The 236,852-nt window shown below is 37.7% G+C and overlaps 3 protein-coding genes across 3 annotated transcripts; 1 reads left to right on the plus strand and 2 right to left on the minus strand.

Annotated features, from left to right (window-relative positions):
* Positions 1-43,302: 43,302 nt before the first annotated feature.
* FRK (fyn related Src family tyrosine kinase) lies at positions 43,303-88,725 on the minus strand. Its single transcript, XM_077176341.1, has 8 exons — positions 87,969-88,725; positions 66,922-67,043; positions 60,342-60,502; positions 59,558-59,726; positions 51,921-52,079; positions 48,000-48,185; positions 45,948-46,109; positions 43,303-44,079 (listed from the first exon to the last, which is right to left on the minus strand). Exons 1-8 carry the CDS (start codon positions 88,397-88,399, stop codon positions 43,886-43,888), a joined length of 1,584 nt encoding a protein of 527 aa, XP_077032456.1. The 5' UTR covers positions 88,400-88,725; the 3' UTR covers positions 43,303-43,885.
* A 14,440-nt stretch (positions 88,726-103,165) lies between these two features.
* NT5DC1 (5'-nucleotidase domain containing 1) lies at positions 103,166-229,368 on the plus strand. The gene is made up of 12 exons (XM_054630095.2): positions 103,166-103,454; positions 105,355-105,446; positions 107,030-107,101; positions 108,648-108,754; positions 110,389-110,468; positions 114,139-114,220; positions 184,648-184,822; positions 189,322-189,419; positions 210,953-211,071; positions 211,863-212,021; positions 218,003-218,171; positions 229,125-229,368. The coding sequence occupies exons 1-12, from the start codon at positions 103,362-103,364 to the stop codon at positions 229,241-229,243; spliced, it is 1,365 nt and encodes a 454-aa protein (XP_054486070.2). The 5' UTR covers positions 103,166-103,361; the 3' UTR covers positions 229,244-229,368.
* On the minus strand, positions 120,101-126,754 carry COL10A1 (collagen type X alpha 1 chain). Its single transcript, XM_054630094.2, has 2 exons — positions 126,616-126,754; positions 120,101-121,995 (listed from the first exon to the last, which is right to left on the minus strand). Exons 1-2 carry the CDS (start codon positions 126,752-126,754, stop codon positions 120,101-120,103), a joined length of 2,034 nt encoding a protein of 677 aa, XP_054486069.1.
* Positions 229,369-236,852: the final 7,484 nt, after the last annotated feature.

Here is a 236,852-nt window from a genome sequence, read left to right on the forward strand (position 1 = left end):
TAAAGTTTAGGTTTCAGTCCATGGGGAAGGGATTTTTAAACCATTTACCACAAGGTTCTAACCATAAATTATATCTCCATCTTTACCCAATCTCTTCTTTGACATCCACCAAACACCAATAAAATATCTGTACATTTTTCTACATATAGTAGGGGCTAAGCACATAATTTTGATCTTTGATTTGATCCTGCCATAGGATTTAAGTATAGGTCATAATCAGAAGTGATTGACAAGAATGGCAGAATGACACACAGAAAACATGCCACTAAAGGAAATGTAAGCTGTACCTGGTTTCTTAGGGAGATCAGTCAATACTTAATAACTTAGATAAGATGCACAGCAAAGGATAAGGTTTTGATCACAGGCGTTGCTCAATAGGACATCACTGGAAAAATTTATGAGGCATGGATGTGGATACTTTCCTCCAAAAAGACACCATTTCTCTTGTCTTGGGAGTCAGGATACAGGATGACTTCAGCAGTTCAGGTGTAGCCAATACTATAACATTGAACAAAAAAAAAAGAATAGAAGAATTTAAATGATGCACATGATTCAGTGAGGTTGTACAATGATTTGTATTACAATGTAGTTAAATTTTCTAAGTTTATGGTATAGCAAACTGCTGAAAATGTGAAACACACAAGAGTGGTTCTTTTGCAGAGTGTTATTATTAAAGTGATAGCTTGCTTATTCTGTTCTGTTAGGTTCTGTTTACTACCAGAATTTATAGTCACTTAATTTTTTCTTGATTACATATAGGCATTTATATTTATGCCGGCTAAATTGAATTGCACTGCCAGCAGAGTTCATGCTGTACCCTTGTCCAAAAAGCTAATGTTTTCAAACTCATCCTGAACTGATGACATCTGGTGATAAGCACAACATCTCTTAGTCATACATGTACAATTGCCTCATCCTGGTGAACAGGAGATTTAGGCAATTTCTTCAAAATGGGTCATAGGTTTATAACATCTCAACCAGCTCCAGTTTTCCATCACGAGGTGTCAGAAAGTTCCTGCTCCCCTTGCCTGTATATGAGGCCATGAGATGTGAATAAAAGTACTTTTCTTTACTCCTTTGCATGTGCATATGTCTTTATTCTATGTGCAGTTTTTTCCTTTCTTATGTTTTTTTCTACTTTTTCCTTTTTTCTTTTTTTGGCACAAAAGAGGAAGAAGCTTATATCTGTTCCTTTTGTTCTCACAGTTTCATACTCTCAAAAAAAATATAAAAAAAAAGAGGACTGAGATTAATGCTTCTGTATTAGATTTAGTGTGCTTTTCAGCCTGTCACTAAACTGATGAAAGGCAGCACAACTACACACTTTTCCCCACTGAGCTCAGATAGGTTTGTTCACTAGAGTTCAAGTCTCCTGCCAACAACTCACTGCAGTTCCAGAGTGTTCTCCTTACATATTCAATCTGTATGTATGGATCAGCCCATGCCCCTTCTTCCGAGCCATAAATTTGGCAGTTTTAAAGATTTAATAGCAAGGTTGCTGCAGTGACAGCTCTATTTGTGGCACACCTCCCTTCCCATAGTTGATAGAGGTCTGCTGATCAGCCATAAAGTTCAATTCTCCAACTCCTTATCAATCAGCTTCACCGTGTGACCCACTTCAGGAAAGATTTAAACGAGTTAGTGCAGATTCTTCACAGAGAGTATAATAATTGGAAGGATGAATAAATCTTACATTGTTCTAATACACCAATTCTTTCAATGGATTGTTTAGCTTTGATATTAATTCAAAAATGGTACAGAACTTGGAATGTGTGGAAAGGTGCAATAAAATTCTTAAATAAATTTTTGCTAGGTTTTTTTTTTTGAGGACTCTAATGGCTGTCATGGTCTAGGAATGGTACTCCCCAATTCAGTGCCCCTACCAAGATTCTTCATGTGCTGTTCCACTCATTCCCCTGCTTTCCCCTCCTCCTTCTCCTGTGGCAGGATGGAGAGGAAAATTGGAGGCACAAAAGGTAAACATCATGGGTTGAGATCAGAACAATTTGCTGGAAACAGCAATGAGATAAGAAAATGAACAGTAAAAGCAACAATACTAATGACAGATGGTACTAGAGAGGAATGATTCACACAGAACCCCTCTGGCTTCTTCTGCCACGTTCACTCTGGAGGGAACCTCTTCTCCCCCAAAGAGTTCCTTTTCCCCACCTCAATCAATGATGTGATGTGGTATAGAATAACCTCCTTGTCCTGGCCTTGCCCCCCTCATGACTTCTGCAAGAATAAACCTTGTCTTGGACAAAACCAGGACATCTCCCAGCCTTTATTATCCTGTTCATTCCATGAAGCAAACAGTATCCTCTGTCCCTTTCATTTCAAACCAGCCCATCATGGTTCCCATTTTGAAATTCAAAAATATTGACGTTCACTCCCGGTCTTGGTTTGTGTCTGCTGTTCCAGAAAACATGAGTTGGAGCAGATAAGGAGGTACTTCAGTCTTGTTGAGAAGTGGATTTCTTTCTCAAGAACAAAAGAAGTTATCTGGCTTAACTAATATAGATTTCCTTTCTCCCTTTATTAGTACAGGCAGGGCATGTTTAATTTAACTTGCTAGGTGGGGCTACCTGGGATCTATTCTGAAATAACTTCCTGAATAAATTCATTTCCAGAGCCAGAGAATGGTAAAAAAAGAGAACACTCAGTCTCCTAAAAAGGAGGCAAGGGACAGTGCAAGCACAAGCTGCAAAACTCTCATCTCCTTCATCATAAAGATTGCACTGAACTGTTTGGAAAAGGAAGTAAAGTTGCCTTCCATAGTTTCTACTTTTAGACCTGCCATCCACTGAGCAGTTACAACTGCTAAGGAATACATGGCCATCTATCATAACAAAGGATATGACAGAACTGTCAGTGTTAGGAAAACAACACTCACAAACCAAGCTGTAGACAGAAGAAACACACAGAATTTCAATCAAAACCTACTGCTTTGCAGTTCTACCTTTATTTGCATCTTTCAAAATCCTTGTTGTCAAAATCCTTTAATCAAGAGTGTCACTCCAGTTTTAAGGGTAGTAAAATTATATATTTTGCAGTTAAAATTACTGAGGAGAAGAAGAAAATCAGAGAAGAAAACTAGAATATTAAGCAAACCAGATAATAAACCAAAATATTCTTGCATGACACACTAAATTCAGCTAATTAACCTCTGCATCTTATCCATTTCACATTCTTGCTTAATCTACTCTGTAACATTTGCAACCTTTGGTCAGTATACCTTCCTTTATACTATCATTCACTCTTCTCCAAACCAGTCAAAAGGTTAAAACTTTTTTACAGTTTATTTAATACCATTAATCAAACAACACCTTTTTAGAAAACTCTAGATTCCTGGGTTTTTTTAATAAATGTCCACTTTGGACACACAAAGTGGCAGAAATTCAGATCCAGACTGCTTTCAAAGTGTGAAACATAAAATAACAAAAAAAGTGGCAAAAGTTAAAGCCAGTCTAGATACGAGACAGGGTGCAATTTCAAAAGAAGAATCTAGAGAAAAATTTAAAATCGCATTTGAGGGCAGTTATGTTATACATTGACCATTTGCTGAATAGCCACAATAATTTGAGTCCTCATAGATTCAGGCCCTGCCTCAAAACAGGTCACTCATTTCTCAAGTATTTGAACCAACCATTGAATTCCAGCACAAGGCTTTCTCCAGTGTCCAGGGAGAAACAGAGAACTGACCTTGAACAATGAAGTTTAGAATATGAAAGACTAAAGATCCCAGACACAGTGAGACACCAAGGAGAAATCCTTGGCATATCTTGTTCAGTAAGTAGGGCATGTTGATGAATCCCTCTTTCTGGGAATATCAACCCAACAAATCTCATGAATTTAGACCCACCAGTGGTTATTTTAAGTGTATATTTTAAACTTTTCTTATGCAAGAAAAGACAGATGACTTGTGTCTCTTGCACACATCAGTGTAAACATTCCCAGCACTGTGGGACTGTGGTAGAGAAAGATATATGACCCATTATTAATGTTAGTTGCATATTCCTTGCTGACCTGTTCCTCAAAGAGAATTAACACTTCTCCATTGTTGCAGTGTGATGCCATTTCCTGTTTCACCTATCCCAACCTCCCAGGTGTGCCAACCTCTCCTTTCCCCTTTGCCCTCCTGCTGAGAGCTGTCCATCCATCTTAACATTCCAGCAGGGTAGTGGTGTGGTTGGCAGAAGTTCAAAAGATGCCCCTCAGGTCTGGGCTCATTGGCCTGTCCAAGTGTTTTTATCCCTTGAGCCTTCCCCTCCTCCCCCCTGGTTGGCCCTCACCTGTCCCTCCCCTCCCATTGTCCCCGGGCTTAAAAGGAGACGGGACCATGCGGTCGGGATTCTGTTGGGAGCTGTTACAAGATTCAGAGGTCTATCATCCTGGAATAAAACTCTGGATTACAACTCTACAGCAGAATCCTCTCCTTTTCTCTTCACCGTCTCCTGAACCTTTTCCACCAGAGGTAAACTGAGTTTCTACTATGCCTGGATTTGTTCTGAGTGCCCAGCTGCAGCATCCAGCTGGCCAAAGGTATCTCTGAGGTGAAACACCACAGCTGCCTCCTTTGGCCCAGCAGCAAGGGTCAGACGAGGCCAGGCACGTCCCACCCAGAAATATTAGGATGAATATTCCTTATACTCCATTCCACTCTTGTTATCTCAAGTCCAAGCCATGTATCAGAAACTTCAAATCTAGTTTGCTTTTTAACATGTTGGAGAGAAAAAGAAGTAATTTAATGTGAGAATGATGGAATAGCAATTTTTTTATAGGAAGAAACATTTTGTGAAATTTTACCTAATAGCTAATGTCAATTCATTAATCACAGAATCACAGAATTGATTAGGTTGTGATTCAACCTGTGACTAAATACCACCACATCAACCCGACCATGGCACTCAGTGCCATATCTAGTCTTTCCTTAAGGATCTCCAGGGACGGTGACTCCACCACTACCATGGGGAGCCCATTCCAATATCTAATTATCCTTTTTGTGAAGAAATTCTTCCTAATGTTCAGCCTAAATATCCCCTCTTGTCCTACTGTTAATTGCCTGGGAGAAGAGGTTTTTTGATTAGCAGGTCATTAGGAATGACCCATTAACCAGTGTTCTGCTCCTTGTCATGCATTTTGGTTAATGAACTGTTAAGTCCTACATCAGTTTAGAGATACGGATTGTATTAATAATCAATGGCTGAAAGTCCATCACCTGTGTAGCTCTCCTTGGATACACACTGACACTACTCTTGTTTCCCTACCTCCATGAATTATTTCTGGTAGCAGTCCTCAGATCTCAATCAAGAGACGTGGCTGCTTGAGATGATGAACAAAACAGAAAATAAATGCTTGGAAGAAATTGAGATAAATTGAGAGTGACCACACTGAAAGGTCTGGGGCTTATGGAAAGGAATGAAAAATCAAAATAAAGCAGTTGTTCTAGCTACTTTCAAAACAGAAGAATTCTGCATAGAAGACTCAGTTCTTTCTGGTAGGATCACAGAAGAGAAACAATTTTCTGGAAGAAAAAATACATTCCACAAAACTCAAAGCATCTTTTCATGAACCCAAGAGCAATAGTCCTTCCTAACTACTTATTTATATTTCTTTCACACAGTGACCCTCATTTCTTTTATTGTCATACTTCACTCTGTTTTGAATCAATCATGTTGTATGTGTTGATGTTGTAAAACCCATTTTCATGTATTTCACCTCCCTTCAATTTCACTGTCTTTGTTATAGAAAAGAAACACACAAAACAAATCTCCCTTGAGCAGGAGTTTTTGACTTGATTTTCAGAGATGCTAAGTACTCACAGTTCACATCTCTGAATATCATGTCACTTATTACATTTCATGTCCTTGCACAGTTCAGCAAGGTATGCATTTTCTCTGTTTCTCTCCATCACATCTGTTCCTCTGGTTTTGGTTTATTTTCAATATTTTTGTCCTCTTTGTACAAAGAGCTTTGTATCTTCTTGTAGTATTCTCTTACTTTTTCCAGAAAACTTACTTTTTTTATTGCATGTTCCATTTTGAACCTGGGAAACTTTTCCAGGAGAATGTCTACAAATGGGTAAAATTGACGCAAAAGTATATGTCACTATAATTGGCATTTTCTTTGAGCACTGGTTAAGTTCCCTGCTGTCAACCAAGAAGACAATTATTACATTCATGCAATAATTGGTCTATAAACTGTAGAAGGCAAAACAGCCTCACCTGAGAGAATTTTTATGTAGTTTAATTTATTTCCAATAAACACAAACAATGTACTCACTGACTCCAGTATTAATTAAAAAAAAAAATCATTGTTTTGTCCACCCTTAATAGACTGTCCCTCCAAATTGCTTCAATAAGGTGACAGGCAGCACAGAAGGTTGGATTGGAGTGTATTGGTTTCTATCTGCTGCTTTTAATGTCCTAATGGCTTTTCCCTGTTCCTTTGTGCTCCTTACTGGATTTTCTCTACTCCTCTGTGCATTTTAGTATCAGTCTGTAAGCAACAGTCTTTTTGGGGTGAACTTGCCCCAGTTTGGGTCTATCTGAAGGCCAAAGCCCCTTCAGACTGGAGTGCCTCCTGCCAAGTGTGCACCCTGGGCTGTGTTTTTCCACAGCAGTGCCCCATCTCTCTGTGTGTCTCTTTGCATTTCTCCCAGTGTAACTCACCATAAATCTCCTCATATGCTACTCCCCTCATGGCTGCTGCCCCTTCTTAAGCAGGTTTGAACAGATGCCCCATGTGCTTTCCTGGTTTACTGAATTTCTGGCATCTGATGGGTTTGGGCATATGGTTGATTTATTTTTAAAATAGATAATATCATTGCTACAGTTTGCATCCCTTTTCTAAAATTTGCTGAGCTTAAGAAATGCAGACAGTCTCCAAAAATATTAAAATAATTCTATGGGTTAACCATCAGAGTTTGCTGAAAGAATTATGTTGACCATGTTCTTTTATTTCCAAACTATAAAGAATTATGTTGACCATGTTCTTTTATTTCCAAACTATACATCATAACATTAATTTCAGGGATGTCTTAGCTCTCTTCCTGCCTATGAAGTCTACACTTAGGTCACTTCCATGTATCAAGCTTTTCTGTGGTGAAAACATAATATCTTGGTGTAAATGTTTCCTTAGTTCTATGCATGCTGAAGTTTTCCCATTTTAAACCTATCGCATGCAAAAAATTATAGCAGCCCCCGCCCCACCCCAAGCCCTCTCAAATAAAAGTCCTAATTAAAATCAAATAAAATATGCATGGAAAAAAATCAGGCACAGTTGAAATTCCTGTTCCAAACTCTGTCTCTAACAATCACTATCAGCTGTTTTCATAAAGACTTCTCAGATTTAAGCCCAAATCACATCACATGGCACTGACTCTTCGAACAGCAGGTCAGCTATCCATCACTACAGCACCCAGAATCGTAAACCCAGGAATGGGCATCAGCTTGTCAAATTCTCACAAAATATGTCCAGCATGTCTCATCAGTCACAAACAGTGAAGGACAAATGCAACAACAACCACCTGGTCAAAGTGGTTGAGAAGAGGGAGCAGTAAAATTAGTTCAGTTTCCTACTTTTCACCTTCCCAGCTAGAAGAGATTTTCATGTTTGCAAGATAAGCTCTCTGTATGTTGCATTGACTTTCAGAATTAAGGAACAAAGGCATCTTCATCTTCAAATACCCTTTAGTCTTTTGCTTATAATATCTTAAAAGGAAAGGAGGGAGGTGGCAAATCAGTGCTTTCACCTAATCTCTCTAACTGGTATGGAAATCCATACCAACAAAATCTGTGGAAAAATGCTATTTTACATGATTAAAAATACTATTAATCTGTGATCCTTTATCATACTTGGATGATCATTATGCCAAGCAAGCAATCTGTTAATAGTTATAATATCTGATATTTCCAAAATATATACACAAACTAATAGGAGGAAAACAACTCTAATCCTGCCCCACTGTCAATGGGGATAAATTTCATTCAAATAAATATGTTTATGAAAATAAAGAAAAAGTCTTTCTGCAAACAGCTGGTTAAGTTTGACTGGTTTCTTTAATTCATCCAAATAGACCATTTAGACTGGGTGCAGTAATTGTTCTTCTCCCCCTGCTGTTGCTTTGCTAATTGCTAATGTTGGTGTGTGTAAATACCAATTAAATCTGTTCCGATTTACTCTTTTTAACTGGTGCTTAGATTTTAAGGGGAAAAATAGCTTTTTAAATTTATATAGACAGTGTGTGTCCTTTGTGATTTTCACAGCCTGTTCCAGTTAACAACAAATGAAGATAAATACGGAGCAAAATCTGTTTGGTTCTTCTATAGAACAAATAGCCCCATTTACAAGGTGTTACCAAATACCTGGCATTTTCTTATCCTTTACTTATTTGTATTTTGACCATTAAATTCTAACCTTTTAGCCCATTTGGTCACTTGCTTGTGATTTCCTATGTATCAACCACAGAATAATGACAATGCCAAGGTAAATGTTATCTCACCAATTTACCTCAGTGTTAATTGCCAGTGCTTTGTTGGTGAAGGGTGACAGTAATGACAAAGGAGGTGACAAAAAGAAATGAAATTCAAGTGGAGCTAAAGAATTTATGAAAATGCCTCCTTGGGTTTTATGTGTTTTACTTGACCCAAGTAAGCATCATTCCTTTAAATCATCATTTCAGGCTGCTTTCTTCTGACATTCAGAGGATAATTTAGCAAGCTGGTCTGGTAAGAATGATTGACTACAGATGTAATACTGGGTCGACAAAACCAGAGGTGAAATGAAAGAAATAAGAAGGAGGGGGGAAAAATATTTGGGTTTGGGATTTTTTTTCCCCCAAAACCCAAACTTTGTTTCATTAAATTCACATAGATTCAAGAATACATTACAAATAAAAACTATGTGACACATTTTTACTTAGCTATGATTAAATGGTGAAAACAGAAAGGAAACTGAAAATTAAGTTTGCTCTGCAGCAATTGTTTTATTAGGTTTAGAGCAGTGAAGATCCATCACAGAGTTTTTGTGTTCGACAGTCCCATCAGTGCACCTTATTCCTGATCTATGGGGTTCAGCCTAGAGCAGAGAGTGCCAGGAGCCACACAGAGATTGCACATTCAGCCAGCTATGAGATAACCTGCTGCTGAGGGCAACACTGGGAATTGATGAGCAGTAACAGAGTGGAGTAATGAAATCAAAGGAACTTGTTTCACACTGGATTCCTCACAGCTATCTGGCCTTTTTTCTTTTTTTTCTTTTTTTTTTTTTTTTTTGGTTCTTGGGTCAGGGTCTGTTTTCAACTTCCAGTCATTCATTGGGTTTGTAACTCTGCAAACTGGGAACTGGATCTGTGCTTTAGAGCTGTGCTCACTGTACTTGCTTAAACCAGAAGAGAAGGTCAAGACAGCAAAAAGATACATTGACACCTTCTGCTCACAGAAAGAGGTGCAGAACTCTCTGGTTTCCATCAGAGACTAATATGAAAAAATCTCAAACATTCAACATCTCTGTAGCTGGTTATACAGTTGTGACTACTTACTGATAAGCAGAGAATTTATTCTAACATTTACTAGCATTTACTCTAGCATTTACTAGCATTTACTCTAGTTTCAGTGCATTTCAAATGCAACCCTCTTGGCTCACTTCTTTCTAACATTATAAATCAAGATTTACACCACTAAAGTGTTCATTTTCAGACTGACTACCCCTGCTAAATGTTTCTAGTGGAAGTGGAGGCATTTGATAACGTTTTTACAGATACAGATAGTAGGATTGCTTTTTCTTTTGCAATGCTCAATGAACACTTCAGAAGGATTTAGAGGGTACATTTTAAAGCAGAATCTGAGATCTCTTCTTCATTGTTTGGGTAAAATTTTTAGAAGTTGGTAATATCCAAACACGGACCTTCATATATAATAAAATCTCTACAGTATCACAAGTTATATACCAAAATAGATGCTGATTTTTCTGGTGTGAATTTCCAAGGCTTTTCCTCAGGGGCTGGGCTATATTATGCTGCAGTTTTTCCTGGTATTTAGTCAACTCCTAGGTTAGCAGCACATAAGATCACAGAATCACAGAATGGTCAGCTTAATCATTCTCTACAACTGCCTAAATAGAAGTTGGAGCAAGGGGCTGCTCAGTCTTTTCTCCAATTTGACAAGTGATTAGACAAGAGGAAACAGCCTCAAGAAGCACCAGGAGAAGCTTAAATTGCTATTAGGAAAAATTGCTTCACCAAAACTATAGTGACGCATTGAGCCCAGGGAAGTGGTTGTCCCTGGAGAAATTCTAAAAATGTGTGGATGTGGCATCTGGGGACATGGTATAGTGGTAGACTTGGCAGATTAATGGTTGGACTCAATGATCTTAAAGGGCTTTTCTAACCAGAAGTATTCTATGATTCTGTGATTTGCTAACCAAACAATTTGCTTATGAAATTTAATTCCAGTTGGTAGAAAAGGTTCTATTTATTTCTCACTCATCCCTTTAAGCAAAGCTGCAGTCCTTGCCTATTTGTTAATAACTTGTAGAAACTATATTAAATAACATTTTAAATAAGGGAAATCAATTTCACATCATATATTCCTGTTTTCCTCTTTCCATTTTCACCATCTTCTTCTCTCCCTGATAAGGAAGGTTAGTACTAAACATTCTGTTAATGGTTGTCAAATCAATCATGGTTTTCACTGCTAGAGTTATTCTAGAAAGAAGCAACACGCTTAAGAAGAAATCAGAGAGGGGCTGAATGAGATAATGTAAAATCACTTACACAGACACTCTGGAGATGGAACCCCGTTTAATATTTTATATAGTCATTAACCTGAGAGTGGAAGGAAGAGGGTAATGGATGGCCTATTGCTTTTACCTACAGGACAATTTTCTGAAGCAAACTGTCTCCCCTGGGGCAGGGATCACACATGCGAAAATCCATAAAGAGGGTCACAGATGAATGGAGATTGAGCAGATTCAAAATTCCCATGTGAGCACAGTGGAAACTGCAGACAGACCAGGTGGTGAAACTTGTCATACTACACACAGCCGTGGGCCATTGCCATCCAAATGCTCAATTAGTTTATTATGGCAACAGACACACCATGCTGGTCAAATAACCAGCACATCTGCAGAAACTACAGAAAATAATCAATTATTGAAGAAAGCTGTCCACAAGTAACTTTACTCTTACCCTTTCTTGTTCTTCTCTATCTTTTTTTTTTCTTCTGTCTAGTTGTCCAGCTGTTAGAGATTACCCCAGAGAGCCAGAAATCCATGAACTATATTTAGATATGAGAAACATGGAGGGAAGGGGAGGAGAGGAGGAGCACTGATGAGAAAGAAGGCATTAAGTTTGGTTGATTGGCTGATTTGGTATGGATTTTTGGTTTTTTTTAAGAAAAAGACTAAAAACCACATTAAACATTTCCAGGTGACCTTCAAATTTCCTATGTGGAAACAACACAGCACACAGTGTGTTTTTATGCAGTGTAGCATAATATAGCTCAATATATAAATATGTAGGTCATAATAGACAATTTTCTGGCCTGGAGGAGAGTGAAATTTTTCAGCAATAGAGGTGTCAAATCTTCAAAAAAATGCAGAAATAGAGGTTTGGGTTGCTAATATTTTATTGGCTTTTATCACAATATTTTATATTTTATATTATAAATATTTTATATTTATATTTTATATTTATATTTTATATTGTACTAACTCTATGTAATAGAGCTGGTTTCTTCCCTTAGGGACTTCCTGCTATAGGAGTTCAAATCCACAAAAGTCAAGGTCCTTCATGGTTTTGAATTATTTTTCATTATTTTTCAATGAATGGATTAGTTTGGTAAGCATTAAAAAAATTCTCTACAAGAGAAAGTCCAGTTTTCTAACAATTATCTCTTCCTAAAGAAGTTTATCTTCCACAGAATCAAAGACCAAGGTCCTGTATTTTAAAATTTCATTATTTAAGAAATCAAATATAAGAAAAAATATTTCCAGAAATGAGAAGAATGTTAATGTAAGCTTTCAGGAGAAACAGCAAAACAATTTCTGATATGCCTGAGAATTCAACAAAGGAAAATGCTAAGATGGATCTGATCTACCCATGCTTTCACATCTGAAATCTAGGCTGTAGTCAACTCTGAGATGTTCCTGTGACTTTGTTCTCAAAGATTCTGGCACAGCCATTCATCTACAATTCACTGTTCTTTCAGTTTTTGTGGTTTCCAGACTACACTGTTTACTGTTTTAGGTAATAAGAACAGCATGTTGAGCCACAGCAACAGAAAAACTATAAATAACCTATAATATTAAATAACCTTAAGAAATTGTGGTTGAACTCAAACATTTTTCTAATGGCTTAGTGAATCTAAAGAGGAAAATAGCTATATTTCTGTACCTGTAATTTCTGTCCACATAGGAAAAATGCTTAAAGAGGCATAGGTCAGACCCAGAGGGAAAGTGGCCTTTACCAAGAAAGAATTTTGTATAGTAATAATTAAAGTAGAATTTGGTGACTAAAACACACTGCAAGGTCAACTGTGTTATCTATAATTATGGTAAGCAATGGGGACATTAAGATGAATTACTGAGCTCTTGGTACCTGGAGGAGGGGTAGGGAGGATATTTTGAAGCATGAAAACCAAAGCATACTGTTTATATGTCTTCTTCTTGAAGTTCCACTTGAACATGATAATTGCTCTTAATCCTGATAAAGCAGCAGAACTTTATAGCTTACACTGCTCTCATCATGTTGCTCACTTCATGGTCAGCTTTGGGATGTGTGAGCATACGGTATAGTGCCAGGAAGATTTTGTGGGTTTGGGATAGAGACAAGAACATAGATGTTTCAAATTAAAAGGAAAAAGAGCATGGTTAATATTATATTTCACTTTAAAACTAAAATGAGATAATTTACAGACACACAGGTCAAAAATATTTGTAGGTTTTTGTAGGGGGATGCAGTATGGTAAATTACAGCAGTATAGAATATACTCTTACCCCCTAAAGAGTTGCAGCTGAGCCAATTATTAAAGATTAGGAGCAGGCCTGATTTTAACAGGCCACACCTGTAGCCAATCAGAAGAGTGTTATAAAAGAGTGAATTGGTTGGTTGAGGGGAACTGTAGTCTGTTGGTTGCTGTGAGGACAAGGGAGAGTTAGTGCCTAGAGGAGCTGCCTACAAGAAGCATCAAGGAGGTATGGAATTCTAACAATATAGAACCCTTGCAATGTAATGACAATAGAACCTTTGTAATATAATGACAATAGATTTTTTTTTAAGGACCCTGGATTTCCCAGACCCTGATAGGATGCACCCATGAGTGCTGAGGCTATCTTATGTCACTGTGACACCACTTTTGATAATCTCTGAATTGATCATGGCAGTTGGGATAAATATCCAGTACTGGGTTTGTTACCATTCAGCATCTTTATCCATGATCTGGAAAACAGGTCAGTTTGATGAGTGTACAAAGCTGGGAGGAGCAACAATGTGCCAGAGGGTCATGCTGCTGTCCAGAAGGAGCTCAATAGTCTGAAGAAATGGGTTGATAGAAACCTCAGGCAGTTTAACAAGGAGAAGTATAAAGTCTTGTACCTGGGGACAAACAGCCCCAGACATCAATTTATGCTGGGGATAACCCTGTTGGGAAAGCAACTTGTGGGAAAAGGACCTGGGGATCCTGGATGACACCAAACTGGCTATGAGCAGGCCAAGTGTCCTTGCTGCAAAAAGACACAGTGGTATCCTGGTTTGCATTAGACAAAGTATTGCCAAAAGGTCAAGGGAGGTGATCCTTCCCCTCTGTTCTGTGCTGGTGAGTGCACACCTGGACTGCTGTGGCCAGTTCTGGGGTCCTTAGCCCAGGAGAGATACAGAGTTCCTGGAGAGAGCCCAGAGAAAGGGCCATTAGGATGAAAGACCTTCTCATAGGAGGAAAGGCTGAAAGAACTGGGACTGTTCAGCCTGGAGAAGAGGAGGCTCAGAGAGGACCTTATCAATAGGTGTAAATACCTGCAGAGAGGGAGGAAAGAGGGTGGAGCCAGGGTCATTTCAGTGGTGCCCAGGGACAGAACCAGAGCCTATGGCCACACACTGCAGCAAAGGAGGTTCCATCTGAACACCAGGATGCACTCTTTTATTATGAGGGTGGCTGAGCATTGGCCCAGTTTTTCCATAGATGTTGTGGCCCTCCTTGGATATATTTAAGGAGCCATCTGGACACAGTCCTGGGCAACCAGCAATAAGTGGCCATACTTGAGCTGGGGAGTAGGACCAGACAGCCTTCTGAGGTCTCTCCCAACCTCAACCATTCTGCAGTTCTGAGAATAACCACTTTTGTTCAGAAAGGGATGCAGGACTTCTGCTTTGATGGCTCTAAAATCACACTTATGTCCTTCCAATGGTTAACATATTACCCAGTTAGGTAAAATATATGCTGGATTTTGCCCTTCATTAGGAATGCAAATTTAAGAAAAGAACTGTAGGAAGTGAATATTCTTATTTATCCCTGATATTATCAGCATGGAATGACATGCAGGCTGGCATTGCCCATATATCACCAAAGGAGCCCAGTCACTTCAGGGGGAGGGAGTAGATGCACAAATAATGAAAATCATGTGTGCAGTGAGTCACCTATGTCAGTGGACATGACAGCAGTTGTCGTTTCAGTGTTCAGTCACCAGTAGCTAGGCTAAGAATGTGTTCTGTGAAATAGCCTTTATAATTTTTCCAGTCCAAGGACAGTTCAGCATAGGTGCCTTTGAAAAGCTTAAAGTATAATCAGTAGTTCATTTTCCAAGAAACTTATCTGGTTTTCTTACCATATTTTTCAAGGCTAGTGGTCCTGGTGGTTAAAATCCAACACCATAAATATATTTCCTTTTCTCTTACAATAAAATCCATTACACAGTATCCGTGAGGTTTTCATTATGGGCATTTATTTACAACATTTTCAGAGATGTTGGAATGTCTTGATGTAATGAATTATAGCTCATATTGCATAACCCAAAGAAAAAAAGCAGAAGTAATTAAAAATATAAAGTAATGATTATGCTACTAGTAATTCTTTTCTTTTATTTATAATTAGGACAATATAATCCAACCAATATTTTCCCCAGAGGAAAACATCAAATCATTTCATTAAAATCAACGCTTATTTTATCACAAAAAAATTAATAACAATTGACAATTTTTAATAACAGCACAAGTTCACTTGTATTGTTTTTATTGACAGCAACATTTACCATTTTCATTCTTACAGGCAAAGAATTAATCTCGTGATTTTATGTTCCTATATGAATATTAACAATTTAGATTGCTTGAGTTGCTACAACAGTAGGTTTTCCATGTAATTCAAGTAAGTAACTACACGCTCTTTTTCCCAAATAGAATTTGACATTGAGATAAAAAATATTGCACCCTTCTTTTGGCCAGTGCCATTATTAATCTAAGATGTGATGCACTGAATATAGAAAATGAAGGTATTGGTAGAGAGGATGTTAAATTACCTGTAGGTGCAAAAATAACAATTATGAAAAAAGCATATAAGTTTTCCACTATTACTTGATCTTTATTTTTCCAAGAGACATTTTTATCTCTATACTGTAAATAAGTATGACATATATAAAAACATGTCTAAAGTAGAGTAAATACTTTTTTTGTTTTTCAATAAAACACCTCCAAACAGGTGGTCTAAATAAATTTTGAATAAGCACAAGAAAAGCATGGTATCCTCATTGGTGCTCAAAAAATAATCCTATGGTGCAATGAAAAGACACAAGGAAAAAGGATATTAAACACTGTGCTAAGGGTAATCTTAGTAAATTCACTTTTGAACTCACATTTCATATGTGGTAGGAAAGAGCTCAAGGTTCTGATTATACTAAATGTTTAAGCACCTAATTCCTTTGAAGCCAAAGGGAGTTGAACATGCATTCCTGAAGGCAAAACAGGCACACACGTGCACTCAGACAGCTCAGAGCCTGTATGGACACATTCCTGTTCATCTGCTAGAGCACTGCTGTGACAGCAGTGATGGAGACTCAGCCTGGAGCAGCTGTCTGCATTCACAAAGTAGCTCTAGGATAGTTCATGCATGGCCCCTCTATGGTATTTGCATACACAGGTGTGGGATTTTAGGGATAATACTAGATCCCCAAGCCCAGGTATATGCCAGACATATAACATTTAAGCCCTTCTAGTAATCACATACATCTGGGTTCCTCTATGTCATGCTGTACTTTACAACCTCTTTCATTGTAATAACAAGCCTGGTGTACCCCCTTGTCCACCTCTGATGCTGATGCACCAGCAGGCTCATCCTAGCAATATTAACAACACGGGGGGAGAGATACAAGATAGAGTAGGAGAAAACAGCAAGAAGCTAGTTCCCACAAAACTACATCCTGTTGTGTAGATAACCTGGTAATTTTATCTGATTACTTCCTCTCTTAAGTGCAAGCACCAGCCTTGCACCTCATCCCAGGTATACTAAACTGTATTCCTGCACAATGGCACCCTTGTAGGAAATCACATCTCGACCTTTTGTATCTTCACAACTCCAGACTCAAAGCTGCAGGAAGCTACAAATGTCCAAGAGCAAAAAGCCAATTTGCCTGTGTTCTGAAACAAAGGGAGACTGATTGCATCAGTCCTACTTCTACATCTAAACTCAATCCTGAATTGATCCAGTATCAACCTTTGGATTACATCTATACCAGACATGAACAGAAACTGCAGGGCAACAATTGTATCAGGAAGTCCATTGCTGTGGAGTGTAAAAAACCAAATACTGCATGGTCTTCTTCTCTTGCTCGTCTGTGACATCCTAAACATCAGCACATCCCCAAAGTAGGGAAGTCAATTGCACCAGAAGGCTGATAAGAGACTCTGATCCAGTATTTGCTAGAGAGGTTTGAAAGCATTCTTTGATTCTATTCTGACTCTAAAAAAAATCAAATTACACAGTTAGACCAGTTTTAGAGGGCAAGGGCAAAGGCAAAACATCTGCATATTTCAGAGTTCACGTATATCTTTCCCCATGCTACTCTTGCAATATACTGCATGGATACTGATAAGGTGAGGAAGACTGCCTTCTTTGTTTTGCTGTCCGGAGGGAAAGCTTGCTTCACCTGGGAAGATAATTGCTTTCTCCTGTTTCCCACACAGTAAACACTTGTAACCAAAACACACAGAGCACTCTAATGCATGCAAAGGAGTTGAGGATCCAAAAACTGTATCAAAAAAAAGGCATTTTTTCTTTGCATTCCACCTTTACCTTTCTGCATCACCCTGAGGGAGGCTGATTCTGTTCTTAAGGGGAAGGAGGAAAGACATTTCCAAGGTCTTACTAACACCTCTGCCATCTGTTTGCCATTCTACTATTGCATCATAGCATACAAAATTATTGGACCATGACCAATGCCTGCCTAGAGATTTTTCAGATTCCCTTCTTATTCCCCTGATGAGCCAAGTGTAGCTGCCCTATCTTACATCCTTCTTCCATTCTTACATCTTCTTGTCCATTATCTTCCAGCATATGAACCTTACCACCTACTCCCACAAAAAGCTGCTGCTAGGTCCACCTAGGTGCAGTAGGGGGAATTTCATTTCTGCAGGTTTTCACAGGTATCGATTTAAGCTAACAGATACATATTATCCCCTGTAAAAGAAAATTACAGTTTTCATTACTAAGAAAGCACTTTCTTGTTGTCAAAAGAAAGCAGAAATGATGCCCTTGCATTAAAAGGCTTTTAGGAAGAAAATAGGTATTGAAATAGGCATTGAACTCCTGCTTGCAGTCTATTTCTTACAAGACTTTTTGTTCTTTCGAGTATGAAAAGGCCATACTTCCTTCATGCCTACTGAGATTAAATGGAGCCTGTATCTGGAGAATATATTCATATAGGACACCTTATTTCAACAGGGCAAACTCAATTTAGCCACAATGCTTTTAAAGGCATGGAATGGGCCCCCATTAGAATGGGTCTAAAATCATACATGTTCAGGCTTTCTTGTGGCCTCTCCAGAAAGGAAAGACAAGAGGAATGAAAACACAGATTACTCTCACTTAGTCCTTAAAACAGAAAAGAGTTGTGATTATATCAACATAGTAAAGAAGATTCTGCTATCTTGTTGTATCTTTTTTTATGTTGGGGTTTTTGGCAAACCAATTCTAACAATCTTTATATTCAAGGTAAGCAATGGCATCTATAACTTGTCCCTAGAAATGTACTTGCATTCAAGTCCAATGGAAGATAGAGAAGATATTAAGATAGCTTTAGGGATGAGACTTGGCCCTAAGAGTGTATCATATTTCTCCTGCTTCTTCTGTTTCCCCTCATCTAGTCAGCTTAAGAGCTGCAATGCATTGTGAGCCCTTCCAAGCTTTCCTTCTACCATCTGCAGAATGCTTCTCGGGAAAGGATGAACGGACTCCAACAAGGATGCATAGTGTTTTCTTGCAGGCTGAGAAGTGGCAAACATTTCTTGGGTTCCACCCTTTTAGGAGACCTGTCTGTAAGTCAACACAGTCTACTCCAGAAGGTGTCTCAGTGGAAACCTGCTGGCTCATGAAAGGGACTGGCAGCCTCCCTGAGGGGCCATCCTGAGGAAATAAAGCTTGGCTGCTCTATGACATGGATGGGGATATAGGCTTAATTGTCGGTGCACTTAGTGGCTGGTAGTCTGTGGTCTCTTTTCTGACCACCCTGTCTGGACTAGCAAACTGATTTTTAACTGATAGAGTCTAGTGAATGAAAGCCTACTGGTACTTTGAGGTTTCACTTTGCCATTTGCACACTTCCCAATTGGGAGTGTCTGCCACGGAGTAGCTGAGAATGTTCTTCAGTGTTTTTAATCTTCTTTGATTCTTCCTCCCAGATCCAAAGGTGATTCTTCTGACCTGACAGGGCAGCCCTAGGTGTAAGGTGTGCCTATGATAAGAAAAGAGAAAGATAAAAACAAACAGAACACATAAACACCATCACCACCACAATCCTCTGATAGAGTCCCCAAACTCTATCCATAGCAATAATAATGTGGAAGAAAAGCTCTTCTCTCCAAAATTATCTGGTTCTCCAGTACCAGATAATTTTTCACAGCTGAAGCACAGCTACAAGTTTGCTCTTAATTGTTCTTCTATGAGGGGTGGAGAGAGTGACATCAGGTTGAGGTTGTCTGTTAGTATCCTGACCCTCACATTTATCTCATTCAACCTAGGTGATAAGCCAAACCTAAGTTAGTTGTCCAGGCTGCCTCAAAGATCAGCACTCAGAGAATAGCTCCTTTCTCTGGATTATTGTCTGGCACCAAAAGTGGTATAGACTCTAACCTTGAAGTTAAAGATGAAGAAAGCCTTCAATGCTCTATTCAAAAATTTTTGACAAAATTCTTATTAGCTGAAACAGAGTTCTGGAGAATTGTCATACTTTAATACTATACAGAATACTCTGGAGCATTGGATTGGTGTACCAAAACTAGAGTAAAACCCACAGTCAAATAAAAGGACAAGGGATCCTTTAAACCCATCTCAATTTGAATTGAACTATTAACTTTCATTCCTTATGGGACCCTATCTGAATTGTTCCAGTTCTGCCATTTACACCAACCTCTCCTGGGATTTTATTACTCATTGACAGTGCCGTATCTGCTGAGACATGGTTTAAGGATACCAAGAAGTGTGTAGTAATACTCCTTACATCCTTGCACCACAGAGATGTGGTAGCAGCCTCCAAGAACCAATTCAAATGTAATCTCCAGACAAATGCTTCCCAACAGTGTAAAATACAGAATGCAGAACACATTCAGATGCATTGCAGAAACCAAGTGATAAAGTATATTAATAAAAACTCTCTGGAAAACAAAAATTCTGCCATTTCAACAGTGTTTTGTCATTACATGAAAGAGTTCAATCTTGTTACTTAGAGCTTAAAAAAAATACATCCTGTTTAATATAATCTTTTGTTAGACAAGTTAATTAAGGTGAAGAAATGCAATCTAGCAATTGTATTCTTCATAAGCAGTATAACAGAATAACTGCTGAACTTCTGTAAATCATATTCCTTTCATCAAACACACCCACAAAGACTAAACCTAAGCCTATTCTGACAAATTCCTCATCATGTTGAAGTTCAACAAAAATAAGTGGGAAGGAGATTGCAAGCACTCCCTTAATGCTATCCAAAATGGATATGAAGACCATTCTGTATATCGAATCAATCTAACATGTAAGAACATGGGGATAATTAACTTCACATTAATGGCTGGTAAAGAATTAGGTACACAATAAGCCAACTTCTCAGCTATACAAATTGGCACAAATGTAGAACCTGATCTGCTCTGTGCCTCATAAATCATTGCAATTATAGACAGTAAGACTAGAAAGCAACATCCAAAGGTTGGTTCATTTACCCCCTTCCCAATGGTGGGATCATTTGTACTGACGTCATTCCTCACAAAAGCTTGTCCTGTCTGTTTCAGAAACACCCAGGAATGTGAAGTTTATAAGTTTTCAGCAGTTTGCTCTTATTGTTAACTGTGAGAATATTTTTTTCGCAGTCTGATCTAAGTCTTACCTGCAATGAAAAAACCCTCCTTGTCCTACAAACATCAAGGGAGAGATTATTGCCTTCTGTATCACAGCCATATTTTACATATCTTTCTGTCTTTTTCTCTCAACCATCTGAGATATTCTTTCTGAATCAGCCATGGTTTATATATTCTTTTTTCTCTACCCTCTGATCTCTCTCACTAAATTCTTAACCGCAGATAATTACTACAATTACAGAATATGCTGTAACCACTGCACAGCTAGGTCTGTGCTCTATAAAGGTAGAGGCCTTTAAATGTGTGAGAAGGTTCTCAGACATTTTGAGCAGAAATACATGGATAAATAAATCTGAGAATCTGGACTTCAGCATCTCTTGATAGCAAGTATCTATGAATCTCATCCTTCTGTTCTGAAGATTGAAATTCACCCAATAATGCCAACTCTCTCTATGAGCGTGAGCTTATGCACAGGAATGTGCATAAAAGGATATAACTATATTTTTTTCCCAAATAGGATAGAAACGGTTTTGTGCTCATATATTCTGATCTGCTTTGATACACTCCTTTTTGTGAAGGAGTTAGTTTCCTAACTAGAGAACATAAAATTGTTTCAAGTAACACATCACTGCCTGCTGATTCTGATGATGAATTTTAACAGGGTGAATTTAATCCTGGAAAAACAGATATTTGAATTCTGATACTTGCTATGTGATAGGAATGTATAATCCCTCATAATCTCAATCTGTCATAGTGTAGTAGCAAGGAAATTAAAAGAACCTATTAATTATATTTATTCAGTAGGGCAGTGTTAAACCATTGCCTTTGCAGAATCATCTCAACCACTACTTTCCCTCAAAAATGGAATTTATGAATTGATCGTCTCAATTCTGTTATTGCTAGACATAACCAACTTTTCTTTATGGACTTGTTTTTTATTTTGTGTTAGATTTTGCTGCAGGTCTACTAATGAGGTATATCCTTCCTGCTTTAAACAAGTGATCAAGATAACTACTTTGTTCACTTCACTGATCTCAGAAATAGACATTGATAGTAAAGTCATGCTTTGATTACCAGACCACTCTGGATTTTGTTGGGGGTGAGGTGAAGGAATGTTGCAAGCCTCCTCTGAAATCTTTTTTTCACAAACACTATTTCTTGGCAAAGCTTGTCAGGCCTACTCCTTTTGTTTTACCTACTGGCTATTGTTCATTGTATTGCTAACTTTTCACCCCAGTTATCACACCATTGTACACATGTTAGGATGCCTTTAATTAATTATTAAATTATATTATTAAAATATTATTTAAATTATTAAATATTATATGCCTTTGATTAATTATCCCCATCAATCTCTCTTTATTGACTAAAGTAACTTCATATATCATCCTAACCAGCAGCAATTAAAGTCAGAGTGAATACTTCAAATGCAGCATTTGTCCTGGTCCTTAAGTTAGGTCTCGCTATGTTGGTCTTTTAACAGAGCACAACAATATTAGCTCAGACCCTGAAAACAGTGACCATTTACTCAGATGTAGTGCTGTGCTTATTCAATTCACAGTTCAGGGTGGGCCTGTGCAATACCAGCTCTGTGTGGAGCATCATTCAGAGATGTAGGTATTCTCTGGTATATCTCACTTTAGCCAGAGGAGTAGCCTCCATTCAGCTCCAGATTCTCTTTATGTACCACTATGCATCTCAAATGTCTTTTTGCAGTTCTGAGGGAACATCACATCCATCCTGTATTCATGCCTGATTCCCTTGGGAAATTGGGGGAGTTCCAACAGGGAAAGGAAGTGCAAAGGTTAGAAGTTATGCATTACATGCTTCTAGGTTTCCCAGACTATACAGCGAAGTACTGGGACTGCAGGAGACATTCTCTCATAAGCATAATTTATTCCTGTGTTCTTTTGAGTAGTTGTATTTCCCATATGATTCTTCACTAAGAATGTTTCTCACTGAGGTGTTTTGCACCTCAGTACTACTTTTATACACCAGTGCATTTCTCTGCTATCTTTGCTTGAAACATTCTTTTTATATTCATCTTACCAAGAATAGCCATTGCAGGCACACACATTCCCCACAAAAAAAGAGAAAAACTAATCTTTCTAAATATCCTGGGCTTCTGCATTTGCACCCTTTTTTCTGTTTTGTTTTTTTTTTTTTTTTCTGGAACCATAGCAAAAGGCTTGTCTCAGCCCCCATCTGAGGTTCCACTGGTTGGATATCCTTGGTATCTGACCTACAGCTTTACTTAAATTTCAATGTTTAGTTCCTAATGTATGTTCTTAACTTGAAGATTACAAATAAGAGAGAGCCATTATCTCCCTAAATCATTCAAAATGCTTTTGAACCTTCCAATTCTGAATTTCAGATAATCCACCAGAGATGAAGGCTGCAGGACTGAAATTAATTTACTTTACTTTTAGAGTAGAATATGCCCCTGTGATGAAATTGGGCTAATAGGGTAACATAAATAAAAGAAATCAGTTTACCTTCTCTGAAGCATCTTGCATTCTGTGAGAAAAAAAAGAGGTTTTTTTTTTTACTGTGGAAATTCAGAATTTCCTGTGAATATACCCAGAAAAACCTTGAACACAAACAGGTATTTCAGTGGACCCTTTAAAGAAGTGATGACATTTTTGTAAATATATTTCAATTTTTTTTGCCCATTTCATGGTAAATACAGAAAGAACTGACCCAGGCAAACACAGAGGTGTTTAACCACTGATACTGACTGTGTAAGCCCATAGCTTACCCATAAGCATGAGGGGAGTAGAGGCAAGGGTTAACCATCTCTTTCAGGCCTCAAGTGGTTTGTTTCTGCCTCTGCCATCCAGGCTGCTTCTATTATCCCACCAAGCCCAAGGGCCAAGAAGAAGAGAAGTCTCGGTTTCTCTAAGACTTTCTTACTACTACAGACTCAAAAACAATCCCAATTTTTGTTTCCTCCCTTGACAAACCCAAGTTTACCCAGCATCATTGTGTCCTGTTCAAATCCTCCACATGAAGAAAGTACTTCAAATCTTCAGAACAAACACCTAAGACAAGCCTATACTTTGAGGATACAGGCTCTAATCCACCTTTCTTGAAGTTGGGTCTTTCCAAGGTAGGAAAAATGGAAGAGCTGGTGAAAGACTGGGATCTTGCAAGGAAGACCTTCTGGGCCAATATCTCAACAATTCAGAGGTGTTCAGCCACCTTCCCCAGAGTAGGTATTTTTGCCAAAGAAATGTACTGAAACATTAGACTCTGCCTGATAGTCTTGAATTGTTTTTGTTTGCTGTGTGAGCTAGTGAAGATTTGTGAATGGCACTGGTGATGAAGCACCTTGACATCTCTGTCCCTGGACACATTTCAGAGAAGCCAGCATACATAATCAGGCTTTCGCTGCAGATCCTCTGCAGAAAGATTTGTGAACTTACTGGCTCCATCATGCGTCCTCCAGAGAACACTGCAAGGGAGAAACACTCCTTGGATTGTTCATGTTTCTAAGCTTATAAATGAAAATAATCCAGTTTTGAAACAAACCCTTTAAGTTATGTAAGACTCTGCAATGCCTCTGATGACTACACCTGCCTGGCTGGGAATGAATAGTCACACCTGTTCTTCATGATAAGAAAATCAACCAAAGTAAATAGACTATCCTTTGTTTTTGTGTTCTACTGTCAAACCTGAATTAGAATTTTTAACTTGCCAGTATTTTAGAGTAATGATGATTTTAGTTACCAAATTGAAACATGGCTGCTACACTCAGGGTCAAGCCTGATTCTGGTTCTTTTTAATTAGCTCGCTATGGTTTTGTGCAAGTCACATAATTTTTGGCTTCAGTTAATCTGCTGTTGGTACTTTGTTACAGGAGAATCAAGTTTGATGGTATATACTTGCACATCATGATAGAGATTTAGAAGATCTTGAAGGAAATCCAAATGTCACAATGTGCCCAATAAATAGTATTATTAAAACATCATGTACTCTATTAAACATTATTTAATTAATAGTTCTTGCAGATTTTTATGCAAGAGAAGTAGAATCACTGACTCTTTTTGTGAAACATCCTTCAAGTGCTATGTACTTTGCTGAAAGAGAAAGTACAAAAGGTCATAATGGTACTAAGGATTATGTTGCTCAGAATGTATACTAGCTGCCATTTCTGCTTGGTGTGACATGGTTAATGTAGCATCCTACAGGCAGCACCTTTATTAACTACTGTGTGAATGCAATGAATTAAACACAGGAGTCACCTGAATAAATGCACGATGTCAACAAATGTGCGTGCATACATCTGAGTTAGTTCTTCCTAGACTCTCTTTGTAGTCACAGAAAAGAAAGCATCTTTAGGAAGTGGTCTATCCTGACCTGAGACAACCAACCAAACCATATCACATAAAGTACAGCCAAAAACTTCCTTCCCGTGTCTCTCCAATAACTACAAAAGAAGCTGCAATGATTAGTCAAACTGCAAACATTGAGACTGTTGTTATCTAAAGGCAGGTGAAGTGAAATCTGCATCAGAAGTTGGGATATGTACACACAGGAACTCAATTCACAATTCCACCAGAATAGTATCAAGTGGTCTTTAATAATTTGCTCCATACCTTCATTTAAATGAAGGTGATAATGGGATTTATTCATTAAGAAGACTTTTGCAGAACTCAGGTGAGGGGAAATGTTTCATCTCAAGCAACAATATGATGACAGAAAAGGGCTGTTTTCACTTCTCCTCTGAAAATGTCTGCTTTAGTTTCAACCACGTGTCAAAGATGAAATACTGACTGCAGTGACTTCTTATCGGGTTAACTCTTCTCACTGAACATTTCCTGTTTAATCATATTAAGTAAACTACCTCTGAAAATATTAAAAATTGTGATACATATGATATCATCAAAATTACTTACCTTCTTTGTGCCAACCTGTAAATATTGCTTTTTCATAGCATAAGTTCTTTCAGCATAACACAGGCATAACAAATAAAAGTCTGGATCTAAAGGCTGATGGAGGTGTAGCGTCATTTTTATCCCCTTCCAACAAAACTGTCCTAAATTTATATTCACTGAGTAACACAATGAAGTAAAGCAAGAATGAGAGAAGGAATACATAGAACTTTTTAAATTACATTGATCCAGGCCTACAAGTATCCTGACATCTGAGTCTGAAAATCAAAGCATGAACTTTAGAATGGATACTAATTAGAGCATTAACAGAAATGTTTTTCACTGTTGAACTTAAGCACAAGAGAATAAATATGAATAATAGAATTTTACTCCAGACACATTTTATACAACTCCCTTAAAAACCATTATACCAGTAAAACATATTCCTGATTCTGATAGTCCCTGTGGCTGTCTCACAGTAAACAGCATTGCTCATTTTGGGTGGTAATCATCCTTCCTTCTTCACATGTTTTAATAAGCAAATTTTTGGGGGATGTATCTGTCTGATTTTATTAAACAGTGAGTCTGTCCCAGTTTTTTTTTCACAGTTACCTTTTAAAATTTGTTTTGAAAAGTGACTATAGAGTAGGTAAATATATGAAAATATGTGTATTATTATTATTATTATTATCATTATATTACTGAATAGATTTTATATGTGCTTACACTAGAAATAAAATTAGAAATCCTCCACAAAGGGAAAAATAGGGAAGAATGAAGCAGGAAAAGAGCTGCATTTTATCCAGGCATGCAACCAGTAAACCACACTCCATTTTCACAATACTCTCCTCTGAGAGCCCATTCTCATGTTTGTGCTCACAATGTGCTGGTTTCCATTAAATATTTCTGGAGACACACAACACTTAAGATCCATATATAAAAGGCCACTAAAACATTACAATCAATAAAGGGTTTACCAGGCAGATACAGAACACAAATATCACAACTTGTGTGTCAGAGAAATTAAAAGGTAAGCATGATCTAACTATATACATTGGGAGTTCAGAATTTGGTTTTCTGCCTTTTATGAATTTTGTGACTTCCAAATAGTAAGACCAGACTAAATAGTTCACCTGGTAATCAGAGTTGTGCAGCAGCTCTAGACAAATCTGCAAAAGTTCACACATCTTCCAAAAAGCAGCTCTGACTGAGCCTCAAAGATGTATTAAGAGATAAGACAGTCCCCAAAGTTGGCAATGACATTTTTGCTACAGCTTTTAAGGCAATTTGAACAGATTTCAACATATATAAGTAGAAAGATTGCCCCCGACTTCAATGTGGACAGGCTGATCCTTTGGTAGGGCAAAAGGGCCAGGGAAGCCTCTTCATCTTTGGCACCTTTACCACCTTCTTTTACAGGCCTTGTCCTTGTCAGGAGACCTTGAACTGATGTGTTCAATGTGTGTGCAGCCAGAATCAGACCCCCATGCTTTGGGCTGCTGTGTTGTGGCCACAGGTAGGCTGGCAGCCCAGCTGGGAAAGGCTGGCTCCAGAGCCCAGCTGTGTTTTGGAGCTGACCTCAGAGTTCATGTCTGCTCAGGGGGCAGCTGACCAAATAGCAATAGCTATCCATCTCCTTTATACTAATCCAAGAGATTAGAGGGCTAGGAAAGGTTTGAAACAAGTAAGGAAGTTATCTAATATTTAAATCCAGGGTTTAAGCCCAGAGGTGACATCCAATGCAAATGCAGCTGTAATATTTTGAATCCTAAGATTTTGGATTGTTTAGTGTAGTCCAACTGTAGTAGATTTTGATGCCAATAGTGTTTAGGCATATGCAAATAAATATTTATTGATGGAGTAATTAGAATTACTATAGCTGTAAAAAAGTAGAGAAAGTGCAAAAGCCTTTTTGCAAGCCATCAAAAGGTTACTAATTTTGTCTATCTAGCATAATAAAAAGCAATGTCTGCATCTACAGACTTTATCCAACTTTGCACACACACTGTAATCTACATCTAATAGCAAAATCCTAAAATAAGCTCTTGATGAACCTTTATATCCTTGTAAAACTATATTAAAATGCCCCCAAGGTACTTCAAAGCCAAAGAGTTACAGAGGTACCAAATTCACTACTTTAAGTCCATTGTTGCCAAAATACTCACAGAGGATGGACAACCCAGTTTTCATTTCATGATGAAATGATAATGTGACTACAAACAACTCACAAACATTGAATTCTCCTTCCAAAATAGATGAGTGCCTAAAGATGTGATTAAGTCCAAAGGATATCTCACTTGTTCATAAATATTCATGGTTAAAAAGTAAGAAACAAAATATAAATACATGGTCAGCAACATATTTTCTAAATGTGTGCCCATTTCATTTGATTTTTTGTTGATTTATTCTTTTTAATGAAAACCAAATCATGTTAGAAAGTCAGTATATTTCATACTTTCTGACAAAAAAATCACATCTTTCCCTTTTTATGTTGCACACTACTTCATTCATCATTGATTTATGTATTTTTCTGTTGCAGTCTTTAAAAGTTGACAAAGGAGAGATATTTGGTTTAGGGAAAAGTGAAACACTACACTCACTTTCTTTTTTGTTTTATTTAGAATTTCAACGGGTTTCCACTGCATGGAATTTGTTATTTTTGTTATTTTTAATAACAAAAAATGTTATTAATTAATAACTAGTTGTTATTAATGTGGAATTTGTTATTTTTGCTGTATTTTCATGTTAAACTATCCAGGTTTGTTGGCTGATTTCTAAATCTTTAATAGCAGTTCTAATGGCATTACTTTTTACAAATTGGAAAAAAAAATTGGAATGCCATCTTAAATTACATAAACCCATGGGTTTATTCATGGTTCTAAAGAAATATAAGATTTGATAGTTCAGATAGATAGCTCTAGATAATTCATTTGATCAAATTATCAAACAGTCTTGGGATTCCAATAACATAAAAACGTGATTTTAAGTGTCTAAACATTCACTTCACTGTTTTAACTTCTTTAGGGGAGTTGGAAAATCTCTTCAAGATTATCTGTGTAATTCAAGTTGTTTAAAGGAAAATGGCATTCTATTTCTATAGAGATTCTAAGATTTTCCAGTTGGCTTATAATTAAAATGAAAAGCAGAAGTGCACTCTTTGTTCAGAGCAAATTTTGAAACCATTAGCATAAAAGAAGTAAAGATGCTTCTATTTCTAGTGAAATAAAACATTTTAACATCTGAAGTGAATTTCACAATAGTGTTGAAAATCATATTGACGTTGTAAGACAAAATAGTTTTATTTGGATACACATTTTTAAAAGTCCTCTAATCAGATTGATAAAAAAGTGGGGAAAATAGAAGAATTCATATTAATATATATATATATATTTCAGATCTGCATGTGTGTGAAGAGGTTTTGAGTAGTTCTGTTGCCTAACTTTCAGGGACAAACAGTATCTAAGATCATCAGAGTCTCAGCTTGAGAAAACTACTAAACTCTTCATGTTTAACTTCAACCTGCTCAGCAAACTTGTGCCTACCAGCAACGAGAAAGTGTCATTTCAAGGGCACCATGAAGGACAGAATACTGGAGAGCATGTTGAGGAATTCCAACAACTTTAACAGGACAAGAAATGATCAATCCTTTCTCTTCACACTCTGTTTCTTCTCTGTATGCCAGGCACTTCCCTTTGAATGCAAAAGAGCTTAGAGGTGGAACTTTTGGATAGACACCAAGGGTTATAAACCTTGCAGTCAGAAGTTTTCAATTAAGCACTTCCTTTGCCTCAAATACCTGGCCTTTCATTTTTTTTTTATTTTTAAGAAAAATTCTAATCTATGATATGAAAATTAGTTACAGCAAAGTGTTTTCGATTTCTTTTAGGAGGATGTCTGTTTTCAGGAAAAAATAAATATTACAAAGAAAAATAGATATAAAAGAAGTAAAATGGCATGCATTTGTCTGGTCTGAATTACCATAAACAGCTACATGTTTAAACCATTAAGTTATAGGTGAAAATTTAAAAATATGAGGAAGCAAAGTCAGGGTTTGAAATTAAATATCGAGTTAAAAGGAGAAATAATTAAAGATTTACAGAAAATAAAAAAAAATGAAAATTATTTTCCACTGTTATGTAGTTATCTATTGAACCGACTGAACATTAATCATCACACAAAGTCAAATTTCTTTGCCCCATAGAAAACATTGTGGAAAATGTTATTCTTTCAGCAATTTGCTTGTAGGTTACAAAGTTTAAAAAGTCTTAAACCTCACTAAAAAACAAACCCCACCTTTGGTTAAAATAACCAATCCCAGGTATTAATATAACAGCTACCATAGTCTGACCTCCCATCCCCAGTGCTTTGGATGAGTGGATTTGTTTCTCTGAACAGAGCTGAAAGACTTTTTTACCCTACAGCAGAAATTCTGCACATAGACCAATTTCAATGCATTTCAAGATTAAAAGCACTATGCTCTGGACAAGACTCCTTGATTTTCTTCTGTATTATTATTTGGAAACACTTTTTCTCCTCAGCATATTTAGAAAGCTGTAGAAATTGAATGGTGTGTTTTCAAGTACTCTGTGACATGAACTTTCACCCCAGACATCACACCTCAGTTGGGATTCTCCATGGGATATCCCTTTTCATTGTACCATATTGCACAATTAATGTCAACATTTTCTTTTCTCCTGGATACTCTTGAGCTTGATGTTTTTCCTGCACAACCAAAATTGAAGCAAGTTATTAATATTACACCTTCTTTAGCTATCCATTAATGAATATCATTTAAAGTATTCTATGTTTAGGCAGCAGCACCTCTGCATTTGCCTTACACAATGTTTGTAATGACCTACGTGGTTTAGAACCTTAACATAGGTTTTACATAAGGGCACAGAAGGGCACTGGGCTTAAGGAGAGATCAGAGTCTCTGTAATTTAAGCCCTGGCAGCTGGCACCACCTTACATGCAAAATAAATACTTTACAGTGATGCATCAAGTAGATGCCAGGGCAGAATCTGGCCCTGTAAAAACAATCATTTTGAGAGCTAGAAGATGACATCTGCAATTTTTTCCTCATCTTCACCACATAGACACATTCTGCTTTCCCAGCACTTTGTGTTTTTATGAAAGCCATCAGCATTAGATAAATCAAACTGCATTCCCTACAAGCACCCCTGGATAACTTGCTTATTTCCACAGCTTCCAGTCTGATTTGCTGGAGAATGTCTGCCAGCCCAGCCTGTTCCATAGCCATTCCCATGAGTCATAACACAGCAGCTCCAGATGGAAGAAAGGGCAAACATCTCCCTCCAGAGTTATCACCAACTCAGTTCCCATCAATCAACCAGCAGCTGGGACTGAAGAAACATTCTCTGCTTTGCCTGGCTCACTCCTGCCAAAGATTCAGCATGTTAGAGCTGTGCTTTCTCTCACATCCAGTCCTTGGGGGTGAAAAAGCTTGAAGACTCACAGATTTCCCATGTGGCTACTCAGCCTACTACCTTCAAGAATCATGTCAAACTTTATGAACAAAAGAGATTTTGTCTTAGCACTTTGATTTGGTGTTTTTAATTCAGGGACTGAAGCTTCCTGGCTTACAGGTGAGATCTTGTCAGTCTCACCTCCATCCAGGAGACAGAGGAGCATTGCATGTACTATTCTAAAGGCTCAGTAGCAAGTGATTGGCAAGCCAAAGGCACGTCTGGGTTAACATGTGGGAAACATGCACACTGAGTAAATGTGACTGCTCGTGCCCATTCTGCAGTTGGTAAAAGTAGTAGGAGTTGGCTGATGAACTGCAGTAATGGTGGGAATCCAGTTTTTGCTCTGTAGTAGCAGACATGGCAGGAGGTGGCTGTTCCTTGAGCCAAGACAAAAATGGAGAGTGAACAGTTGGAGCACTCCAGCAGCAGATTTTGGCACAAAGCTTCACACAAATGCTGCCTCTTGCCAGGGTGACCTGCTGCTCTGTGCTCTCAGCCATCACCTGCAGGCAGGGAAGGCTGCAGAAGCTAATACCTTGGGGGATACAAAAGAAACAAAACTGCATGGAAGAAAAATATTTGGGTGAATACTATCCCCTCATCTGTTACAAGCACAAGCTGAAAACACCAGAGAGTATTTCTCTGATCAGACTTACCTGGGCTGGCCTAGATTTCCTGTGAGTTAATAGTCCCTCATTCCCAAACAAAGATCTTTGGTTTTACAGGAGATGATAGGCCAGCCTAAGTGGGGACAGGGACCTGCTCTGCAGGTCTAACTGCTGCTCATAAAGGACATTCAGTGCCCCAAATTTGCCCATTCATGCTGCAAGCAGACCTAAAAGTCTGAAGTTTCCTTTTGTGGCATTAAAAAAAAAAAACCCAGTATTTTCTGGCCATGCCTTCAATAACAAGAGGGAGCTAAAAGAGATCTACACCATAAAATTTAGGGTCCATTTTAGGAGCATCTATTTCATAAAAATTTAATCAAAGACATAGTTCTGAATCTTACCTTTGGCTAACTATGCAAAGATGTTATTTTCCTGTGGAAAATAGAACACATTTTCCTGTGGAAAATGTCCTTGCCTGGACAAAGTGGGCTGGATAACTTTGCCTTATTTTTAATGTATTCATCTGTTAAAAATTTGATTCAAATAGTATTGGCATTGTGCATCTGAGGCAAAAAGGAATGGTGAGCAGATAAAAAGAAAATCATACACTGCAGGACAGAGAAGAGAAAAAAGTCAGCCCAAAAGGGACAAAAACAGTAAAGAAAGAAATTCAGCTGGGAAATGAAATCGTACTATATACAAATTATATATGGAAAGAGAGAGAGAAGGAAATCTACTTCTGTAGGCTGGCCTTTTGTGAATATCACTTTTATGCCTAGCCTCTGTATAGGTAGCACACTTTGCTTTTTCAGAAAACCTACTTTAGGAACAGAAAGCTTGAATCACCTATAGGGAAAAAGAGAAAGGCCATAGGGCTAAATCATGGGAGTCAAAGATTTGAAATACTGAGCTAAAGCTACAAAGCCAAAAAATACAGTGACAAATTCATGAATTTTACATAGATGCTCCATTCAACATAAGGTATTGTTCACTGTCTCTAGTCCTGGGAGATATTTTATTCACCTGGAAAATTGCCTTCAGTCTGTCCAAAATAGTATTTTAGTTCTAAGATATAGGGATGTCATTAAATAGAGAGCATTTGACATTGCCGTAGGGCTTCCCAATTGAAAAAATGCTCTATCAAATAAGGGAATCTGGCACCATTGCATTGTTACTATCTACTGAAGCTAAATAAAAAATTACAGCTTCTTTGCACCTCTTATACTTTGGAGTCTACAGGGAAATCAGTCAGATCACAAACAAGTTAAGATTCCAAATTGCCAATCAGAAGAAAAAGGAGTTTTCAACATTTTAATTTGGGCAAGTGGATCGCTCCCCAGTTTTGGCCAAAGGAGTAAAATAGCAAAGAAGCCCAGCTGGACTCTCTTTTTTATTTCCCATAGTAGTACTGAACAGAGCCTTTTTAAACTATTGAAAAGAATCTGTAAGATTTTAATACATCCTGTTCCACACCCATGTCCCTTTTTCCCAAACTCATAATCGCTGGAAAGCTGTGTGCACCTCAGTGATAAAGCAGGCTTGCTTAGTTTAAAACAATGTCTGTTTCCTTACATCAGCGTTCTGCCATTCTTAAGCTTTCTTCTCTCAACCCACCTATCACAATTCAAAAATGTCATGTTGATGCTTTATAGGCAGACTCCTTCTGGATTCTTCTTAGAAACAGCAGCATCCTTGAATAATTTATACCAGTCTGTTTCTGCTCTACTTTTTTCCTGCACTTCAGTAAGCTTCCATGAAGGAGGGGGAGAAGGAATCAAGTAAGCAACTGCTAGCAAGTGTCTGCCTCTACATCCAGCATTTGTCTTCTATCATCCGCATCCCCCCACATCAGGAAAGACAGGAAAGGAAATTCTTCTCTCAGAAACATTAAAGGTTGAATTACAGTTCAAGACTAGCAAGGCCTTCCACAGCTACAAGGATCACAGCAGGTAAAGCCAAGTTGAGCAAATACCTTCATGTCAATAGCGTATGTGGCATCATAACTGAAAGATGATTTAGTAAAATTTGGGGTTAGGAGGCAGTTTGACCATGCTGGGTTCTCCACACAGGGTTTTAAATTGCCTCCCAAACTGTTCTATTACTTAAATTTTTTATGTCTTTGCTGGAGAAAATTTAAAAACAAAGCAAAGCAAAATCAAACCACACAAAACTCACAATCACATATTCAACACCTCAAAAAAAAAAATTAAATGTAACCTGCAAAGACCGCAGGACTGCTGGACTGTTCCTTTTTAATCTGAAACACTGAGCAAGAGAAAAAGCAGAGGAGTCACCAGGGTGAGGGTCAGGCTGGAAAACCCCTACTCTGAAGGAATGAGCTTCTTAGTTGCATTTTCCACAAGTATGACAACGAGAACTATACTGTTATTTTGTAGCTCCCTATTCATTACAGCAGAACCCAAGTGGACGATGTAAGCTGTTAGATGCTGTAAGATGTGGGTCTGCCCCAGCTCTGTCCTATGCCAAAGAGCCTGGAGACAGAAGTGACTGTTCTATAACTACACATCTCATTGCTGCACTCACTACAGAGACTGTGCTGAAGGCTTGCCGATGTCATGCACCACATAAACCTTGAAAAAACCTTTTGTAAATTTTATCTCAGCACCACTACCTCCTATAACAACACAAGGAAAGCCAGTCAAAATGCCAAAGGAATTTGTGCCTTTGAAACAACTTGATGGCTTTCTTTAAATAAATTTTTCCTAGCCAAAATAAACAAAGGACATCTAAATCCTACTAAACTCAGATGTGTCACAAGGAGACACAGCCTTTTAGCCTCATTATCTTGGAAACACCCAAAGGAAGATCCCAGATATTTAGCTGTCTGTTCTTTGTCACAGACATCTTTTCACTAAAAATGCTTTCTTTAGGATTTTTCCTTCTGAGAAGCTAAGAGGCCTCAGAGACAGAATGTAAACAATGGTTATCTGATGCTGTGGAATGCAACAGGTCCACCTGTGACTGGCCCATCTTGGATGTTTATAATTAATGGCCAATCAAGGACCGAGCTATCTCAGACAGAGTCCGAGAGAGCTGCCTTTGTTATCATTCTTTTCTTTTCTATTCTTAGCTTAGTTAGCATCTGAGGAAACATTTTCCTTCTATTTCTTTTTAGTATCGTTATAATGTAATATATATATATCATAAAACAAGAAATCAAGCCTTCTGATCATGGAGTCAACATTCTCGTCTCTTCCCTCATCCAAGAACCCCTGTGAACACGGTCACAGTTCTTGACTGCAGTGCTGGTCTTTAGACAGGAACATTTTATCCCTATAGGCATTCTCACTCTTTGCTTGTCTTTTAATCCTACCTCCACCCACTTAAGGCAGACAAATTATTTTCAGTAACTTCCACTGTAAATCAAAAGTAAGTCTGTGTTTTGTACAGGCCATTCTTCACCCGTTAACTGAATCCAGTAGCATCATCTGCTGTAACACAGGGTAACACCAGCACTTTGCTGGACACCTGCAGTGTACTGAGCTCCAAGTGATCTGTGATGGGTAAGAAACAATGGCATTTCGAGACCTAGCTCAAAATGCCACTCAGGAGGCTCTTAAACTCTCATCTTCCACTTTTGACTGAGCATGGATGACCAGATGATAAAACCTTCACCTAATCAGTTTCTCAGAAGTACAGAGAATATATAGCCTCATTGCAGTTATTGAAACTTTTGCTAACCGACTTGATTTAACTTCACCAGGTAGTGCAGGCTAACAGGAAGGCCAAATCATCACAAAATTGCAGAGACTAACTTAATAATGCATTTTTCCAGCTTTCTCAGTAAGGCTGGTAATATGTTCTAATTTTCTACAACTATTTGGTAATGGTACCAAGTTACCTTGTCATGTAAATCTTTCTTTATATTATCCACAGGGAATGAAGTTGCACCTTTGACTGCAGCATGGAAATACCATAGAGAAAAGTGTTATTTTCTAATTTCAAAAGGCCTCTTTGAAGTGTCAGAAGGTTTTTAGGCTGGTTTCATAGCCACAGAAATGTGTTCATGTGGATTTTCTAAATGTATTCACTGTAAATTTTAATTTTAGAAGGACAGAAGTTTAATTTTGCTAATAAAATATAAAAGATAATAAAGTAAGGGGTTGGATGTTTGTAGCCTTAAGACACAGCACCATTATGATTTGGATATCAGTCGTAAGTCAATGCCAGATCAATATTCGACAGTTGCACTATATTTAAATTATATTGCTCAAAAGTACATTAAGAATTCACTATTGAGAATACAATTATTCCACGGATCAGGCTAAAGAAGAACCATGTAATAAACAACTTATAACTGTATATTTCCCACAATGATGTTCCAAAATCCATCCTAAATAAATATTTTGTAATATCTCCTTATCATTTATTATTTAGTTATATGAAGAATTAAAGAAATAAAATATGGTTCTTCTCTAATTCTCTGGATGTTTAATCTCTGCCCTTAAGAATAATTTCACATGATAACTGATGGCTAGAGCCACATTTCTTATATTAAGGGTGATTAAGAAAAACAAAATTATTTTAGAGTTTTGGGACCTGTAAGAGGATATGATAGGCACTTATCAGACCTCCAGAAGCCACAAGAATATGAAACCTCTTATCACTGTATGAGGAAAGGATTAGCAAGTACCCTTCCTTTATTAGCATATCAACTGATTAGAGGAAATCGCAACTACATTGCATGGTCCTGAAATGGAGAGGGCAAGTGTTTCAGGAGAAAGACATGCAGAGAGAAATCCTGTACCACTGCAGTGCCAGGATGGGGAGAGCTGTTGGATCACCCTGCAGCTGCTTCATCTTACCAGTGACCCCAGCCAGGGATCTGTAACTTTACCGGGCTACAGAGGGCTAAAGCTACAAGCTGGATGGGAAATGAGCTTCGCATGGGAGTGCCTCCAACTTTTGTCTAATTGGGTCAGTTTGACACTAAAAAGTTTCACTAAAATAAAATTAGCTGGAAATTCTAGACAATAGAATGTTTGGTTAGGACTTGCTTTTCCTGAGGGGGGGAAAACCCCAACAAACTTTAGAAACTTCCAAGTTTAAACGGCAAAATAAAATATCCATTCAAACCTGAAGATTTAAATGGATAACTGATTCAAACCCCAATTCATTTATTGATCTGAACGCTCTTCTTCCTTTTTAATCTCTTATTTATTTTCTCTTGAGAAACTATGCTACCTTGCCTAGGTCATTATCTACTTCTGCTGATGTAGAAAGTCAATGGCAGTAGGATTGGGTCTTCTGCTACTGCAACCTGATGTCATGTAAAATCTCTCAGAGATCATGGAAAAGCAGCTGAGCAGGGTATAAGCACTTTCCAAAACAAAGCCTTTCCCTGCACAATTTCTGAGACAAGAACAGACTTAGCTGTGTGTGAGCTCCAACACAAACCACTGTTATTTCAGAAATCAGATGTTTCATCCACATCAGAAGTCAGAATGATCCCAATCAGGAACAGCAGTTTTCACATGCCATAGTCAGATGACAGCAGCTACTGGAGGCAGACAGCTGAAGCTAGTTGGGATATTCCTACACATATCCATAGTGTGCAAACAAATACTTAAGGTTTGTCACCAGTGTTTGCCTTACAGGATTGTAAGGCAGAAGTTTTCTAAAAGGTAATTGACAGTGGTGAAATTTCCTCTCAGTTTTGGTCTCCAGTTTGTGTGTTTGCCCTTTGAGGCAAACAGCTTAGGAGCCAGACCTTCCTGTAGTCACAGTACAGATAGAAAAAGATCTTGCCAGTCTTCTCTCCCACCAGTCGTGTTTGCTAATTTATGCTTTACTAACACCTTAGAGTCACACCCTGTACCACTGCTTTTTCCTAAGAAAGGAAAAAGCCTAGTCCATTTTCTAATTCTAGTTGCACAGGAAAATGCCAGATCAACATTAAGACCCTGGCATCAGGAATTTAGGGAGGCATCACAATCTCCTGTGCCCCTCCATCAATGAATTTCCATCAATGAATTTCTCTTTCCATCACCGCTTTCCTAAAGAAACAGGCCTGTATTTCTCTTTCAGGGAAGGATGCAGTGAAGTTTGTAAAGTAGCAGCTCTTATATCTCATCTCTTCCAAATTGAGTACATTATTAATCTGACTATAGTAGCATTATTCATTCATAGTTGAGGGTTCCCAAAGATTTGCCTGGAGACCTATCTCATCAGCTCCAAAGGCAGTCTGTCAGCTGCAATAGGAATCTATGTTATTATTGTAATCCAGTGTCTGTGTGCTTGGCAGAAGGACAGTTAAATAAATCAGGGATGACTTCTGGATTTTTAACTTGTTACTGCATGTCTCTCTTTCCATAACTGATCTGGTATCTGGCAGAGATGATAGCATGGATGAGAGCCAGCTTGCTAAGGAGACAGCCAATGCTGATGGTAGAAGAGGAGACAGTTATTACCAAAGTGTTGTGGTAAGAGTGTGGCTTCAGGTGACACTGCTGACTTTGGAGGACTGCTGTTTATGTTTGGAAGATGAGGTAAAAGGAATGATGAAAGGTACATTTTTCCAACTTTTATTTTGGTGCAAATTAATTAAGAACTCACGAGTTCTAGAAGAACAAACAAGTTCAGTTTTCATTCTTCTGGCTTCTGAGAGGGCTGTGCAACTAAGACCCTGGTGATGACACAGAGCAGACAGCTATTTCTTATAAGAAGCTGCCTCAGAGGAAAAACAACCCACCAAATCTTTGTGTTCTTTTTTATATTTTTGTATTTTTAAACCTTTGGCAGAGTAATAGAGCACTCTGGAATATGAGTGGGTTTTTTGCAAATGTAAATAAATAGATCATAGCATAAAAACATCCGAGCAAATGTTTTTTAAATATCAAGGATAGAAAAAATTAGTGAGAGAAAAAAATAATGTTGAAAACCATGAAAATCATCATGACCAACAAAAGAAATTTTAGAAACATTTTTTTAAGGTAGCTTTAGGAACAATTTTTATAGCTCAACTTTTTCTTTTTTTTACTTTAGAAAAATAACAGAAAAAACCTCTTTATCTCCCAGCATAACTAAAGAGTCTTTTTACTCAGTGACAATTCTAATCTTCCTGTAATGATATTGGTAAATATCATGGGGGATAAATAAATAAATGGGGGAAGGAGAAAGAAATTAAGACATGGTATCTGTCTTCTCCATATCTGCTTAATTTTGGAGAATTTATTTTGTTGAAAATAGTGGTGGGATCCAAGGTACAATTTCTATCACAGTTTTCATTTCTAGTGATGCTGAGATCCAGAAATTGGCTAAAATTCATTTCTGGGCTACTGAATTCTTCAAACATACATTTTAATTTTCTCTATACCGAACTAAGGCCATACTGACTCCTTCAGCCTAATATAGCCATGAAGATTAAAATGCCAAAGTACTTTTCAGTGATTTCTCCAGCTTGCTCATATATACCATTGATTTTTTTTTTTCTTTCACATTAGTCTTTTCTGAGAAGCCTGAGACTAAAAAGTAAATCACATGGACCTGCTAATAGTAAGCATGGCTAGAATTAAGTCTTTTTTCATTGGCCCCAGTTCAGTATTTTGTTCAAGCATAGACAAACTTGCTTCTGAGTAAACTTTTGCAGCATTGGCTGAGGCACAGGCTGGCCCAGGTCTTGTTGGGACAGGATGAAAGCTACGAAGCTTTCCATAAAAATATACCAGACACTTACATCCCTTCAAGCACAGTGGAGCAGCTCCTACATGCAGCATTTTAATTTGCTCCAAGATCCATACACTACAAGTAGCTGACCAGTCACAATGGCTGGGGGGCACTGAGGCGATGTGTTGCTACAGCAATTTTTAAAGTCATGAAACAGAAGCATGTGGGAGAGCAAGCAATCACTTGAATAAGTCATGTCCTCCATTTCTCTGTGCTGATAACTTGTTGAATCTGAACCACCACAAAAACAATGCACTCAACTGGTTTAGTTCCTTGTTTGCTGTAAGTTACAAAAATACACAAAGAAAATTTATGCTCATAGTCAAGTAATTTGGAGAGCAAGTATGGCATACAATGGACAATAAAAGAAAGCAGTATGAGAGACACAAGGTTCCCTCTTACCCTATCATGTTTAATACCCCTGCATATGTTGTTGAGTGCAGATTAAGTGAAATGAGTTCTTCAATAGAAGTAAAAATAAACACCAGGGACTCTCTAATACTTACTTCTCAACTGCATTGTTCCATAACTTTCTGAGGAATGGAGAAAGGAAAACTGAGGTTCTTTCTTTATGGCTGGACATTTTTAAGTTATCATTTATAAAACCACATAAAATGATTCAGTTGTCAAAGAATAACTGAATTACATAAATAAAACATTACATAAAAGACATCTCAGTACAATTTATGTGAGTGAATTTCACAAGAACCAGTCTATTGTAGAAAATTCAACTTATGTCTTCCTGATCCTTTTATTCTATCTAAACATAGAAATTTATGTCAGTTCAAAAAAAAACTATTACTGTTTCTCATAACTGAATCCATTATTTTCCCTCCATGATCCATCAGGTAAAAACAAGTGCAATAGACAGTTCTAGCAGAGCCTTGAACATAAAAGGCCTCAAGAATAGAATGAGATCTGTTAAACATATCTTGCTGTGCACTATAACTGGAAATGATAACCTTGAGGTTTAATTTAAAACAAGTCATAGAAAAGACTTCTGACTGTAATTGTTATCTGTCACATAAATAAAATTATCATGAAATAGAAATGGGCTTGAAAAGTTACAGTTTTGCTTGTTGCATTGCCTGTAAGCAAATTGAACTCTGTGAAGGTTTATCACTCTTTGCTGCCTTCTTCCTCCAGTCTTTCTTAATAATGGATCCATTCAACTGCAAATATATGGAAAGAGCTGAAAACCAATTAATAATTTTCCCTATTACTTTTTATTTCCAGGACTTTACTGATTCTGTTGCATTTAGTGATTTTGTCTCCTTTGTTCCCCTGCTAGCCCAAGGAAAAACAAAAATCCAAAATTAGACCTCATATTAGAGTGGCAGTATTTCCTGTGTATGGCAGCAGTTTCCAGACAGGCAAAATGAGGGAGTGAGTGCAAGTGCATGGATTAAGCCAGAAAACCAATGGATCTCAGGCCAGCACCTATGGTGCTTCCCAAGCTTGGCCTCCACTGGATTGTTCATAGAGGCAAAGGAACTCTACCAGGCACCAGATTTAGTCTAACTAGAGCAAGAGAAAAATGAACAGCCTACTTTCCTGCTTTTCCTTGATTTTCAATTTGCTGTGAAAAGAAAGTGCACTAGTCTCAGGACACATAGTAGTGAGATGGAAACAGAGCTCAGGCTTGGATGTCAAAGATTCACCACACCTTTTCACCTACAGTGCATCTTGGGGAGGACAGACATGCACGGGCTGCCTCAAAGATGAATGCAAAATTAACTTACTTGTTGTAGTGCCTATACTGAGACACACCAAAGTGAAGATACCTGCTGCTTTTCAGACAGCCCTGCAGGTCTGCCACCCTGGGCCTGCAGACAGGAGAGGCAGCTGGCAGACCCAAACTCCATTAAGCAGCTGTGGCCGTGCAAGCATGTGAAGAGAAAGAGTGGCAGGATGCAAGGGCAGGGAAAGGTGCCTGCCAGCAACAGCCCAGTGTGCCAGGCAGCATCACCTGGAGGCCGTCACATGCAGGTGCCTGCTCCTCACACAGCTCAGCAGGGTGCAGCTCACTTGCAGCTTCTGCTCCTTTCAGCCTCAGGTGGCTCCTGAGGCCACACTTGGTAGAGGGATCTTGAAGCTGCTGACTGCAGTTTGCAGCAGGTGGATTATTACACACCCTCCTCAGCTGTTTCCTTCACAGCAGCAACTACAGAGAACCCTGCCAAGGGTGCTTCAGAGGAAAAATGAAGTTTTGGGGCACTGACTCATCATCTCAAGGAGCCTCTCTCTCCTTTGGCTATAGGAGAAATTAAGGAGACAAAGTCACTTTAGCTGGACAAACAGACTTTCTACTCCTTTAATGTTGGTTTCGGAATCCCACTGTACAGGTGGGATTTCTTCAGAATTACTGATGTCACTTCAGTAGAGTTCTGCAATATCCTGTTGACTTCCACCCAAGGGCAGAGGCCAGCACAGAGCAGCTTGGACCAAATTAGTGTAATTTGGAATTCTGAAAACTTTCCTATTTCCTAGCAGTCAATTTTTTTTTTTTCCTGGCAGCTTGTCTCCTGTGAAATGCACACATCTAGGCTGATCTTTTAGCTGCAGTTTTGGGGTTTGGATTGTTGGCTTTTTGGCTTTTTTTTTTTTTTTTTTTGATTGGGCAAACTCAACTTCTATTTGCAACATTCTTAATGTCATAAGTCTGAAAAATCATGTTAGAAATACTGCTTGAACAGGATGATCACAAGTTTGATGAAGAGATCTTTCCGCATAACAGCATTCCTATTATTACATAAACCCACTCTGTGAGATTGGTTAACCTCATACTGTAACAGTGTTAAACACAGCTCCTAGCTAGACAAGAGATGCATGGATTGATGGAAGTTTGATAATCATAAATAATATCTTGTTGAGGCCATGAGCCAGAAGTTAGCACAAGTCTCAAAACAAGCATGGATGGAGGACAGCAGGAGACTTTGACTGGGAATCTCCCAGCTCTTCCATGCCAATTCTTATCAGATGGGTTTGGCAAAGCCATTCAACCTCTTCTTCTTTCAGAGTGGATGATTACTTTCCAAAAATCACATGAATGCTATGACAGCTAATTAATTATAGCTGTGTTATGCTTTACAAATTTAATTAGTATAAAGAAGATTAGTGGAGAGAAACACTCCACAGAAAATTAAGTTGAACATAGACACAGTGCTGGAAAGCCACTGTAGTGAGATAGAAAGGGGAGAAAAATGATAATAAGGAAAGGGTTTTTGAATAATGAGTACTTAAGGGGTGTGTATGAAAGAAATGAGCAGTGTGCTACTTTCCAAAGTAAGAGGAGGGGGAAAGGAAATTAAAAATTAGAAGCAAGGCAAGCAAACAAGATGAATAGATTTGAAATATAAAGTGAAGATAATCATATGGAAAAGATGTAATAAAAGCCACCCAGATTCAGTAATGGATCTTTCTGATATTAGAGGAAAATGGTAGCACACTTGTATTGACCTCACACTATGTCAACACAATACAGCTCTTAATTCCTGAATTATATTGTTAAATAATTAACTGATTAATCATAAGCAAATAATTAAATCTTGGTTCTGTAAGCCTCACAACTGAGAAAATAAAACTGTCACAGTGATACCAGATTTTTTGCAGAACTGATACTGTGGTTAGGGAAAGGGCAAAAAAATTTAGTATCTATAGCTGGCTATATAGGGTGCTGGAAGAAGCACCTGGGCTCCATTTCTCGTTGAACAAAATAAAATGGATCATCTGTTACTTAAATCTCCTGTATTAAAGTTGAACCTAAAGAAAGTAGAAGAAAAGATTGTTAATTACTCTGCAAAATACCTAGACCTGCCCTGTTGGAGAGGGTTTGTGATTTGGGGAAGCAGGATTGAAAAGGCTGTCACTCTAAAACACTGAGACAGTCTTGAGTTCATGTTAAAATATCCCTTCCTCCAATATCCCTAAAATTAAGAGCCATAAAATAAACCCTCACAGTTCAATGGACAATAACTCATAGATATTTAACAATCTTAAGAACAAACTTCTAAGAATAATTCAAAATAATAATTTTGTTTATTCTTGTAAAAGGAGTACAGTAGACAAAATATAAAAAGATCAGCCTGTGCAACTACAAAACAAAATAATTCTGTTTCTCCCATAAATATTTCCCATTATTTTCAGATATAGCAAAAGCACATGTACTTCAATTCTAAGCAAGGCAATTAATTTGGATTCTGACAAATCAGAGCCATCAGTCACAGGATTACTTTTATTATTTTTTACAATGAAAGGACTCTGTGAGCACAGATCCTGCTGTGTAGAGCATCACATTCCTTCCCGAGAACAAACTGATAGGAATGAAAAGTCTAACAGTAAATAATTATTCCAATAAAGAAATTACAAAAAAGCTACAATAGTTACTTAGCTAGACTAATTTCAATTGTTTGTTCTTTCAACATGTCGTTTTAAAATAAATAGAAGACTAAATTTTAGAAACATCCACCCTCCAGCTTCCTGATGCTTTGTCTTGCAAAACACTTGCCAGCAGCAAAAAATTTGAGTCTTCGAAGATCAGGGAGGGGATGAAGTGTACCAGGATTCTTCAGCACCCCCAAATAACCCCACACCTGGGCTTAGGCTGACTCCACAGCCTCTGTTAGCCATGTTGGCTAGGATGTCCTTCAGGAGCATCCTGAGTTCATGTCCCATGGCCTGGGCCTAGGCAAAGGAATAGAGCTCATTGTTGAAGTAGTTCTCCAGCTGGTCGCTGAGGGAGTCAAAGGTGGGCCGCTCATCAGGCTCTGCATTCCAGCACTGCTTCATCATCCTGTAGAGCGGCGCTGGGCATGTCTCCGGCTGAGGAAGTCTGTAACCATTGTCCAGGAGCTGGATCACCTGGTGTCCTGGCATACCTGCAAGCCAAAAGGAGTTCATCAGGCTACTCAGGACCTGCTTCTGGGTGCCGTGTGTTCCTCTCTATTCAGCACAGAATCACCACAGAATGGTTTGGGTTGGAAAGGACCCTAAAGATCACAGGGTTCAAAGCCCCGGCCCTGAGCAGGGACACCTTCCACTAGACCAGGTTACTCAAAGCCCTTCCAGCCTGACCTTGAATGATTCCAGGACAGCCTCATCTCTTAATGTTTACCAGCAATTAAAAACCAACTCAAACATTTCCCCACCACCTCACCCTGACTGTGCCAGCTACAAGGCATCACAAATAAGTTTGTGATGTCTGCATGTAAGCCTTTTCTTCCACCATTTGGGTTTGTCAAAAATTTTCAGACATCTATATAGCTTAAATAGTTCCTAAATGCCTCTAGTCTCAGTGACTATGAAATCTCCTAAGAAAACCTGATCTGCTGCTGAATTTTCCTCACATTTAGAAACTTTTTCCTAAAGTCAGCCCTGTTTCCACAGGGGCAGCTGGGCAATGCTATCCCCCCTACTCCATCACCACCAGTCATGGAAAAGAAACCATTCATTTCCCTATCTTTGCTATACCTTTATATACTAAGACTACTGTCCTGTTCTCTTCCAATCTTTTTACTCTTTAAATTAAATCTTGAATTGTGTTAATTTCTTTTCCCTAGATCTCTGATGGTGCTTCCACTGCACATTATCCACTGCCACCACAAATCAACATAAACTAACTGATTACTGAGAACAAACTCCTGAAAGTAATACCAAGTACGCAAATAGTAAAATGACATTTTCTACTTTTAAGATACAGATGCCTTTGCAAAGGGGTAATACTGAATGAGTTTTCAGACAATATCCAGAGCTACGGTGTTACATATTTTTTATACTAAAATGATTTATTTATGTGTGTGTGTGTCCATACGTACACAACTATAGTTTATATAAGACTTCAGGATATTTTGCTTTGCTTTTTTTTCTTCAGAACAATTTCGCAGGAGGTGAGGGTGGGAATCAAAAAGCAAAATCAATTTTTCCTTTTGCAGAAAATATCCGTTTGGGACCCAGTGAAATGTAGTTTATGGCAAACGCACCACCCCTCAGGCCTGTACAGACAACATAACTTTTTTTTGCTTTAGTTCTTCCCTTGTGTTCTACTCACCAGCACAAAATGAGTCACAGTCAATCATCTCACTGATATCTTGTGTTATTGGAGCCACAGTTCCTTGAGCATTTCTCACCGTACTAGAAATAGTAGCTGCTCTCAGACTACTATATCTACTTTTGAGATTGGTAACATTTTATTTTTTAATTATTTAATTCTTGTGATCCTTTCCTTTATGAAGACTTTTCACTGCAGCAATCATACATGAGGGAGGGGGGTAAAAGCACCCTGATTTATTTTTCAGACACCTTCTTTCTGAAGTGCTTGTTCAGCACTTCAGACATAATCTATTCTTGCATGAGATATACTAAAAAAAAAAAAAAATTCGAAAAGGACAGGTTGGGAAACAAAAAACCCTTCCTTTATTTCTTCCCTTTTCCACATTCCAAGAATTGGCATCTTTGATCTGATGATGGAGGAAAATAGCCAGCTGGCTTAGGTGCCTCTGCAGTGCAGATTGATTCCATCAAGAGGAAGCTTGTGTGCTAACCGCAGCCTTTGCAAAGCTGCCAGGATGCCCAGGGAAGCCAGAAGGTCTACCCTACTAAATGGACCTCATCTGAACAACCTTCTTCCTCTCTTTAAAATTTTAACCCTTTAACATGCCCATAGTACAGGCATTCAACCTTCTTTTTTTGTGTTATTCTGAAATCAAGAAAAAAATTAGCCATCATTTCTTTAGGTAGAAGTACTTACCATGATAAGGCATCTGCCCATAGGTAATTATTTCAAACAGAAGTATCCCAAAGGACCAGACATCTGATTTAATGCTGAATCTGTTGTAGCGGATTGCCTCCAGGGCTGTCCATTTCACTGGGAGTTTTGTTTCAGTCCTAGCTTCATATATTGTTTCATTTTCTACCTATCATGGGTAAAACAAAACAAGCCTGGTTTCAGACCTGCTTCAGCAAACCACTTAGGCATCTGACTAAGTTTAACACGTGCTTAATCTTATCTTTTAACCAAACTCTTGTTTTTCAGGTAAGTACCCATTTTCTGAAGTCTACCATTGGATTCAGCTTTGCAGTTGAAAAGTGCAGAGGCTTCATCAGAGGCTTTTCTAAAGCATTTATCATTTCAAGCAAGCACACAGCATTGGAGTGGCTCCTGATTAATTATGACTTGCTGCTGTGAATTCTGGACCCGGCATGCAAGATTTCAAAAGTGTGTCAGGAGTGGCAGTTTAAGCATCCTGCTGACACTAGAGACCAAATGTCTCCACGTCTGGTCTAGAGTAAAGAGAGAAGGCAAGAGCAAGAGCTAATGAACTTCAGAAGATTTCTTCTGTGATTTATTGTGATGTTGAAGGGTCATTGACTTTGATAACAGTGGCTTAAGCAGGTTTTTGGGGAAGAAAGAATAAACTCTCACTGATTCAAGTTAATACATTAGTTTCCCCTAAGCTAATTAATGTAAAGTGTAGGTGAAAGAAACAAAAAAATTGCTGAGTTGCCAGTTTGTAGAATCATGTCCTTAAAGGTTTATCACAAGGACATCTAAATTTTGTGAACATTTCTTCTCTCTTTAATTCCTACACATAATTTAGTATACATAAGTCATACCTAAAGCCTCAGTCAAGTTTTTCACATGCAAATCCAGACATACATGGACCAGATTTTGCTTTTTTGATTGTTTAAATACAGAATGTATATTTCCCAGCTGCAATGCTCGATGGTTTTAAAAATATTGGTTGTTATTGATTTATATCTCTATACTTATACAGCTGGCATCTTGACCATAACACTAATCTTTGGAAACAAGAAACAAATGCATTATGAACATTGTTCATTTAAAAAGATATATTTTTTAGGTTAAAGAACTTGTAATATAAACTTATGCATATTTAGAATAATCAAAATTAAATTAAAAGAATTTTCAAAGTCCCTTGATGCCTTTGTTAAGCCATTATTCTATACTTCAGTATGTAATAAATCCAATTCTGTTATAAACTTCAATTTCTGCTGTTGGAATGGAAAAACAAAATGAGAAGTAGGATTTTTTTTCTCTGTTTTTCCTTCTCAGTGCAAGAACATAAATAAATAATAAAATCCAAGAATGGCCTCCGAAATTATGGATTTCATATTGAAATCCATAAAATGTAGCAAAATAAATCTTTCCAACACTGATTAAATAATTTTCAGAGGTAGGAAATCTCATTTCTAAACCACAGCTCTTCCAAAGGGATACTTTGACTGGTGACCCTTGGCATTCTTTTCCTTCAAGGACTAGAGAAAAAAACCAAAACAGTGCAGTGACAAAGAATTTGCATCAGACTTAAAGCTCTGAGAGCTCACTTTACAAATGTTGCTGTTAGCTGTGGAGAGGAATAAGGTCCTTTTATGATTACTGCCTGTGATCACAAGCACCATGGAGGCAGTGGGGAAGTGAACAACAAGAGAATATATGTCAATACATTTTTATACGCCTTCCCTTACAGGCCCAGGTGTACAACCTTTCCACCATTCCTCTCCATGTTGCAAACACTGTGGATAAAGCTGGGTATTGCCAGGATCCTTCCTGGGTGGCTGGGTAGGAAGCAGACACCAAGATTCTTCAGACTGACGCAAAGGCACAGGACAACTTCTGACCTCGCATGGGATAATGCAGGTAGAAGATACAAGTGAACAGGTTATAGGTCCTCTTCTCCCTGGGCTTGCCTTTGTCTTAACCCATCAATTCATTCTTTAGTTGGCCTCTTCCACCTTGTTCTCCAGAGTTAAAATCGGGGACATTTAAGCCTCTCACAACCTACCTTAAAAACTCTTGCAAGTCCGAAGTCCGCCACTTTGTAAACATTGTGCTCACCAACAAGAACATTCCTGGCTGCGAGATCCCGATGGATATAGTTCTGAGATTCAAGGTATGCCATCCCAGAAGCCACCTGAGCAGCCATGTCTATTTGATGTGTCAGGGAGATTTGAGAGCCTCCATCTTCTGTTTAAAAAGGAGATGACAAGAACAACGTAAGAACATTAACAAGATGCTGATTTCAGACATAAATAACTGAAAACCTGCCTGGTTCAAAAAAGCCAACACAAATAAACCAAATCATGCGATACAATAAAGCAACAGTCCAGCCAAAGGACAGAGATTTCTGAATGCCATTACTTATTTCCCAATAACTGAGTAACAGTGCTTGTCCCATCTTCTCTAAAACAGTAGATACTACATGCAGGAGTTAATCAAGGCCAGGAAGGAGCTGCTGATGCAGTCCGAAAAGAAAATCTTTTATCTACTGATAGTAACATAGTATGCACCTTTCTGACATTAAGGGTTCATAAAACTGTTCCGAACTGTGAGTAAGAGTTAATGTCCGTACCCAGTAGCTGTAGCTAGAGCTGACTAAAGATGGAAAATCACAAAATTATCCTTGTTCCCTATTCTCCAATGATTCTGACTAGGAAAAATACCATCTGCTGTCAAGTATAACTTATTTTCACTTTCCAATCCACTTGACTGCTTCACGCTGTCATCTCTGTTGTCGCTACTCAGGAGTAGGACTCCTTGAGATGATTTCAAGCTGCCTCCTTCTCCAGTAGAACTTTTTGAAGCAATGTGCATGTCATTCCTACCACCAAATTCCAGAAATTGAGATTTGGCAATTGAAGATCATTGTTCAAACAATGTAGTAGAAGAACTTTGAGCTGAGCAACTTGCCTCTACAAATTAAGGAAAGTCTCAGGCCATGAAAAACTGCAGCCAAAAATTGTAAAATGGGTAACAAAAAAAAATAAAAATTCATTGGGATATAACACATTAGAGTACAAATTTGTGGCATTTTGGGAACAGCTAACCAAACTTCTCAATGCAAAGAATTTAAACCAGGAAGTAATTGATTGTAAACCAAATCAGTATTACATTCAAGGACTACTTCACACAATCCCAAATGCTGCAGCACTGAAGCATGGCTTTCTACCTCTGTAGTCTCTAACACTCAAAACAATTTCAACTTTGTTTCAGAGCCTTGATATCAAAAAGCTGAATCCTTGCTGCTAGGCTTATTAGCAGTTCTTTGTCATCAGCTTGGTGACTTTTACTTATTGCTTCTGTGTTAGAGGAATAAAACTTTTGTAGCTGGCGGTTTTCTCTCACTTATTTTTAATTGATTTACAGTGATAGCATGTCTTAGTATTGTTTTAAATAGCCTTCTCCAGTTCTGGCATTTTATTTGATGGAACTTTTTCATCCCACCTTACCTAATGTAAACCTACCATGTTTCCATTTAAAGCCATTCCCCCTTGTCCTGCCATTACCTGGCCTTGTAAAAAGTCCCTCTCCAGCTCTCTTATAGGTTCCCATTAGGTAGTGGAAGGCTACTCTAAGTTTATATCTAGCTAGCTAGCTATAGATATAGATATGTTTATATAACTTTCACACTCAAAATCAGGCCCTACTGCTGAATTTATAAATTTATAAATAATCCCATGGATTATTCTTTAACTGATTGAAAAAATGTAGCACCTCCATGTCCTTTTTTACTAATATTTTTTGACAAAACCTTCAACCTCATATGAAAAATTTATTAGAGAAAATATTAAAGAAGTCTTGGGGTCTGCACCCTGTTCTAAGCAATCTATCATAACCACTCATATAGAAAAGACAGGAAAATATTCTCATTGACAGATATCTGACAATAAAAAAAGAGAAAAATAAATAAGCGGCACTTTCTCCAGTGAGGACATTGCCTCCACAATAATTCACTGAATTTCAAGACTGCATACCTGCCAGAACAAGCCCTAGGCCCATCAGAATTGATAAAAGCACTCATATATTTATGACAATTTCATTCACTTCCAATAACAAAGAAAAGTTTTCAGGTGCATTTTTCTCATAGTGGTGGCAGCTCAATAACTCTGCATAGCAGTGCTCATCAAGAACTCTCCCAAAGTACATTTACAGTGGGCAGAGGGAATTCCCATGTCCATCATTATTAAGTAGCTGTCAATATGAGGAAATGTGATAGTAACTGTGAATAAAATATTAGGGACTTTTAAAGCTGGAAAAGCATACCATACAGTTCTAGAAGGGGAATAGGAACAAAGAATATCTCTGGACTTTCCTCCACTCTAGTTTGCTTTATTTACCCATAGTGCACACAGAGACAGAAGCCTTCTGGAAATATTTTCCTGTTTCCTACAGAGGCTGAATCTCAGGAAAACCTACCAGGAGCTGTGCACTCCGGCTGATATAGATCACTTCCAGCCACAGAGCTCTATACAAGCTTCAAATCTCTTTCTTTATTAGTCTCACTGACAGCAATGACTTTTCTCTGACCACAATACCTATCAAAACCCTTGGATCTCTGCCTCCACCTCTTAGTTCTGTGCACCTCCCTGTGCATCGGTCATCAGACAAGGAGGGATACCACTAGACTGGGTTTCAACTGGGCATTTTTATGGATATCTTGATGGCTGCCTGGAAACCAGCTGACTTTCCACAGCCTCTGATGAAGAGCTACAGGAGTGGGCACTTAGGCAAGGAGCAAGGTGCTGTGCTTATGCTGGCAGCTGATCTACACAGAGGCTGCAGCACTGATGTGCTCTGGACATGTTTACTCTATGCACACTAATAGGCCAATTTTCACCTCTGCCACAGCTGTGACTCATCCTGGCTTTCTCAGAGCTATTTCTCCACTGCAATAAATGTTTCCATGCACAGCAATCGTTTCCTGATGTGCCAGGCTCTTTCAATCAGATAAGCTGCAATCTACACACAAAGGCATCAAAGATGAGGATTTGAAGGAAATTTGTGCCTTGCTACGTCTGGCCAGCAAATGCCTACAAAACTGTGGATGATCTGGCCCAAGGTCATGGCAGACCCATTGTGGGCAGTTCCTGGAAGGGCTGTCTCTGTGTCAGAGATTTCTTTAGCTGTAATTGTGCATGGACAGACCCTCATTTAAAAATGGTTCCGCAGAGAAGGTGGGGGAAGGCATGTGTCATGGTAAATGCTGTCTGTGGTATTACACAGGGCTTTGCTTTATGGGCTGTAAACAGAGAAGAAATTCAGCATGACAACCGTGGCAAACATTTTGTCTTCAAGAAATCATTACAGCTTTAAAGACATTTAGCATCTCAAAGACATCTGCTAAACTGAAAATGGATAGCAACACTAGAATCAAGAATTTCCCGATAACAGGAGTGAACTTAAAAGTGCAATCATTATGCTAGTCTGTTCCAGGCTGTACAATTTTATTTTTAATTATTATTTGCCTTCAAAAGAGCACTTTGAAGTGCTACTGAGATAAAAGCCCTGATGAGATAGGCAAGGGACAAATTTGTAGTGAAAAGCTATCCCTGACTAGTAATAGTTTTCAAAGCTGTTAAGTACATTTTGTGGAAGTGCTTCTATTTCATGTCAAATATGATGACCTATCCTTCTGGATACTTATATTTTTATTCCTTTGTGTATGTTCCCATCTACTCCTAGAACTGGATGAAAAAATATGAGCCATTATAAGGCAAGAATCAGACTGTGGATGTGATTCTTTCCTACTTTTAAAATATTTTGGTTGTCAAAAATTCATAAGCCTTTCCGCTTTTCTCACCCCCACACATGACAAATAATGCAGCTTTTACATTAAACTAGGGTGTTGTAATTCTGTCTTTTATGTTAGTGTATTTACTCAACTGCAGCACCCTTAAAATGAGTTTAGAGTCATTTGCTTACTTTTAAGGTATTCTAGAAGACTTCCATATCTCATCAGCTCGGTAATAATATAAATTGGGTCCTCCAATGTGCAGACAGCATAAAGCTGTATAAGCTTTGGATGTCTCAAGTTCTTCATTATTTGTGCTTCCCTCAGAAAGTCTTTTGGATCCATTGAACCTGAAACAACAGCATATAACAAAACCAAGGTTATTAAAGGGCTTTCTACCAGCAATCTTAAGGGAGTAACTGATATTGTTTTCTGGTTTTGAAAGTACATTAACATCTCAAATCTTCACAGTTCCCACAGAAAAGAGACAGTGCAGCTGAAACAAACATTTAATGAGTGAAACATGCCAGTTGTGTAGGGACAGACAACATATGTGTCCCAGCCACCAGAAATATAAAGGCTAAAATCAAACACCCCCAGGACTCCCCAAAACAGGAAAAAAAAGCAAGGCTAGAATGTTAAGGGATACATTTTAAACAAACAACTGGTTAATGAAAGGATCAGAAACTGAGGTGAGAGTGTCTAGGTAATGAACATAAAATTCTGAGAGAAAACTAGTGCTGCAATAAAAATTTGTTGCACTATATTTTCAGCTTCACCAATTAAAGCCAGAAAGCACTGAAATCAGTTTAGCATATGCAGAGATGGTGTGTGCATTTTATATATACAAAAACAAATAACTATTTATAATGATCACGCAATAGCAACCCTATCAGAAATACCAGTGTATGCACAGATGTAACATTAATTTTACAACCCCTAAATACCAAAGTGTCTTACCAGCAAATGATGCCAACTTTTTAAGTGTTACATAAGATCATAACATCTCTAGTTCTATTCATATATATAGTGAACCAATGCAGAAACTATGTCAAAGAAGAAGTCAGAAGTGGTATAGGAAGCTAAAGTCATGGCAAATGTAGGATTAAAGGTCATGTATCCTGAATAGGGGATTTATTAAGAAAACACGAACAAATAAAGAATCAAAGCTTTCTAGATGAATGATCCAGTAGTGATCAGATATTGTCAGGTTTTTGAGGAAGCTGGTGAATAATATCTCCTTCAAAATGCTTTACATGCAAATGTGAAATTATTTAACTACTCACGTCTCCTTCCTCCCAAATCAAAATACTTTAAGAAAATATTACAGTTAAGATTGAAGAGGAAAATATCTAGTTATCCAACTTATTCTTCTCTATGCCATGTTTAAAAACAAATTCATCTTACTCAGCAAGCAGACTAAGTAATTTGAGAAGCCAAGGCTGCAAGACGAAGAGTCTTTATGGTTTTTCTTTTTAATATTAGGTAATCTATAAGGTTCATTTGGGAGTTTGATTGTGTTCCAAACATGGATGCTTAAATTAGGTGAAACTCTTGGAGGATGTTAAATGGCTCAGCAATAAAATTCCAACCGATAATCTGTTCTACAAAAAGGACTAGAAAATCAGCCTGTTCACCCAAAACCTACCTTAAATGCCACCTCCTGAAAAATGCCCCGGTCTATTTCCCAAAACATAGGAATGATGTGTGATTTCTTATCCTCACTCCAATACAAGAGGAAAGATTCAGAAATGCTCCTGACATGGACTTTATGAAAAAAGAGCCACTTGACATTGCTATTTGGGAGAGCAAAGATTACATTGAAAGGAACAGGTACTCCTCACTTCTGTTTCCTCATACTTCCCTTGGCAATCCCATATTGCCCAATTTGGTAAGATGTCATTAGGAGGAGTGGTCAAAGTATCTGGATTTCCATCAATAAATGGCAAGCAGCCAATAATACATCTCCTCAACAGGTACAAGCTATACTCATTTTCTTTACTCACTGTCAGAGGAAAGTGGGGGCCTTCACAAAGAGTAAATGATCACACCTGGTCTGGATAAAGTAGAGATTGTGACAGGGAGAAAACCCAAAATATCTGTGATGCTTACTCTACATCCTTTTCTCTTTAGAACAGCACAATCTTTACAGATTTACTCAAACTTTCCACCAATTCTAGATTTTAAAAAATAATTTATAAGGTTGTCTTTATAGGGTTTGGACTCACTTTGATATTTATTTAAAATTTTACCCCATTTGCTTACTTGTTTCAAGATATATGCATTGTCATAAAAATCAACCTAAAATCTACAGCTGCATGGTGTGAAGCATTCTGCCTCCAGAAGCAAATGCATCAGCGTGAATTATGATTTAGCATCAGTGCCAAGATTTGACAAGTTGATCCTAAAAACGATGAACTACTTGCTCACTTAGGGTCTACCAAATCATGGACCCTCTATGGATCATTATACAGGATTTCTTCACACCATAGAATTTGACAGTCTGATTTGTTCCCACCATCAAAGTTTGCCTACAAGGAATTTCTCAATTTAATCATGCTATAAACTTCTCCCAATAAACTGAAACCAAGCAACATGTTTTTCAGATATGACAACTTTCAATAAATTGATCAAGAAGGAAGTTTTCCATTAGCTGAATAGCTGCAAATCTTTTTCTACACTGTAAAAGCAAATAACAGTGACAATAATGATAACAAACCAGAAAAAGATCAATAAGTATTTCCTGCATGTTTTACAGAGCATATGTAACCTTCAGTTTTACTTAGTTTACATCTTTAAATAGCGCAAGTAGCAGACAGTGCCCCAATCCCCCACAGCCCTGTAGATCTTATATTGTACTTCATAAGAAGATTGGATGCCAAATGAAAAAAATTAAAAGTGTCTTTATGAGTGTTCTGCCTAAGATTATGTTTCAGCAACTGAATAAGCAAATTAAAAACTGCCTCTAAAAGAAACCAAACATGCTTGTTACAAATTAGTTGGATAAAGCCTGTCACAATAGTGGCAAAGAATTTACAGTACATCCCTTTGAGGCAGGAAACACATGCCAAATGGAGTTTCAAATAACTGAGGGGGGTTTAACTTGTAGTTGAATATGTATGTTTTTAATGAAATACACATTTTCAGCTCTTAGTGGTAAATACAAGATAAAGAGCAGGTTACTGTAAGTAGAAACGACTTGGTCATAAAACAATTAGTTAACATAAGCCTTTATTGAAACAAGTGGAGGTTTCTTTTGTGTAAGATACCAGTTTGGGAGTAAATTTATCAGGACCTAAAGAAAATATGGTCTTGATAATCTGTTTTTTGAATGAAAAATGTTTTTCTAAATGTCAGAGCCATTCTCCAGAACAAAATGTTGGAATCTCTTCCTTTGAGATGGTCTATATTGTGCTGCTTTGCCAGGAATCACCTCTAACTTAAGTCTACTTAAAACAGATATATCAGTTCTGATTTACTTATCTTTGAAAATATTTTGTTCTAGAGTTGAGGAAGTTTCACATTCTAAGATAAACACTGATAACCTGGAAATGAGTTAGAGAGGAAGGTTAGTTATTTTCCAGATTCTGCTATTCTAAATGTAAATGGCCCTTAAATATTTGATAAACTCATCACAAGACACTTTGTTTGCAACTTTTCAATAAACCTTCCCAAATTGCTTCAAAGTACCCTTGTGCTTCAGAAGAACCTAGCCCTCTAAGTAAAGTTTATAGAAAATTAATTTATGTGGAGACTGCATTAAACATATAACTATGATCTTCTCAAGAATTTTATGAGTAATAAAGAAATAAAGTTTAAAAACTAAGAATTTGACAACACAAGAAACTAAAATAGCCTATTCATATTAACACATGAATAATATGTGTTTCTGGATGTTCTCAAGCAGCTTTGTCACCATACAGAAGTAAACTTACATGTCAGTGTAAGGCCACGTACTGAATTAAATGAAATAAAAAAATCTCTTTTGTTTTCAGGGAAACTGGGGTATTTCCCTGAGTGCAAAGCTTTTTACACTGCATATGTATTAAAGAGATGACAAATTAGAGAAATGAAAATGTTATGAAAAACTCCACTGGCAGTACCAACCCAGAGACTATTTTGGAAAAACCTCCTGAAAAAAAAAAATCACGCTTGGACAGTTTCCATGCAGAGAGAAGCTTGGGAGATGCTTTACAATGTGATAATGACAAATGTATGCATCAGCTTCAACAGGCATAAGGAACTTTATCAGATACAATTAATTGGTGATGATAGATGTCTGCTTCACTTGCTGACAGCTGGAGAAGCAAGCTAGCCCAGACAATAGGTTCTAGAAAATCCATCACACTCAACACAGGACAAAGTGCAAATCCCTGCTGCAATGATTTCCACTTAAATAGAAAAATCCAATGTCTCAGTGAGGAAATAAAAACAGAAATGTGAAATGACATGTTCAGGGACCTGCATCAAGACAGTGCTGTGCAGAGCCAAAACCAGAAATAGTAACTGCTGGTTTCTAGATGTTTTCCTATCTACTGATCCCTGCACCTCTTTGAAAACTATGGGTCAACAGCTCAAAAGTCAGAGGCAAAGATGTTCTTAAGTTTTGTTTTTTCATTCACACATTCATGGCTGTGGCTGGTAAAATGTCACAGATGTCTCCAAAGCAGAGACAGTGAACCAGCGAACAAATAAGAGAATTATCTGAACGAAAGCATCACATTACTGCTGCTTTCTGTATACAGTCACACTGATCAACAGATTGTAAAAGAAATAAGGAGACGTAATTGGCAAGATATTGACAATGATATTTGAGAGCAAAGAGTGGAATGATCTCAGATATTTTCAGTTGTTGTAATTGTGCTGAAGGGACAAGGGATGGATTGTGTGCAAATTGTTGACTTTGGTTTTCTGATTATGGTGTTTTGCTTTTGTTGTGGAGAATTCTTTTTCTGGCCAGGATTTTTCTCTACATGATTTGAGGTGTAGCCTCACCAGCACTGAGCAGAGAGGGACAATGGTCTCTGCCCTGCTCTCCCTGGCCACACTATTGCAGACTGAGGCCAGGATGCCATTGGCATCATTGATTTTAAGCCTTTTAGTAGCAATAGCTATAGATTATTTTAAGTCCAGAAAAAAATTGTTTGAGAAATGAGAAGGACACTATATAACAAGAAACTGCATTTAGCCTTTCTGAAGACAAGTGGAAAATGGTTAAACAAGAATGGAAAGAACAGTTAATACATTTGAATAGGCTTTTATTTTATTACAAGAAGGCATAGCAAGGGTTAAAAAGAAGACATCAGGCAAATTCAAATGTGAAATTAGGTGCAGATTCTTACAGTTCCTTCATCTTAGGACTAGAGGACTTCTTATTATTGTGTAGTCAAGAACAAGCTGTATTTTGATTAAAATAAATGCTAATCTCAGCAGAGGGATGATGTGTAATGGCATATAACAGCAAAGTATTCCAACTATATATGGTCTAGAACAGATGTACACTGCAAAATAATGCTCAACAGAAAACCCCAAAGTTACAGAAATCCTTTCTGGCCCTAAGACCTATAAATCTATGACATTCTGATTGCATTATACTTTCTCTATTGTTCACCATGTGATTACCCTTGATCAACCTGCTCCTGCTTGGTAATAAGAGCATTGTTCCATTTCACAATTTCTCTGGTGGTAAAGCTTTTTTAGCAAAGCCCTTTACATCTCAGCCCCTTACATTTGTCAGATCACTTTAACACACTCCTCTGTTTTTCTGATGACTTGCTTGTCCAGAGAGTCTACACTGTAAAACAGCTTAGTGAAAAGTCTGTAGTTTAAATACACCCCCTCCTGCCCCAGTGTAAAGACAAGAGATTTAGATCTTTGAGCCAAGCTACAGGAGAGGCGTATTTTACAGTGTGTTACATTTGAAGCCTGAAACATTGCTTATGTGAATACTGGAAGCTTCAGTGATCAACACTATATATTTCTTGATTACTCATTAACTATTATGTTTTTCATTCATTTATCAACTTTATGTTATGGTGAATGAAATTACCAACCCTACCCTTTGCTGAAATTTTATTAGTACCAAGATAAACATTTGTTACTCAGACTAGGGTGAGGGTATTGTGGTTTGTCTTTAATTAGTGAAGTGTTATTCCTCATGAGTAACAATGAGAACAAGCAATGGAAAACCAATGTGCTGATTACTGTAAGGCACTCCAAATGCCTTTCACTATACAGTGAAAAACAATGTATAGAAGAAGATAATTCCCTGAAGATGTGTTACTACAAGGTTAATTGCTTACATTTGTGACTGTTTGAACTGTTTTTGTAGAATGAGATAGTTCACAAAGTACAGTGATAAGAGATTCAACATTAACTACATAATTTATCAAGACAGCTTTGGGAATCAAAGTCTTCATTCTGAGCAACACTATGTGCGACGTTCGGCTTCCTTATCACAGTGTTAGGTCACAAACTCTCTGCTATCCAAGCACTGCATCCAGGTGGGGCTTCTGTCTGCCCTAACTCAATACAACCCAGCATGCAATCAGTGAAACTACTGCTGTTGACCTTAGCAAGAATCAGACTAGAGTGGAAAAAATGGAGATAGGAAAAGTATTGATTAATCGAGCCCTTTTTCCCAGGTGAACTATGATACTACAAAAAGAATCACAGTTGAAGGAGTTTCTTCCATTGTACTGTACTAGTCTATACATGATAACAAGTTTGCAGTGAGTCCTATGTTTACTCCAGTGAAAAAGACATTTCAAGCTGTTTTTTGTTTGCTGAGTCACTAGGGAGATGCACCTGTTCAGTGAAAAAAGTATTGTCTTTCATATGAATTATAGAAGGTCTTTAGTCTGAACAGATGTCATATTTTCAGTTAAGCAGAAAAAAAAAAAAAAAGGGGCTTATTTTCTTTCACTTTGCATGTCCCAAAACACAAAAGATATCCTGATACAAGGGAGACTTGAAACATATGCTGAAATTCCTCCCTGTTTAGGAGACCGTTCAAGCAGTGCTCAAGCATATTGATGCTATATTGAATCAAAGGCCTGAATCTGTTCTGCTTCCTGAATCAGGTTCATTAGTGCCCAACACAAGCTTTTTTAATTAACCACAGCTCATGTTGTTATCTCTTTTTAAAAAACATGTATATCATACAAGCTGCCTCTCTTATCTATGTGGTTCTTGCCATCTGCTGGCAGATATTTTATGTTGTCAATTGAAAATGCACAAATTACTTGAAGTTAATGAAACATAATTAAGAAAAATGCTAAAAACTGTATTAGTCACAATCTTATATTACATGCAAATAGTGAGTATAAATGTAGTGTATCAAAAACTTTTAAAAATTAAAAGCAATACTAGGATTAAAGCACTCCTTAAGTACCAATTTAGCATAGTAAATATTCTATACGACCGAAGAAATCACTGCAGTATAGCACCTAATCCCTAGAAAAACCCTACAGATGACAGACTGCTTGCAATCAATTACTTCACCTACAGATTATTTAATCTATAGTGACTCATTTCCACACAAACAATACTGTAAAAATAGGTACAACTCTTGTTGTGGTTGCCTTATTATGTGATACAGATGCTGAATTAATTCAGCTCATCTAGAAACAGAAAAAAACTGCATTAAATTCTCATTCAAAATACCAAAGACTATCTAGACCTAGAGCTTTACTAATCTTCATGTCTAGGTGTGGGGATTTTAAGAATGAATGCATATATACAGATAGGCTCTGTTTGCTGCAGCATTTAAAAAGTAAAGGAGCACTCTTGCTAATAGCTCATTAACATTTAAGAATAATTCACATACCTGGTTTTAATGTTTTGATTGCCACAGGGGTGGTATTATTCCACAGTCCTTCCCATACTTCACCAAACTGACCAGATCCTAATTTTTTCACTAATTTCAGAGATCGTCGGTCTATCTCCCACTGATCAACAGTTTTGTAAGATAAATCAAAAGTAGTAGGAGTTTGTATCTTGTAAAAGAAAATAAATAATACACATCAACAACATATACAAATCATTGTTAACTATTTCATGTAAAGCTGGAACAGATATAAATAATGTTTCCTTAGAGTATACACATGCAATAAAGTGAGCCAAGAACATAAAATACAACCCTCATACTGGGTGCTCTTTGTTAGAAATTAGAAATACGCTAAAGAAAATATCCTCCCATGAAAAGCACAAATTAGAAGTCATCTCTCTAGCAAGCTTTTTGAACAATGACTTGCTGGTTGCCAGAACCTTGTGGTTTTGTCTCAGTAATTACATATGGACAGCTAGAGTTATGAAATTGGAGATTTCATTTCCATATGTATTTATAAAAGGTATTCATAAATCATGATCTGGCATATTCCTCCCCCCCCAACCAAACACTTGATGATTTTTTTCAAAATGGCATGGTACTTTATTATTAATTTGTCAAACTCAAGAAGGAAACTGTAACACTACCCAAAACTTCCTGAAAACAAGCAGATCATTAACATTCTGAAATGGTAGAAGCAGATATGGGGTCAACACTTTCTGACAGGTATCTGATGAGTTAGCTCACAAAAAATAGTTTGCACAGTATAGCATCCATGTCTTACCTTTAGGCATGGCTGTCCGAGCAACACGCAGAGGCCATCGCTGTTCTTGCTGTAATAGTCAACCAACTCCTTCAAAGTTTTAAAAGTTTTCCTTCTGGTCAGGAAAAAGCTTCCATCCATCCTTTTGACCCTGTAGTGCTTCACAGATGTACCATCAAAAACTAAAAAGATTTAAATATATTAAGTTTTTAGGAATTATTGAAGTGGTAAAATATCATTTATACCCAAACCACCATAATGTTCCTAAATACATTTATGAGGACCTTAAAATAAATTATTTTAGTTCCAAATAAGACAACTATAAAAAAAGCCTCTTTCAAACCAAAGCCCATTGTTCAGATAGCTTAACACATCTTATCTATATCAGTCTTCAGCTATTCAGATTTGGAGATTTTCCACCAAATGAACTGATGTAGAAGTACATAAATATATCTTCTGTGAGGCAGCTCATGTTTCCCATGTTTGAAGAAGCCAAAAGCAGCCAAAAGCATCTAACTGACAGCAGTCATTTAGCCAGTTTTTAATATTTCCTGTATCCTCCTTTATTTTAGTGTTAACATTCCAAATAGCAGCTGCTGGGCTAGCAGGCATTTTAGAGGAAGCAGATATACCCTCCACAAAGCCACAGTTCTCTGAAAAGTAAAAAAAAAATCTTCCAAGAGATTTTTTAAATTTTGTGCATGTTTGGAATACATAAAAATCAGGTGAATAATGCTGTGTTTCAGGCAGTTGATTAATTCCTTTTCCATGCAATGTTCTTAATTCTAACCTGTTGTGTCTTAATCAATAAGACTATTCCTCACCTCCTGTAAGTTATCTGCTTATCCTGACAGCCAGTGTCCCTCCCTGTGACCATTGGAGCACTCTTTAGATGTGTCAGAAAAAAGGCTGGGTCACTGCATGCTAGGGCTAGACACGGGCCAGCACAAGATCAAAGAGAGACAGAAAATGTATATAAATCGCACACACAGAAACACACGCACATAAAAAGACTTGGAGACCACTAGTTTAGAGAGCTTTACAAATGAATATCAATAGAAGCAATAGCAGGCTCAGAATCATCAGAGAAGGCAGTTAAGAAGAGCTGAAAAGGTATTTAGTTGCTTATGTGGGTGTCATTTCCTAGACCCTCCATTATTTAGACATCACTGTCCATGTTCAGTGGGCAGTAGAGAGTTTATATTACATACAGAAGGGTAACTGATTTTGCTCCAAAGAAGCCCACAGCTGTTAGCTCTAACATTAACAGTGTTACACAATAAACCTAGAAGATAAATTCTTTTTACTGTACCACTGTATGCATCTTGGCAAAAGCTTTGGTTATAATAACAGAAGAATATGTGGTTACATATTGTATGTAGAAAGCGTATAGGATTGGTTGCAAGAAATAAGCAAAGCTGATAGGAAGAATAATTTCTCTCACCATCTAAGTGATGAAATCAAAGAGGAAATTTCTCCTTCCTTAAGGACTATTGTGGATGATCAAATATTTTTGCACTGTACTGTGCAATTGTCATCCAAGACCACCAGAGAGCAGACAGGAGCTTTTCAAAATACTCCACCTCAGGTAGTCTTTTTAGGAATCTGGGAATTTACGATTCTGCATGAGGACAGAATGAGAATATTTGTAAACAAAATCCATATTACATTACACTTTTCAAATTATTTTTTTTTAATTTACACCCATAATTACTACTTTTTATGAAAGTAAAAATTTATGAATGCTTTTGTGATGTGTCATTTGGAAATGGTGCTGAAGCAAAATGAAGGAAAGAGTAATTCAGTAATAACAGACTGAAAATGTAATGACTTTTCCAAAGTTCACAGGAAAATTAATCCAGACAAATTAATTAGTCTTTATGATGCATTGAACAAAAGGCCAACAGGATGACTGTGTTAATCCAGTCTCAGTTATATATCACAAGTAATAGCAGTTTGCCTACCTGATTTATTTATTAGCAGTATTATAACTATTATTTGTGAAGTAGCTAACATTAATAATGCAAGAGCTGTTTTGAAGGATGTGCTCTAATTTCTTAAATGAGCCTTTTACAAAGCCTTATGATTGACAGCATGGAGGTCAGGTGGTGATTTGTGTGGAGAAGCTGGAGAAAATTTCTGCACTGATACTCTCTCACATCCTGTAATAAGTAGCTGAGACAAGTGCAGTATTTGACAGGGGGTTGTTTACTTTTATTTTAGGGGTGAGTTTGGCTGTATAAGTCCTGCAGCACAGACTTGGAGTTCTACAGCACGGTGTGGCTCCTCTGCCAAAATTATACAGAGCATATATCACTCAGGAAAGAACTACCCATAACCCCTTCCAGTCATCTCTACATCCATGCCAGACTAGTAACCAGGACAGGATTGCAATTTCAGTCTCAAACAGCTTGACAGTAACTGGGTTTGAAGACTGCAGAGATTTTCTCAACTTGCCCTTTCCAAAAGAATTACAGCTCCCCATGAGATTTTTACATGGTTTCAGTCTAGCAAAAGGATTATCCTCTCCAAGCTAGCCATCTTCACATGATAGGTTAAGCAGAAGTAGATTTTGCCACCTGAAGAATGTGAACAAAATAATTTACTACTTCTTCCCCAGGGCACAAAAATTTATGGTGGCATCAGCAGAGTCCACACCTTCACCAAATGAGTCATGGAGACACTAATGTTCCATTAGTGCCAAAAACAACGTGTCCCATCACAGCTCCTGGGAACAGCCCTGCCTCAGCACTCACCATGCAGCACTGCCATGAGCACCTCTGCTGTGCCTCCATGCCCAGAGTCACTCATGAGATCACTCTCACCAGCACAGAAGGGGTGCAGAGGCAGATCCAAGATCATCCTCTTAGTACAGCACTGCCACCAGCACCTCTGCTCTGCCTCCATGCCCAGAGTGGATGTGGGAGGAAGGTGACTCATGAGATCACTCTCACCAGCACAGAATGGGTGAAGAGGCAGATCCAAGATCATCCTCTTAGTTACAGCCATGATTTTGCCAGTTCTATGAATCTGCTGCCTTAAACAACTACCTGTTTTTCCAACACTGGAAGCCAAGAGGAAAACACACAACATTCTTTTAGGAGCATGGAAAAAATAGCTGAAGAAAACACAAACTATTTACATTGTTATTTAATGCAATAAGTCTTTCAGATACCATTATTCAGTGATGGGCTAAGTACAGAGCCTCCTGCTATCATTGGCAATGACACTCAATTAAGCTGAGCACATCTAAATTATGGCTTTTAATTAAAATGAGGCAACATCTAAGATGGCACCAACATGTTTAAAATTTAATACATTTCACACCAGATGCTGGAGTCATCAACATAAAAATCTGTCGACAACATGTGCATTTTTAAAATGGAAAAACCTATTTTTGAAATGTCAAACACCCTAAATTTATAGTAACACATGTCAGGGGCCTATCTGGCTTGATGAGCTTTCCATTTCACTATTCACAGATGATAAAAACCTTTCTGAACATGAATTTTTGTTTTTAATTTAAATAATTATTTATTATCCAAATCTTACAAAGTGAGAGTTTTCCCAACAAGGTAATTTAGAGGTTAAAACTGTAATTTTCATGAAAGATTGAATTTTTAATTTTTTATTTTTTTTTTTTACCAAGGAGATCACTTGTCTCCATTAACATAAAATCTTATATATGTCATAGTCCATATGAGTATGAAATCAAGCACAAAAGTCATAAAATCAGTTTATGGGTTCTTGGGTAACAGAAAAAAAAATCCTCCTCTTCAACTTCTTTTTTACCTAAATGGCATGCTGGATGGAGAATTAAAATATTTTCTTAAAGATCTTAATTTTGAAAGCCAGGTTTTCTCTTCAAGCCAATATCATCTACTCTGCAATGAAACCAAACCAGCAATAAAACCTAGAGCAAAACCAATCAGTCCTACAGAAGATAGGAGTTTTGAGGCCTAATGTTTCTGGACTGAAAAAATTTGAAACAGACATTAGAGACACGTTCCAAATTATTGGGTTGTGACTTCTCTCTTGTCAGTGTATCAGCTACCACAGAGATAGAAGCCATCCTTCTGCCTCAGCTTTAGTGTCTCATAATTCCTACTGATAGCACAAACAGGAAAAATGCAGGAAAACTCTCTTCTCCACAGAACCTGGTGAACTGAACTACCTTCTTTCCTACTAATGCTCCCCACAACACAAACATTTCATTGTTTGCTTTAAAATGCACTAGCTTTCCAAGAAGTCAACAGTAATTAATGAGACTATGGACATAAAACATCTAGACCAGGATGTATACTATTAGGTTGGGAGCAAAATACAAACAGATGCCATTCAGCTAAGCTGATTCAGTAAGCAGCAAATAATATTTAGCTCTTTGGGATGAAGTAGCATGTTAAGGATAAATTATGTTCAACTCTGGGAAGCTACTAAAGAATACAGCAGCACTGGGAAATGATGCCACCAGTAGTGTCTACAGATTGCTTCAGTTTATCCTTTTTCCTTAACTAAAAGAGCACAAACGTTTAATAAATCTGAGATGATACATATATTCATGCATATATTTTCAGAGGACAAGCCATATTTGTGCATGAAGGAGAGCTGGCTCCTGCAGCTGGAGCCTTGCCTCTGTGTATATTACTTTCTTCAGTGCCACTCTTACCTTTCTTAATCAAACAAACCAGCATGAAACAAACCCACACTGTTGGTTTCAAATCTTGCTCTTATCATTCATCATCAAATCTCCTCTTCTCAAATAAGCTTATAAAAAATGTAAAAAAAATGTCTACAAGCTTTCATAATTGAATCAAATATACTAGATCAGATGGAATAAATTTTCTGTCCAAAATTTGTAATGAACAAACTAAAGAGCAGCATCAAAGGGTGATTTTATACCACTACAAATGCTGGCTTAATATTTATTTTTCATTCTCTTGGATTTTTCTCTAGTTTACCTAAGATACTTCTACTTTCCTGTTAGAGAAGTAGTTAGGATGCAGGATAAATAATTAATATTTAAAATCTTTCCTAAAAGGAGAGAGAGTAATAAAAATAATTTGCATTTCCACCCCCAGGTGCACAAATGAAAGACTTTTCATTGATTTTTGGTAATGTGCCATGTATTTATGTGACATCATTAAGAAGATTGTACAGGCTTGTCTTTCCTTCCCTGCATAACACCATCCTAGCCCAGTTCTTGGATGAAATCAGCTCACTGATGAACTTGAAGGAAGCTGAAACCATGTAACACAGCAATAAGTTGGCACATGTAGAGAAAGCGTTTTGAAAGGTCTGTGGCTGTAATACAGTCCTTGGACAAAAGTGTGCGCACACAAAGAGGTCAGTTCTGTCACAGCTCAGGAGCAGTCTGATTCCTTGCTAAAGGTAGTTTTCCTTTAAGCACTTCATGGCAAGGACCAACTTCCTTGAGGCAAACTGCAAACTGTGGATTAAACTCTCCCAGTACTGTAAATATCACATTTATTTCAATAAACACCCCTGTATTTCACATTTCTTTGTCTTGGCAACAAAAAGCATTCCTCACATTACCACAAGACACTGCAGGTACATACACTTTAGTTTTAATTGGGAAAAGGGAACCAAGAATATGTTTCTTCACAACTTAAGCTGTGTTTCTGTGTAGGTTCAGAAGGTGAGTGACACATAATCATCCAGGCAAAAGAAGAGTCAATATGAAAGAATCTGGTTATGGACAAGGTGCCTCTCATTTCACATAATTCTGCACGTGACTACTCATGGTTTATTCACAAACATCAAAAGTCTTTCCTGGCTCTGGAATTAATATAGGTAGAACATATTAGGAAGTTTGGGTGTATAGCCCTGTTGTCTCAGGGACAACACTATACTTGTGACTCACAGTATGACAAGTTTGATGGGAAATGTTCACAGAAAGCAACCAATGAACAATCACATTTACTATCTAAAATGGCAAATATGTACAGCATGAAAAAACATGATGTTCTTAAATGTGAGTTAAATTATTAACGAATAAGTGTCCTAATTTGATAATCATTCAGATTCAAATAAAGGACTTAAATTTCAAAATGCATCATCAATCTATTTTTTGCTGAAGTTTACAGTGAAATTTTCAATGAAACATTGCTGATTCTAAAGCACAGCTTTGATGACCTTCCCTCTATTTTATCCCTAAAAAAAAAAAATATAAACCTAAATGTGAGTTCTAACAGAAATCTCCTTTCCTTAAATTGCAAATATCTGTCAACATGCTTTTATTTTTATTTTTGTTTTGTGTACTAATCAGAGCTGTAGTGTACAATTTTAATGTAATTTTTTATGCTTTGGTCATGAAAATATATTAAGGCAGCTAGAACGCTGTAAGTACTAAGCATAAAAAAGTTATTTCTGTTCTGAGTATATTGATAAACAAAGTCTATAAAATATAAACTCAAATTACTTTTGCCAAGTTTTCTTTATATATCTCCTGGGAAAAAATACCCCATTATTATGAATTTAATTTCATTTTCATGCCCACAGTTTATTGTTCTTGAAGAAGAAAAAGCCCAGACCACCTGAAAAATTTTTAAAACATTGCTTCAGATAAAAAACTAGAATATACCTGAGAGTGAGTATTCGCCTTTTAGACTTTCACTTTCTCGGATTAGGAAGGCTCCTTCCTTGTTTACAGGGTACAACAGTTGTCTCTCGGCATCTGCTCGTCTGATTGGGCCAAAGAACCATCTGAACAAATAAAAACCATTAATTTTACCACTCAGTGAAATATACCAGGAAGACAGTTTAGCTTTTATAAACATGCTGCATATTTACTAAGAGATAATCTGTGCTATGTTAATTAAATGTCAATAGTATGGGGGGAAAAAAGCCAACGAGAACTACAGAACAAATTTATTGCTAGAAAACATCGTTTACACATTTGAGTGAAATCTGGATTTTATTGCTGATGAAAAGTCTTACTGCTTTCAAGGCAACAAGCATTCAGAAGTGACAGACTGGCCTTGTCCCAGAAAAAAATCACCAAGAAAATTTGCCAAGGCTACAAGGGAAATTGATGCCAAATCTATTGATGCCACTTGAACTAGTAGAGGTGCAGGTATGTGCTAACAACCCAACATCTTAAAAGACAAAAGAGCTCTCAAACTGCAGAAGGGTTCTCAGATTCCAAGGTGTAAATCACCCTGTTCCCCCATTCCACTGCCACGTCAGTACTTCAAACGAGTTACTGGCAATTTTCAGCTTTGCTGCTTTTTGACAAACAAAACCAGTGTATCCCTCAAGTCACTACAAAAATCTCTGCACCTGTGTTCTGTGAAAATCTACTGTAGTTCAGAAAGGTTTGTTTGAGCAAAAATTTTAATTTGCTCCTTTGAAGATAAGATTTACCTCTCTTGCTGCTTTGTGCTGAGTTTAAACTAAAGATAAATAAGACAAAGATGAGTCAGCATTTTCAGCTGGGGTGGTGTTCAGCTTCCTTCCAGCAAACATGCAAAGCTCTTCCCAAGATTAGCTCCACCTCTTATTTGAAGCAAATGATGATAAATAGGTATCAGAAAGATGCCAAAAGCTCATAGGAGAATTCCTTTTAAATTAATCATAGCTAAAACTATTACACAAACTTCAAATATAAATTAATGCACCGCAAGTAAGTTGCCTACTTGATTTGTAAATTACTGGTGAAAAGTACAGACGGAGTCATCAACAAACTATTTTAGTATCTGCAAGGCTTGTAGTCATCAAGAGGAATGGAGGAAATAAATGAGAATATTGGGTGATGCCTTAGCTGATCAAGCATGAGGACTGAAAAATGAGTTTGTATTAACAAAGAGGAAATAAAAAGAGGCAAATGCAGACAGCACTAACCCACGCTGAATATGCTTTATTAACAGAAAATGAAAAGAAATTAAAGACAGATTTTTCCAGACCATATTCCTGTCCACTGAGTTGAAGATGATTTGGATAAAATAGGTCTTGATACATATTTGGCAAGTAAAGTAATCTCACTAGAAAGCTGTAATGTGTTAGAAGTAATTTTAATTAGTTAAATGTGTTCAATAATTCAACTAATTAATTTAATTAATTCTTTCATTAGACTGCAGAAAACTAAGTAATCAATAAATGTTCAAATCCTTGACTAAGGTTCTTGTCAAAAGAAGGAGAGTACAAGTTCAACTGTATTCAAGTTGCAAAGAAAATCTGTCTGCCCTAAAATCTAAATTAGAATCTTTCTGAAATTTCTAAATATACCTGCTCTGAGAATAATATCTGAAATCCAACAAAGCATATGAGACAAAAAAAATTAATATTTGTCACCTTGAAGTATTAGCTATCACTCAATCATGTCCAAAGTGACTAATCCTCATTAGAGTGTATAAGAAGAGGTGTTTAATTTTTTGTGTCCTTTCTTCTTGGGTTACAAGGATAGTACCTTTTCAAAAGAATTTAATTTTGTACCAAACCCAAAAGAGCTTCTAGTGCATTGTTAGCAAGACTGGATTTGATAGCCATAGTCAAAATACAGTCTTTATGTGACTCAACATTTGAATATACACTCTTAGTAATTCAAACTTCTAAAGCTGAAAACTTGAGCAGTAATACAACCTATGCAACTAGAGGAAACTGTTGGTTTATTTTGAATATATAAATTAATTACTCTGTGTATGTAAAACCATGTCTACAATATAAACCATGATTTGGGAAAATAATATACACATAAGTGCATCACATTTAGGATAATTGTGATGATTTCAAAACATTTGATTTCAAAACATTTCAGCTTATACACTTATTTTTATTAGGCTGGAAAAACTTCACTTAAATCAATATGAAATTACCATTAAAGGTTCTATGGAGGATATATAATATGTAGGTTCTGACTCCAGATAAGCCTAGCAGTCAAAAATATCCTAACTTGCAAAATAATATAATTAGAGGAACAGTATTAGAGGAGGTAAGTGTAACTGAAGCAATTACAGAGGGTGAAAAGTGGATCCATATTGTGTATTACCTCATTTGCCTGACTTTATATGATCTGATTAAAATGTTTCAGAAAAATACAGGGAAAATTACTTTTAATAGCACTTGAATATTTGATTCTTAGTTCAAAGCCATTTGGTTTGCAATAATAATTATACAGTACCAAAAGTAATACTGAATGTGAAAAAAACAATCTCTTAACTTCAAAGCAAATAATTTAATTTGTTATTCACTTTTTTTTTTTTTTAACTAAAGCACATCTGAATTTAAAGTACTATTTTCAGTGTAATGGAAGTTTAAATTCCTTTTATAAAGCGTGAAGAGCTTATTTCGATTTCTAGCAATTGAACTTCTGCTTCAAAAGGCTTAATATTTTACTTCATCCAAAAGTGTGTATCTTAGAGGCAAAAGCGCTCTAAAAAGTAATAATGAATCAAAGTAATTGCTCACCACGAGATATTGCTCTGCAGGATAAGAAGGTCAGACCAAAACAACACCCAATCCTCAGTAAATCTATTCATGTTTTATAGCTCAAAGACAGATGAAAGTTTTAAAACAGAACACTTGGAAAACAAGAACTAAACATGAAGCACTGTCCACTGAACTAGTTAAGTAACTTCTCTGACTTCAGTGCAGTGTATTGGCACCAGACAGTCCAGGAGAAGTTTGAATTAGCAATTCTTACACAGTATCAGCCTGAAATTCAGCTCACAGCCAGGCCACTTTGGTGGCCTGTCAGTGCTGGATCAGTAGATACCAGGTATGGCACAAATGAGTGCATTCAGACTTGGGCACAATTTTTCATTCCGAGCAGGAGCTGTCTGGCTAGCACAGCAATAGTGCTCTTCTGTCAGCAAGACCCAGGAACATGCTTTCTTGGCCAACACTGCACCCATCACCCCAACTCCCTTTTAAGGATGCCAGATCTGGGATTGTTTTTGGGGATTGTTTCTAGCAGCTTCATCTAAACCCCTTGCTAACGCCATCATTCATTGCTATCGGGAATATGTTCATTAAAAATTCCAGGGTACTTCCAGGTCATTTTGGCCACCACACATAGGATGACTTTGGAGCCAGAAAACATGACCTTCATAGGGGTCCATAACAAACACAGTCCCCACTTGTTGCAGATGATGCTCAATACTGGAATACCAGTGAGATTTGTTGTGGTTATTGAGAACATAGTAATCACATCTGTTTTGGCCATCAGTTCCACTAGCACATTTATCATCACCATGTCACATCATGGATCATAGCAGGTTTTGTCATGGCATGTTCCCTGACTGTGACAGTATCACTGCTGAGACCTCTAAAGACTTTCTTACAGCCAAGGAAATCTTCATCTAGCTGAATGCTGGTGTTTATACTTGAAGGGCAATTTTCTTAAGAGACAGACATCACATCACCTTACACTCATTCCTGCCAACCTATTCAGCCCAGTTTGAATTCAGATGGAGTCATGAGCTCAAGGGAAGTTGGTAGTGCTACCTGGCTCCACCACTGCCTTTCCTGAGAAGCTTTCTGTCCTCCATGGTGCACTGTACTGCTGATCTCCATCTAAATGTCAAAGCCTCATTTGCCTGGCTTTGCTTTCTCTCCCCCTGTGCTTTGCTACATAAAAATCTGCTAAAATAAAAGTAGTCACTCCTACTTCTACACTTCTTATAGCAGGAAGATATGGCAGGAACTTTCAAGCTAGACAGTAGAAGAGAGGAAAAGTAACATGGGCCAAGATGTAAAGCAAAGAAAAATGTGGAGGAAAAGTTCTCCAGTGCTGTATCCCTGGCAACATTTCCACTGCCTGGTAACTTGCCTAGAAAAGGACAAAAGCCCCAGTGGGGAAAAAAAAACACAAATATCCCCATAACAAAAAGAAAGAGTATGCAAATGAATTTTCTTCCTTCTCATTAATGCAAAATCCCCCTCTGATAAAATCTGCTCAATGCACTTATCTGAGATAGAGAATGAAGATGTTACAGATCTCAACTAATCTGGGAACTATGGGCTTTTTCTGTCCCAAAACTAACTCTATCCAATACACAGAACTAATCCCTTCCCCAAAAAAAAGATTCCCAGTCATGATCCAGATGAAAATGCTCTCAGGGAAAATATATTTTTTGGCAGCCTGCCATTCCTTGGAAACCCCTTTCACAGACCCCACATCTTCCTACATTCCACCTCTCTTCTTGGTCTCTCCTAAATTGCTAACATGCTAAATCCTGACTCTAACATAAGGTGTGTGCTAAGCCCTAGCCAAAACACTCCACTCATGGGCCAGACAAAATATTTCTTTGGAGATGTCACTCCCTGGGTGACATGGGTAAGATGCTCACGACCAAGCTAAACACTGACCCTGAAATAACATCTGCAATCTTTAACTTTCTCGGAAATCTCAGCAGATTCATCAATGCACTTTTGTCATTCCCACTGAAAACCAGCAGAGAAAATGATGCAGAAGTTTTTCACCCATTTCCTTTAAGGCTCACCAGTTTCCCACTTTTACCATTATTTAGATTTAATATGTACAGGAGAAAAGTCAGAATTAACTCTACAATGTCATATCTGAAGTCATTGAATTTCCTTTAATAAGTAGCTGTAGCTGTGATATGGGGAGATTATTTCAGTTTTTCATTCAAGTTGCAGGACATTGGAGGTAAGATAAGACTAAAAGCAGAGGTCTATGACATTCTCCTAATCTTGTTAATGTTCACTTAAAAACAAAAGCCCTGAGGGCTGAGTCAGCAGTAAGGTACAACCACATATAGAAGCTGTGATCATTACAACAGCAATGAAGAAGGAGGAAAGGGGAAAAAATGCTGAAAAATAGCAAGGAGAAACCACAGAATGAATAATAGCAAATAAGTCACATAAGATTTATTTTCCAAATTTATTGAAGATGTTAAAATGAACAACACAATCCTATCCTGGATCAGCACTTTGTGGCATAAGGGCATCTTGCTTCTCACTTTTCATAAGTGCTTACAACTGGGACTTACTTTCTCATGTTGGGGTAAGTCTCTTGAGTCTGCTAAATGTCAACAGCTGAGAGGGTTTGTTGAGATTCCTGTAGTTCTCAACCAGAAGTCTCCATTAGGGAACAAATGGTGCTGACAAAAAGGTTATCTGGCCCTCCAGAAGATTAACTCAAGTGTATTAACTATGTCTGTACTACTAGGCTGAAGAGAATAGGTTTCTTTGATGGAGAAAAGCAAAGAATTACTGCATTTAGAGCAAAATTCTTGGGTGAAAACAAAACAAAAGAAACCCAGATACTCTCTATACTGAAACCACATTTATCCCAGCTTCTTCTGGAATGAAGAAAGCTTGTGTAAGAGCTAAAACAAATAAAGAAAAGCTCCATCAGCATATGAAGTTTACATTTTAAATGCCTCAAAATCTACTGTCATAGAAAGCTGTAACTGCACACTGAAGTACTTCAAACTTAGGAGATGACAATATTAATATTGCTTTCATGGCATCCACTCAGCCATTTTCAGAAGATCCACTGCGATACCATCTTTAATTACATGGTCATATCCAGTGCTCCCTACAGTGTTAATATGAATGCTGCCCACTGAATAGTTACCTTCTATTTTGTTTTGTCATTGCATAGATAGAGTTCATTTACTGTTTTAAACAATTTACATTGTTTAGCATCTGCTCTCCATGCCAGTTACAAAATTACATGAATGGCTTCTTTCCTAGCAGCCTCTATTACAGTGTTTATTACTATAATATCCAAATGCTCTGCAAATATTCATTAAATTCTTTTTGTGACTCTTTTCCTTGTAATATACTTTCTGCGGTGGAGAAACAGCCCAGAAAGGGACTAAGGCAATATGAAAATACTGTGAGTATTTTCTACTAATTTTGGATGTCCAACTTGAAAAGTCCAGGGCCTGCCTTTCAGGAATTTAACATTTTGCACAATTTAACAGTTTTTTGGACAGCAATAGGTGCTAACTTCTGAGCCACAGAAGACAAGGAGGGATGAATGGAAAGCTAAACAGACAGAGACAGAGAGATCCTCCAGGGTCTTATTCAATTACTTTCATCATATGACCACCCTGTGACCATTGGCCTTACTCAGCACATGGAAACCTGAACAGGCTTGTGTGCACCACTCTTCTCTGCTTTCATCCATGAGGGACAAAGAAGGCTGCTGAACCAGCTTTTAATCCATGCCAGGTTTGCAGTCTGCTGTGAGTAAAGAATAGTGCAGAAATAGGGGCAGAGGTTTACCAAGGGAGCCACCAGCAAGTCCTCTCTATGCTGACAGGAAGACTCCAAGCACTTTTGGGTTTTCCCAAAATATTAAAAATAGAGAATGAAATCATCAAATTTTAATAATAAGTTCAGTTAATACATATAAAACATAATTTCCTTTTCAAGGCCTTGGTTATATTGAAGCAAAGTTTTTTTAGATAGCAAAAAAGCACATATTTTTAGTGCACCAATCTTCCCTACTAAATACCAAGCCCTTTCTCCAATGCACATGAACAGAAGATTTCTTGTATTGTTCTGAGCCACATTTTTTGCTTTCAGGCAGAGGAAGAGGCACCCTGTGCCTCATCAGTGCTGGTATCAATTCTGGAAAATTCATACACAATCAGGTAAAGCCTGGAAATTTAAAAGCAACTAAACAAGCTCTTCTGATAGAAAATATTAGGATGTTTTAATTATAAGACTAATGAAGTAATAGCATTGCTTCAAGAGCTGCTTTTTCAAAAAATTAGGAAATATTACTGCATAGATGAAAGCCTTCCAGACATAACATACCTAAGAAAAAAATGTGCTTTACAAATGGTGAGGTGTATGCATGAAGGAGAGAGTGGGAGATGAGCACTGGCTGATTCAGTTTTTCTATGTATAGTCTACAGTGAACCTGATGACAGTTTCCAGGGGAAAAAACAAAACAAAACAAACAAACAAAACAAAACAACAAAAAACTCCCACAAAACAAACAACAGCAAAACCAAAAAAACCCAAAACATATGAGATAAAACCAACCAAAACCAGAAAAATATTTAGTGTGGATAACCCATAAAGATGAACACTTGCCAGCAAGATTCCTTTCAAGAGCATTTTCAAAAACACAAACCTTCCTATAAATGGCCTGAGAATCTAAACAGTGGAAATTAGGGGATTTCTCTAGGGCTTGCAGACTTTAACTGGGCAGAATCCAGAAAACCTAAGATTGATTTTCAGGCACAGCCCTTCCTCCTTACTTCTTTCTACAGGCATGCCTGGGATCACTTTTAATTCTTTGTTCCTCACTGTCATTTACTGTCAGGTACTGAAGGGTACATGGAAGGACAAAATTTAGGAGGAAGGAATTTAAAGCTAATGGTAAAGGAAGTCATAGGACATTGCAGGAGGAAGGGGGAAAACAGGACAGTAGAAATTCAAAGCTGAGAGAACCACAGAATTAGCAAGTGGATGGATTGAGAGAAGAAAGTCAGAGTTAGTAGGCAATGATGAGAAAAGACACAAAGCTGAGGACTGACTGCATACAGTGCCCAAGGGCTATAGCCTGCTGCTGAGGCTGCACTGTTCAGCAAATGCTGGTTTTCATCTTACCCTGCTCCCACAGGGAGCCTGGCCTTTGGCAGCCATTTCAGGCCTACTTGGGAAAACAATTTTACAGAATATCTCTTGAAACAATTTCACAGACTAACTCTCACTGTGAGGATTGCTCTACACAGATCTTTTCTCTGTCACTTTCTTAGTTCATCACACCACTCTTTTTTGTACTTGACAAAAGAATAATTTGACATTAGTTTTCATCACATATTTATTGTCTAGGAGTCATTGCTTTAAATCTCATTCACCAAAGTACTATCTGCAAAAAAGTGAGTCAGGACAGGTTGTTAAAAAACATTAATATACCAACACTTTTCTCTGTCTACATAAGTAAATCATCTGAGATCTTAACACATTGCAGACATTACCTGACTTGGAATTGAAATTAAAAAAAAACATTTAAACTGTTCATGTACAGTGACTCAGCACAATTCTGATTACTTATTTACCACAATAAGAACCTAATTCCCTCCAAGTAAAACCAGAAATTCAGGTTTTCAGGAACAGTAATGTCCGGCATCACACCTAACCTTTGGCAACTATTTTGCTTCATACAGAAAGAACTGAGTCATGCATATTGCTCAGAACCCTGCTGTTGAATAACTTATCACAAACTAAAATGAAGACTCTGGTGTGCATTGTGTGTGGGACTTGGAGCTTCTGAATCTTTCACAGTGGATAGAATAAGTCTTTTTTTTCTTTCCACAGAGAAAAACACAGAACATGTGAATAGATGTATATAAAATAGTTGTGTAAAAAAAAGGCTCATTTCTACACCACATAAGCAGCAGAGATCTATCAAAGCAACAGAGCAACACTAGTTTATGTTTTTAAAAGTCTGTATGTTTGAAAGTGACTGTCTGTCGTAACACGCTCTAAGTTTTGCTGTATTTTCCACACTTTGAGATCAACATTGCCATTTTTCTTTGAATAACCATTACAGTGTGAAATACAGTTTTGGAAAATAACAGATCCCATTTTGCTCTTGGCTTTTGGATAACGTTTTCCTAGTGTTCTTGTCAGCAGATATAGCTGACTAGTTGGTGTTTTTCCAGAAACACTAAATTTATGTTAGACTTGAGAGATTTTTATTGGGGAAATGGTAGAATATAAGAGGAGATATGAGAAGAGGCATAGAAGCAAAAAGGAAAAGAGAATTAAATTATACTTCTCCATCCATTTTCTAAACAAAATATTATAGTTTAATTTGAGAAAGTACTCTATTTGAATAATTTTAAAATTTAAAGGCTTTTTGTTTCTATTTTCAAATAGAAGTTCCAACAAAATATTACCCTTTTTTTTCCTTTTAATTTTGTTCAGAAGTGAACATTATCTGAACACAAGACAAAACCAAGCAATACTCTACACATTATTTCAGGGCATATTTTGATTTCATACAAAGCTAAAATGAAGGATTCTTGAGAAACTGCTTTGCTTCTTTCTTCCAGGTGAAAGGAGACATTTTTCCTTTCTCTCATCCCATAATTATTTGATAATGAATATACACATTAGAACACAAGTGATATGTTCATCCACATAAAAGGGGACCTTTAGCTAAAACAAGGCAATTTAAACCTATGTTTCTAATATATTATAGGCGCTATCTTGCTGGAATTTACAATGTGCATAGATACTTAAATTCCGTGATATGGAAAACGTATCACTTTAATAAACACAGGTGATATTTTGGGGACTGAATGTCCCTGAGCTTACCACCAAAATTAGGCATTACTTTTGCTATCAGTTCTTTGTAGCAAGATGAAGGTTATTGCCAGAAAAAAGTCTTTATACTTCTAGACTGAAGGAGCAGATTCACCACACTTTCATTGTGTAGTGTCTTTAAAAACAGATGGTTTCAATTTACTAATCACTGACAACCGGACTGTAACACTGAACAGTAGCTTACTCCACACAATCCCAACAGCTGCCAACGTAAAACTCTCACCTACTCTGCAGACTGACCTTATGTGTATCTGAGAAACAAAAGGAGCCCCAGGCTCCACTAAGAAATCACTGGGACAGAGATGAAGAAACTGCAGGAGATTACTTTCTCATGTGAAGAGGGCAACAGATGTGTCAAAAAGGACTTTGAGCCCCTAAAGTCTGTTTTGGTCCAAGAAATATCCTTGTTTTGTGTTTCGCCACTGTTTTCAGCGTAATAAATAATGAGCTGTGCCCTAAATAAAGGACTCTAAATAGAGCACCCTAAATAAAGGGCCTGTCAGAGCTCCACAGGCTTTTACAGTAAAGCAACTGTGTGGGATTGTTTAGGTAAGGGAAAATTCAATAGTGAGTAAGTTGGTTTAAACCCATCACAATGGCAGGCATTTCCTCTTCCAGTCTAAAGCAAATTTACTATCTTGCCAACATAAACACCAAGATTACTTGTGTATTAGTCTAAAAATCTGTGACACTTTGTGTGTAAACCTTTCCCACAAGGACACGGTGGGCCATGACTGTACTGTCACCTGTTGTAAGGGATTATGAATAATACTACATTCATTTTTCAGTAGTTGATAATGGCAGCTGACCACACTGCAAACATGGAAATTTATTTGCTTCAAGTCTGCTGCAGGATGACAAATCATTGTACCTTTGGCTACTCATGCACTCAGTAATGACTGGAAGTGACTATTTCTCCTGTAGGAATTGTATTATAAGGCCGAAGGCATGAGCTATGTAATTTAGCACAGCTCACACAATACTGGGTTCACTGCACAACAGGAAAAAAAATCACAATGTGATAACATTAATTTTTGGAAATATCCATAAATTTATCTCATTTTGTGAGTCCCTAGTTTGGCTATTGTGTAATTAATTTTAACATTTGTATTCATTCTCCACAATATTAGTCATCTGCATGCTGTATTATTTAATCTACTCTGATGTTCTTCCGTATGAGAAAAAAAACAGTATGTGAAAGTGATATCATATTGCTTTTTGTGGTGTTTTAGTTACACAAGTCCCATTTAAGAGATTAAAGTCAATTGTCAACATTTATTCTCTCTTGTAGTTTTGCACCTGAAATAGCATTCCCTTGCATTTAAAGCTTGTTCTGAAACAACGACTTGCATTTGGCATCAATGAAAGGCTAACACTATCTAACATCCATTGCTTTAGGATTTGGGGTGTGAAATACAGCCATATAATCACCTCTTTTAAAAAAACCTCAAACTTAAAATACATTCTTGAGACCCTATTTCTGCTGCATAGAGTCTCTCAAATAGCATTTTAAAATCTTGCATCAACGTTAGTAGTGTCTGTATACATTTGTACTTCCACACTGATATAATATACTGTAAAAGTAGCAATAACTCTGCTGTTTGTAACTGAGGAACCAAGTGGAAATCTTGAGGTAGCCTTAATGTTAACATCGTACAGAGAACACAAATAACATGAATTGATTCAACACCATGGGAAACTCAAATAGACAAGAAAATTTTCAATCATACATTCACTTAAACCATTACAGCTTCCAAAAGCCCTCAACTGATTTTCTTGAGAAAACCCTTCCAGAGAAATTATTTTCTTTTCTTACAGAGAAACTCAGCACAGGAATAATACAGAAACCCTCAGAAACAAATAGCCCCGTGCCTGCCCAAGACACTGGTGGCAGAGCAGATATCTTCATCCATTTTGTGTAGAGCTCTCTCTTGGACAGGCACTTGGGTTCACACCTCAGACCATTGCCAGAAGTCTGGTGGACTTGTGTCCTCTGCCAGGTCAGCTTTCAGTGGAGGACAACCAGGACACTCTGTCCCCAGAGGGATTCATAAAGAAACTGTGTAGTCTGGCATCCTCAGGTGACTCTAAGCCAAAGGACAGAATGGTTCTTTCATGGGGGGACAAATTACTTAAATGAAGGGCCTTCCACCTTCCAGACTAACCTTTCAGGGTGACAGATGTGAAGGGTGAAACAATAAATATACATTTGACTTCCATAAGTAAAGCTGGAGCACATCAAACTCCACATCAGTTGTGTATTATCAGACCAAGACCCTTACACAGATTTCTTTTGCAAGAGATTACAACACCACATAAGATTTATGTTGACATCACAGGAAATTTCTGGGTGATTTTTCAAGCATTTTAGCTCTGTAATAACAAGATCTCATTTTCTCTTTTCTTTCCTTGCACATTTTCAGAAAACTAATAATTATCTTATTATTATAATCAAGTTGTTATTCTAGAACAACATTTTGAACCCCCAGGTTTACATCTTTATCATTTGCATAGTCTGAGTTTGCCTGTCATTTCTGGCTAGCTCATCATCTAGTGTGACTGAGTTTATTTCTGGTTATTGTCTTTGTTAACATTAACTTGTCAGTTTTGCTGTCTGTGTGCTTTGTCTCCCTCCCTTTCCTTGTTGGCAAGGTCCTCAGAAAATCCTGAAAAAGAAATGTTCCCACACTCCACATGCCACTCTCTGTCAGTGCAACTGAGCAGCTCCTCCTAATCACCACTACCCTCCTCGTGTGCCCCTCACGTTTGTCTGTGTGTTCTTGTGTATGGCTCCCGTCACTAGACACCCTTAGAGGAGCAAAGACTCCTTCTGTATTCCCTTACAGAAACTTCCACTAACTGAAAAGATCAGTAATTTCAAAAGGAAAACTGGGGCTGGTGAGTTCTCAACATTTCTGAAATGTATGGTACACATTCATTCCCACATGTGAGTCTTAAATCTCTTTTTTTCTCTTCTTTTGCGGTGAGATTTAAAAAGCTGTGCTGCAAAATTTTTATTCTATAAATACAGGAATAAAATTTTTAATTAAGTTAAAAATATATCTAATTTATTTAGAGAAAACTAAGGAAAAATTCTTACTGACATTACTGTAGATAAATTTATAATGTACAGTATTATAGAGTACTCTGCAAAGAAGTAGTGGAATGTTAATTAGTGCAATCCTTTATGGAGCTATCATTTTTTACTTAAATCACTGCTTTGTTTTTCCAGTTTTTGTTGATTAGGATTAGTGTACCAGCATGAAAAAAAGTATATATTTCCATGTGGTTTAAGTGATGGGGAAAAGGAATACTTTTTCACTATCAATATTTTGATCTTCTAAAAAGCTATTTCCAGATGATTTCTAAGCCTGTCTATAGAAATGCAAAGTTGCAAATTTCCATTCTAGTTGCTTATAACACTCATGGTTTTCTTTACACACATATGAATTGAAAACCTGAATGTCAACATTTAAGAAAATTCTGATGAAGGACAAACTTCTTATGTAATGAAGTTTAATCTCTTATTTTTAGTTTTAACACAAAAAGGGCCTTCAAATATATCCTATATAGTATTGTTTAAAAAATAATTGAAAATGTACTTTTCCTCTTATACAGAATAGTAAATATGTAATAATATTTTGTCCTTTTTTAAAAATATCATTCAATAAATTATATTCTTTCTCTGCTATGTATACCTTGCTTATATAGCAAAAAAAAAAAAAAACAGAACAAGAACAAAAGACAAGAAACAAGAAAAAGAACAAAACAAACAAAAAACAAGAAAAAGAAAAAAAATTTTACTACAGAAAAGCATCTGAGTCTGATGAATCATATTTTCTCTCCTAACCTCTTTTAAAATTAAAGTGCAGGTAAATTTTGTATCATCTAATATCATCTAAACTATGCCGCTGGAAAGTCGCTCAGTATCAAAATCTTTGCAGTGTCTGTTACAGCCTCATGTTGGAACATAATGTCTTCAGAATAATAACAGGACATATTCTGGGTTTAGCACTGCATCTTTGGTAGGGAGCAAAATAATGGATGGATAAATCTGTGAGGGTGAAGTCACTGATGGCTGCAGCCTGGGTTGACTTCGAGGCATTAGTGTAGATGGGGCAGACAGGTGAGATCTGAAAAGGAGCAGTCCCTGAATGTCACAGGGACCTGTGCAATGCTACCATTTCCTTTTGTGCCTATCTATTTTCAGCATGTCTTTTTTCTGTGTCACTCATGACTAAGCAATCAACAATCTAGGAAAAAAAAAAAAAAAGAAAGCCAAACACTTGTTTAGAAATATAAAACTTTCCGCAGAGATGAGAGGGTTTTTTGTGAGGTTGTTTTTTTGTCCTAATAGCTTGGTCCTTGCCCACCAACATAAAAAAAGAGTTGTGCAGTGTCAACACCTATGGTTCTGCTAAGCAGACTTGACAATAGGTCTGTAATTAGACGTGGCAGTGATGTACCCTTGACTTTGCTTATACAACTGTTCCAGCCCGTGGTGAAGTACAAAAGTAAGAGACCAAAGAAAGTAGATGGGCTTGTGCACTTTTCAGAAAATCCTTTCTGAAAGCAATGGGGCTAGAGAGAGCCATTGGTTTGACCTTGTAGGGTACCTCTTATATTTTTATGTCTTAATCTCTTCAGTACAGATAGAATCTTGCAACAAAGAAAGTCTTCTATAACCAACAGTGCTTTTCACATAACAATAATTCTTCACAGAGATACCTGACCTAGTTTGTTTAAAATGAGCCCAGCTTTAGGATTTCTTAGCCTGGCTGAACTGTTGGTTGATATTTCTCAGTTCTAAACCTGCTCAGAGATCCCTCAGCTCTGCAGAGTCTCTATTGTCCTGGGCAGAGAGCCATCAAAGACACCTATTGAGGAAACATTGTACAATACCTGGAAAATGTTTTTGCCAACAACATTGCTCAAACACAGCTTATCTATGCTAGCATGCACAATGTTTATTCCTAGTGAGTCAGAAAAAAAACCCCACCAAACAGGACTATCAAGTTGTTATGACCATTATGTGGCCTTTTTTTTTTCTTTTTTCTCTAAAAGGCACTGTAAAGGCCACCAAGCCTTAGGGAAAGCAGGGCTGTATTGCACGATCTTAAAAATATCAGTCTTATAAACTTTCTCTATATTGTGTGTGTGTACACATGTATGCACACACAAACTACACCTCCCCCCCCCCCATGGATAAAGTATATCAATAGAAAGAAAAGATTAATTTTACATATAGGCCTTTCTATCTTATACTAAATGTGTATTTTGGTGATAGACACCTTTTCTACCAAAAAAAAATGTAAGAATGACTTTTGTACTTGGCAGGTTCCAAGAATGTGCAAACAAACTACTAGAACTTTGTGCAGTCATTTAGCAATGCACAATTTTTACAAGTTCATTTATTTCAGTATAAGGGTTAGTGGTGATTCTGGTGGTGTCCTCAGGAGTTTGTAGCTCCAGCATAAGGAGCTATGAGAGCAAGAGAGAGGGAGCACACAGAAACCACAATGGATTACATTCAGTTTTCTGAGGTATTCAGTAGAATCCAAGGTTTCACTTTTAAAAAAGCCTCTAGCCCATTTTGACTGTAAATACCACTTTGAAAAATGTCCCACGTGAACCAACGAAACCCCAAAAGCCTGACTTTATGGGAAGTGTAATACAAGTCAGCCCAGTGAAAGCTTTATTGTTCTCATATAGTAACTGAAATTCACTCAATGTATGAAACAGTTAAAGCTGAGTCAGGTAACAGAAGGTGAAGGAACTATGGAGATTCACAAAAATAATCTACTAGACACTTCTGCTTTCAGCGGGTTGTTTAAAAAGCTCACTGTGGAATTGACTGGTGAGGGTTCATTGATTAGGTCTGGGGCTCAGTTTCCACCAGCTGGGAAATACCTACATAAGATAAAAGTAATTTCAAAACTGAAAAAAGTTTAAAGTAATTGCTATGATCTTCTTTGACCCAATCTGCTAGGAATTCGTATGGATTTGCTTCCCTCATCACAGCAGTCTTGTGTCAATAATGCTGGCATGAACATGTCCTGGTTCAGGGCCAGGACAGAACACATGGAATGAATGATGTCCAATGGCACCATGGCCTGTATCAGCAGTGATGTGGCCAGCAGGACCAGGGCAGTGATTGTCCCTCTGTGCTCAGCCCTGGTGAGTCCTGTGTTCAGTTTTGGACTGCCTCATTACAGGAAGGACACTGAGGTACTGGAGCATGTCCAGAGAAGGGCAATGAAGCTGAGGAAGGGTCTGGAGCACAAGGAGGAGCAGCAGCTGAGGGAGCTGGGGTAGTTTAGTCTAAATAAAAAAGGGCTCAGGAGTGATCTCATTGTTCTCTGTAACTAGCTGGAAGGACGGGACGTTGTTGTGAGGTGGGAGTCAGTCTCCTCCAGATAAACGACAAGAAGAGAGGAAAAGTTGTGCCAAGGAAGGGATTCGTTATTTTAAAAAACATTTTTCATGAAAAGGATTATCAAGCACTGGAACAAGCTTCCTGAGGAACTGGTGGAATCACCATCCCTGGAAGTGCTCAAAAGGCATGTGGATGTGGCTCTTAGGGCCAGTGGCAAACACAGTGGTGCTGGGTTAATGGTTGGACTCTTAGAGGTCTTTTTCAACCTCAGTGATTCTGTGATTTTATGATTGTGAGCTGTCTTTCAATAAACAGACAACAGGTCCATCAGGACGGCAGGTGAGAGTCCCCTCCAAGAACAATCCATCTTTCCTCTATCAAAACCAGAATTCATGTCACTCCAACAGCAAGGTGTTTTATTTTATTTTAGCTTCATTAAAGTTGACTGTAGAGCTGGGCTGTATTTCTCATCCAGAACAATTTGCACTATGTCATTTTCTTGTTTAGTTTAAACAACTGGCAGTAATAAAACAAGAGCAGGTGAATATGTTAATATGGTTCCTGTTTGTAGTGCAGAATAACAGACACAGAAAAAGAGCACAGAGACAGGAATGTCACACACTTTGCCAAGAAAATCTATCTTTTAATTCAAAGTTTGGTATTTGTCAAGTTGTTCTTTCTGATCATCCTTTGTTGGAAGTGCAAATTAAATTATGTGATTCTATCTCCAATAACATTTTTTGTTTTCCAAGTGTTATATGCCTAAACCCAGAAAGAAGAGCATTCCAGAATCATGGGATGCAGCAGATACAACCACATTCAAACTACCTTAGAAATGAAAAATCTGTCTGGCTCATGGTTTTGACTGCTACCTGCAACACAGAAAGAAGAAAAGCACCAAGTGCTCTCACAGTTGTTAATATATCATTAGCATAGTTTGTGTTCGCTTTTGGTCAGATATAATATAAAATAATGTTTTCATGGTAACAGATTTATCTCCTCATGAAGAGAAAGTTCACTATGTGACCATGGTTTGTCAGATTAATGCTTCCACCCCCCAACTGCCTTGTCTCCCCTACTGCAGGTGAGGCCAGGAGAACACACCTGTCTGCAGAGACACTAAACACAATTCCTTCATGACCTCTCCCCCTGACAGGTTGTTTTTGGTATAGGAAGTACAGCAGCTGCTAGAAGAGCTCAGCAATGAGAAGATGCTTTACTGGTAAAAATAAAAATGAAAGGCCTTGTTTCCCCAGTCTGTCCAAAACAGACTTCACTATAGCAGGTGTGCACTTCTTGGATGCATTTCATCTTGTGCAGCACATGTTTGGACTAAAATGTTGCAACAGACAGAAGTCAAGCCATGGATTTACCTTCTTTTCCCCTATTCACACAGATTGTCACTAATTTCATCCAAGTCAGCCACCTATGAAGAGATCACTTAAGCCAAAGGAAGGAAGCAAAATGACATTTTTTTCTTAGCAACAAATCGTGTACAAATAAGAAGTTTTTGATTTTGATATAATTTAGTTCTATTATATAATATAAATATACTAGCAAAATATTAAAAATGCCCTCTTCAATTGTAACATATGACTTCTACCAATAACCTTTAGTCAAAGGAGAGCAACACAGTAAAGAAATCTCATTCTTTCTCAGTTCAGGTAGCCAAGGATACATTAAAATTGCCTTTGTTGTGAATAGTGTTTATTTTTTTTGTTTTTCCCAGATGAGATATTGCAAATCCTTTTTGCCCTTTCCCCCACACATTGACCCACCTTATCAGCTCTACCTCAGTCATATCAGACAGTCAGAGACACCCAGGAAAAAAAAAAGAAGCTACCTAAAGAAGTTTCTTAATTTCCTTCTTGCTTTACTTCATTCTCTTTCTTACCAAGGAAAAGTAAGAAAAAAAAGGCATGCCTTTCTCCCTGATAAAAATTCACAGACACTTCAGCAAGGAGACAAACAGGTCTGCTGCAGAACTTGTTGAGAGCAAGCAATGACCCAGCATTATTCTCTGCCAGCACTGACAATACAGTGCCAGATGGACTATCTGATCTCTAACTATCTCTATAAGAAAGAACATGTCAATATTTTGATAAAAGAGGGCCAGATAGATTTGCTTGTTAATACTCTTGAAGGTCACAGGCAAAACTGAAGTGATAAGCAAAAGAAATTTGACTACTCCGCAAGCAGCTCTCAAGCATTTATTGTCTAAACTTATGGAGTGGCCCTGTCATCTCTCACTGTAGAGCCTTTCATGCCCCTCTATTCCTTTGTTTCAGTGACTTTACAGAGTAGCCATGCATGCACATGAATGCAATTTCTAAAACAGTTTCTACACAAACATGCTGAAATCAGCTGCTAAAAAATGTGATCAGTCTGGTTTTCTTCCCAAGCTTCCTAAGGGTCACACCATGAATTAAGTCTGTTTCTCAGAACAGAATAGCCAGTGTTTCTTTATCTAATGAGATGGAGATGCAATCTGGAAATAAAATTCCTGTAGTCTCTGCAGATGCACAGAAGCTGGCTGGTGCTACATAATGTGCATTCAATTAAGTCAAAGACTGTTGATCAACTGTGCCTGGCAAATATTACAAGCATAAAAACCACACTGCACATATATGGTAAATGTATATTTTGGCAGGTGAACACAAGATTATGAGTCTTCCATTCTCTGTCAGTTCTGTGCTGCGACCACAAAGGATCCTGCCATACAGGATGCAATGATGCATTAGAAACTGCATATTTCCACAATTGTCTATTTCATGGCCATGAAAAATTCGCCAACACCAAAGGGAATTAAAACCAAAATAGAGAGATGAGAGAAGATAAACTCAGGTTGGGTAGAGAGAATTATTTTATCTTTAAATTTAATAAAAGAGATACTAGAACAAGCTTTTTTCTAATTGTAATCTTTAGGGAAAACAAATAGTGGCTCTTTAAACCATCAATACTTTTGTTCTTACTGTTTCACCAGGATAACTGAATTTTAAATTACAGACGGTGGGTCAAACGGAATTCTTTGAGGAAATTGTAGCAAGGGATCTTCCAATTTGATACAAGGCAATAAAAATCCTCATCTTGAGGATGAACAGTTCAACCTGAAATGCCTAACAAAGCAAAGAGGTCTAGCTTTATTTGGCCATGTTTGAGTTGGGATGACTCTTCAAATGTCCTGCAGAGGTCCCTTCTGACCTCAGTTAGTCTATTGTTATATGTGTGTGGGCTGACAGGCTTGTACATATGTGAAGATCACTAAAGCCAAGTGACTTAGAAAGAAATCTGAGAAAAGACAACATGTTTAAGCCACATTAATCTTGCTGTGAAATAAAAAGATTATTTGGGAGAAATTACTTCATCTGAGAGCTGGAAAAACTCTCCATTGTTTCCTCTCCAGTGTTCTAACAATCTATAGAGAAAAAATTTTCTTGTAACTTAGTCTTTACTATAAAGGGAGAAAGGTATATAAAAAAGTAAAAAAATGATACAATTGATTCATCAACAAGTAAAAAAACAGAGGTTACACAACAATGCACTTCGGCAAACTTAACTTTGTGTTTGAAGCTCTAGATATAGAAAGATAAGGACCTTAGGAGCTGAGATGTTGTATAACTGAGAAAAATTACTTTCAAAGTATTAAGAGCATGAAGAAATCTGATGACTTCTAAGAAAACTAGCTCTTGAAAGAGAGCAAAGGCCAACCTGAGCTAAATTAGAGCCTAACACCATTTATCTAGTGATTCAGAAAATGCCTTCCCTGCAGATTAATTTCTCCAGCTGGAAGAATTTTTTTGAACACAACCATTGAAAATGTTGTCTGCCTGAATATAGAAATAGAAACAGCTGGTCAAACTCTGGAAATTAAGGTCTTCAGGTTAGAGATTAATCTTAGAGTTGCCCTAAAATGCCTCCAGCAAAAATCCTACAGCCGATAAAAGACTAGTATAATCATATCTGAGCCAATTTTTCTAGCCTGTGGCAGTACAGTGGGCAGATCAGGTCGAAGATGATGTTTCAGGTCCAAATGAGATTTAACTGAAAGACTGCATCACCATCCCTCTAAAGTCAACATTCATTCTGAGACTAATAATGAATGTCGCTTATGGCATTTCTTTACACAGTGATAATTTTTTCCAAAATATACCTCTGGAACTGCAGTCAGACCGATTTCAGCAAACATTGACTCTGACTTTAACACACAGAAGTAACTGTACAGTCTAGGCTGATTCAGATCTTACTCATCATTACTAGGGAGCCAAGTAACTGATTCTGTGAGATTTCTGGTCTATTTCAGAATATTTAATAAGATCTAGCATGCTTACAAAGGGCAGAAGAAGATGGGATGGATAATTAAACTCTGTGAAAATTTAATAACTTCATCTGTAGTCTGTTGTTACATCCACTTTTGCCCTTTTCAGTACTCGCTGCAGTTAATTTTGCCCTGAGAGCAGAGATTTGCCTCCAGAGAAGATGCACATAGTCTAGAAGGAACCATTTGAAACTTATCTGCTAGGGACTCACCCATCATTTGGAAGAAGATGAAAAGGTGTAAAGGTAGCTTGCTTTAACTGATTAACTGGTAACTTTGCAGCTGGTTAAGCTGAACACTTATTTAGAGCAGGGGTCATATATTTCTACTCTCTGGGTATCATCTGATACACACTTTTATACAAATAAAAATAATGAACCAACACAGCAGTAACCAACTTGATCTTCCCAGGTGATTTTTAAACAACTGATTAGTGTATATCACAGAAGGAAATTATTTAAAACAAAATAAAAACCCTCCACACTCTTCCTTCAGTAATTTATTTCCTGTGGCCACAGTGTCTTTTCCTTGCCCACGGCAACTAGTGCTACCACCTCTAGGACCACCAGAGGCTGAGTGTGGTAGGGCAATACCCAGCAAGAGAAAAGGCTATGACCTGTCCCAAACCCATTTAACATGACAGAGAAGAGTTTCATTTCACACAATATGGGTTACTCACGGCTCAGCTTCGATGCTCTGGTCAGCAGCAATGTAGTTGGCAGGGATGTAGCCCGTGATCTTGCGGCCAGGACAGACTGACCCCTCTGGCAGGAGGAGCTTGGCATACCACCATCCCTCATGGGAGGCATTCAGCACTTCCAGCTTATCCCCAGCTCGAAAGCTCAAGTCATCCTCTGTGCGAGCATCATAATCGAACAGTGCCACAAAGTTGCAAACATTTGCTAGCTCCTGGCCAGGCAGTGGAGGTAAAGGTTTTTCTTTTATCTTACTCTCTAAGTCCTTCTGTCCTGCTTGGAGGTCAGGTTTTACCACAGCAATGTTGGTAAAGACCTGGCCCCCTTTGTCTTCCTGTTCACCATTTGTCCCAAAGAATAAGCAGGGAAGGTAACGCTTCAAACAGGGACAGTGCTTCTGGAAGAAGTTTCCCATCTTGATACCTTGTTGCTTCCTCTGCTTCTGCTTTTCTTTTGCTTTTCCTGGTTGCAAGACCCTTAGAACAATTTTTGCACCATCCACATCTTAGCTTTTAGCGGACTTCTTCTCCCCCTTCTCCTTAGGCATAAAATGAAACTCTTGGCACAGCTGGAAGCTCCTCTCTGTGTCCCACGGAGAGCTCATTACAGACGCCTCCCAGTTAGGGAGTGAAACCTAAGCATTCAAGTGCCAGCACAGGTATGGAGGGAATTTTTCACTTCCTCTTCAGAAAAAGGAAAGCAACACAACAGCTGTGCTGGGCTGAGCTCTGAGAACAAAGTGTGAGCCTCTTCTGTTACAGCAAAACAATAAAGCCAGAACATGTAAATAAAGGAGGCTTTTCAATTCCTTCTGCTCGGGATGGGTGTTTTCTTATCTCAGATGTGGTCAGGTCATGTGATCAGTGGTGAATGTCTGTCTTGGCAATGATTAACCAAACTGCTTCCTCAGCAGTCTGACGTGGACAGCTTGGATGAATATTTCCTTTTGCTCCCGGTCTGTACTGGTTTCGGTTTGCAGTTTGCTCCCCTGAGACCGACAGAGGCCCTCAGCAGGAGTGCACCTGTGGCTCCTGCCCTCACTCACACCCAGGCGCATTCCCTGCCAAGTACCCACCCTTCAAACAAACACTACGGCTTTTTTTTATTTTTATTTTTTTATTCAGCTGGGATGGGCACTTTTTAGAAGGAAAACCAAATATATATGGCTTACAGTAATAAAGCAATATATTTTAAAGCATTCCTTATTCTGCATTTTAAGGAAACCAAGGCACTAGCCAAAAAGCATTTCTCTAGGTGGCTGGCTGATTAAACCAACCCTATATAAAAATAATGTCTGTTTTCCAGTCATCTTTTAAACAATGACTCTGCATTGACCAGTATATTCCCATTTCTAAAGTATCTCTAATCCAGCATACAGACCAAGCATGGGTGTCTGGATACCGTGTGGCTGTGGCAAGGCAGGCTGAAGGGTTGGCTGTCATATCACAGCAGTGCACCCCAAGCTTTGTAACCCCTGGAAATCACCACAGCCTGGGGGACTGGTTGGAACCGGAGCAGGAAGCACAGAAGATACAGTGATAGCCTGTCTGCACACAGTGGTGGCATTTCAGTAAGAGACAAACTTTTACAGATCAGAGTCTATTTATTGAGATCAATCAAAACTCACATACAGACTTATAACTTCCTGGTGATTAAAAAAACTGAGTCCTATATTTTTCTTTTCTTTCCTTTCCAATTTTTCTTTTTTTTTTTCTTTTTTTTTTTGGTCAGGAAGCTGACTTCTGTGGTTTTATTTTATTAGAAAGAAAACACCTAAATAACAGAAACCAAAGTCACTTGCTTTCATCATGTCTCTCATTCATTTGAGTGAGGAGACCAGTGGCAGAGGCAGTAGGCTACTGACCAACTAGAGACTGTGGGATGACTAACTAAAAGACATCTCTATTGAAAGTGATAATGTTAGTATCAGGTGCATCTCCACTGAAGAGGAATGGGGAACTGCTTATAAACTCTTCTGCAATGCTGCAAAAGAAATTAAATAAAGGAGGAAGTACCATACACATCAAGTCACCACTAAAAACCTCAACATCTTTAGGGTCTGATTAAAAAAAAGGTATGCTGATTTGGCAGATTATCATAATCTTATTTCATTTCTGAAGCACCACTGGAGATGATTTTTCACCAGCGGTTATTAACCACATAATAGTAAGAACACAGATATCCAAGAGATATTTGCTTTTCCTTGGTGTGAATAACACTATCCAAAGGAAAGAAAAGCCAATATTGATATCTTCATTAGTCTTGTCTAAATAATTGATTACATTTACTGAAATCAAAGAATATTAGAAACTACTACTAAGTAATCTCACAATTTTCAGTTTGCACATTTGATCGACTTTTCCTGTAATGGTTTTTGGTTCTGGCAACTTGGGCATTAATTTGACAAAGCTTTGCAAACTCATTTACTGCCCAGAATAGTTTCATCATAACAACAAAGCCATTTGCATCATACAGAATCAAGCTGTACACTGCACAACCATTTTCAGGACCAAGTCTCACCTTTACACTCAGGAACCAATATACAAACACATTAGAAATCACACTGCATTCACTGAGACCACTCAGATAAGTATGTACAACTGGAGCTACAACAGGGCTTAAGCCTACAAACAGTTGTGTATATGACTACCTTATCTCAAAGAGCTCCAGGCATTAAATTCATCTTCTCGCTCAATCTGTGTCCCTGCTTGGCTTTAGAAGAACAGAAAGACTTTTTCTGAAAGTGATAAATAACTATAAATCAGATTCTTTTCACCCTGATCTTCAGGACCAGTTCCATGTATTAACCAAGTAGCCATTAAAATCATTAATCAGATTTAAAAGACTTCTCAAAAAGAGAGAAGATTGGAGTTGCTGAGAACCACTGAGCAGATTTCCTGTGGGACAGGACAGTAAGTGAGCTGTGGTGGCCACACTGCAACAGCTTCTGCAAGGGTCTTTGTTCCCATCCTGGTGACTTTATTGAGGATTCACTGCATTTCTGAAAATAAAAAAGTTATCTTAATGGTTAAGAGACTATATAATTTTATCACAGGCAAGAAAAGAAAATTAGCATGTAATAAAAGTGTTCTTGCTGGTTTTACAGAAAAAAATAAAATCTGATAAATCCCATAATCCTGATTTTCATATTCACAGTTTGGAACAAATCATGTATATTCATGGGCTTTTCAATATAAACTGTTGTCCAAGTCCTCTGCATTTGAATTACATATAATTTTACAGAATAATCTTTGCATTACCTATTCCTTGACTTAGCTTATTTCTTTTGTCTTGCACCCCACTATATTTGCAAATCGGGCCAAAGAGTTCTGCATTGCTCCTTGGCTTCCTGTAACTTTATTTAATTTGTTTAGAAGTATGAATATCAGAGCAGAAATTGTTAAAAAATAAGCCACTGGAGGTAGAGTGACTGTAAAAGACTTAATCAGAGATATTGATTAATTTTATTGGCAAAAGTGCTTTAAGAAGAATGCAAGGGTCTCACCTCCTTTGTGCAGCCAACAATAGCTAGCAAAAAAGTTGAATTTATTATAACCAGAATGGCACATTTACAGTATGAATACTGAAATTTAGTATTCTGGTCCCTATATTAAAAAAAAAAACACCAAACACTAATATTGTAAGTCATTTCTTAAAATATGCAACACCTTGAAACAAAGATTGATCATTTAAAAGCTGTGTCTGACAGGACTAGATAAACTTAGACTTTAGAAAACAGAGCAAGTCTATTCAATCAAGCACTACTTTCCCCCTTCATGCTAGGTAATTCCCCATTTCTTTTAGTGTGTATTTCCTTGTTCCATAAAGAAAAGAGTGTACACTGATGTTATAGGTTTGAGGATAACAGATATTTGAAGTTACTTTTTATGTTTTCTATATATTGCCTATAAAGTCCAGTATAAGTAAGACTCTTGCAAGGAGCTTTGCATCTGCTTAAACAATTAATTTGAAGTCCTCTAAATCCATTAAATCAAATTCTAATTAACTTAGAGTCAATATCCCTTAGGCCTTATTCCACAAAACAATCCTGTTTAAACGCAGTGGTGAAACATATTTTTCTTAGTTGACTGAAGGGACAGAAGAATAATGTGCTAACATTACATCCTTTAGTAAACTTAGTACAAAACTAATCTGCAACACTGACATTAATTGAAGTGATATTAGAATCAGGTCCTGCTCTGCATGAATTAAGGTATCAGACTAAATTGTATAAAATAAGTTCAGATAAGATTTGAATCCACAACATTTTAAAAGCTTTGTTTTGATAGAAGTTCTATTTGAGTTACATGCCTTCAAAAATTATGTTGTATGAGTTTGCATTACAGATAGTTTCTACATTTATTGGTTTGTATATGCTCTGTGTGGAACTATTGGCATGAATACATAAAAACTTAGGAGTTTCAGAAAAAATGGACCCTCATTCAACACATAAATATGCTGGTTCATATTTTAGAGACAAAGAGTGACATCACTGAGACTCAGTCTTCAGTACTGATGATACATGGTGTTTGAAACCATTCCCCTACGTCATGCAGAGAATTGTAGTCTGATCAGCTCTGCTAGGGAAAAAAAAAATATTCCAAGGCAATATCCATCAACAATTTTTTTATGAAATATGAGTCAGTTGAAATTGGAAATTGAAAAAGACAGTGGTTTTTCTTAATGAGATCACAACAGAAACAAACATTTTCTTTCATAATTGCATTGAATTTTGTAAAAGGAAATAAAGACTCCATGTAAGAAAATTAGAAATTAAGGTATAAAATACAAGAATTGTAATTAAATAATCTATGATGCCTGTAGCATCACTTTCCACACAGTATAATCTTTTTCAAGACAGAAGTTATACTGCTACATTTAATGTATGCTATTTAAATATTCAACATTATTACCTTACTTAGAAAAATTTCATAATGCATTACAAGAAAGCAAGTCAAACCCTTCAGCAAAGTAAAATATTCAAATAATGTGATCTTTAAAGAAGTTAGCAGAAAACCAAAAGCATATTGCTTTAAATCTGTTCTTGGGGAATAATTTAAATGACTAACCATTTTAAAGTTGTGTAGTTTTTTTAAGGTAACAAACTGAAATAAAGCACAGTGATTTTTTTTTATTACAGCTGTCTTTTCAGCTATATTTCTTTCCATTTGCGCATTAAAATGGAACATATTACTACCACTTTGTAGCTTTTTTATATTCCTTTTAATCAGCACTTCCATTTTGTTTCTCTAATTTGCAAGTTGCCTTTTTTCAGTGAAAATAAATTATGTGTGTAATTTTACTCTTGACAAAATTGTTTACTCTTATTGATTAATCACTTTCCTGGTTTTGTCTATTATCTTAAACCATAAATCCATGAAGACATAGAGTTACATTTGATTCTGCATTTTCCAACTTGAAATCTTTCTGCATTTGTAATGAGAAAACTCTGGCTATTTATTTCCAAAAGGCTGATCCAGTAATCCATCTCTACCCTAGAAAAACATTAAAAGTATACTTTCAAGTGCTTTGGTGATGAGGGTTGCTTATTTATTAGCTGAATTTGGGCCTGAAACATGCTACATCTGACAACAAATTAACAGAGAGGAATAAGGTTCTGTCAAGGATTGACAGAATAGAGACTTCCTCTATTTGTTCAAACAAACAGATCCCACTTTGCTCAAATTTAATGTGAGTTTTGCCATTATCTGCAATGGGACCAGACCTCAACCATTATTTTTCATTTCATTGTACATTATTCTAAATGATATACAGCCCACAGTGTTAAAAGTTGTAACTTAATTTGCTTTCTATGAAGCAGCCTCTCTGAATAAAACCAAAGAGCTGTAGCTCTCTAAGGCATGAAAAACACTTCTAATCAAATTTATCTCTGTGTGGGAAAAAATATGGCAAGTGGATGACAAAGAATTATCAGCAAGCATGACTTTGCCATTCTTTTAAGAAAATGTATTCCAAAGATGACCCTGCTATGAATAGTTTTTAAATTTAGAATGTGTATTTATTTATGAAGATTTTATGATGGGTCAAAATCATTTCTCACATAACTCTATCAAAGTCTGTATGCTACAACATAGATGACTTGAGAACATGATTTACCATTTATATCTGAAGCTGGAATTGCATCAAAAGAAGCAGAGAAGTCCAAAGAGAGATTGATGTAAAGGAGCAGTGTATCAAAGTACTGCAGTCATTGTTTCACCTGCAAGTGAAAGTGCTTGGGGTTTTTTTCCAAAAATAAAACCAGCACTCTCTCCTGACCTTCACTGTACCTCAAAAAGGCAGCACCTCACAGAGAGCTGAAATTTACTATTAGAATATATTGATATACCACATAAAGGAAGACATCTTATTAATGACTTAAGATTACTGAAATATGGCATGCAAAACCACCAGAAAAACTAGCTGTTAATTCTAGAATAGAATAGAATAGAACAGAGCAGAACAGAACAGTTCACTTGGAGGTGACTTATAATGATCATCTGCCTGACCACTTCAGGACTGGCCAAAAGTTAAAGCCTGTTTTAAAGGACAATGCCCAAACACTTCCTAAATGCTGACAGGCTTGGGGTGCCAGCTACCTCTCTAGGAAGACCGTTCCAGTTTGACCACCCTCTCAGTAATGAAATGCTTCCTAACATCCAGTTGGAACCTCTCCTGGTTCAACTTTGAACCATTTCTACACACTCTGTTACTGGATCTCAGGGACAAAAGATCAGCATCTCCCTCTCTCATCCATCTTACTTTTATTCTTCCTGCTAGATCATATTTAAACAAAACTCATTTCCATGAACTGTGCATACATTAGGATTTTATATGTATCTAAAATCTCTCTATAGGAAAAGGACTGGTTCTGTAATCACTTCCTATGACTATATGAATCCTGTGCATGGTCCACCCACCTTCCTGACTAAGTGCTCCTCTCTCTTTGTATGTTTTCTAAATAGTTTTCTACTTCCTGTTTCTTTCTTTCTGCTGTATCTGCCTTTCACAGTGAGATGTTGTATAAAGAACATTACCCAAAAGGTAAGACACTCTTTATAAGCCAGAGGAAAGGTCCCCCACAGCAACCTCAGTATGTGCACTTACATATTTTCCCTATGAAAAGTAAAGGATAGGCAGAAAGAAAGCTTTAAAGCTGGGATATGCTTCAAAACTATGTTAGGAAGTAGCAGACAGGTAGGTATGTGTTGCACAAACTGATGCAACTTGTCTTGCAAATATGTATTTTCTAACTGTTCTTCCTTTTCTTTTATTTCAGTATTCTTCTCTCTCTAGAGATGTAGGAAATTTCTGTATAGTTTCCTGCCTCCTCTTTTCTTTCTGCTCATCTTTCACAGCTGTACCATGAGATGCTGTACAAAGAACATTACCCAACATCCAAGACACGATCTTTATAAACACAGGGGAAGGGGATAGGAAGCCACCAGCCTTGGTGATACTCACTTTCAGTAAGGACTTCTGATGAAGAATTCTGTCACTTTCTTTCTCTGAAAATTGTTTCCCAAATTCATATTCCTTTGTCTTTGCTTCCACAGCTTTAAACCTTATCAGAATTGCCTATCCCCCTGACAAGAACATGAAGGTAGCTAAATGCAGACATACAGTTTTCCCAAAAACAGAAGAGGTTGCTCTGACCTGCTTCACAGACACACATAGATACAGAGTACAGATATTTAAACAGTTATATCAGCATGATGGACTTTTCTTGATGTTTAGTATATATTCCTCTACATCACCTCCTTCTTATGAAAATGCAGCATACTTATTTTTATCCTTCCATCAGACCACTACTAGACATCTTCTAGAACAGTAAACATGAAATCCCATTTATATTCAAAATAAGCTCTTGTATTTTAGATTTATAAGCATTAATATTAGCTTTTTGTTATTGCAGCCCCAAGAAATATCACTCTCATTATAATTAGCAATGAACACATACAGAAGAAAATATGTATTGAATAGAAGATCAAATGCTCCTTAAGAAAGAGGATTTATAGTTAAAGAAGGAAAAATTTGACCTCTACTCATCATAGCGATAGGATAAAATCTGGTCTTGAAAATCCTAACATGGTAAGGATTGTAATTAATTAAGTAACTCATATGTTAGTTTGAAAGCACAGATTTCTGTGTTATGTTACAGTGTATTAAATTTTTCTGTACTCAGTCGTAGTAAGACCAAAACTAGAGCAACATGACCAGTTTTTCATCCTGTATTCCAGAAAATTTGATAATGACCAATTAGATAATGGAGTGATGAATGAACATCATCCAGATTGAGAATCAAAGACAAACCGGCTCAAAACCCTTCAGCCTTTAAGAAAGGAACTTAAACAATTAAACAAAAAGAGTCTGTGGGAAAACATAGTAGCAGCCTTCAAATAGATGGAAGTCTGGTGCATGTGGTTCTCACATCTGCTAGGAATAGGACACAACACAAGAAAAAAAGATTCATTAGAGCAACAGAGACTTTGCTTTGAAATGAAGGGAGGGAGAAAACTCTGTGTTCTGCATGTAAGGACAAGTAAACACTGGAAGAAATTGCCTCAGTGGCTCTTTCAAAGGGGTACTTTTAAAGAAGTAGACAGTTGACTTCTAAGGGTGTTTGTAGTCAGATTGATCCTGTCCCAGGGCAGAACATGGCTCTTGTTAGGCCTTTCCTAGTTCTGTTATCTGCAAGTCTGCAGTGTTATAGTTGTGGCATTTCCCACTGGCTGCTCAATAGCTCTGTTCTTTTGTGCAGACTGCAGATTGGAATACATTAGATTTTTTTATGCAATAACCAGCAAATGTCAGGCTTGAAATGCAAGCCTTTAACCTTCTTGGACAACTCAGAAATCTTCAGAATGTCTGAATTCAACTTATTCCCGGTTTGCTCATGAAGAAATTGAAGCCATAAGCAATTTATATTATCTGTCCACGAATACACCACGAATGAATGGAAAATGAGGACTGAAAATGAGTAATCTTCTGGATTTTACACTTCACATTGTAAACATACAAGTAGGCCCAAAAGAACAAGAAAAAATCCCAAACACAAGAAAAATAAGACAGTGTCCCATAGATCATAGAAACTGCACTGTTCTCTCCCCATTAAATACAAAAGGGTGTGTTTTGGAAGCATATCTTCCCTAAAAGTCCATATTTCTAGTGCAATTTCTTTTGACTAAATGTAACATTCATCCAGGTCAAAAAGAAAAATCTTTCAAAGTACCTTTAAATAACTATGCAGAGTTTTAAAATATATACTCACTAAAGGTCCAGCAATCAGTCTTGGTTATTAATCATTCTGACAAAAAAATTGATTTTCATTTCCTTCTTTCATGTTGTGTGGGAACAGCCTGAGGTAGATTACAAGATCTGAGAGACATGATAAGGACAGTAAGAAGGCTTTTGAGAGACTCTGAGCACCTAGTGGATTACTGTCTGTTTAACCTTTTGATGAGCTACTGGGTTTAGTTTTGGGAATCTTGTCTCTTTAGCATCCTGATTTTCATTTCTATGCTGGTCAGATAGAATGTAGGGAATATAGTACTGAGGTGCCAGATGTCCTAATCCCAGCAGGACACTATAAATTGTTTGTGCATAATTCCACTAGAAAATTGATATGTCTGTATTTTGTGCCATATAAAAAGCCTGCTAAACATCCCAATAAACAGAAAAACTTGTGAAGTCACTGGAATTTAATTGAACATTAAATCCTGATCAATACTTAAGTAAATTCGCCAAGCTTCTCTACCTAGTAACAAGGCACCCTGTGTGCCACAGAGGGATGCCTTGAAAATTATTTAGCATTTTGTTCAACTTTTAAAAGTCTGCTAAGGAAATAGTAAGTGCTAGAGACCGTTTTTCAAAGAAAATGTATTCTTGACAGATTTCACTGTCTTGCAGAGACAAAGGTTATCCCTAAAATAAATTAGTGTTGATAGTCCTATGTCTCTCAAAGTATCGCTCTGTCATACCCTACTTCTGCATATCCTGAGTTTATTCCTGTGATGGTTCCTAAACAAATGTTTCCTTCTTAGTGTCCTAAACTTAAAATCACGGAACCAAATCCAACAATCCTATTTAAATGCATGAAGAATCCCATCGAAGGAAACATAGGATGTTTCAGGGTGGGGATGCTGGGCTGTGAGGCATTCTTATACCTGTGCACTGAAGAGCTGCATGGGTTAAAAGCTAAATCAAGTACAAACCTGAGTACACATCTTATCAGGGTGCTAAAATAAAATATATTTTAAAAAACCCCAAACCCAACACTTTTTGGTTTGACTAATGTTACTCCAAAAGTATTTGCATATGTTTTTTAAAAATCAGCAGGGAAAAATCTAGAATGTTCTGACCTTACTTCATAAGGTCAGAAGGTGTTCCTTGTCTAAAATGAAAACAATCTGTATTTGTTCAAATTCTTATTTTCACATATCACTATTACATACTCTTCCGTAACAATATCAGAGCCCCTACCTTTTTTTTAAACAGAAAAAACCCTTATAACCCTTGCCAAAATAGACAAACGGCTGCAACTGCTTTGCTGGGACAAAGTCAACTTACACAGTCCTAGGACAATGCACACGAAGTTTAAGGGAAGTGAAACAGCCTAAGGCGCAGACGATTCCCAGCTAACTCCGAGGGATGCTCCAATGTATTGTACTGCTGCCCCCTTAAGGACAAAGAAAGCGAGGAGCTGCACTGCTTGTCCTGCTGAGAGGCCTACAATTTCTGTGTGACAGCTAGGATTTTGACACAGTTCTCATGCCTTTATGTACATTACCACACTCGGTTGTGTCCCCTTTGCTCTCCAGGCTACATTAGTAAGCTCTTGTGTTTTAAAGGTTCATGGTGTTAGAAGCCTGTTCTGCATGGAAAGCAGGCATGATGCAGCAGATGGAAACCAAAATGCTCCTTTTTTGTATTTCCAAAAGGCTTTGACAAATCAAATCCCTCGCTTCACATGTTTCCTGCAGGTTGCTAAACATTAGGGTGCTGAAGGTGTGCAGAAGACACTGCCCTCTCCTGCAGGCTCCGTGGGGATCTGTGTATCAGGGGTTGAGGGCTGGAGAGGGAATGTCCCTCCAGGCAGCCTTGCAGCCCCAGCCTGAGGGATGCTGGTCTTCAGGTGTGCCACACCACAAGCAATTCTACCTCTGCACAAAGTAAACAGTTACTCATTTCCCCTACTAGGACAGGACTTGTGATTTTTCCCAATTTGCCAATTACCACATATTTACAACATAAAAGAAATTATTGTGATGCATAAATTAACCATGGGGCACCCTAAAAGAAATTCAGTTAGGACCTGATAGCCCAACAGTTCAACTTCAGTTATGTGGACATCTCTGAGTGTCTCATGGTGCTATCAAACCTGAAGGACAGTGCTGAAAAAGTGCTGTAAACACATTAAGGTACTTCAGTTTTTGCAGAGGATTTTCAAAGGCAGCTCCTCTCTGAGAAAGGCCCTAGAATGGGATATCAGTATATTTAAAGAATTCATCTGAAAGGAAGAAACTGAGAGACAAAACACTTTTAAGACAAAAGAAAAAGAAATAAAATGTGGTGTACATGTACTGAAAGTGTGGGGGGGATAGAAAGTAAGAAAATAAAGATAGTGCAGAAGGCAATCTCACCCCTGATGAGTTGCAGCTGTACTAATTACCAAAGATTAGGAACAGGCCTGCCCTTAACAGGCCACAGCTGTGTCCAATGAGGATGACTGCTATAAAAGAGTGGGTTAGGTAGGTGAGACGCAAATTCAATTTTGTTGGCTGTAGAGAAGAAGGAGCTGGTGCTGTGAGAATATGCCTGCAAGATGTCACCAAGAAGGTATGGAACTTTTACAATAAGATGACAACATGAAAGTAAATGGCTGAGACTATTACCAGGCTTGTGCTGCAAATACTGAAGACAAATGAGAGAGTAACACTCTATCTTTTCTTTCCCCAGAACTGAAGATGAATTCTCTTCATTAATATTTTCTATATTTCTTGTCGTCAAACTTCTGATCTAATCTTCGGTTTCATGTATCTGAAATTTAACTTGCTGAATCCCTCCATGGGTGAATATTGTTCCCTACACAAAGTGGTTTAAGATAAGCATGATTAGTACTATTGTGTTGTAAATTCTATGATAGCTTATCATTGCTATCAATATAATTGTCCAGCATTCATGAAATCTGGATGTTCAAGATTACATTCAGTTGACAGTGAATACGGTGACCAGAGGGTTGGACTAGATAATCTTTTAACCCGGAAGATCCTATGATTCTATCAATGAATACATAATTTTCAGTCTCTATTCAGATATTTCAATACTTCAGTGTGTTAAGTTGCTTTTTTTGATGAGTTTTTTGTATAAAATGCTTTACTGGCATAGCAAGAAAATGGCATAACCTAAACATGATTTTGGCAGCTACCTGAATCCTTTTCAGGGAAAAAAAAAAAAGTAACTGAAATAAGATAGCTGTACTGATATAATCTGCAAGGCAGACAAACTTTATATGAGAATAGCATGAAACACTAATTGTGGGTGACCTTTTGGACTCTCTGAAGTCAATCAAAATTGTGGCCATCAACTTCAGTGGGACAGGAATTTGCTCTGTGTTTTCTGAAGTAAGAAGCTTTAGGAAGGTAAATTGTCTTTGGCTCTCAGTTCCCAGCTGCTGCATCATCTGGATAGTTATTGTCCCTGTTGTGTGTGGTCCTGGATGTGCCTTTCTTGTATGCTTAGGTTTCACACATGTTATTTTTTTTAATGTATTTAGGCATATATGTGTTTCTTTAACATATGTCTAAAGCACATATATGTATCAATATTTCTATGTAATTTATGGTGTGTATAGATATATTATGTATGGTGTGGGTGTATATTATATGCATATATATGTATACATAAGCATTAGAAAGTATATTAATGTCAGTGGGAGATTCTGAGAAGCTGCTGTACAATGGGCTTTGGTAAAATTATGTGTAATCAATTTCTATTTTGCTCTGACACCTTAAATGCTCATCCTGCCCTACTACTAGCATTTTTGAACTTTATTCCTAGTTTCTATATATGTTCCTGTCTAGTTCATTTCTTAATCTGATACTGAACTTGTCAGTGGAATTTTTAAATGCATATGAGAGGTCATGCTCTTAAATTTCTCTCATCTGTGTCTACCTGAACATAGCAAACTGAATCCTAATATATAAGTACACTGTAGCTCTTAATATACAAGAAAATTGTATCTATTCACTACTTGAATGTATTTTCAAAAGTGTTTTTCTCTGTAATACCAAAGTATCATTGAGTGATCCTGCAAAAATCAAATCATAATTTGATATAATCAAAATTTCTGCTACATGCTACTATGGTTATGAACTCCAACTTAAACATCTACAAAGCACAGAATTTACAGCTGTGCAAAGGTAGACAACACTGGAAAAGATGACTTGTATTAATTAGATTGAGAGCAACTGTTAAAAAACATTTATCTTTTATACTATTTATAGCCACCCAAGAATTTGAAAAGAAAATATGTGTATTTATAATCAACAAGAATTTTTCATGTTTTGTGAATCAAAACAAAGTTTTGATTGTGTCATTGACCTACTGAGAGAAAAGAATTGAAGAATAAGGAGGTCCTTCAAACAAGGCTGTCAAGCCCAGTTGTTTTAGCATCCTGAGTCCAGCCTTCGCTATATTCAAGTTCAACCACTGAGAATAAGACTACCTCAATGCAATTCTCATCTGTTTGTTGTTTGCCTTTCTCCAAATGTGGTACTTCCTTTCAGACAGCACTTTTTAATTGCACTACAGCATTATTTATTCAGCAGCTACTTATCAAAATCTCATTTATGTATTCTGGACACAGGCTGTACTGTTCTTAATTTTTTTTGTTCGATTACCAAAACTTCCAATAAATTAAAAGGTATCTATGGAATTACCTATGAAATTTTGGGTTTTCCACAGCCAAATGCACAGCATAATGTGGTTTACTGTATACAGTATACACTGCAGGGACTTTGATACATAGAATCATAAAACAGCTTGCCCTGGAAGTGACCTTTAAGATCATCTGGTTCCAACCCTCCTGCCATGAACCTTCCACTAGATCAGGCTGCGTGGGGCCCCATCCAACCTAACCTTCAACTATTCATGGGATGGGGCATCCACAACTCCTTCAGGCAACCTGTTCCAGTGCCCCACCACCCTTATAGAAAAAATTTCTTCCCTATGTCTAACCAAAACCTACCTTCAGTTTAAAGCCCTTGTCCTATCACTAAATGCCTCTGTAGAAAATTCCTCTCCAGCTTTCATGTAAGTTCCTTTAGGTACTGCAAGGCTCCTGTGAGGTCTTTGTGAAGCCTTTTCTTCTCCAGGGTGAACAACCCCAGCTCTCTCAGCCTGTCCTCATAAGAGAGGTGCTCTGGTCCTTTCATTCATTATCTTTGTGACCCTCAGGACTTGCTCCAGCAGGTGCACATCTTTCTTATGCTGGGGGCCCCAGAGCTGGACATAACAGGAGAGGAGTAGATGGGCAGAATCCCCTGCCTTGCCCTGCTCCCCACATCTCTTTTGATGCATCCTAGGACACAGTTGGCTTTCTGGGCTGGAAGTGCACATTACTGGGTTATGTGAGCTTCTTCTCCAATACCCCCCAGGTCCTTCTCTGCTGCTCTCTGTCCATTCACTGCCCAGCCTGCACTTGTGCTTGGGATTGTCCTGACCCAGGTGCAGGACCGTGCACTTGGTTCAGTTTCACGAGGTTCGCACAGTCCCACCTCTCAAGCCTGTCAAGGTCCCGCTGGATGATATCCCTTCACTCCAGCGAGTCGACTGCACCACGCAGCTTGGTGTCATCACAAATGTGCTGAGGGCTCATAACGAAGTAGTAAGTAGAGTTTTTCTACTTTTATATATGCTAATCGTCCCCCTTAGGGCCCTTGCGGTGTGGCACCGGCTGTCCTGTCACTAACCAAGGCTGTCTCCTGTTCCCCGCTGCTCCCTGCTCACCATGTTCCAGCAAACACCCCCCGAGGACTCGCGGTCTGCCAGGCGAGCGGGAGCCCCCCGTTCCCACGCCTGCTCCCAAGCGCACCAAGCTGCGGCGGGAAGCATGTTTTTCGAATTCGAGCGCTAGGACACGCCTCCGGCCATCCTCCGTGTGCCCGCCCCTCCATCCCCGGGTTCGCCGAGGGGCTGTGCCGCAGGTGAGGGCGGCCCCGCCGGGGCGGAGCAGAGCGGGCCGAGGGTGTCCCGCGGGCCCCGCTCGGCTCTGCCCGGCTCGGCTCCGCAGGAAGCGCCGCCCGCGCTCCTTCCTCCTCCCGCCTCTTTCTCCTCCTTCTCCTCCGTCCGCCTGCGGCGGTGGCGGCGGCTCCGCGATGCAGCAGCACTTTTCCCTGGCTGAGTGCGACGTGGTGGGCTTCGACCTGGACCACACGCTCTGCCGGTACCACCTCCCGCAGAGCGCACGGGTGAGTGCGGGCGGCGCGGCGCGGCTGAGGGAGCCGCGGGAGGGGCCCCGCTCCGCCCGCTGCCGCTGCATGCCCCGCCGAAGGCAAGCGGGGCCGGGAGCCCTCCGGCGGGGGCAGCGAGCCCGGGGCCGGCCCGCAGCCTCAGACGTCCGCGGAGGATAAGAGAATCGCAAGTGCATCTCTCGCCGGGCGCTTCCTCAGCAGGCCTCTCTGCCCGAGCGGAGGGGACAGCCATGTCTCGTTCCTTGAAAATGGTTCTGCTTTCCTGGCCGTAGCGGCACTGAGGAAAAGGTAGAGCCCGCCCACTAAATCCAGAGATGCTGCAGAGTGAGGAGCCCGCAGCGCTTTGGACCTTTGTGAACTTTCTGGTGCTTGTAATAAAACGCCGAGTTTAGAGGCGCCTCTGACTTAGCCTTGTGGTCTCTTTCGAAGAGAAATTGCTGCCTGTGCTGTGCGTTCCCGCCCTTGTCACTTTCGCTTTTCAACTCCCTGGTAATCTTACACTGACTCGTCCTTCTCTGTTGATGTCAGGATTGTTCTGGAGGTATCTCGTGTCATGGATGCTCATGGTGTCTCGCTCTCCCCCTTTCTTTGTCGCCATTCACTTACAGTACATTTTGCACTGCACCGGACTCCCATGCTAATTACAAGATAATTTCAGAATTTGGTACAGAAACAAATGTTTATGAGCTGTCCCATTTATTAATAGGCATCTTGTGCTGAAAAAGTGCATTGCTTCCCTTAGCTATGTGTGAACTTAAGTGGAGAGGCATCTTGCTTACAAAGGAGGATTCAACAGTAACAATAAAATGTATGAGCTCTTAAATTTCTAGGTGGAAACTGTGTAACACTAGGCTTACTTTCCATATTCTTGCCATATACGAGCACGTTCTTTCTGATACAAATTCTGTATGATGAAGGCAAACATTAGACAATCGATTTTAAGAGTTTTTTAAAAATGCTAACCAACCAATGAACAAAGTGGAGAAAAAATCCCGAAACTTTTACTAAACTTAGTACACTCTTCATCCTCTCACAGGAGACAGAGGCAGACTGACACATGCCCATTGCATGCCTTCTTATCTCTTGGAAATAAGAAATACTTTAGAAGGCTCATAGGCCCAGCTGAAGATGTAGTTAGTTCTTACTATTCCAACGTGTTCTTCCATAATTTGTCTTTCTCAGACGTTACTCATACTAAATCCAAGAGAATCTGTTGTAATTAAAGAAAAAAGGCCAGGGAACAGCTTTAATGAAAGAACCACAAGAAAAAGAGAGCAATTACTATTTTTGGAGAGTCTTTAAGGACATGGCAGCATCTCCACAGAGCTTCCTGTAAAACTTTACCCTCACAGTACATTAATAAATTGCTGAGTGTTGTGCTAGGCCATTTGAACTTAGAAATAATAACTATTTATTCAGTAGTTGCCTATTTTCTTCAAAATTAATTCCTTCAAATAGTTTTAAAATGCCCCTAAGGATAAATGTTTACTGGTTTAGAAGCTGCTTGTTGAATGTCAGTAACCACAACATTTTAAATTGAAAAAAAATAAAGCAAAAAGGATGATGGGGGGGGGGGGGAATAGTGACTAGCCTTTAAGTACTTAGCATCTTGATTTCCCAACAGTCTTGAAGCATAGGGACTGTGCAGTAGAATGTTGTAATCTGGGTTGTGATAAACACATTGCACCAGAACTCTTGTATGTGTTCCAGACATGACTGAAATAACCTCAGGCACTATTTCCCAGTGGAGGCAGTGGGACAGGGCCCCTAGCTCCATAGTTTCATTTCACTTAGGAAGCATTAACACTTGCATCTTGCCGCTTTTCAAGGAAGCAGTGTCTTTGATCTCACTTAACCAATATAATAAATGCAATGTTGTTTTTTTTTTCATTTGTAGCTAATATATGATAGTTTTGCCCAGTATCTGGTAACAGAGAAGGGATATGATGAAGACTTGCTGACTCTAGCTCCAGACAGCTTAGACTTCTGGTGAGTATATTGAAAATAATGTCATTCCTTTACACTGTAACTTTTTTACAAAGCTCAGAGAATAGCTTCATTTATTAGGCAGTTAATGTTATGATTGTCAAGTGCAATGGATAAATCCAAAATTACAGTTTCAAATACTTGTTCTAAGAAGTATTTGTTATGAGATACTTCTAACATGGTATTTTGAAGAGGGAACTGAGCATCTAACCTTGCTTTGTCTGTGCTTCCAGCTGTCTGGACACAAACATTTTAGTCTCACTCTCTTATTTTATGTATCATCTTTGTCTTCTACATTCTATTCAAGAGTAACCATCAGATTTTAGTAATTTTTACCTCAACAGATGTTGTTTTGTTTGTGTAAGGCAGATTAATCCCAACAGCCACAGAAAGGTGACATGCCAGGAGGTAGCCCTTGGCACCTCAGACACAAAGCCATGATGAAAAAGACTGAAACCCAAGTTCCCTGCTCTGAACTCAGTGGTTTCTGAGCAGGAACTAAACTTGAATCTTGATCTTTTTACTTTATATGGTTATTATCTAGGCCGTGGGGGTGGAGACTTGAAGGCCAAATAATCATTAGATACAGATGCACACAGATTTTTTTTTTAAATAACATGCATATTCTTGTGTAATGGTTCTTTACAATTCAATATTTCACTGGACAATTTCCAATGAGATTAATTTCAACTTCCATGAGACAAGCAATGTATCTATATCATATTTTGAGGCCTATGATGCAAGAAATCCTTTTTTCAGCTCTAGATATCTTGGGTTTGGTCTCTCATTGAAGCAGGAAGTTCATTAACATGGACCTGCAAGCCCACAGTGCTGGTAACAAATGTGTGATTGCTTCTTGTCCAGGAGAAATTCATAAATAAGAGGTTGGCATCTGCTTGCTGCCTTGGGGGCCTCATAGAGGATGAAGGTGCCATTGCTTCCTCAGTCTCATTTATTCATTTGTATTCTAATCACTGAACTCTGAATTAATTTTTCAAAGAACCTAAGCAAATTTGAATCATAAGATTTATTAGGGAGAATTAGAAACTCTTGCCAAGTGTCTCCAACACTGTCAACTCTTCCCCTTGTTTGTGCTGGCTAACATGGCAATGCTTCTGCTTCATGTGTTCTTAGCTTATTGAGTTGCCTCGTTTAGAGTGATGTTCTACCCCTCTTTTCTGTAATAACTGGTGTAATCAGTCAAGTAATAACTAGAGGAGTTGCCACCAAAAAAAAAATTTCTTTAATGGAATTACTTAAATATCACATTTCTTAGTTTTTATATGTTTAGACCTGAAACCTCCAACCAATCTATATAACAGTCCCTAAATTTACTGGACATGGAACTAGGTTTATTTAGTAGGATTTTGCTATGTAAGGAAAATCCAGTTCTCATTGTAATAATATGCACGTTTGTATAGAGAGGATTGTTCAAGCATGAAAATATTGGAAGGATTGTGACTTGTTTGGTTTTCTGTAGCATCATAGCTACAGAAGCACCATAACTTCTATCACTGATAGATAAGAAAACAGTCCTCTGAAAGCATTAATTTTTTGTTTCTTCCCTGAAATTAATTTATTTTTAGTTGCAAAGGCTTGGTGTTGGACATTGAAGAAGGAAACTTCCTGAAACTTGCAGAAGATGGAACAGTTTTAAGGTAATATTGACAAGTAATCTATATAGTTAAATATAAGTTGTGTTATTAAATACACTAACATTTAATCTCCTTCCTAAATGCTGTCTCTCAATTTTATAAATATTTAAAAAACTTATTTCAGCATGCATTCATTTATTAGATGTAAAAGTTTAAATACTCTTTGGTATCATGGTGCTTAGTTTCTTTTAATTTTACATATGGAATCTTTTGGTAATGTTTTAATGTTAGCTGGTAGAAAATAATACCTCATTTTTAATAAAATCTGAGATACACATTGATCTTGAAAGTGAATTCATTTTTTTGGCTGCTACCAATGTACTCTTTGTCCAGTTTTGCTAAAATCCTGGGCAAAGTTTTTCTTTGGATTGAGAATTACTTGGCTTGGGGGGCAGTACTAATGACTAATACTAATGACTGGAATGACTGTTTTCTTTGTGCTGTAGACATTCAAAATTCAGCAAGTTTACAACTTATAATTTAAACAGTCTGAGATAAATTAACCACAGAAACTGATACATTCACTTTCGGAATTTTGGGGGGTTTCCGCTTAAAAGCTACTTTGCTTTCAGTTGTCGCTTTCAGTAAATTCTTAATTCTTCTTTCTTGCCTTCCTTTTTTTTTTTTTTCCTTTAATATAGAAGACTGCTACTTGGAATCAAAAATCTGAAAAGTAAATGTATCTAAAATATACCAATCCTAGTCCCATTTCTCCCTAATTTTGTTCCAGAATGAAAATCTGTGTAATTTAGAATGCAAGACAGACTCAACTTTTTTTTTTTTCTTCTGATAGCTCTCTGAAGGAGCTTGAAGATGCTAAGGAAAGTCAGATCTCATTAAAAGAAGAAAGAAATACTTTTGAGTCATTGCTATGTATCCTAAAATTTATTTAATAGCATGAATTTTGGAGTACTGAATGCAGAATTCAAGATAACAGGGTATACCTCATTAAAGGGAAGAGTTGGTACAGGGTTACCTCTCTTGACATTGCTTCAAAATGCCTCTCATGCATTTGCTTCAAAATGGGACCCAATTTGATGGTCCAAGTAATTAATTTTTAATGCCTAAAAAGGCTAGTGCGTACTTATGTATTAAAAAGCTGCTTGCAGGGCTCAAACTAGCACTTTTCTATAGTTCTGCCCTGCATTCTGTGATGTTACCAGGCTTCAGAATGATGTATAGGCTTTCTGTACTGTGCTTTATTGTGCAGTGTATGTTGATAGCTCAAGTATAGCGAGTGTCCTGACACAATTGAAAACATTCGAGCAATACAGAGTGATTGTGTTAGCAGGTGAGGCACAGTAGCTGTGCCTCCAGCCAACCAGACCTTTGTGCAGTAAGGCCTTTATCGAGAGCTGGAATGTATATGATAAAAGCTTAATAGGTCCTGGGAAACTTGTAAGCTGTAAAGAGATCAGTTTTGATCAGCTGGCATGCACTGTAATTCTGTTGCAGTGTGTTACTTTGCACAAGTTGTAGTTTGGGTGTTTTCAACTCTCTTCTGTTTTGTTTTGGTTTTTTTTTTTTTAATAAACAATGCATGGAACAGGGCAAGCCATGGTACAAAGAGCATGACATCCGAAGAGGTCCTGGAGATATATGGAAGGAAGGAGTGGAAGCATTTTAATACAGTCAGTGGAATGGTTTCACGCACAGGTAGCTATACTTTAGCATGTCCTCTTCTTTGAAATTGCTCTGTCCCTTCAGTGCCTTGTACTGTCAGTTCTTAACACAGATTTGTAAAAATACTTGAACTGGGAATTACTGGAACAGGTAAATGTATTGGGGAAGACTTGGTTTTTAGGGTTTTTTAACTTCTAGTACTAGAATTCACCTTAAATTTATTTCATGGTATTTATTTTATGGTAAGACAAATGAGCTGACATTATAGGCATGTTTTGGTTATAGTGATGGGCACACACACTATTGATGAAGTAGACTGATAGAACCAGTATCATGATTTAACCTGAGCCATCAACAGAGGACCATAAAGCTGCTCATTCACGCCCACCCTGCCTAGGCCTAGTGGGCAGGAGAATCAGAAAGAATGGTAATCTCATAAGTTGAGAGCAATTTTTAATTGAAATGAAATGTTGTTATAAATATGCTAATAATACTAATAATAATTATTGTAGTGATAAGGAGACAAAACCTCAGAACCCAAGAGGAGCAGTGATGTACAATACAATTGCTCAATACCTGCTTACAGATATTCTGTCTCATTTAGGACATATCTTAAATTTTTCTTAATTGTTGACTTGTTGCCACCAGTCCCATTAGTGGAGGCCTAGGTGCAGGTGCAATGAACAAAACAAATCTAGAAACAAAACTTCTCCCCTTGCATTTGCAGTTCCTGTGTTGAAGATAGGAGTCACTTTGAAGGAGCTATGGCTAGGTTTGCATTCTTGCTCTGCGTTTCCTCTCTGTTTTAGTTTGATCTTGGCAGTTGAGAGTAACACACAGGAAGTGATCACTTAAGGTGCATTTTGTTATGTAATGGAGATACTTTCCTTGAGATTTTGCTGACTGCAAAGGCAATACTTATTCTAAACTGCAGATAATCTTTTGCAAAACTGAGGAAGAGAGAGGTTTCCTGAGGTTATATAGGAAATGTGCTTTTCTTTTTCACTGAAACATGCACTTGGTCTCTGTTGTGAACGTTAATCCCCATTTTGCTGGCTTGTTCTTGAATATACTTGAGACAGCACAGACAAGATCACGAAAAAGAAATCGCTGGTTAATTTCACTTCTTGAAGAGAGTTTGTTGAGCATGACCATAGTCTGAGGGGACATTTGCACCCTCCTTATACAGTTCTGGTTTTGGGACTGATGTAATAACGTGAGCACGCTTCCCCTTGGGCCAAGGAGCTGTCCACATCATGTGTGTGCAAAGGACATGAGTGTGTCAGACCTGTCCAAGTGTCTGTGAACTTCTTAAACACTTCCTTTGTTTTTGCACTTCTAGGGAAATAGATATTTTGGAAGAGTTGAAAGATACTGTCCTGAATTAAAACTCATGGTTCTGCCCCTTTTCTTTCACCTGGGCTTTTAGAATCTTAAAATATCTTACTGAAATCTCACTGCCTTCATTTAGGTAAACAACTCTTAGTTACCAGGTATGACAATCAGAAGTTAGCCTTTGTTAATGGAGATTGGGAAACAGATAATGCTTATTACCAGTAAAATCCAAATAGGAGCTTATATTATTACTTAAATGTAATTTTTATTTGTGATTAAAGCATACAATACAGGGGTGTTTAAAGTATATTTTTTTAATTATTTTTTTCCAGCTAAATACTATTTGTATGATAATTATTTTGACCTGCCAGGAGCTCTCTTGTGTGCAAGGGTTGTGGACAGCTTAGATCAGGTAAGAACTGGATTGTTTGAAAATTATGTATTATCTTTTTCCTCCACCACCACATCTCTTGCATGCATTATTAAATGCATACAAATTGGGTATTGAACAGCACCAAGGTCTTTTTCTCATTTGGACTATTCCATGTTGGATTTACTGTATTCAAGTTGTCTCTGAAGATAATTGTGAGCTACTTGGCATGTTCAAAATAAAAGTTCTTCCACCAGAGGGCACAAATAACTAGGATACTAATGGAAATGTGCTGTTTCCTCAAGTTTACCCTGTGGTATGCACAATGTAGTTCTTAAAGACACCTTTAATTATGCTTGATTGTACTTGAAATAAATATAGTATAACTTACCTGAATTACATGATTTGCTAATTTGTAAGTTGTTAAAGAGTGAATGAAGCTCAATTTCATCCTTTTTTAAGCTTGTTTTTGTCCTAAATACATTGATCTCTCTACACAGATATAAATACACCTCTGGCATAGTATCTTTTAAAATTGTTTTTCCTCTGAGAAACAGTAAATTAAATTCTTAAGGTGGAAAATACAATTGCTTGAACCTTTTTCAGTGCTTTTTAGGTAGATAGAATGTCCTAAATTCTGCTTTTGAAATTTGGTGATAATTGTTTTGTTGTGTAAAAGGTTTTAATGTTTAACTTGCATGCAGCTGGATATAGGAGAGGGTTCTTCTCATGGAGTAACTGTGTTGGTGTCAAAAGAGTACTGAGATAATCTTCTGGCCAAAGCGCTGCAGGCCTGAAAATTGTCAGGATTTAACCTTGTTTGCAGAGTGAAAATCCAAGCTGTGAGATGAGTGTCTGGGTCTCATTGGATATTAGGTAGCTTGCTGCTTTAGCCTTCACTCCAAAATAGCATGCTGAGTAGATTGCTGCCTAAGTCCAAGTGCTGCATGAAGAGTTAGCTAAAACTAGCTTATCAGGGAAGCATGCAGGACAGGTGCTCGGTAAGACTCTTAATTTTCTGCCTGATTAATCTCCTCCCCCTAAGCTGTTCACAGCTTAGGAACCTGTTGCAGTTGTGACACCTGTATTGTGTTTACTTTATATTTAATTTAGACTCAGCACAAATCACCCACTTATTAAGAGAGAAAGCTCATAGCGTGTGTGTAGTAAGCTTTCACATCCAGTTACGAGCTCACAGGCTGGAGCGCTGACCCAGGATCAGTGCCATGTTCAGCCAGAGGGAATTAAACACGTGTCGTTTCTCCGGAGAGCCACGAGAAGTGGGTCATGCAACCTCTTTATCTCCTAGCAGTACTCAAGTATTTTATTGGATGTCAGCCCTGTTTCAACAGGAGGGCTACAGTAATTCCCTGGAAGGTTAGCATCAGCCACTTGAGAAAGATGCATGGCAGGAGGTGGTCAGCCTCTCCAGCCCAGAACTTATGCCTGCAAAATGCTGCATCCTAAGGATTAGAAACCATCACATTTTCTTCTTCGTCATTTCTAAAAGAAAGTAGAGCTTTCTGTATCCTGTTCTGTAAGCCTGCTTACAAAGTGATATTTTCTTACCATTTCCAGACAACATTATGGATTCAGGAAAGCTTTCTACTGGAAGCGGATGCAAGAATTACTACATTTGGGTTCAAAATGGGTTTGGACATAAGTTGGATGCTGGACTACCCTGCACTGTTAAAAATGTATCTGTTTTTAATGTGTCCAGAGCCAGAACTCTTACATGTTTTCAGACAAAGCATGGGAGCTTCTTAGTGGTTTTGATCTTCACACTGATGAGCTAAACAAAACAATGCTTTGTCTTGGTGGTTCAACTAATAAAATCACATTTTGTAATCACACCAAAATCATGGTGGACTGGATGGCCATGCATACAGTTTTCTCTGCTTTTTGGAATTGGTCAGTATTCCTTTAGATCTTGTATGCAATGGCTGTAGATCTGCAAGAAATTAGTTTAAGTTATTTTAGTCTCCTCTGAGTTCAAATGTTTTGAAGGAAGTATACCCAGTTTTAAACTAGTATCCGTCTGTCCTCAGAACAGCACTCCGAGGAGCTTTTGGTTCAGTTCACCGATTTATTTTTTTTTTAAGAGAAACAATCAAAAAAACTCAAAACTCCAAACTAAGGGCTAAGTCAGCCACACAGAGTGTGAGGGGAGAAGGCAGGTGAATCCTTCTGTCTTGAGAAGAGTGCTAGCTTAGGCTACTCACCTTGCCACTAGACAGATGGTCCCCAGTATCTCCTGTACATAGCTTTGAATAATCACCCTTGGTTAGCACCCCTGACTAGCTCAAGCTGACATATGAAACCTTTTTTCTTTTATGTATTTCTGTGGCAGTTAGCTATAGGAATGGATTAAAAAAAACTTCTGAAAGCCACAGCACCGTATTTCCTGCTCTTAACCTGTAGAGCTGATGGATGATAAACAAACTATGCTTGTCAGTTATGCACAAAAGACCTTGTTTGTGTGACTTGCTGATTGTGAAAGTAAAGGCAGACTGTTCTCTGGAAGCCTCCATGACAAGTTTGGACTGAAATAGCAGTTTACTTCGGTGTATATATAAGCTACATAGTTTTGGTTTTTGTTTGGCACTGATAAGGGTTTGGGCTTGGAGGTTTTTTTTCAGTTTCTGAGTGCTTCCCTCTCTACAGAATGCTTAATGCTTACAAAATGGCTCATTATTCAGGTATCAGTGCAGGTATCAATACACAGAAAGCAGCAGTGCCCTGAAGCTGCTAACAGTTGCCTTGAAATTTATCCTGATATAGACATAAAAGGCCTGTAACAGCATTACAGAAATACTTTCCATGACACATAAACTCAAAGACTATACCACCTGCTTTACTGCTGCCAAATTACTGTGTACCTGAGCACCTCTTATAGGCTCTGTAGCTAATCCTCTGCTCTGTAATACTGGCTAGCTCTGTAATTGCATCTGTTTCATTCATCACTACTAAAATTTGTCATGTTTGAGAGTGCTGTGGGGCTCAGCTGGTTGAGGTTTTCTTCTCCCATGTGAGAGGCTGAAGGGGAAGCTGAGGTCAGCTGGAGCCCTGCTGTGCCTGGGAAGCTTTCTAGGAATGGCAAGAGACTGTTCGCAATTGTGGATCACCTTCCCCTGTCCTTCTGCCAGAGCTGGGGTTTGGCACTCTTCAGAGCACAATGCCATGAGTGCAGGCTTCTGGATGAGTATTTTATACCATGTTTGGGGTAGGGTTCTTGGCATAAGGGCATTTCCTCTAAATTATAGCAAAGGGATTTGCCAGTTCTTAAGGTGGAACGTGATATGAGTGCCAGGCATATTGATAATGTCAACATGCTAATTAAGTTCAGTATCTGCAGCCCTGGGCATTTCTTTTTCCCAAATGTTGGTGGGATGGGATGCTCATTCTGTAAGTTGCTGTTATAGCTGATGCCACTTTTGGCTGTAATGTTTTAGAGTTCCTCACAAATATGCAGCATTTCTCCTTTTCCCTTCCTCCTCCCATCGTAACCCTCTAAGAGGGACATAACTTGTCTGCAGTTACCCGCTGTTAATCTGGGTGCTACTGAATCCTGATGTTCTGAATCCTACTGTCTTAAGACTGTCTTACTCTGTATAATTTTGTTAATTCATGGCATTTCTGTCACTGTTTCAATATGAAAGCTTGTAATAGTTGATACTTGATATAATGACTAGGTTCCTTTTGACACTTACAGCATGATGGTCAGAAAAAATATGACTTCTGGAAGGACATGGTGGCTGCTATTCAACATAATTATAAAATATCAGCTTTTAAAGGTAAGTGGGTTCACTGAAGACTCACTATAACAACTGAAAATACTACATGTGCTTGCCGGAGCAAATATGTTTGCAAGTACACTGTTGGCTACTCAGCACAGCTTTTACTTTTCAAGTTTATAAATAGTTGTATAGTAAACACATGTTTTCTCTGGAATAAAACATCTTTATCATAACTATTTTGGTTTCATTTCACTGCTTTGATAACTTTAATAACATTTCTGATGTATTATTTCACTCAATATTTCAATTTTTATTGCTATTTCAACTCCATTTAGAAGGATAAATGGTTTCTTACTGTGATTGATATGATATTGTGGACATCCTTGAACTGTGTTTTGAATCTATTCCTTATGATCTTGTAGTGATATATAAAATCCAAAATGAATTGGGGAAAGAAATTCAAGTACTAATATTTGATGGTTATCTTTAGTGCTCTAGTTTTGATTAGAATTCTTCATGTAGTATTGACACAATAGAGAGTTTTGAACTTCCTAACATTTGCAGAGGACCATTTTTTAATATCAGTGTTTCTACACCCAAAACCAACATTGTAATAGTGTAATATAAATTAGAGTTGGAAAGCATCTTGTATACTGTTCAGCAAGAAATTATTTTCCTTCCTTCACAGACATAACTTCAAAGTTACTCTCAGGCATATAAAATAATAAGTTGATAATAAAGGCTAACCATTGCTTGTGCATGCAGTTAATTGAAATTATTTTTAACAATATTTCTTTTAAAATGTTTATATGCAGCTCAGTTCTGAATTCTGCAGTGCTATTAGAATTACCTTGGTTGATGCAACATTCACTAGACACAGGGTGTAGTTTGGACTTTCTTAAAACTCAGTTTTTGTTCACAACAGCTGTCCCACTTGATGTACTACTTTCAAATGTAATTGACAAAATTATTTCAGAGAGATTCCAAGCAAAAATGGAAATTGATATGAGGATGCAAATGGTAAAAACCAGCAAGATATTCCCAAACTGCTTTGTTTGTTGTTGTATCTGTGTTTCCATTACTGTGTTTCCATTACTGTGTTTCCATTGGAGCTTAGAGTGTGATTGGTAGTTATGAATTTCCCTGGGAACTCATTTGTACAAAAATAAATATATCCTTTCTTTTCTGCTGATACAAAATCAGCACTAATCAACTGTAATCATTTCTTTAGAATTTTTGTTAATTCTTTTCTTCAAACCATGACAGCTCTTTTTTTAAAGGTGTGGATCATGCAACAAAAAGCATAATTTTTAAAAGTGTTCTTCAGAAATTAATGAGATCCAAAAAAAAAGCCTAAACTTTGAAGTCATACAAGGAATTGCTCAGTTTTATTTATATGTGTCTGCTTGTGTGACCACTTGGACATTTATGTTTATACCTATCAATCAGGTACCTATTTCTATATGTAAATCTGGAATCTGCGAACAACATTTTCGATATGACTTCATCCTTTCTAGCTTCTGTCAGAGGCACATGCATGCATAAGAGTGTTAAAAATACAGGAAAGTGTAGTAAGTGAGAGGAAAAAGTTTTATAGATAAAGCTCAGTGATATCAGAAGTGAAACAATACAGATTATATGCACTATTCGAGTGTACTGTAATACAAGAAAGTGATATACTCTGTCACGCATCACTTTGAAAGGCTTCGCAGTGGTTTTATTTTCCATTTAATAACATAGTCCAGTAGCTAAAGCACTGAACAGGGAGTCAGAAGAACCAGAGATATTTTCTTCCTGTATCACTTACCACTGATACTCCCATGGAACATCTCTTTTTGCTTCAGGTCCTTCTGTGATACAAGAATAAGGGTACTAATCTTCTATCACTGCTGACAAAGTGATTTTTTTTCCTCAATTTCACATCTCACATAACTTCCTGAGGAAACTGTCAAACCTGGATCCCAACATCTACATACCAGGAAGCTGCAGTTTCTATCATAGCCCAGAATCTGGCCTGAAAACCACAGCCTTTTGACTTAACTCCATGTCTTGTAGAGGTTTTAACCCTTCAGAGAAAAGCAGTGCTCATTAACAGTTAGTCAAGGTAAAATTTCAAAGGCAAACTTATTAAGTGGTCAGTTGAGGGGACGCAAAGTTCCCAACTGGAAACGCTGTCCTAGCGGTGCCATTGTCAGTGGCGGAGCAGAACGACTGACCGCTTTAGTTTTTGAAATCCAACGAGTGTTTGCAGTTCACTTTGATTTGTTGTCAGTATGCCCTTGTGTCTCTATGTCCCTTCTCTTTTTCACAGGATTTTTTTTGATCATAATCAGGTGTCTGATGGATTTTGCTTTTCATTGTCTTAGCTATGGTAATTGCCTTAGATAATTGCCCTATGATATTTTTTTTGGATGGCTCTTTCAGATAGGCATGATTGTCCTGACTCAGCTTGATAAAGGGTATTAACCCACTCTTCTCCTTGTAAAGAAGTGAAGAACTGAGGCTTGAAAAAGGAAGGAGGTTCCCAAATAGTCTTGTGTTATTTTAGACATTCCATTGTGAAAAATAACTCAAAAATAGAAAAAGAAAGGAAAAATCTATGAAACAATACTATCAGAAAAGCTTGGTGTCAGATAGTAATGAACAGAGATATTTGCAATGTGGTAATTTCTTACCTAGTAATACCTGCAAGAGAGCTCTCTCTCTGCAATTGATATCCCAGCTAAGCATTACATTACTCGAGAATCCATTTTATTCTCAATACTTCTTTCTTATTACTGGAATAGTTTGTGACTGTAAGGTGATTAACATTATCTTGACTGTATTTGATTTAGTGGATGTTTTATAGATAGTAATGCAGAACAATTTTAAAGAAAACATCATGGGACGATGTATTTTACACTATCAAGCTATGTGGATGTATTATGGAATCAAAGTGTGCTCTTTAGAGGATTAGTAGGAGCTTGAAGTACTGTATAATTATTTCCTTGTGAAAATTTAAAGATTTGATGAATTTTTGGACAGAAAAATCAATGGCTTTTTCAGGGAAATGTTGCCAAATATAACTTCTTAAAGCAGAATTTTGTTAACATTTCTTATCTTAAAGGCTACTTTCTCTCCAGAAGACTTGCCTTTCCCTGTAATTTTCCTAACACTTCTGGAAACTGTAGCATCCATGGCTGTATAGTTAAAATTATATATTTGAAATATTTTCAATCAGTTTATAAGATTATATTTAATTTTGAAAGTGAAAAGTCATGGCTCGTATGGCAGCAGACTTTGTAAATTGCCCATAACAAGGCTTGTTAGGATACAGGTTTTTGATCACAAGTTTATGGTCTTCGCAGAACATAACCAGTCTAGGTGTCTGTGACATGTATGTTTTATCTTTAATATGCAACTTCAGATATAAGAAACAAAGAGCAAAGATGCTTTTCTGGCCAAAGGAAAAACAATCTTGTGCAAAATATTAGTAGTTCCTAATGTTGGTGTAGCAGTAGTGAGATATCTTTATTTGTCTTAATTGTGAAAACTGCACCAAAGAAGCAAGTGAAAAGTAAATTTTTTACATTTATTTGCTGTCTTTTCCAAGTAAATACAGAAGGGATTGTTTAGGTGCTTCATGTTTTTGATCACTTAAGGCTTCAGAAATTTCAGTATTTCTTTGGAAGTGATTTTGTACTATAACAGGCTCTTAAGTTTTCATTTGAATCTCATATTGGATTTTCTTTCCTTTAATATCCAAGATGCAGAAGAAATAGTGGTTTTGGATGGTCTTTATCTTTAGATAGAATGCTGATCTTCTTGTGGAGAAAATATTAAAAAAATAAACTTAAAAATCTTACAGACCTTCTCAAGGTCTCCTCTGAACTGAAAATCCAAAGCTAAAATCAAAGTATAAGTTGTGCTTTTGCCACGATTTGCTGTATCATCTCTAGCTTTTAAGTTTTAAGAGTTGCTTTCTTAGTGACTTAGTATCTGAGACTTAATATGAAAAGACTTAAAAAACCAGGCATGAGGTTCCAAGCTGTAGACTTACTTGAAGTCCCACGTGTTTGAGGAACACAGACATAAAGCACAAAACCTTATTTAAAATGGATGGACGGATGGATGGATGACAAGTGTTAGTGAACTATGCTTTTAAGAATGCTGCTTGGGCCCGGTTTCTTCTAAGTTAATTGGAATCACAGGTCAATGGAGTCCTGAGCTGCTGAGCACCAAGCATCTCCAACAATTTCAAGCATATTTCATAGATTTCATATGTGAACTAATAAATCAGAAACCTATTACCTAGTCATATTTTCCAGTCCCTCTATTTGTTTCTGAAACACAAGTTCCAATTTGGCAGAATGGATGGGCAGCAGGATGTGCTGTTTAAATACTGGGAAGCGCTGTTGAACTAATGTTCCTTTATTATTTTACTAAATTATAGCCTAAACCACAGGTTTCCTTATCCAGCAGCATTTAAAAAGAGGAAGAAAAAAATTCTTAAAGTTACTTTCATTGTAGGTCTTTAAAGTTTCCAAAATATTATATAGTTTTGCTAATGATGGGTCAACCATCAAGCAAAAGGTATCCTAGCTTTTTTATTAATTCCAGTGTATTATCAAGTATTAAGGATATTGCTCATTTCAAATGTACACAACCTAAAAAGCTTCAAGTTCTACTTTCATGAAGAAATGGTAATATCACTAAAATTTTAAAGGTAGGCCTACATACTTCCTGTGCAAGTGATTAAAAGCTTTTGTTTAAAAAGAAAAAAAGCTAACTATAGTATATTTAAGGGTTCAAAAGGTTTTGATGTATATGATACTTTTAAAGTACATGAATGGCAACTGTCACCGGAAGAAATGTGTGATCAAACTGTTAAGGTTTCATAATTCCTAAGCTAACTTGTCATAGTAGCGTAACAAATTGATAAAATGACAACTTTTTGTGAGACATGTTTGTATGGTAAATATGGTTGTGTCTACTGACTAATTATTGCCATCATCTGATAAATTTACCAAATAAGTAAAATATATTCCTCACACTATTGTGTTTTAAAGGAATGAACTGTTCAGGAAAAATCAGGGCAAGAATTATCTCCAGTTTTGGGGTGGTAAAGCTGTTCTGTTTTTGTAAGTGTGTCTGCATGCTTGTGAGGATATGTTTTTAAGCTTTGGATTTGGTCAATGTTGCTTTATTGTTCTCTGAATGTTACAGAATGTTAGGAGATTTAAAAATACTGAACTAGTTTGTTGCATCAATGTGCATTAAAGAAAGCCGAATGGACTTTGAGGCATGAAATCTGGTTGCTTTTTCATATTGGGAAACTTTAGATCTTCAGTATCATGTAATAATTTGTAAATCCACCTTTCTCTAAGGTAGTTATTAATAAGAACAGTAGAACTAAATGAAAACTGTGATTATGATATGGACTCTATTAGAGTTGTCATTCTTGTCTCCTGTTGGATAGCTTAAAAATAAAGCTAGATGTAGAATGTTCCTTAAGTGTATTGTCTAGCTGTTGAGGTGACTGTGGTGAATTTGAGACCATTTACTTGGAATGAAATGCCTTCAGTTAATTTAAGTATAGTGAAGTATGATCTAGCATTCTTTATTGTGTTATGAGGCGTGATAGTTAGACATTCTCATTCTCCTTTTAAAAGAAAAAAGGAAAAAAAGACAGAGACTGGTGCATTATATTAATTCATAAAAATTTTATGTTGCATTCAGTCAAACAATTAATCATCATTCGAAACAATTTTTAATGACAATTCTCTAAAAACATACAATATTATACTACTATGTTTGAACCACTCTCTTCTACTTTCTCACTCTCTCCTCCATTCCTGTTGCAACACTGATGTTGCATGAGCTGCTAAGGACAAATCAGAGCAGTACCTAGTTCACATGGTCTGAAGGAGAGTGTGTCAGGACAGGGTAAGTGGGATATTAGATGTGAGCAAACAGGAAACCTGAGAAAGAAGAGTGAACATAATCAGAGGAGTAGAGACCATTAGATTCTGAATTGGGCAGTTGGAGCCATACTTGGTCATTTTCCATGAGATCGATGACAGCACTGCCAGAAGCCTGGTCAAGGTATCCTTTCTTGTACTCATCATAGGTGTACATAAGTGGGGAACCATTTTTGTAGAGTGCAACCCAAACATTTGTTCCTTTTGCGTGTACATGGTAGGAGAAATAGTACAGTCCAGGGGTCCTGCAGGTGAAGATTCCTGTTCTGGGGTCATAGTGTTGCTGCCTATTGTACAAGATTTTATCAAATTTGATGGGGACTGTTGCTGCAGGGTAGGCTTTTGAGAGGATGACACTGAAAGCAGATACTGGCATCCCTGTCAGAGCTTGGTTTACTCCTCCTTTTATGAAAGATATCCCTGATAGGTCCCGAGACTCTCCTGCTTTAACATAGCCTTCGGGCATCTGTGGGATTACAGCTTGGCCAGGGGGGCCAGGAGGACCTGGGGGGCCGGGCAAGCCAGGCTCACCTTTGCTGCCTTTAGGACCAGGGGGTCCAGGTGGTCCCATGGGTCCACTCAAGCCTTTCGTGGAAATGCCTGCTGGGCCCGGCAGTCCTGGTGCTCCTGGCTCACCCTTTGCACCAGGGGCTCCTGGCAGGCCAGGGGGGCCGATGGGACCTCTGATCCCAGGTATTCCTGAAGGGCCTCTGGGGCCTGGCTCACCGTTGGCCCCTGGCACTCCCTTGGCTCCTTGTGGACCCATCGGACCAGGCAGCCCAGGTAGCCCAGCAGGGCCTGTATCACCCTTTGGGCCTGGGAGACCTGGGTGTCCCTTAGGACCAGCAAGACCCTGCTCACCTGGGTATCCTGGTTTTCCCTCTAATCCTGGGAGGCCTCGTTCCCCCTTGGCCCCTGGGAATCCTGGGTGTCCTGCAGGGCCCATGTCACCTTTGGGCCCAGGTAGGCCATTCTCACCGGGCAAACCCTTGAGTCCGTGAGGGCCCATGTTCCCTGGTGGCCCGACTGGCCCTGGTTCTCCTGGCACACCAGCTGGACCTTGGTCTCCTTTAGGCCCTGGAAGGCCAGGAGGACCTTCAGGCCCTCTGTGTCCCTTCATCCCTGGCAATCCTGGCTTTCCAAAACCTGGGAGTCCTGGGGATCCGGGCAACCCTGCAGGTCCAGGATGTCCCTTGGCTCCAGGGATACCTGCTGCTCCTGGTGGTCCCATTGGCCCAGGCTTGCCAATGCCAACTTCTCCAGGTTCACCTGGGAGACCCTGGGGACCTGGGAGACCAACTGCTCCAGGTGCACCTGGAAAACCTCGGTCACCTTTCAGACCTGGCTGACCTGGCAGGCCATTTTCACCGGGCTTCCCTATCCCAGCAGGACCAGGGGGGCCCCGGGGTCCCTGTGGGCCTGGAAGACCCCTGCCGCCTGGGCGGCCTGGAATTCCGAATCCGTTTTCTCCCTTTTGTCCGTTTATACCTGGGATACCTGGCTCACCCTTCTCACCAGGGGGTCCCCTTGGCCCCTGAGCTCCTGGAGGGCCTTGTGGTCCTGGCTTGCCAGGGACAGTCAGTCCTGCGGGGCCGGGAGTGCCGGGCGGCCCTTGTGGCCCTCTTGCTCCTGGGAGTCCAGCAGGTCCAGGTTCTCCTTTCTCACCATTTAGTCCTCTTGCTCCTGGCTTTCCTGGTAGACCTGGCACTCCTGGCTTTCCGACTGCAGAGAACCCAGGTGGTCCTGGGGGACCAGGGGGCCCTTGGGGACCTGGACTTCCAAACCCTGGCTTTCCTGCAGGACCTGGTTGTCCTCTTGGTCCAGCAGGGCCTGGGGGACCGGGGGGTCCTTGTTCCCCCCGTACCTGCACACCTGTGAGAGAGAGGAAACCAGATCAACCAGGGCATCTACAACATATTTGCAGGCAATGTAGCATGGTGGTAAAATGCATGAAGGGTTAATTCAACTTCATGGAAGTCAAGTTACAGCTGCTGTATTTGTCACTGAGAACCTGACATTCAAAGTAAAAGTGTTTCACAGCCCTTACAAGTAACAAGTGCAAATTTGTTGGAAATGTGAGATATAAGGCCTCTAGAATTTTTTTTGCTTCAATACATTCAGGATCATCAAAGAACTTAAAAAGTGCTGTGCAAGTAGATGCATACTATTAAGTAAGGAAAAAGCAACCCAGACAGACAGGTAACAGATTGAGCAGGACATCAGACTTGATGAGTAAAATCACAGGAAGCTGTCTGTGCAGGTGCAGCAGCTTTTTGGAAACAACTTGTTGTTACATTTAAGTAGTGAGAGTTTTGTTCTTCCCTGCCCCCTATTTTCAAAAGTGGCCCATGGCACTAGTTCTTTTGTAAACATATGAATGTTATATTTTTAGATATTGTCTGTCATAAAAATTTCAGACTTTTGTCTGTCATAAAAATTTCACTCAGTGGCAAGGTCACAGCTGATAATTCATTTTACTGCTGTCACAATCCTGGCATTGTTATGGAGTTTTTTAATACTACTTAATTTTCTTAGTTACCAAAACAGCAGGTGGAGCCACTTAACCAAATGTCACAAATAGAGGAATAAGCAAACAAGCTTATTGCTTAGTTTGTGTGTGCTTGGGAGGAGCGTTCAGCTTTATGTTGAAATTGGCATGCTGATTTGTTGGACATTACATTTAAGTTTAACAAGTTTAACACAGATACTGTGAGGCTACTTCAGTAGTCTCACACTACAAGTGGCAGCATTATAGAACAAAATGGCATATCTGTGATGGGTGTTAATTTAAGAAGTCGTTGTAAAAACAAAAACTGAAGGATACTAAAAGAGCCTGAATTCTGTTTTTTATAATGGCAACACATTCTATTGAATGCTCATTTAGAAAGCATTATAAATTGATCAACAATTGCATCAGCTACAATTTTTCCTTTCAGTCTCCCACAAAAAGACCAGTGTTACATATATACACACATGAAAGTTTGTATATATATTATATATATAAAATTTGTATATATATTGTGTATATACGTATGTACATATGTATGATATTATATACATTATATATATATATATATATATATATATATATATATATTATATACAGTAACTGTTTGGCTATCTCTTAGATAACAAACTGCATTTTCCAATATGTGGATAGTTTTGTTGAACCAAAAGTGAGGTGAAGGAGGAAACCATTCTTCTACATATTGTTGGGAGTTTTTTAAATAATAGAGGTATGCTTATGAAATACATTTAATTTTGGTTTGATATTGTATCTGCAAGGTTGCCTTCTTCCTGTATTGACAGGGAAATTGTTCTTATCTAGAAAGTGCAGAGGGTGCATTTTCTTTTCTGCTGATGCATAGAATCAGCACAAATGCATATCAACTTATTTTGCACATCTTCCTATCTCATCCTTCTTAAGGCTGTGAACAGGAAGATAGCTGTTAAAATCCTACACATAGAAAACAAGCATGGTGATTTATTTGTGATATATTGACAATTTTTTTTTGGTGGCAAATTGCATCAGACTTTAGCTCAGAGTGTATCTCCTTATTACTTTTACCATATTTTAGATGCAAATATCAGTCCTAGGTTCACAGAGCTGCCAATTTTGCCTAAGATGTTAAAGGCATTGTCAGCACTCATGTTGTTCTAGAGATTTTCTGTGAGCTGTATTGTTCTGAAGTTGTGCTGCTTTTAGATTAAGATTGTAATTTTAATTGTGCTGTCTAAAAACAATGGTTATTCCTCTGAGGAAAGGACTGCTAAATCTATTAATGAAGTAGAATTTATACCAAGAACATTGAAGTATTGATTGGCTACTCTTTTACATGTCTCAGCACATACCTTGATGCAAAATTGCTTTACATTTTCTAGTGCCATCAAACCCCATATACATATTGAATTAAATATGTAGACTTTAACATAACCTGCAGTAATGGCTTATTTAAGCATTGCTGAATAGTGAGACTTCATTCAATTATTGTTTTCAACTTGGGCTTTTCAAATATTTCAAGCCAAAGATATACTGGTTAAAAAACTATGTTCTGGAGAGCTGTCAAGACCAAGATTTTTTAAACAATTTCACCGAACTAGATGAAGCCTTGATAGGCTTTGGTTGCCAACAGAAATTGTGTGGTCTGTTTTATGTTGTCCTGACTCACCAGTTTGGGTTTAGACTGAAATTTCAGTTCCAGGCTGCTTTTTGACAAAGCTATACAAAGCAAAAAGATAATTTATTGGTAGCTATATCTATAGAAGTCAGTGTTTGTTGATGAAATTGGAAAAGTAAGCTATGATGAAAAGTTTGCCATTGCTACTTTAGATACTTGCAAATGGAACAACTCACTAGAAAAAAGCTGGATTCATTTGGTTCTGTAGGGTCCTGTTCTATTCTTCCAAGATCATCTCAGATTAGAAGTGATAATCTCCAGCAGTCTTCTCTCTTTACATTCTTCTAAAAACTCTCTATAGGATGCTTGTTTTCCAAACTCAGGAATAACAGTCCTTCTGTAATGCTTGCTCACCAAATCAAAATCTGTCAAGCACTTGTGAATGACTGGACTCGCATGTCTGTAAAAATGTAGGCTGTTCCTGCTATTGAGGTCTAGTATACAGTCTTCTGTTACATTTCCTAAATTGAGAGAATTTTGTACTTCTCATGTTTTGATATAATCATTCTCATTCTAAATATGAATTTTCACTCACATTAGATTCTGTGTTTGTATACAAAGTGAAAATTTGGCTCAGGACAATTCATTTCCCCCTTTCACACTATTTTCTGTCTACCCTGATTCTTGCTTAATTTGTTGCTGGTTCCCCCCTTCCCAAATGTTTTCTATACAGGGGGAAAGAAGAACCACTATTAGGAGAAGTGAGTAAAGTATGGTAGAGGATAGCTAAGTAAATATTACACTTCACTTAAAAATAGTATAAATATGTAAATTATTCTGAGTAAAGTCATGGAAAAACACAAGAAAAGTTAAGGAGGAAGGAAATGAAGCATTAAATTCAGTGAGAATTTTTGTTGTATCTGCGTGTACCTAAATTTGATCCAGGAGTCTTAGGGTTTCAGGAAGTCCTTGTGCTGAATAAGACAAAGGATGAAACTCTGACAATATTTTGGTACAGCCTGGGAGAGTATTTTGGGGGTAAGGTTCCCAGCCATGCTGCTCTCACTTGTTTCTCACTGCGGGGATTCTTGGAGCATGTGGGTTGGAGCTGATTTGTATGGGGCCAGGGCTGATAGCAGCTGGTAGGAGACCAGAGTTTCTTTGGTCTCCATGTGTGCTGCTCATGATCAGACAGTCCATAGGATCTGTGTGCAGACCTATTCTGAATCAAAACACCTGAATGAGGGTAATGTGGATGCAATGTCCTGAGTAGCAATTCTGCTCTCCAGATTTGCCCGTGTCCTTTTTCTAGTGAAGAGAAGCTTATTTGCTAATGCCCAAGTGTGATTACTACAACTAAAAGTGGATGAGATACAGCAAAAAAAGAAAACTATTTTGAATAGCCTAATGATGTCTGAAAGAAAATAATGCTATTCTCAGGACATAAGGTAGGATGTTTACAAGGAAGATTCACTATTAATTTTAGTGATGACAATTTTGAATAGTCATTATGGATCAGAAGCTTTGAGTTCAAGTTTTTTGAAGATGTTGGCCTAAGAGTGGAAAAATAAAACAGAACTCAAATAGTTTCAAACATTAGGAACAGCCACCTGTTCATCTTAAAGAGACAGAGAGCATAACCAGAAATAAGATGAAATAATGTAGCATCGCAGTTATGTATTGCCTGTCCAAGCTGCCATAAGACTGATTTATGCAATGAAGAGGGTTTTTAAAAATATACTGAAGCTAGAATTGTTATATTACTATGTGCTTATCCTGATAATTAAAGCATAAGCTTAAATCACTCATGAAAAACTATATATAAGTTTATGACACGTTTGTACAACTATATATAATTTTATTTTGTCTTTCTAGGCCTTAAATGGGTCTTCATTTGCCCATATGTATCATATATATATTTAAATTCACACCTAAGGTCTGTTTTGCGTACAGATAACATGACAAAATATGTAAAAATTCTTCCTGAATGTAGGTAAGCTTTAGGTGACAGGTCTGTTGCTAGAAACCCCAGTGCTGAATCAAGAAATTAATAATTAGCATGTTGTACATCATTATGTACACAATCATGCTATGTTACTCCCACTATTGAAGCAGAGATCTGGAGCTTTGTTTCTGCTCTATATGCCTTTGGTGTTTATTGTGTAAAACATTTGTCTGGCAGGTGTGCATCTTTGTCAGTAGGAGGCAACTCCAGAGCCACTGTAAATTCTTTCTGCAGTAATAAAATCATTTCAATAAACCTAAATTGTTAGTGAAATTTGAATATCAGTAGTATAAGCAAAGAGCCTTTGTTCATGTATTGAACCTCTAGGAATAATTGTATTAATTTATTATGAGAAAATAGTAAACTTACCTTGACTCTTTACATTGTATGGTAGAAAATGTGGCCCCTTGATGCTGGATTGTTTCTGATATCGCTCAGAAAAATACCCATCACCACCATGGACAAAGTTCAGACAAAACAGCAGCAGTAAAGATACTTGTAAATGCATCTTTCCAAATTTGTTCTGTGTTAGAAAAGGTAGAGAAAGTTTGTTGTAAAGAAAAGCTGTTAAGTTCTGGTTTTAGAGATGAGTTTTCTTAAAATATTGGTATTAAAAGTAACAATATTTTGTGCTTACTTCCATCTGCTTTCACTAGTTTTGAAAAATGCTCTAAGAAAAATGGAATCAGCACTACTATCACCTTGAATGATGGAGCTGTTGCATAGATAGATTAGAGGCAATAGTCTCACTCTTAGGAAAAGAATAATTTTGATTGGATGGCAGTCTATTCAAGACAACAGTATTCAGAAAGAGTGACTATTTTAACTAGACCTCCAAAGTAAGTTCAGGAGCTCCATATACCAAAACTCCTGAAAAGAAGAAAAGTTTTTAGTGAAAATACGTAAACACTTCCATGATCTTACTACTTCTGTCTAATGCTGTAGCAAATGAAGGATGAAGTCCTGGTTCCTTCACCATCAGTGGCAAAAATCTCAGCACGGTTGAAAGCTGGTTTTTACCTGTAGCCTTACAAAGAGCCCCAGTGGCATGAGGGTGCTTTCACTGGCCCTTAAATATCAACCCTCTTCCCTCCCCAGACAGAAAACAGGTATCCTGAAGAAGTTACCTTCAAAACCAAAGAGAATAAAATAAAATTGTGACATACCAAAACGTTGTGGAGCTCCAATGCAGAGTGGTAGAGGAGTGAATCCTCCTCTTCTGAGGAGGAGTTCTGCCACTGGTGAGTGAGCAGAAGCTGATGATTTCAAGTGCCACCCTTGAGTATTTATCTGGTTTTCCCCTTAGTTGGGTGACTGCAGCACATAAGCTCCTCCCCCAAAATTTGTAAGCAGTAATTACCTGTGTGTGTATAAGTGTGTTTTTTAGGGGTGGGGGAGAGCTATTTTGGGCAGTCATCCTAGATTCTCTTAAGGGTTTTTTTTTGTTAGTTTTTTTCTCAATATTTTATTGGATTTCTTATTATTTATGAGATTGTATTGCTCATAACTTGTTTTTCCTAAAATTTTTTGGCCCCTCTGTTTTAAGAATTGATACAGGTAACACTGGGAGAAATAATGAACTAGTAAGTAAGGTTAGTAATTCCAAGTGTTCATTTAAATTTCTCTGTAAATGTTTTAAGGAAAGACCTATACATTTTGAACTTTTGTGAGCTGTTACTTTCAGGAGTAACCCCACTAAAGTTTGTAGAGAGCATTTATGTGAGTAACTAAAGACTACTTATGTGAGTAATTGTCCAATGGGATACAAGTGAGAAACTTCAAATCAATTAAGGTATTAATAATGGAGTTGTCAGAGAACCTGATTACTTTTAGGCAGTTATTTTAGGAGATTATCTTCATATTATATCTCTAGACTTCTGTTTTCATGTTTGAGGTATACTACTACACATATAATGCAAGTAATGTTTCTGTATTATGAAATCTTGAAATGTGAGTTTACTTACAGAATGAAAACTTTATTGTTTCCGGTTATAACAAATGTACTGAAATCCACCCTGCTTTATTTTGCAAATGTTTACACAGGGTGATGTTTGGGGCTTTCAGTTTAGTAAATTTAAACTGATGCTGGTTTTAGTGTTGATCAAACCTGGTTATAGTTTTAGCTCTTTAAGAGATTTTGTTAAACTGGTTTTGCTTAATGGACTGTACCCACAGACTGCAACTTCTTTTGTTTTTTAATAAATCTTACAGTGATTCAGCATCGCTTTATTGAAGTTCAGTCCTAAATAGGCAGTAACTCTCAGTCCTTGAATTGTTTGTGACTCTGAATAATCTTTTAAAACTGAAGGTTAAAGTAAGAGGCAAGAAACAAGTTTTCTCATTAAGGGTGAAACTGTAGAATTAAATATGTAGTGCAGTTTCCTTTAAGAAAAAACACCTACATATAAATTATCTGTGTATTGAAACTCTTCTGCCAATTGCAGATTTCTTTGATATTCATGTATGTATTCAATTTTGTAGGAGTTATAGGTATACTAATAAATAATGTGTATTACTGTCAATTCTCATGCATGGTAGGTACAGAAGGAACACCTGTTACTGTTCCAACCAAAAGACTGAGCTGGTGGCCCTGAACCCTGTGGCTGTCCTGTGGAATGACAGGTTAACGTGGACTGAATTTTACCTGCTCCATGTCTTTGTTTAATTCCACACTCTTCAGCTTTCTGGCTTTTATGTATTATGGCAAACATCCTAGAACACAAGTTACTGTACTGAAAGGGACCAATGGACCATCAAGTCTGTTCTGTTTCCAATTGTGCTGATATCTTTGCTTAGTAGAGGACTGGATTAATGTTTTAACTTACACTAATAAGTGCAATAATTTATTCAATGTATTGTTGAACAGTTCTTTTTTTCTATTCTTCTTCCTGGCCATCCTCTAAAAGACACTGTTCTTATACTATTTTTGCAAATAACCCTTTTTGCTGCAGGGGTCTTCAGACTAAAGCCTGCTTTCTCCATTAAGCTTGCATCCCTGACCTGGTCAGTGATTTTCAGAGAATTTGCATATCTGAGATGACATTTTTGCTCCCCACATATGTATTCGGTTTCTTTTAGTCTTCTAGAGAAAGAAACTCTGTCCTCAGGTTTTTTGTGTAACTTCTCAAGGTTCTCTATTTTAAAAATTAGTCTCTATAAACTCAAATGAGGATCCAGTCTTCCACTTTTGAGAGAGGTAGCAAATATATGGGCATAAAGTTTATTTCCTCCTTGAAAAAACACAGCTCCAGCCCCTTTTTGGTTTGTATAAATCCAAAAATAGCTTTTGATTTTTTGAAGCATTTAAATATACAGCCTTCAGTGGGAAGTGTGGTTGTTGCTAATTTGATAATATTTGGTTAAGAACAGCAGGCGACAGTTTCGTGCACACAACAGTTTTGTGCTAATTTCTTGCTTAATTCATAAATACCCCCAAAGCAGGCACACTTATGTTACAAAAGCACCAATAATTCACACTGATATTTGCCCAGCAGCCTCACTTCCTGCCTCTTAGCTCCTTCTGGGCAGGAAGGTGAATAATCTCTATGTGTATCTGCATAAATAGGGATGATTGTGGGGTCAAAAGGTATATACAGGCAAACCCGTTATCCTTGTGATTAACCTGAGCTCCACCCTATTGTGCTATCTTACTCCACTTCTTTGGCTTGAGGTTTTGTTTTTGTGGGTGTGGGAAGTTGAGGTAGAATTGGAGTTCACAGGTTTTGTGTATTTTCCCTGTTGCTGTGGCTATTTCATATTGGCAGAGCACTAACATGCATTTAGTGCTAAGCATGCATATGAAAGGTGTGCTGTGGTATGTATTTGCCCTTGCAAAAATATGTGCAACAGACACACTTGTGTATCTCTATTTACAGTAACAGCACATTGTAAACTAGAAAGGTTGTTTGCAAAGCTGTTCTCAAAATACAAACCTTCAGATGCTTTTGTTTTATAGTAACACGTTTAGAAAGTTGTTTTTGCTTACTAACAAAGGTGTCTTCACTCCCTCCTTCCCACAAATAGGGGGAAGTAATAGTCAGGAATAAAATTTGATCCATTCTGTTACTTCAGAACTTTCTTTTTGGTAGTGTGCTGGCTGCATCTTCCCATTTAAAGGTAGTCACGTTATGGCAATGCAATAGCTGAAGTCCTAAGCTTAACTGCAATAAAGACTCCAAATAGTCTCTATGGGCCACGTGAATGGTACTGAAGTCAAAGCCTCCAGTGCCATTTGCAGCAGTCTGCAGTGTTTCATGACATTTGCTGACTGGGTGTTCAGTTTGTTGTTGAATGTTGCTGGAAAGCGTGCACTTACTTACTCATGCTTTCCAAAACCCCTTTTTGCTTCAGTCTCTTACTCCCACAGAGTCAGTGGAAACGTGTAGCATGGAAGTGACGCCATGATTTGGGAAATGGGAACTGACTTCCACCACAACCCTGCAAGTTACTCACGAAGTGACTTTGAGTGAGTCCCACAACAACAACTCCTTACAAGGAAGAGGCATAGAATGTCTTAATTAAACATAAAACAATAAACCACTCCCTGTCATGCATCCTTCAATAAAAAAAAGAAAGCTGAGAAGCAAAACTCCAGAATGGCTTGAAATAGGTCCTTGCAGTAGCTGGGAACTGGCCAGTTATGTTCTTGATGCTGAGGATACTCAATGTGAGTATATTTATTGTTTTGGCTTGGAGTATGTGATCTAAATTTTTGAACCATCTAAGCACAAACACTGAGCTTAGTTTCAAATAACAGAGTTCTCTGAAAGTAATAACTCACAACTTAAACTTGAAATATGTCTTGTTTTTAATAATTGGCCTTTAGTCTTAATCCTGACTTTTTTTCTTCAAGTTGCTGTTACAGATTATAATTACTGTTTATGGTAGAAAATGGTACTCAAGGAACCTGGTCTGTGGAGGGGTTTTTACTCTGTTTGGATTAGTAATCTCAGTTGTGAAGAAAGAGTCAAGAATGTGCTGGTGGGAGATTTTTCCTTTAATTTAAAAAGTAGACTGAAAAATGGGGAGTAATTTGTTACTGGCGATATAAAATCAAAACATTGTCAGCAACAGGACACTGCTTTTGCTGCTTCTGGCTCAAGTCCAATTTTCTTACCTGCTTGAAGTAACCTTGAAGAATGTCCTCATCTGTGACTAGTTTTCTTCTATTCAAATGCTTGTACCCAAAACATATGGTAGTTTTGGAAAGGACTCTAAGAGCAAAGAACTCTAACAGCTTCTAGCACCATCTCTGGTGAATGAATTCTCCAGTCTCCAATTTTAAGTTTTCAAAGAAAGGTGTTTAAGAGTTTCCACGAGAAGTTTGAAAGCCTGCCATGAAATTAAAGGAATAATTGGATTTCTAGTTTGTGGTATGCTTTATGGCACTTTGGAAAATCCTAAATCATGTCAACTCTGTGGTTTAAAGCTGTCCTCTATCCCTTTCTGTCACACCGTGGTGAGAGGTGTTCTCATCCTTCCACTATAGCAGCCAGGTAAGCCCTCAGTGGGAGTGCAGAGCAGCAAAGTGTTCCACTGAACCTGACGGGCCAAGCTAATACAGAAGGGTTCCAGCTTTTCATTGCCCACAGTCAAATGGACACAAAGGAATAGGTAAAAGGAAAATTTGTTAGCTTGATAGCTATGGGAAATCTGGGTGGTTGGTTGTTTGTTTTGTATTTATTGTAACATTCTCTTTACATGGAGGGTATTTTCTATTCCAATGCTAGCTGCTTGGACTGCACAGGACTAGAAAACATCTTGGTGAAGGAAATATTTACCTTTCTAATTGAAAAATAAATAAGATTTATTTTGAGTTTTAGAATGCATGCTGTCTTTTTTAATTAAGAGGCTTGTTAAGGTAATGTGTGGGGCTGTGCAGCCCTATCTATATCCATATTTTGGGATATAATAAAGAATTCTCTTTAAACAAACAAAGCAAAACAAATCCTGTTACTCCTACAGTCCTGTTGTACTCTTTTAATAGACTTTAAGTCCTTATACTCTTTTAACACTTGTAATTGTGGTTGAGTAAATGTCCTCCTTTCAAGTAGTAATGGAAAGATGGTGTGTATTTTTTCTGGCACTGCAAAACTGACTGCTGACCAGTTTGTTCTGTTCAGCTCAAGTAACTGTTGATCACAAGAGCTCTATTTAGTGTAGCAATATATTTAAATAGATGACACCCAGTTAAATATTTATAGTTGTATTCTGACTGAGTTAACTTGCAGGGACACTGAATAACCATGTTGAAACCTCAAGAGAAGATGTGTTCTACATAGATTATAGAGAAAGCTTTGAGACAGACATGAATTTTTGATGAACAGTCCTCTGAGACAAATAGTATTATTGATTATTGCTCTCTAACAGCACTACATTGTTTATCACCATGTTCGCTAGGATTGTATGAAGATAAGACAATCCTCACCCACATTAGAGAATTTCTGGTAACCGAGTAAAAGATACCAAAGAGAAGTACTGGTGTTAGAAAAGATGTTTTCCTTGGGTAACCTATTGCCTGACCTTATTCTGCCCTCATTTTTATTTCTCCCTCCCTTGCTTCTGAAAGTAAAAACAACAAATATTGTTTAAATGAATAAATTAATTTGAAACTCCTATCAGATATGTGGGTTTAATTGAAAACCGATCAGTTTCAAGATACTAAAAAGACAAAGCTGGGTTTATGTATTAAATATTCATCCTTCTTTCACAAATGCTTTTCTAATTAATTAGTGTAAATGTTTAATTATATGAAGTTTTTTATTTTCACTAGTTCTGTTTAAAAATGCAGACATGCAACTGATGACAGGACTTACATGAAGAAAAAGAGCAGAAGTATTTCATTAACTTGTTGTACAGTTCAGGAAAATAAAATTTCCAGGATCCTGGTCACTGAATAGCCTGAGTAAATGCAAAGATTTTACTTTGGATTTTGACAAGGGAGTTCCACAAAACTCTTTCTGGAGCTACTTAAACATAACCAGATGAGGAGGTTTCTAGTTCATTCTAGCTGAAGATGCTCAGTTTCAGCCTTCTGGTAGGTGCTGATTGCACTCCCAGTTGTGGCAATACAACGGTTTATGAAAATTTTCTTTAAGAATTAGATTTGGATTAAAATCAATCAGACTTTCTTGAGAGTGATGGAGGATGGAGGTTTGTTTTCTGTAGGTCCATGTCATTTCACAGTATGTTTAAAATTATTTTTAAATATGTTAAATAGATCATTAGTCTTTAAAAATTGCTGCAAGTCTTCTTTCCATTTTAGTAAGTACCTGATGTTCTTGTTTAAAAAGAACATTCACATAGAAATGTAAATATGCTAAGTAGTCATATTTTCCCAGTGAGGACTATTTTTATTCTTTTTTTTTAATTCATGCTCTATTTTTTTAACTGATTTTTATTAGATTATTTAATATCTTTCTCTACCTCTGTGCTTGCTGGACTCAAGGTTTCTGTCAGAGTGCCCTGAACCACAGTGAATAAAGTAGAAACCATGGAAAAAAAGAATGAGAACCACTTCTGCTATCCCAAAGGTGAAAAAGTTCATGCAGCTTCCTTTGGTATCCCATAATTAGGGGAATCTTCCAAATACTTGGTCAAAAATAGGTGTAACTGAGCTACTTTTTCAAGTGTAGCCACTGGAGCATGTAGTCAGCCTGCTGAATAGTCTCATTCATTGACTATACTACCTGCTGTGGTTTGGACAATTGGCACAGAGTTGTTTTTAAACTTCCATGTTTAAAAACAGGTGCCAGTGGGGGAAATCCAGACTTTTACAACCAGAAAAAATAAAAAGTTGTCTGAGTTCATTTTAAAAATAAGGGATTTGTTTGTTTTATTAAGTCTGGCATTTTAAATATTGCTGTTTTGTTTTAATTTATTTAAATTGAAACTTTGAAACATTCTTTTGGTGGGTGCATGTGCATAAGGTGGGTGCGAGTCCTGTGAGGAGTAGTTGGTAGTTGAACTTGTTTAGCCTGGAGAAAAGAGCCTCAGGGGGGACCTTTTTTCATGCTACAATTACCTGAAAAGAAGTTAGAGTGGGTTCCAGTGTCTTTTCCTAAGTAGAGAGTGATACAAGAGGAAATGGCCTCAAATTGCACCAGGAGAGGGTTAAATTGGATATTAGGACAAATTTCTTTACCAAAAGGTTTGTCAAGCATTGGAACAGACTGCCCAGGGAAGCAGTGGAGTCACCATTCCTGGAGGTGTTAAAAGGCCTGTAGATGTGGTGCTTAGGAACATGGTTGGACTCACTCATGGTGCTGAGTTAATGGTTGGACTTGATGATCCTAAAGTCTTGTGAAATCTAAATGATTCTATGATTCTGTATCAATTTTTTATGCTCTTTCACTTATGCAAAATAAGCTTGAGTCCATAAAGCCTAAGTGTTCCTGATATTAGTAATAGACTAGTTTTCATTTCAATTAGCTGAAATTGAACTTTTACAAGCATTATATTGTCACATAGGAGAGTCAGAATTACTTGCTTTTAATCAAGCGCTAATGCAGTGTCAGCCCTGTCACAGAAAACCAGGGCTACAAAGTTTTATAGGTGACATTTGCTGTATTACCTGACTCAAATCAAAAGTTTCAATGTTTCCTGTGGGACATCTTCCTCCATAGGAGGAATACCACATGAATATGAGGGATGAACTCTTTTTATGAACTTTACTAGTAGGCTTTTACATTCAAAGCTTTGAGGACCAAAAGAGAGTTATATAAAGAGACTCATATGTGAAACAGATACTTTCCAAACAACTGATACAAAAACATATGGAGATACGAGGAAAGATAGGGACTTCTGAACTCAGGAGAGACAGCCTGACCAGACTTCATCCTGTTTCCCTGCTGATACTGCACTGAATGATGAAAAAACAAATTTAAAATTGGACTCCTGCTGGAGGTCATGTGAAATGACTTCTGCACCCATTGACAGTGATCTCCACAGATCACAGATACTCCACCACTGTAATTCTGCTGCATACAAAAGTAAAACTGGGGATAGGAAATGGGCTATAGAGGGAAAGACTCATTTATCCATGTTGTGATGTGGACTCTGAATTGTATGATTATCTCATGCAACATCTCTCTGAAAAATGTCTTGTAGAACTTTTGGGTTTGTCCTCCAAAAAGCTGTGGATTCCAGTTTAAAAGCGACTGTATTTGTCTTCAGTAGGGAAAAGTATCTTATGATGATTAGGGGGAGGACTTTTTAATAGTAGAAAATAAGAGTTGCTCTAAATTAGTTTTCAACCAAAAATAAGTGTCGTATCTGGGAAGCTGTGGCTAAAGTAAATGCTGTTATTTGACGTGATATCAATGCTAGAGTCATCACATCATTTAACAATAAATCTGGTATATTCAAGTCAGTGATTCTATTGGCATTGCATGGCTTATCCAATTATCGTTATCCCTTTCTGCACTAGAAACAAGGCAAGGTTCTATCTTTATATTTGCATATTTGTAATCTTATTCTGCATGCTAGCTTTCCCTTTTTTTAAAGATACTTCACATTTTTCCAACAATAGACTTCAGGATTAGATTTAGATGTAGTAGATTCAAAAAGAAGCCTTATATTCAGAAGATCGTTCTGCAAATTCAGTAGAAGTTAAAAGAATGAGATTTAGAAATTTTTTTTCTTTGATTGAAACTCTTTTCATTTACCAGCTTGAAATATTTTTAAATATAGCTGAGAATCTTGAAACATTCTCCTTATTTCAGGACATAAACATAACGCTATTTGTCTGTTGAAATATTAGTTCACCAAGAATGCATGTTAGTTCATTCAGAGAGAGCTTATTGTTTCAGAAAATAGACCTACTGTGTCTATAGACCTGTGGTGGGATGTATTTGCTTACTTAAATATTAGTAAGTAAAAGCAAAATTAAAATACTAGAATATTTTTCTCCTGTTTCCTTTTTATACCTGTCTAAATCCAGATCTTTTTTGGTGTGTCCTGTGTACATAAATTGTATTTAAAAATTGGCTTTCATAGTTGGATTCCACCTTTGGCTGTGCTGATGACCACAGGATGTTTACATGAACTATGGCAGACTTTTCCCTCTGAGCCTCTCCTGCAGTGCTATATCCCTGAGACACTCAAGTCGTTTAGAACAGGGGGTTTTGTTTGTTTGTGCACCAATAGCTTGCAGGTACTTTAAGGGAAGATATATTTAGTCTAATCGCGTAGGGAGTGGCAACACTGTTGGAAAACTGAGCTGGCAAGAGCATGAGCAGAATTTATTTGATATGTGAAATAATGTCTGGTCAACCTTACAAACTATTTAATACCAATATAGGATAATTTTACTACCTTTACCAGTTTCTAGAGATACCAAATGCCAAATAAAAATAAGACAAACTTTTGCATTGACAAAGCAAGATTGTTTTACAAACTTAATTGGAATAGTGGACACAGTTTTGTCACATTACTTCTAAAACTGATTTGGAATGTTTAAACTTCTACTGGATCATCTTTTAGAAGGAGAGAAAGACCTCAATGTAAAAAATTTGTATTCTCTAAGAAAACAATCTGAAGTTTCTGGAGAATTTGATTAGGAGCTGTCATAATGATGCTACCTATGAATCTCACAAGGCTAAATGGTCTCTTAGGAACACAGAGACCATTGGTCTTTCTCTTGGTCTTTTGACATGGAAAAATCAAAAAAAATCATAGATGTAAAGAACCTGTTTCTGTTGAGACTTGGCAGATTCAAGAATAGAAAGCAAGTTAAAATGCCAGTATTTTTAAACCATTTTTCTATGGAATGATAATGCAGGATGTACTACCATCCAGCTGTTCTGAGGGAAAATTGCGTCATGGCCTTTGTTCAAACTTCTGGCAGAAGCCTCTCTCCAAAGTTGTTAAAATGCTCCTTAGAATCCTTCATTCCTAAGATACCCGAAGGACAAATATGACACCTGAGAAGCAGATGCTTTTCTGTGTCTAGTAGTTCGGAGAAGTTGGCTTGCATACTTGCATACAACTACAAAAAAGTGATGATCAGCAAGACTACATCTTGTGTTTGGAGTTATTTTATGGCCTACATCTAAAATGTCTACTTGAAATAAAACATGATGTTTCCAAGTTATACTAATGTTCAGGAAAGGACTTTAGGCTGTCCAAGTCTCAACCATCAGCTTATAATCAAGGACTAATGGCATCTAATTACATTTCAGGTGACTGCACAGTGGCCTGTGAAGTAAAACATTCCAGTTTTGGCACTGTTTATGGAAATGTGGATCAGGCCTCTGATGTTTTTGTAAGGACATATGTGCCCTAAGTCTGTATTTAACAGAAAATGAATTTATAAACAGAGTCTAACAGGTTCTGAGTTTCTGCAGTCAAGCTTATGGCCCATTAAAGCTTAATCAGCTCCCTATACCCCTACAGCACAGCATTTTTCCTTGACTTCTGTATTTATGCCATGTGCTTTGAAGGCACATAGGAAGCATCTCAAGTTTCTGTTCTTGTGCTAGGAGGACAAAGTAAATGTGATTATATTCTGACACTGCCTCTTCCAAAAGAAACAGAGTCTGTTTCTTTTGGAGAGTGCTCCATTAAGCAGTTATGTAGGTGTGAGATCTTGACACTGAAGGTGTAGATAAGCTCTTTGGGGCATTTAGCTGCCAAATTCTAACAAGCCTTTAATGTGCAAATGCAATCAGAAATTTGTAATAATTGCATAAAATTTTGTGATAGTGGCAGATTGGATATTTTGCTCATTGTACCACTATGTCCCAAGTTCCAAACCTATGGAAAGAATTCATGCCTTGGAACTGCTTTGCAAGATGTATGTACAAGACTAGGGTAGAAACTTTTTTTCCCTGACTTTTTATTAAATGATGAACAAACAGTTTTAAACAAATACTTTTGAAAAAGCAAAGGCACAAGGTATAAGAAGTTTCAGTTAGTGCATGAATGAAGTATTGAGTTGGACTGGTGAAAATTTGACAGTGTTTTATCAGAAAACCCGATCCTGATGAAACCTCACAGTTCACACTAAAGATGAATTATATATTTCCTGTTACAACATCAGGTAATTATTTGAATGCTAAACTCGATTATGCTTTTACAATTCAGGGCATTGGGGTTTTTTTTAGGAAAACTATTTTCAGAGTCTTTGCTTTTTATTTTTAAAGACATAGTATTTCATATTGTTATTAAAAGCTGTTTGATCTATAAAAACTGATATTGAAAGTTGTAGACTATCACTCAACTGCCATGAATTAAAATGAAATCTTCCAAGGAAAAAAGTGCCAAGAATGCAATTGTTTGATATGTCCTTTATAGTAATTTAAAGCATGATCACTTGTTATCTCTGTTATCTTGTTGAGAAACTTGTTGTTTCCTTATATTGGTAACTGTATCCTTCTGAGATCCTCTTGCCAAACAGATGCTAGGAGTAAGAAAGTAGTGCTTTGGAAAAGTTGAAACTCACAACTAAACTAGCTTCAGGCTTGTCATCTCCTCCCAAAGGCATTTCTTTCCTTCTTCATCCCGGATATTTATTAAGTTTGCACTTGGAGAACCTTTTAAAGATGTGTACTGCAATGTTCCTGGCTCTTTTTGAAGAACAGTGGATTTATTTATATTTTTTTTAAGTATGAAAAACAGTGGCAAAGACCATAAGAACTGTATTTTTAAATTCTATTTTCCCAAGATCTGTCATTTGTTTTTCTTGGTCTAGAACAGAATGTTTGCTCTGAATTTCAGTTATTGTCATTTTAAATGACAAAAATTAAGAAAAACTTTCTGCATTCTCTGTGGTTTGGAGCTGATCGGACTGTTATTGTTATCCTCCTGTGTATATCAGAATAAACTGTAGAAGACTATGTTTAAGAATATCAATATATCTTTTGGTTTGCATCCCATGGAGATGCTTTCTGAAACTGGTTGGTCATTACAACATGGAAGTACAGAGAGAAGATCAGATTTTTAAAACACTGCATATGTGTGCTTATTTGTTTATTTTTAAGGCTCTTTTAGGGTTTTTTCCCCCTGCACTTTGTTTCCTTATGGATATTGTGATTAGGCAGGGCTTCAGCATTGTCACAATTACACAGACCTCCAGCTTTACTTAGTGTCCTCATGACAGGAATCTTGCATGCCAAAGGCACATATATAGTGGAAAATATAACACTGAAAGGGATTTGAGTTGTTGTGGCTATTGCAGAGTCCTGTCTCACATCAGTAAAACTGATTCCTGTAGAAACTGCTGCCTTGTTAGCCACCACATATTCTGGCATAAGTTTTGAAGGTGTTTGAAGTAATCACAATATTACCTCTGTTTAGGCAGTGCAACATTTAACCCCATGCTCCAGATGGCCTCATCCTAGGTGAGGCATCCTCTGAATACCACTTTTATAGAGGCAACTAATTGCTGTCCTCAGATGAGGCTGGAGATAAGAATGCATTATTTTCTCTAGTGACCGATTGATGTATTCTGATACTCAATATTCTGTCAGTTAGAAATCCAGATTCTTAACTATCTGATTGTGCCATCATTTATGTACTTATTATATGTATTATTATTTAGTACTGAATGCTCTGTAATGCCTTCATCTCTCTGCATCTGGCCCTTAATGTCTGATAATGATGAGTGACATCCAATGCCTGTAGGCAGAACGACCCAAAAGGACTAAATCAGGCCAGGTGCTGTCCACATTTTAGTCAAAGCTTCCTAAAATGCACTTGTAAGTACCTTCATTGGGGGAGGATGATAAGATTGTATAGCTGACTACATTTCAATTATAGTTCCTATTTAGAACAGTTAGGCAGTAGAAGATAGGATGATTAGTTTTATTTCTTTGGACTTCATTATGATGTTGGGTTGTAGGCTTGTAGTTTGGGGCAGGGGGATAATAGAATATAATACTAAAATAATATATTCTAAGAATAGCCCCACTTCCCTTTACTGCTATTACTGCTAATTTTTTTCTCAGCCTGTCACCTCTTGAAAGTTGCTTTCCGAAGTTTGCAAAATGGCAAACCATAAGGAAACAACAAAGGAAATCTGTGTTGCTTTCAGGCTATTCTCTTTCCTCTTTCCAATACCACATCTGGATGTGGTTTTACTCCCTTTAGAGCTGCAGGACTTCGTCTCCTGAAGACTTTCTGGGCTGGTGGAAGTGGGTGTAAGGGGAGAAGACATTTAGCTTGTAACTAGAAATGTGAACACTGCACATTTCCTACATAAAACATGCAAGCAATATGTATAGAACTGAAGGCTTATCTCAGTTTTTCAGTGTTTTTTTCCTATGCATTTTTTTCCAATCTCCATATCTTTAGCTTTTCTCTCTGCTTCTCAGTGTATTTGATGCTTCCTCTTACTATTGTGCTCTACCTATGCCCGTTCACTGTGGTGTGGGTGGGGTAATAATGCTCATGCATTATCAAACAGGGGTTCCGTGGAGCCAAGCAGTATAGGTGAGTCCTTTTTTGAAAGGGTGAATCATTTTTTGAGAAGTAAGGCCAAAACAGAAAAGTAAATACATTTTCGAAGCTGGTTAGTACAGAGTCTTTAGGTAGCAAGAAACTGCTGCATTGTATAAAATGTTCTTGCTGCAACTTGTCCAATCCATGTTGACATAGAATCACTGCTTTGAAATAGAAAAATTCAGCTAGAACATAATTAGGTCATATTTTATTTCTCTTCAAAAACACTATATATAAAACTCTGTATTTAGTATTATTACCAAAAATGATATCTGTCCACTGAGTCACTTTAAAATATATTCCTCTAAAAATGCAACCTGAGACAAAAGTCAGTAATCCTGAAACTTCGGAGAGAATCACTGTCTACTCTTGCTGAAGGCTTTGGGTTTTCTAATTTTGTTATAATTTCTGTCATGCTGTCCAAGATCAGAATTTTCAATCTGTCTCATTGCAAATACTGTATTTTTTATTCAATAGAACTGAAGATCATCTGAGTTTGAGTCCTAGCCTCGACATGCTAAATAAAAATAAGCTTTAAATTTCCCATTCATTTTATATGTATAGTTGCAAAATGAAGAACCTGCTTCTTGGCTCTTAGCTCCAAGAAGCTGCAGAGGAACTCGGGCAGGGGATGAAATCCTGCTGTAGTGACAGCCCAAGAATGCTGTCCATTCCATCAGGTCAGGTTTGGAATTCGGGGCATTGCTCTTTTGTTTGTGTCTGTGAGCTTGAAAGAAGCTTTTTCCTGAAGGAAACAAATATGGATATTTTTATGATATGCCACTTGTTTCAAGCTCCTTCTTGTAGTTGCTCAGTACTTGTTTTCTTCAAATTCATTTAAACCCTTTGGGACTGAAGAGTCTTCTTGCTATCTGGGAAATCACTACCAGGTTTCCCAGTAATTCTCTGGAGTCTTGACATGTGTCTACAGCTTATTCTCCCTTGAGCAAAATGTAATTTTAAATATTTTCAGTGTCTAAAGCCAAACTGGATCATTACAATAATTCATTCCTACTGTCATAATACTAGCCAAAGAAGCTTGCCCAGTAGCTTCTGTTTCTACCCAAAGCATATTGTCAAGGGCATAACATTATATCCTAGCCCTTACGTAGCTGTGAGTTACTCCAGTTACTTCACAAACTGCTCCTGATCCTTGTTTCACACCACAGAGGAGAGCTCCCTTTGTTATCACATCTTTCAGTTGTTTGTCAAGAGTTTCTTTTTCATCTCTTTTTTTTCTTTGTTTTTTTTTCCTTTTTTTCATGTTTTTTTCCTTCTGCATTGGAGTGTTGTACAATACCATTTTAGCATGCAAGGAGATATATTAACTTGTTTTGATTTGGAAGAATCTAAGAATCAGAAACTGTCATAGATGGCTACTACAGACACAATCTCTCCTACACATCCAAAAGAACTGTCTTAGTTTTGTATTTCGAGAACACCTTTCTCATTTCAGTGGTTTTATTTTCATATCTTTCTTCTTTTGATCAATTTCTTGTCCTGTCATCTTCCTGCTTATTTGGATATGTTAGATATTCTGTCTTTTGGATACAGCACATAAGTTCAGATGAAAAAAATTCATGCATATTTATTCATAAACATAAATTAATGCATATATATTCATATGCATACTGTTTGGATAACAGACTTAAACAAATAAAGTTTAAAATACTCTTTTCAATAAGACATCTTTTGTATATATGGAAATGAAAAATTAAGTATCACCTAATTTTAGAATTTAATTCCAACACAATTTTCAGGCCATACATAAAAATCATACATTTTCATTACAAAATACAAATTCGTTTTTGAAAAATAATGCAAAAATTAATCCAGATAAAATTATGAAATTGCATAGAAAATGTCTAACCATTTTTTTTCTAATCTCTGATTGCAATTAGTTCCTGACTTAAAAATTCAACGTTTATACTAATTGACATCCAAGAGATATCTGTCAGAATTGGGTATGCTATAGAAAAGCTTTGTAAAAATTCTATTTAATATCTTTGTCTGCAAATTCAAAAGAAAAAGAAGCATTGTTTCCTTATCAGAGGAGGAACATTCTTTGAACAATTCTCAAGACTTTACCCTCAGGTGCATGAAAATCTTTAGTTTTTCAAGTGTCTTTAATTTCCCATTTTCCCAAGTAGTTTTAAACGCTGTAATTCTATTTTGAGAAATATTAATTGATGCTTTTATATATAGAGCTCAATTAACTCGTATGTTACGCATCAGAACAGCATTCACCTCCTTTGGAAGTGATGGGGAGCAGAATGACAGACTGTACTGTTCACCAGAGCAAATGTCTGGACTGGTCCCCTGCATCTGTAAGTAGAGTCTGTTGGATCCTAACTTCATCCATATTGACAAAAGTCCTACCTTTGTCAAAGGGTTTCTGTTGGGGTAGTCTGCTAAATTAGTCTGAAGTGTATCTTTCAAGCCAGAAAATTACTTTTAAACAGAAAAGGCTAAAGTAGAAATAAGTCTGTGACTGCAAATATGAATCAACAGAGGAAATCTGGCAGGTCCAAAGCCTACATGACCTACGTGAAGCCCTTCAGAATGTTTCTGTTGACAGATGCATGACTGAACTTGCATCTGGCAAGTCCTGCTGAGAGACACCAAAGCCGCTCCTTTTTTCTTGACCAGAAGAGTGGGTATAAAACCTTTTCTGTGACTTGCCAAAGGTACACAAGTAAATTTGAGATGCCAATTTCTATTTGTGTCTGTGGTAGCAGGTTGTACTTTTCCTTTGACTGTCATTTATTAACTCTTCCCAAGTCCTGCATTACATCTTCCTTTGCTAAAGTCTAGTTGACCCCATGAAGATTTATTGTGCTTGCATTCGGGTTCTTGAGAGCTTGTCTTTTCTCTAGAAGCTGCAGCTTTACAGAAAGGTGCTCCTCAGCATATTTTATGCCTCTGGCCAACTACACAAAGCAAATTCTGCTTTTTTCTGTTTGAGCCTCTGAGCACATTGGATGTGTTTATACAGTTGGTGCCAGACTTTTGCAGTCCTGCAGAAGCCACGTGGATGTGAAACAGGCCTCTGCTGGAAGCTGTGTGACCATCTAGAGTGGTGCAGCACAAAACACGTGTTAGCTAGGGGACATGCATGCTAATGCATCTTTGTGTGCAGCCAGACCAGGGTATAAGCAGAGTCTGGTTGCACCTGCCTGCATAGATACCATTGCTGTGTCCAAGAGATTGTGTAGAACTGCCAGTTCTAGTCACCTAAAAATAAATTATCAAATTACAGCAAAAAAATAGTCGTACTGTTGCAAAATACAAGGAGAGTGGAAAAAGAACATGGTTGGAAAAGGAAAAGAATTTTTTTTAACACCAAACTATTTCCATCAAAATGCCAGAGCACACAAAACTAGGATTTGGCAAGAGCTTTTTCCACGCAGCAGTTCTCTGTTGGATGCTATGGGGAAAGTGGCTTTGGAGCTGGATGAGTGAGGAGGCTGGAAATCCTATTGTGTGTGCTTATGACTTTGAACAGAACTTCTTCCTTCTGAACTGCAAAATATGGTAGTTGGTATGTGGCAAATAGTCAGGTTTGTAACAAATATGCATAACCAATTATGGAGTATTCTGTGAAGCAGTGGCTCTGGAGAGAGCAGCGTTGGTGTCTGTTACAGTGCGTTCCTAGAACTTCACTCTGTGATTGAGCAATTTTAAAGAAAGTGAAAGATAAATCCTTCCACACCCACTGGAAAAGCAGATATTTTCCTTTTAGCAGAGAACATCTGTTGTACTTATATATGAAATACTTTTTTCTGGGAAATCAGAGCAACTGCTGTTTTTACAAACAGTAAAGACTGAAGAGATGAGGAGTACTTCAGTATTAAAGATCCCCTTTATACAGAACATAAATGCTTCTGTTGTATTAAGAGAGATTTTATCTTTAACCTTATATATCAAGGTAACATATGAAACACATCCATAATCTCTTATTCACATAAATTTACAGAAAATAAAAAAGAGAACCAAAACATAATAACAACAAAAAAGACTACACAGCCTCATTCCCACAAAACTCCAGAGCTGTTGTCTTTCATCACTTTAAACAGATGTAGTTTGTGTTAGTATTCTGGAAATGTAGGTGTATCAAAAGACCTGCTTTAAACAGCAGACAATGCCAAAAGCTAAGTATTTGTGTAAGTGACATTAGGTAGTATTAGTCTTTATCTCCTAAAAAGGCTAGTGCAGATAATAGTGCAAGAGCCACCTTCTTTAGTTCAAAAGCTGACTCATGCTTTTAATTACTGATTCAGCTGAACAGGTTCTGCTTACAGCACCCAAACAGCCCCATAGAATTGCACAGACTGCTCACATGATTCAAGAAATGATTATCTTTTTGGTTAGTGTGATGGTGCTTTTTCTTCTCTCCATAAAGAAGATCAAGAGTCACAGAAGACAGTTATACCTATCTTTGAAAAATGTTCAGTGGTCTACTGATAGAAGCATTATTTTGGGGCTGATTTATGGAAGGAGGAATCTCCAAACATGGGTTAGGAGAAGTAGTGGCATCTACCAGAGATATTTTAGAAGACAAATTTTGGGACTTAAAATTCCTTTAAAAAAATAAATCCAAACTAATGGTTCCTGAAGACTTTTAAACTTTTTCTAGCTATCGCAGTTAGATAAATAGGTGTGGTTATACATCAAAAAATGTGGAGGATCAGAAAACACCTTGAGTGCCTGTTTGAGGACCAGTCACAGCTTTGTTACTTGTGACATTGACTACAAGTTGGTGCTTTAAACTAGCCTGACTTAATTCAGTGGATTTGCCCAAAGCTGATATTGATCAAAAAAGGAAAAAAACGAAGTGTCCAAATTGTTTAGTGCTGCTACAACTAAATACCTAGTTCAATCTATTGATTTTCAATTCATCTATGCATAGTTTTTACCATCACGGATTAGTTAAATCTACCAAATTAGCCTAAGGGAAATCTAAAATAATGGTTTACAGTGTTGCTAATGCAATCAGAGAATTCAGCTGTTGGACCTTGGAAGAGCAACAGGAGCAGTTATATGCAGTTGTGTGCAAGATTTGGTTGCTTTTATGTGGATGGAGATAAAATTGGTAAGGTTGATGAAGTGAACTGTTGAGAAATGTCATTGTATTCCTCTGTAACTAAATTCCCTCTGTCCCTCACAAATGGAAATTGATCTCGATAATGTTTTAAAATTTGAGATTCTTTTTAAAAATCACTTCTTATGCCGAAATACTTTTGTTGGAAAAACTTTAATATGTTTTTTCCTGAAAACCTTTTGTTTCACAAATGTTACTTTGAAAGACTGTGAATTTTGTGGCGAAATTTCATATGTTCTTCATTTTCTTTTACTAAAAACAAATTAAAAGTTGCACATATGTATGTGTCTATGTGAATTTCTAGTGAGAAAGGGACAGGAGGGCAACCTTCAACCTGGAAAAGGTGACAGACAACTAAGAAATATTTTCCCATCACTGATTTAGCCATTCCAACTTATGGTCAACGAGTAAATTCCTCTTTCCAAACTGGCTTTTGCTAGTTAAACACAAGATGTTTGCTTTGGCCACAGGACCTCTAGGCAGGCGTGGTATGAGAGGCAGACAGTGCCAAGTTAGTTGAAAGTCTGTTAAAACATTTGAAAGTGGCCAAGGAGGAACAATACTACTTATTTATTTGAACTATCTGAAGTATTAAAATATGAAACCACTTGCTGTGGTAGTAGAGGAAGCGGGTTTTTTTCTACCTGAGAGTACAGTGCAACATTGGCAGATGTCAATTGTTTGTAGACTTAAAAGAAATCATTATCTTCTTATCCTTCCAAGAGATCTATTTTGTTTATTTAGCAATTTGAAAAAATGTAAAATTCATATTAATACTGAGCATGGAGAAAATGTTAACATTATTAACAGTAGTTTGAGTTTAGCCTGGCTTTTCTGCAGCTGGAATGCAGTTGTTTTTTTTTTGTTTGCCTGAGAATTGAGTCCATAAATAATTGCAGCTCAACTGATCTGCAAATAACTTTAAATTTGTAATCTTAAAGCATAAGTTGGGATCTTTATCATTGTATTTTGAGTTTTAACCTAAAAGTTAAAAAATGATGTGATGAAATAGAGAAAAATATGATTTTCACAAGGCACTTAATAAAAAGAAACAAGGCATTGTGTCGAAAACCAAGTAAAACAGTTGTGCTGTATTTATCCTTTTATCCATCTTTGTCACCATTATGCACCTTTCATCTCTTGTTAATCTCTTTTCCTTGTGATTTCCCTAATTTTGTCCAGATTATAATTTTTATTATCAGCAGCATAATTTATTGCAGCCTTTTTTTTTTAAATCTACATTTGTTTTTCTCATTTTCCATGTGTAAGGATATTTCTAGATGGTATTGCATAATTGCGTATGTAATTATTGCATTGTCTGTTCATGCTTGCTTAATTGAAAAATGGAAACAAGGCATATCTTTTGTAATCAATATATAGAATGAATGAAGCACCTACATAGAATGAAAATAGCACCTTGTTGGAATTGTGTGTTGAACACTTCTATGCTATTGTTACAAATATGAGAAGTTTACCCCTACTTTCCATTGGTTTTAATTGTCAAAGGTTTGTATGCAAAGGACAACAGACATTATATTTTGATGAAAGCAGAAGCATTAACTCTTTTCCGGAATCGGAAGAGCAATGTGTTTGTGAGAGATAATAACTGATATGAAATTTTGCTTTAAGTTGATTCAGCCTAACAGTACAATTTCTCTGTGTGACCTTTTGAACACCTTATGTCCAAGTTATTGTCCTTATTTCAGCTGGACAAAGGTGTGTAGTGAACCAAGATCTCCATGGTTGGAAAGAGGTGTTCCTTATGGCAGCACACCCTAGCCATCATATCAAGGCAGCTTCACCACTGTCCAGTAGCATTCACATATTCATATTCATCATAAAAAAATGTTCCTTATATTCCTTTGCATTATTCTTTCTCATTATAGTAGGATAAATGAACAGAGATGTGTTCGTACTAGGTCAGCACAGGGGACAAATGCAACAGGGTTTCTCTTCCTGCCTCCAGATTCCTCTCTTAAAGGAAAAAGAGTAAAAATAATACATACCTGAGTGCTAAGTACTCTAATATTTCTATTTAAAACCAAAGGTGTCTCTGAGGAATTCCCACAGATACAACATTATGGTTACCTTTAATAATTCAGCCTAAAATTTCATGTGTAAGTGTTCAGTCCAGCACAGAAAAGGTCATCTACATGGGACAAGAGACCATATAGAATATTTATCCCTTGCTTACTGGAATACCAGTTTCTTGCCCTATTTTTCCAGTGACTATTCTTGTGAGTAGTACTAGCCTAGCTCCTAGGAAAAGGGGGCTCACAGTTGAAATTGTAGAAGTGTAATTCGTTTCACAAAAAAAGTGTTTAATAAGAAAAGAACAGAAGCCAAAGGAGATAATATGTTCAGCATATGCATCATTTTCTAGTTACTTTCCATATTTTAAAAGTGTTCCATCCCTTTTTCTTAGTAATGTAATGCTGCTTCCTTATTAAATAACTTTTAAGATAATATTTGGCCTAAGAAACGACTGGAATAAACCTAGGAAATCTGTAACACTAAAAGACATTTTTTCACAAGTTAACCTTAATATCTAAAATGCCAAGAGAAGAACTTTCTTCCAATTTTGGCACCTGTCTCTTATTTTTAAGCAATAGCTTTAAATAATTTCCCAGATGTTACACAGCATTTTTATCAAATCCATGTTTTTATACCTCCTAAACTGTATCCCCTACACTTCTGCAAGATATGTACTTCTTTCTTACTCAGTAACCCTAAATTTTTCCTTCCTCACAAAGTGTTAAAATCATTGGAATAGTTTATATGTGTTACCAATGGCAGGTACTTGGAGGTTAATATTTTATGTGTAATATGTGCACCTGTAGTCTGTTAATTCAAAGTAATTTGGAGGCAGAAGGATAAGTCACATGTGGATAAAGCCCAAATCACAGCACTGGTTGTCATCCCCATATTTCTGTGTTTTAAGTCTGCAACACACCATGTAATGAATTATCTTGCATCAAAACAGCAAGGTGTGTATATGCACTTAGTAGTCTATGGTAAATGTGGAATTATGAGAGTTATCTGTATGGACAAAGCCAGAGTTTCACAGCCGGGCTCATCTGCTTGGCTGCTTGCCACCATAAGGTCAGCATCTCTGCTCTCTAGTCCCCTTCCTGTGTTCTCCTAATTTCCTTCTACCATGTGTGGCAGTTGTCAGGTTCTTCTTGGGTCTGCTTTAGCTAAGATAGCTAAACTTTTTACTGGTTTAGTTTTCTTCCATTCTAGAAAATTGAAAGAGCATTATAGGGGTGTTCCATCAGCATTAGGTTGAAAGAGTGAGCAGAGGAGGAACAGGTCTATAAATTGCTTTGAATGCTCCACAGTCTGTATTTTTAATTCAGGTCATTGACTAGCCATGAACACAATTTTATTTTATTTTTTTTAAACCTGCACCTTGTGTATGAAACAGAGACATTTGTTGCCTCGTGTGGTTAAAGGTAAACTGAAGTACTGAAAATGAGCTCTGTTGCAATTTACTTTCTCTGACTTTAAAAGGTTGATTATATCAGTGCACTCTAGATATTTGAAAACTTTGGATTACTTAGCAGTTTGAGACATCTTCAGTGAAAATTTGATGTTCTACAGGAAATCAAACTAGTCTGGTTCAGATTTATAAAGAATAGTTAATTTCAAACTGTTTCTTACTGGGAAACAAGAACAGAGAGATGTGTGTGTTGTAGGAAGAAGTCATACATTTTTCATGTCTTTGATTTTGAACATCGGGACACTTTTTCTACCAGAAGAGCAAACCAGCTTAATTAACTTCAGTGTTGCGTCATTTCCTTTGCAGCTTTTTGAAAGGAATCTGATACTTGGGTAACTGAAATGCTAATATACTAACGAGGATGTAATAGTCTTATTTCAGTTACATACATTATATTTAGAAAACCTTGACCTAATGGCTTATTGTTTTCTTCTGTTCCATGAAATGGGGTCTGACTTACTGACTGCCTATTTTGAGAATAGAATATGCTATCAATCTCTATTCATCCAGACCCCAAATTAAGAGCCCCTGCCAATTGCTGTATATTGTATTTGCACATACACTGCCATCTGCAGAGTGGCCTAACAGAGGATTACAATGTCCTTAATGCCACCCATCTGGGCGGCCATCCTAAAAATAACCAGACAATGCTACTCAAGGTAATGCCTCAAGCACATTGACTTCCAGCACTGCCTACTCCACTTCCTAACTCCAGGCTATCATCTAAAATACAAATTAATCACTTTATGCTCATTTTGGTTCTGACTGCTTATGGGTTGTTCATGACTTGCAGTTTTGCTCTCCCTGGACTATACTGTTGTTAGAATCCACTGTGTAGAGTCTTTTCTTTCACCTATTTTGCTGCATTATGGGGGTGACAACCTCCATTATTCAAATAATCCATATATCCTTTGATGCTGGGGCAGGAAACTGTGACCAGTGGTACTTGTGAATTACTACCTCCCCAGGATTACTACCTAATTTTATAGCCTGAGTCTTAAAAGATTATGTCCTAATGTATCACTTAGTACAGGTTTAAAGGTTGTCTTTGCAAAAGGCAGATATTCTTAGTTTGGGGTCTAGATGTTTTCTGTCTTCCCCAGCATTGTCATTGGTATTTGTTTCCTCCTTTGTGTAACAAGGAAAAGGCTGGAGATCTGAAATTTCCCATATGTTTGCAGAAAGTCACCAAGTTTAAAGAGAGGCTGTAAAAATATATAGAGACACCAGATAGCAAGCTCTTTAATGAGAAATGTTGTCAGGTAAAAAAGATGTCCAAAGCCAAACAATATTTGATAGAGTGATGTTAATTTGGTGATTCATAATCATAGCTTCATATAAGGTTAGTTTTACTATGTCAATCCTTTCCATAAACATATTAGAAGACTTTATTCATTATATCCTCATATAATAGCTTGAAGTAAACTGAGAGCATAGCTTGAAGCTGTAGTGCACTGTAAATGAGTCAGGTCCTGTCAGAATAGAAATATAAATGAAAATCTGAAGTTCTGACTCATTTATGCCCTTATACACTTTGGAGATCCTTTAGGCTACCAATGGAAGATATGCTGAATCTTTAAAAATTGTATTCAGTAACTGTCTATTATGGGAAAATAATGCTCAATCAGCTCTGTGTTTGGGAGAAACAGTACTGTCTAGTACATTCCTCTCTCACTATCTTTTATTAAGGATATTCTCCTGTGATTCTTGTCACAAAGTAATTTAGGGCACAGCTATCAAAATGCATAATTTCTTCTTCCAAGCTGTTTTTAAGTGGCAGAATTATCAATTTTCATGGTAAGCCATGCTAATCTCTTTTACCAACCACAAAGGCTTAAACCTTGGATTTTAGGGATTCCTGGTACATCTTTTCTGAAGCCCAAATCCTAATACTCAGTCTTTAGCCCTGAATCAGCCCAACTAAGGTTAGGGACATGCCTAATTTCAGAAGAGTTGACCACTTTCTAAAAGTGTCTTTGGTGGTTTTACTTTGTTATACAGAAGTGAAAACACAAAAAGTAATGAGCACATTGAGCAATGTTGTGTAATTCCAGTGTCACGGGCTACAAGACCAGTTTGTGAACGGTGGGGTTTGGTGTTTGTAGATTTCAGGTCCAGTGTGAAGTTGGAAGAAGTAGATCAGGAAAAGAATGATTTTGGGTGGGAACTTGGATGCCACAAGCTTCTGTGGGAGAGAATTTCATCGTAACACCTCAGGGGAGATGCAGACTTAACAGTATGACATATTTTACTAAGTTAGTCAAGTACTGGAATGAGCTTCCTAGAAAGATGGTCAGAGTCCCAAACCTGTCAGTTTTTAAGAGGCACATGGACAATGCCCTTAATAACATGCTTTAACTTTTGTTCAGATCACAAAGCAGTGGACATGATGATCATTGTAAGTCCAGCTGAACTAGTTCTAGTCTAGTCTAGTACGTTCTGGTCTATTCCAAAAGGATTAGAAAGTAACTGGATGCAGAGTGGGAAAAGCAAGGGAGTTTGGGAGAGCATTAGGAGAGTGGAACTTTCAGAGGCAAAGCATTGGCACTCTGGGATTGGGAAGATAAGATTTGTGAGGAACTAGAACAAAAGATTTAAAGCCAGAGGATTTAGGGAGAGAAATTTGGAGGAGGAAGACTGGAGAGGTGGGAGGCTCTGCAGCAAAATGGACCAAGCCAACATCAGCTTTTGGAGCTTTTGGTACCAGAGGCAGTTTTCCTCTCCCAGACATAAGCATGGATTTGAAATATCTTTGGCCTGACTTTTTGCCTTCAAAAAGCCCTATATTTTAAATTCCGGGGACTTTATTAATTGAAACAAAACTCAAATAGCTTTATGATTCTGATCTTCCTTAGATTGCAAAGATAACAAACAAATCCAGCACTGGTATTCTGTCCTCACTCCTCCTATATAGAAAGTTTTTGAACCGTAATTGAGAGCTATAGCTGTGACAGCTTTTATGCTCTTACAAGTGTGTTTTGGGGCATGTTGATTGATGTGTGTCCTGGTGTGTATGAGAATAAGAGAATAAGATGCATCTGAGAACTTCTGATAACGAAAGCTGTAGTACAACTGGGTCAAATGTGTTTAAGTAAATACACTACAGATACAACACAGTAAAAAAAAATCATCTGCAAGGAGCTTAGGTGTGAAATACACTGTTTAATATTGGGCAAGCTAATTCTTCTGAGTTATCACCATACATTATTTAATTTCAGGTATGAGGAAGCTGTTTGGCAAAGATAAGCCCATACCTGCAGTTTAAAATATGAGCTGTAAGATAAGGCACAAAAGAAGTTGTATTGGTGGCTTCTTATGCCAAATCTGGGCCCTTCTCTATTAACATATAACACAGTAATTCTCTGATAAGAGAACTTTCACTTTATTGAGGTGAGTACTTTGAAAATATTTCAGCTTAGTCTAGCTGTGTAAATAGATTCCAGCGATAATAATTGGCATGTTAAGGGTCATCTGAAATAGTCATTGAAAGTTAATTTTTGTCCCTTCAAAGGACAGTTTTCAAATCTTAAAATTTAAATAAAATAAGACAAACACCACAAGTGTTTGCTGAGAGCTTAAGTTCCAAGTAGTATTATGGAGTAAAATGTATTTATTAGAAATTACTGCTTAGACTTTGAAAAATACCTGAAGCATTCACTCCTCCTAAAAATAGAAAAAAAAACCCAACTTTTATATAAGCTATCTGTTCAAATCTTGTTTAAAGGAAAAAAAAAAGTTACAGTTTTTAATGTAGCCTCAGTTGCAAAGCTGTGGTAAGCTGCGTCCCCCAAATAAAGATGATAGTTTTTGTAACCCTATTCTTACACTTTTTCATGCAGATACATTTCTGTATCTGCATGATTTAAACAAGAAGAGCAGACATCAAAGCAGAGGAAAGAAAATTAAATATTTGTTTTCAATCTAAATTTCACTGCTTTTGTGCAACTCACACTTTTTTGTAGAGCTCAAGTGGTTTTGCCTACTGCTACTCTAAGTGTTACAAGGCTACTTTGGAATATTTTAAACAGAAGTCTTGTGAACACACAGGAAATGTTCATTGTTAGTAATTTGTTAAATGATCAGGCTAGTAAAAATCTAGCATATGATTAATCCGAGAGCCAAGTAGTATTTTTTTCAGTTGGTTTAACAAGTAGGACAAAACTCCTTATTCAAAATACATTGCCTTGGAAGTGTGAGTGAATTACAGCAGAAATAGTTTTCTGATTGTGTGCAATTCATGGAGGAATATTTAAAGCATTGGAAGGCTCAGCTAAATCATTCTGCAGTTCAAGCACTGAATTTAACATAAGTGGCATACTTAATGCTATTTTAACCTTTTGTATAATTTTCCAAGACTTGAATGGAATGTCTTTTTCCAACTTGCAATAGTGCTTATTTCTCAATTATTCAATGTTTGCTAGTATAATTATAAAATATAAGCAAAAATCAGCATATTTTATGAAGCATCTATAATCAACATTTTTCTTCTTATAGAAAACACTGTGGTTGAAGGGAGAGTTATAATTGCCATGTATTTTAATGATTGATTTAATTTCTTTCCTGGTGTCCAGCTACAGGAATTGGTGTTTGTCCTACCTTTTAGTTGAATGAAAGCTGTCCCTCGATAGAGGGAGTGTCTGCTTGCCAGCTGCCACCGAAAATCCCTGCTTTCTTAACTCAGATGTGCTCCTCTTGCAGCGGGTGTGATTCACAGAAGTGCTTAGCAGGCAATTCAAAAGACTTAGAAGGAAGCAGTCCTCTCATTCAAAAACTCTTTTTTGGTGACTTTTGGACTTTCTAACTTATTGAAAAGCTGAGCTGAATCATATACTGGCTACTGACTGATGGGTCTGCCTTCTGATTCACTTCCAGGAGAGAATAATTTTTTGTTTCCCAGCAGAAAATGACTGCATATGAGAGGTGGAAGGGGATTGGGGATTCTCACTTGTTTAACCTTCATGTTCTCATTTATCTGTGTTAAAGAGGAGCATGAAATTCATTTGACATGTCTCTGTGACAGGATGGACTTTTTTTGAGAGTAGAGAACAAATTCCTCTATGTTCTGTAACCAATAAAAATTCCTTCTTATGAGAAAAAGTTACAGCATTTTCCTGAGTTTTTCAGTCTATTCATATTCTTGTAGCAAAACTCAGATTTCAGAAAGGGAAAACAAGCTTCCTGGAAAATCTTACACAAATACCTTCATGTCTGTCATCCATTTCTCTGCTTCTATTAATGTAAAAGTCAAATAGGAATACCTGTGATTTTTTTTTTTCCATATTAAGGAATGAGGGTAAGTCTGAGGTATTAGTGTTTCCTGGAATCCAAGAGAGTAATCTCAAATCAAGATATTTTCCTGCTTTTCATGACCATTTCTGAATCTATTAGTTCTGGTATTGAATTTGGGTGATTTGAAAATTCCTTCTGAGCACTGGTTTCATGGCTATGATAGTCCTGTAGCTGACTTTCAAAGATGACTACACTGTGCTTTTTTGAGTTCCTATAAGATCTCTTATGCTGATACTTTACTTCATGTAGCCTAAACAGCTCTTTGTTATCAAAGGTGAAAACCTTGCCTTTGGAGAAAATTCAGTCACTGCCATAGCCTTTGGGAGGAAACAGAGATAAGTATAAACCTTGAAGATGACAGTGCAGGATGTTAATTGTCATCATATCCCTTGGCTGAGACAGATTCATGTTTTTTACAGTCACTGTTTCATTTAAATATTTTTCTGATGTGAGACAGGTAACTATGACATGATATGTGGCATTGTTTTGTTGTTTCAAAATGCAATGTCAGAATAGTTACATACTTCTATTAATGTATATACACAACTAATTGTCATGTTCCCTGCACCTTAGCTTCAGAGATATTTCAAACCATTTTTCAAAACTTAGTGCTAAATACTTCATATTTTAGATATCAGGATTTTAGTCAGCTCCATGGCCTTGGATTTTATCTGTAATGATATGGGAAATACTTTTTACTGTTGATTCTTTTGGGCGAGTAGCCAAAATCATGAGAGTAGTTTGTCTGCACTTTTTGATCCTCCTGCTACATGGAATGAATTCTTTGAGAGCTGCTAATCTGCCTGATTTAGTTCAGTTTGAGTCTGTCCACTCTAAGGATGAGCCAGTTTCTGAGAAAACATTAAATTCACTCAAATTAAAAGTCAGTTAGATTCTGTAAGAGTTAGACTCTGTTAGACTCTCATTAAACTCTAAACTTAAAACTCACATTTGACTGAAAATTCTAGTTTAGTGCCATAAAGAAGACTAAGTGGGAATGCCCATGTTAGGGCACTGCTGCTCTGGGGGCAGTGATCCCATTCATTTCTGTGGAATATTTTTGACACTGAGTTCAGGAAAGACAATTTTTTCCTAAACTGCAGAACTTCTCCACATTTAGAGACACAAGGTTTTCACAAGGCCCACTTCTTTCCAGGTAATCCTGCAGTTTTTTCTATACCTTTTATCATCGTCCAGGGACTCAGGGCTTGACATGCGTAAGGGCAGAACAAAAAGTCATAGTACCAATGAATGGGATTTCTCTTTATTAATAAGTTTGGAAAACAGTAAAAGTGTCAGGGAAAGGGGCAGCCAGAATTAGTGGATATATGTGCCACAGCTCTGTCTACCTCAGTCAACTGGGGATTTTTGTAGGATGGGAATAGCAAAATGGCAGTATCTCTTAGGAATCTGATGAATGTTCATAAATGTTTGTAAAACTCTGGGATGCCTTAATGGGTGGTAGGGCTGACAGTCATAAGAAAGCCAATGGAAGCCTTAAAAAGCCTTAAAAATAGATTTGTGTGCAGAGTATATGTGAGCATGTAAAAAAACATATGGAAATAAGGTAGTGAACATGTTTAGAGGAAGGAACGTAAGATCATTTTTTCGGAACTTCATCCTCAGGTGTTTGCTTTATTTAAAGGATGCATGCCTTTATTTTTATGATAAATCTTATAATGAGAGTGACATTTCCTGTCCTGTATTTATTTGCCATGTATCTGAACTTCCTTAATGCATCCTTTTAAATTCCCAGCTTAGGACTGCAGTGTCTACAGTCCAGAGTGGTAAGTGTTGCAGGAGTATTGCGAAAGACAGAGATTAGGAGTATATAAATATGAATATATGAATAAACTCTGAATTTCCATAAAATAATTTCTGTGTAAAATATTCTGAATTCAGTTTATGTCCATTCTGAATTGTTTTGAGTTGAATGCACTTTTACTTGGCCTTTCACCCAGCACTGCTGGGTAGTTAATATGGCTTGTATAAGGACAGGATCAGCCATCATTCCTTTGCAGAAATCATTGCTTTTTCCCCCTCTCCTTTCATGTTTTACTGGTCCCTGTCTTATGTCTGTTTCTTAGAAATTGTCACCCTACTTCAATGCAAGATTTGTAATCTTGGGGAACTTTCCTGTCCAGTATACCAAGGGAGCTGAGAACTGAGAAGCTCACTGCTTTCAGCTGTGGCTGCTTCTCCACTGGGGGATGAACTTGCAGATGAAGTCCTCTTCATGCCTCAAAGAGACTTGCATTGAGTTCATAGGCAAGAATAGAGAATTATGTAATCCTACTGGCACAGCAGCACTATATGAGAATAGAAAATGCATAGGAAGAATGGAATCTTTGAAGAATTATATTACCTAAATGCATAACGCAAATGTCAGAAGCATGTCTTTTAGATTGTTGCTGAAGTGTAAAACCAGAGCACTTTAACACCAGGAGGCAGCTTGTGCTGTTACATAAATTTTATGGATTTATATTATAAAAAGAAGTCTTATTAATATGATTTTTAGGTGCCAGTGGTTGTTGTTGCTCTTGCTTAAGAACTTTTGTTTCAAGTTTGCTTCATTCATTATATTTTGCATCATGCCTATTTATACCACCATATGATAGATTAGCCAGACCACCTCTAGAATATTTTTCACAAATGAATGCCCTTAAGGTACATCATTTGGTATTTCACCCTTACCATCATCTGTATTTCTTTTATCTATAGTGATTATTTCAAGTATATGATATTTCAGTCAAATGCTTAAATATTTTTCAGTAGACTAACTTCAATAGAGATTTGATCTTTCTTAGAAATTACCCATGTGTCTTCTGGATCTCCCTCTATTAAATAAAGAGAGAAAAATCTGTATGTCTAAAACTATCAAATAATTACATCTTTGCCCTGTGTTTTATTCAGTAAGTCATTTCAGACTACCTTTTATAGTTAGTCTGAGAAAATAATATTTATAACTTCTTACTGTGTACAGCAAGATTTAGTTTTTTATCTATTTTGCAGTAACATTTTCCAAAAGTTAACATTTATTTCTAACATCTCAAAAAGCCATGAGGCCAAAGTGATATTGATGTTCTAAATTTCTAAATCATGATACAAATATTCTTGGTATCTTCTTTGTTTCAGTGAAGAAAGAATCTTTATTTTTGCACAGAAATTGAAATGACGTCTTAATAAAGATTATTTAAGTTCTGTTCTGTGGGAAAGAGAACTGGGTGTTTCTTCAAAAGTGGAAAAACTTGTGGTCTCTCTAAAGCTCTGGTTGCAATTTTGTGCTCAACTTCACTTTCCTGTACTTAACTGACACTTCTTTCATCCATACGCTTGAAAACTGCAATTCCATTCATCCATCAGATATGGTCCTCCCTTCTGTATGTTCTTATTTCCTTTGCATACAACCACCTCCCTTCAAACAAGCACCAGGCTATAAATGCACAATAAATTATAGCTTGAAAAAATATTTTAGGTCCTTATACAGTCCTGGAACTTAAAATGGTTAGCCTGATCCCAGGCTTTAGCTTGGTCTATGCAGGCTTTTAGTTCTTTGTGCCATAGAAAAATGCAAATTAATTCTGAAAAAAATAAACAGATCTAGGGGATGGGTACAGTCTTGCGGTTAGGAAGGAAAGAATATACAATACATATCTGAAAAGAGCAAAATAAAAAAAAAATATACTCTTGGGTTGGTGCAAGCATTGCTTTTCATCATTTCCAGTTACATAATGATAAAAGCTACTTGTAGCAAAGTTTGCAGAGAGGGAATGGTGCTGCAAAATGTTTCTGACCATCTGCTTTGCTTAGGGAAAGCACCTGGATAAGGAAATATTGTGGAACTTGTAAGTTTGATAAGCTTTTAAGAGAGGTTCAGACAAATGTACAAAAGCTGGAAGAGCAAGATTGTTATTTCAGGAGAAGAATCTCTGCATTTCTTGATCAGGCAGCTGAGCATTTCACAGCCATGGCAATAAATAGTTCTAGCCCAAGGGTCCCAGTGCCTGTTACCAGCCAGACTCCCATAAAGCCCTTGACAAGTTTGGAAAGTAAATGTGTTGGCATTCATAAGAAACCTAGAAATTTCAGTGAGATTCTCCATTGAAATACAGATAGATAAGCAGGAGGGAAGAAAGGCACACAAAGCTTGAAACTGATTTTGTCAATGGAAAAGAGATTTAAAGGTAAGGCTTAAAGCATTTGAGTAATCTACCACATGATATTGAAGCATTGTGAAACGAATTAGAAAATATAGGCAGGTAGACAGACAGGAATGAGATAGTAATGGCATGTATAGTTCAGTCTGTATTTTCCTTTATATTTTTATTAACAATATGCAAACTATATTTTTTCCTGAATGTGTATGAAATGTGAACACATTGACACTTGCAATGATTTTCTGCTCTCCTAGAAAATGTACAGCTTTTCTTCAAAAATTAGTCATAAAACCATATCCACTTGGCATGTTACAACCAGGGTTTGACATATATCATTTAACCTGAGAGTAGTCCAGTAGTTCAGTTTGCTTGATGCTAATAACAGCAAGATTTGATTTGTGCATTTGATTCCTGCATGAGCCATTCACTTACAAGTTGGACTTCATGATCCTCGAGGGTGTCTTCCAGCTCAGGCTATTCTGATACAGATTCACATCGGCTCTATTTTAAAAGAATTTGTCTATCAAAGAAACATTTAGTAGATAATATAGCTAATGACAAAGAGAGACCCAGCAGTGAAGACTGACTGTCTAAGTAGTTGTTTCTCTGTTTGGTAAGATTGTCCCTAACAATCTGATCTTTATGTCTTCAAAATGAAAAATTATTCTATAACTTTGCATAAAGGAGCATAGCAAGTTCATTCTAAAATTAGTTATAACCTCTTCAATCAGTACCATGTTCACATGATACATTTTTGTTATTTTTATTTAATATGCAGTGTGGAAAAGCACTCTAGTTGCAAAATAGTAAATTGATGTTTATTGGTCTCTGAGAGCATGCTTCTTGCACACTGATTTTTCAGGGAACTTTGTCTGCTATTCTGCCCTGCTTTGAAATCTTTGCTCTTCTCTATCATCATATGTAGATATCACATTTTTATGCAATTCTGGCTTTAGATCATAATTTCACTATTATTCTGATCCTCGACACCTTTTGAGATTGGCAAAGGAATCTTGGATGACATATTTGAGGTCTGTTCTCCTATCTTTAAATGTTTAGCCTGACTTTCTAAGAAAACACATATGGAATCTATGTGAGCACAAAAGGGTAGCTTGTGTGCATGTCACAGAGTAAACTGAAGACCTTTGGGAAATTTCAAAGGAGTTTTAAAATCTCAAATGTAATTAAGTTCCTTAAGAAGCTTTGTTGTGACAATGGAGGGAGCATTATTGCATCAGAGCAAAGCTTCAGGCTGCAGTTAGGACAGGTTGGCCTTGTCCCTTCAGCATCCATATAGCTCTGACTACTTGGAATTACTGCATCTCAGCACAGGGCAAGCAAGATCTGTGATAAAGACAGAAATCAACAGATTATTTTCCTTATGACCAGGTTGAATAGTTTGTAGAACAATACAGCTAAAATAATTAACTTTAAGATGTACATACCCTGTGAATAGTTCAATTGATAATCCTGGGTTTTTTTCGGCTTTTTTTCTTGGTTACAGCATCACAGAGAAATCAAGAGATGTCTTTATTTATTTCTACCTGTATTTTTGCTTTTGTGGAAAGCTTATTTGAATAAGCAAGATTTTGGATAATCTACTTAAACTTTTCATTTTTCCATTTCCATTATAAATTCAAGATAATGTATATTTGCTTCAAAGGACTTTTCAAAGATGAATGAAAGAATAGCTGATATATCAAGTGTAATGTGTTATTAATAACTTTTTATTAACTGTCTGCTTTCTCTTTTGCTTTTTCTTTGAATTAATGTAAGGTTGGGAATTAAAGACTAACAAATGTCTTTTTTTATATATATTTATTTTATGGTTACAGTATTTTTATCATTAAATGGTTGTTTCGGCATATTTTTCCCCAAATCTATGCTACAAGAAGATACATTTATAAGAGAAGAATAAATTCAATCCTCAGATATTTGATACTACTAAAATTGTGACAGGCATATGGCAAAATGACAAAGTGAGATTTCGGTTCCTAGGGGAAGAAATAAAATCTGATTATTTACAGTCATTGACTCTTTACTTACCCTGTGATGATTTAAACTGTACATGCAACAAAACCATCAGGTGTCTAGGTAAATAAATGTTTTTCTATTAAACTCTTCAAACTATCTTTCAAACTTGCATAAGGATACCAGAAATTAAGTAGCTGTATCTCATAATGAAATTTAAACCTATTTTATATGAAATTGCAAAAAGTTACCAAAACAAAATCAAGTTGTAATGCTTATTTTAATTATGATATATTATTTTACTAATTATTTACTTTGTTTCAGAATGTGTATATGCCAGAAAAGCTCAAGGGAAAAAAAAAAAGTGAAAAAAGCTCTTTTGTAAAAAGTCCACCTGCTTGAATTGACCAAATGAAAAATTTATCTCACTGATATTGTTCAAATCACTCTTCCTTTGTTTCTTTCTTAATAAGTAAATAAATTAATAAATAAAACCAACAACCAAATATTTTATGTTAATAAATTAACACACCCCCATAAAAAGGAATGTTAGCTCTGAATTCAGACTTTTGGTTCTGTTACTGTCATCAGAATTGACAAATCTGTCATTTCCCTTTGAAAACTGTATAAATATACTAGGGTACACTGTAAAACATATTTTAATAGCTTGGAAGGTGGTTTTTCCATGCTGTTGAAGTATAAAAGAAAGGTTCTCAGGGAATTTCAGCCCATTTCCACGTTATAGTTAGGAATTTAGCTTTTGAGGTCTTGTTTCAAGCCAAAATAAAGCTAGCAAGATTCTTCTGGCACACCTCTTCTCCTCAGGCCCTGCATCATATAATTGTTTCACAAAACAGTCCAGGTCACTTAAAACTCCTCAGGTTTCTGGCCTTCAGTTGCTCTTCTGGAAGGCACTCCCACAGCCTCACTGTTCTCATGTTCAAGAAAGTTTCCACCCTAAATCTGTTTGTGGCAAGTTTCTAACCTGCTGCTGTTGAGGGTTTTAAGATGAAACTGTCCTTCTCCCTTGTGCAATGGGGGGGCTCTAATGAAGCATTTGATTATTCATATAATTCTTGCTCTTGCAGTGTTTTCTTGCAAGACAAGCTCTGTTCTCAAAGGCTCTTGCAGAATATGGACAGCCAGATATTGACTCAGATGAGATTTCACAGTATTTTTACACTTGTATTAGCTCTTTGCTGCTTCAGTTGAATTTATCTTGTGTAGTATGTCTGAAGAAGTTATTTGTGTTCTATTGAGTCCCGGGTCAGAAAAGAAAATTGCATGTTTTTCTCTTACCTGATTTCTGGTGATGAGCTACTGAAAAGCAGTTTTTCAATAGTCCTTGGGGAATTTTTTATTTTTTTTGTTTAAAGTTAGGCACCTAAGGAACAATTTCAGATGTACCTTATGAATGACTGTAGAAAGATGGAAGAATCTCCAGACAATCTCCGTTCATCCCATTTAGACATGGGTCTAAAGTAGATAATATAAAATATCAGTGGATTTATTCACATCTTTCTAGTGATTATACAAAGAACTGGGAAGTTATAAAGTTTTTAGATAGCTTGGGTGAGTTGAATCCCATCTCAGCTTTGCACTTCCATTCCATGTTTAATATTCTGCTCCATTTTTTCCTTTTCATGGTGTTCTTGTCCCTGTCAGTGCTTCTCTTCTTTATTTTTATTTTTTTCCCAAACTTTTTGTATTCATTTCTGTTTCAGGAATGAAATCACAAAAGTAAAATTAGAAATAAAACTAATATCAAGACTGCTTCTGGAGAAGCTCTACTGGAGCCATCTCTTTTAGCCCAGAGGTTTCCCTTTCAGCACAGTTCATTGGCATTTCCTCTGCAACAGTCACTTTAGTCAGCACCTTCACAGTCTTTTTCTAACCTTCTTTTTTTCCAGTTTATCAGGCAATCTCCATTGTGACACCTTACCAAATGTTCTGCTGAAGTTCAGATAAAATCTAATCTCTCTGTGCAGTTCTTTTGTCTGGGAAATCGGGTGTCCTATCAAAGGAAAAAATCAGGCTGGTCTGACATGACCTACCTTTTCTAAAGCCATGTTAGATTTTATTCTATTGTCCATTTACCTTCAAGCCTTTAATTATTCTTTCCTTCAAATTTCATCATATGATTAATATGGAGCCTGAGGTGTGAAAGGATAAAAAATTTTGAGTCATTTTTTATTCTCCAGTGTTGGCACAAATGCTGTTATGACTTCAGCAAATTTTGTAGCCCTGTCTAAGTAACATCTTCATTAAAAATCTTTCTGTTGGGTCTGGTATTAATTATATGGCCATTTTTCAGAATTCTGAGATAAAAGGGAGCTTGTGAGTAGGCTCAAGTGCATTAAGCTGTTTAAACTTTGCTTGTTCCTTGACTATGATTATGGACATATACTTACATCACACATTGACTTTACTGAAGATTTCCATTTAATTTGGGATTCACATTGATTTCTACTGTGATATTTCAGCTACTTCTCTAGTGCTACTTTTATTCCCTGGTAGGTGAAAAAGTTGTTGGCATTTTCTTGAACATTTTTTTTTCTTCAAGGAGCAATTCATTTTGCCATTTTAAGTTGTTTTGGTTTTTGGTTTTTTTTGTATCCAGTCATTTTAGGCTTTCTGCTTTTTCAAATATTGTTTTCTGTCCACTTGGATCTGAAGACATCATATAAAGGGATTCCCTTTCATTGAGATGCAAGTTCCAATAAATACCTGAATATTTGATATAAAGAAATTCAGGTGTCCTTCATAAGTGCTCTTTTTATCTTAAAAAGTTGGTTTCAAGTATGTCCTCTCTGCAAATAGTTTATTTTCCTGGTAAAATGAATAGCCATGCACAATAAAAATAAACTTATATTACTTGCACACTTTTAAGAGAGCTTCTGGTTAGTCAAAGCTTGTTTCCAGTGACTGTATCATTTCTTAAGTGGGAAGAAAAAGGCCTTGATCTTTGTGACAGGACAACTTTTACAAAAAACTTTGACTAAGATGTGAAATGAATGTTTTAAATCATTAAAAAGTAATAGACTAAAAGACGTTTTGCAAAGGAAATGTAAGATAATACTGCAGTGGCACCACATTGCTCAGCAACAATCACAGAATTATTGGTTCTGGGTTCTCCAGATGGAAGTGGAAATGAAAAAAGAGCAAATGCCTGTAAAAACATGCCCCACACTAGTGGATGTGCTTCTCCCATTACATGGAGCCTTTGGCTGTCTACATCTAGAAGTACTTTGAAATGCCATCGTGTTGAGCCAATTGCTTTACAGGAAAGGAGAATTGCAATTGATTAATGCCATTTTGGACTGAAGCTCCTTCATTTCTTTCTTGCAACTGACTGGACCATGATCCAAGCAACATAATTCAGTAAATAAGGGAGTACAGTACAGTTACAAAGACCATCCCAACTGAATATTTTCTTATGAAATTAAAATACCTCACCATCAATGACTGTTGGCTGTATATTTTTACTTCTGTATCAACTGGAGAGAAAGATAATTATTTACCTAGTTTGTTCAAATGTTTAGTCAATGAGGTTTTGGAAAGTTACTAATGAAGTAGAGAAGCCAATATTCTCGTTTGCAAGTGTTAAAGGAGGCTATTATGTGCCCCATTGGGAATATGCTGCACCATTTAATGTCTGCAAAAGGTTTTTCATGCCAATCAGACATCACCAGTTCTTAATCCAGGTTATGGAATGAAGCAGAAACAGCTGTTGTTACCTGCTGAGGTATCTTGATGTTTAGGACTGGGACCAGCCAGTTACTCTGGGTTTGGATTTTTTTTAATTCAGTTTAACCAGATCTTAAAGATATTTTAATTTTATCTAAAAGATATGATTTGCAGTATTTGCAGTAAAAGGCATAGTACAAAGTTTAATGAGAAGAGTGAATGCAAGTAAAAGGTGTAAGCCCACATAATTTTGCTTAGCATAAATGTTAGTTCAAGGGTTACTTTTATCCCCATGGCCTCTGACACTGGCTGTGTTCAAGCTAAAACATCTCAGTTTCCCCAGATTATGGATGTTTGTAGAAGACAGTCAAGATTTGGAGCATGTCCTTTTTATCTACATAGTCAATGTTCATATTTCATGAAAGACAGGAGGATAGAAAAGTAGATAATTTATTTTCAGACAGTCTTATGCCTCTAGTCCTTTGGTGTTCATCAGTCCTATTGATTCTAATCATTGCTGTTTGTCCTGTTTTAGAGATCTTCATGTTTAATTAGCCCAGCTGAACAAATCACATCCTTCCAGCCAGACTGGCTTTCATGCAAGTGGACTCTGGATGTTGACAATTAGGCATTTGTTGTCTAGATTACATTTTTGGAGCAAAGGAAAGAAATGGGCATTTGTAGCGTGTGACTCACATGGTCTATTTTAGACATCTGTGTACACTCAAGTGGGAAGAGCAACATGCTAGAGACACCCGTTTGTCTCCATCAACTATAAAAGAAGCCTTGCCATCCTGCACGGATTTAGGGACTGTCAACCTTAGGTGGGGTGACTCTCATCCTTAAGGACTGTCCTTTTACTAGGCTAGGTTTTTACCCAGCCAGTGATTCATGATGGAGTCCTGTCCTCATCTTGCAGAGCTGGGAAATTTCCATGTCCCAGAGAAAAACTTCTCATTCTCCCTCTTTGCTTACCCAGCAATTACAGTGTAGCAGTACATTATGTAGCTGGAACTGTGTGTGTAACTCAGGGGAGAGCTCCTGTTCAGGAACAATCCTGGAAGGGACCCCTCAGTGCTGGCATTAACTGCTTTGGGGGGTTTTGGCTATTTTTCATAGTAAAGGCAATGAAAATGTGCCCTGCAAGACCTGAGGCACAGACAGGAATTCCCAGCACTGCTCTTCTCCATGATCTCTTACAGTTTCAGGACTTTGCCAGCATTCCTCTTGCACCTGCAAATGTTCCCACAGCAAAGGGAAAGAAATTGAGTTTATTTGTATGGAAACTCAAACAAAGCAAAGCTTTCACAGAAACAGTGTTTGCAGTTAATAGAATATTGTAACTACTCCAAAACTGGTGTAATGGTGGACAACTGTAGAAGGGAGGGAGCATTTAGAAACATCCTTAGGGTCTGAGTATAAGCATCTTCAAACACTTTCATTTTAGCTCAATCTGAAGTGTGTGCTCACATTCAGTGATGAACTGATGCTGGCTTAAGGCACCTAGGGCCTCATGCAGAATATCACATTAAATAAAGCACTGGTGTAGGGTGCTGATAAGATTTCTCTCCATAAACATCATCAAGGTTAACTTCGTCCCAGCAGACTTTCTTTGAGGTTCCCATCACTTCAGCTTTATAAAGCATCAGGTGTTTGATCTGCATTTAGCATAAAACCAGCATGAAGTCATAATGTCAGCATAAAGAGTTTATTGTAGTGAGCTTTGGGAAATGTGAAAAAAAAAAAAAAAAGAAAAAGTGATTATGTCCACATCTGACCTGCTGCAAAATTTTATTATATTGGGTGACCTGCCAGAGGACAGATCTGATATTATTGTCTGTGGAGCTTAGATTTTATGCCACTATACTTCTGTGAACTTACCTGCTTATTCCAAGGAGCATAAAGAGATAGTGATAATAAACCACCTAGTGAAGCTATTAGGATGACAAAGGTGCTTGTGTTGCAACTGCAGTATTATTATTTTCTTCCTCAAAGGAAAGCTAAATAAAGTTTTCTGGTAGAAACAACAAAAAGGGGGCATTCTAATTGTAATTAAAACAAAAAGAAAAGAAATATTTTAATAAAACAAGAGTGTTAGTGGTTGATTTATTCATTTTTAGTTCTATATTTCGTAGTAGAAAAAGAATCAAGAAAAAGTAGACATATTGAGTCTTCAGTACCCCTTTGTGATTCAAACAATATTCCAATTTCTTGCTGGTGTAGATTTCATTAATTAAAAGATGTGGTAATATTCTTAATATCCTAGCTATTCATCTGTGTTACAAAGCACACTAGGGTTTTGGTTTTGAAAGCTAAAATATAGCAAGTCGTTAATGGAATTTATATTTGTGCTCCCAAGAGTTTTATATGAAGTCTTGAGGGTAACCACAATCCCTGGCGAGAATTCTCTTTCTTATTAAAGCTGACCTGGACAGGACTTGCTTTCAAGCCACATTGAAATTGTCTAGAGAAAAGGAGACAGCACACATTCTTCTTGTCCCCCTGCCTCTGGCCAGCCCAGCATAGCACTGCATCTTAGTCATTAGCAAGGGAGGGAAAGAAACCAGTACTTCCCAGTTCTGGAAAAGAAAACCACTGAAGAAAAAATACACTTACTAGATTCCACAAACTAATAATGAAAGGTTTGCTTGATCACCAACAACTTACTCCTGACCTCATGAACTGGAAAATATTTTCTGTTGTCCTTGGGTAAGTTTTGTCAGTGGATTGTCTCAGGGTTTCTTGGGATGCATGAAGCAACTTAAAAGGTGACTTGATTGGATTTTAGAACTTTTATTTATTCAGTACACTTCAGTTTGCTAATTATTTAGCCCAAGCAGAAGTAATTAGCTGCCAGTAAAACATTAGCAATAAGCTTTCTGTGGTAGTCCCTTTACAGAGTTAGCACCCGCATAAAATTCTTGTTCTAAATCACCAGCCTCAGTCTCTGCATTAATAAAGTAGGAAAAACTGTTAGAGAATATTTAATCAATTACAACTCCCCTCCTAAAAAAATTTTAAATTGTGTTATTTGCATACATCTTTTCTATCAAATTGATATTTTAAGGTACATTTATTTTTGCATTTACCTGGCTTGAAGTTACTGAAACTGCTTTATAAGTCCAAAGCTGAGATTTCCTAAGTAAAAACCTTCCTGCTAAATATAAGTTTTCTTGCTAAATTTAAAACTGTATTCTTATGGTAAAATAGATGAAATTATTTGAAATTGGACATATAGTGTTATTATTGTACTCATTTTTAATGAGGATGTAAAAGAAAGAATACTGACGGAATGCTTTATCTAACTCTGTGCAGTGCCAGCTACTTTGTAACTTTGTACTGCTATCAAAGTTCAGGAAAAAGAGATCAGCTTCTTTCTAAAAAGAAGTTGAAAAAAAAAATCAAAGTACTTAGGAAAGGATTGAAGATTAAAAGGAACATAAATGTTGTGTGCAGTTTTTAATGATGATGATGATTTTCTGACAGAACTTTAAAAAACTTATACATGATTGTGTGCTATTTTTGGAGAATTATAAGAATCAAATAAATCTGTCAGGAAGCCAGATAAGTACTTGAACACAGAATTATCACCCTGGTAACTTACATCAGCCTTAGAAGATGATTTGAACTGTCGTGCTGGTAGATTTGAAAACAGTGTGAAATATATCCAGTCACTGGCCATATGGCACGCATCCACCTTCCAGAATGAAAGCCAGTATGTGGCACTAATGTGTATTTCAGAGGCATACTAACTTCCAAATGGCTGAAGGATACCAGCCAGCTGCCTGCATGGACAGAGAGAAAAACCAAAATGCAAGGGAGAGCACTGCTGAAACCCTTGAAGCCTCCTGTGCCTTTGCACCAACTGTTTGCCTTATAGAGCTCTGAGCAAAACCAAACAGGAAAGATCATAGACCTCTTGCACTGCCAAATATTTTGTGGTCTCCAGGAGCTTGAGGGTTGAACTGTGAGACCTGTGTGGTATGTGAGAGGGCTGGAAAGGATTGTTTCCAGTCTGGAGGCAGTGACAGCGCTGCTGGATCTCAGTAGCCTGCTGAGGTGCCAGACAGCCTCTTCCTTGGAGCTTAAAAAGGATGAGTGGAGTGGTCCAGCTGCTAGGTCAGGTGAAGTACGAACTCCCTAATTACAGTGCTTACCAAAAGGAAGGGAAAACTCTCTGTGGAGTTTGCAAAATCAGAGTTTTATTTCCTACTTTCAAATATACCCTCCAATCTTTAAGTCGATAGTGATAGTTTTCCTTTTCTCATCCTGTATTTTAGAAGAAGGAAAATACTTTTTGTGTAGGCTTTAGAAACTCTCCTAATGCTGCCTGAAGGTAGCCTGGGGCAATAAAGCAATCTCTGATACTTTTTTTCTTTGACAGACTTAACTTACTTAAATACAACTGGACGGTATATTGTGAAGTACTGTCATTTAGGCAGGTTTTGCTTGCTCCTTGCACCCAGATTTTTGTTTTCTATAGTAATTGTGGTGATCAAATCCTTGGGATGCCTTTCTCCCATGGGGTCATAATGTGTGGAGCGAAAGAAATATGTGCTGGTTTGCTGCAATGGTACCAATCAGACCAGTACCAAAAAAACCTGTTGCAAATTCTGCTTTTGGCTGCTGTTGCTGTTTCGTGGCCAGAAACCCTACTCATTCAAGAGGCTGCTCTTTTTCCCCTTCTCCCTCTGCTTCCCTGGCTTAGTCCTATGGCTTTCTTCTCTCCTCTCCTCCTCCTCCTCCTCCTCCTCCCTCTTTTCTGAAACTCATTGTTCTTAGATTGAAAGCAGACACCGAAACCACCACAAACTTTTCTTTGGTTTGAAACAGCCTTTCCTGTGCATTTTGTATATACAAAATGATTTGCTAGCAGTCCAGATCAGGCACCATTCACTGGAGAGAGCAGGAATGACTAAGACATGTGCATGCTGAAAAATTCTTTATGAGGAGAAATTGCACTAATCATAATGTAAAGACTACACCTGATCTTAGAGGTCCCTCAGGAATAGGGCACCACTAACAACAGGCCACCAGCTGTGAAAAAAAATCCCTTGGGATCTCACTGTATGGTGACTGGCAATGTCTTCTGACCAAACTGGACCCAGTGTAATGGCATAAAAAGATTTTTATCCCTGATAAATTTTAGACTGTATTAACAATGCAGATACATTGCCACTTGATCAGTCCTTAAGAGTAGCTGTGAAGTTTCAGTTCCCATTTAAAACTCAGCAACAAGGTCACTTCTGAGTGAGATCTATTTTCACATGTGAATCATCAGAAAGACAACTGATTTGGGTTATTTTTTCTTTGAGCCTTGCTTAGTTTAGTCTCCAATGAAGGACAAGAAAATGTGTTTTTTCCAAGTAACTCAGTTCATTTCATGGTAGATTTGACTTTGATCTTATCTATTGTTCTTTTTTTTTAGTCTTTTAGAGGAGTCTGTCACAACTGAGTGTGATTTGTGCTGTGAAGAAGGAGTGTGAGTCAATTTTTAAAAAAACAGTACCAAAATAACCTTTATTAGGCAAATACATCAAGGCTGTTAGTTTTTGTCCCTTACTCAGTAACAGAAGATTTTTCAGCTTTGTGAATAAAAACCTGCAACTGCCCAAATGATGCACATCCTCACTTTCTCTGCTGTTCGGGGCTCCTTGTTACACATTTCATCACAGGTTGAAGGGCTTTGCATTGAAGGGCACATTCGCAGCCACTCCAGGTAATCTGACTGAATTCTTTTGTATCCTTCTTAAAGAGGAAACACAGTAGCCAGGAGTTTGCAATAAAAGTATTCACTCCTCTGTGAAATTTGCTCCCTCTGGCGTTTCAGTAGAGACAGTGCTCAGTGACTTTTAAATACAGAGTTACAATTCAATTACATTACAGTAATGAGGGCATCTGTAATCTGTAAAAGTATTATTTAAACTTACTGTATCTTGCTTAAAAAAAAAAAAAATTTCAGCCAGTATTTTCATAGAAACACTAAGGTGTCATTGCAGTGAATGCAAAGAGCCACACAAATACCTTCCCATCTTGGTCTGAATGCCATCTTCCCTATATTCCCTATATATAACCCTTTCATTTTACTATAGTATTTCATTGCATTCCCTAGTTTTATGGATTTAAATAAAAATAGTTTGTCTGATTTTGGAAGCTTTATGTAGAAAGCACTCGTTACTTTTTTTTTTTTAATAGAATGTAAAGCTATTTGTAGCTGTCAAGCTAGGAAAAGAAATGGCATGTAAGCATGCTTCTGATTTAAATCATTCCCAGTTCAGCTGTATTAGAACTTGGACATGTTCTTAAAACTCAAATAAGATTGACTGGATAAAATATGAGGCTCATACCATGTAGGCAAAATCTGTACATAGCATCTGAAGTGTTTCTTGCATGCCTAAGATTGTAAGTCACTCAGACAAGCTTCTTACTGCACTGTGGGGAAATGCTGCCACCTGTTTGGTTTAGCTCTCTGCACTTAATAAGCCAGAATACTTTCCCCAATCTAGGACTCCTGCAGTCTTCTTTATATCAATTTTGTTTGGCTCAAGCAAAGGATATTTTCAACAAGCTGGAAAAGAAGACTTTAAGCTTCCCAGGACAGCATTGTGAAAGGTGTTTTTAGATTGGCATGTTGCAGGGCATATTGCTGAGCTTGCAAGTGGCATAAAAAGTTACTGCCTGTCAGGTGAGATGGAGTGACTGATTGTATATGTGTGCATGAAACCTGTCCCCACAGTGAAATAAAACACTCAATGAGGGAGTAAAGAAAGCAGGTACAGGTTCCCGTCTGCCAGGTGCTTAGATTTGCTTATTTGATCTCTTGTAATCATCTGCAACAGAAATTAAAATGAGAGCAGGAGTAGGAGCAAAATCAGCTTATGTCTTTTGAGTGAATAAAGTAATATTAGCTGATGGTCTTTTTCTTATATTGAGGAGAGTAAGATCCTTGTAAACCCTTATGCCACTGAAGTCAGTGTGAATTTTGTCATGGAACTCTGAACAAATCCTTAAGGGGCATACTTCTACCAAGCTATAAAATACCTTACTGTAGTGCACAGTCAGCCATGGTCAAATAACAACCAAAGACTTTTATTACCCCAATGTTTCTCGTGAGCTAATCATGAAAGAGCGTGAGGTTTAATAAAAATTCCAAGAAAGCTCTTATTATAAACTCTCTATAATTTTTCTTTTCATAACAGCATGTGATGCTGTATTCATACTTTCTGGCAATGCATTTCTGTAGAAGAATGATGGTACATGTGGAAAAAGTCATAAGTGATTCAAATGCCTAACAATTAAATGAGCACATAAGACTTTATAGTCCTTTCTCTAAAGAATATTGAAGTCTTTATGTATAATTTAAAGTTTCTTTAAGTATAGTTACTGTTTTATTCTATCCACTAGCTCATAAACTTATTACTATAATGGTAATAATGGCATTTTCCATATAAGTATATTTATCTTTCTCTACAAATATATCTTACATGTGCGGGTGTAATATATGCAAATTGGATTTTGTTTTATAGCAATTTTTCATAATGAATACAGATATGAGCAAATTCTTGAGGGAACATATCTCTCAGGCATATATCTGCTATGCTATTGTCAGACTCAAATGGTTTCTAATGCCTGAAAATTTGCACTTAAAAAGGAAAAATAAAATATTACCTTTATTTGTCTTTCTTTTTGTTTGTCATGAGTCCTTATAAAGCAGAGAAATTCCTTTTAAAAAGCAGCTGTGATGTAACCACTATTGCTGATATAATTTAACATTGGTCCTGATAGGAGTGTTTTAATGAAAAAAACATAGTTTGTGTCTTACATCACTATAAACTGTCTAAAACCAGCATTCATTCAAGACATTTCCATATTCAATTCACTTCTTCCAGCAGAAGGGTAGTAATAAAAGAAAGCACATACAACAAATTATATTAACACAATAATTGCACATTAATGTTCAGGTGTCTGTTCAAAAAAATAAATGAATGAGGATGTTGCATGATTTTTGCAGAATGTAAGGTGCTGAATGCAAACATGGTGTGCATATGTCATTGGCTTTGGCAGGAATGGTAATTTAAAGACTAAAGGAGAAGTGGGTCTCCTTATATGTCTCTTTTCTTGGAACTTAATAACCAGTCCCACAAGCTGGAAAACAAAAGAGCTGTTTGTGTGTCATCTGGTTTCTTCATAAATATTCAAGGAAGACTTTTGTTGTTCTGTGGAAACTGCCTCTACAAACATTTTAAATATACAAATACGAATTGTTCATGCAGTCTTTGCTTTCATAAATCCTCCATCCTGTTTGGCTAAGCCCCATGTAAGTGGATTTGAATGGCAGGACATCCTTTCTTGCAGCCTAGCAAGGGTTCAAGTGGCAATCAGGCACTTGCTTTCTGCTTTTTCTCATTAAATGTTAAAGTTTTGTTTAATTGAAGTTGTAGTGAGGAGGAAGAAAATTGGAGTAAGGTTGTTGGTGGTGTAGGTGCATGGAAACCCTCCTGCTCCACAGCCTGCCCAGGCAGGAGAACAGCGTGCCCAGGAGTGCCCGCTGCTGTCATGAGCAGGGTGGGTTCCCAGCCGCCCTCTGCCAGCCTGCAAGAAACCTGAAACACCGAGTCCTGTAAAGTTTGCATTGACTGAAACAGCCACAGCGTTTTGGGATATACTCTGTAAATACACTATAAATGTAAGAGATACTCTGAAGTCACTTAAGTATTTTGAGGGAGATTTGGAACTACATGATCTTTAAAGTCTCTTCCAACCTAAACCATTCTATGATTCTATTATTTTATATCAAATATATAAATTGCCTTTAATTTCCAGAATTTCTTGCTAGTAGCTGCAGAGATCCATACAAAAATGGCCTCAGAAAGCCAAAAGTTCTCATCTGTTTGTTGTGTTATTTGGATAATGTTAAAACAGGTTAAGAATCAAACCAGGAGAGATAGGAATACAGATTCACAAACAAAGCACCCAGAAAAATTTTCTTCGTAACTTTTAAATAGATTTCTCTAGACTATGAACTCCAAAATTCTTGCTGACAGCTTGACCAGCAATAACCTTTTCAGTGCTTTAGGTATAATTTTAACTAATTTCTTCTTTTCCATTCTCCATAAGAGAGTGATGAACTCAGCACACACGCCTTGCATAAAATAATTTCATTTAATTGTGCCATTTTTAAAGCATTCTTAATGGAGGTCGTACATCTTGTTAAATTTCAGGAAAGCAGCTTTTTTCATTTGTTCTCAAACTGATGGCTTGGCCATAAAATAATGGAGTCTTTGTGTTCATGAAAATAGCATTAGGGAGTGCTCCTCTCAGCCTTCCTGTGGCAAATGAGCTGGTACAAATGGGAAAGAGATGGTCTGCAATGAAAGGTAGCATGAAGTCAGCTGGCTGTATCTTTTTTGTTTGGATAAGTTTCAGACTTCTTGTTCGGGTTAGCAAAAACTGTGATTAACAGAGCTGTGCTGCTGCTGTTTGCTGAATTCATTCCTCATACTGCCTGCTAGTAAATTTTCCTGATGTGACCATAAGTGTCATTATCCATATCACATTGATAAACATGAACACTAGCATGACTCAATAAAGCAATGGATGGACATGGGGATGCATATTCATTGGTAATATGTAATCACAGTACTTTAAGGAACTGTAGAAAATAACTTGCATTTAGCACACCATTGCCAAAAAGGTGAGTTAGGTGTTTTAACAGATGGCTTTCTAGCCTCTTTTTAAAGACCTGCACTGACAAAGATCATACAACTTCCTTGGCAGCTTTTCCCGTGTGTCAGTACCGCTCAAATCAGAAACCTTCTTATCATTTCTAATCTAGGTTTACAGAAGTGTAAGATTATTGCTTCTTGACTCCTTGACCTGTGCCTCAGAGGACAGATTGTTCCTTATTTATTTTTTTGCCCCAAGCATGAGCTTTCTACATGCTTGAAGACTGTTATTATTTCCCTCTTAGATTTATGTTTAAGCTGTCAAATCACCCAGTGTTTCCCATGAAACCTTCCTCCCACACCCATGCCCTGACCTGTCACACTTGCTGTTTGAGGACCACTGCCATTTGTGGCTGTGGAACTCCATGTTTCAATTCTTCAAAACTTTAAAAGTTTTGTCTTGAAATTTAAGAAGGTTTCAATAACCAGAGAAACGGGGGAAAATTAATAGCTGGGACTTGCGCTCCCGACAGCCATGGTGTCTAAACCAGGACAGGGAGTTTGCGGTGCTTTGCGGTGCAGCCGCCCCCGCGGTGCCGGTCCCGGTCCCGCGGGGCTCCCGCTCCCGGGCCCCGCTCGCTAGATGGCACCACCGGACCGATGGACCGGGGACGGAAGGCGTGCCGGGAAAGATGAGCTCCTGATCCGGGAAGCTGCTCGCTCTCTCTTTCCGCAGCTGTGTGGCCGGACTAATGAGATGGAGAACAAATGCGCACACGTGGGAGCCTTGCTTCTTCCAGCTGTGCCGGCTTCTTAGAGATCGGTGAACGCCTTTACCCCGCGTTTCACTGCGCAGTCTGAATGTACCCTGACTCCTTGTCATTTCAGCTCTTTGAGCCTTATCCCGATGGCCCTTCTTGGTACATCTTCCTGTAAATATTTAATACACAGGAACTGAAAATATTCTTCTGTAGCCAGATCTATGCAGCTCTGTAGGCAAGAACCATGAAAAGCACTTTGTATGTGTGTGATTGGAGAGCTGTATTAACAGGATGGCTAGGGTGAGATCCCAGGCAAGAAGAGTAAGGCTTTCATTTTATGTATTAAAATGTGATGGTACGCATAACAACAGCTGGTACATCACCTACAGTATGAATAGTAATTGCTGGACACTACTTGTAAGTTGTAAAAATAATGAGATCACAGAAAGCACGTGGCTGGTAACTTTGTGTATACACAGGGTAATGATAAACATGAAAGGAGAATAGCCAGTCGCAAATCTCCCCTGGTCATACTCTTCTGTAATGTCTTGTTTTCTGACATGTTTTTCTGCTACAATTTTAAATGCCTCCATTTACACAGAGTTCTTCTCCCTACCCCCTTCTTGTGGTGCTTGTTGCTTGCAGGTTCCCACTGCTAATCAGATTGTTCTTGAAGTGTGCATGTGGCATCTGTGTAGGAATGTTATGTAGGAAGTTAAATGAGTCTGCTTACAGTTCTTGGTCCATCTGTACCCATTTGGAAAGTTTGCAGCTGTAGACCTGGAAGTTGGAATTAATACCATTTGTTTTGCTCTTGTCGGTGCACAATGTCTTGGGAGACAGAAAGGGATTATTTCTTGTTTTAAGAAAAAATATTGGTTTTCTTTAGCATACATATATATGTATCTCTGTTTGTGTGTTAGTATCTACATGTGCAAATATAAGAGGGAGATGATACTGCTGCTTCCAGGAAAAACTTTTCTGAGAACTTAAACTTCTTTCTTACACCAAGAAGTGCCTCAAAGTAGCTGGTCTATTCAAAGCTTCAAAAAGAGTTTCGTCTCTTGTCCAGAGCTATTTTAATTTGAGATCTCAGAAGCAGGGATTACCTGTAATATCTTCTTGGTGGAGCAGGACAGCTGAGTAGGATTTTTAGTTTATCAGCAGCTATAATCTGTGTCATTGTAAGATGTCTATCTACTGTATTTTATTTCTTCATTATGCACTTCATTTCCACACCAAGCATAAAAGCACATTTTACACAAGCTAATGGACTCAAGTAACCTTCATCAGATTCACAATTGAGTATTTTTCTTCCTGCATGTTAGACTGCAGCAGCATCCTGAACAGATCCCATTTCCCACCTACTTAGCTGCATTCAGTTGAGCAAAACAATTTCCTCCTTCCATCCTAAATTATTTTGTGGTTTTTTTCGGATGTCTTTACCAGGGGATGTATTTTAAAGGTATGTGAATTGACAACAGGTAGAGTTTAACAGGCATTGAAGTATGAAAAATTTGTTGGGAAAGTTGGTGTTGAGAGCAAATAGTTGTAATGTATGTAGAAGAAAAATCTCAAATATACTTCTATGGCAAGTTTGTATGATAAATATGTGTATAAGGATCAGTAACTTCAGCAGTCTAAGTATAGGTGAAGATGGAGATTTCCAGAATTTTTATGGTAATTTCCCACTGATAAGGTGTCTTCCTGTAAGTATTAATACCATGGTAATACTTATATAACAAATGATCCGTGTAAATCTTTAACAGGAGGAAAAAATGTGGGTTGTGTTGCCTCGAGCAATCACTCTGCCAGCTTTCAGTCTTTTACTTCCAAGCATAAATAAGTGTGTTGCATAAATTCTATCAGAAGACATTCTTGACAATGGAACAAAGCAGATTTTTCCACCTGCAGATTGTTCACTTTAATTATTCACACAGTACAGTAGAGAGGATCTGGGCAATCAGACTAATTTAACTAAATGTTTATCCAGCAAAGGTTACTTCTGCACAAGTTTAGTGTTTAGCCCATGGGTTGTGAGAGTGTCATCAGAAATTGATTGGTTTCATACAGTTTGATAAATCTGGTCTGTTATGCTTCTAACTGGCATGGTAATGTAAAGCAAGGAAGTGAATTCTTTGGAGAAATAAATAATTTTCTCTAAAATATAGCAACAGATCCTGTCCTACGTCCAAAATACATCCTACCTGCTTTGTAGTGCCTTGGGAAAACATTGCTACAAATAAATATAAATTGATATAAATATTAACATAAAAGCAGAAGGAAAAGAAAAAACAACGAAAGAAAGAAATACTCTCTCCAAGACTTGTGTATATAAAACTATAGAAGGTCATTCAAACTACCTACATCAAGACAATTTCCTTTACAAGTGTCATGTGTCAGCAGTCATGGTGAAGTCAGGCTGCAGAGTTTGCCACATATCCTTGTTTCTCATAACTTCTTTTATTTATGTTCTTACCCTTTTCTAAAGGAAGAGATTTGCAAGCTTGGGATGAGACGATGCAAGGACTGCAGAGTGGGGCTTATTCTGGCTGTGGGAGCAGTTAAATCAGCCATTTGGGAACACCAGTAAGAACAGAAAATATATGAGAATAGCCTGGATTTCTCTTTCAGTGTCCATGGACCTCAGTAAGAAGTAGGAATAACACTAGATGCAAAAGCCATGCCAGCATCTGGCTGTCACATTAAGTCTTGATTGTTCTGCATCTAGAACACTTCTGATGTGGTGGAAGATGAGGCAGAGCTAGCAAGCAGGAGGGTGAAGATTAGGGGCAGACTGAAGGGGGTTCTTCCTGATAGGAAATGGTACTTTTTAAGCTTGCTTGAAAAGTTTTTGGGGAAAAGTTATGTTTTCAAGAAATGATATAGCCTCACCTTGAAGCTGACTTTGATTAGGGCCAGCCCTTAAACCTTGCACAGCCTTGAGGTTCTGGGTTGTCCATCAGAGGTCTTTGGTTCTACTCCCTGCTACACAAGGAGAAGAAGGGGGTGATGTTCAGCTAAGAAATGTCAGAGCAGTAATAGCTTCTAATTTAGACATTAGGACTTCCCTTTAAATATAGCTAAAGATCCTGTGCTATCCTGACTGCCTTTATCATGGGAACCTCAACTCAGAAAGGGAGAGTTGTGGTTCCTGCCTTATAATATTAAGCCAGAAGAAACAACATCTGCTCTTAGCTTCCTTAGGAAAATTTTTAGTCAATCAGACCCTTTTTCGTTGGAGACCTATCTTTAGCTACCAAAGCATTTTAAATCTTGCAGTAAATTTCTCATAGGCCACAGGAGTAGAAAATAAGTAGAAGAGGAAATGACCCATGAAATATTTGCAGAGGTGCTGTTTTGTGTGTGTTCTGCTAAAATGTTTCCTTCAGTGTATTAAGTGTTTATATAGCACTGCAGCCACTATTAATCCAAGTAGTCATGTTTTTCCTAGCTCACCACGGACCCTTACCTTATGGTCACCCCCTTGAAATTAATCAAAGCAAGCACAGAGTTGTCATCACTGGAAAATAGTTTGTTATTTTAGAAAGTGTGATCTATTTCTGCCTGATCAGAGCTGGATGTTGCTAAAAATATTGAGAATGTTAATGTTATGTGGGCGGTAAACATCTTTGACAGATACACAGGCAAAAGAGGCAAATGAAGACCCAGTTGATCCTGTAGTTCAACTGGTAATATGTGATTAGTTCAAAACTCAAGTGCCACATGCAGAGGGTTTACACTGTGATCATAAAAATACCTAATTTTCTGAGAACACAGGAGGAAAAGTTTTTTCTTTAATTTGATTTGACATCCTAATATATGTTCCCTATTTAAAACTGTGCATTATTAATAGAATGAAACCTATCCTTAGTACTGGTTTGATTTTTATTTCTCCTCATATTTCCTACCTCCTCTCTTCTGTCTGATTTTCAGGCCTTTTTTTCCTTTTTCTGTCACATTTCTGTTTCCTTTGTATATGCAGGAGCAGCTTGAAAGATACTGGTGTGTAAGCAGCAACTCATATATCTGGCACATAAGCTAGTTCTTAGCCACAACAAGCAGAGATTCATCGGGTTGCAAAGTTCAGCTTTGTGACAGGCAGAAACTCACTGAGGTGTTATTCTGAATTTCTGGTCTCCACTGGCCAATTCACCCATGCTCCTTTCCCCCCTCTCTTTTATCATAGAAATGCTGCTTCACTCTTTTTTTCAGGTGAGAATGAGAGATTTGGTACCATAATATTAAAATCTCCTTTGTCTCTAAACTTAGTATCCTCTTTTTATGTCTGCTCCTAATAAATGAAGAAATGTAAATAGCTGTTGCTCTTCCTGCCTGAACTGGAACAGGATGTTTAACCCTTTGGCCTTTTCAGAAATGGCACTGTGTTTCTAAAGAATTTCTCAATCTTTCTAAAGAATTGAGACAATTGTAGAAAACATGAAAGTTCAAAATATTTGATATCTGTCACTCTTCGTTTTTGCTCTTATGACATTTGCCTCTTCCTAACCTCCTGTCTTCCAGGACTGTCATCCTTTTATTCTGTTTTTAAAAGTTTTTTATCTCCTGGGGGAAGGAGAGGATGATTTATCTCTTCCTGCTGCTCTCTGTTCCTGATATCTGCCTCATCCCAGGCCTCCAGAATGTAACCATATTTTGTCATTCCTGCATCACCATTATCTTTTCTTATCTTGCTTTATGTAAACATTTCCTTCCCTCTGTCTCTCATTTTGCTTCTGCTGCTCCTACTAGAACACACTTCAGCTTAAATAAAAGGCAGTAAAAGACAACTTGCCTAATGTAATTTTAACCATCACCCCCTTTCTCTTCTACTTGCTTTCATTAGATGAAATTTAAGTTCTTTTTCAGAATCTTCTGTGATGAAGTTACTTTTCTTGTGTTTCTGTTGAATGTTTATGATAGTTGTTGTATTAGTTTATTTAGACAGGAGAGGAAGACAGCAACAATGGTCAAAGTGTCTCTGTTCACTCTAAAAACGTGAAGTGCTGTAAGGCCACAGTGCATAGGAATATACAGTGAATATTTTTGTCTGTATCATCGCTGATTGTAACATTCATTGCAGCTCTGCTCTGTTAATCAAATGAATAACTGTTGTCTGCAAGCCAGCATTAAGACAAAAATTAGGGAAGAACTAGAAGTTCTTTCTCATAGCAGAGCTGCAGAGAATTTGGTTATGTGTATAAATAGCTAAGCTATCATATTGCCTTTGAATTTAAAAGAGAGAAAAGTCACATTTCCAAATACTGCTTTCATTGTAAGAGATTGTTAGTTGTTAAAGCCATTAAATACAAGCTACAAATTGGTAGTGTAAAGTTTATTTTTCTTGGTTGAATTCTAGTGGTTTTTTTTAGCCTCATACTTTTCTGCTTAGCTAAATTGTATAAATAGCAGATAAATTATTTTTAATTTAATCAAGTAAGTTCCCCTCAGAAGCAGTGACAATACTGAGAAATACACTGTTCCTGTGTTTTAGTTCTGGACTAAGACCTTGCCAGAAAGGTGCCCCTTGAACATTTGCCCACTTTATAATCCAAATAGCAGTTAAGGGATGAAAACTGCAGTGTTCTGGCAGTGCAGATTTACTGGCATTGAATCCAAATGAATCCAGGGCCAGGTGTGTGTGAACTGATCCTGCTGGGAGAAGCAGTGTAATGCAGAGCACAAGAGAAATGCAGAATCTTTTTATTTTTTTTTTCCACAAACATCAAACTGCATAGTTCAATAAAGTAATTTTGTGACTGTAGTAGAGGAGGGTCATTGGCTTAAGGACTGGATTATTATCTGTGCTGGAAGACACGACAAGCATTGTGCAGCCTCTCTCTGAGTATGGTCTGAGGGCTCTGCATTTCCAGCATTTCCAGCCACAAAATTCCCATCACACTTGCTATCACAGCTCTCACACAGTTAAATTACAAGTCAACACAACGTCAGATAAATGTCAGATTAAAAATCAGATTAACTTTCAAATTAAAATGTCAGATAAAACAAGAAAAAATGAACCCCAAACTGGACACAAAAGGAACCTCTGATAATATAGACAGAGGAAATTATATTGCTTTGAAAATACACCACAATGTTGATCTGATAAGAGGCTCTGGCAGGACCTTCATATGTGGTGGTTCTAGACAATTCATTTTAATTGCTTCTATTTCCAGCTTCAGTTTAAAATGTATAATTTTTTCCTGAAAGGATACTTTTGTTTTTCTGAAAGGATACCTTCTGAAAGGTGGACTGCAAAAGCAATAATTGTTTCTGAAAGTATATTTGGAAGATTATTATAAATCCCTTCAGAGTCTAGTTGCTAATTTGCTAAAGCAGGCTGTATTTCAGAGATTTGAGATAAACTTCATGTTGTTTAATAACAGGAATGGAAATTGAAAAAATTGCATTTGTTCCATGGTGACATATACATAATAAATTCCAAGGTTGTGTATGAAATGCTTAGATTTCCTCCTCCACATCATTGGATTAAGTTTTCTCATAAAATGATAGGGGGTAAATATGTTAATTGTTATGTCGATTGTCACGGGCTTCTTGTTTTGAATTTATTAAATACTTCTTTTTTGTTTTGTGTAAGTGTTCACACTGCCAAAGAGCCAGAGGTTACTAAATGAAGGCTTTGGCATGCTTGAAGGTAACTGAAAACAACAGAGAATTTGAGGTGAAAGTTGAGACAGTTGTTTTGTGAATGTTTTGCTTTCCTTGATTTGTGGGTATGTATTAATATATGTCAATGTCCATATAGCTGTATGTTAAGTGATATTCATAAAACAAAGAGGAAAAAAAGTAGAGCTTTTATTTTAGGCAATGTACAGATAACAAACCATCAGTTGTAGATCTGGCAGTGACCACAAGTCCCCCACTTTGATACACAGAATTTGTGGACCAACAAAACTTTCCTAAAGTTTGCTTATATTTCCATTTATGAGAGTATTTTCCAATTTGGATGGTCCATAAGCATTGTCAGGGAGGTTTTACAGGCTAGAGAAATTTCTTATTTCTCCAGAACAGTGTTACTCTGATGAACTACTTCTTTGTTTTTCAAGAATCGAGCTGTATGGCAGTTGCATAAGCACTCATTTTTGCTTTCCTCTGTTGTCTCTGATAAAATTATTTCTTTTCTGATTTCTCACTGCTGCTTTGTTTAATAGAGTATTCTTCATATTTTTATTGTTTGTTTGCTTTAGTAAAACACAGTAAAACCTATGCCATAATGGAGAAAATGGCTTCATTGGTCATTAAGAAATCATTCCATTTGATTTTGAAGGCTTGACACAATGCTATTTCTCCATCACATGTTAAAGCTTCCACAATTCTTTCTGTCAACAAGGTGCCTGTGTCTCTGCTATACTCATCAAAATTGGCTCCTGCCCTGGGTTAATGAGCAAGTTTTTTGGCTTTTATGTGGCTTTCAATTAAATCTGGCAAGATTTGGTGATTAAACTCATTTACAGGTATGAGTTTGTATTCCACCAAACTGTCTTCACCAGATACAATAGTATGTTAGGAATTAAGTCAAACTCTTCTTTCCTGGACCATGCTGGTCTAATTACAGTAGAGTATGCTTTAATGAGGATTCTTCTGAGCTGCCTCAGTCTGATGTGGCAAACAGCCCAGAGGCAAATTTCAGATCTCAGTGTCAAGAACTGATTCATTGCTTGTCTGCAATTAACAGCTGGGCTTCAGGGTCTAGATAGAAAGCTGGAATAAGACTCTCTTTCAGCTCATATATTGAACCCAGAGTTGTTGGCCTTTTCCAATGCAGATGTAGCTCAAAGGCCAAGTATAATAGATTTGTCACATAGAAGATACTCCACAGATTATGGAGAGATAAGACAGTTTTGATTAAATTAACTCAAAGGCTTTAAATTGCACATCAAATAATGGTCACAGACAGTAGAAGGGATTTCATAAGGACAGAAAAACATAAAGCATCCAGGAGTAAAACAGATCTTTTCATCTGGGAGTGATAAGAGTGATAGGTCACTGGTTATATAAATGAACTTTGCCATCTGTATTTTAATTGTTTGTACCTGTAGGAGCTAGTGCTAAGCCTGCTTTGTTTGTGTGTGCCCCTTCCTTCTCATCTAATGTTATGCACTTTCCAAAACATAAAAATAAAAATTGTCATAGGATAGCATATGAAATATTATTGCTAGTTATAATATGGAGAAAAAAAATGCAGATTCTGCTCCTAGAAATTATTGCTCATCCCAAACAATATTCATGCCTCAGGAAAGAAGGAGGGAAAACACAACAGGAAACCTTCTTTCATAAATCTGCTTTGTTTAATCAAAAATATCATTGTTCTTGGCTAGCTCTCAAGGCAAATGTCATGGCATCCCATAATGCTGGCTGCAGGAGCAGGCTTGTATCCCTGGTAGACACTGTTACACAGCCTGACCTAAATACAGCAAAGGGCTGGAAGAGTGGCCTGGTTGTGAGTTGGGAGATTTTGTTTGAGAGACTCTTCCCAGATATACCAGTCTACTTTTTTGGAAGAAATCTGCCAAGTTGTAGTACAGAATAATACATTTTTTGCCTCCTGTCTAATTCCAGGGATAACAGCCAATTTGAATCTTCTTTTGGAAGACTTTTGTTCCCTGCCATCTGTAGATGTTTGAATGTGTAGTGTATGGAACAATGTTTAGCACCCAGCATCTTTCTGTCTTTCTTTGATACTGCTGTTTCAAACATGCATGTTCTCTTCCATTAAATAGCTAAAGTTCAAGTGGTTTAAATCTTATTTTTTCAAACTAGAGAACAGCATTACTCACATACCAGAAAGCTAAGTAATGTCTGGGATTTATTAAATCATTCAGCAAAGTTGACCACAGACAGTTGCATATAGAACAAGTGCTGGAAGAAAAATAATCTATTATGATGTTCATTATAATATAACACACACGGACTGAGAGCCAAATACTTTGTATAATTTCTGTCTCTACAATTATTATATTTCTTTTTAAACCTTTAACTAGCTTGACAGTTTTGGTTACAGAGGGTTTGAGCACAGAAGAAATACGTAGGGAAATTTAATGTTAATTTGACATTTTGGTAAAGCTGCTATGGGCTATAACAAGATGAATATTTATTGGTGACTTTATGAATAGGTAACTTTTACTGCCAAGTTAGTGTTGTTCCACACTTTTTAAAATCTTACATTCCAAGTGTATTTGCAAAATTCTATTGCTGTTTTATTTGGCAAAAAGAACATTATTGAAGCTGAATAGGGCAGGTTTTTGCATCTGTTCCTAGTATTCCAAATACCTACAAGACTTTGCCAGTTGATCAACCTTTCATAGATAAAGTGCTACTTGAGAAAAATGTGAAAATAATAAAATGGATGTTACTGATCAATCAATGCTAATGTAAAGTGTCAGGAATAAGTGAACAGGTGTTCTTTGGAATTTTAGGCCCTTACTACTCTCTAAACATTTAGCTCATTTTACAATCACAAACTGAGTATCCAAAAATTGAGCAAAGGTGAAAAGAAATAATTATTTCCTGTATGAAACTATAATCTGAAATTTCTTTGCTACTAACTATGACAAGCAAAAGATCATGAAACAAAATAATTATGAAAATTCCACAATAAAAAAGTCATGCAATCTTATTTCTGCTACAGTGAATCTTCTTGGTTTGTTTGGGGGTTTTGGTTTCTATTATATTACAGCCCAGAGAAAATGTTAAACTTTGCTTTGCCTTATTTTAATTCTGTTGTTTGCACATAAAAGGATATTTGTTGTGTGGATTAAGTGGTTTGTGAGCAGGATTGGATAACATAATTATGTTTTCATTTTTTTAGAAGACTGTGGGATGTATTTCCCAGAAGTGAAAAATCATCCAGACAAATATTTACAAAGATGTCCAGAGTCTGTAAAAAAGTGGCTGAAACAACTGAAGAATGCTGGGAAGATTCTGCTGTTAATTACCAGTTCTCACAGTGACTACTGCAGGCTTCTGTGTGAACATGTTCTTGGGTAAGTGCAAAGTCCATTTCAAATTATATCTAACCAACAGCAACTGGAGATAAGCCTGAGTTATTGGTAAGCTAATTTGAGTTTTGTTTATGTATGGTGAATTATTTGGTTCCGAGTTTTCCGCTGGGCCCCTCTCTAGTAGAGTGTTACAAGAGACAAAGTAGTCCATCTGTGAGCCTGTGAGCTGTATCTGACCCACAGCACACTTACAACCTGCATCCTTTTGGAGGCATCATGATGGGATTGAAGATGCCAGGGAATTATCTTTCAGGCCAATATCCTATGTACCATCTGATTCCTAATTTTATTGTAAACTTTTGCTAGACTGTCTTATTTAAGCCACTTCTTTTCTTGCTTCTCCAGCAGTGAGTGCAACTATTAGTACTATTACATTTCCTTGCAGTAAATTTGCAGGAAAATCTTACCAATACTTTTTCCCATTAGTGGTTTTCAAAAGATGGCTGCGCACGAGAAATGTGCTCCTTCACAGCAAGATAAAGCAGGCAGTTTATTGCACTTGGCAACTGGTGGAGGTTGCAGTTGCTGATCACAATAGCATATAGCATAATGTTTATAGCATAATGTTAAGAACATGGCTGGTCAAGTCAAATTCAGTGAAATTCAGCAGAACTATCACTTACCTAGAAAATAAATTAATTAGTGATGCAAATAGTGAGGTGACAGAGTGAGACTGTTTATTTATTATTAATCCAAGAAATAAGTAGTTCAGTGTGACCCTGCCTTGGCTATCAGGATATGCCAGGGAACAGCAGAATGAATACAGCAACACTGTAAGAAAACTACAGGTAAGGTAAAAGACAGCACTACCTTCCAAAACCAGTCCTGCCAGTGTGACTTCTCTTTTGTACTCTCTAGGCTAAATGCTAAAACGAAGCATCAACCATGCCAGTTCTCACTGCTTTGCATGAACATTATACTTGCTCGTTTGAGGGACAAATCTACCTCCTGACAAAAAGCAATTCTCCTTTATGAGCAAGATGTCTGTGAATTAACTCTTTTGTGTAAATCTGTCTAGTTATTTCCTGAATGAAAATTTGGTATAAAAGTACATTCTTGGCCACATACAATGATTTTGGCTTTCTGTTCCTTGGTGAATAGTGTTCAGCTGATGAAGGTAGCTGTAGAAATCCTGCTGGAAGACAGTAAGCAAGATATCAGAAATGATCAGTTGCCTTTCAAAACACCAAAAAAAGATATCCTGCTAGAAGGATACTGTGTCACTTTCTTTTCCACAAAAGTGTAGATTGTTCTATGGTATTTATTACAATCATATTTTCCAGTGATTCATGCAGTGTGGCTTCCAAGTAGCATTTGGAGAACTGAGTACTCCACTGTCCATTAGACTTTAGTGAAGTGGGGTTATTTTCCTGAAAATCTAAACTTTTTAGTGGTTTTGTTTGTTCCTATGCCTCTCATATGAGACATAAAGACTCTTCATACCTGTTCTACTTTTTGCTGTACTGGAATATAATTTAGGTTCACCTTTATTATCTCTGCCCTTAACTTTATTTGACCAGGCTAACTGGTTTTTATTCTTGACATCAACACTGCATTTTATTCTTGATATCAACACTTACAAATTGCACCTACATAATCCTTTATTAATTTCTATTCCTACTCCTTTCAGTTAATCAATATGATACTGAGAAGCCCAAAATTGTATAGTATGAAATAAAAAAACCCATAATGATAAATATGAAAAACAGAGATGCATGTAAAGTTTTAGCCTCTTACTACTAATATCCTTACCTTGTAACTGTTTCCTTTTTTGCACTTTATTAAAGAAGCTCCTTTTTGGCAAAGAAATTATTGTCTTCATAAAACCTGTGGTGGGAAATTCATGCTTAAGTGTATCATTTACCATTTCATGAGCAAAATATCCCAATTGTGCTCATCTGACAAAATTGTCCTTAACTAGAACACATTTTGGTAGGGAGAGGAAGTATAAGAAAAAACTTCATTTTGAAATAAAATGACAACTATTTCCCAGCCAGAGCACAGACATACTGCTGGGATCAGTAAATAAGACATGTAAACCTTAAAAAGCAAGTGCCAGTTCATTCATACAGCAGCATCATGGTGTGACTTTTCAGGCTTACCTACCACGAGGATGCTGCCCAGGTTAATTGAACCTTTAAGTGTGGGCAGGAGCACACCTCATGATGAGTCAATCATCACATAGTCACTGAAGTCAACTGTATTTCACTTTTTCAGGAATGTTAGCCACCTAAAATTGAGGAACTTTTTGAAGCTGTTCATTTTGTTTCCCTTTGTGGTTAGTGGAGAGAAACCACTGGGCATTATCCTTGGCAATTCAGTCTGCATGGTAGAATTATGTCTGAAATAAGTGGGATGGATTACCTTTCAAGAATGTGGATGTTTCTCCACTGGCTCTGTCGGTGGTGTCAACCACTATCTGAATTCGGAGTGCAGTTTTTAGAAGGTGAAAGTTGTGATACATGTGTAAGATACATCCTGCCCATTGTGCTAGCTACTTACTGTAACCACAGGCCACTGTACCAATCACAGGCAGCAAATGGAACAGATTTGCTTTATGTATAGTGTTACATAATAATATAACGCAAAGTCTCTCATAGAAACAGTAGCTTTGTACATGAGATTGAATATATTGTTTCAGAAAAGGCCACAGATAACAGCATCTCCTCACACAAAGCAGTTTTTCAACAGAGTAATAAAAAGTTACCAATTCTTCTGAAAAGTCTTGTTTGTTCTGTTTCAGTTTTTTTAAACAAAGCACTTGCCACTTTTCCCACAAATCAGAGAATCACAGAGCCATTTAGGTTGGAAAAAACCTTTAAAATCATTGAGTCCAGGCATTAACCAAGCACCTCTGTGTTCTCCACTAACCCATATCACCAAGTGCCACATCCACACATTATTTGAGCACTTCCAGGGATGGTGAATCCACCACTACCCTGGGCAGACTTTTCTGATACTTGACCACCCTTTCTGAGAAGAAATTTCTCATAATATCAAATCTAAACCTACTCTTGTACAACATGAGAGATATTCCTCTTATCCTCTCACTTGTTAATTGTTCTTTGTTGTGCTCCTGAAATGCTTGCTTTGTTTTGCAAATTCAAGCTTAATTTACCTCTAGATGGATTATTTGCACCAGGTGCTAATTTGAAAAGTTTATCTCTGTTGATACTTTTCACCTGAGGACAGAAGAACCCAGCCTGTTGGCTCAGCATCTGGAATCTTCCACATGGAAGCAAATTTTAAAAACACATCATTGTGATATTTGATACTGGTACTTTTAAAAAGGCAAAGGTTTACATATGGTCACCAGTGGAGAAAAATTAGACAAAGCTAAAATTTCATTAGAGAAAGGAAATTTAAAGGGCTTTTATTTTAAGGCTGGAATATAACTTTGAACACAGCCCAAAAGCTGTCTCTCATAGGGAGAGCATTCAGTTTTTGATAAGATATCTCAGTCCCATGGAAGATCATGAATTATTTGAAAGTGATATAGTTAACTGGTTTACTTCCAGCAAACTTCCTCTACTGCTGATAGCATTTCAGTGCCTGTGTCCATCCTGGACTTGCCATCTGTGATTTCTTTGTTCCATTCAAGAGTATCCATCACTTTTTTGGATTTTGTAGGCAATGAAGTCACCTAAGCAATGAAATATTTCTATTAAAATAAAGTGTGTCATAGATGAGGAATGTTTTCTTACATACCATGCTGAGACATTCAAACCCATTGAAACTGATGGGATTTCCATAGTCTAGATAACAATCTGTATATTGTTTGGAGATGGACCAAATGATCTTTGAAAAATCTATATTTAATCGTGGGATTCAGCAGGCAGATGAAGACTTGAAGCTGGTGGCTGTTTGTTTGTAGTCATATGTCCAGCCTCCCTGTAACCAGCAGGGATGTAGTGAGAGCAGCCAGCGGAATCTGAAGAAGGAATTCAGCTATCAAAATGGTGCTTCAGTTTTGGAATATGTGAAATTACACTCTAGTTTCCATTGGCTGTAAATTAGATCTCTGTTGTCTGCCAACAGAGCATCTTAGGCCTATGCACATCTTCAGTGTGGATACCTACAAATAAGCACCTGTGTTTAAGTCTCTTCAGCCACTTCCTAACCCATCACTTCAGATTTTCTTCTTTGAAAAGAAAATCCCTCATTTACAACTTTCAGTCCATGTCTATGCATATGTTGCCATCTCAGATTAAAAAAATATCATCTGTTACATGTTCTCCTGAGATCAAGGAACATCTTTTTACAAATAATGAATGTTCTCAAAGATAACTCACTGGGGGTTTGACTCTCTTTTGACAGCCTCAGGAAAAGAATGATAGGCATTGAACAAGCATCGAAAAAAAAAGTGACAGAAGCAAGTACCTTAAAAAAATACTCTGATATTTTCTTAAGTCTTAAAGAGTATTTCATGACATTTTAAGTAATTAGTTAGTTTAATTAATCACATTTACTTTACTTTTTAGGAATGATTTCGAAGAGTATTTTGACATTTTGGTCACAAATGCTTTGAAACCTGGTTTCTTCTCTCATACGCCAAATCAAAGACCTTTCCGAACTCTTGGTAAGTTGCAGCTGTAAGTACCTTCTCATCTGCTTACTTCTATGGAAAAAAAAAAAAAAGAAATAAAATTAAGGCAACTGAACACTGGAGGTGGGCTGGGAAGTGGGCTAAAATTCTGTTAAGACTGAGGAGCATTGAGAAATTAAAAATTACAGTGTTGAAGACAATTAAAAGGCAGATCTGTGGTAGTAATTGAAAATACATTGGGGCTCAGATATTTCATCATTAATGAAAAAGAAGCTTTATTGTGCTCACAGGGTCATGCAGAGAAACCAAAATTTAGTTCTGGGAAAAAACAAAGCAGAAATATTTAAAGAATTTAAAGGAAATTAGGAGAACTGTACCAATAAAATTGTAAAGCTGAAGGAAAGAATTTATGATGGAAATCTGACAGCATTAAGTGTGTTTACTTTGGCTAAATAATGAGAGAGCAGGTGAAAAAGAAGCACCCCTGTACTCACTTAATTTAATTAAAACAATCTGAAGCACTTGGCAATGTTGTCCATTAGGTAATTAGGGTTGTAACACAGGAGGTTTATAAGAGCAATGTTCATTTAACTACAAATAACACTAAAATATTGCTGAAGACCGTTTACTTTTCCATATTTTGGTAAATACCTTTATGATTAAGTTACCTGAAAATTAATCTTATAGCCAAAATAACTTAAGTCAGCATACACTAAACCACAGTTGATCATTAATTTATGACAGGAAAGGCACCGTTCCAGCCCCAAAGAAATTTTGCTTCTGTAACTTCTACAGTAAGTCTGGAACAAGCAGCAAAAATACATATTGAAACTATATTTTAATGTTTCCCATATTTATAGGAAAATAAGAAGTATCCTAGGTGTGATTTTTAAAGGATTAGTTCAAATAGTTGCCAAGCTGACAATTTGAGAAAAAAGTCATCTCAGAAGGGAAATTGAAACTATTTGTATGAAAGGAGAAAGAGGAATAAAATCATAAAGGGTGAAAGAGGCTTAGTTCTGCAACCATTTGATTTAGTTTTGTATAAAGCAAATTGAAAATAAAATGTAATTCACTTAGGATTTCTTTTAAACAATCTGATTAGCCTGACTTCCTGAGGAAATCCTGCTGTGTCCCTCTGTCAGAAATCCAGCCAGCAGCTTTTGGACCTGTTGGACAGTTTCAGTGAATTTAATAGACAGCCAAAAAGCTCCAGGATTCTTTGATGAGGGGGTTTTTTGGGGTTTTTTTTGGTGCAAAAAAGGGGCAAAATAGAGGGAGAAGACCAAGTTACTTTCTCCATTGATAATATGTAGCATTGGCATAATCACCACATTGAACTGTAAGGACGAGTTTTCATGAAGATGTTTCTTTCTCTGCTTTCAAACAGGAACAGCATTATCTGGAGTCCTCTTATTGACTTAGTGGTTTTCATTCAGTTTATATCCTGACAACGCAAAGGGGCTCAAATGTCAGTCAATCACTCATTATGTTAATACCTTATTAATGCAAAATAAAATGTAGTTTTTGTTCTGGACACTTCACTATCTAAATAGATGAAGCACACAAACATAACTAAAGTAATAATCAGATAAATAATTTGTTGAAACAACTAACCTGAGAGTGTATTTTTTTTCTTAATATGTTTGTATCCAAAGACAGTAACTGCTTTCTTCTGCAAGACCAACCACAACATTCACAGCAAAGACTTACACACATAGGACAGATTTTTAGAGATATGTTTAAAAGTACTGTAGATCTTGTTTAAGACTACGTGAAGTTTAAACCATAAAAGTAGGAGCATTTATATGTGAAAATTCCCAAAATAATAATACATTTCTATAATGTTTATTCTGCTGCCCTACCTCTGTGTTCCTCACAGCATCTGAAACAGTATACAGTGAAGCTTCTAACACATTGACAGGGAGTGGTTTTCCAGTTTTCAGAATTTTTAAGGCTTTCTTTCATATCAGAACCACTGAAAATTCAAAATTGCAGTTTCTAGTTTCTTTCTTCCTGCTGGCACTACACACTTCAGGCAGAAGAGTTTGGCCACTGTGTTGCAGATCAGGGGGACAAAATTTTCATATTTTTCCTTTGAAAAATTAAAAATCTGTAGGTGAAAATCATAGTAAATATTTTCTTAAAGCACAGAGACTAAACTTTTGCTAAGGTAATTTAGGGTAAAAATTGTTCTAGGAAGAAATGTGTTGGGAAGTAATGTGTTGTTTCTAGGAAGAAAATAAACTGAAGTAATTGCTTATCGTTGTTACCCATTTCTCCAGGTCTGAGTCTCAACCATGTTCTTCCAACCATTAGGTCTGAGCTGCAATAAATTCCTAATGATACCATTTTTCATAGTGCTATAAATGGACTTAAGGATAAGGCACAAAATATGGAATGTGTTCTTAATTTCAAATTTCCCAAGTGTTGCATTGTGTGCTGGAGCTAAATATTATTTATCTGTAACAGGACTTCTGCTCCAGATTTTGAAGGAAAGGTTTTGAAGTTTACTAAAGAGAAGGATAAATTCTTTTCAGTGAATTAGTTCAAAAGGCAGTTGTATTCAGTAGGCATTTGAAGGAGAATGAGAAACAGGACAAGATGACAAAGGAGACATTGTCTGGAAATGTGATATTGGGTAACAGCTCTGAAAAAGTGTTTTTTTCAGCAGACAAGTAATTTTAGAGCTAATCCATTTAGAAACCATGAAAAATTATTTTAATTGATCAATTAAAATTGCATCACTATTTCATTTTCAAGATGTACATCATTTAAAGCAACCAAAACGCTGTTTGAAAGCCTAAACAATTTGTGTCACTGGGGCACTGAAAAGCACAATAATTATTTATTTAATTTTGCATAATTTTTCTCAAAGTACCATTCTGTTAAGTGAAGGAACAGTTTATATGTATCTTTACAGATTTTAGGACAGCTACACTTATTTTGATCTGGCAAAATGGTTTTTATGATTAGGGGTAACTTATGTAGCAAAGGATATGTTTTGTGAAAACAGAGCTGCACATAAAAATACCCCCAGACTTTGCTACCATGATATAAATACTCCATAACTAACTTGTTATTCATGAGGTTGTATTTCCTTTTACATAGGGAAATTCTTCTCATGGTTCTTGAAAGTACTAATAATATCTTGAGCTACAAGACCTAAGGATCAAGTTGAAAGTGTTTGCGTAAATCCTATGTTGACAAGAAAGGATTTTCTTTGCTTTCAACAGCTACATCCAGCTTAAAATAATTTCTCATTTCCTGAAGGGCTCGAAGGAATATAAATAGAAAAGACAGTTGTGAATTATATGATAATCTGCAATACATGAAGATTTCTGTAACATTTGACAACAGAGCTTTCCCTTTATCACATCACTTTTTAATGAATATCAAATTACTAGCCTGACTGCTAGTCCTGATCATTGCCAGATACATCCAAAATTATAATTGAAATGCTAAAGGTAACCCTTAATTCCCTGGAAGCCTTCTCTAAGTCTGTATTCACAGGGAAGTCTGCTTGGTCTTAAAGAAGGCTTATATATCTTTTATTTTCAGCTCAGGCACAGCTGTCTTTTCTGATCTGGTTTGTTTTTGTTTTGGTTTTTTTCCCATAAATTGGAAATGTACTGCTGACTGTTCAGTGCCTGAATTTAAAACACACACTTAAAAACTTATGTATAGCCTCATGTGTATGTGTATGTATCTGTACAGCCTGAAAACAATCCTAGAGATGTAGTGCCAGTGAATACCACTTTCAAAGCCTGCTTTCAGTTACATTTCCAGGCTGCCTTCCTTCCTCCTGAACTCAAATTTCTGTCCATCTTAAGGTGCCTCTGCTGCAGAATGTAGCTTCCCATTTAAGAAACTTTCAGTCCTCTAATTTTTTATGGTTTTCTGGTAACTGCCATTTTAACAGTTCTGTGCAGAAGCTTCTTCTCCACCCTTCTAAAAATACAAGAAAATTCTACAAGCCGAAAGGACCAATTAGAAAGGAAAATATGGAGATGGGATATAAAAGACCATGTTTCTGGTATGAAGACCATCTTTGGTTATTAGGGACTGCAAGACTTCAGAAGGTGGTGATCCCATGTCTGCTACTTGAGTTTTCTTTGCTATCTTTTGTGAACAACTGGGTTTGACTATGGCAGAGATGAGCTGGGGGATCCAGCTGGTGGGGACATGGGAGGAGAGAGGTAGAGTAAGAGCAGAGCAGGACATGGAAGCATAGAGAGGAAAGGGATTTCACACTGATGGGGGTTTCTGAATATCAGGTCTTTGCTTTTTGACTTCTACTGTTGCCTCAAGGAGGACTTTTGCAATAAGGCTAGTGTGTCAAAGATAGCTTAAAATGATGTACCCATGTCCTGGGCTGACTGGGGCTCCCAGCTGGCCCTCCAGCCAGAGCAGGGGATGCAGCACTGTCCTCCCACAGGTCTCAGAGCTCAGGAAGCCTTTTGCAGAGAAGCCCACAAAGGGCCTCATCTCTCAGGAGGCACAAGCAGAACAACAGCACCAGCAAAGGGCACCTGTGTAATCTTTTCCTCCCCTGGCTCAGGGTGCTCCTTTATCTAATGCAGCTGTGCTTGTTGTCATTCTTCTGGAGATGGTGCCTCTTCAAATCAGTCTGTGTGGATATATTCTGTAACATGAGGCCACATAATAAATGCATTTTTGCTGGGAGCTTGTGACAGAGTGCATGTAAAGGGTGCACTGGCTGCACACTGCATTATTCAAGAGTTATCAAGTCTATAACCATTTCCCATATCTCTTCTACAGGAAGATGCCTTTATATTGTTATAACATCCCATGGTGCCATGTGGCCCTTAAAAGCCATGATACTCTTTTTTAAGGGAAATGCTGTTTAGCAATTCTTTAAAGTGTATTGGCACTGTTTTTCATGTGATTTCCAGCTTTTTAGGAAAGAAAAAGGATTAAAACTAACAAGTAATGTTATTTTGTACTCTAGTTTTCAAAACTCAATCTTTTTGTACCTCACAGTACATGACATTAAGATTAAGAGTCTCTTAGTGCTCTAATATCAGAAACAGATTCTGTAATAAGCTGACAGCAGGAGGTCCACGATTGAAAGGGATAAAGCATCTTGTTCTGTACCCAAGCCACCACTGAGAAATAATTCCCTACTCTAATCTCAGCCAGGGATTTTCATTTTATCCATGATTTCTGAGAAAAAGGAGTTTCTTTTTAAACAACTGGTTAGTACAGATGACTATATAGACTTAACTTCATATTCAGTGATAGAACCTGACTGGTTTTAATTTTTAAAATGAGAAACCAAAAGGATTATGGAAGTACCTTATAAAGATGCTTCCTTCAGGTGACACCCTCTTTGGCAACATGATCAATGTCTGACTCCACTTTCTGAAAAGCAGGCTAGGACAGGCCTGTAGGGCTGACAGTGGAAGACACATACAAAGAAATTTCATCTCATATACCAAGGTTTGTTTTCATACAAATATTCATAATCCACTGGAGAAGCTCAGAGATTATTTCAAAAAATCCACAATGTTAGGGTTCTTCGATGACTGTTTCACCTCCTATCCTTAGTTTAAATGATCTTAGTCTAAAACTATTCCACTTTGTGTACATCCTTTGCAAAGATATCAGCCACTCCAGATTTTTTTTCTTGACAGTGTAAACAGTTGTCTCAGAGACTACTGGTTTCCTGATATTATTTATGTCCTGTGGACAAACATTTCAAAAATCAACAGGTGTTACCTTGTAATCAAAGGGACTTACCAATCAATCTTTTTAAGGTTTGCTAGATGGTACCTGTATGTAGTTTAAAATCAACACTTTGGGAATCATTTGAGAACAGAGGTGATCATTTCCTATCATGTCCTCAATGTTTGTAATTAAGTCATGGGATACGTAAGATGAGAGTCATTTAACTGTCCTGATAAGTTAACAAACTCTTTTCTAACAGTTAAATTTTATTTAATTTTTGATAAACATAGTCTTAGTAGACGGTAACAGTTTGGATTTTGGGTTTAATGTGTTCAGAACAAAGTTCTGTAAATTTAAAACAGGTGCAAAAAGCAAAATAAAGTTGGGCCAGCACATGCTCACATCCTTTTGCAGAGTAGGTTGTTAAAGTCACAGGCTTCTTTCTTTCTGATAGTTTCCAAAGTCCTTGGCTACCATATTTGATGGTCTTTGCCTCATTAAAACAAATGCTTTGTACAATTTTGTTCTATTGCAGAGATAATGAATTAGAACTTGAGGACACACAATTGATCACTAACTGGCAGTGCATCATTTATAAACCTTTTGTGAAATGCGAGAGACACTGCAGTTTGCACTGATAGTGTGTGTAGCCACTACTGCAGTGACGTGGTTAAACTGGTGTAAGTTCTTCAAGTTGTGACTCTGTAGTAGTTAGACCATGTGGAAGCCAAAGAATGACTTTCCCTTGCAGGACATTCCTCTTGGCAATCTGAGCTGGGAAGCCATTCCTTTTCTTAGGAAGAGGAGTGGAGTGAGTGTGTTTTGTTCTGTTTGTTTGGGGTTGTTTTTTGAACAGGCTTTACTGGTACTTGCTTCAGAAGTGAGGCCAGATTGTCATCACATCATTTATACAAGTTTATTTACACAAATTATGGGTTTCACTCAGGCATTTTACAGCACATCAGAAGCTGGAGGTTGAGCAGCAAAGCTCTGTTTTTGTTTCTACCAGGAGGGCACCATGTTGGCCTGACTACAGCAATTCACTATAAACCTGGAGCACGGGCCAAGGGCTGGGATTTCAGCTAATGCCTGAAACTGGCCATGGGAGGTGCCTGGTTATCAGCTGAACTGGCCAGTGGAAATTGGGTTTGGTGCTCCTTGAGCTCCTTCGGCTCAACCATATTAGCCAGAAGAGCTACCAGGACACAGGCTAATTCTTTAACATTTACTCTGTTTGCCTAAGCATTGAGGATTATGCAATCGTGTGGTATATGTGGGTAGGAATTTCCACCCATCCCTTACTGCAAACCTCTATCAGTACTGCAATTGCAACCACATTTGAGTCTGGCCTAGCATTCTGTGAGATATTACACCCTCAGCAGGCTGGAGAGGAAAAGATGGGCCTATCACTGCCAACCCAGAGAAAGGCTGCAGCACAAACTTCCCCTTAGTTAGATATCTGAGTATCCATCCATGAGAACCTAGCTACAAATGACCCAGCTACTGGAAAATGACCCATGAGATCCTGCACCCTAAGAAACTTGCAGTGAATGCAACAGCGCAAGAAAACTTTATAGGAAGATAGTCCCCATTATCTTCACCGTTGTTCATAAACAACTCCCTGTTTAATTTTTCTTTTCTAAAGAAAAAAATTAAACAGTGTTTGAAGTGAGGCATCCCTTTGTTGCTGAGTATTGAGATGCATTCTTCAATGCCCATCCTTATTTAAAAGAAAAAAGCTTATGGTAAATATGTCAGGCCAAGGTCCTTATATGTTTGCATAGTGTTCAAAGTACTTCAGAGGATAAAAGGAACAATAAGGTATTCATCCAAAAATCAAAACAGTGAAAAACTGCAACTTGCTTCTGCATAAAGACAGCAGGGGTTGCTTCAGCTGATTACCTTTGATATTAAATAGCGTGTTTGGCACAGAGCTGATAAGAATATTACAGACAACTAGTTCAAAGAGAGTTTAAACTGCTGCTTTCAAAAGCATGGTATCTACAATATTCCTTTTGTTAAAACTGGAAAACATGTTTAGCATATTTGCCAAGTACCCCAAAACAGAATTCTTTGTGTATAGAGAGTATATTTTCATTTTTAAAAGGAGTTACAGTAACTACTACAGTAACACTACTACAAAATCCTAGCTATTGATTACATCATGTTATATTCAAGGCCTTGAAGGATAAAACTCAAACCCCTTTTCTTTAAACTGTTGTGTAAGGATGTGATAAGAGTCACTTTCTGTCTTCTGGGAGCCCACAGGCAGACCAGATAAACAAATGTTAGAAAAACAAAAGCACTGGCTTTTTTGTTTGAGCTAAAGAACCAAGATATTGAGTGACCTCCCCTGCACTGTATCTCTGGCAGATATGTATGTTCACCTAAGATATGTCCTAATCCAGAAGTAGTGAAGAAAACTGAGTTTGAATAAGGGCTCATCAGTCTTGATTGTGAAAATCCTTTTAGCTCTTTTTAAAGACTTAGCATATGGAAAAATTGACATTATTTCAATTAATTCTGCTAGATTTAATTTTTATGGTTCATTAATATGTCCTTTGTAATTTCAGGGAAGTGGACCCATGAACTTTATGTGTTCTATATTGAAATTAATCAAATTATTTGATAGTTATCCAGCAATTATTTCAAATTATTGAAAGTGATAAGCTCAATTAGTTGTTTATTTTAGAAGACAGCTGCATACCAGTGGTTCAGGCCATGTTTGTGTTTCATTTTATGAAAGAAACTTCCTTCATAGAGAAGCATGTCAAATGCCTTGAAAGACACACATGCACCATGTAATTGGGAGGTCATTAAAAGTCAACATCTACAGAAGATCCTCAGTCATAGTTCTGTGATCACCTTCTGGTGTTGTTTCTTTATTGTCTTCTCTTTTAGGATGCTAGCAGAGAGTAGAACTGTAGTACAGTCTGATCTGGATTATACCAGAGAGATAAGGCAGGGAAACTGCCACACTTAGGAAGCCAAATTAATCTAAAAAATGCAGCTTCTTTTTACAGCAGAATGAACTAAGGGCCTCTCAACCCAAGCCTCTCCTGCCAGTGGGTGCCCACAGAACTTAAATTACCATAACCTGAGTCTGTATTTTCAAAACCAAAGCCAAAATGCCTAAATGACCACTTTGTATTCCAGACAAAACTGTGTTCAGCAAACAGATTATCTGGCTTAAGGGAATTCTTCTCCAAGACATGAAAACATTATTAAGAGGAGATGATTCCCTTCATATTCTCTAAGAAAAACAGACAAGATGGAGAAGCAAAGCAGTGAGCACTCAGACTACATTTATAGTGTGATAATAATATGTGATGCATAAAAATGCTTGGGATTCATGGAAGATTTTACACAGAATGTGGAGACCCAGTTCTATATGGAAGAGAAAAGCAAATGCATATTTTCATACATGAGCAAGGCTTGCCAAACCTACTCTTATTAGCCCTGAGATTGGCTCAGCTGGTTAGAGCATGGTGCTAATAACACCAATGGGTTTGTTGCAGCAGTAGCAGCAGCCATTCTGAAATAATACCTCGAGTTCTCGTGTTTATGTTTCCTTAGAAATGCTAAAGAGTGTGTAGCAATTTTTTAGACAGATAATTTGATTCAATACCCACAATTCTAGACTAGAAGGGTGAAATTGTGGTTATGATTGTCTTTTCACCTTCATTCTATTTCCCAGCACATACAAGAGTGTCCATGTCTGGGGGGGAAGAATTAAATTGAAATTTCAAAAGACTGAAAGGAACACTAGGGAGTCAAACCATGCACAACTCAGCAGCTGTTCTGGCATTAAGAGAACACGTATTTCCATTTTATTTGTTTTGTACAATTTTATTATTAGATGGTTAAACAGATACATTTTATTTTGTCCATAGAATAATAAATGTCCCTCTGGAAAGCTTATAAATTTATGCAGATTATTACCAGACTCTACTGCTGTTTCTAAGTAGGATGTTACACCCTTGGTAGCTTATTCAAAACCTGGCTTTTTTACTTGCCAAATCTGTATCAGAGAAATGGATCATTTTAAGAAGCTATTTTTTTGTATGGAGTTGCAAGCCTCTCACTGTCGTGATTTCACCCCAGCCAGCAGCCAAGCCACTCACTCACTGCCCCACCAGCAGGATTGGAGAGATAATCAGAAGGTAAAAGGCAAACTCATGGGTCAAGATAAAGACAGTTTAATAAGTTTAGCAGTTTAATAAGTTAACTTTTGAAAGTTAAAGCAAAAGCTGTGCACTCAGGCAAAACTAAACAATTCACAGCTTCCCATGGGCAGGCAGGTGTTCAGCCATGCCCAGGACAGCAGTACCCCATCACACGTTACTGTGACTTGAGAAGGCAAACTCCTTCACTCTGTGTTTCCCTTTGTTCTTCCTCCCCTCACTTTATCTACTGGGCATGATGTCAAATGGTCTGGAATATCCCTTTGGTCAGTTGGGGTCCTGTCCCAACTGTGTCTCCTCCCAAACTCCTATGGCACCTCCAACTTTCCTTGCCAGCATGGAAGTACTAAAAGCAGAAAAGGCCTCGACTCTGTGTAAGCTCAGCAGTAACAAAAATATTTTATTTTGTTACTGTGCTCAGCACAAATCCAAAACACGGCCCCCATACCAGCCACTTGGAAGAAAATTAACCCTCCCCTAGCGACACCCACCAGGTTCCTTGAAACAAAAATTGACTCAGAATTACATTTTAAGCCATACATCAAAAATCAAAGGTCTGTTTTGAAACAATGAAGTACCAGGAATAGATACAGAAACCAGTGTGTAGAAACTGCTCTGGCTGTCCACCATATATCCTCAGCCACCTCCCACTGCAGGCAGTGAAGGGCCAGCAGTCCTGGTCCATGGAGGGCTTTGCAGTGCCCAAACAGCAGTGCCTGCACTGCACACTGACCCAGAGCTGTGTTTGCTGTTGCAGAGCCTTCACACTGTTTCTGCACCTGAATCCCAGCTGAGGTGTGCTCATTGCTAATTACAGACCTGCAGTGCTGATCAAGAGCCCCAAGGAACCCAAAGGTCATGCAGAAGTGGCACAGACCCTATGGAAGATGAGGTGCCCAAGGGATGGATCAGTAGTAAAAATTTGTAAACTTTGCTGGTCTGCTAACATTTAGTGCAAACCTGTGAGAAATAATTTCACATTCTAGTTCTTAAAATGATGTCAAAATCCAAACAGAATTCCTGGAAGGAAGAAAAATTACCTGTGAAATGGGGGACTTAACAGTATGACTTTGCAGGGCAAAAAACATTCTTTGACATATATAACATGTGCATAAACAATACATTATAGAAGTAAGGAGTTTTTTTCTCTGTGTAATTTTTTTCATCAGTTGAATTCAAAAGAATAGATGAGTAGACAGAGAACATCATAAAGAGTTACCTTGTGATTTGATTCGGAACCAATTTGGAAATTTAAATCCAGGCAGTTTGTAGTAAAGCAAAAATAAAATTGTGTATGGTACATTCCTGGCAAAGCAAGAGCTGGCAATGGATGCAGAAAGCTTCCCTTCAGCATAGTTTCCATGAATCTGTATGTGCTGGTTTTGATTAAGGAGCTTTAGAGTTCTCTTGTGTGTTCTCCAAAATGTCAGGCTTTTATTAAGGTTAGTCTTTAGAATTGCTTTTTGCAGAAAGCACATTTTGCTTTTTTGATCTGCTATTGGAAGCAAGTAGTGAAAAAAGCCCTAGAAATTAGCTGAGAACATGTAGAGGAGTCATAATCAAAGCCTGGGCTGAGATCTGCTTCAGTTTAAGATGACAGCTGATCTCTGCCTCAATTTCCCAGTTTCTTAATAGGGCAGCTTACCCAATGTTTATGAAGCAACCAGGAACCACAAAGTGGCAAGTGGCAGAGATCTGCAGCAAACAGCAGATGTGGATTTATCACATGAGGTAAATATCAAGTGTGTAGAGAGTCACCTTGTTCAGGAGCAGCTCTGCTTCTCCCACCAAGTACAGGGAAATAATAGGTCAGAAAATACAAAAATGGACATTCCTTGGCTGGTAGGTGATCATGGAATGCTGCATTCTTTAGGTGAGCCTAAGTCCTCCATAGCTAATGTTCCAAAAGGAATTAATTCTTGCAACCTGAAAGCTCAAAACCAAAAGTGATGTACCATCTTCTTCCTCATGTCTTTGTTCTTCAATCTGTCTTTATTATTCACATTAGGCTCCAGATGTCCTAACTTCAATATGTATGCTGCATGTTTTGTTAGGTAGAGTTAGCGACCCCAGGACTTTTTCTCTTCATTAGCAAACATGTTCATTCTATCTTGATTCTTATCTGCTGTGAAACTACTTCATATATTATTACTATCCACAGATTCTAGGTGCCTCTGTGATACTGCCAGACTAAGGTTGAATGCTCCAAGATTATTATTTTTTCTGGAATACTAGTAGCAAGAGATTTTTATCTGTGAAATTCCTGCATAGAGAGATCTGGCGCAATGCCCTTGGTTCTGAGAAACAAGATAAAGCACATTTTCATATAAATGCCCAAGTGGTTTTGCAAACCACACAAAATGCACAGATAAGGAACTGGAAAGGTAATCATAGATTGGTTTGGGTTAGAAGGGGACCTTGAGGATCATCTAGTTCCAACCTTTCTCCTAATGGACACCTTCAGGTAGACCAGGTTACTCCAAGCCCCGTACAACATGGCCTTGGATACCTCCAGGGAAGGGGCATTCACAACTTCCCCAGGAAACCTGTTCCACTGCATCACCACCCTGACCGTAAAGATTTTTTTTCTAATATCTAATCTAAAGCTACTCTCAATTTAAACCCATTTCCCATTGTCCTGTCTCTACATGTCCTTGTAAATATTCTTGTCCCATCTTTCCTGTAAGTTCCCTTCAAGGCCCCAGTTAGGTGACCCCCAAAGCTTTCTCTTCTCCAGGCTGAACAATCACAGTTCTCTCAGCCTTTCCTCATAGAAGAGGTGCTCCATCCCCCTGATCAATTTTGTCTCCTTCCTCTGACTCAGTCCAGTAGGTCTGTGTCCTTCCTGTGCTGAAGATCCCAGAGCTGGATGCTGTATTCCAAGTGAAGTCTCAGGAGAGAAGGATATTGCAGGGGAATCCTGTCAAAGGCCTTGCAGGAGTCCAGATAAATGACATTTGTAGCTTTTCCCTTATCCACTGTTGTGGTTATTCCATTACAGAGTCACTAGGCTGGTGAGACAGGATTTTCCCTTGGTGAAGCCATGCTGGCTACCTGGACTCTCCTCCCTGTCTTCCAAGCCTTAGGAAGTGTCTAAGGAATCATTTATCTTTCACTTCTTCAGAAGACTCATTACTACAAATCTTTTCATTTTAGTCTTCCCTGCAAAGGATAACTAAATATACTTTGCCAGAAAGGAGTAGTTTCCAGTTTTACTTGCCATCTCCAGCCCAGTCACATTGTTCTGAGATTAACAGTGACTGTTTCGCATGTAAGAACTCTTCCTGTTTGCTAGAACATTAATTTCCTAACATTTTTCATTTTGTTTATTAAATACAAAGTTGTTCTGAATCTCAACAGATATAGGAACAAGGTTTTGTGTTGATTTTCATTATGGTGTCACCTGACACACCTGGCTCCTTAGCAGACCTTCTTAAATCTCTGCCAGTTTTTCTTACCCTGTCATATTCTTTGTCCCTCCTTTGAATTCATTCATGACTGTGATCCACAGGGCCATAAAATTGTCCCCAGACCTCAAGAGTGAATTTGTTGTCATATCTCTGCCTTCCATCACATACTCACACCTTCTCCTTACCTTCTTTTGTAATGTTTTTATCTAGAAGGAATAGTAATAATATAAAATGCAGTAGAGACTGTAATAAAATCATCCTTATTGCAAAAAATAATTGCAAAATCACCATTGGGATTCATTGATGGTACATGAACAGAGATATGACTCCAAGGGGAGAATCTAAAGTGAGTGTTAGGTGCCTCTTTCAGTGCCTCTTGAACGATTTCTAAAGCACAGGGAAACAAAATATAAGGCAGAAAATACATCAGAAAAAAAGTGTATTTGCTGCTGAACAAAACCACCCAGGGTGATTGTGGGTATGTTTCATATTTTTTCATATCTATGATTTTAAACTATTAGTGGCAGTTACTATATTTTCTGGGAAAAAATGGTCCTTAACTATGTAATGCTATTGTATTCTAATTAAATATTTTTTCTTTGATTGTTACTTGAGATGCCAAGTATGATGACAACCTAAAAAGCTACTCCCTATTTAACACATATGTAAAGCAATGCTGAGGTAGTGTCTTCCCTGACAGGGATATTCAAATGGGTTTAATATCATTATGATTTTTACATGTGTAATGAAATGTTTCTCTGCTACCATGAGAGAAAAAGAATTCTTGGATCAACGGAAGCCACAACCCCTCTCTCAGTAGTCTTAGGTGTTATCTTTTATTTCCAGAGGGAAAAAAAGATTAAGACATCCAGTTTTTCTTAGAAATACTGGGTTTGGGTGGGGTTCTTATTTTTAATTACTAAAGCTCAGCAAGGCTTTATTATTCACTATCTGCAGCTATACTTGTACAGTTACTAACAGGCAGAGAGCTATGTGGGTTTATTTGTTTATTTATTTTTAATTCCCAAATTATTTTTCTGCATTTCAAATCTTAAATCTTAAGTTAGTCCTTAAAGGTTGATATAAAACTGCCCCCCTTCAGAGGCAGCCAATATTTGGAGCTGGAACTTCAGACAGAATAAATCAATAAAATTAAAGTAGGGATTTGAGACAGGAATAAGAGAGGAAAAAAGAATGGATCTACTTATGAATGATAAATCAACCTAGTTGTATAAATAGTTTTCATATAAAAGTTAATGAAAAAGTCTATTGTGTATTCCAGGTAAATCAGTGTGGTAACAATGCATGCTCATGTCTCCTATGCAATCATTATTCCCTTTGAAATAACATATTTTAGGGATCTGAAAAAATGAAAAGCTAAGGACCCTTGCATCAGGGTCCCTATATCGGTTTGTGGGGATACATTTCTTTAGGATCAAATTGTCTATTCCAGTTTTCATATATATTTTATACCTGAAGTATTAAGATGTAGGGATAAAAGTTCTTAGTTTTTCTGTAACTGAGGATTAAAGAACTTTTGTTCTTTTCTTGGTCCCCGGTGTTGTTTTTTTTTTTTTAAGTCTAAGGCCAAGGTAAATGATGGCAGGGAGTTTTTCCCCATTACACTTCAGTGTCAGTTTTCAGTGGGGAAAAGTATGGTCTAAGAGCAGATTTCAATATGCCTTATTTCAGGAGGTATTACTAGAGAGACTTAAACAGTTCAGATAAACTGGAAGGCTACACAGTGTAAAGAAGATGCTTTGTGTGTCTCATTTTGATTTTAATTGAGAAATTGGGACATTTTTCTGAAGTGACAGGTTAGGTCAGAACTGTCTGATGGCCCTCATCTCATCTCTTCTGTTTCCCTCCGTGTTCTGCTTCCACCTCATGTACTCCCTGGTAAGACCAGCTATGGACAGGTGCTTGAACTGACCTGTATATTCCTGGAATGTTTGTATCAGGGCTTTTTCCCTCAATTACCTACCTTTCCTAACTTACTTTTATTGGAAATGCTTTCTGGAAAAGCCTGTATCTCTCCATGATTATATAGGGATCTCTAGGAAGACTATAGTACTAATTTTAACATGGTTATTTTTTCTGAATATTGGAAGTTCCTCATTTATAAGGCTCTGGATCTTTTTACAAAACTAATGAGATTCAGAAGAAAACTGCTCTAGAGAGGGAATTTATTTATTTTCCTACCATTTTGTACCTTTCCAAGATCCCGATTTAAAAAAAAACAAGAGAATAAGAAAACCCTTACAAAATATGTGCAGTGAAGAAGTGAAATTATATAATGTCCACCTTACCCTTGCAGAGTATGTTTTCTTTTCTATAATTGCAATTAAATAAAATTACAGAAAACTGTTGCCAAATTTGCATATGAACTACAATTAAAAATGAACTTGTAGGAGAGTCATTTTCCAAAAAGGGATTTTTCTTTTCTGAGAAAAAAAGATGGCCTTGCTTGTATCAGTGTTTCAAACAGAAAGGCTTTGTTAGCCACACTGTTCCTGGGAAGGCAGAAAATTTATGCTTTGACAGTTTTGAAAACAAATTACTTAATCTGTAGGGAGCTGTTATTTTCAGTTCTTGTAGCACAGCAATCAAAACCTTCAGGAGAAACTTATTTGCTGATTCTTCTCCAAAGGAACTACTGATTTTCTTATAAACAAGTAAAACTTCAGAGGAACTTGCTGACGTCTCTAAAGGAACTACTGATTTTCTTGTAAACAAGTAAAACTTCAATATCATCTCTAGTAGCCTGTTACTTGGCACAATTTAAGCAGTAAGTCAGATTTTAATGAAACTGTAAAAGGTTTTGGTAAAACTAAAAAAATAATTTTTTTTTTTAATTTGTGCTTAGAGGATTCTGTGGTTTTTATATATACCCAGGGCAATTTGAGAATACACAAATATAAAATGCACAAATATAAATACACAAAGTACAAATATTTTTTACTTTGGTTTTACTAGGCCTTGCAAAATAGCGGAAGGACAGAAGTCCTTCCTGAGAAAAGCAAGTGTTGGTAATGTGATAAACAGTACTTGAATTATTATGAAATAGTTTATTTTTTTCCACAGGGTGGTATCTGTATTTTTTCCTCAGCTTTATCTGTGGTGTTCTTCCAGAGAAGAGCCAGTTTTTAGTAGTACTGTTATTTAGTCCTCCATATGACCAAACACCCTCATGTTGGGATTGCTAAGCAAAAGAAAGGTGTATCACTGCCTATGTCAATTTTAAAATCATGTTCCAGTTTTCAAAACTGAATTTTTACTTTAATTAGTTCAGCCTCCATCTCACCAACCACAAGCCACCTCAAAAAAGGCAGAATGATGCAAAGGCAAGAAGGGGAGGTGATCTTCAGGCTTTTTCTGGGATGGGGGGGGAAACAAAAAACCCCACAACAAAACAGATTGGACATCCAAGAATAGAGATGGCTGAAATCACCAGTCACTTTGGGAAGCCTTAACCTTTCCTTTCAGCACATCCAGTTAAGGGAATATTTTTTTCTTTATCATGTCCCTGCAGTCAGACAGGGGAGGCACGTGCTGGTGCACAGGCAGATGGATTTCACAGCTGCTTCCAGGGCACAGAAGTAATTCAGGGATGGCAAAACACACACTAATACCTGAGTGAATCATGGAAACCACACAGCAAAGTTGATTGGTCTATACACAGGTGGGTGATACCCTCAGAAGGGTGCCCACAGGGTATGAAGTTTTACATCCAGGAATCTTGTAAGTGCTTGCTTTCTTCATGGAGAACATGCCCACAGGGAAACTCTACAACTTATGTCTTCCATCTTGTTATACCTTTACAACTGGAAAAACCCACCTGTGCAGGTCCCTTTGTCCTTGTAAAATGATGCACTTTCCTGCTCTGATTTCCCTTTTGGAAAGGAGTTTGTCTTTCTTAAGTGAGCTCAAAATGCTCTCCAGAATCAGACTGTGTTTGCAAGCCTGGAACATAACCCAGCTTTTTTAGTAATGCCCTCAGGATTTGAAATGGCATTGTTTTAAATTGCAGAGAGGCATATCAGTGTGATAGTTGTAGACCATTAAATGGATTTGTTTTACAGTAACCTCCATGCTGGTAAGCAGAGCTTCAGCATGCAGAACACGAGCCCGTCTGCATGAGATGCCTGCAGGCAGAGAGAGCCCACTGGAGCTGCCCATGGGCAAGAAGAGGCAGGAGCAGCTACAGGCACATAATTGTCACACATTTTTCATACTACTGCACAGCTCAAAGAGGAAGAAAATAACCCTAATAGACAGTCTAACTAGGTCTGTGTGGAAAGGGATTAAAGGCTGTCCAGAGAAAGGCAGAAGGAGGGGATGTAGTGGAGCTGTATGTACAGCACACTTTTGGCTGGCAGGACCTCTGGACACTTGGAATTGCTTTCTTGCCCTGGTGTCTGCCCAGTCAGGTTGATGTGAGCTGTCCTCAGGCTCTTTGGTGGGTCCTGGCCCCTGTGTGCAGCCGGAGGAGCAGCACGGGGTGGTTCCTCAGGGGTGGTGAGCTGAAGAAAATTACCCTGGGTGTAGGTGTGGCTCAGTATAGGTGAATAAGTGTTGAAGCATAAATTTGACCTCACCTCAGCTTCTCTCTTAACTTCATGCTTCCCAGCCAAGCCTGTCCCATGGCCTGGGGTCTAACAGTGTAAACACCAGTCAGGCTGGGGATAGATCCCCAGGTTCAGAGCCTTTCCATCTCAGCAGGTATAACCCATAAGAGGACACAGAGCAGATGGCACTAAGCAAGCTGTGCAAAGTCTTTCCCAAAAAGTGACTCTTTGCCAAAGTAAATTACCATCAGTTGTCATTTAAATGAGAATAAGCTTCACTGATTACTTTTTGCATAATCATTCAGAATGAAACCAGATGTTCCTTAGGCCATGCTTTAAAGCTGCAATGCACATTTAGAGGTAGGCAAGAAAATTCTTACAAGAGAAAGGATATTGAGTCTTGTTAGTGAATTGGTTTATCTGAAAAAAACTTATCTTTTATTGGTGATGAAAGTATATTTCTGAATCAGAAGCCATTTTCAGCTGTTAGACAAAGCTATATGGAAATTGCCATCCCAGCAATGTTAATATTGCCCCAGCATGAGTCAAGCTTTCGTTTGTTTTTAAAAAGGAACAGTAACTTCCCTTCAGGAAGACTGCTCTGAATCACAGTTAGGTTTGGGCAAGTGTTTTAACAGAATGATTTTCTAGGTTTAATTATTTTAATTTTACTTGCTTAGTACCTTTACATTTCTTGATGTGGCACATTTTCAGTCTACAGCCAGGAATCTGGTTTGCAGTGTTGTATGAGGCTTCAGAAGGAAGCAGATCACTCTATCTAAATCATCAGAGAAATTCTTTTTGGTTATCCAGTCTGTTTGAAATCATCAGGGCATCTCCTTTTCCTCCTAGCTTATAAGACCTAAAACATCCCCACTTATGTATGTTTCTTCCTGCTGAAAGAATATTTATAGCATTTCTGACCTTTGAATGAACTTTGAAGAATCAATAACAGCAAAGTGGAAAGCAGGTCAGCAGCACTTTTCTTCTTGACTGAGTGTAGCCAGTATTCAGCTTGGAATATCCAACATGTATTAGGAACTACCATAAACATTTAAGCAACATTTTTGCAGGAAATTTGCAGACCTCTGTAGTGCTGTCATGTAGCTACCCTCCAAAGGTTACAAGGCCAGAGCCATTGGTGTCATTGATGGGTTTTTAAGTTGTTGTGTATTAATTTTTTACATGGCAGAACTTCTACAAAAAGCCTTGAAGAATAATTTTCTTAGCTCTATTTTGCTAGTGGAGAAATGTAAGTGAATTAGAAACTTTTTGTTAATGACTTATCACAACTGAAACACCATTCATTTCCTTCCACTTCAGATTAGAGTAATAAAATGGACAGAGTCACCCCTCAATGTGTGAGCACAAGCAGCCATATGAGATGGTTCAAGACAAGATTTATCCATTCAGAGTTGTTATCCCTATGACCCTACAACTCAGATAATTTAAAGGACCTTTCCTAATTCCTCAAATTTATGAAGTTCCTTCCAAAATCAAAGTGTTCCCATAATAAACTAGACATCTCAGTGCTGTTTCCTGCCTCCTTCTAAAGGGGAAATTAATTTCCCTTTATTTCATTGCCTAAAAGCAAAGTTTCTCACTTAATTAAATCCTTTCCTTGTCCAGAGCTGGCACCCCAGAAAATTCTTGGTGCACCGTCTTTTGCCTACCACAGGTTTCTGGCCAACTAGTTCAGATTGTTACTGTGCATTAGAAGCCTAAATTCCAAATGCCTTGAGTTAAATGAGATGAATCCCATTGCTAGGGGTGACAGTAATAGCTCTCACTGAGCAAGAGGTCTTCTGCCTTGTAATTAGAGTGAATTTTTGCAGCCAGGACTTCCCCTCATGCCATTCCATAGAGGTAGCAAGCAGGATTTTGCTCTTTACTGGAGCCTTCTGAAACTGCTGTAATACATAGGGCTTCTGTTTGCAAATACAATGTCATTATTCAGAAAATACTTCATAAAAGCTTAAATTTTCTCCATTATGTTCCTGATTAACTGAAATGGAAAGGCAATGATAGCTATACAAATCTTCAAAAATTTCAAAAAACTTTATAACATCTCAAAAGAGTTGTTTTCATAAGTTTCTTTTTCTATGTCCATGTCATTTGAAGATTGTGTCTACTTGTTCAGCCAACCATCCAAATATGTCTAAAAATACCAGGAATTTAAAATAAATTTACTGTTATGACTTCTGTTTGTTCAGAAGTTGTTTGATCAAAGGTTTTAATAGTCAGGAAATTAAGATTTTTTTAACGGATGCTATAATATTTATTGTTATTGTAATTAGTGTTACGTTCCTAAAGAAGAACAAAGGAAAACATTTCCACACAAGTTCTACATGAATTGTTAATGTCAACTTGAATTTCCTTGTTTTTTCCTAGTTTATAAAACAGCCTTAATATAGAATCATTTTGTCTCAATTTCTTCAAATTTGTACATTCATAATATTAAAGAATGGATTCATTCCTCTCTCCACATACCCATTTCCCTCTTTTTGTTTATTTTTTAATTTCTTTCAAAGATCAATTTATTTCTCCATGTACATCTTCAGTGCTCTTAAAACCTAAAGCTGTCTTAGCATTTCACTGTTGTCCAAAATTTGCATTTCAGCTTTCAGCAGTCTCTAACCAAGTGGAAGTTGCTCTTTTCCTCTTATTCCTAACACATTTTAAGTGCTTTGAAAAATTCTCTAAAGCAAGAGAAAAACTGAAGTTCTGATGTTACACCTAAGTCAGATCTAAGTACTGTATTGGTTTCTAACTCTTCTGTCTCTAGCATAAAATTAAGACATGGTTGAGACTAAATAGCAAAATCAACCTTTTGTTTCACCAGTTCAATAGACAAAAGACATTCATATTAATACTTCTGATGAAATTGTAGTTTATCAGTTCATTGAGACTGCTATTTTGGCTCCAGCAAGAAGCTAAAGTTCATCTGGCAATAACACAGGGATTTGAAAAAGCAACAAGGTTACGTGGACACTGGGACAGATCCATGCTTTGAAACCAGCCAGAGACAAAGCCTATGGCAGAGCTGGGTGATGACCAGGGAGTTTCAGTTTCTACTGAATTGTCTAATTTGCTGACACTGCCAGAGTGGGTACATGTCAATTTGGGTTATACCACCATCAGCAACATTGGGGTTGTTGTATGCTCATCATTTGCCCACTCATCATTTCTTCAAAACTGTATGATAACTGGAACTGCTCATTGTTTGTGCTGATCTAAGGCTGGTGAATGCCCTTAGGAGCTACTTCAGTCTGTTTTGTTGGGTTTATGTCAGTGCTTAAAAACTGTGGGTCATTTTTATGCATGGCAAGGTACATGCTGTCTCTTACAGTTTGTTTTATCTCATGGTTTCACCTTCATCTGTGGCAGCTCCATCAGTCTGGTCTGTGTGGCCTCCTGCCTTTGCTGCTGCAGTGTTTGGGTGGCAAAGTCCATGAATTTAAGTCCTTAGGTCTTCTTCTGTAGTCAGTGCACACAAGGCTCAGCTTCTTCTTTTCTCACAAATGTCTGCCTGCCCCCAGCTACCAAACACCTTGACTGAATCCACAGTCAGTACCAGAACTCCAGCCAGACACTGGAGCTGGTTTAATGTCAAAATAGACCAGCTGTGCACAGGCAGCTTCTCACACATCTCACAAGTACAGGAGGATGGGCTGGTCTCACTAACAGCATGCAATTTGGCTTGGTGATTTCAGAAAATGATGAGGAGCAGGAGGCTCTGCTGTCACTGGACAAGCCTGGTTGGTATTCCCAAGGTAATGCTATCCAGCTTTATGATCTACTGAAGAAGATGACTGGCAAGTTGGATCCCAAGGTATGTTACAAGTGAGAGTAAATCTTTCTGAAAATACCCTGTTTCACTCAAGAATTCACCAGACAAACTTTCATTATAGTTATTGATGTGATTGGTTCTGCAGCCCAGAACTTCAAGTAGCATATTTGTCTTCTTATCAGTAGAATATGTAAACTTTCTAGATGTAAACTTTATGTATGCAGGGTAAACATTTCAGCAGCTTTGGGAAGAATCAGGTTGTAATCAGGAAATACCCCTGAGGAAATAGATCATAAAGATTAAAAGACAGCATCAGTAAAAACGAGGAGTATGTTAAGTACAGGTCTGGATAGGTGAAAATGCCACTAAAGATGGTGTAACAACATTTTTCATAATGAATAAATTCCTCCCTGGACACAGAAGAGTTTTGAGTCACCAAGAAGAATGTTCTTTCTTGTTTCCAGTGTAGTCTAAAACTTGTTCCAATTCAGTGTATTTTTTTGGTAATCTTTCTATGGCTTCCCGTCAGGCTATTTATGTCAGCCAAAAAATTCACACTTCCTTTTGCTGGTCCCAGTTAGGCTTCCTTTTCCAATGCCCCTGGAGAGTGAGAGCAAGGAGGGTGTGTGGGGCCAGCCTTTCCCTTATGGAGCTGGTTGAAGATAAAGCCCCAAACTTGACATTAATAGGATCTCTGCATGTCTTGACCAAGTGTAAACGTGGAGGAATTTTTATTAGGTCATTCGAAGGCTCTTTTTCTCTCTCTGTGAAATACAGTTTGCTTGTGTTTTCCTCATATACAATGAACTTCTAATTTGCTTCTTCCCTCACAGGTTGTTTATTTTGGTGACAGTATGCACTCAGATATTTTCCCAGCTCGTCACTATAGCAACTGGGAAACTGTCTTCATCTTAGAGGAGCTTCTAGGGGACAAAGGTATAGTGCCTGCAAAGGCTGAATCTGAGCCATTGGAGAAGAAAGGAAAATATGAGGTAAGGGTTTCTGCAGATGTTTCCTGGAACAGAATAAAGTAAATTACAAAAAAGCCTCATGTCACCTGCACTAGGAATCAACCTGCTTGTCTTACCATGGTGCTGGCAGCATCAGCATCCCCCACAGATGTGTCCTCCTTGTCTTACCAGGAGGATGCTGTTCTGTCCCAGCTCAGCAATGCATGGGTGACAAGGCACCTCTACCTGGAGCTAAACCATGGATCTCAGAAAAGGGGCTGTGTGTGCTCTCCCTTAGCAAGAACCTTTTTAGAAACAAGATCCCTCCATCCTACAAGGAAAAATTTCAAGCTTAGTTATCACAAGTCCAGTGCCTGAACTCTGCTGAGTTCATGGTGTTTCCCTGTGTGTTGTGGCCAACTGTAAACACAGAGGAATTTTTATTACATTGTTTTGAAGGTTGCTTTCTGTCTATGTGAAATATGGTTTGCTTGTGCTTTCCTTGTATACAAATAACTTTTAATTTGCTGCTTCCCTCACAGGTTGTTATTTTGGTGACAGCTGTGCTCAGATAAGAGGGGCGGCTTCAAAATTTGGCCCAGTGCAGACTTACTGATAGTTACCTCAGATAAATAATATGATTTTCAGGTTGATCACTGCTGGGAAGCAGGGCCTTAGCACTGCTGTCACCCTTTAATTCTCCCACAGAAGGTGGAAGGTTACTATGATTTATCCTTTCCTCTGCTCCCAAAGAGCAAAGTAGATAGAAAACAGCACTGAGATGGGTGATGGGGCAGCATTGTACCTCCAGCATGTCCCATGTAGGTAGGAACTACAGCAAGGCTTCACTCTCCATTTGGAGTGTCTCTTCATTTCATATGCTACTAAATAAATAGGTCATTTTCTTCTAACTGCAGAAAAATACAGATGCTTTTCACACTTTTCTTTGTAACGCACCAAACTTTATTTTTCTTTTAAAATAATTACTCTTTGTGATTAAAAGTTGACTTACCAATAGAAAAGATCTGGGAGGTGCATTTATACTTGGTGTGTTTTTAATCCAAGTGTTATAAAAACTCCTGGTTTTAATGTAGAAAAGGGTCTCTTCAACGGGACTAAAACAATATAGATGTGATATCTTTATCTTATTTTTTTAATAGACATATCTCATATTTTCCCCCACTACCTGATTTCTAAACTGTAGTCAGACAAAGACATTTCAGTCACTGAAATAAGGAAATGTAATCATTAATGTTTAGACCTTTTCCTGGGTTGTAAATAAACAAAAATGAAGTCAAAAAAATTTAATATCCTATCAAGAGAATGTATTTCTCAGTAGGAAGGGGAGGTGGGGGAGGAAGAGCTAATAACACATACAGGTTAATACAATTTGATTTAAATAATTAATGCTTTAAAAATAAATCCTCCATAAATTTGTTCATTCTCTAACTGGAGATTCTGCTGCATTGCTGCATAAAATTTAAAGTTTGGGGGATTTGTTCAACATGGTTTCTTAAGCATGTTCAATATATGCTTTTGAAATACACATTTTTAAACAGAGAGACAGAAGGTGGTTCTTTTCCTGGAAGTACAAAGAGTAATGGATTGGTTTCTTTCTGAGCCCACAATGATGATTCGGTTTTCCCGTGTTGCGACATCTCTCCTCACAAGATCCGTCTTCTCTATCGCAGCAGTTGTCAAGCAGCAAATTGAGACTTTTAGACAGGTGCTTGACGTTTCACTGGCACTGTAGCACTCTTGACAAGAGATTGCAGTATCTCAGGGAGACACCACCCCTGCCACACACAGCCCCTGTTCCGTTTACATCTGCTACCAGTGACAGCGAGCAAGCAAGGGAGAAATGAATTGCGTTGATTAAAGGAACCTGAACCGGGGGGCCGTGGCAGGTCAGTGGTGTTATTTCATTACCAGGCTGCTCACTGGAGTCTGAACAACAGGTCACATCCATATCTCTGCAGTTGACTGGGCACCACTAACTTAACAGGACTAGTTCAAAGGGACTCCCTTCACAAACCTATGAGAGTTTTATTTTCATTTCCCCAAGCAACTTCTCCCATTAACCCTTTGGTTAAGAAGGGAGAAAAGCCAATTCAAAGGATTGTACAAAGTCAGGTGTTTCTGGAAAGTTAGTCACAGATTAGATTTCATCTGGTTAATCAGCCTTAGCGTTCATTGGCAATAAAATACAGTACTACTGTAGATTTTCCATGCCATGCTGTGTGTGCAGAGAGGGACTAAAAACTTAATACATAGTGCAACTCTCAATGCTATCACTCTTTACTATTAAAGTAAGAAAGTATTACTTTAATTGGCAATTGCATCTTTCAGAAAGAAATGACAAAAATCTGGTTTTAGTTGTTTGACTGGTATTTCATCACTAACAGTGAGAGGGGAAGAAAACAACCTCCTCACACACCAAGTGGGAGACTTGTGATTTCCATTTTCATTTGCAGTTTTTGTCTTTTCCCTTCAATTAAATGCATGATATAAGCAGATACACATAACTGTGAAATTATGGTAACAACTGCAGTTCTTTTAAGTATGTGAGTCATAACCAAATAAGCAAGAAAATAGCAAACTAAAAACTATTTATGCAGTTACTTGGCTTCTAAGTAAATTGCAACATGCAGGGTGAATAAAAATACAAGGCATTTTATTGAAACAGGATTTGCCTCTCTCCCCTAGAATTGGGGGTTTGTTTGTTTGGCTGGAGACTTTGGTTTTGCATTCTGTTCTTTAAATGTGTGATCAGTTCCATCAATGAAAAGTTAAAAGGAAAGCTGGAATTTGTCCCAGGATTTCGAGGAAAATTATTACAGAGGAGCTGTCAGTGTGTAAATGAATGGCTTCTATGAATGAATGGAGCAGAAATTAAATAATTAATTGGTGGACATACATGATAATTTTGTAGTTAGAAGAGAAAACTTAATTTTTACAATACTGACTGGTGACTGGTTTGTTGTAAAAGTCAGGTCTGTAATCCCTGTATTTCCATTAACTCCCTTGGTGTGACCATAGACAAGGCTATTTCCTTTATGCCTTTTGGCTCTGTTTGTCTCTTTATTCCTGTTTATCTTTGGCACAAATCTAACAGTACTTCCTGGAACAACCTGAGGTGTTGTTGTGAAGCCCGATGTGTTAAAGCCATATTCCTAGGGCAACACCCTGAAGTGCAGCATATTTTATTTTAAATTTGCTAATAGTGATCCCTGTTGTAGTTTAGCTACAATATTCATGTGTGAAATGTTTCATATTTGCATGATGTGTAGGAGGGCAGGTTCTGTGCAACAGAATTCAGACCAGTGGCTGGTTTGTCCATTTGTGTGATTCAGGGACATCCCATTGTTGTGGTCAGCACAGTTGTGCTGACAGAAACATCTCAAATACTATTACACCAGAAAAACAGTGTTTTGAGCATTGATTTTTTTCTGGCATCAAGAGTCAGCGGTGTGTTATTACCTCAGGACAAAGCATACAATCATCAGTACCATCACTCATACTGGATGCAGTAAAGTATTCCTCAGGCTCTGTGCTTGCTATGGCATAGATGGCAAATCTGCATCTAAATAAAGCTCTTAAAATACTATTGGCTTGGTCTTCCACTCCTCTCTCCTTTACATCTTTCATTCTTTCATCCCTTTACCAAATGTAGAAAACCTTCAATTGGCTCCCTGCTAATTAGTATTTTGGAAAGGTCATTTGTAATCCAACTAATCAGTGTTACCCAAGGATCCTATTAACAGATTCTGTTGATTCTGTTAACAGGCCCTATTTGTCTAGAGTTAGCAAAGCAAAGATGGTACTTCAGGTGTTTTGATTTTGTGGAAGGCCCTGGAACTTGGGAATTTCTGGTACCATCCCTATTTCCCTGAAGTGTAGATGTTTTCTTCAAGGCTTTGTACCCTCAACTGGCACAATCAACATCTGACCTGCTGCTGTCTGACCAATATGCCTGAGAGCAAATCCATATGCCTGGGGGATTTGCATGAGAAAGAGGGATTGCCCAGCACTTTCCAGGATCTGCTGTCCTGCTGTGAGAGCAAATTCTGTGTTTGGGGACTGCAGGAGTGGCTGATGCATCTTGCAGAGCTCATCAGCCCTGCTGCTGGGCATGTGCCTCCAGGCATGTGAGCAGCCACAGTGAGAGGAGCCTTTTGCCTCATTTCACAGATGTACAGATTCATGGAGTGTGGTCTGTCCTTCATTGCAGGCTCTGATGTGTGCTGCAGGTGAGATAAGGACATTTTCAGGGCATCAGTTAGGGATGGAAGGGGAAGCAATGTCAGATGTTCCTAGGGATGTGGTCAAAGTTTCGAGTGCTCTTTCCAAATTTTAAATCAAAATTTAGCCTACCAGACCAGCCCTGTCATGTGTAGATAAGCCACAGCAAAATGATGGGAGCTCTGCACTAGGTGATGACAAGTCTCATATCTAACTGGGTTTGATTTCACCAAGGGCTTGGCTTGTAAATCCAAAATTTAACTCTCTCCTCCTTAATAAGGAAGGAAATCCCACTATAGAATCAAACTTCTGTAAAAATCAGTTCATTTCCTCAGGTTACATTTTTAATTGTCTACTGAACTAACCATCCACTTCAGAAAGCAGAACCCTCACTTCTTTTATCTTATCAATAAACAGGACCCTGTCTTTTGTACAAATGCTTATGTGGGCCAGTAGTGGGGTTGTTGTTTTGATTAATCACCTGAACAGCTGTAACAGCCTTAAGAGTTTTCTGCATGTGTCATCCAGCTGGCAAACAGATTTTAATTCATCAGAGCATCTAAACTTAATTATAACTGATGTAAAGTCCTGGGATTGGCATAGAAAGATAAGATTTAGTGAGGGGAAAAAAGAAAATAACATGCTGTCCCTTTGTGCAAGGCATTAAAAAACAAACAAAAAAGCCCAGGACTTCAGTTAAATGCTTATTTTGAAACAAAAGATGGGAGGTTTTTTCCAATTTATTTACATCAGAATACAGAAATTCATATCTACATTTGTTGAAATCAGTACTTACCCCCATTTAAACTCAGAGGATAAACTGTAGCACAGACTGATGGAAGTGTGGCTCTGTGTTTACTGATGTGGTCTGTTTGGCTGCCTCAACCACTTCCTTGTGATCAAAAGATACAGGCCTCCGTCATAAACACAAATGATTCCAGCAGATTCTCAAAACTGTTAAGAGAGAGGTTAAATGGAGAATAAAGTACAAAAGTTCACAAACCTGGAGGCACAAACTGCTGTATCTGTTCTGCAAGTCTGAATGTTACTTTGCACACAAATTACTTTAACAGATTTTCTATAGTGTAGTTTTGTTTCCCATTTTTTCATCTTTCTGTAGATGTGTCCTGGCATTTTATTCTGATTGCTCATGACAGTATATAGCAGGTTTCAAGATGAACTTGTAAAAAGTTTTTCCAATGCTGCTTTAATGGTTTTTTTAAAACAGATGTTGTTGTCTGAAAATATACATTTAAAAAATTCATATTCCACAATTTTCTAGGCAACTGACTGTCTCTCCATGGATTCTGTGGCTCTGTTTTTACTCATTCCTCAGCTCAGAAATAGATAACACAGGTGGCATGATGCATTCTTTGCAGTTACTCCACCCAGCATGAGGAAGCTCCTTTTCCCCCAGGAGGAGATCCCAGCTGTTACACAGCCTCTCCAGCAGAGAAGGACAGCAAGCAATTCACACTATCATAAACAGAAAAACAGGGAAAATAGAAGGGGTTTTCTTAAAAGTTTTAAAAACTACTTACAGTTAACTTTTTATGTCCTAGGGAATCCATAAATTGTATAAACAGGAACTTGGGGACTTGTGGGAAGAAGATTCTTATTGTATTGTTGTTGACTTTATATTTTAAAGCCACATTGCTCCTGAGATACAATATAGGCTTCCCAGGCAATCAGAAAAACGCTAGAGTTCCCTAAACTAATGCTTGTGGATGAATAAAGATTTTTTTTTTTTAAGCTTATGTATTTATTTATTTTTCTTTCAGGGAGATCAGCTCAAAGTTCCTTACTTTGTATCTAAACAGTGGGGCTCTTTCTTCGTGGACAGATTGCCAGGCCTGGAAAATGCAGAGGAGACCTTAGTTCACACGTGGTCCTGTAAATGTATTAGCACTTACAGCACTATTGCAATCCCTAGTCTGGAAGCAATAGCAGGTAAGGAAGATGTCTGGGGCTTTTTTCTAATGAACATGCAGTATTCATAGTAAGTTTGTAGAGCTGTAGACCTGGTTTTGAGATTGCATGTATCTAAAATACATTCAAAATACTCTGTTCATATGATGCAACACTTAGCACTAGTGACCATTGATTACCTGGAAGTTTGAGCTTTTAATTGTTGCCTGATACACCAGGGGTTTTGTTTGTGTCTGCAAATAGGAGCTGTTTCATTGCTTCACTGTTAGAGACAGGTTGCAACATTTACCGGGCTGTAGATTAGTTCCTGAATCTGGTCCTTACTTCCCCACTGTGATTTGCTGTTTCTACTTTCAGTGGTGAGATACATTCAAAACAAACAACATGCAAAGTTACTTGGGAGTGTTATACTTACAAAAATGTTTCTCTCAGATCTGGCGTGTTACACTTCCCCTATCAGCTTACTGTAACTTTGCAGCTACCCTATGTTCCTGGGATTACAAAGTGATGATGAGGACCCCCATGTGCTCCATCTATCATTTTGCATTACGGAGCTTTGTCCATACCCATACCTAAAGGAAGAAACTAATTATTAAATGAATGAAGAACACAGCAAGCATTTACTTTACTAACCCCTCCATTCAGCATCTTTTGCTTGCTTCATGCAGAAGACCAGGGAGTAAAAGGTTTGTTGCAAGAGAGCATTTCAGGCTTGCCCAGCAGTGACTTCTACAGCAGGACACGATAGACATTTTCTTTACAACCATATTTTACACATGTCCTTACATTGTATGGATATCTCAAAACAGAACAATCATAGACTGCCACAATTTATTTATGCCTCTCATATTTGCCATTTTGCAATCTATTTCAGCCCAAAGACACAAAAGCCCAAATATACCAAGGAAAAACGCCAACAGAGAGATAATTTCTGTAAAACTCCCATCTAATACCCTTTCCAGGGTCATGCTTGCATGTGGCTTGCCTTGGAAGTGTTGACCAGGAGAAAATGGTCGGCCACACTCTGAAATTCACCTCCCAGGCATCTCCCCCCCCCAACTACAGCTCAGTTTAAACGACAAGCAAGGCTTTTCAACCTCAAATGTATGGCAGTCTTTCCAGCTACAGATGAAAGGGTGCAAGCCCATAAGGCATATCTGGGCAGTTAGTGATAGGATAGCTGCCTGCCATCAGCCATGGAACTCCTGCAAAGCTCCTGTTTGTCCATGAGGAGGGACACCGTGTGCTGTCCCTCACTGCACTGAGCCACTGCTGGGGCAGGGGGTCATGTCTGTAAAAGTTAAACCCCAGTGCAAAAGGACAGGGGAGAAATAATGTTTTAAACTTGCAGCTGTGCACTGGACAGCAGACTCAGAGTTGAAGGTATGAGAACATCTCTGCTTTGTTACAGAGAGAGGTATTTCTTGTTTGTTTGTGTGGAAGAGCAGATGTTCATTATTATGGATGTTAAGGAATTCCTGACTACTCTTGAATACCTTGTCTGACTCCTGTCACAGCAAGCTGTGAGAATCCCTGCTCTGCCAAGCCCTGAAGTTTTTGGCTGCAGCTGTAAGTCATATCTTAGCTACAGCTATTTGCTAGAAGAGATTGAAATGGGTTATGTGAGTTTGATGCTCTCCAGCTTTTCCTTTCCCATTCATCTGCTTCAATTACCAGCAGAGGACTTTCCACTGCCAAGCTGCAAAAACTCAGGCCTTTCCTCAAGATCCCCTGAGCCCAGTTGTGCAGCCAGGCTGCCACCGTGCTGACCACATGAGCCCAGCTCCCAGGCAGCAATGTGCTGACTGTGTGAGCTCAGCTCAGGCTGGCTCAGCCTTGGCAGCACCTCGCTCAGCCTGACCCAGCCACACAAGCTGCCACCTTGCTGGAGGTGCACTGCAGCCTCCTGTAGCTGGGGATTCACAAGGGCTTCTCTATCAACAATGTCTGACCTGGCTTTTGTACACCTATGTGAGCAGTAGTAAGTGCCACGTACAAGTCAGGATGCCAACGGCTTGTGGTCTGCAAAAATATTTGGTGAAATGTGGCAGATGGCTGCAGTGCTGGCTTTAAGACTGATTCTTGTTGTTTGGCTGCAATAAGTGTCTGTGCATAAAGAACAGCTTGGTTTACTTCTCATGACACATTGAAAAAGATTATTCCAAAGACTATTCAGCATTACTTAAAACTAGTAACACACTTACTCAATACCAGTTCAGAGATGCATTAGAAGTTCTGAACTGTAATCTCACCTCTGGCAAGGAGGGTGTTACTGAAATTGCACACTGTTCATCATCTGAACTCTCCTCAGATTCTCTGAAGAGAAACTGGCATTTTCTTTGTGCATGAAAGAGTATATTTCATTTATTGTTAAAATTCCTCAAAGCAGACCTTCTACAATACCTTCTGTGCACTTCCATCAGTTTGGATTGGAAATCAGATACATGTTATATTGACAGTACATGGTTAATAAAATAGTAGAAGCCAAAGTCCCTACTTCTATTCTACATGCCTCGCTCACAAATCCATCTGTTTCTCCACTTTTCTGCCGTTGAGTCTCTCCTCATTTACAGCTCCCTTACAGATTTTTAAAGCACAATTATATCATAAGACAGATTTTCCAAACTGGGATCCATTACCGTGGGAATGTTGCTTTAGTGCTCCCACATGGAAATTAAAGGGGTAGGGGTCTCTCTGAAGAATTACATTCTGCATAAACCACAGTTTCCAGGACATCTTTCTCCACGTCAGAAGGTTAGGTACGAGCCAAGTAGAGGACAATTACTCTTATCTTTCCTACCTGAATAATCTGAACTTTACCTTCAAGGACAGCAACCACTACTCTGTGACCGCATGATCACATTTCCAGATCCCCATGTTAATAATTGTATTTCCTTCATCATATGGGTATTCCAACAGTAATTACAACAATTTCAAAGATACCATTTCTGACAGGTCTTTTGATTAACAGTTCTTTGATTGAAAAATATGATACGCATATTTCAACCTAATGCTTTGCCTTTCAATCTCACTATATTTGGTATTTTTATAAAAGCCACACTTCAAAAAATTCCATTAGGAATTTCAGAGCTATGGAGGAGATTTTTGTAAGATTTTTTTTTTGTCATTGTAAAGAAAAGGTTAAGAAAGTGGCCTCTAAATTGTAATAAGGAGAACATAACTTCTTTTCTAATTTCATCATTCTTAACCTAATATTGTAAATTTGTCTGATAACCTCTGAATGGTGAAGTTTGTCACAGGATTAAAAATTACTGCAAGCAAGAAAAGGAGATTGAGTGATGTTGCAGCTCAAGAGAATTTCATTTCAGAGAGGAATTAGTACAATTGTAAATGTTTTATGGAGACAGAGTTCATTTCACACTTTGGAGAGATTTGATAACCAAGCTTGTGTCATGCATGAGGATAATGCATTTTTTTTAATCTTGCATGCAATATGAAATTATATCAGGGTTTGCCCATATGGCTGCATAAGTTTATCTTCGTGCCTTATTGTTATTTCAGTTAGCTAGAGCTAGAGAAAAAAATCACCATAATAATTAACCAAAGCTGTCTCTTTAAAGATGCCTACAGATCCCTGCCACTTCCTGCGGGAGTTTAAGTTGTCAGCCTGCTTGCTGTATAAATATAATGATAAAATTGCCAGTGAACCATGACAAAGAAGTTCATGTTTCTGCTTAGAGCTGCAAATTATCTGCACAATGGAAAGCTCAAGGCAGCCGTGGCTGGGGCTCCAGAACTGGCAATGTGCAGGTCGCAGATACACGGGTCTGCCAGCAGAGATCAACTACAAATTGCAAACTTCACACACCATCCTCCACATGTATTTTAAATGTGAATGCCCTGGAGGAATCAACTGTTATCATGGAAGACATGAATTTAGCTAATCTTGTGACATACTAATCACTGATCAGCCATATACTACACTAATCAGCCATATACTGATTTCTGTATCCTGAACAGCAACATTTGCAATTGTTGCTGAAGTGAAACAAACAAAAAAAAATCCCTCATGTTTTTGCACCTTAGTTCTATGTTTTTTCATTGACATTACATCACCTAAAGTAAAATCCAACTCATTTTAGAATTAAATTACAGCAGTCCTTGCTGTAAGTAGACTGATAACTGTGCTCTTATTCAAATGATACAATAATATATAATTCCCTTAAACACATAGAACTATCTATATTATGCATTGCTAGTTAGCAGTAACCTTTCATATTTAATGCCTTATCTTACAATTGTGCTTTTGCTTGACAACTTCCATGTAAGACTGTATCTATACAATAGCATCTAGACACTAAGTTTATCAAAATGCTTTGAGGATTTAAACTGCTTTGGGAATTTGCTGTTACAAATAATAGTTGCTGCTACAAGGCCAAAGAGGTCATTTTTATAATTAAAGTTTTATGCAAAAAAAGTACTCTTACACTGGGTGGAAAATTGGTGTAAATACACAACAGTAACATTTCCGAGGTTTTGTGGCCCTCAGGTTTCATAAAAGGAAAAAAAAAAAAAACAACAGATAATAAAGATAACTGAATAGAGAGAAGATATGTGTTCTGAGTGTATAAACAGCATCTTGATCTATGTGTCAGTTGAAAAACATCAGATAATGTAAATCTGATTCATCTGTTCCAGGAAACTAGTTTCAATGTTCTCCTTTTAGAAGTAAGAAGAAAAAACATGCCCAATGCAACCAACAAATATAAGGCATCTATTTTTTTCAGCTGAAATAAACAGCATTTTAATCATAAAAAATTATTGTTCAATAACTCAGGACTAGTTTATAAAAAGTCCTTGAGACCTAACTACTTCCCAAATGGTCTGAGACCTCATCTTTACCACAGGATTGGACCACTTGATAGTGATTTTCAGTGTAGAAAGGACAGTATTCAGTGTATTACGGTTTAATCAGGCTTTCCTTCCTCCTCCAGAAAGGTGTATTGACTTGTGCCCCTGAAGACTGTGTCAAATCATGCAGAACCCAAAAGATTACTTCCTAGCCAATAGCTGACAGAAATGTTCCTGCCATCGTTATTCTGCTCTATGAGATGTCAAAGTACAGCCACCTTGAAAAGATTAAAGGGAGAACTCATGAGCAACTCATTAAGAAAGGGGGAACCACTCAGTCATTCCTGCTTTAAAGTTATCCTTCAACTCAGGCAGCATAATTTCATTTACAGGCTGTAACTAAAGCTGTAATTGGGTTTTGACCGGATCACAGGTTTATGGGGTGGGTTTAGACTGACACTTTATAAACCCTGGTTGTAATACAAAGTGTTGATAATTTTTGAGTGTGAAAACTAGTGGAAATAGATAAATCACCAAATATTGAAAATACTTGTCTGACCAGGTTGAAATTGAACATAACCTGCAACCTCACATGTTAAAAAAAAAAAACCTTGCTGGAAGGACATTTATGTACTCTGGAGTGGTGTGTAAGATATTCCTTCTAGATTAAGATGGTCACACATGCTCAAAAAACTATGTAGGCCTTGACTTCATGTGCGTTTGTGTGCGGATTTTTATTTTAAGGTAAACAATGTTTGTCACCCCTCTAGAAAAAAAAAAAAATCAGGGAAAGGGAAAGAAAACATTTGTTTTAAAGGAGAGGGGAACATGATGAGATTAACCCATCTCATGAGTTTGGAGAGGAAGGTTGCTCTTGGTGAGTTTATCTCAAAATGAAAGTAAAGGGGTGTATCATCTCCACATTTATCTTAATGTAGCTCCTTCACAGTCTCAAAATGTAGCTCTTTTTTGTTTTTTATTAATCAACCAGAAATTCCTGTTAGCTCAAAAAATTGCTTGTTTCCAGGCTAACTTCTTGAACCTACCTCAGAAGCCCTTCCTCCTGCTCCAAGATCCAGAATGAGTCATTCACACACAAGAAATTAATTAACAGATCCCTGAAAGGCTAACACATCCTGGTAGGATCTTGGCATTCTCTCAAGATTTTTTTTTTAGTTAAAGTCTTCACCTAGATATTTAAAAATATCATAGTCCAATATTTTCTTCTGATCATTTCCAGATCAAGCAAAGAACCACACTCGTCTATTTTCTTTCAAGGCTTTCAAAAACCACCGCTTAAACAAAAACAAAAATGAGAAACATTTCCCTCACATAGAAATAATGAGTTTTCTCATGAAAGCCCAAAAGAGCAAAGGAATTTCTAAGGCTTTCCTTCACTGCAGACCCTTATCAGGCTCAGCTGCGAGTCAGTGCACGCCTTGTGCACAGCTGTTTTGCTCAGGAAGGGGTCAGCGGTCCCTTGGCCATAGGGTAGACCCAAAGTAATGTGACTTGTTATTCCCAAGATAATTACAGTAAAATTGCACACCACAAGCAATCTCAGCAGCCACGATGGGACAGTCATTCCATTTCCCCAGGCACTTGTCCATCTGCAAAACTGGTAGTGAAGCTGCTGCTGCACATATCCCTGCAGTTTGCCACTTGGGTTTTCTCCAATGGCACTGTGTTAGATACCACAAAAAAGTAACCAGTGACAAACCTCAGTGGCACTGAAGCTCTGGCTCAGGCCAAGCTCAGGCCACAGATGTCTGCTGGCAGTGCCACAGGCATGATCTCCAACCGATACACCTGTGTTGGCAAAAGCTCTTGTGCAAGTAAAACAGCAAACCTGCACTTTGACTGAGAATAGTTTTAGTCTTTATTCCTACATGGCCTGGAGTAAACTGCACTGGCTCATATCACCAACTGTATCCAAACTCAGAAACTTTCTCCTGCTGTGGAGCAAACCTATATTGAGGAGTCACCCCTTTCCCATACGACACCACCCAGATAGTCCCTCCTCTCCAACTTCTGAGTTATAGAGTATGCAGACAGCAGCACTGACATTCACGTAATTGACAGAAAGAATGCTTTTCTCATGCTGACTTCTCTCTTTTGGGAGCTTTACTTTAGTACAGCAAACATCTGAGCTCCAGTTTAGGAAAATCAACCGTAGGAGTTTTTCTAAAAATAACTGCTATCAGATAAATCTTCTTGGCCTTGGGATTTTTTCTTTTTGCCTTTAGTATGCTGTCTCACATCCTGAGCTATTAGTGCAAGTGCTGCTTTGACTGTTACAAAATAGAGATGGGTCAGGAGATAAAAAACATTTAGCATTTAAGAAAAAGCAACACCTGTTACAGGTTACCCACAGACTGACAAGCCAGGTCACCCAAAGGCACAGCCAAACTGGTGAGTTCCCCTGCAGGAATTATGCTTACTCCATTGCTAAGAAATAATTATTAGAAGTTCTTATCATTAAGAAATTATTATTTTCTCTCATTAGTGACTTTGAAATACAATGAAAGATTCATGATAAAGCTTCTAAGCCAGCGTTAATTATGGAAAATCCTGTAAGAGGAAAAAATATATACCAGCTGATGGTTTGCCCTCTGCCCCTATAATTACCTCACCCAGATGATGAGATGTAAGATAGAGCTCTGACGGTATTTTCTGAAATTTGACACAATTAAGCAGTTTAAAGATTGTTTTCAAACTTGGGTATCACTTACAAGGTTTTAGTTCTCTTCCTCGTGCCTTTTCCATGGCGATAATCAGGAGGATATATTTGGATTCACTTAAGAACACAACCCTGCTGTTTACTAGGAGGCTTCTGCAGCATCTGGCGCCAGCCCTGCTCACTGGCAGGGAGCAGACCTCAGGGTGGGAGGGGGAGTTCTGCTTTCTGTAGAGCTTCTCACTCATCCCAGGGATGCTGCTGTGGTGTCATGATGAAAAAATGTTGGCTTTGCTTTTGTTGGTCAATACTGAAAAATTATTCCTGACATTTCTGCTGTGTATTTTGGAAGAAATCTGTTTCAGTCTTGGACTGTGTTTTTAATTGAAAAACAATGACATCCACCTAAAGTGCTTAGTTAAGATTTCATTTGTTTAATCTATTGGTTTGTTCAAGGAAATTTTAAAAAATTAGAGTAGTAAGTTTATCAAGCAGGCCTGTGTCTGGATTAAATTAAAATTGTCTTCCATCCAGTTGCTCAAATACTTTCCTGATCACTCATTGAGAATATTACATTTTCCCTTCTTCTTGTGGTTTCTCTTTCTTGCTTGTGGGTGGAACTCCAAGTCTTCCTCTGATAGAAGCTTGTGGCATTGATTTAGCTGGCCTATACCAAATGCACAGCACACGTGACAGTGGGATGTTTTAACTGTGATATAAATGCATGGATATGGGTATACTTAAGCATCAGAACACAATGTTCTACTTCATGTCACTTAATACCTGGATCTGGATAACTGGAACACAGGAACTGACAGTAGCTACTATTTAGATACCATCATTGTTGTTTTGCTCACACCAGGGCTGCTGGAGGCCTGCAAGGGAGGCAGGGCAGGGCAGGAGCTCTTCTGAGCTCAACTTAAGCCATGTAACCTGTGAGGGATGCCCAAGCCATTGGGAAGTGCTAGCACCACTGAGTAGTCACCATCAAGGAAAGCAGTATTCATCACTCACTTGCACTCAGGCTGGTGTGGGAGCAAAGCAAGGAGTGGGACAGGAACTCAGGGTGATAGATCTGACTGGCATTTCTGTAGATCTAGGACCTTCTGTATTCCTCTCGGACCCTCTTGGGACCCTTCACGTCTGATTTCTAGGAGTCTTTGGCTCTTAATGGTAATATCCTGTTTGTCTTGGGTTTAAAAAAAAAAATTAGTCTGGGTAGAATTACCTAAGAATGATAGAAAAATTCTGGGACTGTGGTTCTCAAGCAATTGGATAGTGTCAGCTAGTTCCTTCTTCCAGTCTCAGGCTGTCGTTTGTTCAAGTCTACTTAGGGTTTTTTGTGATAGTGGCAATATTGGATGAATTTTGTGCTGAATTCATTATCAGTGCAGGTTAGGAGTCATTAGATCCTTGCTGTCAAACTGCCCCTTGTTGTAATATCTGCCCCCTGCCTAATTCATTACTCTCCATCAGGGTTAGGTGACAAGTGGGTGCCCAGATGCAAGGGTCTACCACCACAGCAGCAGCTGGGAGCATGCATAACAGCAAATCATGAAGAATTTACTGGGAAAAAAAACAGAAGGAAAACAACAACTTGGAAATAAGCAACTAATTTTTTCCCAATATTGGCTTTATTATAGAATACTGTATGGTTTTGGTTTTTTTCATGCCTTTGAAAAATGGATATGGATATTTCTAGTCATCTTCCAAAGTCAGCTTGCTGAGACAAAAGCAACATTTAAATTGATAGATTGGAGTGTGAATATATAAAAATCTCTTTTGGAGCCTTTGGCATTGGATATAGAATGGTTTGGGTGTTTAAGCTGATTCTGTAAAGCTAGTTTACGAAGAAATACCAATGAAATTACCATTTTGATCCAGCTGATTCTTTTCCTCAGCAATTATCAACTCTGTAGCAAGTCTGCCCCATTTGTGCTGCTCTTTGATTAAACTACTCTTGGGGAACTCCAGGCTGCTAGACTATTAAGCTAGTAAAAGCTTTTTTATAAAAGTAACTGTATGACATTTGATTTTTATAGCTTGTAAAGATATTTGGAAATATTTGCTTTCTTTTTCCATTTCTTTTGTCATTTTTGAAGCCTTTGTGTTAAACTGAGTGTCATAAATAGACTCAGCAGCCAGTAAATCCACTGGGCCTTCTGCATACTAGGAAAACATCTGCCTGTTCTGCCGTGCTCCAGAGATTTCCCTGACTCAGACAAAATGAGAAAATTAACTTCTATGACAATCTAAAATCACTCAAATAATTCTCTTCCAATTATCTTTCCTCCTATTCCTACTTTATTCCAGCCTCTATCTGATTTTTCAGCTTGATCTAAGTACTCTTTTGTTGCTGTGTTATGTTCAATATGAGTTTGAAGCTGCAGACCTGGATGCTGTCCTGGTGCCTGCCTGCGAATCACTTGTGAGACAGAACTAGATTTCCTGTTGTTTTTGCTGAAACTACTAAAATTACGGGTTTCTGTTTCATAGAAGCTGTTGAGTGGGGGAAAAAAAATTGCAGCATGTAGTGACAGGATGTCATTTCCCCACATTTACTCCAAATTAAATTTTAAAAATTGCAATTCATAAGTTATTGTACAGATAAGCCTAGTAATAGCTTTTATGCTTTACTTTGGTTCTGAACTGACAACCTGGAAAGGAGCTTCCCCCCTTTTTGGGGGAAGTTAGTTTTTTTTTCATTATTGGAAAGGAAATTTTTTCTTGAACTGGGTTTAATTTATATGTTTTTTAAGTTGGTTTCTTGAACTTTGAGTACGAGGTGAGCACAGGAAGTATCAGTTTTCTGGCTGTGAGGGTGGGTGGGTCACTGTTGGCAGCAGAGGCTTTTGAAAAGTTACAGAAAATAAAGCTTTCACTGTTCAGAGCTATTTTAATGCATTCAGTGTTCTTTACAGACTGGAAGTGATGAGTACATCAAGTTACAAGTGCAGATTTCTAAGAATGCTTGATACAAAATGATGTTGTTAGCACTGGATTGCAAGAAGGTCTAAGAGTGGGTGCCTTTTGGGAATCCTGCTTCAATAGCCATGAAAAACAAAAAAAGGAACTGATTCTTTGTTTTAAACATAACCTCATATGAGTAGATGGTTGAGATAAAAGAGAAGGATGACTAATTGACAAATAAACTTGAAGGTGTATTGGGAGAAAAACTGCATCTAGGCTCAATGAAGATTTTTCATTAGTATTTAAGCATTCATTAAATGATTTTCTCTGACTAACATTATTTCAGCAATCAAGGAACTGAATATCCTTTACTACAGTTGAATAAACTCTGAAAGTGAATCCCTTGAACAGCTGAAGATGTCAAATAAATGTGTAATCATGCAATCAGATTGAATTCTGGTGCCGGTGAGCAAACAGCTCAAGGTTTTAAGAAGTATTGCTATTCACGACAAGCTTGTTTTTTATGTGATACAGGCTGTGTTGCTAATGAGATGTGGTATGTTTCTGTCTTACAGATTTACCACTGGATTATAGATTTACACGATTTTCCTCAAATAGTTCAGCAACTGCTGGGTACTACCCAAGCCCTCCAAGAGCGCTGCTGCCAAATGAGGACTCAGTGATGATGAAATAGGTTCTCAGCTTTTTCCTTAGATAACCCTGTGACCCTTACTTAAACTGCTATCAAATGCTAATTGCTGAAAATGCTGTGTGATGCTTCATAAAATAGAGTGATGGATTAAAGCAGACTCCTGTGTAGATTTGTGTTTCACTTGTTTCTCTAGTCCAGCTGGAACAGGTGAGTGATGCATCCTTCTCTCTAAGTCTTCTTAGAGCACCACCTTTCACAAAGTGCTGTTGGCTTTTTGCATGCACTGCCCACAGGCTTCAGGAGAAATGTAATAGTAAAAGCTCATTCTGAGTTACATTCTACATTTTTGAGGACATTTTAGGTACTCTCCCTCAGCCATATTTCAATTAACAGTTGCCTTGGGCAGCCCAGGTTATGACCATATACCAATGTTTTGCAAGCTCTGAGGAATTAATTCTCCTGCTGTTCTTGGAGAGAAAGAAAGACTGAGTCCCAAAGAGAAAGATCATCATACTCGAAGAGAGATTTGAATGGGATTTAGGCAACTAAATGCAGATAATTCGGAAAGACTTTATCATACTTAGTATTCCTGAAAATGAAAAATACCTGACCACTCTTCAGCCATAAGGTTCCCTACATGCCTTTTCCTCCTTGAGTCTGCAATACCTCAAGCATCAAAGCTCTTCTGCAGAAGGAGGGAAACCTGCATACATTTCCCTTCTCTGATGGAGTGGATTCAAACCTGCATTCTCCACCTCCCGAGAGTAGGAAAGCTGTAACAACCAGCCATCTTTGCTAATTACAGCCTCAGCCAGAAGGGGAGCAAGACGCAAGGCATGAACTGAAAATATGGGATTCTTACCTGCTTATTTAAACAAACAGGATTCTCTTCTCTGTGACAGTGTTCATGGGGTCTCAGGTTGAGGGAAGAGATGAGGATCTGACTCCGTCCGTGTTTCAGAAGGCTTGATTTATTATTTTATGATATATATTACATCAAAACTATACTAAAAGAATACAAGAAATTATTTCATCAGAAGGCTAGCTAAGAATAGAATAGCAAAGAATGATAACAAAAGCTTCTGTCTCAGACAGAGTCCGAGCCAGCTAACTGTGATTGGCCATTAATTACAAACAACCAATATGAGCCAAGCACAAATCCACCTGTTGCATTCCACAGCAGCAGATAACCATTGTTTACATTTTGTTCCTGAGGCTTCTCAGGAGGAAAAATCCTAAGGAAAGGATTTTCCATAAAAGATGTCTACGACATTTCTCTGTGGATTTAGGTTCAAAGACCTGTTCTCCAGCACTTAGGACAGGAAGTGCTCAGTAACTAACACAGGCTAGCAGATGCAAAAAGATGCCAAATATTTGTTTAGTCAGCAGTTTTGCCACACTAGGATGGTAGATTTTTGGATTAACTTCCCTCAAAATTTAAAGAACAATAAACAGAAACTTAATTTTTTTTGTTTCCAAGGAAAAGAACTCACTTTGTTAGGCCTAGATAATTACCAAATGGATTTAGCTTATGTCACCACAGCTCACTCTGTATCTTCATGGCTTCACCAGCTAAAATATTCTGTCAGAATCAAACACAAACACCATTCCACTTCATTTCAGAGATACCAGCCTCTGTCTGCGTATTTTTTCCTGCCTTTACATAAAATGTTGGTTTTACATTCTTGTGGACTGGTATACTTGCAAGTAAAAAACATTTCCAAACTAGCATCAAGCATTGGTTTGTTGAAAGGGAAACATAAAACAAATGGGGACAAAATTGAGAAAAATTTCCTCTAAGACAAGGTGGATGAGGAATGAAAATGAAAGTGCCATTCCCCTCATAAAATACAGGCTGAAAATATTTTATTTAAGATGATAACAGTTAGCAAAATATGAGTTTATTTGTTAATCTTTTAATTAGCATCAATGTCTTCAGCAGCAAATCTGGCTCATGACAGTGCTATGATTTGTATTAAGGAGAGAGATACCCAGATTAAAATCTCAGATTCCTGAAAACAGCATCTTTGAAATTGTAGCCTGAATCAAGTAATCTTCTGTAAATAAATTCTAACTAATTTATGGTGCAAACCCATATTGTGTACCTTCACAGTTCTGTTGTTATGAATTTGGAGCTGATTTTTTTAGGTTAGGGATTTTTTTCTTGATTTTTTTAAAGAAAACTAATTGAATTGCTGCAGAAAATCAGGCTAAAAATCTTCTAAGTCCTTGGGTGCTGGTGTCTCAGTGGAGAAGCAGTATTTTTTTTAATGAAAAGGTGGCAGATTCTAAGGACAGCCTGAACACAAAGCTCACCAGAAGAAATACATGTGCCCATCTTAGACAAAGGCTGTCACCAGCCATTTGCACTTGCTGCCAGAAGGACCTCACCTCACAGTAGCAGAGAAGGAAGAGGATAACAGAAAGCTGCTGTAAGCATGACTCCATGTGCCTCTGTAGTCTGTGGCTGCAGGAACACTTGGGGAAAATAACTGGTGTGGTTGCCCAAAAAGTAGAATATTCCTCTTACATAAAGCCTCTTCTATTCAAGAATCTGTGAAAATTATACAGGTCTTATTACGAAGCAGAGATTGGCAATGGAGGAATGAGCAGGCAGTTGGTGCTGTGGCAAGAGGAGAGCTGTTGGAAACGGTGTGAAGGAACAGGGAGAGGAATTGCACATGGCAGAAAGTTGGTAGAGAGCTCGCCATATTTATTATGACATTGTAAAGACACCATCTTTGCTTTATCCTTATTTCTGCCTCTCTTCTTTTTTTTTAACCCCTGGAAATCTCTGAAATTTCTTGGATTCTCTTGTGAGAGGCCATTGACAGAAAGATTGCCAAAGTGCCTGCAAAACTATCTTGAAAATCAGCAGGGAGACATAAAGTTGTAAAGTTTCCTTGAAATCCCCGTGTCTGGTTAGACAATCCTGAAAGCCACAGTTTTGCTTAAAACCAGAGATGAATACCAAGTTTCCTTTGGTGTCTGTTTTGGTATAAAGCACATATGTCTGGATTTTAAAATAAAGAGAATTTATTTCTGAAAAAAAATGTTCTCTGAATTTATTTTATAGCTGAGCAGCAAAACGAAAAAAGGGAACTAAGCTTGTCTCAAAGCAGTGCAAGGAGAGGTTTTGCTACAGCCTCAAACAAAACAAAATTTGACCTGCTCAGCATAAGACATATAAAACAACCGAAAACTTTAATACATTAATACCTTTAATACTGATAGGGAAGTAATCTTTGATGCACAGAAGAGCTTCGTGCAGCTTTCCTGACTAGAGCCTTCACGGGAACTGAAGGCTTCTTCATCCCCAGTGAGAAGCTAAATAAACAAAGGCAGGCAGATCGTCTGTGGTGACCACGAGGCACTGCTGGACACAGGATTTGCCCCTTCCCCATGGGAATGATGGGGCTCTCCAGCTCACCTGAGTCCCAGATCTGTGGCAGTAGCAATTCTTAAGGGAATTCCCAGGAAAATTTATCTGATGACAGGCAACGGGAACCAGCATTCCCAAATCTAGTTTAAGTCTTTCCTCTTGTGGTCAAGTATGCATTAAATCATGCCAAGGTAAACAACAGCAGAGTGTAAGAATGTGTTACTTAACAGAGATGGCACCAGTGGGAAGGTGACATCTGAACTGCCCTTTGCCACCACAAGGATCAAAACCACAGTAAGCATAAAACACACTTTCATACACAAACTTGATGTTTTACAGCACAGTTTCTCAGAAAGTCAGATTTAGAAATAAAGCCACCTCTGTGCAAGAAAGTAGAAGAATCACACCCTTCACCATAGGGATCTGACAGGAAGATGTTGCTTTGGACTTCCCTGGGAAGGGAGCATGGCATGGGGCAGCCTGCTGCTCCTCAGCCTCATGGAAGGAGCAAGACAGGTTTTACAGTACATTTAAGCGACTGACTTTTAAAACATCTGCCTCCTTCTGTACATATGCCTAGAGGTAAATAGCATTTCAGCTGACTCATGGCATCAGACTTAGGGGGGAAAGCACATGGCTAAGCTACAGGAACCTTACTTCTGTGGAGAGTGCCAGCTGTAATGGTATAATGGCTGAAATGGTGAAGCCACAGACATCTATTGTTAACAACTGACCAGAAACCAGCCTTTCCAGCAAGCACATAGCTGATCCAGAGCCCCCAGGGGAAAGGCTAAATCCCATTATAAATCCAGTTGCCTGTAATTTTGTTTTCTGCAATTCTAAGTGGAACATCAAACCCCCTTGGTGAGTCACAGGAAAGAAAAAAAAATTAAAAGAGGTTTTCTTTTGAATGTTTTTGGTGCAAGAAACAAATCCTGTTTTTTGGTAAGCATTATAAATAGTAATGTTTAACTGGAAAATGGAGCATGGACTAGGGCCAAAATAAGATGGAATCCAGGAAGTTAAACAGACTCAGTGATTTCCAGCCCTAGAAGCCTGCTAGCATCTTTACAGGGCAAACTGGGGATTCCTGTCTACAGGAGTAGTGCTGTGGCCAGCATGGCTGATCATGTTCCTGAATATGGGACAAAGGTGTGAGGTAAATCTTTCCAGTATGAAGTGGGTACCCACGGCCGTTCTGTGGCAGCCATGGCAAGACCACAGAGGTTTCACAGCTGGCCAGATGTCACAGTTCACAGAAGGGCAAACATCTGAAGCAGCGCATTTAACCTCTGTCCCACTGCAGCTAAACTGATTTAATCAGAACTGTGCTAAAAATCCCTCATGCCTCCCACTCCCGCTGCCACAGCGCACACGTGTCTCTCTCACACATGGCCATAACAACTTTTAAGTGCTTGCACAGGGGTGAGAAACCATCAGAGCCACTTCAAAATGATGTGATGGCTTCCAGCTCCTTCTGCAAATTAGAGGGTGCAAGACACAAAATGGTAGCAGCACAACAGCAGCTCCAACAGCCCAGGCAGAGCAGATTCTCCAGCCAGAAAGGTATTTCTGCTTTCCACTGGCTACTAGATTTTGAGTACAAACACTTAAACACTCCATTTGATTCCACCTTAAAAGAAACTTACATTCCTTTTAAGAGTGAGGAAAATCATAAGCCACCTTACACTGTATGCAGGAACAAAAAAGTGCTCTTGTTCAAAGTTTATAGGAGTGATATTTTCAGGGTGTATTTTAGGAAGTAAGCCCATTAACTTTCAGTAGACCTTGTTCTGTCACAACACTAAATGAACTCTAAAAATTGGGACTCCATGTGCCTAATAAATTTATATTAAATGATTAATTTCTAAAGCCTCCACAATCTCTGAGGAATAAAAGTACAAGTGAATATAGCAATTATTTTCTTGCCTTGTCTCAAAATAATTCCTGAGAGTTTCAATTTCTTTCTATATCATCCCCTGTAACCTCAGCCCACAATGAAAAATTAAATGTGCACTCCTGGGTGCTAAGCAGCCTGTAAATTTTATTAAGCCAGAGAAAACGATGCTACTGTAAATTTTGTGAAAAGAAAGAATATGTTATTAAATTAAGAGATTAAAAAATTCTTTATCTTATTCTGACAGAAGCCTCAAAAATGCATACTGGAGGACTGCTGTTGAAGCAGCTGCAGCAATGTTGGATATGGCAGCAGTGAATATCTTCTATCCCTGTTTTCTCCCTCAAAGCTGCCCAGAAAATGTATACACATGAACAGTCATCAATTAAAGGGTAGGATGCCATGACATGGGAACTCAGAGACTAAGGGAATGAGGGAATTACCTGCATTTCATAGGAGGTGTGGAGTTTTAGCTCAATTAAAAAAACTAAGCACTCATAGGCAGTAAGCAGGGAAATCTCTAGACAAGTAGTAGACAGGTGATGGAAAATTGAGTATAGGTGAAGGCCAAGGACAAAAAGGCTGAGGGTCAGCATGAGCTGACAATAATAGTTCAACAGGGCAATATGTGGCTAGAGGGTATCAGGGAAAGGAGTTTACAGATATCTCAGAAAATAATAATTACCAAAATATATCTACTGTGTGGGATTTTCCTCTTTCCTCTAATCTTTCCCTTGTTACTGTGCAGGACTTGGAGATACCTGGTACGTTACTGATATTAATCCATACACAAAATGAGGGGGGAAAAAAGTAACCTGAATATGATTACATGAATTTAAGAAAATAGGCCTAATCTCACCCTTGAGTCTTGGCTGCAGTAAATAGAACACAGTAAATCAGAGGGAGAAGATTACAAAGAGAAATGGAGAATCAGTGACAAATTCAAATACAGTCTCTGAGACAAATCTTTTTCATGCACATAAGGAAGAGGAGAGAGACATGGGACTATGAAACTCTAGGACTGGGGTGGGGATAAGTAAGCAGCTTGTAAAAATTTTCATGAATTCCAGCAGTTGTTTCGTTGTCTGCTTGGTTTTCCACATACCAAGTGACTCCATAAAATTGGTGGATTCTAGCCTTAAAAATGCATTTATTTCACTGAAACCAGCATTCTACAAGTGCTGTGACATATTTGGCATCCAGAGAGGGAGGTTGTGGCAGTCAGCTGTAAGAGAACACTGATGAAGTCTGGCTTTGGAAGGTTCCTCTTGGTATGAGCATTAACAGTCTGTGCTCCCAGGGGATGATGCTTGGCTTATAACATTGAAGAAATTTGGAGGGAAAGAAGTTGACACTCATCACACATATTGAGAAAGGTAACTCATTTGAAAACACAAAGTAACGACCAATTCAAATAAATAAGAAGCCACACACTGCTGGAGAGTTGCCCTTCTGCAACCTGTTTTGGTCATCAGTACAGAAAAGAAGGGATCTGTGCTAAAGAGCAAGCAGGCCAGTTAGGCAGATGGACAGCTGCTAGAAGAAGACAAACTCTGTTGACATCTACAGCAATGTAAAAGCAGTAATGTGGATTCTGCTGTTTAAAGGCACAGAACAGATGATGGAAGTAATTTTTTATTGGATCAAGGTATTTCTTGGCATGTCTCATTTAAGTGCCTATGTACCTGCTTTATGGTTACTGTCTTCCAGATACATCTCAGAACTATAATCTGTCTCCACTCACCAAAGTTTTACCTCTGATTACTGATGCTGCAGCCTCCCATTCCTTAAGAAATCTGCAGGACTTTTTTTTCATCTTTTTTTTCATCAGACTTCCTCTCTGTTGGCCTCAGGCTAAACCAGGCTGAACACATGGTGAGAGCAAGAAAGAGGGAAAGAAAGGAAATGTAAAGCAGAGAAAGATGTCCCATTTACATACAAAGAAGAGCTGTTTAGGAAACATCTAGTGTTTTCCCCTTCCAGCTACCCTACTGATAGTTTGGCTGCAACAAAGTAGAAGAGTAAAAGGCTGCATCTGTGAGAAAGTGTTTCCAGTCTGTAGATGTAGAAGCAGATGAAGGATTTTCCTGGGAGAGAAACTGCTTTGTGCCACACTGAATGTGCCCCAACCAGACAGGTATCCTGGTGAGCTGAGATTAGATTTCAAAATTTCCAAAATTTGATGGAAATAAGCACTAAGAATCAGAATTTTTCTGATTCTTAAGGCTGATTTCAGGCAACTTCTTTTCATCCTAGTTTTGGAGCTGTGACTATTTCTGTCCATTGCCTGCAGTGAGCCAGGACCCCAAATGTCCAAGTAGTAAATTGAAAGAATCATGCAACAGCCTCATAAACTTGAAGGATGTAGCAGG

Source organism: Agelaius phoeniceus, chromosome 3, assembly GCF_051311805.1.
Source record: "Agelaius phoeniceus isolate bAgePho1 chromosome 3, bAgePho1.hap1, whole genome shotgun sequence".
NCBI classification, from domain to species: domain Eukaryota; kingdom Metazoa; phylum Chordata; class Aves; order Passeriformes; family Icteridae; genus Agelaius; species Agelaius phoeniceus.

What these genes read in the sequence shown, in the direction of transcription:
- NT5DC1 (XM_054630095.2), top strand. Translation starts at nt 103,362, where the DNA reads ATGCAGCAGCACTTTTCCCTGGCTGAGTGCGACGTGGTGGGCTTCGAC. An exon ending in TAAAATATCAGCTTTTAAAG is followed by an intron (nt 114,221 to 184,647) that starts GTAAGTGGGTTC and finishes TCATTTTTTTAG; the next exon opens with AAGACTGTGGGATGTATTTC. An exon ending in AAGACCTTTCCGAACTCTTG is followed by an intron (nt 189,420 to 210,952) that starts GTAAGTTGCAGC and finishes TGGTGATTTCAG; the next exon opens with AAAATGATGAGGAGCAGGAG.
- COL10A1 (XM_054630094.2), bottom strand. Translation starts at nt 126,754, where the DNA reads ATGCATTTACAAGTATCTTTACTGCTGCTGTTTTGTCTGAACTTTGTC. An exon ending in ATACAATGTAAAGAGTCAAG is followed by an intron (nt 121,996 to 126,615) that starts GTAAGTTTACTA and finishes TCTCTCTCACAG; the next exon opens with GTGTGCAGGTACGGGGGGAA.
- FRK (XM_077176341.1), bottom strand. Translation starts at nt 88,399, where the DNA reads ATGGGAAACTTCTTCCAGAAGCACTGTCCCTGTTTGAAGCGTTACCTT. An exon ending in CAGAGCATCGAAGCTGAGCC is followed by an intron (nt 67,044 to 87,968) that starts GTGAGTAACCCA and finishes TTATTTGTTCAG; the next exon opens with ATGGTTCTTTGGCCCAATCA. An exon ending in TCGGACAGCCATGCCTAAAG is followed by an intron (nt 59,727 to 60,341) that starts GTAAGACATGGA and finishes TTCTTTTACAAG; the next exon opens with ATACAAACTCCTACTACTTT.